The sequence below is a fragment of the Myxocyprinus asiaticus genome, chromosome 17, assembly GCF_019703515.2.
Source record: "Myxocyprinus asiaticus isolate MX2 ecotype Aquarium Trade chromosome 17, UBuf_Myxa_2, whole genome shotgun sequence".
NCBI lineage: Eukaryota > Metazoa > Chordata > Actinopteri > Cypriniformes > Catostomidae > Myxocyprinus > Myxocyprinus asiaticus.
This window is the reverse complement of record NC_059360.1, coordinates 28,264,980-28,509,622: the sequence shown is the minus strand read 5'-3', so window position 1 is coordinate 28,509,622 and position 244,643 is coordinate 28,264,980. Positions and strand designations below refer to the sequence as shown.

Sequence of the window (244,643 nt, the reverse complement as noted above, 5' to 3'; positions counted from 1 at the left end):
AAGTTAAGCTCAATCGGCAGCATTTGTGGCATAATGTTGATTACCACATAAAAATTATTTAGACTCATCCCTCCTTTTCTTAAAAAAAAAAAAAAAAAAAAAAAAAGCAGAAATCTGGGTTACAGTGAGGCACTTGCAATGGAAGTGAATGGGGCCAATTTTTGGAGGATTTAAAGGCAGAAATGTGAAGCTTATAATTTTATAAAAGCACTTGCATTAATTCTTCTGTTCAAACTTGTGTATTATGAGTTGTAACGTCTTTTAAATCATTTTTACAGTAATTGTATGGTTTGTTGACCATAAATAGTGAGTGTTTTAACGTTTACAGATTGTCCCCATTCACTTCCATTTTAAATGCCTTACTGTAATCTTCTTAAAGCAAAGGAGGGTCGAGTCAGTTTATATTTGTGGTAATCAGTATTATGCCACAAATGCTGTTGATTGAGCTTAACTTGTATTGAACCCAGAATATTCCTTTAATGCATCAGTAGTTCATGTATTCAAATATGAATGTGTATGAAAACAGATTTTTTCTCGTGACATTTGTAATTTGTTAGTGTTAATGTACATAAACTCATGCACTATTAAGCATTATATATTGTTAATAATATAATAATGTTTGTTATTAATTATGCCTATTGTAAAGTGTTGTCTGGGCCATAATCTATATGCAGTGCAATTTAACTCAGTTATGTTGTTTGACTGTAAAATGCTGAGAATCTGTAATCATTTTCTAATTATCATTCTGAACTCTAATACAGGAACACAAATTTCTTCTAGGTCATACAGTATCATTAATTTTGGGTGCATTTATTGCATAAACAGCAAAGATTGAAGGGGGCATGAGAGATTAAAAGAAGGACTTTGAAAGAGCAAAGATTGAAGGTTTTTGACATATAATAGGCGCAGCGCTTGTATTAAGATACGATATCACCTTCCAAACCTTCAGTTTAAAGACTGCACATCACATTAGCAGAAGCAATGTTGTTTATATTTTATGCCCTGCTTTTTGGGTTGTTTTTTCTGCTTAAACTATGAAGATCCTCAGTTTTGCAATTACTATGTTTCTCTTACTGCAGTGTGAAAGGTAAGTGTTTTATGCACAAACGTCTCGACTTAGGACAATAGTCCTTATTTAATTTATCAGTCTGGCTTTCTGTTGATGTATTCATTCATTGATCTGCTGGATTATTTAATTCTATATAATTCTTGCTGGCTATGTTTAGGTTTGTAATAAATTAGTTCTTTGTGTTCTTAAGGAAACTGGTGGGAGGACAATCATGAAGCCTTTAAGAATTATAGCCAAGAAGAGCTTCATAAAGTTTGATGCTTCTTTGTGTACACAATTCTGTGATGCTTTTATTGTCCTAACAGACTGAAATAATAGTAACAGCAACAACCGCAAACAATAAATCTGGTAATAATAATAATACACATTGTTTGTGTAGCACCTCCCATACATCAAATGCAGCTCAAATGGTTTCACAAATCAAGGTGTAAAATTAATACAAAGGGAAGTGGAAATTGGGGAGAATAAATGATTAAAATACAATAAAATAATAATAATAATACATTTAATTTATAAAGCACTTTTCCAAAACTCAAGGATACTTTACAATCTCAGGAATAAACAGGAAAACTTGAATCAATGTCAGACAAGACAAACATCAGCAAATAGAGCAAAACAGACATCAACAGTTTCAATTTCATGGGCAGTAAACAATCAGAATAAAAGGGCATGTATATTCACAAAACTACTTTGCAATGCCATTTGCAGATTAAACTATTAAAGAAAATAATTAGGATCTTTAATGTAATTATAAAATGATGTAATGCTTCCATTTAGTATAGCATACATACAGGGTTAGGAATGTACTGAAAAGAAATTGGGAATTAATTTTTCAGTTTTGTTTTTTTTTTCCATTAAAATTTTTTATTGATTCCAAACTCACATCAACACAAACAACACATGGAAACACGGAATCAACCTTTATCAACATATGCCCCCCCAGTGGTCAGACACTAAACAACACAGACACACATATAAACAGACAGTTCAAAGAAAACACTCGATGACATGAAAAATCAACCAACAAAAATGAAAAAGAAAACCACACATCAATTAATTATATATACCTAATCTAAACTGTCCCTCTCCACCGCTCCTCCCTGGCAACTCTCCAGGAAGGCCAAATAAGTGCCCCACTTCCTGCCATAAGTATCCAAGCTGCCCAGCCGTCTATACGACATCTCCTCGAAAGCCGCCACTTTGCCCAACTCGGTGCACCACTCATGAAATGAGGGCACACCAGCTGACTTCCATCCCCCAAGAGTCACCCTCCTGCCGATCATCAAACTGGTAAGGACCCAGTTTTTCATGTGTTTGTCTCTTACGTTAATACCCAAAACACAAAGCCTGGGGCAGAATAAAATCCGATTGCCCAAGACTTCGCAGACATAACTCTGAACCCTTGACCAAAACTCTTGAATCTTAGTACAGAACCAAAAAACATGGGCTATGTCACCATCCTCCAACTGGCATCTCCAGCAAGTAGGCGTGTCTTTAAGGCCAAGCCTATAAAATCTAGAGGGAGTCCAATAAAAACGATGCAGAATCTTAAATTGAATGAGGTGCACCCTTGCATCCCTAGACGTAGACTTGACATTTTTAAAAATCCTACCCCATTCCTCATTCTCCAGTACTAAATTCAAGTCTCTCTCCCATAACTTCTTAAGAGATGTTAAAACCCCATCCCCTAGACTCTGAATTAGCAAGGAATAGTACACTGAAGCCTCGTGACCCTTTCCAAAAGCAGCAAGCACCATCTCGAGAGTGTCTGCTGCTTTAGGGGGCTGCGCACTACACCCAAAGGTGGTACAGAGTAGATGGCGCAGCTGTAAGTACCTGAAGAATTGAGATCTGGGAATCCCAAACCGCTGTATAATATTTTCAAAGGATCTCAACACTCTTCATACAGATCACCCAGCATAGTAACACCCTTCTCAATCCATTCAGTCCAGCAGAAAGGGACTTGTTAATGCACAATTTAGGGTTTAACCAAATACTTGCGGCAACGTTCAGGTAAATGTCCGAATTGAACACGCGGGAAACTTTTGTCCACACTAAATGCATGTGTGAGATAACGGGATGTGACTTCACTTCTCCGGACAGCTTGGTAGAAAGACATTGCAATGGTAAGATAGGGGTAAGGACCTCCTGTTCAATAAAAAGCCAGGGAGGGGCTCTCTCAGGTGGAAGCGACCAATGTGCCAAATGTCTGAGACCAAAAGCATAATAGTAAAACTAAATCTTGGGGAGACCTAACCCACCTTTGTCAATTGCCCTGTGTAACTTGTTAAAATGCATCCGAGGATGTTACCATTCCTGATAAAGGATTTAGCTATACTATCAAATTGTTTAAAATAAAAGAGGGGAACTTCAAGAATTTTTCAGGTCTATTATCTTATGCACAGCCAAAGATGTTACTGCCATTGTATCAGCAGGTGAATAAAATATTATTTTGTGGATTTGCATTAAGAATTGTTTATCTGTGCTAAAGCATTCATGACTAGGTCTCTCGGTGTGATTATTCTCTTTTAAGAACATCCAGAAAAGATAAGACCACAGGGTTTCCAGCATGTACCTTTCCAATGCCCCAACATGACTCCATCCCCCACAGTCCCCACCTCAAGTCAGACATCGCTCCTTCCATACACTGCATTAGACCTAGGCGCTTTGCTGCAACCTGTTATCTGATCAGAAAATTAGAACGTAATGAAATTCATATTTAAACCCCAATCTGCATGCAGCCAGCATTCCCTGATTAATGCACACTGGAATTATGGGTGTGGATCTTGTAGAATGTAACAGGAAAAACTGAATTGAATAAAGGAAACATTCTCAACAGCAACAGTAATTATTAACGGCTGTTGTGGTTTTTGCTGGGAAATTGTCTTTGGAGTTGTAATGGTGTAATGTGTCATGTACTTTGCAGTAGAGAAAGTGAAACCAGCAGACATTACAATTATTGCTGCTTTTGGAGACTCACTGACTGTGAGTATAGACTCATTCTCAAAACAATGTTCAGAGATAATCTGTTAGAAATTATAAAATGATGTTTGTCCAAAATATGATGTATGATATCGCTCATGTTTCAATTTTACATATTTTCTTGGTGCTATTTTGATACATACGTAAATGCAATTTGTTTCTGAAAATGTACATTTTAAGTTGTTGTTTTGTTATTATTCACTATGTGTTGTAAATGACATTTTTTTTTTTTTTTAATTATTGTTTTCTACTTGTTTCTCAAATACTGTCAGAGTGCTATAGGTGCCAATTGTTCAACTGTTTTGGAAATTCCAATTGAGTATTGTCACATTTCATGGAGGTACCACACCCACTCCTTTACTATCCCCTCCCCCCAACATACATACATAAAAACAAAGATTACCTTATTATTAATACTTGAAAATCTGTGAAAGCTTATCATTTGAATAGTTGCTGATCAACTTTAAGGTTAATTTGACTGATTATGGTTTTGCTAACCAGACAGAGGATCAAAATCAAAACATTTTCATTGCAGTAATTTAGTTTAATAGTTTGTCTGAATTTACAAAGCTGTTAATCTTAGTATTTGTCTCATCTATTATACAGCACTTTAAGTGTAATCGTACTTTGTTCTTATACATGCTTTGAGGTTCCATTTTAGGACTAAACTTAGTTTCCTTAAAGGAATATTCCAGGTTCAATACAAGTTAAGCTCAATCATTTGTGACATGATATTGATCACCACAAAAATGTATTTTGACTCATTCCTCCTTTCTTTAAAAAAAGCAATGTGGCACTTACAATCGAAGTGAATGGGGGCCAATCTGTAAACTTTAAAATACTTAATATTTCAAAACTATAGCACAGTACATAAACAATATGTGTGTTAACATGATTTTAGTGTGATAAAATCACTTACAACCTTTTCTGCGCAAAGTTATAGACAATTTTACAACTTGATGATGTCATGATGATGTAATGTCAACAAACCATATAATGACTGTAAAAATGACGATTTAAACAACTTTACAGCTCAAATAATGAATGTAACAGAAGAATTAATGTAAAGTGCTTTTATAAAATTATAAACTTCACATTTCTGCCTTTAAACCCTCCAAAATGTGGCCCCATTCACTTCCATTGTAAGTGCCTCACTGTGACCTCAATTTTTGCTTCTTTTTTTTTTTTTTTTTTTTTTTTAAGAAAAGGAGGGACGAGTCAAAATAATTTTTGTGGTAATCAACATTATGCCACAAATGCCGTCGATTGAGCTTAACTTGGATTGAACCCAGAATTGTCCTTTAGCTATTTTCTGAAGTAAATTGTAAAAAAAAAAAAAAAAAAAAACACAGTGTAGGCACTTTCTTGTAAATCTGCCAGAAACATGAAAGTAATAAGGGGACCTAATGTTTTTGTTTGTGTGATCTGCAGTATTGGAGGATATGGAACCTATCAGGATGTTATCACTCTTGCAAGTAAGATTTGAGCTTGAAATTGTAAATATGTTTAATTTACATTATAATTTTGACCACTCTTTCCTTGACTCTCATAATCTTTCATCACTTTTAACTTTTTCTCTCATTCTTTCTTTTTGTCACGTCTCTTGTTCACTATCTAACTTTCCCTCACTCCCTCAGACATTGTGAAACTTTTCAACCCAAATGTTCTTGGACCATCACCTGTGCCGAACCTACATGGATACCCAACAACAATTAATGACACCAACTTCAATTTTGCAGTTACTGGACACAATACATTGTAAGCATCATTCCTTAATACTTAATGTGACAAATATGAAAAGAATGATGGATGCTTCTGGATGACACTAACACAAAACAATGCTTTGTACTTCATAGTCCATTTAACATGACAATGGCCTTCCAGAAAGAGCCAACAGAAGCCATGTGGATGTTGTGTGTTTATTTTATATATGTATGACTATTTCCTTTCCAAAAACTTCTCTGAGCAGACCAGGCACATGATCGACATGTTTAAGATGTACCCGGTAAAAGTTATTTCTCTTTTTTTCATCTAAATATTGTCTTTACCTGAAATAATTGATCATTTGGGTCATCCCTTTTCAGTTTATTGTTTTTTGGGCTGCTTAATGTGGATTAACTGTGTTTCTGCACATTTACTGTGGCTTGACTTTTTCTCAACAGGGCTTGAATTTCAAAGAAGACTGGAAACTCCTAAATGTCTTGATTGGAATGAATGTCATTTGTGATAATTGTAAAAATAAAGTCAGTTTGTCCTGTGTGTGTTCCTATCATGAGGTTTATATTTGTAGCAATGGCTGATGCAAAACTAAAGCAGTGTGTTTGTTATTTCTTTTTTTATAGTCACTATTTTCTGTGGATTTTTCAAAAAAATCTGGAAATACTGATAGAAGAGGCAGAGGAAGAGACTCAACATCTGTTTGTTTTAACATATTCATATTCAGATAAGTTTATAATATTATCTTGCCATACAGTGACTGAAAGCATGCTGGACTGCTTTACCCTTTTGTCTCACTTCCTCTCTCTCTCTCTCCCAGGTCCCTAGATTAATAGCGAATGTTGTTCAAATTTTCCCCATGAAGCCACTCAGAGAGGTTGAGATGCCCACCATTGGCTGTATACTTCAGAAGTATGTGTGAAGTGCAAACATACACTCAATGCACTAAAAATATTATTTTATTATACTGCATTCATATTGTCCGATAATACGCCTTACAATTATTTATAAAAAGTTATTACATATTATAACTACAGTCATAATACATTTTAATACTTAACCTATTTATAGAGTAGTTATACCTTAAAGAGTCTAATGTATTATAACACAGTTAAAATCCAATTTTATCAGCAGAAGTTAATAAAGGTAATCGTATAAGTTACCCTCTACTGGACAAAAATAGTTTGTAAACTTCCGATTCGAAGTGGTAATTTCTGCTACACAAGCATCACCAAACAAAATTGCAAAAATAACAATTACACACATTCAGTGTAAATTGAGACATTAAGAAAAATCACTTGCAAAGCTTCAAGGTTAAAACACACCAATAACTCTCATTCAAGAAAAAAAAAATGCATTTTGATCACACATGTAGCCAAATTTCTTAGGTAACACTGTCAATGAAGCCCATTATTATAAGGCATTGTAAAGGCATTATAAATGCATTATACTGCATTCATAATTTCTCATAATACAACTTATAATATGTTATAACTCATTAATAATTGTAACTACAGTTATAATACATTATAATACTTAACCTATTCATAGTTATACATTAAAGAGTCTAATGCATTATAAGCAGTGTTGGGTAAGTTACTTAAAAATAGTAATCCACTGCAAATTGCAAATTATTTCCTCAAAAATTGTAATAAGATTTTACTAATTAATTAATTAGTAAATGTATTAATTAGTTAAGTACTAATTACTTTATTGAAAAAGTAATCACATTACTCATTACTTTACTTTTAAGTTACTTTCTAAAACACTTTTCTGCTCAACAAATTCAAAATAATGTATATATTTCTTGTTCATTGTTACACACAAGTCATATACTCAGTACCTCACATTTCTGCTTCACAATGACTCGTTGCGGGGCCATAACTCATGTATTCTACACAGTGTTGGGTGTAATCCAATTACAAAGTAATTAGTTACTGTAATAGAATTACTTTTTTAGTACAAAGTAGTGTAATGCATTACATTTTAAATTCTTGTAATCAGAATACAGTTACTGACTTTCAATTAATTTAATTACTTTTCAGTACATTTTAGGGTTATGCTTATTTCTAATATATTATTTATGTTGAATACATTAATTATGGCCATGTAACGAGTCACTGTGAAGGAGAAATGTGAGGTACTGAGTGTATGAATGTATGTATCAACAGAAATAATATATTAGAAATTAGCATAACCCTACAATGTACTAAAAAGTAATTAAATTAATTAAAAGTCAGTAACTGTAATCTAATTACAAGAATTTAGTAAGAATTTAGAATTTAGAAATGTAATGCATTTAACTACTTTTTGACTAAAAGGTAATTAGATTACAGTAACTAATTACTTTGGATTACACCCAACACTGATTATAACAGAATCAAAATCTAATTTTACCAGCAGAAGTTCATAAATGTAACTGTGTAAGTGCTGTTATGTAAAAGTAGCATAGTGTAAAGTCTATAAGGCTTTATGATGTGATCATTTACCACTATCAGTGGTCTTTTTATAAACAGCCACATCATAAACTTGTAACATACAATGCATTACAAGTCAAACTTATATAATGGAAATTATATAAAAATAAGTCTCCAAATAAGATGCACAGATGTTAAAGTATATTGAACTGAGCCCAGGATAGATTTTTTTTGTGACAGATTTGGCAACATGTGTGATCAACATGCATATTTGTTTCTCGAATAAGAGTTACTGGTGTGTTTTAACTTTGAAGCTTTACAAGCGTTTTTTTTTTTTGTTTTTGTTTTTTTTTTATGTCTCAAAATTTACATTGAATGTGTGTAATTGTTATTTTTCCTATTTTGTTTGGTGATGCTAGGGTTGCAGAGATGACACTTAGGCCCTGTCCCAATACCCCCACTTGCGGTTTTGGTCTTGCCTACTTACCCACTTGTTTTACGTATTTCTGGTGTTTGGCCACTAGTGTGCAAGTAGACGTGAAGATTGTAAGTGTGTGGATGACTTTTGATTGCACGTTGGGACACTCGTACACTTAAAGATGTTGGTGCTGGTTGCGACAGCTGTTGTCTTTTCACCCAGCTGAAGACTGATTATGCCAAGCCTCCCAGACTGCCTGTGTGTTCATCCTCCAGCATAAAGTTTTCAGTTCATGCTAAACTAGTATTTGTGTGATTGTGCAGTGCACAAATTGTTGGACACAAAATCTTGTAAGATTGCATGAGATAAGAATGTATGTCATATTGTCTTATGAGGTTTTATCAAACAGCATCTTACTGGTGTTTATTTTTTTTCAGGATGGCACAGCTGACACAAGTTTCTTTACAGCTGATTGTTTTCACTTTACTGTGAAAGGTCATGAGGAGTTGGCAAAAGGGCTCTGGAACAACATGGTAAGGATCAACCACTGTTACTGCTTAGATCCTGATCACTCTTTTATAGAACAGAGTATGTGATTTCAGAATTAAAGGAGAGACCTTTGCTGAGCCCCATCTTTGCTTGATCTCAGACCTCAAATTTAAATCAGTTTATTTAGCCGTGACCATTTTCACGGTCTTATGTTTACTTTTTATGGGGCTTAAATGTAAAGTATGCCTTTTGAAAGTTGACACTTTCTTATCATTTTACCTCTTTCCCAACAGTTTGAACCTGAGGGAGAGAAGACAGTGACCGACAGTTTCTTAGAATCAATTAAACTCATCTGCCCGCCTCCTGTAAGATACACCAACATGTCAACTTAAATTGGTCAATTTAATTTTAATGCTCAGTACACAAAAAAATGTATTTACATCTTGTGTTGTCCTGGGATCACCCTTACATATACACAAGACCTAAAGAAAGGTCATCTGCAAGCTCTCTGGACCCTTTTGTCCCTAACCAACTTCCTTACCATGTTTCACAATGTACAGTAAACCTTGAATAATTACTTAATCTGAATAATTAACTTATCATTAACTTTCATGACTAACACATTGAACATCTTTAAAAGATTTTGTGTGTATATATATATATATATATAAAATTATACAATATTTGAAAATCAGTTGTGCTCATTAATATACTGCTTATTTGAACACATGCTGTACTGTAATGTAATGCTGCATTAAGTTTTGTAATAAACATTTAAATTATTTGTCAGTTTTTTTTGCCTTTTGCCTGAAAATGTGCATTAAACATAATAAAATGGAACACACCAGACTCTAGTTGCAGAGTCTGACCACAGGGAAGCACACTGTGTTTTGAATAAAATAAAAAGAATTAAAGGGATAGTTCACCCAAAAATAAAAATGCTCTCATCATTTACTCACCATCATGCCATCCCAGATGTGTGACTTTTTTTTCTTCAGCTGAACACAAACAAAAATTTTTAGAATATCTCGACTTTGTTTGTCCATACAATGCAAGTGAATGGTGGCCAGAACTTTGAAGCTTAAAAAAAAAAAAAAAACACACACACACATAAAGGCAGCAAAAAAGTAATCCATAAATCTTAATAAGCGATATGATAGGTGTGGGTGAGAAACATGTACATTTTTAAGTCCTTTTTTACTATCAATCTCCATTTTCACTTTCTCCTTCTTTTGTTTTTTTTGGCGATTCACATTGCATATTGCCACCTACTGGGCAGAATTTATAATTAAAAAAAAAAGGACTTAAATATTGATCTGTTTCTCACCCACACCTATCATATCGCTTATGAAGATTTAGATTTAACCACTGGAGTCTTATGGATTACTTTTATGCTGCCTTTATGTGTTTTTTTTTAGCTTCAAAGTTCTGGCCACCATTCACTTGTATTGTATGGACAAACAAAGCCGAGATATTCTAAAAATCTTCTTTTGTGTTCAGCTGAAGGAAAAAAATGTCATACACATCAGGGATGGCATGAGGATGAGTAAATGATGAGAGAATTATCATTTTTGCCTTCAATTATCCCTTTCATTTATCTACATCTCATGTCACACCAGTTGCTATGCTGTTAGGTACAACCATAGGAAGGAAAATATGAAACAGGAAAATACTGTAAGAAAATATTAACATATTGATTGTTAGGTTTTTCTTGTAGCCAACACAGAAATGCCATCTTATTAACTGGCCTTTTAGTTTTAGCTTTTTAAAAAATATTTAAATGTTTTTATACTATTATAATGCCAAATGCATGATTTTTTATTTTTTTTATAAAATATTACATTTTTATAAAATAAAAATACAATATTCTTTTTTTAATAATCATAAATTAAATAATCTATAAAATATAAAATACTTTTTTTTAATAATATATCTATATATATATATATATATATATATATATATATTATTGAGTATATTAGGTGATGTATTTTTAACACTTAGGAGCAACATAAAAATAATCTTTCTCTTGCCCAGGGGAGTGAAAGAACTCCATCTGGTGTGAAACATTGTTTACAAAACATGAATAACCATTTCCCCTTCAAACACCTGGGATTAAATTATTTTATTCCATTAAAGGCGCAAATCCCAAAAAAGTCCCTTTAGTAACTTTATTATTCAGCCAGATGTTTCTGTTGTCCTCTTACTATGATGCTCAACGAGATCCAGTGCTGCTTCTAACTTCTCTAATTTTAACTCTAAACTTGTAACTATTCAAAATTCGACAGACGGTTTAAATCCGTTGATCTGTGCGTTGCCCGGTGTTTGTTTTTCGGATTTTGTAACAGTAGCGTGAGTTTGTGTGTCGACCGGGTGAAAGGCCACGTCAGACTGCCTTTGATCAACCACGTTCTACTGCCCCTCCTGCAGTACCGCATTTTGACCGACAGGGGCAACAGAGAGGCGCTATACACTCGTCCAATGACTCGTGGCCGTTCGTAGTATTTCCTTTTATTTAGGTGAGCTGCTGATCAGTCAAATCGCATAGTGGCTTGAAAACATTGGCAAAGTTTCTATTTCTTTTGTTGACGTTATTATTATAATTATCAGATGGTGTGATTGCACGACATGGCTTCTTTAAGAGACCGAGCATTTTGACATTTAAGAAGGAAAAAGTCCGATGTAGCTCTCCGCCGTGTTTCAAGCTGCTGCCTGTCAACTTGCGCTCGAGCTGCAACAGCTTTGACCGAATCGCTCTCTTTATTAGGACTGGGGAAATAACTTTTACGGGACAAGTGAAGAAAAACATAGCCGCGTGTGGGCGTTTGCTCTTTTGAACCATGTCCACCGAGGTTGCGAGCGAGTTGGACGTGACATTCAGTAGTTTGGACGAAGGGAACCAAAACAAGTCAGACGCAGACGGACCCAAGAAACCCGATCGAGCGAGCCACGAGGAGGGGCAGCAGGATCCTCCTCAAGTCGACTCGAAACATCAAAAACACGGGGTCATGGACGGCAAAGTTGATGGCCTGAACACGGACAGCACGAATGACAAGGAGAACGAGCAGAATGCATCAAGCCACAAAGCCACAGACACTGCCAAGAAAGTGATGGAGGCTCCTCCACCGAAAGTGAACCCGTGGACGAAGAAAACCTGCCCTCCCAATAATGCCACCAACAGCTCCATACAAACAGGTTAGGCCCCAGGCATGTATGCATGCAACTGCATTTATGCGGATAAGACACATTTACATTTCTAACAGCATTTATTCTCGTGCACACGTGCTCTGTTAGCCCGCACGTGCTAGTTCAACCAGCAGCGGTCCATAAACTCACTCAACACCGGCCAACTCACGTTCACGAGCTCTTTCGCTTGCTCGAGCATCCATGCTTTAAAACATATAATAACGGCGGGAAGTTTCTAATTTAATATTAATTCAGAAACTTTGTGCCCATATCCGTAAAGTGTGTTTTTCATACATAGGCAGAGAAACTGACCAATCAGAGGCGGGGGCGTGGTCTATTAGCTTTAGCACACTGCTAGCACGATAACCCGTTTAATCCTTTAAGACAGTTTATAGCAGCATTTCAAAATCAGACTGCTCGGATTTATTCACATGTATGAATAAATGGTGTATCAGTTGTTGTGACTGTCATTGTTCTATTTTAGACTTGTATTTTAGTCATGGGTGGTTTGGCAAACAGATGGTTTTGCTGTGTTAAGTCGCGTGATTAAAACACGGTTGTTAGTCAAAGTTAGAAAATACATAATACACACACATATCCTAATTATTCTCTTTGGACACTCATGTGTGATTATAAATGTAATGTAACCCAGTTTAGGCTAATTAAGTCATTTAGTTAAAAGGTTAAAAACACGACCTTTTGCTGTCAGGAAGCTCTAAGCTTGCCATATGTGATGTGACCAAATATGGTGGTATTGGGAATAAACGCCTGTTCCCACATCATTCGGCCTGCAGACGCTTTTGTGCCTGGATTATTTGGGTGTATTTGGACAGACTTGCTGATGTGGGCAGATTTAAAACCCCCTCCCCACCCTATCTGATCGAGTTGCACGGGAGCACGTGGAGTGCTGAGCACTGCAACTCCAACAGGAGCTGATGGGAGGCCTTTACACCCTGTAGCTGTGAACTGGAGTTTCAATCCATCTCAAACTCCTGCTAAACACTTCAGCAGTGTTTAGCAAGTTTTTGTTTTGTTTTTAAGACACCTTAGTGGCTACTGTAGAAATGCATGGCTTGCTTACCTGTTGAGTTGTTTGCTTTATGATGAAAATACGAACAGTATATGAAGTTAATGAATTATGACACACTTAGACCACTCCCTACAACTGTAAATTACTGTGTACACTGATAAGACCTGTCTGATTAATTTTGATCACCCAACAACAGCTTTTGAAACTTGCCTGAAAATGGACTGTATGATCATTGTTTTTTTATTTATGTAAAACGTTGTTTTGAGCAGGGTCTAAAATAAAAAATGCAAAATGCCACCAAGAATGCACCCAAAATTCAGAATGTGGGGACAAAAAAATGCCCTCATAATAAATTCTTCTGTTAAATATTTGTAACATCTGATATAGTTCTTAAAGGAATAGTTCACCCAAAAATGAAAATTTGCTGATAATTTGCTCACCTTCAGGCCATCCAAGATATATCTGAGTTTCTTTCTTCATCAAAACAGAATTTAAGTCTTTTAGGATTTCATTTCAGGCCGCCTCCTTTAAACAATGCAAGTGAATGTACTAAATTTATTTTACGGTCCAAAATACATATTTAGGGTGCATCAAAATAATCCACACGACTCCAGTCGACAAATAAAGTTCTTCTGAACGCAAACGATTGATTATTTTGAGAAACAAAACAATACTTATTTTTAACTACAAATGTTCGCTTCCGTACATCTCTGTGACGTGCGCTCATGAGAGGGATGACGTAAGCTCGTTGGTAAGGTCACGAGTCACGTGGAGGAGTAGTCAGGAAGTGCGTCATTGTTTACATTATTTTTTTTTATTATTATTATTTGGAAATGATTATTTTTTTTTTTTATATTGTTTTGAAATTGTTTTGGACTGTTTTGGTTTGTGAATGGCACAAGTTCCTCTTGTAAACAATGACGCGCTTCCTGACTCCTCCTCCACGTGACGCGTGACCTTACCAACGAGCTTACGTCATCCCTCTCATGAGCGCACGTCACAGAGATGTACCGAAGCGAACATTTGTAGTTAAAAAGTATACAAGTATTGTTTTGTTTCTAAAAATAATCAATCGTTTGGGTTGAGAAGAACTTTATTTGTCGACTGGAGTCAAGTGGATTATTTTGATGCACCCTAAATATGTATTTTGGACCGTCAAAAAATGGATTACATTCACTTGCATTGTTTAGAGGAGGCAGCCTGAAATGAAATCCTAAAAATCTTAAATTCTGTTTTGATGAAGAAAGAAACTCAGATACATCTTGGATGGCCTGAGGGTGAGCAAATTATCAGCAAATTTTCATTTTTGGGTGAACTATTCCTTTAATATTCTATTGTAGTCCTACTTGTACATATTAGGCTATTGCATGAATATGAGTTCATGTTGATTTAATTATTAGGGGTATTCAATTCTCAATTTTGAGAATTTATATTAAAGGAATAGTTCACCCAAAAATTTAAATTCAGTCATTGTTAATTTAACCCTGTGTTTTTATAAACCTATATGACTTTTTCTTTTTCTTAACACAAAGGGAGAAATTGTGAAAAAATATTGTGCTCAGTGACGTCATACAATGGCAGTTTATGGTGACCACTGCTTCAAGCTTCAAAAGAATGCAAAAGTATAATTGAGAAGTCTAATAAATTATTCCATGAGACTCATGATTGTTAAAAAAATGCCTCTGAAAACTAAATCAAGGGTGCAAATGAGGCATGTGATGGTATCAAATTTTCACATCACGATAATTGCTGAAGCTTTTATCATGGTATGCTGTATTATCGGGGTATTAAATTACATTACAAAAAGGGGTTGAAAGGTAAACAAACTTTATTGTTGTTCTCTTTATAGCAAATTCAATGACTTTTTTCAATACCAAACTGGCCTTTTAAATGAACAGATAACAAATAACTTTTAAGAGAACCCTGAACATTAAAAAATCTTCTTGAACATCTAATTGGCTACAACAATAGTATGCATGTTTTTTTCTGGATAGCAGGCCAGTTGCTAATATATAGCTGGGCGCTAGCTACAAATTTAACAGTTGATACTACAAGACGCAAACTTTACTGTGTAGCTAGCAGAGTTTTACCGAACTGCTCTTCGGCCACTTAAAATCAAGCTACACGTTATCTGCAAATGGCAACAACAGTTAACTTTTTTTGTCTTGGTTGTCATTTAGCTAGTTGTCTCTAAGAGTGCTCTCTCAGTTTTCAAAAACTAGCAGAACTGTCACAACGCACCTTTTATCTCACTGAATTGTACAGAATGATTGTCCCGCAGATGAGCGAACACATGTTGGAGGTGTTTGTGTTTTGCTGCCACTTTTCCTTTTTTGCCATGTGTTTTACACAAAGTGAAACGTCGTCAACCAACAATTCCTCTCCATTTTTATGGAACCCAAAATACTTCCACACTTCTGACTTAACCATTTTAGAAGGTGGATAAAGGGTCTGCTGCGTTACTCTTTAAGCCATGCTTCTGGTCCACATTGGTTTGTGTACATCAGAGTGCGCATGAGTCATTTATGCCGCATACATGAAAGTGTTGTGAATCTTGATTCTTTGATGGAAAAAAAACTACTGGGCGATCAGAAAAATCTAAACAATTTGGCTAAAAGGTTATCTAGAATGATTTACGGTATTTTGAAGTGCCCACGATAACAATATTGTGCATGTTAATTACAGTGATGTACCTTATTACCGATGTCGTCAGATGCCTAGTGCAGATATTGCCCTTTAATATAAAACTTAATTTCTGACACTGGGTTTGAGTGTCACTGAAAGTAATACAATGGCAGTTCTTCAGACCAGAAGGCCAAGATCCATATCTGCAGATTTTGTTCATAAGCTGGGTGTTGGAGATATAATTTCAGTGTCTGATCAGAATGGCTACATGATTCTGTGGGCCCTCAGTAGATAGTCATGTTGATTTTCTTTGCAAATTTCTTCTTACCTAATGTATCCTTATAAGGGAGATGCAAATATTTAGTTTTCCCAATAACTTCTTCAACAGGTAGCCATTAGCCAAGGATGTTTTATTTTATGTGGAAAGACATTTTCAAAGTACACCAATAATATATTTATTTTGTTCTTTGTATCTATTATTGGGTGATGATCATTTTGTCAAGTAGAGCAGAAGTTTCAAGCCACTTTGGGGCAATCAATGCTGTGTATGGTGATTTAAATTCATATGTATCAGTTTTTGGATTATGACAACTTTCAGTGGAATACAGAGCATCTAAAATGATTTTGATCTTGATCCATATCCTGATTCTCCCTCATTATGACCTAAGTGTTAGGTTTGAATGGAGACTTGTCATACAGTGTATGACCATTTCCTCATTGTGGTTTGACCAAGTCAACACAGGCTGTTGTTATATGAGTTGGGCCTATACATTGAACCATATGCATTGCACATGTTGTTGTTCTAGCTGTACTCATTGATTAAGGCAAACAGTGTTCAAAGTTTGTGAGTAGCTCCTTTGCAGCTGAATGAACAGAGCTGTAGATTTCACTGAACTTGTGGTCTTTGTTTTTTCTGCAAAGTGGGATACATTGTCATGTTTCTAAGTATTTCCTATGTTGGCCAAGGAGTGCACAAAACCAAATTAGCAAAGCAAATAAAAGCTGAAAACACAACAGAAATAAGCCACAACGAAATTTAGATGCATCACAATGGAAAAGACACAGCTCAACGGAATTAAACTACAACACAACGAAATTAAGCCATAACACGACAACAAAATTATAAAAACATATATATATATATATATATATTTTCGTTTTAAAACACTACTTATTTTTCTTTAAGTGTTCTGGCCAATACCTGGCTGTTTGAGTTTGTACCAGAACTCTTAATGTACATAACTTCATCAACATTTGCTCGAATATTGCAATTACGCGAAAATGACATCACAGTACTGGCGGCTATTCTTGCATACTGGCAGTTCTTATAAGTTGTCCTGCTCTCGTGAAAATGAGAAAATGTTTGGACGGCAAAACGCTAAGTGGAAAGCTCAGTCAACACTCTCTTGTGACGCGTTGACCAGCGGAGAACTTTGACTTGCAGTTGGATGAGCAGCTCTCTGCTCTTCTGCCACACGATTTAATTCAGTGCTCAAAATGTTTTGCTCTGCTGTGGCTTATTACCATTGTGTTGTGGCTTTTCACCGTAATTTGCAAATGGAACAATGATATGACAGAAGCTCTCAGGTTGACCCTCATGAATAGGTGTTAAAGAATAGAAATGTGTTCCATGTTGAATGATCAGAATACAGCCAAATTGATGTAAAGACAGATAGCTTTTAACAGCCCCTACACCATGACACCAGTTCTAGAACCAGTACACATGACTTGTTAAGCCCAAAGTATACTTCGGGTTAGACACAAACGCTTAGCGTCTGCACTCAGCCTTTCAAAGTATACTTTATTTGACTGTGCGCACACACAGGCGGTTGCCACATACATGCTACGACTGCTATGAGTTACTGGGCTGTTTCTCTTCCGAAGTTTAGGCCCATAAAGATGTCTTCATATTCCTTCAGACTTGAGTTATACAAATGAAGGTATCTCCTGACATCCTCACACATGCGTTCTTTACAATGTAACAATCAGCCGAAACTACTGTTACACAATAAAGAGTGGGGATCCTGATCTATCTGTGTGAGTGTGAATGAGTGAAAAAGCAAGACAAAGTTCCAAACATTTGTGTATTTACAATATATATAAATACACCGATCAGTCCCAACATTAAAACCACCTGCCTAATGTTGTGTAGGTCCCCCTCGTGCCGCCAAAACAGTGCCAACCCACATCTCAGAATAGCATTCTGAGATACTATTCTTCTCACCACAATTGTACAGAACGGTTATCTGAGTTACCGTAGACTTTGTCAGTTCGAATCAGTCTGGCCATTCTCTGTTGACCTTTCTCATCAACAAGGTGTTTCCGTCCACAGAACTGCTGCTCACTTGATGTTTTTTGTTTTTGGCACCATTCTGAGGAAATTCTAGAGACTGTTGCATGTGAAAATCCCAGGAGATCAGCAGTAACAGAAGTACTCAAACCAGCCCATTTGGCACCAACAATCATCCATGCGATTAGATAATCAGCCAATCGTGTGGCAGCAGTGTAGTGCATAAATTCATGCAGATACGGGTCAGGAGCTTCAGGTAATGTTTACATCAACCATCAGAATGGGGAAAAAATGTGGACCGTGGCATGATTGTTGGTGCCAGACGTGCTGGTTTGAGTATTTCTGTAACTGCTGATCTCCTGGGATTTTCACGCACAACAGTTTCTAGAGATTGCTCCGAATGGTGCCAGAAACAAAAAACATCCAGTGAGCGGCAGTTCTGTGGATGAAAACGCATGTTGATGAGAGAGGTCAACGGAGAAGGGCCAGACTAGTTCGAACTAACAAAGTCTACGGTAACTCAGATAGCCGTTCTGTACAATTGTGGTGAGAAGAATGGCATCCCAGAATGCTATTCTGAGATGCAGGTTGGCGCTGTTTTGGCGACACGAGGGGGACATACACAATATTAGGCAGGTGGTTTTAATGTTGTGGCTGATCGGTGTATATCTACAACAGACAACACACAACAATAGTTCTCAGACTGATAAAATACATATAGTCTTAAGTGTATATACACTATATTGCCAAAAGTATTCACTCACCCATCCAAATAATTGAATTCAGATGTTCCAATCACTTCCATGGCCACAGGTGTATAAAATGAAGCACCTAGGCATGCAGACTGCTTCTACAAACATTTGTGAAAGAATGGGCCACTCTCAGGAACTCAGTGAATTCCAGCGTGGTACTGTGTTAGGATGCCACCTGTGCAACAAGTAAAGTCGTGAAATTTCCTCGCTACTAAATATTCCACAGTCAACTGTCAGTGGCATTATAACAAAGTGGAAGTGATTGGGAATGACAGCAACTCAGCCACGAAGTGGTAGGCCACGTAAAATGACAGAGCGGGGTCAGCGGATGCTGAGGCGCATAGTGCGTAGAGGTCGCCAACTTTCTGCAGAGTCAATCGCTACAGACCTCCAAAGTTCATGTGGCCTTCAGATTAGCTCAAGAACAGTGCGTAGAGAGCTTCATGGAATGGGTTTCCATGGCCGAGCAGCTGCATCCAAGCCATACATCACCAAGTGCAATGCAAAGCACTGGATGCAGTGGTGTAAAGCACGCAACCACTGGACTCTAGAGCAGTGGAGACGCGTTCTCTGGAGTGCCAAATCACGCTTCTCCATCTGGCAATCTGATGGACGAGTCTGGGTTTGGCGGTTGCCAGGAAAACGGTACTTGTCTGACTGCATTGTGCCAACTGTGAAGTTTGGTGGAGGGGGGATTATGGTGTGGGGTTGTTTTTCAGGAGCTGGGCTTGGCCCCTTAGTTCCAGTGAAAGGAACTCTGAATGCTTCAGCATACCAAGAGATTTTGGACAATTCCATGCTCCCAACTTTGTGGGAACAGTTTGGGGATGGCCCCTTCCTGTTCCAACATGACTGCGCACCAGTGCACAAAGCAAGGTCCATAAAGACATGGATGAGCGAGTTTGGTGTGGAAGAACTTGACTGGCCTGCACAGAGTCCTGACCTCAACCCGATAGAGCACCTTTGGGATGAATTAGAGCAAAGACTGTGAGCCAGGCCTTCTCGTCCAACAGCAGTGTCTGACCTCACAAATGCGCTTCTGGAAGAATGGTCAAAAATTCCCATAAACACACTCCTAAACCTTGTGGAAAGCCTTCCCAGAAGAGTTGAAGCTGTTATAGCTGCAAAGGGTGGGCCGACGTCATATTAAACCCTATGGATTAAGAATGGGATGTCACTTAAGTTCATATGTGTCTAAAGGCAGATGAGCGAATACTTTTGGCAATATAGTGTATGTATTTACAATCCAAAAAAAGTGCACGTAATCCAACCCGAGGAGAACAGTCCTGGAAAAAGTAAGTACTTCCACAGCGTTTGATCCTCAATTGATAGTACTCCACAGTCCAAGCTTAGTCCAATGATCACTGTACCATCACCTCCCCTTGTTGTTCCATGCTGGTTCCGTATATACCATTTATCAAACACTTCCTTATTCCTGTCACATGAATTCCATTGACAGGTTGACCAACAATATTTAAAGGCATACCATGCAATTAAAAGGAAGATAAAACGGACATAGGTGAACATGTAAAACATTATATTAAAACACTATTACAATAAAAAGAAATTTTTGAACATTGTGTAAATGTTAAAACATGTCCCTGTGTGGCTATACTACAACATGAACATCCAATATTGTTGTTTCCACCTTTGTCTCCTGTTGTTTAGTGGCATAGCGGGTAATGGATGGGCAAGGAGTAGGCGGGAACTGGCAGAACAGTCAACATAAACTTTTAATTACATAAATGAACTTAGACAAACATAAACACACACACACAGTGTGTGTCTCTCTCGAACTGGCGTCTCTGGCTCCCCTTTATCACTCTCTCCCACTGATTAGTTGACTCAGCGCCGGCCGTGCACCCTCACGGCCTGGCCACGCCCTCCTCCTTGTCACAAGTGCCGATTACATCTAGTGCTTCTTTGTGAACACAACGGCTCATCTGTAATTGTTGCCACCTTGTGGACACACTAATGAGTGAAATAATTCCATGCGCATACAGCACTTTCAGAGTATGCATGCTTGGAAAGATCGAGCCGCTCATGTTCAGTGCTCAAACACTCTGCTAATGATGAAATTTGTGTCACACATCCTGTACACAGACACCTAGTTCGCGTCTAACCAAAGCATACTCTGGGGTTTAGCTGACATTTGAGAATAGACAGCCACCCTGTCAGCCAACTATGGGGTTGTGTTGTGACAGCATCTTTATTGTAGGCACAATTGTGTTTTGACTGCAGTGATACCTGTCTGTGGTACTTTACCACCAGTTTAAAAAGCTGTCTGGGTTAGTTTAATTGTCACATTTTCAAACTTTTTCCAATTCTAGATGCATTTGTACTAAGTATAATAGGCAACCGATTAGAGCTGTCAACAGGGCTGAGAAACTAAATTTGAATTTTCCACTGAAAAATCACCAAAATTCTATTCTGTTATATTCAAATACAACAAAGATGCTGATTAATTATATTGGAATTTTAAAAACTAGGGTTGTCACAATACCAAAATATTAGTATTCTGTACCAATACCAGTAACATTTCACGATTCTCAATACCAATTTTCATACCACAAAATAATGGTAATAAATGGTAAAGGTAATATGCTATTGAACACACTCCTTTAGCCCATTTAACAAAGTTAAATTTATCAATGTAAATAATAAATTTAAACATTTGCATGTTTCCTTAAAGTCTGTCTTTAAATTAATTAAACATTGCTTCAGGTTTCTTTTTTTTTTTTTTTTTTAAGTTGGACCCTATGAAATAAGTTTGATTTTTTTTTTTTTTTTTTTCTCTTAAATTCCCCCACCCCACTCAAAATAAATAAATTCTGTTTTCTTTCCATGTTTTAAAGTTTAATTCAATTTCATCATCAAAATGATGTCTTAATCAAATTCATTCATAAATCAAGTGGTGGTTTGTCACATTCTTTTTCGGTTTAATAATCACACTAGGAAATATGGTTTTTAATTTGATTGTCTATTTCAGTTTAAAAGGAGTAACAATAGTTAATTAAGTTTTAGTTTTTGTGTCTTAAAATCAGGGATTCACCAGCAGTAAGTAGTTATAATGACAAAGTTGTAAAATTGGATATAACTTTAAACAGATAAGGCTAGTAAGCGATTTTATCACACTAAAATCATTGTAACATGGGCTATAATTAGGGATACACCGATACCATTTTTTAAAGACCGAGTACGAGTACCGATATTGTTCTTTTGGTACTCGCCGATACCGATACCTGTACTTTTTTTTTGTGATGTGGCAGTTTTCCAAGTACAACACAGTGAGACTAATGATTTTAGGACAGCTTCTTTATAATTATGAACAACTGTAACTCAAATATATTATGAAAAAATAAATCATTTTTATCTGCTTGTCACAAAGTTGTCAAAGTACAAACAAATTTCAGTGTCCAATATCCTCCACTACTAAACCAAGGGCATAATAAAAAAATAAAAACATTAAGTCATTTTTTTTATCTGTCTGTCACAAAGTTGTCCAAAAGCTCCAAACAAATATCACAGAACAAATGTTTATAACATAACATAACACTGTGTAACAATGTAATCACAACCAAGAGTTTAGTACAGTGAAATACAACAGTGTACTGTTTAATCATGGTGAGCAACATTATAACTGTAGGAGTAGTGTTCATAAGAATTAAGCTATATAAGCTAAGGATGTTCCTCACAGCATTTGTACACTAGGTTTTTGAAGATGAAAATTCTAAAAGACAGTCAATTAGAATTATTTTTCAAAAGTGGCAGGTTCTTTTTAAGGAACAGAAGCATCTCTGCATGTTCAGCTATAAGCCTGCTTCTGCTTTCATTCAGAATGTTCAGCTCAGTGTCACACAATCTTTCACTTTCCACACTACTGCATGGGGCTGAAAGATATTTTTGTGCCATTTGAGCCAGAGCTGGAAATCGCAGATTATTAACTGCCCAGTACTTGAAGGGTTTGTCTGAACGATGCACAGTGGCCTCTCCAAGGTATGTTTCCAGCTGTATGGCAGAGGCTGTTGGAGCTCTGCTCTTAGATGTAGATGCACATCCATCTGCAATTTCATCAAAAACACTGTCCAGACTAGTACCAACATTTCTTTGACCTGCCTGGCAGTGTCTGTGTTGGAGAAGAATCGATCCTTATACCTAGAACAAAAAATAATGATGATATATAATAAGCATTCATTCTGTGCAGTAAGAAAAAAAAAAACTCTTGCATATTAGAATTTAAATTTAATAGATCACAACATTTAATCTTTTTATATATTATTTTATTTATTATTATGATCAAATTAAAGCTTATTTATCATAATTGAATTTAATAGCAAAAAGTTGTTAAACAATTACCTTGGATCGAGTAAAGTTGCAATGCCGTAAAGCGGGTTTTGCTCCACATTGGAGAAGCGCTTCTGCAAAGCAGCAAGCAAAGTGCTCTTCATCGTTTTGATTCCGTGGTCCTCATCCATTTCTTTCAATAACAGTCTCTGTAGCACAGTGACAGCAGGAACTACATCTGAGGCTAAAGCATCTGAAGAACTCACTTGATGAGTCATTTCTTCAAAGGGAGCCAAGACTTTTACCATCTTCTCCATAATATTCCACTGGTTTGCTGTTAGAGTGGCAGGGAGCTCGTTTTCAGACACATATAACTCCAATGGCCCGTTTCTGCTCAATCAGAGACTGCAGCATGTAGAACGTGCTGTTCCAACGAGTCTGCACGTCTTGTTGGAGTCTTTTAATTGGTTGACCGAGCTGTATCTGAATATCCTGTAACCGAGAGTATGTTTAAAGTGGCCAAATATTTTGCGCCCGACTCCCACAGCCTCCGCAATGCTGCGCTGTGATAGCAGCCCCTCTGCAACAACCAGCAGCAGCGTATGTGCCACACATGGAAGACTAGGAACTTCGGCCTCCTCCATCCCCTTTATCATGTTTCTCGCATTGTCACGGACCACAACATGTACAGAACTTTTGGGAATTGCCCAAGTCGCAAGCATTTCCTCAAATAAGCTCGCTATCGCTTGACCCGTGTGCGAGCCTCGGAATTGCTTTGCATGGAGCATGATTTGTTGTAGAGTGAAATCGCCATCTATCCATTGTGCTGTTAAGCTGATGAGAGACACTGGAGTTACAATACAACTCCAAATGTCAGTAGTAAAGCTAATTGCTTTTATGTCATGCAACAAGCTGACAATGTGCTTTTTCACTGCGTCGTGTATCTGTGGTAATACAACATCTGTGACATGGCGGCGACTGGGAATCTCGTACTTCGGCTCCAAAACATTAAGAAGGTGACGAAATCCCGCGTTATCAACCACTGACAGTGGTTGATCATCAAGAACAATGAACTGGGTAAGCATCTCTGTTATTTTTATAGCTCTTGGGTTATCTCTTGGCATTTTCTCTCGTCTCGCTATGGTTTGCTGCAGTGTTTGTTGCCGAGTGCTAATGCTAGCATCAAATTCTCTGTGCTCATTTTTGTGTTTCAATTTCAGATGTTTTATCAGATTACTTGTATTATACGAGCTAGTTTTTGTACCTCCTCTTGATACTTTTGAAGAACAAAGTTTGCAGTCTGTCATTTGTGGGTTGTCATCATTAATTTTGAAATATTTCCACACTGCTGAGACTGACAGTTTGTCTGCTGCTGCCGCCGGTGTTTCTGTGCACTGAAAGTTGTCAATTACGTCACGAGAGGTATCAGTCTTTGGTATCGGCGTATTTTTACAAGTACATGAGCTCAGTATCGGGCCGATACCGATACTGGTATCGGTATCGGTGCATCCCTAGCTATAATGTTTATGTCTTGTTGCTATACTTTTGAAAAAGTGTATATATTAATGTTTATGGACTGGCCCCACTCGCTTCCATTGCAAGTGCCTCACTGTAACTGTAAGTTTAGCTAATTTCAAGTAAATGAGTGGTGAATTGAAATTATTTTTTAATCAACATTTTGCCACAAATGCTGTTGATTGGCCTTGAACATGCCTTTAAACCAGAGATGCCTAAACTAGGGCCCATGGGCCAAAGTTGGCCCGTGATGACCTTTGATTTGGCTCGCCTTGATGGATATGACAAGAGTGGGGGGAAAGAACAAAAAATGCTATTGATTCAGCTTTTCATTGTATTAATTTAGCGGATTGCAGAGTAATGTTTTTTATATAATGAAATCGTAAAGGAGGGGAATCAGGGCATCTTTAATATTTTAATATAATACAGTTTGCAGAGCCTGAAATTCGGTGCGGGATTGCGAGTATTGTGCACAATTTTGATAATTCCCGCCATTTCCACGTTCATAATGCGGGAAATTCCCACACACTTTTATTCACTTTACAGTGCAGCTGTGAATTAGTAAACCAATAGATACAGATGAACAAATCAAATCAATAAACTTTTTTGTATCAAACTGTAATTCAAGAAGCTGCACGAGTAAATCCACTCTGTCTTTCACTTTCTCTCTCATGCAGCTGTCAGCAGCGTCAGAAGTGTAAGAGCGCACAGTGAGGAAGCGCTTTGTTGCATAGATATTGAACTTAAGATGTTACAGATGTATAAACCTTTTTAAACCTGTTAATTTGACATGCAAATGGCGTTATACTGCGTCTCCGTAAGTGAGCGACATAACTATATCGTTCCTGTTTATAATCAACAAAGCTGTTAACATTGCAAGAAAGGCAGAAATAGCAAAAATACTTTGTGTAATGTACCAGCTGCATGGTGAAGAGAGACAATTAAACCCCTGTTACATCTCTCATCTCCATCTCTAGTTCCATCCAGGGTCGGAAATTAATGTGGGCTCTGGGCAAAAAAAAATTCTCCTGCAATCTGATATAGTTCCAAATTAATATTTCCATCTCGTTCTTCGTTAGAATTTTCACTGAACATTATTGTTGCCGAGTCAGTTGCGGATATTTGACATAAAAGGATGGTGAAAAAAAAAAAAGACAAATTTAACTTTGTAAAGGTAAAAAAAAAATGCCACCCATTTGAGCCGTGTAAGGGGTGGGTTTGGAACCCCCCCCCCCCCCAATCACTTTCTGAAAGGAATTTCAGGCCCTGAGTTTGTTATAATGCAATGTTCTCTTTTGGCCCACGGCCCCTCAATCAAGTTAGATTTTTGGGCCCTTCGTAGGAAAATGTTTGGTCACCACTGCTTTAAACTATCTGGAAACATTTTTGCTCTTTTGCAGTCGTTATTACGTTTCTCAGTGTAGCTTATATTCAGTTGCAACTTTTGATTTGAATAGAGATCGAACTGGCTTTGTTTCATGTTAATTTGGCTTGACATTTTAGTGATTTAAATGACTATTTGCATAATTTAAAGTTATTCTTCCTCAGGGGACACTTAAGTGACAGAAAGGTGTCATCAGGACAGTATCAGTGAGTCTGTGTGTTTGGTCACACCCCACACTGTCAGCAAGCGACCAGTGCCTTATCATACAGGCCATCCCTTCAGTAATGATAAAGGACCCCAGACACTCCCAGAAAAATGGGCGTCTCTCTCTATTTCCTGTTTAATCCTGACAGTTTCTGTTTCGTCAAAAAGAAAAAGTAAAAAAATGTAAACTGGTTTTGTTGGCAATTTAACAATGAAGCGTCTTTGTGTCCCCCTCAAGCCCCGTACACATGCAGTGACTTTATCACTTGATGTCGCTAGTCTCTGTACTGTGAAGTCGCTAGTGGGACTGCACATCTGGCCATGTCTTTTGAAAATATGATCACAGATGAGGCATTTTGCTAATAAAACTATGATTTCATTCTAGTTTAACAATGAATCCGTTTTCTTGTCACTAAAAATGCACATTCTGCAGGGAGAGTTTTTATATGAACTGCAGCAGTGCTCACTGCATCATAACATTAATAAGACGAACAAACTATCAATGTACGACTCAAACTCACTCAGACTGCCGACATTTTCTTTTCCATGCATCATTTTTTATTATATCCATGTATGTGGTTACAGATGACTCGTATAGAACAGTGAAATCGCTCACAGAAACTTTTAACTTCTCTGTCTTGCTTGCACTCGACTCCATTATCTCAAAGGAGACTGATGACGTGAGCTCCACTGACACTGTCGTCACTCCTATTGGTTGTCGCTCACGAAAGTCGCTCCTCATTTGCATCAAGTTAAACTTTTCTCAACATCAGAGTTGTTTGCCATTATGTCTGGGCAAAAGTTCACCCATGGTTGAGGGGGGCTATGTAGCACCCGCTTTAAAATAGGTGTGTAAGATGGCTCTGTAGTACCCCCATTTTCACCTACAGTCACCAGAATCGGTACATATATAGTTCTCATCAAGCCGGACAACTTTCATAATTATAGTCTTTAGGTCCGCCCAATAGAAAGTTGGGATTTTTTTGAATATTGCAGTCTCTGAACTTTTAAATACTCATCCTAGGTGATTCATGAGACTGTCATTACATTTAGACAATATAATGCGAAGACATTGAAGATGCTAAATTGCAAACAGATGTTGACGAGGCATTCAGTTAATGGCGAAAATGGGAAACAGGAAGTGTCTCATGTCTTCTGTGTGCAATGTGTGATTTGGATCAAAATTGAGATGGATTTTTAGTCTTGGGTGCTAATCACATGGATTTGACTATTTTGGGTCACGGTCATTGCACCACCACCTGGCAGCAGGAAATAGTCCTCTTATATTTACAAGCACACTGCACACTTGCACACTGCAAGGTGCAAGGTGCACCTTGCAGTGTGCACCTTGCATTGTTTTCCGAATGCCACCGGGTGGAAATGGACCAGTTGTGCTTGGGCCCGTTATCTCTGCTCGCAGCTATATTATTGCTTTTGCTGTTTTAAAAAATCGCTGTCTAAATCTGCTTGTGTGACTTGGTAGATCTACTATTATCGACAGGTAGTGGGGGGGTTTGTCGGGACAAGGACTAATGCTTTGTTGGTTGTGTGAACAGAAGCACAAATACCTGTAGGGGCCATGTCATTGTGTTGGGGGCGATCTGAATACCACGGATCACTCCACTTTCACTGGCCCTCATAGAAATGTTGTTTGCTGCTTCATCTTGCAGAGGAAGTTAATGTTTTATGTGTGTGGATGCATGACCTTGCCGTACATGTGCTGGCGTGTGGCTTTACAATCTGTCAAAATGTAACTGTTGACCTGATAATTGACCTCAAGCTGTCACAGTAGAGACCAAGTGCTTGTTGAGAGGGATGTTCGTAGATTTACATTGTTACATTTTCCAAACTTTGATGGACCTCTGATATCTAGAGGACAAACATTTGCAGTCTTTTTTTATGTCACATGCATTGATATGAAGTATTTACTTGGAGCTATTAATTAACTGAAATGATGTGTTTTTTTTGTTGCCTGGAGGTGTTTTAAGATAATTTATTGTAGAATAATTTTTTTTTCAGCAGCTGTTTTGAAATATTGCTTCTTGTGCCTAAAAATGTGGACAGATAGTATGCTTGGAGCAGATTTAGACTATACAGTGCATTCAGAAAGTATTCAGGCCCCTTCATTTTTTTCACATTTTGTTATGTTGCCTTATGATAAAATTCTTTAAATTATCAGTCTACACTCCATACCCCATAATGACGAAGCAAAAACCAGATTTTTGATAAAATTGCAAATGTATTAAAAAGAAAAACTGAAATATCACAATGACATAAGTATTCAGACCCTTAACTCAGTACTTAGTTGAAGCACCTTTGGCAGCAATTACAGCCTCAAGTCTTTTTGGGTATGATGCGTAAAAACCTGGATTTGGGGATTTTCTGCCATTCTTCTCTGCAGATCCTCTCAAGCTCTGTCAGGTTGGATGGGAACCGTTGGTGGACAGCCATTTTCAGGTCTCTCCAGAGATGTTCGATTGGGTTCAAGTTCGGGCTCTGGCTGGGCCACTCAAGGACATTCACAGAGTTGTCCTAAGCCACTCTTGCGTTGTCTTGGCTACGTGCTTAGGGTCATTGTCCTGTTGGAAGGTAAACCTCCCAGTCTGAGATCCTGAGTGCTCTGGACCAGGTTTTTTATTAAGGGTACCTCTGTATTTTGCTGCGTTCAGCTTTCCTTCAACCCTGACCAGTCCCCCAGCCCCTGCTGCCAAAAAACACCCCCACAGCATGGTGCTACCACCACCTTGCTTCACCGTTGGGATGGTATTGCGAAGGTGATGAGCAGTGCCTGGTTTCCTCCAGACATGATGCCTTGAATTAAGGCCAAACAGTTCAATCTTCATTTCATCAGACTAGAGAATCTTGTTTCTCACAGTCTGCACTGAGGCAAGGCTTCTGTCTGGTCACTCTGCCATAAAGCCCAGATGGGTGGAGTGTTGCAGTGATGGTTCTCCCATCTGCACACATTAACCTCTGGAGCTCAACCAGAGTGACAGTCGAGTTCTTGGTCACCTCTCTTACCAAGGTCCTTCTCCCCCGTTTGCTCAATTTGGTCAGCTCTAGGAAGAGTCCTGGTTGTTCCAAATTCTTCTTTTAAGAATTTTGGAGGCCACTGTGCCCTTGGGAACATCCAATGCAGGCAAAAAAAAAAAAAATTTGGAGCCTTCCCCAGATATTTGCCTCGACACAACCCTGTCTCTGAGCTCTGCGGGCAGTTTCTTTGACCTAATGGCTTGGTTTTTTGCTCTTATATGCATTTTCAGCTGTGAGACCTTATATAGACAGGTGTGTGCCTTTCCAGATCATTTCCAATCAATTGATTTTGCCACAGGTGGACTCCAATCAAAGTGTAGAAACATCTTAAAGATGGTCCAGAGAAATGGGATGCACCTGAGCTAAATTTAATATCAAAGGGTCTGAATACTAATGTTAATGTGGTATTCCCATTTTTTCTTTTTAATACATTTTCAAAGTTATCAAAAATCTGGTTTTTGCTTTGTCATTATGGGGTATGGAGTGTAGATTGATGTGAAAAATAAATAAGCATTTTTTTAGCATAAGGCTGCAACATAACAAAATGTGAAAAAAATGAAGGGTCTGAATACTTTCTGAATGCACTGTATTTAATTAAGTGTTACAAGGCATTGCTATGACAGTGTAATAGGCTATACTGTTTGAGGTAGATTTTACAAATGATTACTGTACAAATGTATGCATAATATATGCAGGAGTTTAATGTATAAACGTCCTTATAAAAAGTCAAGAGCTTTCATAACTTCATTTAAGGAATAGTTCACCCAAAAAATAAAATTGTCATTTACTCGCTCTTAAGGCCTTCTTAACCTGTATTACTTTCTTTCCCAAGCTGTTCTTTTCCATGCAATGAAATGGATAGGGACCAGGGACAGCTGTTGTCATTAGGTTTGGGATCGATGCCTTTTTCATGCATCAATAATCAGAAGAATTTCCTGATGATTATCGATATATTTTGGGATTGTTTTCAGATATAATTAAGGCTGCTCGTTGCTGAATAATCTTTGTCTTTTCAAACATATTTTTCAACACAACTTTGATAAAGTGTGAGCGGCAGGGTAAATTAAAGGGGTTAGCACACCAGACGTGTCTGGCAGGCGACATGGCACATTTTATAATTCAAGACAATTTTGTTTTATCACAGTACGTGCACCGCTGCTGACAGACGACGAGCTACAACATCGGAGGCTGCACCATTCTACAGTGTTACTGAACGCAACTCCCTTAGTTTTCCATTAAAATCGTTTTCCATTAAAAACCCAAAGACAAAGATTATTTATTCTAGCCATCATTTTGTAGACATTGTGTATATGTATCTGTCATATAGCCTACACAATTTATTTTCAGTTACAATTACGTCTTTTTGTGGTTTGACAGCTTGAATGAAACTTATTCAATGCACAGATACATTTCATAATAAATGTTGTCATTTCAAATTCATCAACGTCACTTTGATAATTCTTGAAAAAGTACAAAAACCTTTGTTACTTTTGTGTGTATAGTGATCCACCACAACCTAGTTTGGACTGCAACTGTGCTTCTCCTAGGGATGCCGCATGTGAGTTTTTGACGGTTAGATTACCATCTGAGAAAAAATAGCTGTTAACCGGTTTTACGATTATTTGCACATTTTCTTATTATGCAAAAGCACTAATGCAAAAAATGCATATCATATAACAATTGAATGTCTAAGTGGACATATTTCTGGGGGATATGTGGATGCTATGGGAAGCCCTACATTAAGAAAGCTGATAAATACACAAAAAATAAATAGGAGGTAATAAGAGACGCTTCAATCTAGGGCAGGACACCGTTATGCGCATCCCAAGCTCAGTGATATGCTTCAGTGTGCCCACAGTGCTTCAAAAGTACATAACTAAGATTATTGTGGGTGCGCAACATGTAGTTCACAGCATCCAACAGTTCTTTCTTTTGTTTCAGTTTATTAAAGCAATTCGTTGTCTGCCAGACACCTCCATATAAAGAATCGCTACAGACTCTATAAAAAAACTGTTCACAAAATCTCACAAATAAACCTTTGGACTATGCATAATAACAGGAACATTGCTTACAGCAGGCGATTTAAAGTCCCATCATTACAAAAATTGACATTTAACCGTGGATTCTAAGTTCTTATGGTTAAATTAACCTTGACATATTTAATCGCGGTGTATAGTAAATCCGTATAATCGTGGCATCCCTAGCTTCTCCTACCGGCAACTGGCTTTAGTAAATGTTATGTCTCCCCCTTGCGGTTTGTCACAGTTCTGGCATTTGTGGTAGAACTGATCAGCGTTTCCATGGGAACGCTGATCGATCCCGGGGAGACGCGTGATTGCCGATTACGGCAATGAACTACCCGCCCGTTTCCACCTGCTTCACTCTGATTGCACTCCCTACTTATTCCTTGTGTCTCCCCTCTTTCTTTGCCAGTTTATTGTCCACTGTCAATGTTTACTGTGTTCTCTTGTGAAGTTGGAGCGTGCTCGTGTCTCTGTTGGTTGCCTGTCTTTAGAGGTGCGGTTACTTGCCTGCATGCTGTCACTCTTGCCAGTCTGGTGCCCAGTTCATGTGGAGGAGGATTCCTCGCTATCTGCCCACGTTTCGGGAGCGTTGTCTGGGCTTTGCTTCGCACCACACCAGCTTCAACGGACTCTCTTCAGATAGCTCCAGACCACCACAATGCACACACTCGTCTTACGAACACACTCGTCACTAGCCCATAGAAGCTCTTTGGATCTACCGTCAGCAGATAAATCCTTTAGTGTTCCACACATACACACATACACACACACACACACACACACACACACCCAAAAGAAAGTCATAGAGGTTTGAAATGACATGAGGGTGATTAAGGGTGCTTTTACATGAGCAGTTTTCGCATGTATCCGAGTTCGTTTGACATCAACGTTTTTGTGTCCTTTTGGGTGCGCGTCCACGAGCCCGCAACACCGGACCTGTATTTACGGTGGTCAGTGGAGGAATAGCTTAAAACGACTTTAAAATCATTATAGATGGATTAGTCATGTTTGACTTGTCATAAGTGTGTTTGTTTACTGGGAGTTTATATATGTGCTATATTTGTGTGTTTGTGTTTTTTTTTGTTTTTTTTATTTGGTGTCAATACGCACACCAGAGTGAACGACACTTGCGCCTCTGCGTCGCATGCCATAATTCAGGAGATAGGCATGTCTAGAAGGCAACTATACCTGATGCTTGTCTTTTTTGAGGAGACAGCTGGTTGTGAGCAGTATTTGCAGAACATTTGCAGCGTTTTTGAGCAACTGATGATGTCATCATGCTTAAATCGGTAAAAACGCATGCACAAGTTATTTTACTTCCTGAACAAGTGTGGACCTGAGTACAGGATGCCTTCTCATCCATTGCAGCCGAGCTCAGACAACCTCCTACAGGTAGTCTCCTACAGAATATTGTCTTTTTCTACAATAAACATTTATATTAAGTACTCAATATTGCTTGAATACAGACAACCCATTGTAAAAGATGAAGCGAGAAGCAGTTTTTTCCTTCTTAAGGTGAGGCTTTATTTTCCCCTCTTCGCCACACCACTTTACAGTTTACCTTTACGCACTAAATTAAACACTAACACACACTGCTTTCACAAATAAACTTTCACTACTAAAAAATCCTTGCTCTGGCTCGGCTCTGTCGTATCCAGTCTCTCTCTCGACTAAGTGCTGTGTCGATCTATTTATGCCGCTCTCCCCGTGCTCACTGAAATTAGAGACAGGTGTTAGACATAATTTAGCTCAGGTGTAAGCGCCCTTACCGCTTTCTCTCTCTCCGGAGAGATGCTTGACCACGCCCCCACTGCCACACCCATATATTATTGTAACTGTCTATTTATTGACAGTACGTTTCATCTGTCTTAGTCATTCCTTTTTGTTCTCCATTTATTAACAAAAATGTAAGAACACGAATCAGTCATTTCACAACTTCTATAGTTTAAAGTTATCAAATAAAGTATAGGTATAAGGTATAAAGTATATCAAACCCCACAAAAACCTGTTACGGGAATGAGATTACCAAGGCAAATGAACAACATACCTCTTCCTCCTCTCCTTCAGTCAGTCAACATATCCTGATCATCGCTCGTTCAGTGAAGGGGTATATTCATTCAGTGGAGCAAACAATGATATGCTCCTTCACAGCTCCCACTCGAATGCTATTGTCTCACGCTATAATCAGTCTTTACAGGCATGAAAAGCCACCAAAGCAGTCTCGTGCTTCAAACATGAGCTCATTGGCCTCGAAAGGTAAAGACATCAGTGAACAAGAAATGTGAGTCAGTGTATGGAGGAGAACGATTTGTTCAAAAAGACCAATTTATTAAAAAAAAATTGACACTACTGCACGCAGCGAGAGCACGCAGCTGCCTAGGACTAGCAAGCGTTAGGTTGCATAATAAATATTTGAACCATGTGAAATTTAAGCAGTGACGTTCATAATTTTCGGTGCGGCGCTGCTAAATGTATATAGGGAAACAATGCAATTTAATATGTGCAAGTTCAAGGCATTATATATATTATTGATGGAATTAAAAAAAAAAGCTAAAATGTGACTAAAATAACGAAAAATTAATGATGAAATAAAATTAGTAAAATAAATATTTTCAGAAATGTACCAAGTTAGAAGGCTCCTTGTATTCTTAACAGTATTAGTGAGATAATTTCTTTCATATTTAAGCAGTATGGATATTATTACTAAAAAATATACCCAAATGGATCGGAATCTAATCGAGAGCTTGTGAATCGAAATTGAATTGTAACTGGAAATCTGTATCAATACCCAGCCCTAGTGTGAAATGCTGTTTTTCCTGTTTCCACCAGTGAACCATACCCGAATCCAATTGAAAAGGTGGACTGGGTTATGGTCCATCTGAACTGTGGTACAGTTCGCTGCTGATATAAGTGCAGTCTGTCCTAAATTGCGGAAGTGAACTGCTATTGATGGTGTATAATTTGAGTCTGTGCTCTACTCACTTGGTACTTTTGTTGATGACGCAATCGTACGGTGGACTCCAAAAATACAATGTGAACTGAAACATGCGGGGTGCAGGGAGAGGGGGGGAAGAATCAAACTATGGTTCTGAACAAGCAATCACGTGTGAAGGCACCCTTAATGTTGACATAATTGTAATTTTAGGGTGAGCTATCCCTTTAAACTTAGAAAGTTTAGATATTGGGTCAATGATGTGATGCAAACTTTTTTGTCCAGATCGATAAAATAATTCAAAAATACATAATAAATGCAATTCAGACAAAACAATTACTTGAATACACCTCTTCTATGATGAACATGATTTCATGGCATGTGATGTAACTGTCCAGAGACAGTTAAAAAAAAATTGTCTCATTAAATGCTGAAATTCTTGTCCACCACATCAGTCACGTGGTGTAACCAACATGTAGCCAACTTGTTCATGTTAGCAAAAATGATAAAACAGAGAGACCCTCAATACCCCTCTGTTCAGATGATGTGGTGTAACCCTGAGCAAACTTCTTGATATTTTTTACTCAAAATCTCATGATATTTGTAAAAAATATTTTTACCTTGAAAAATATGTTTGAAAACTTTTTTGGAGTAAATGATTAGATTGGGTACACATGTATTCAAGGTGCAAGGAAAGTACTTTAATACCTTTTACTTGATGGTTGCAGCACATTACATAAGTCAGTGAATAATTGTTTTATTTTTCAAAAATGTATGAAACCAAATTGGAAAAAAGATTACATTTGTACAAACTTAATGTGTGTTTATTAAATTCGATTTTTAATAGATTTGTCCTTTTTATAACTTTTTGTATATTTCATGCCACAGGCATCATATCTCTCATCCCTCTCTCACTTTCTAACTCTAATGAACTAAATCAAACATAGTCACGTTTTTTTGTTTTTGTTCTGTGTCCACAGATCCCCAGAGTCCTGCCAAAGTTGTCCGTGCCAGCAAACCCAGGTCCAGAAAGACCAGCAAGGTAAGACACACTCTTGTGTAGCAGATGGGCAAGGTAAGGCAATTTGAACTGCCTTATCTGTAATAAATGGGTAACAATAAGCAATAAATCGCTGTCATTGTAGAAAATACATGAATTCAGATGGCAGTTACAGATTTCTGTTCTTCTGTCTGTTTGTGTAAATCTGCAGTTTTTTTTCCACCAGTCTGTTTTTGTAACAGAGTCTTGTGTCTGGGTGTCCTGGATCTAGGGTCAGCAGCAGCCAGTCATAGAGCAGCCTGGCTTGTGTTTGCATTTAAGTGAATATTTGTTCCCTCTGTTCAGTCTTTTGTGTGGGCGAGATAGTCAACAGAGTCAGAACAAGAGTTTTTGACTTTTACCTCAGCAGGACATTCCAGTGAGAGCACATAGAGGGCTCAAATTCAGTCCTAACGTGGGCAGTAGAGTCGTCCCCATGACTGACTCCAAGGCATGTTAGTTTGTCTCCACTTACACACAGACACACAACACTTGACATTCTCTTCTACATTCTTGACCCCTAGCACATTCGTTGGTGTTTGAATCTTATACTTCACTGTTTTTAAGTCACATGTGAAATGTTACAGTTTAATTGGCCAACTTATGTCTTACACTATTAAAACACTACCTCACAGGATGCAGACTGTACCACCTAGCTTTAGCATCTGGGACACCCAGGACCCATTTCATGACGGTAGTGAAATCCGATATGGCACTTGCAATTCTGAGTTGCTTTGCGGCGTGAGGAATGATTGACATTCCTCCAGTAATAGAAGGAGAACTGATCACGGAGAAAGGGACAGCCACACTTCCCCCATAGTGTCTGAATAGTGCATTATGTGATAAATAGTGTCAAAGTTGCAGTGGGGGGAATCCATTTGAGGAGTATTTTGCTCACGTACTTCAGTAGATAGGAGCAGCTGGTATACATAAATAAGTCAAACTGAACAGAATGCATTTTAGAAGAATGCATTTGCACATAGCCTTCCAGTAACAAACTTGTAAAGAAATTATGCTGTTTTTTGTTTTGCCGTTTTGAAAAAATTTTATACAAATAAAATAGGGAGAAGCTGTAGTGGGTAGTTGTACTGAAATAGTCTAATACCAGTGTCTACAGTGGAGGGTGGTCGATGGCTGATAAAATGCTGATATATTTAATAAATAATCTAATTTAATGATGTGTATTAAGATGTACATAAATTTGGTGTGAGCAGGCCTTTATACCTTCTTTCAGATTCTTCATTTAGCCTTCATGTTCTCTATTTCTCTCTAAACCCTTCTCCTTATTTGCAGTCTGGTGACTTCAGTGACATCACAAACTGGCCCACCCCAGGAGAACTCGCCAATAAAGAGGTGAGGGAGAAATGTTTTTAATTCAAGGGCACATCCACACTAAATCATTTTTGTTGGAAAACTCATCATTTTCCAAGTTTGCAATGTTGAAGAGCGAGTTCGAAAATCTCCGTTTTCAGTAGAGGAAAGCACCATTCTAGTGTGGATGGGAAGTGTTAATACATCGAAATAAATGTGTACTGAAACTGAAAATCTTGTCTTCTGCTTGTTCAATTCATGATATATGTTTTCATACAGCTGAAAGTGTATCGCACTAGACACACAACATATTAGTAGAATGAGAAGAAACTGTGCACAAATTGTGGATTATTACCGAAAAAGCATACAGGTTTCGAAGGACATGAGTAATTGTAATTTTTCCGTGAATTATACCTTTAAAAAATTTCTCTCTCCTGCCTCTAGCATCTCCCTGTGTGTTTGTCTGTGTTCAAGTTAGACACCCCGTTTACACCTGGTATTAAGATGCATTTTTGGTGATCCAGTCACAAGTGCAACTTTGAAAGGAAAAAAAACATCAGATCAGAACATTTTAAAAAGCAAATACATACAGGGGCCTGGGTAGCCCAGCGATTATTGATGCTGACTACCATCCCTGGAGTCATGAGTTCGAATCCAGGATGTGCTGTGTGACTCCAGCCAGGTTTCCTAAGCAACCAAATTGGCCTGGTTGCTAGGGAGGGTAGAGTCACATGGGGTAACCTCCTTGTGGTCATGATTAGTGGTTCTCGCTCTCAATGGGGTGCGTGGAAATTTGTGCTTGAATCGCGGAGAGTAGCATGAGCCTCCACATGCAGAGTCTCCATAGTGTCATGCACAACGAGCCACGTGATAAGATGCACGGATTGACATTCTCAGAAGCAGAGGCAACTGAGACTTGGACCGGATTGAGGTGAGTAACTGCGCCACCACGAGGACCTACTAAGTATTGGGAATTGGGCATTCCAAATTGGGAGAAAAGAGGATTAAAAAAATAAAATAAATAAATAAACAAATACATACACAAGCACAAGAAAATTTTTTGCGGTTTATTATCATGATTGTATGTCGTCATGAAATCAGAGACACTTGTGATTTGAACACAAGTGGCCACAGGAGACTCAATTAAGTGCCCAGGTGTAAACAGCGATGTGTCCCGCCTGACCACATGTGACTTGATCACCCGAGACGCATCTTAACACCAGGTATAAATAGAATCAGAGTTTACTCATTTACTCACTCACATGTAGTTCCAGACCCGTTTGACTTTCTATCTACTGTGGAACACTAAAGGAGATGTTAGGCAGAATGTCAGCCTAAGTCATCATTCTCTTTCATTGCATCATTTTGCATATAATAAATGAACGCTGACTGAGGTTAAAATTCTGCCTAACATCTCCTTCTGAGTTGCACAGAAGAAAGAATGTGATACAGATATAGAATAAGATGAGGATGGGTACATTTTCATTTTGAGGTGAATGATCCCATCAATACCCTCATGAACAGTGTCTCCAGACCTGTTACAGAAATGTCTTTTTCTTGGTTTCACTGACTGCACTGTTGGATATATTCTGCTGAGTTGAGATGTAATTCACTGACTGATTAATTTGATTGCACTCCTCAGCAGCATCAGAATGTGATAAACGCACAGGGGAGGAAGGGTACGTTTGGATGGAGGGAAAGAAAGAAGGATCACGGAGGAGAGAAGAGAGAGAAGGAGAGCGGAAGTGATGGGAGTGACAGTAAGGAGAACAAGGAGGCGAATTCATATCCAATCACAGGACTTTCAAACAAGCAGGAAGCAGAAGATGGAGAGGAGATGCAAAGAGGTGTCCCCCGCAGGAGAGGAGGTGAGATAGGCACAATACAAATACATATAAACATGCTCTCACATTCACAGCACATACAAACACAGTCTGTTCCACATAGCGTAAGAGAAGACCCTCTCACACACTCATCTTATTTGAATATCTATAAGTTACACAGCAGCCCCAGGACATTTTGTAGATTGCTTGCTTTCTGTTTCTGCAATACCCCACCCCCCCTTAAAAAATTATGGAAAAGTAAATATTGAATCAGCTGGATATTGCTCTTGTGTTGAGTAAAACTTGCTCACAAGCCATAGTGATGTTCGATTTGTGATAATGTTTTTCTTTTTAGAATTGGTCAAAACATCCATAGTCATGGAAACTCAGTTGTCAAAAGTGTTAGGAATCCTGATTTGTGTCTTGCTACGATGGTCGAATAATCGAGTAGTCATCCAACAACTGACTAGTCAATTAGTAGGGTCAACTACTAACATTAATATTTTTAGTGGGTAAACTGCTCAATGTTGTGAACTAGATGTGTACCTGCATCATTATCTTGCAGTTCTGCGCTTTTGAATGCGCAGCAAGGATCACCCTGAGACTTCCAAGCTATCTGTTTACACTGAAGCGCATCATTCTGCGTTCAGGATGAACATAAGCGGTTTTGTACCGTTTTTTATTGGAGCCTTTCTTATTTCTTACTTTGATAGTTTTTTCAATAAGAAGTTATAGTTATTAAGCCTATTTATTTGTTGAATATCTGTTAGTTACCATGCTGAAGTGCTGTGCTTAACGTCCATATGTCTGAAATGCGTGTAATTAGGGTCACGTGAGCATATCGGAGCCTAATTATACATTATGATCTTTAACACGGCTAGTCGTTCAAACAACCGACCGACTAGTCGATTTTGAAAATTGGTAGTATTTCACATCCCTTGTTGTGCATAAGTTTCGTGGCCCACCAACAAATTGCTTCTCAAAGTGGAAGCCACCATGAGAGTGGGCCACCCTTATGTAGAATAAAGCAGCTATTTCTAGAGCTCATCAAATCAAATCACTTTTATTGTCACACAACCATATACACAAGTGCAATAGTGTGTGAAATTCTTGGGTGCAGTTCTGAGCAACATAGTAGTCGTGACAGTGATGAGACAATTTACAATAAACATCATATTTACAACACAGTTTAAAATCTAATATACACATAATTACACACAACACAATATACAAATAATAACATACAATGTACAGTATACACACAATATAGAATACACATTATACAATAAAAAAAGGATATATAGTATATTTAGAATGTACAGTAGGTTGTATTGTACTGTATTGACATTCAGGCTGTCGGTTGATAGTAAGTTGTTAAGAGAGAATATAATATAATAATAATATAATTTATGACAGTCCGGAGTGAGATATAAGAGTAATAAAGTGCAGTGCTGATGTATTTGATCGTGGGAGATCAAGAGTCTTAAAAAGTCTGATTGCTTGGGGGAAGAAGCTGTCATGAAGTCGGCTGGTGCGGGTCCTGATGCTGCGATACCACCTGCCTGATGGTTGCAGTGAGAACAGCCCATGGCTCGGGTGGCTGGAGTCTCTGATGATCCTCCGAGCTTTTTTCACACACCGCCTGGTATATATGTCCTGGAGGGAGGGAAGCTCACCTCCGACGATCTGTCTGGCAGTTCGCACCACCCTTTGCAGGGCTTTGCGGTCGTGGGCTGTGCTATTGCTGTACCAGGCGGAGATGCAGCCAATCAGGATGCTCTCTACAGTGCAGGTGTAGAACCATGTGAGTATGTGGCGGTTCATTCCAAACTTCCTGAGCCATCTCAGGAAGAAGAGGCACTGATGAGCCTTCTTCACAACGGCTTCAGTGTGGATGGACCATGTGAGTTCCTCAGTGATGTGGACACCCAGGAACTTGAAGCTGCTGACTCTCTCCACTGGTGCTCCATTGATGGGGATGGGACTGTGTTCTCTATCTCTTCTCCTGAAGTCCACCACAAGCTCCTTTGTCTTACTGACGTTGAGGGAGAGGTTGTGCTCCTGACACCAGTGTGTCAGAGTGTGCACCTCCTCTCTGTAGGCTGTTTCATCATTGTCAGTAATCAGACCTACCACCGTCGTATCATCGGCAAACTTCATGATGGCATTGGAGCTGTGTGTTGCCACACAGTCATGTGTGTACAGGGAATACAGGAGTGGGCTGAGAACACAGCCCTGTGGGGCTCCAGTGTTGAGGGTCAGTGATGAGGAGATGTTGCTGCCCATTCTAACCACCTGGCGTCTGTTTGACAGGAAGTCCAGGATCCAGCTGCACAGCGAGATGTTTAAGTCCAGAGCCTGGAGTTTCTCATCAAGCTTGGAGGGCACTATGGTGTTGAATGCTGAGCTGTAGTCTACAAACAGCATTCTCACATAAGTGTTCTTTTTTCCAGGTGGGAGAGAGCAGTGTGTATTGTAGATGCAATGGCATCATCAGTGGAGCGGTTGTTGTGGTAAGCAAACTGCAGTGGGTCAAGTGAGGAAGGCAGCACAGAGCAGATGTAATCTCTGATTAGTCTCTCAAAGCATTTGCTGATGATGGGGGTCAGAGCAACAGGACGCCAGTCATTTAAGCAAGTTATTTCAGATTGCTTTGGAACAGGCACAACGGTGGACGTTTTAAAGCATGTGGGGACTACAGACAAAGAGAGGGAAAGGTTGAAAATGTCCGTAAAAACACCAACCAGTTGGTTCACGCACGCTCTGATGACACGGCCCGGAATGCCGTCTGGACCCACGGCTTTGCAGATATTCACCCGTTGGAAGGATCGGGTTACATCTGCTACAGAGATGGAGAGTGAACTAACCTCTGTAGCTTTGGCTGCGAGAGCTCTCTCCGCGAGGGCGGCGTTATTTCCCTCAAAACAAGCATAAAGTATTTAGCTCATCCGGCAGAGAGGCAGCGGTGTTCGCGGCGGAGTTTTTATTCCCTTTAAAGTCTGTGATGATGTTAATTCCCTGCCACATGCTTCTAGAGTTGGTGGTGTTAAACTGTCCTTCAATCTTGTTCCTGTACTGACGTTTTGCTGATCTGACGGAGGGCATAACTGGCTTGTTTATGTTCCTCCACGTTCCCGGAATTAAAAGCGGAGGTCCACGCATCAAGTGCCACGCAAACATCGCTATTAATCCAAGGTTTCTGGTTCAGATATATCCGTATTGTTCTGGTCGGAACGACGTCCTCTACGCACTTTCTGATGAAACACGTTACGCTATCAGCGTAGAGCTCTGTCATCATCCGAGGTGGACCGGAACATCTCCCAGTCTGCGTGATCAAAACAGTCTTGTAGCATAGAGTCTGAATGGTCCGACCAGCACTGGATCATTCTGAGGGTGGGTGATTCCTGTTTCAGTTTCTGCCTGTAAGCGGGCAGAAGCAGAATGGAAGAGTGGTCCGATTTGCCAAATGGTGGGCGGGGGAGGGATTTGTAGCCGTCCCGGAAGGGAGAGTAGCAATGGTCCAAAACCCGGTCCCCTCGTGTGTTAAAACTAATATGTTGGTGGTATTTTGGTGCGACTGATTTGAAACTGGCTTTATTAAAGTCCCCAGTCACAATGAACGCGGCCTCAGGGTGCGCGGTTTCCTGCTTGCTTATAATCCCGTACGGTTCCTTAAGTGCCCGGTCTGTGTCGGCTTGTGGTGGGATGTACACAGCTGTGATAATGACCGCTGTGAATTCCCTCGGTAGCTAGAATGGTCGACACAGAAGCATGAGAAATTCCAGATCAGGAGAGCAGAAAGACTTGATAGAATGTACGTTCCTCTGATCACACCAGGATTTGTCGATCATAAAACATACACCACCACCTCTGCTTTTACCTGAGAGGTCTTTCGCTCTGTCCGCTCTGTGCACGGAGAATCCCGCGGGTTCAATGGCTGAATCTGGAATCTCAGCAGACATCCAAGTTTCTGTTAGGCAGATAATGCAGCAGTCCCTCGTCTCTCGTTGGAAAGAGATCCACGCTTAGCTCGCAGAGCTTGTTATCCAGAGACTGAACATTTGCCAGTAGAATACTGAGTAGCGGGGGTCGATTTGCGTGGTGTCTTACTCCGATGAGAACGCTGGTTCTGTTTCCCCTTTTCTTCCTGCGTTTCCGCGGCCAGGCAGCCCAGACAAAGGGCTCCGCTGGTGTGTTTGTAAACAGCGGGTCGGCATTGAGGAATTTGAAGTCCGGTTTGCAGTGTGTAATTGCTGAACCAATGTCCAAAAGTGTTTGTCTGTCGTAGACAATATGGCAGACAACATCCAGTACAAAAAACATAAGAATTGTAAACAAAACAAACAAAACACTACAGTGTTGTGTTGGAGCTCACAACGCAGCAGCCATACTCGGCGCCATCTTGAGTCGAAGAGTCTTATATGACTCTGTAAGTCTTCATCTCATGTGAGTTTTCATCATTTTAAACACATTTGTCAATTAATTACTTTAGGTGTAAATCGGAACAAGTTTGTGCTCATTTTCAGCTCTCATGCAAACCATGAGTGAGAACTTGAACATGATCACACATGTACTAACAGCAGCCTCCAGCCAAAAAGAGACAGATAGCGTCATTCAAAGGATTGGGATCTTAGACATTCTTCTGATGCCTGGGCGGGTTTCAGACACTTAGAAGCCTTAAATCTCACACGCATGTCTTAACACATACAGTTGAAGTAAGAAGCTTACATACACATTAGCCAAATACATTTAAACTCAGTTTTTCACAATTCCTGACATTTAATTGTAGAAAAAAATTCCCTGTCTTACGTCAGTTAGGATCACTACTTTATTTTAAGAATGTGAAATGTCAGAATAATAGTAGAGAGAATGATTTATTTCAGCTTTTATTTCTTTCATCACATCCTCAGTGGGTCAGAAGTTTACATACACTTTGTTATTTGGTAGCATTTACTTTAAATTGTTTAACTTGGGTCATATATTTTGGGTAGCCTTCCACAAACTTCTCACAATTAGTTGCTGGAATTTTGGCCCCTTCCTCCAGACAGAACTGGTGTAACTGAGTCAGGTTTGTAGGCCTCCTTGCTCGCACACGCTTTTTCAGTTCTGCCCACAAATTTTCTATCAGTTTGAGGTCAGGGCTTTTTGATGGCCACTGCAATACCTTGACTTTGTTGTCCATTTTGCCTCAACTTTGGAGGTATTCTTGGGATCATTGTCCATTTGGAAGACCCTTTTGCAACCGGGCTTTAACTTCATGGCTGATGTCTTGAGATGTTGCTTCAATATATCCACATAATTTTCCTTCCTCATGATTCCATCTATTTTGTAAAGTGCACCAGTCCCTCCTGCAGCAAAGCACCCCACAACATGATGCTGCTACCCCCATGCTTCACAGTTGGGATGGTATTCTTCGACTTGCAAACCTCACCCTTTTTCCTCCAAACATAACGATGGTCATTATGGCCAGACAGTTACATTTTTGTTTTATTAGACCAAAAAGTAAGATCTTTGTCCCCATGTGCATTTGCAAACTGTAGTCTGGCTTTTTATGGCAGTTTTGGAGCATTGGCTTCTTCCTTGCTGAGCAGCCTTTCAGGTTATGTCGATATAGGACTTGTTTTACTGTGGATATAGATACTTGTCTACCTGTTTCCTCCAGCATCTTCACAAGGTCCTTTGCTGTTGTTCAGGGATTAATTTGCACTTTTCACACCAAACTACTTTAATCTCTAGGAGACAGAATGTGTCTCCTTCCTGAGCGGTATGATGGCTGCATGGTCCCATGGTGTTTATACTTGCACTTTGTACTGATGAACGTGGTACCTTCAGGCATTTGGAAATTGCTCCCAAGGATGAACCAGACTTGTGGAGGTCCACATTTTTTTTTTCTGAGGTCTTGGCTAATTTCTTTAGTTTTTCCCATGATGTCAAGCAGAGAGGCACTCAGTTTGAAGGTAGGCCTTAAAATACATCCACAGGTACACCTCTAATTCAGTACACCTCCTATCAGAAGCTAATTGGCTAATTGCCTGAAGGCTTGACATAATTTTCTGGAATTTTCCAAGCTGCTTAAAGGCACAGTTAACTTAGTGTATGTGTGTTTCTGACCCACTGGAATTGTGATATAGTCAATTAAAAGTGAAACAATCTGTCTGTAAACAATTGTTGGAAAATTTACTCATGTCATGTACAAAGTAGATATACTAAACTTGCCAGAACTATAGTTTGCTAATATTAAATCTGTGGAGTGGTTAAAAAAATTAGTTTTAATGACTTCAACCTAAATGTATGTAAACTTCTGACTTCAACTGTATACATGTTCTTTATTATACAATACAGATTTCTTAATTTAATTGTTCCTTAATTAGTTAAAAAGCTCTGGTTATGTCATTTGAGATTTTAGTGTGAGGTAATTGGCTATGAATTATTATTTAGGAATGTTATGGCATGGCCGTGCAAGAGAACAAAGCAATACAACAAACCCAATGAAAGTTTCTTTCTCTTTCTGTTTCGTACATTATCTAAAGTTGTTAATTTGTTGAAGTCAGCATGAAATGACATTTGCAACCTGCTTTATTTTCATAATGTGGTGCATTTCCGAGTGAAAGGTATTCAACAAGAAAAATTTTAATGTGTTTACAATATGAATTATTGGTGAATGAAGTGCTTTGCTCTTGAGATCAGTTAGGACAGAATGAACGAGGGCGAGATGGTCTCCAGTCACTCTCTCAATGCAGACCAAAGACTGGACAAAGTTTCCCTCAGAATGAGAGGGTGATCAGCAGTTGACCTTTACTTTGAATTGCACTGGTAATCACAGCTCTTGTTTTGTAATTTAATTTTATTTGTCCTCAGGCTGGCGACGGGAGAGAGAGTTCTTTGATGACACAGCAAGTATTCGCAGCGAGGGCAGCAATGTCCGTGGAGGCCCAAGGGGCAGGGGGAAAGGTCGCGGCCGGGGCAGAGGTCGTGGGCGAGGTAACCAACAAACATCTGTTAACAACCTAACATCTCATCTCACCAATCAGACAGTTTCAGAGATGGTGATTAAATCTGATTTTCATTTGTGTGTGTTTATTCCCATAGGAGTCCAGGTAAAAAAAAAAAAAAAAAAAGTATAAAATATTTCTGTTTGTCTGTATTGAGGGAAAGAAAAGGCTCCCACAAATATGTGGGACTCAGCCGGACATTATCACGAAATGAACCCCTTTAGGGTGAAACAGATCCCCTGCACTTTTAATTGGGTTCTCATCAACATGTCAGGGTTAATTTTGCGATAATGTCCACATGACTGTGCATTATCCCATTTATTACATGGCTACTTAACAATGCTTAATAAATAAATGGACTTGAAATATTGATTTGAGTTTTACTATTTTATTATGTGAAGAGAAAGAGACGGCAAAGACATACAAGAGACATAAAAGTAGCACAGCTTGCCTGGAACATTTATACAGTTTAGCGGTCATTATACACCAATCAGCTACAACATTAAAACCACCTGCCTAATATTGTGTAGGTCCCCCTCGTGCTGCCAAAACAGCGCCAACCCGCATCTCAGAATAGCATTCTGAAATGCTGTTCTTCTCACCACAATTGTACAGAGTGGTTATGAGTTACCGTAGACGTTGTCAGTTCGAACCAGTCTGGCATTTCCATCCGCAGAACTGCTGCTCACTGGATGTTTTTGTTTTTGGCACCATTCGGAGTAAATTCTAGAGACTGTTGTGTGTGAAAATCCCAGGAGATCAGCAGTTACAGAAATACTCAAACCAGCCCGTCTGGCACCAACAATTATGCCACCGTCCAAATTCTTTCCCCATTCTGATGGTTGGTGTGAACATTAACTGAAGCTCCTGACCCTTATCTGCATGATTTTATGCACTGCACTGCTGCCACATGATTGACTGATTAGATAATTGCATGAATGATTGTTGGTGCCAGACAGGCTGGTTTGAGTATTTCTGTTACTGCTGATCTCCTGGGATTTTCACACACAACAGTGTCTAGAATTTCCTCAGAATGGTGCCAAAAACAAAAAACATCTAGTGATGGGCAGTTCTGTGGATGGAAACACCTTGTTGATGAGAGAGGTTAACGGAGAATTGCCAGACTGGTTTGAACTGACAAAGACTATGGTAACTCAGATAACCGCTCTGTACAATTGTGGTGAGAAGAATAGTATCTCAGAACAAGGTTGGCACTGTTTTGATGGCACGAGGGGGACCTACACAATATTAGGCAGGTGGTTTAAATGTTGTGGCTGATCGGTGTATACTAATATTTGCCTGCAGAATGCCACATTTTACCAATCAGAAAAGAGTATTCAAGAGAGCCTGGTTATAAACTTTATTACCTTCTTCTCCTTTTCTTTTTCTCTTTCTTCACAGGTCGCTATGACTACTCCCACAGTTACCGGGACTCTTTCCAGGATGGGGCCACGGTTCCAGCCGAATTCGGCAGTAACATGGTCTATTACTATGATGACGGTAATCGCGTGCAGATGTATACTATCGAGGAGAAGTTGCTTAAAGAATACATCAAACGGCAAATGTACGTTCAGCTCTTCTTTCTATTTAAGCGAAATTCCAGCATGGCATTGTAATAATTTACTGTGTATAGTCGGCACAAGCTTTCCCATCTCAACTTTAATCGCTTCTCAAGATTTTGCCTTTTTTGGCAATACCATGACAAATAAAGAGTGTAAGGTTTTGTATACACTTTATTCCAGGTTTATGCTTAGATCAGTGTAATAATCTGTATAGTTACATTGTATCCACAGTGCTTTTTCAAATGTGCTTCACAAATTACCGCCAGCAGCTGCTGCATCAGGGGAGACCTAACACTGACTGTCTATGAGTCCTTAATTTATCTTATTTAGTGTGCTTTATTGATGATGGGGAAGAAGTCAGTTAATCTGGGTCAGACAGATTAGGGCAGAGGACACTGATTGTGTTGTGTGTGTTGGAGTGTCTCCTTTTTTGTCCAAAATAATTATTTTTTTGTATTCTGTGTGTGAAAATGTAAATCTGTCTAAGGTTTTATCATGTTTTCCCTCTACTTTACAGCATAGGGTTATTTTTTGTTTGTGTGTGTGTTTTTGCCAAAATAATTATATTCTCCGAGTTCACCCATGATCACTAAAGTGAGCATATACATGTTTTTCTGTGGTTGATGACTGGTGGAACGTGCTGTTTTGTCTTTAGAACCTTTATGATCAGTGTTAAATGAGAGAGCACTGGTCACAAAATGCAACAACCAGAGTCAACAACGTCAGCACCAGAGTCAAGCGGCACTTTGAGCTCCACATGAAAAGCGCTTACAGAAATATTTTTCTCATTCTGCGTTTTGGTGATAGTCACAACTTGCCATGCTTCTGTGGTCATGAAAATATGCCTTACATAGGCTGAAAATACTTGAGTTTTATCACAAGTCCCATATAGGCTTGTTTTGTACTACAAATAGAGTTAAGACCTCCTTTCCCCATCACTTTATTACTGACATTGAATCACTGCTGTGTGTGTTGGTGGTGTGTGCGTCAGTGTAATGACTCCGGGCGGACACATTGCAAAGTTTCTGCCCTTCCAACAAGTGTATATACTGGTTTATGCTGTATTAAAGGTAAATGCGTTAATCGTGATTAAGAAAATTTAACACGTTAAAATTTTTGTAATTAATCACATGCATTAATGCGTTAATTTTCACTGCTCTAGTTTTTACTGATCGGATTGCTATCAGATTGAATAAGCACATTCATTTACACTTGGCCACATAAATGTGTTTCCGCCAAACGGCTGTAAAAATCCGATCTTCAATTTCTGTGCTATAGTTCTTCTGTGATTATGCTAATGCTGGGCAGCGAATTTAAAAGATGTGATTTGTTATTTGATTCCAAGTGACTTTGCCCCATGCGAGGGTAGCTATGTGTGCGCCCGTTATGAGTTGCGTCATGCAGCGATCTACACCAAATAAATAAATAAAAAAGTTTTGTCTTTCGTACAACGTCCAACCGTTTCTTAATTTGGTCTTATTACACATGAAAATACTCTGTAACGGCTGATATGTTTTACATTTTCCCTAAGCTGACATAGTGTTGTTTGGATGGCGTAAAGTTTACATATGTGGCTTGAACAGCCAGATGCATTTACACTTGACCGAGTTTCAAATGGAATACGTCTCAAACCTCTGGAGGTGCTTTGAGGGATCAGATTTATATCCGTCTTGAATCTGTCTTGGAGGGCATTTATTTACACTTGGTCATTTCATGATCGGATCGCAATCTGATCAGTAAAAATGCATGAAGTCACCAAGTGTAAATACCCCCAAATTAAGAAATATTAAAACACTTGGAAGTGAAAACATTTGAAAATGGATTGGGTAAAAGCTACAGGAACTAAGCTACTTTTTTTTTGCTGTTAGATTTAGTGTCTTTAAATGTATTTATGCAATTTTCTACCAATTTTGTGTCAGTTTTTTTTTTTTTTATTATGTTTATATGAAAAGGGAATTTTAATATAACTCGAAAAACAAAAAAAAAAGTGGAAAATGTGTCCACTTGGCACTTTTGGAAATTTCTTGTCTAGTTTTTCTCAAAAGCTTTACATACCAGTTAGTGAGATGCACAACATCTCCAGTAAAACACCCCAGAATCATTTGCAGTGCAGCACATGGGGCGTCTCAACCCCGTCTGACTAAAGCTGGAGGAATGTGAGGTGTGTTGTGGGTGGAGGCTGCACCATTTCTCCCAGAATACATCTGCCACTCACAGGAGAAGTTTTAAGAAGTGTTAATTTGTGCTGAAAGTGTGGCATGAAGAGTTGAACAAACATATTCTAATAATTCTAACAATATTTAAACAAATTATTTTATCATTTACTCACCCTCATGTTGTTCCAAACCTGCTTTTTCTAAAACATCTGTGCTTTCTTTATTCTCTAGAACACAAAAAGAGATATTAGGCAGAGTGCCAGCTTCAATCACCATTCACTCTCATTGCACCTTTTTTCATACAATGCAAGTGAATGGTGACCAAGGCATGAGTCATTAGCCTATGATCTATGGAGATAATGCAATAAAAGTAATGTGTGTTACGTAATCAGATTACTTTTTTCGAGTAACGAGTAAAGTAACAATATTTTTATTTTATTTTAGACCATAATATTAGTTACTTTTTCAAATAAGTAACGCGTTGCTTTTGTACACCTCTCCTTTCCCCATATTGTGATAAATCAGGAGTAAAAGTGTGCAAACTTCGAGGAGGGGCATGATGGGCATTGTAGTTCCCAACTCCCATGAGTGGGAGTTTTACTAGAGATGTTGTAGTATGTGTATGCATGATGGGCATTGTAGTGTGCGCCTGATGGGTATTGTAGTTCTAGAGAATATGAGCCATGCTTATCAGCGATGGGTAGAACACAAGTCTTCTTTTAGCCCACCCTGAGATTTATGTTTTAAAAATGGCAAAATATTACTGGTAAAGGAATGTAAATCTGAATGCTTCAATGGAATCCAGTTGTACTCATCATTTGCAGTGGTGGATTTTTCAAGTGAGCAGCCGTCATAAACTTTGCCATTGTCATGACAATCACAGCAAGAGTTAAAAAATGTGTTCTCATAAGGCAACATTTTGTCAAAAATGTAACATTCAGGTAAGTGATACTTTGATTCTCGTGATTGATTTATGTAGGCTGCATTTAGAAATGTGTAATCACACATTTTTGTTGTATAATATAGCAGGCATAAGCCGGAGAAGTGTTCCCATGGCCATGGCATGATTATACAGATACATACGACGTGGAATGATCGCTGACTGTTTGTGCATCTGAATTGCTTTGTTTTAAAGCATTTAACATTAAACATCCGGTTGAGTGAAACGCTAATACACACTGCATTTAAAAAAAATTAGTAAATGCATTTAGGCAGAGGGATTATAAGACTAGTCTTCCACTGGCCACAGCATATATGATATATGATATACAGGGTGAAATACTTGCTCAATTCACTGATTTATGCTGCTGAACTGCTCTGTGTTACAGCTCCCCTTAACTGGGAGAATGGGATGAGAAAAGCTGACTCTGGATCAGCGGCTGCGAGCAAGTACTACATGGTTTGTGTACACAGAGAAAATGTCTTAATTTCGTAAAATATTCGACATTTTTGTTCTATAATAAACAAGTAATTTGATTCGTGAATCAAAGTTTTGAAGACATTTTGGTAACATTAGTAACGATTCCATTCAAGTTGTATCAACATGCGTGTTTGCAGTTGCGATCAACCAGTGGCGTCTGTATGCACCATGGATCAGCTCAAAACAAGCATGCACTGAGATGACTTACGTGAAAAATATTCATTTATTCATCAGACTTATTCCTTGAACATGTTAGGTTGGCATTCCCCACAGACTTTTATCCTGACTTCTGAAAAAAATCTTTAGTTGACTCTGACATTGTTGATGGGCAAATGATGACAGATATGATGCATGTTCATGTGTTAAACTTTGCTGCTTTAGGTAATGCAGTGGTTATTCTTCATTATTCATGTTGGCTGCCATGTCGATGGAAAAACAAATCATGCATATTCCAGTTATTGAGTCTTTATTAAAAATATGACGTGAAGACCTACTGATTGTAGACTTTGTAAACATTTGTTTTAGTATGTTGTTTTGACACAATTGTACATTATTGTACAGTAGCTAGCATGACCTGTAATGACTCTACATATCTCTTGTATTTGTATTGAATGCACAGCAGAAGAGAGAGTGGTGGTGAGAAAAAAGTAATGCAAAAGTAACGTAAAGTTTACTTTCCATAAAATTAAGTTTTTAATCAATTTAGTTACTTTTTTAAGGAGTAAAAAAGCATAACAGCATAATATATTTAAAAATGTAAATTGAAGAGTGATAGTGCAGATCTGATCTTTAGGCCTGTGTGAACCTGCAGTGTGTTGACTGCTGCACCAGGTCTCGCTAGAATCTTGCCAGAGCCTCTTTGTCGTCTCCAGTGTGACTGCTCTGTTCCTTACCTTATACAATGCCTAGAGGGAAAGAGAGAGTGTTGGTGATGCATGAAAGTATACATTGCTAAAAGTGAGGGGGAGTGAGGAAGTAAGGTTATCTTTTGTTCCCATGGCATCCAGTCAAAGCTCTGTCTTGTTCTAGGGCTGAACGATTGATTGCAATAAAATGAGGTAGCGCGATTATCAAACTGCAAGGGCTGTGATTTAATTAAATAAAATGTCTGTACTCGCTGCGCTTACTGTATGTGCACTGCACTGTTCTCTGAAGTGTATCACACATACTCAAAGCACGCGCAAGGCTAATAAGCTGAGCGTTTTAGGTTTACAGTGCTCTCGATTCACTATTTGCACATATGTTCATTTCAAATAAGCTTGGGCTGGGCGATTTATGGCAAAAAAATAAATTCTCGATTATGGACTATTCACGATTAAATTTTTTTTTTTTTTTACTTTTAAATGTACTCCAACATGATTCAAATTGTATGTTCTTTATTACAATGCAAGGCAACCTGGCTAGAGAAATCCAAGTTCTTTTCATTACAGGAAACAAAGGTGTGCAAAAATGTACAAATGCAGCATAGGGGGAAGTTGTCAACAAAAACTATGTTTCCATCCAAGGGTTTTTTTTGCAACAAAAAGTGTAGTGCATCAAAAGGTTTACCAATATATCTGATGGAAACGCAAGTTATCGCTAAAATTTCACGTGTCGACATAATATTTTTCGGTTTAACTCTAGCGCATAAACTCTGTGTCGATACTTCAGATGTCGCGCAAAACTGTTTTGGAAGCAGTTTTTGACGAGAAAATTGGCGTTAACGCAAATATGTAGTTTTGCATGACAGAATTTACCCCAATCGTTAGCCTGTGTTAATCATGGCGACAAGGTATAGGATCCTTGAAAGCCAATTTAATGTACGTGAAGCATTACTCGCACTGTTATGGATTGGTCTTAACGGCATACCTGCACATATCCGACACATCTGCATCATAACACTTCTAGGAGTGCCAACACAAATATCTCTCATGCACCTGTCATCGACAAGTGAATGGAGAGCAAATGAATGGCCACTCTTTGCAATTAATTTAATTTTGGTGGTCATCTGTTCATTTATTAAAGTTGCTTCTCCACACTATTCAAAACAATAGACTGCAGTCATGGAATTAGCCCACAATACAAAAAACATATAATTTCTATGCACAAAGATGTTTTAAATGAAAAATAAATACACAATACTAGTAGAAAAGCATCAGTGTGCTTTTTTGGAACACTAACATAACCCAATTCTATAAAATTGTTTATACTTTTGAAAAAATGGCAGAAAATTAATTTTGTATTAAATTAAATAAATTACCAAATGAATATAGCATTAAATTAAAAAAATTAATTACCAAAAGAAAAAATAATATTGTTAGGCCTATATAATTGCCTTTTATTTACACAAACTTAAATTAGTCTTACCCTGTTCTGTAGATGAAAAAATTCGGCTGAATGACATTCTCAGAATGTTCTACACTATTTTCAAGACTATAAACTATCAGAACTATTTGTCCAATACTGAGTTCACTTTCAGAAAACTAACTTTTGAACATTTAAAAAAACATAAAACTTTTTTAAATATTTTTAAATCTAACACTCTTTGCCTTGAATCGCATTTGTTGAGCTTCTTCAGAAAATGTAAATTGCATTATGACACTAAAATTTATTTGAGATGTCAATCAAGTTCAGTTGGTCATTAAAAGTTGCTGCACAAATATGCGGGACATAATGAAGTTTTGAAGACAATGCTTTAGATTAGATTATTGATCAAAATAGCCTATTGAATATCATGAATGTATCCTATATAAACCCTGATATTACACCGCATCATTTTTTTTCTGTAATAGCTGTGCACACAGCATACACACATCGATGAATGGTCCTTATACTAAGACCGAAAGTTTCCCCCACTACTTGGTGCAGGTTGCCAGCTTGAACAGGGCCATGACGATTCACCTCGGGTCGAAACCGGTGGTAACCTGCGATAGGCGCAACATCAGGACCGATATTACAGTCCTGTCAGAAGGGCAGCTGTTCCCTTTTGATTGCAATTCCTCCTCTTCTGATTGCATTTATTTGTGAAATTAAAATGACAGTAAACTGGCTAATTTCAGTGAATTGTCTCAATACACTCCCCATTTTACAAAGACTTTGGAGGGAAAAAATTAGGCACATCTGGGAGGCGAAAGGTACACAATTAGCGATAAACACATTTCTGTATGGAAACGGATTTCTTTTGCGATAAACCAAAACTTATGCGGCAAAATGTTTTTTTTTTTTTTTTAAGCATGACGTCATCACGCACACCATTTTTATCGATAAAAGGCCATTTGAATGGAAACAAGCACAAGATGGCAAATTTTGCAAAAAAAAAATGTATGCATTTTCATCCAAAAGTGGATGGAAACTAGAGTGTAAATTTAAAATAAATTAAAATCTAATAAACCCAGATGTTAAAATAATAGTATAGGAAAACTGCAAAATAATTCTTAGACAGTGTAGGTATTCATTTTATCTAAACCAAGCCTGTCTAGAAAGTTATCTAGAAATCAATATCTATAAATTATAAAGTTTATCTTGAAAGTAGTCATTGTATATCAAACAATTTGTGTATATATTCATAAACCCCTGCAGATAGAGTTGCGCCCTCTGGCGGTTCACGCTGAGCAGCGCAGCAATATTAAATAATTTATCATTACCATTCAGCTAACAAAGTTTGTCAAAATGATCGCTTGCCAAATGTTGGCTATAGATGCAGTACACTTGAAACACGTCACAGAACGAAGAAATAATTAGTGATCTGTCTGAATCGTCATGGTAAAAGGAGTGGTGGATGTTTGATTCTCCCATATATAGCCTCTGCATGATTTGAAATGAAGCACCCATAACTGTCACGTAACTAACAAATGTTTCTGAGTAAAAAGAAAAGAAAGGAGACCGTTCATCAACATGTGCACACCGAGGCCAGTTATGGTCTTAAGCCGGTGTATACCTGTATGATGGACGAAGCTGAGCTACAATCACACTGTGTACAATCGTACTGGGAATATTACCGCTGTCTTTTATATCAGTCTCTGTGTTGTTAACCTGTCACGTTCATTTGGAACGCGCCACACACGTGCAGCTGATCAGATCGGGAGCAGCATTAAGACTAGCACTATGAATTCTTTTCTTGTCCTTATTCAGCCTTTGGTGGATTTACAATGTATCTGCATTTAGCATTTGCAATAATTTAGCAAAATCTCGATTTCTCGACTTTAATTTAAAAAAGAAATATATCATGTCAAAACGCAAATTCTAATTAATTGGAAAAATCGGAAAAACCGCCCAGCCCTGGCTTGACCACTAAATGTTTCTGTTCAAATCTAAAGTAACCCCATAACTCCGGGATTTTGTGAACAGATGAGTGGATGGACTGCAATAAAAGGCCATTTTTAGCTCGACTACAAACAAAAGTCTGTCTTCATGTTCCGTCAAAATAAAAGCCTCTGCTAAAATAAAGGCTTAAGGGTTTAACCAGACTGCAAAGCCATGCCGTATGCAAGTGTAAATTAGTACATCAAATAATAAGTACATAAATGTGCTAATGTTTTATAATATACAAAAACATATTTTCATAATAATTTCTTAATACATTTTAATTAAAAATGGGCTTAGACCCTATTACAAAGTCGACAAAAACAGGTACACAGTGAACAGATCAAGGTGATATAAATCAGTGTTTTTCCCCTCTGTTTTACTGTTTTTTTTTTTTGTTTTGTTTTTTTTTGTTTTTTTTCAAGAAAGTGTGAACACCCTTTCTTGAACAGTATTTCTATTTGCGGTAGAGCATGTTTGCCCATGACTTCATTTTGTTCAAAAGGAAACACTTACTAGTTGTTTTGTTTTTTTGCGTGTGTGTATTAATAATCATATCGCAGTTCAAATCGCTATCGCAATATTTTTCTAAATAATCACAATTCGATTTATTTGTCCAGATTGTTCAGCCCTAGTATCAACCCACAGTGGTTACAGAAAATTACTGTAATACCAAAGGGAAAATGGGTCCCACTTAATATTAGGTGTCTTTAACTATTATGTATTGTATGTATTTTAATGTTAGTACAATGTACTTATTGTGTAACTACATGTTGTACTGCAAATTTATTACAAGATTTACATTTGCTGCTACTGAGGTTGATGTACGGTAGGTTTAGGAGTAGAGGTAGGGTTTAAATTAGGGTTAGATTACAGGTTAGGGGTAGGGTTAAAGCCGACACCGTAGCCTTACGTGCACCTCTTCAAAAAATTTAACTGTGCATTTAACCCAGATTATTTTATATATATGCTTTTATATCACATTGTATTTGGACTCGGGACCATTAAAGCAATTGTCTCTATCAGGAGCATCTGCTGTTTTTATGTTCTGTTTGTGTTTCATGAAGTTATAAGCGAAAGATATCTGTTTACAGCTCATAAACTCTAAAAGCTTTTTTTTCTCAGGGATTTTACTTGATATTAATTTGATATGTGGTTACTTGCAATAGATTTGAATGGGGCCAGTCCAATAACATTAAAATAAAAACAGTTGTAAAAGTATAGCCTGTTTAGCCACATGACATTAACATTATATGTTAACATGATTTTGGTGTGATAAAATTGCTTGCTAACCGTAACTGTGTAAAGTTGTCAGCTTTGTTGTCATGGAGACATAACGCCAGTAAACCCTGTGAGTGCCATTTTATCACACTAAAATCATGTAGAAAAGAGATTTATCACACTCAAATCATGTTTACATCTTGTGGTTGTACTTTTGAATCAGTGTCTATTTTAATGTTTATGGACCGGCCCGATTCATCCTTGCTGGAACTGCGGATTTTTACTACTTCTTTTTTTCATGAAAGGTACAGTTGTGTATTTAATGTGCAATTATTATTTTGGAGTTTACAATGTATATTTTGTATGTTTTTAGTGAATACTACTTCAGTCTCCCAAACCTGGAGCGAGACTTCTTTCTGCGGAGGAAAATGGATTCCAAAGGCTTCCTGCCCATCTCTCTCATCGCCAGTTTCCACAGAGTTCAGGCCCTCACCACTGATATCAGCCTCATTAAGGAGGTGACCTTTAACCCCTACCTTTCACCTCTGACCTACCTCACTTTTCAGGACACACACGTTATATCTAGTTTTTTGTATGTGTGTATACAGGCAGTGAAGAACAGTGAAGTTGTGGAGCTGGTTGATGATCAGATTCGTAGGAAAGTGGAGCCGGAGCATTGGCCCATTCCGGGCCCCCCTCTGGACTCCCTGCGCACAGATTTTTCCCAACTCATTAACTGCCCAGAGTTTGTCCCAGGACAGATGTTTACCTCTCTCAGCACAGGTTCAACTCTGCTATTTTAGCTCTGTTTTATTGTATTTGTTTCTTAGAAGCTATTGTTTTTGCACAATTCTTTTTTTAAATTCCATTTGTTGCAACAAAACTCTTATGCAGACTACACCTTGTTATATGATAAATCAGTGTAATTACTGAATGGTTGAAGTTTTACTAAAGGCGGGCGTACACGGAGCGATTTTTGGCTGTTGTGTGAGCTCCCGACCGTTTTTTTTTCTAGTCAGGAGAGATCGCGTGGAAATCATTGGTGCTCGCGGCTCGCATCATGTGAGAGGAAGTACGAGCGGAGCCGAGCAGCTTACGAGCAGCTCACGACCTCCCGATAATTTTTAAAACAGTCAAAAAAAAATGTGCCCGCTGTCAGCTTGAATTCGTGAGGTGTGTACGGTTGAACAAGCCGATTTGGCGATCTACTTTAAGTTGACCAATCAGGAGAAGATGTTACAACTCACACGATCAATGAAAACTGAGTGTTCATGAAGCTGTTCCACATTTGGGGAAAATGGTTGTGATAAAACTGTTTTCCCATATTATTCCTGACCATATCACTGAGAAGGGTTCTACAGAAATGCCATTCTGTTCTCTGCTCTTCAAACAAATAATTTGTCGTACAGGTTGTGCTAGAAAACAATCTTTATCACTCTGACGGACAGAGTTGTAAAATTTCCGTCATGGTCTTTTTTTATTCGTTATACTTGTATTCGTTTCAGTTCTAGGACTACATTTAGGGGGATATAGCATCTGTTATAATTGTATATGCACACGATAGTGGATATGTGATAGAACTCCCAAGCACATGTTTAGTGAAACAAAGGACTTCTTGAAAGTTCTACCTGTCAATCAACCGCTGCACTAAAGCAAGATTTTTAAGCTTTGCTACGTGCGGTTTTAAAGCACATTCACATGGACAGGACCTCACGGATCTTCTTCAGAATGTCTGCTATCAATATGCAAGCAGTGACACAGATGAGAAGGACATAGCCTACATCTAAAACTAAATAATACAGGTAGCCTGTACTCCACTAAAATAACTCAGAATAATGCACTAAACATCACGTTTGCGCTTAAATTCAATCAAAGTGTAACCGACAGAAACGGTATGTGAATTTTCATCACTTTCATTTTAATCTTGTAAATTTTGTGCACTTTATTATCATGCAGTAACTGGCAGCAGCAACACACTGATGTTATGATTGATGTATGCAGTCATAAAATCACACAGAATCCCTTCCAAATCTGAATCTGTCAAATGTTGGACAGTATTTTTTAATAATTATCCATATTTTATTATTTATTTATTTTTAAATCTGCAGATGTGTTTTCAGCTAATGCAGCCCCTGCCATGCCAGTCTTCATTTTTATTTCTAAATCGCAAGCTACAAGGAATTAAAGCAATGTCCTCCTCTGGCTTTATGTCTTATTCATGCGATTGCTCCAAAATTTGGCAGGTCGTAAAGTTGTGTCATGTATGATTGCACCTGTATGATTATCAGATAAACTGACTCGTAACGTGCTAGGAACTCGCACCGTGTATGCCCGACCTAACCTTTCAAATTTGCAATTTTTACATTTACAGTCAGGACATAATAAGCTACAGTTAAGTGAGCGAGTGAGTCATCCAAGCAGTTTCAGAGAGAAACTCACTCACTTTTAACCTCTCTTTGTCTTTCTTTTCTTTGTCTCACAGTGTCATCCTCCCCAGTCAGTCAGCACATGGATGAACCCACTGTTGTGAACGGCCAATTAAGCGATGCCACTGACATTGACACAGCCAAACCTCAGTCCAAAGAATCCTCTCCCTCAGAGTCAAACAGTAACTCTAGCAATGATGTGTATTCCCCAAAAGAGCGCTCCAGCAGTCTGTCTGATCCAGACGGCCAGCCGTGGATACAGGTGGAGAAACGACACAGAAACTCTTCTGGAAAAATCAAGGTACTTCCAGATTCAGTGCAGAGTTTGATTCGATCCATCTTCAGATTTATTTCATTGTATTTGGCTGTATTGCAAAGTTGATTTACAAGCATTTAACAGTGGTATATTTGTTACTCTCTCTTATTTTAAGGCAATTCTGTTTTCCCACTTTATTCTTTAAAATGCCATTTTCTTTAATAACTCTTAAGTCTGCTTGTAGAATTCTAACTCTATCTGCAGTGTTTAATCACACACACCTTTTCCTCCTCCTACATGTACCTTTGTCAATTCCTCTCTCCATCCATTAATCCATCACTCTTGTGGGTGTGCAGACCTCAGTAACTCCTCTTCCTCCTCCTCCTCCCCCTCCTCTTCCTCCCCCTCCTCATCTTGAGTTGTCCCCATCTGCAGTTGAGTATTCCCCCCTCTCTTTCTTCTTTTTCTGCTAGCATAGTGTATGAATATGATTATAGGGTGGAATGTCTTATGTATCCGTGAATTTGTACTTCTTAAGCCAAGTCCACTCTAATCCATTTAAGTTTTCTCTGAAAACTGAGACTTTATAAATCTTTGCCTACTTTGGCAATCGATGACGTTTGGAAACGGATTAGTGTGGAAGTGGCAGAAGTCTGCTTAGTTGCATGACCTGAGAAGAAAATCAAACGTTTTATGTTTGCTTCAGGAGCGCTCCGAATTGGTTCAGTCCAGCCCAAAGCAGCAGCCTGAGGCAAACCAGGAGGAACTGGATTTCCTGTTCGACGAGGAAATGGAACGCCTCACAGCACCTCGCAAGAACACATTCACCGATTGGTCAGATGACGATTCTGATGATGAACTTGACGACCGAGACGTAAACAAGATCCTTATCGTAACTCAGACCCCCCCTCACCTGCGGAAACACCCTGGAGGTGATAGGACAGGGAATCACGTGTCTCGTGCCAAAATTACAGCTGACCTTGCCAAAGCTATTAACGACGGATTGTTCTACTATGAACAGGATCTTTGGACAGAGGAAGAAGGACAGCAAGATTGTACCAATGCCAAGGTGAAAGCATGGGAACATTTATTTTTTATTAATGTCAGTGCGATTAATCGCATGAGTTTTCATAGTTAAACATGATTAATCGCAGATTTTGAAAGTGATGAAAATTAACTCTATATATACATCTTTTTCTGTAAAAACATTTTTTACTACTTAGGAAAACAAAATAATATGGATCAAATTTTATTAACATTTTAGTAACACTTTACAATAAGGTTCCATGTATTAACAGTAGTTAATGCATAAGGTACAATTAACAATATATTTTTTAGATAATTTATTAATCTGTGTTAATATTTGTTAATAAAAATACTATTGTTCAATGTTAGTTCATAGTGTACTAATTAATTAATGTTAACAAATACAAATTTTGATTTAAAAAAATTTATTACTGTATGTTTAAATTAACATTTAAGATTAGTAAATGCTTAAGTATTGTTCATTGTTAGTTCATGTTAACTACTGTTGTTAACTAATGTTAACAAATGGAACCTTAATGTAAAGTGTTACCAACATTTTCCACACATAGCCTTCTATAGTAGATAAAGATGCACTTAAATATCACCAAATTCAAGTAATACTGAATGTTTCCCAAAGTCTAAGTGGGAGGTTGACTAAATGAAAGAACTAATACTCATAGGTTGAGTATCCGTTGCAATGGGCATTAAATCTCTTAAATCCTCATCCTCCACAATATTAATCAACTGGCAGGATGTGACTATCCACTTGATATCCAGCGTTAAGCGCCGCTTTGACCTCCACATGAAAACCGCTGCAGGCATACAACCCATAATACTCTTACTGCTTCTGTCATATCTATGTATAGCAGAAATAGTAAGAGTAGCATGGTAGTATGCTATTCCAAACAAGTCCAATGTCTTGTTCTGCTGTTAGCACTGGCACTGACCACGTAATGATACTTCATCCGAAATGTCCAGTAATCATTAGCTGACACTTCGAAACAGGTTCAAAATCGAAAATTGAAACTGTTTGAACTTTGAGCAATGCGTCGACAGACTGTACACGGGAGAACAAGCTAGCCATCCACAGCGACTCCTCATCAGTGCCATTTATCGTGTGGTTGGCCAGTGTTCAGAATGGTGCTGAATCAGTATCTAATGTGAAAATTGGAAAAAGCATTAATCACGTTAAAGAAAAATACAAGTTTGCAAAGAGGTAAAAGGAGGAAGCAGGAGACGGCAAATCCAACTCAAAAGGTATTTTTATTTTACAACCCAAAACCTTGCTTTTCAGCGGCAATAATTCGACACAGACTCTGGGTGTGTGTGTGTGGGTAGGTCTCTCTCTCACTCACTGGCATCTGGCTCGCCCTTAAATCTGTCTCCAACTCTCACAGCAATGACAAACAGCTGTTAGAGACAATCATTGACAGGTGATGATCCTTACCATTCTGATCTCCCGATCTTGCTCTCCATTCACAAGCCAGCGCTCGACCACGGCCCCACTACCACAACGTTAAACATTTTTAATTAATCGCATACGTTAACGCGTTTATTTTGACAGCTCTAATTATTATGTGGCTAGATTTTAGATAAAAATTTTCACACATTTACATGTGCAGACGCAAAACACAAGTGCAAATTAACTAAACAGTTGCACCACCTTTGCTCATGGTATTTAAGTGCAAAAACCTGCATCTTATTCACTAACCACTCGTAATCTAGTCTAAACAGGTGCAATCAGCGCTGAAAAAGTGCTGCATCTTGAGTTTTTAAATTAAGTCTTCGTCATTCATTTCTGTGTAAAAATGGCTCCTTTGCATGTAAATAAGTCATTAAATTGATTGAATTAGAACAGTAGATTAATTAGCATAGATTGCACTTTATTCACAGAGTATTATACTATTTGGCCATTCATTGTCCACTGCAAGTGTTTGACATATGGCACATTACATATTAGTGTTACAGTCAAATATCACACACTACAGCTCTGGAACAAATTAAAAGACCACTGCAAAATTATCAGTTTCCCTGGATTTACTATTTATAGGTATGTGTTTGAGTAAAACATTTTGGTTTATTCTATAATGTACTGACAGCATTTCTACCAAATTCCAAATAAAAATATTGTCATTTAGAGCATTTATTTACAGAAAATGGCAGCTGGTCAAAATAACAAAAAAGATGCAGTGTTTTCAGACCTCGGATAATGCAAAGAAAACAAGTTCATATTCATTTTTAAACAACACAATACTAATGTTTTAACTTAGGAAGAGTTCAGAAATCAGTATTTGGTGGAATAACCCTGATTTTCAATCACAACTTTCATGCGTCTTGGGATGCTCTCTACCAGTCTTTCACATAGCTGTTGGGTGACTTTATGCCACTCCTGGCGCAAAAATTCAAGCAGCTCAGCTTTGTTTGATGGCTTGTGGCCATCCATCTTCCTCTTGATCACATTCCAGAGGTTTTCAATGGCGTTCAGGTCTGGAGATTGGGCTGGCTATGACTGGGTGTTGATCCGGTGGTCCTCCATCCACACCTTGATTAACTTGGCTGTGTGGCATGGAGCATTGCCCTGCTGGAGATGAATCTGCCCGATTCCAGCCTTGCTGAAGCACCCCCAGATCATCACAGATCCTCTACCTGGTCATCGGATGGTTAGACAGAGACCTGGAGAGGCTTTCAGCTTCAGCAAGGCTGGAATTGGGCAGATTCGTCTTTGTGAAGGACGCATGAATCTAGCCATGTACAAGGTTATCCTGGAAGAAAACTTGCTTCCTTCTGCTCTAACAATGTTCCCCAACTCTGAGGATTGGTTTTTCCAGCAGGACAATGTTCCATGCCACACAGCCAGGTCAATCAAGGTGTGGATGGAGGACCACCAGATCCAGACCCTGTCATGGCCAGCCCAATCTCCAGAGCTGAACCCCATTGAAAACCTCTGGAATGTGATCAAGAGAAAGACAGATGGCCACAAGCCATCAAACAAAGCTGAGCTGCTTGAATTTTTGCACCAGGAGTGGCATAAAGTCACCTAACAGAAATGTGAAAGACTGGTAGAGAGCATGCCAAGATGCATGAAAGCTGTGATTGAAAATCAGGGTTATTCCACCAAATACTGATTTCTGAACTTTTCCCAAGTTAAAACGAGTATTGTTTTATTTACAAATGAATTTGAACTTGTTTTCTTTGCATTATTCAAGGTCTGAAAACACTGCATCTTTTTTGTTATTTTGACCAGCTGTCATTTTCTGTAAATAAATGCTCTAAATTACAATATTTTATTTGGAATTTGGGAGAAATATTGTCAGTACTTTATAGAATAAAACAAAAATGTTCATTTTACTCAAACACATACCTATAAATAGTAAATCCAGAGAGGCTGATAATTTTGCAGTGGTCTCTTAATTTTTTCTAGAGCTGTATATTATAATTTGTACTCTATTGGAAAATCACAAATAAAATATTTGTAAAAAAATAATTAAATATTGAAAAAAGAATCAACACACCAAATTGAATCATCATACACAAAATTGCATTATCACAGCCTTAGATCTTTTAATGTATTTCACTGTAGTAGTTTGATTCCAATATCAACCTGCATGTACCCCCCTTCTGGTGCATTTAACATGTAAAAACCATGTTTGAAGGAAAATCCACTTTCTAAAATTTTCATCTTGGTTATTTAAATATAAGCTTTTTTTATTTATGTGCCAAATTATAGGTTTGTTTGAACTGTACAATAGTACTATCATATCTTAGGTACAATTTGTGTCATCTGTTCTCGTTCATGGGAGTCGTAACACCTGTGTTAACTGTGCCAAGGTCTGCCATGACACTCTGTGGTCTGAAGTCCAAAGTACAGACACCTGATAAACAGCTGCACACAACAACAGAAATCTGCACATGTGCTTTGCTTCAAAATATGTGGAACTTATGAGGTCATTTCTGTCTCTGGTAGAATTATTCAATTAAAATGAAAAGATTTCAAATTTTTGAATCTCTCTTTGAAATGAGTGAGAGCAATGATGCCAGTATGGCCTTTTTGCATTAATGCTATCTGTGTGCCATTAAATTATGCATAAGCTAAATAGATTTGGTTGTGGCTAAATGCATTGATCTTAATAAATTAGCAACATCATTGTTTTAGGATCACATTATACATTTCCACTGGGAATGTAAATTGTGTTCTAGGAAAACTCCAAGTTGCTCATTACAGTATGATAAACCACATGATGTCTGACTTAATGCCACATGATGCCACTTAATGCCAGGCTTAAAAGTTTTTGAGATAGTGATGGACTGTAAAGATGCCATTTTCTGAACCGCTGCAGGTAATACCCGGCCGGTCGATCTAATGAAGTGCACTGCCTGTTGTCATATGGAGAGCAATAATGATCTCATTGTTCATAGAGGTAGAAACAGGAAGCCTATAGTGGCTGGTTTTGTGTGCACCTAATTATTTCTGCAGCCTGGAATTGGATTCACTTCCTGGCTGGAAGATTGTGCTCTCAGGGCAAACTCTTTTCCTCTCCTCCTATTTAGCAGAGTTTGAGACAATCGAACTTTCTAGAGGAGTCAAATCAGTAAAGGCTAAACAAAGGCTTTTATATTTGTATTTAAATTAATAATTAACTCAGAAATAGCATTTCTGTCATTATTTACTCACTCTTATGTCATTCCAAACCTGTATGATGTTATTCTGTATTCTGTCTTTTTTTAGGGCTGGGAAATTTAATGTTATTTTTTTGCGATTAATAGTTGACTGTTTAGCGTGTACTTTTTTTTTTCTTTATGTAATTATTGCAGTATCCTTTTTTTTTTTTTTTTTTTTTTTTTTTCACTTCCTGAAAATTCACTAATGTTTTTCCTCACTTTTTGTGGCTAAAACTGTCATATGTACATTTCCAGGAGGTAGATGCTCAACTTGACTGCACATCATAGCACAGAAACTGATTGTGTGGAGCAGTGCAACTTATTCATTACGCGCATGCATCTGTATGTTTAATGTCTTATTGGCAATGTACACTTAAATTTATCTTGCCAATGAAGCTTGATATGAATTTAATCTGCTCATTTGATCCTATTATTAAAAAGTCAACTGGAAAACAGCAGAAGATTTTGCCCAACTTTTAATTACAGCATGTCCACTGATTTTATGGCATGTAAACATATACATGTATCAAAGATTTATATCTCAAAAAATGTGTCTAATTTATTGTATTCGCAAAAAAAAAAAAAAAAAAAAAGAACATTTTAACGTACATATTTAAATAATTAAAATAAATGATGACTAACCAATTTCTTACAAGTTATTTGAGACAAAATATGAAGTAAATATATATCTGATCACGTTTTAATATTTGTTTTAATGTACCAGGTAGCATGATTAATTGCGATTAATCACAGAAAACTGTGTGATTTAATTAGTTAAAACAATTTAGTACACTGCTCTCTGGAATACTCTATTCTGATTGGTCAATGGCGCCATCTAGCGGTCTGTAATTGCTCTGTAACAACCGCAGCTCCACGGATCAGACCGCTCATCTGGGTACTGCAAGCCGTCTCTATAAAATAAAATAATTTCAACTCAAATCAGTGTTTCATGTCCATTTGTTTGTTTATATGGCAAGTAGTCTTCCAGTAGGCTTAATAAGAGCAGTCAGATGGTCATTTTCACAAAATAAAAACCAACAGAACTCCCATGCAAACCAGAGGTGGATTTCAGCTGTCCAGCGCTTGCTTTCTTCTCACATAATTACACAATTGCAGCGCAAATCATTGTTTCATGTCCATTTATTTGTGTATTTGGCAAATAATCTTGTAATAGGCTGAATAAATGGTAATTTTCACAAAACAAACACCAACAGAACTACAATGAACACCGGAGGTGGATTTCAGCTGTTCAGCGACTTCTTTCTTCTCAAATTACATAATTTCAATGCAAATCAGTATTAAATGCCCATGTATTTCTTTATTTGGTTGGTAGCTGTGTAATAAGGGGGATAATCTACAGTCATTATCCCTTACTTAATCGATTCACAGACCTACTTTTTTTTTTCCATTGAGAGGATGTGGAGAACTTAAAAAAAAAACTCAGCCAAGACGAGTTCGATTAATCATGATTAATCACAGAAAACTGTGCAATTAATTAGATTAAAACATTTTATCAATTCACACCCCTATTTTTTTTTTTTTTTTTTTTTTTTCATTGTTAGGATGTGGTGAAATAAAAATAAAACAAACTCAACATTATCAGCCAAGACAAGTTCGATTAATCACAGAAAACTGTGCAATTAATTAGTTAAAAATATAATTGATTCACAGCCCTATTTGTTTGTTTTGTTTCCATTGTTAGGAAGTGGAGAACTTTAAAAAAATCAACGTGATCAGCCAAGACGAGTTCGAAACTCTGACGCCAAAACTGCCCATTGACCACAACCAAGAAGTCCCACCCCCTCCACCATGCCAGTCAGGTGAATACACACATCATTATCTTTTTACAGTAAAAGAGAAGTATATGGATTTACTGTACAGAAATGACTGTATGCCCTGTTTTATTTCATAATCATGTCGATTTCTATTTTCTGATGTTGTTTGCTTTGTGCTGTAGATGAGTCTAGCATGGCTCATTCTCTACCTACGGACGTCCCAGAATCTTCCAGCGTGCCCCGTACCCCTCGTACCCCACGCACCCCTGGCAGACAGGACCCCACCAAAACCCCACGTTTCTACCCTGTTATAAAAGACAGCGGCAACCTTGATGGAAAAGTATGTTTGCACCATCCAAACAAATTTCTAGATCATCAAGATGCATATTTTTGTGTACAATAAGGCTATAAATGCGTGCCAGAATGTGAAAGTATACATACATAAACGTTTGTGCAAGTGTGTTTGCTCAGAGCAATGCCCCAGTTACTACCCTCTCTTCCCGTTTCAGACCCCCAGAAAGAGGAAAACTCGTCACAGTTCGAATCCTCCGCTAGAGTGCCATGTAGGTTGGGTGATGGACTCACGGGAGCACAGACCTCGCACTTCCTCCATCAGGTTAGTGCTGCTTATTTTCTTATGTTAGGTAAAAAAATAAAAAAACATGAATCATTCCCCGATCCGTACATAAATTCCATAAGAACTTTTCCTACCATCTGAGTAATTTGAGCTTCAACCTTCATGATTTTACGAGTCTACAGTCAGCGAACTACACGTTCTTGAGATCGTAAACTTTTAAAAACAACTTGCATTATGTTTCATTGCGTTGCTCTGCATCTAGCTGATGTTGAACACAAGAACGTGTCCTATGGGAACACCCCCTGCCTGGACAAACTCACAAACAGTTTGTTGACTTCTGAAGGCACTTTTATAATTGTCTATTGATTGTTTTTGCCTTCACAAATAATGAAATCTATTTAAATCATCTTCATTTGGGACATTTTTTGGCAAAAATATATATTTATTTGTTGGCATAAGATGTAATGGTTAAAATTTTTATTTGACAGCACTAATAGTTTGATTGCATTGATGGAACAGACATGCCATTGTCCGTGGCTTTTTTTTTTCCATGCACTCTAATGCTGATGTTATAACACTGATATACAAGTCATTCTCCCACTGGAAAGTTGGTTCCTTTCAACAGTCTCTCTTTCTTTCTCCCATTTTGTACAGTAGCTCTAATGCGTCGCCATCAGAAGGAGCCCCGGTATTGTCGGGCAGTTACGGCTGTACCCCTCAGTCGCTGCCCAAGTTCTGGCACCCATCCCATGAGCTTTTAAAAGAAAATGGCTTCACTCAGCAAGTTTACCACAAATACCGCCGTCGCTGCCTCAATGGTACAGTGGTTGTATGATACAATCAGCTTCTGTATAACTCCTCCATATATGGTATTATCTAGATGCCCTTAAATCACTTCCTTTTTTTTCACAGAGAGGAAGCGATTAGGTGTCGGTCAGTCTCAGGAGATGAACACCCTCTTCAGATTCTGGTCCTTCTTCCTTAGAGACAACTTCAACAGGAAAATGTACGAGGAGTTCAAGCAGTTTGCCTTGGATGATGCCAAGGAGAACTACAGGTGAGAGTGATTGTCTCAGAATTCTCTCAGAAAAGTAGAATGTATCACTAAAAAAGGCAAATTAAAAAGAAATTGCTAATCTATTTGAATTATTAATACATCAGCTGTACTAGTATTTCTCTTCTGCACTTTAAATAATAGAGTGGCAAAGGCCCAGAAATAAAGCTGACATAATAAGAATGAGAGAGAGAATAGAGACAAGAATCCAAAACAAGAAGTGCCATTAGAAAAGGTTTTTAAGGGGAAGCTGGTATGAATGTTTGGCCTACACAACATGCACACACACCCACATGATGGAAGTCTGAACAGTTTCACTGAGGTGAGAGGTCTGTCTGCCCTCAGTGCAATGCATGTATCAGGGATACTGTTTACTAACACATAATTTTGTATTCGTAGTTAAGGACTCGAGTGTATTTCAGTAGTAGGGTTGCAACGGTATGAGTTTTTCACGGTACGATAACAGTCTCAGAAAATATCATGGTTTCACAGTATACGGTATTACACAATTACTATTATCAGTTACAATGACCCTTAAAGGAGTGAAAACAGAAGGTTTTTTTTTTTTTTGGGTTGAACAAACGCTTTATTATAATTGAAACTTGAAACCATTTTTTTAAATTGAAGTATGTGTAAAAAAAAGTCTCCCTTTTGCAAATAAATAAAATAAATAGAATAAATAAGAAAGCTAACAGAATTATAATAATAAACCAAATTATAAACATGATAAAAAAAAAGCATGTTACTCTAACATGTTATATAACTAAAGCATGTTAGTTAGCATGTTAAATTAACTACTAAATGAAAAACATCAGCTGTGTGAGCTTTTAAAGTAATGTCCTATGATTATTAATAATTAACATATACTGTAGGTGCGCGACAGCGCAGCCAGACTGCTCCTGTCTGTACCTTTAACTCAGTGGTTCTCAACTGGTTTTGCTTCAGGACACAGATTTTACATTGGAAATCAAGTGGCGACCCACCATAGTAAAAAAGTAACCTGTATTTAATGCATCCTGGGTTGCATTTCCTTTTATGTTGCATAGTTTTGTTCATGGTTTTCAAGTATAAGGACATGCATCAAGTGACATTATTTTTGTTGTTGATGTTAACAACAAAATTTACAGGAAGTTTTCTTTCCCCCTTTTAAAAACTGAAGAGCATATTTACTTATATGAGCCCATTATTATCCCGTTTGTTTCCTAATTTCAAACATAATTCAAACAGAACATACATATTACACAGGAGGAATGGCTCCACATTACCATGGTTAGGTCAGTGTAGCTAGTCTTTAATAATAATAATAAGTATTTATTTTATATTATAGTATTTATGAAAAAATAAATACTAGCCGAAACACATCTTGAAACTTTAACTACAACAGCCACTGTTGATATAAAATGAGGTCTAATAGATTCTACCTTTAGATTATTTCATATGAAACTATAACATTTTGTCAAAATATAACAGTTACTTTTACTCATGTAAAATCGTGAAACAGTTTTGTAAAGGTGATGATGTATAATGAAAAAAAAATTAGCGCATAGCACAGTGTTGCTCTTTTTCTCCTCAGTGCTGTTTGGCATGTCAGGGCTGCCTACTGTTTGATGGGTTTGACTTGATTTCCGCTGTAATGCTTTAAACTAGAAAAGTCTCACTAGAAATTGGTCACATCGATTTTGAGGTCTGCGCTCTGCAATACCGAGTGAAGCCCGGTTGTTGCACGCGCACAGAGAGCAGAGTGCAGAGCAGATCATGATCGCGAGCTGGTTCTGTTACACTCGTGCGAAAGTGCAGATGAGAAGCCTTTAGCTGTTTGCGAGATTATCATTAAATCTGCCTCAACAGTCCTAGATAGGGTATCACTTGGGCGGCCGCCAAAATATCTTCAATGGGAGAACCATGGCATTGTTCTTTCACTGCTGTCTGCGACCCAGTCCGAATAGACCTGCAACCCACCAGTTGAGAAACACTGCTTTAACTCACACACACACACTCACTTAAGTCATACCCCCCTCGCCTCGCTTCTCTCTGACATTTTCTCCACTGCATGTGTGTGTGTGGCGCAAGTTGACGAGTCTGACAGGCAGACAAGGAGGAAAGGAGATGCGCACGCGCAGGTGAGATTCTCCGTCCGGTTGCATTTTTTTTCTCAATACCGTAGACAAGCAAATGTACATGGTATTATAACTGTCAGTTTTCATACCGTGGTATACCGTGAAACCGGTATACCACTGCAACCCTACTCAGTAGTTACAAGGACACAAGTGAGAGTAAAGGGATTAGCAGCTGTGAATATACATGAAAAATGTTATTCAATTGATGATTAGTTTTAACTTTGTTCCGAGTAATTCCTTATTTTCTTAATTAGCAAAATGGGACAAAACACTTGCTTGACGTAATAAAACGTACATTATTGAAAGGAACTTGAACTTTAAATGCCAGCAACATCATAAATTCAGCACAATCACAGACACATACAGTTAAGGCTTGTTCACATAAAATTTCAGGCGACTAAGAGACCCAAAAATAGGTAACACTTTACAATGTATTTGTTAACATTGACAAATGGATTTGGTATAACGAACTAAGAATGAACAATATTTTTAACAGCATTTTTTAATTCTTGGTTAATGTTAATTTATGTAAGGAATAGTTAACGACGGGCCATTGAAAAATAATGCACAACCAGAGATAGAAATGTGGCCACAACACATATAATAATAATTCAACAGGCCTGAGTCAATTATTCTGCTTATACCATGGTTACCCCATATAAAGACATCTTTCAGGGTTTTATCTCAAGAAATTTTGGGGTTTTTGTCCCTAAAACACTGAGTAGAATTACTTTTTTACGCCACCAATTCAGCTTCTTGCTTTGATACAGCCCAAGCCTTCATTGCTAGTTCGAAAGCGTCACTTTAGAACTAGAATTGAAGGCTTGGGCAGCTTTTTAAGCACTTTGAGTAACAAGGTTGTGTGTGTGTTTGTACATGTGTGTGTGTGTGTGAGAGAGAGCAAGAGCGAGCGAGAGAGAGATAATAGTGAGAGATGCACTCGGGCGTATGTTGTTTACCTGCGTCTGACGCAGCTCTCGTCAGCTGTATCATCGCTTCAAATCACTAAGCTGTTAATTTAACTACACTTCTCAGCAACAGGCTGATAGCGTTGTCATTCTTGTATGGATCTTTTCAATTGCTAAACTGTTTTGTTAAGTCATGGGTGTGCGTTTACGTGCTCTGTGTGTTGCCCGTGAGTGTCTATGTTTGTGGGTATGTGTAGGTATGTGAGAGCGAAAGAAAGAGAGGGAGCGCGAGGGTGCTTTCCACAGATATTAAAATACATTTAGGATATTATAGACATTGTCATTCTTATCCAATATACTTAGTCTTATTATTTACTTAGTTTTATTTAGTTATTTTGCTGTGGTAGCCTGTACGGTTCTTTGAAACAACTGAAATAATTTGGCAAAGTGATATAGAACCTTTACACGGTCAAGACCTAGAACTACTTCATAGCCATGCGTTTACTAAAAAATAATTGCACACCTTAGAACATCCGTCAGCCAGTCAGAATCAACAAGCCCCATGGTATGAAGAATACAACTGTTCATGTTAATTCTAGAGCTGTCAGAGTTAACGCATGCGATTTAATTAAAGTTTAACGCATTCATTTTTCTTAATCGTTATTAACGCATCTATCGTTAATGCAGCATAAACACTGGTGTGAAGGGCGGAAACTTTGTAATGTGTCCGCCCAGAGTCATTACACTGACGCACACACCATAAGCAGACACACAACAGCCAGCGCCAGAGCCTTTCTACCAAGGAGAGCCTACAAGCTTGGCATAAAAACAGCATAACGTGGAGGTCCCATAGACATACTATGGGGGAAACTATCTTAACACGCTAAAGTTGACCGTTACGCTCTCTCCTATGATAGAGCCGTGGAGGTTGTTATCTCATTAAATAAAAGAATCTCTGACAGCGCGTCCCTGCTAGTGATAAAATTATGGAGAACTGAGCTCATAGCGCTATTTGATGTACAAAACAAGCCCAGATGGGACTTGTGACAGAAATCAAGTATTTTTTTAGCCTATGTATGGTGCATGGTGAGTTCGAAGTGGCGCTCAACGAGAGTGTTGCCGCCCTGATGCAAATCATGATCGCAGCTTCATGATTGCTGAAACAAAGTGGATAGCCACAGTCAACCGGCAGATTAATAGTGTGGATGATGAGAGTTTAAGAGTTTTAATGCCAATTGCAATGAATGTGCAACCTATGTGGGGACTAGTTCTTTCAATTAGTCAAACTCCCAATTAGACTTCAGGAAACGTTTCATGTTACTTGAATTAGTGATATTTTAGTGCATTTCTATGTTTATATTGTGGAAGGCTTTGTTTGTAAAATGTTAATAAAGCATTATATTGCTACATAATGTTTTGTTTTCTTCCTAAGATGGACATAAATGCATTTTGACAAGAATATAGTGTCAAATTTCAGCACTTTCAAAATCTGCAATTAATCGCGATTAACTACAAGAGATTATGCGATTAATCGCAAAAAAAATATCGACTGACAGCACTTGTTAGTTCATAATGCATTTACTAATTTTAACACGTACAAGGTTTAATTTTTTTAATTATTTACATTTTCTCCCCTTTTCTCCCCAATTTGGAATGCCCAATTCCCAATGCGCTCTAAATCCTCATGGTGGCGTAGTGACTCGCCACAATCCAGGTGCCCAGTTGCCTCCGTGTCTGAGACCGTCAATCTGCGCATCTTATCACGTGGCTTGTTGAGCGCGTTACCGCGGAGACGTAGTGCTTATGGAGGCCGACGCTGTTCTCCGCGGCATCCACGCACAACTCGCCACACGCTTTACAGAGAGCGAGAACCACACATTATAGCGACCACGAGGAGGTTACCTCGTGTGACTCTACCCTGCCTAGCAACCAGGCCAATTTGGTTGCTTAGGAGACCTGGCTGGATTCACTCAGCACACCAGGTAGTCAGCGTCAATACTCGCTGAGCTATCCAGGCCCCAAGGTTTAATTTTTTTCAACGTTTTAGTATATGTTGAAATTAACACGCGACCATGCTCTATTTTCGAGAGAGTGCAAAGTGCAGTGCAACGCGCTACGACCGTGCGCAGCGTCTTATCCAATTTTTGTGAGAGCGCTAATTCTAAGCAAAATTTTTGTGCCAGCGCAAATGGCCGTGGGTGGGAGTGTTTGCGTTACTGTGGGTGTTGGTGCACAAAATGTGGGTGTATTGTATGTAAATGAAGTGACGCAAAGCGCAATTTGCTATTTTCCTAAGAATTTGGTTGCCAAGACCACCTGTTAACTCAGTGCAAAGTCCAAATTCAGTTCTTGCATTTGCAGATTGGGGAATTCACCAGCAGGTGGTAATAAAGTTGATGTCCAAATTCTGAAAGTACAGAGCATCAAATAATGTCCTTCACGATTGCTGTTGAAGCCGCTTGAATCAAAAAATTGTGAGAGATTTTTTTCAATTATTATTATTTTTATTATGTTTAAGTCACTGCAAAAGGGGCCGTTGGAAGAAGGAGAGTAAAATGTTTGGATTTGGTATGATTTTTATTGACCACTTCGTTATTTTGATTATATTTCCATTTCGTTTGAAGTGTAATTTGAATTTTGATTTTACATTTTTCGTGTTTCAATAAATGAATTTAATTTTTCAAAATCAATGTCAACTGGTAGAAGTGCGTGCCGATACAATCACTGTTAATACATGATTTGTGTGTCAGTAGATGAAAATGATTAATAATACTTACATTCTCTGTAATTTAACGGAGCCTACATCCATATCCTGAACCACGTTTTCCATGTGTATAAAAGGAACGGGTCCCATTTAACAAGGACGCACAGAATAATGTAAATCCATATTTTTATTCTATCAATTCATTGCAAACAATCCATTTACAATACCAACTTCTTATAAATGTACTGTCTTTGTATATATCACTGGTGCTTAACAGGGAATGGACTGTATAATAGGACGGAGACAGTGCTGGAGGAAAAACCTCCATTGACCTGATTAGCACCTTGCACGGGCGATGTCTAGACTTAGACACACGTTTCATTTTAAAATCTTGGTTGACTTGGTTAAGACCTTGAGGCATGTAGATATGCAAACTATACAACTCATACTTCCGGGTATGTGTTGTAATTGTGAAATTGTTATACATGCAAATGATTGGTAAACCATGTAAACTTCTTTTTTTTCTTGTTTTTTTTTTTGGCTGTGCTACCTGAAAAAGCCAATGGTAGTTTCCTAATGTGTTCTGTTCAAATGATCGTTGCAGGTATGGACTGGAGTGTCTGTTCCGGTACTACAGCTATGGACTGGAACGGAGGTTCAGACCCGACATCTTTAAAGACTTCCAGGAGGAGACTATACTTGACTATGAGAAAGGTAAGGCATCTGCGTTTAAAAAGAGACACATGTGAAGTTGTGCAGTAAAAACAAGCATCTGAATTCTGCTTGCTAAAAGATGGATCTCTGTGTCCTTTGTTTTGGGGATTGTATTTGTATAGGTCAGCTATATGGACTGGAGAAATTCTGGGCTTTCTTGAAATACTCTCAGATGAAGAATCAGCCTATTGACCCCAAACTTCAAGATTACCTCAACAAATTCAAGAGTGTTGATGATTTCAGAGTAGATGTGAGTAGAAACATTGGTGTTGTGAATGTAAACTGCCCTGTAAAGGAAAATGAGAATTTTGATCCAGGATAACCCATACATATATTGATCCTAATAATGTTTAATCACGTTCTAAATATTTATTTATAAAAACGTTGTTGTTAAAATGATTAGTGTGTTGCAATCTAAATCAAATTTCCCTGCTTTTAGCCACCGATGGGAGAGGAAGGAGTGAGAAGGAAAGCACACTCGTCTTCCGCAGGAGACGAGCCAAAACGTAGACGACACAACTCTTCCTCCTCATCATCATCAAAGCAGACCCCAGTTACCAAGACATCCTCAGACAATCAACCTGCTGCTGGAGGGGTGGCAAAAACAACCTCAAGTGATCATACCGCTGCCTTAACCACAACGAAAACCAGCACAGCCAATCAAACGTCAACTGCTGGGCCAGCCAAGGCAGCCTCAGCCAATCAGAAGGCAACCTCTTCGACCACCAAGAGCAGCACAGCTAATGATACTACAAAAGCTGCACCGAAAGAGAATGTGAAAAAGAATACCTCATCAGATGTTCGCAAAAGAGAGGCTGCAACTAGTAAAAACAAAGATAGCCAACGGCCAAAAAAATGAAGCCCTTAACTACACTATACAGTATTTGAGTGATTGTAACTAGAGCTGTGAAAGGATTTTCAGTGCTGGATCAGTCTTACTTTTTACACCGTAACCTTGGAATTGAGCCAGTCAAACCGTTAGAGCAAAGAGCAACTGTCAGACCGTTGTATTCACAAACTGAAGAGTACACCAGAATCTGTTTTGGTGTTGTACAAGACTCTTCTGGATAGGTTAACTTCTATAATATCTTTCATTTTAGTTTTTTGTTCTTTCGTTTGTTTTTACCCGCAGTTCGTAGTTTCATCAGTGCGCATGGTGAACATGTTCAGTTTACAGAAGATGCATTCCTACATCGAATGCAGTTTTTATCTCTTTTTAAAATTAGTTTTACCTTTTCGAATGCCTTACATTTAAAAAGCAACCAAACATATGTATATTTTACAACGCTGTCAACATTCATAATTATTAGTCTTTTGGTTTTTATCTCTATTGTGTAAGTATTTTTAATTTGCGCATGTACCTGTCCTGGGCAGCACATCTGACAACAGCACGTATAATTTGACTTCATCAAACAGACAAACCAAAACTCTAACTTGAATTGAGGTTGACACAATATAACACACTATATAGACTATTGCATTTTTGCTCTTTTAGCTTGTGTAGAAAAAATGACAGTGATGGAATACTAAGTTCTTTATGCTTTTATGATTAGCTGAGTGTTTGAGCTGAAGATCGGAGGAGTACGTAGATATCGAGCCAAAGTGGTGAGGGATTGTAGCAGAAAATTGTTAACATCATCAGGAGCTTCAAGATGTTCCTACTTTTAAACAAACATTGTGCCGTTCACTTCACAGAGGCGGTGATCTCAAAGACACCATGTCTGCTGATTAGGTGCAGAGAAAACGTCATCTTGACTTAAATTGGAATATGTCGGTGTACTTGAAATGTTATCTCTTTGAAAGGAATTTCTTTTAAAAAAATTTAATTCTATTGGAGTTTAATTTATTGTTTCCTCTCTTTTGAAAGCTTAATTGATTATAATTTTTTTTATTGATATTACTGAGAGTGTAGATGACTGCAAATGTGGTGGCTTGGAGAATAAGTTTATTTACATTCTATCTTTATTTCCAAGTTGGATTTTGGCTGATAACATTAAATCAGTGTTCTTTTTATCACTTACAATCATTAATCAGACACTGAATTGATGTCTTGATTGTATCATATTTGCTTAAGAAAACTGTACATAAAAAAAAAAATTGTCTTATTTCAATCAATCCATTTTTATTGATTCATTTTATTGTGATATTCTTGTTTGTGTGCTCTTGTGTGTTGGTATGCATGTCGGTTTAAAAAATATTTCTTTCCCCATAAAATGTAAAAAAAATATAAAATATATTAAAATCGCTTTATAAAACCCCCCACAATTTGTGCTGTAATTCATGTTGAGTTATGGAGATAATGGTGGAGACAGAAATGTTTGATAAAGGATTAATTAATAATATCACACATTTGCATATATACAGTGAAATTTTTTTTTTTTCACATATCCCAGCTAAGCTAGGGTCAGAGTGCAGGGTCAGCCATCATACAGCACCCCTGGAGCAGATATGGTCAAGGGCCCAACTGTGGCATCTTGGCAGTGCTGGGGCTTGAACCCCCAACCTTCTAATCAGTAACCCAGAGCCTTAACCACTAAGCCACCATTGCTCTTGATTACATATTGGTTGTCATGAATAATATTATAGCCTGCCATACAATATTTAAAGCAGTTAAAAAATTTATTTATTTATTTATTTTTTGGCCATATTTTGTGTTCAATATATGGACTGGAATCTTTTAAATGTATTTGTATATACAGTATATTTAATTATAAAACCTTGTACGTGAATTCAGTTGGACTTGTATAAAGCAGTAGGTAAATTGTAAGTTATATTTTGTGTCTAATTTTTATTTTATTTTATGGAATGATAAAAAATAACCCGATACGTTAACGCCTTTCTTATCTCAAGCTTTTGTCTGAAAGCATGTGCTTGGTGTTGTAGGCGTAACATCTTAAACGGCCCTGCCAATGTGATAGAAAACTACAAATCCCGGCAGCGAGCTCGCTCCTCCGGCGACTGGGAGCCAATCAAACGCGCTGCTGCGTTCCAGGTGGGCGGGTGCGCGCTGTGGAAGGTGCTTTCGTTGCAGTATGGCGGACGATGGGGAAGGTAGGAGTGCAGCGGAGGATACCATCGGCGGCAAAGGGACGACAGAGGAGTTGAATCCGGGGTCCGGTCTCGGTATAAGCGGCGTGCTGCTCAACCTCAGCGTTCTAGCGACCGTACTGGTCGTGTGTTACGTGATATACGCGCGGTTCTGGAGGAGGGTGGGAGCGGAGTCAGGCCGAGGCAGCGAGGCCTCGCCGTTGCCCAAGATGAGAAGACGCGACTTCACGCTGCAGCAGCTGCGCGAGTACGATGGCGTGCAGAACCCGCGCATCCTCATGGCAGTCAACACCAAGGTCTTCGACGTGACCAGCGGCAAAAAGTTTTATGGACGCGGTAAGGATGCAATGAGACCACAGTGCTTGGACTCACTTGTATTCAGGGGTGTTTAACTTAAGCAAAAGAGTAGAGCTTGTGTCATAACCAGCTTATACAAGTAAATACAGTAGTCAAAGCTTATGAGCAGCTCATACTGGTAAAAACAGTGGTCAGTGTGCACAAAACCTCCAGAGACTCCTGCTGTGATGCACACAGGCTGTACTCGTGTCTTATCAGAGTTTGGCATTAGTTTGCCAACCACCACTCCGGAAAACACAAGTTTTCTTTAGCTTTACTGAAAAAGGTGGTGGAGCTGTTATTAGTCTGTTGCTTATTTTATCTCTGTTCACATTTACACGCAGCCTGCATGTACTTTCTCTTAAAGCGTTACTTGTTTGCCTTGCAGAACTCTTTCCCAGGCTTCAACCTGTCAGGTTTGTGCATATTTTGAATGAGAGCCTTGTGTGAAGTGGACAAACAGGGTTAGAGCCGTGTCCTGATTACACACCCATCTCCTCTTTCCCTAAAATCTCCTAATGACACACCAGACATGTACTGTACAGGTGGAACTGGATAGTGTACCTTCAGTGTTGCAATATTAAATATGCATGTTTAACAGCTTGATTTGCCATGATGCATACTGGGTCAGCTAAGTATAGTGTATGTAAGATAACAAACACTCATTTCATTCCTTCCTCTGTCCCCCTGCAGGACAGTGCTGCATAAATATGTGAAATATTTTGCCCTAAAAGCAGAAACAGCTGTCTTTTGTGCGTCTTGAGTCTATTTTTGGAGACCTAGCACAGAAGTGAAACCAAGAATGCACATAAAACTGGCCTTTCGGAGCTCATACTGGTATTAGCATGGCTTTTGATAGCATTTATTGTGCAGGTTTTGATTTGTAGTATAACCTTGTGCCTGTGATTGGGCCTCATATATCTCATGGATATATTTGTATATGAGATATGTTATCTGACCATCTGTGGAGTTTATGGGACAGCGCTGGGTGCTAAAGTGTGGTGTCAGCTGTAGACCAGACTCTTACCAGTGTGTCCTTCATTTAGACCAGTTTTTACTTGTTGCTCCTTTCATTTGTGACTTGCTTTGCTTTTTTTTTTTTACTGGTTTGTAGGCCATAATTTTTTATCACTGGACCAGAGGGCTGCTTACCCTTTTAGGTCAATGTTTGGCTGGACCTACACGTTCCTTTTAAGACAATTACACAACTGCTGAAAAGAGTGTGTGTGTGTGTCAACGTGTTCAGCTGCTTTTGCACATAATGGTCAGATGATTAGTCAGAAAAGAAGTATTGAAAGAGGCTCTTTTTCCTCTCATATTGCCTTCTGTTCTAAACAAATAATGGCTCTGTCATCCCCCTTTCTGACAATCAAGAGATCAGAAGGAACTTCACATGCCAGAGCAGCCCAGTCATCCTCAGGCGTTAACTAGAAGGCTTTGAATTGGCAGTTCTATTTCATTCCTCCTGACCGCCAGAGGCGGTGCTTAAGCACTAGTGGATTATAGCAGTGCCAGCTAGATAGGTTGAGAGAATATGCCAACAAAGTCACATAGTGACGTAGGCTGACCTCGAGGAAAATAGCCACATTAGCTCAGCATTCAGCCTCTTTCGCTTTCTCGCCTGATAGAGATAGGTCGTTATTCTTCGTGTGATCCCGCGCTGTCAAGTGCAGCTTACTAGAGCAACGAAGTATCTTCCTCGCAATCTGTGACAGCATGCTCCTAAACCTTTTGGATCTGGATTGAATTATTTTTTTGGTGTTTGGTGAGTTTTGTTTTTTATTGGATATACTTTCACGATTTGTCGGTAACACTTCGTGCTTCTCGGTGTTATACGGTGGCTAGTGTTTACTGCGCTGATAAGTTTGTGGTTCTCCTCTAACTATTTATCTATTATCTATATTCGGATTTTTGTGATATGCTGTGCTCCTCTGTGCAATTCGGCGGCCAGTTATCAGAGTGTGGATATTTTCTTTTCTACGTTTTTTCTGCGAGCATTCCTTGCTGAACTACCTTATGGTTCTATCAGGAGGAATTGTATTACTTTGTTCATTGTCGCGGGATCTCCCCCAGGCTATTTACCGCTCTGTTCGCCTTAGCCTTTCAGTTCTATCTGGGGGTGTTTTTAACAAAATGATCATGGCTCATGGTTCTATTGACTCCCCTTTACTTTCGCGTTATTCTGACTTGGACATGTTCTCTACCAGTGCTTCTGACTCATTTTTTTTCACAATCATATGGATGCTGTGGATGTTACTGTGCAACCTTCCCCCCCCAGGATGTTCATTCTGGTCATACAGTTGCGGGGGGTTCTAGTGGGGATTCAGTTCAGTCATCAGGACTGGCTCTGTCCTCTTCGGATGACACTTTGGCTGTGCTTCAGATGGTGGTTGCTTGTCTAGAGTTGCATGAATCTGCTGCCTATATAACCCGTGCTAAGAATCTGTCAATTACTCTCTACCACCAGTATATTGGAGTCGGCAAACGTTGACCCCTCAGTTTCTCAGACTATGGGCCATGTGCCCCGTGAATTAGGTACTCTTACCGCTACATTTCTGGCAGCCCACCGCCAAGTGTGGCTTGCTCAGGCGAAACTGCCTGAGGATTGTAAGACTCTGTGGGACCTCCCAATTGTTCCTGGTCACCTCTGCATTTAAGGTGCCGACAGCTCAAGCTCGCCATTGCTATACAACGCCAGAACAACACTTCCGCCAGCATCCTACTCCACAGCCTCAGGGGCCCCTTGCTGCTGACAATGCTCGAGGTTTACGACCTCGTCATTGGCAGTTACCAGGGGGACCACACTAGTGCCCCCCCACTGCCACTAAAAGTCGCACCCATGAAGCCTGAGGTGCTTGGGCCTGCAGTCGATCATTTTTCAATGCAATTCCTACAATACTGGATGAGCACAACAGTAGATCCCTGGGTTTTGACTACCCTGAACAGGGGGAATGCTTTACAGTTTCGATGCGGCCCCCCCCCCCCCCCAAGTTCTCAAGGATTGTTCCTACAGTGGTCAGGGATGCAGTTCGTTCAGTGGCTCTCTCTCAGGAAATTCATTCACCTTGTTGGAGAAGGGAGCCACAGAAAAGGTTCATCCATACAGAGTGTTACTACTGCTTATGGGAATGCTGACTGCCGCCACTTCTGTGATTCCACTGGACTTGCTCCACCTCAGGCCTCTCCAGCGGTGGAAGGGTAGCAAATGCTCTATCAAAGGATCTTCTACATCCGGGAGAATGAAGTCTTCACCCGGATGTGGTTTAGAGCATATGGCATCAGTTCAGCGAAGCAGAAGTGGATCTTTTCATGTCAGAGGCGACCACCCATTGTCGCTTGTGGTTTGCGAGGACAGAGACATCCAGCCCGTTAGGGAAGGATGCGCTGTCTCGCCAGTGGTTGAACTGCCTACTTTATGCATTTCCTCCTATTCCATTGTTGTGCTCCTTGTAGCACCCCGATGGCCAGCCAGGCCTTGGTTTCCCATACTTCTGAGACTATTGGTGGGCAGACCGTGGCACCTTCCGCTCCGGAAGGATCTGCTATCGCAGATGGACGGCAGTGTTTGGCACCCGGATCCAGCCCGTCTGCAGCTTTGTGTTTGGCCTCTGGGTCCAATCTTGTTCTAACTGATTGTGAACCTGCTGTTTTTCATACTAATGCTAGGGCTGCATCCACACGTCAGTTCTACGCTGCACATTGGAATTGTTTTCTTTTCATGGTGCAGGGATCGTGGGTGGGATCCTACACACTTTGAGGTTTCAAGAACTTTGAGTATTTTGCAACATCTTTTGGATGCAGGCAAGGCAGCTTCCACATTAAAGGTATATGTTGCAGCCATTTCTGCAAATCATGTACCAGTTAATGGTTCTCTTGTTTCCAATAGTTTTGTTTGTAGTTTTTTAAAGGGTGCGAGACATTTAAGGCCAGCCCGCAACCCCCATTTTCCTGTGTGGGATTTTCCACTTGTTCTTGACTTTCTCTGTTTGCCGCCGTTCGAACAATTGCAGACGGCTGACCTTAAGTGGATATCTTTGAAAACTGCCTTTCTGTTGGCCATTGCTTCCAAGCGAGTCAGTGAGTTACATGCATTGTCTGTTAGTGAGCTATGCATGCGTTGTTTGCCGGATGATTCTGGTGTTGTGTTTCGACCAAATCCATCTTTTCTACCTAAAGTTCTGTTTCCTCAGTTCGTGCATCAGTCCATTAATCTGGCTGCATTTCAGTGTTCATCCCAATCAGATGAGTCGAGGGATCACCTCTTGTGTCCTGTGCGAGCCTTGAGGTGTTACGTGGATGCTACCGTTCCTTTTACACAAACAGATCAGCTATTTGTTTGCTATGGCGTTGTCCAGAAGGGTGCCGCTGTATCTAAGCAGAGATTGTCACATTGAATTGTGGAGGTAATCACTCTGACATACAAGAAAGCCCAAAAGCCCCTGCCAGGAGGTATTTCTTGTCATTCTACTAGGGCTGTGTTACATTTTGGCCTGCCTTTAGAGGAGTCTTCATTGCAGATAGCTGTGCAGCTTCTACCTGGGCTTTTCCATGTACCATTGCTCGCTTCTACATGGTCAGTGTTGCTACCCCTCATGCTGTGAGTTCAGCGGTTCTTCAGGGACAGCCTTGACTGTTTTTCAGATGTGTGGCATTCCTCATGACTGTGTTGGTAGTAGTCATCCACTAGTGCTTATGCATCACCTCTGGTGGTCAGGAGGAATGAAACAGAACACTAGTTAAGTAGGTAAACTGTGGTTCTGTGAATTCCGGATGACCGCCAGAGTTATTTGTCACTCGGAATGCACGAGAAAGACGTACCGAGGCTGAACACTGAGCTAATGTGGCTATTATCCTCGAGGCTCAGCCTATGTCACTGTGACTTTGTTGGTATATTCTCTCGACCTATCTAGCTGGCGCTGCGATAATCCACTAGTGCTTAAGCACCGCCTCCGGCGGTCATCTGGAATTCACAGAACCACAGTTACCTATGTAACTAGCATTGTTATTCTTGAACCAAGGATGTCATTTCCACAGATTGTCGTTTTAAAGGAATATTTTGGGTTCAACATAAGTTATAGTTCAATCAAAAGTGTTTGTGGCAAAATGTTGATTTATTTATTTATTATTATTATTATTTTTAAGGAAAAATTGATTTTACGGTGAGGCACTTACAATGAAAGAGAATGGGGCCAATTTTTGGAAGGGTTGAAGGAAAAAATCTGAAGCATTTAATTTTATAAAAGCACTTTTAAATCTTCTGTATATTTTTTTAAAATTTGTAAATTTTTATTTGTATAGTGCAATTCACAACATGCACAATTTCAAATACAGCTTTAATTAAATTATGCTTTAACAGAAAAAGCTGTAATATAATAATGTCTTCGAGTCATAAAAGTGCAGTTTAAAAAAAAAAAAAAGAATATTGTAAATTGTGTCTTAATTAATAGAAAATAATTATATTTAGACCCCCAGTGAGCAAGCTTAAGGCGACTATGGCAAGGAAAACAAAACTCCATAAGATGTTGGTTAATGGAGAAAAATAACCTTGGGAGAAACCAGGTTCACTGTGGGGGCCAGTTCCCTTCTGGCTAAACAGCATGAATATAATGTCAATATTAATTATGTGTAGTACAAGTCAAGATTTAAAATTAGTAAACTAAGTAAGTGTTAGGGGCCAATGTTTAAACAAAAAGCTTTTGTATTAACTGTAAGATTAATGACTAAAGTCTTAGAATTTACATTCTTATTTAAATGCGAAAGTGCAAACAGTGTATAAACTTGTGTATTATTTGAGCTGTAAATTGTTTAAATCTGCATTTTTGCAGGATTACAGAATTTACGGTGTTACGTCGTCATGGCAACGAAGATGAGGAATTGGATATAAATTTACACTGAAAAGGTTTGCAGGGGATTTTTTTCCACACTGTAAGCATGTTAACATACATACTGTTTACGCCTTGTGGTTATACTTTTGAAACAGTGAGTATTTTAACGTTTACTGATTGGCCCCATCCGTTGTAAGTGCCTCACTGGAACCCACATTTTTTTTACGTTTTTTTTTTTTTTTTTTTAAGAAAAGGAGTGACAAATCAAAATACATTTTTGTGGTTATCAACATTGCCACAAATGCTGTCGATTGAGCTTCACTGGTATTGAACACAGAATATTCCTTTTAAATCAGAGAGGTATGAAGTGTTAGTTGCCATTAATTAAAAGGATAGTTCACCCAAAAATGAGATTTCTGTCATCATTCATTCATCCTCATGTTGTTCCAAATCTGTAAGTCGTCTTCTGTGGAACACAAAAGGAGATGTTAGGCCAAATGTTAGCATTAGTATAGTAGTCATATTCAATAAAAAGTGACTAAGGCTAGCATTCTGCCTAAAACATTTTCTTTTGTGTAAAGTCCCTTACACACCAAACGCGAATTTACGCCGCGATATCTCGCCACGATTAGCCTAATATTTTGAGTAGATACAATGGACTCCTATAAAGCCAGACACACATGGAGTGAACATACACACGCAGACAAAGCAAGGTTTTGTTTTACGTTGAATGTGTTGTTTTTTTTTTTTTTACGTTTTTGTTAAAATATGAGCTTTGGATCATGTGTCTGGAGCCACTGTAGTTATCAAAACCAACGCAACTGGTGCCGCTAAACCACAGAAAGCTGTTTTGACCACCGGCATTAAACGCTACTCGCTAAAAAGTAACTCGGGAAGAAATCCTGAACCAGCAGTGAGGATGTTTATTTCATTTGCATCAAATGCCTTCAAAACGGAAACATTCATTTCTCATATGGGTTCTCTTAATATGTTAATGAAATTGCTGCATCACTGCCTTGCATCCCCTTTAAAAAATCTCTGATCTTTACGAGGATTGTCTTCATAATGTATTCTATATTGCTGCCTTTTTTTGCCTTCGCATTTAATCTTACGTTAGTTCTCGTATTTCTTTAATATAATTAATATTGTGGCATCTTTTCCTTTGTATTACTTTTTAATGACTTTCGCATGTTTGGCGCTTCTAAGGCTGTAAATATTCGTCTCATCTGATACACGAATATTTCACGTGACTGTGGCGCACGCTGTTTCTGGAGCTCCGAAGTGCGTGCGAATCCTTTCCGATATTTGTGCTCCACAGACAGGAGAGATCAGAACGAGATCACTCGCGCTACTCAATCTCTGCAGACCCCAGAATTTTTTTTTTTTTTTTTTTTACCTATGTTTTATTTTCTTTGTCACATTGCTTTGAGTATATCTTACATTTCTTGAGCAAAGTTTATAATAATAATAATATTGGTCATCAACTTTTAAACTGAAACGTGTCATACTGTTATATTTAACATTTTTGGTAAGGTTGATTTTTATTTACTTTGACATTGTATTAGTAGTTTTAATTTATAAGGTATTTAATTCACTGACTGGAGTTCCAAAAATAGACATTACAATATGGTAGTTTAATATATAAACACATTTTTTATTAATTTTCCAGAATGTTTAATATATTGTGATATATATCGTTATCGTGAGTAAAAATAATTATTTCATGATATAAGATTTTGGTCATATAAAATTGCTGTGACTTGCAGTGCTCTGTGTGCCTTTATATACCAAAAACTTGGAAGTTTCTCCACAAAATTGAGTTTGTTATTGCTGTGCTGTCGTTAAGTGCTGTATTGTCATAAACAGTAAAGTATCTAATCAGTACTATACTATTATAATTAACATTTGTTTTAACAGTTATTATGTGATAGCATTGCACAGTGATTTTAAACAAATGTACATAGCACAAATATGTACAGTGACATATAATTAACGTGTTTTAACCATTAATATTATTTTTTTACATGCCATTCTTTCTAATCACCCCTCAGACTGTGTATTCATGATAATACTTTGTCAACTTGTCCAGCAGGTGAACTGAAATTCTTGAATGTTTTCTTTCTCGTTGAGCAAATCAACAACACACTCGTCATCACTGCTGCGGCTTGTAGAGAAATCTGTTTTAATTCTTCGATCTGCTTGTTCGATAACTCGTTTGCTTGTCTTTTGTATTACGATTCCATGGTTGTTTTGCAAACTTGTCAAGTAGTAGTTTTCCTCCGTGATGGGTGAAGGGCAGACCAGCTAAAAGGTGCTTTGCGCCACCCAGCATACCGGAAAAAATTTGTAAAGGGGTGATTGTGTTAAGAGCGATCATTTGCCTTGCATTAAATATAAAAGGGCCATTCGTTGGCAGTTTGTTTTGCATTATCGCGTTGCCTCTGGTGTGCAAAGGCTTTAAGAACAATTTTCAAGAGTAAATGATTGATAACAGATTTTAGAATTATTTTTTTAGGGGTGAACTATCCCTTTAAGTTTCCTTTTAGATGAGGAATATGCCTAAATGTGAGACTTTTGCTCTGTTTACAGTTCAGTAGGTGTCTTATGATACGTGCCTTTCTTATCACATCTTTGTCATTTCTTGATTGGTTGACTGAAGTTCATCAGTCTGTTGTGATTGCTGTCACATCTCGAGTAGGGAGAAAGATGTGGCCTGAACAGACAATCTGTGTGTGCATAGTTGGGGTTGATTCTTGTCTGTTGTTATCTCATTTTAATGGAGTTAATTTCCTTACTCGATGCAGTGTTTTAAAGGATCTCTCACAGGATGGCCAATGCAGCCAGTAGTATTTGAGAATAACCTCTGCTTTGGCTTTTCTGGAAGTGTCTGACCCACTGACTCAGTAATTGTTTTCTTTCAGTTGTTCCATGAGTGGTTAAATTAAGACGTATGGAATTAGGGGTGGGCGATATACCGGTAGACATGATAAACCGGTAGAAATTTACCAGCCGGTATACATTTTGGATTATCATCTCTATCGCGGTAATGCAAAATTGCCACACGAGAAATGTGTACAGCACATAACACGCATGCATTGCATACTCTGTCTGATAAATGGGGGAAGACTGACTGCTCGTTACTCAGATACATTTGAATGAAAAGATAAGAGATTACGAAGGAAAAAGTGCGTCCTCCATGGTGTGGAATTGATTTGGCTTTAGAAAACATGATACAGAGCAGAAAACAGCGATTTGCAAGGTTTGTACATTGTGTATGTTGATATATCCATGTGCATGTATATATCAGTGGTCAGGGCTTCACATGAGACTGATAGAAATAATGAAATGCAGTTTTTCACTGACAGCTGCACGTGTATGGGATCAAAATCCCGTCAAAAGTATTACGGTCATGGATCCAAAAATAAGCGTGAATTAAAAAATATAAGTGCAGATAAAAAAAAGCGCAATCAAAATAATTAGCGCAGATCAAAAAATAACAAGCATGAATCAAAAATATATGAACACATTTAAAATATGCTGTAAAAAACAACAACAGAAAAATTAAAGCAAAGTCATCAGAATTGCAAGCAAAATTATGTTTTATATTACCGTTTTTTGTGCGCTTACACTGTATTTGCTTTTGTTTCCAAGATCTGCACTTGGTTTCCCAAACATTTAGTAGAATTTCATGTAAATCAGGGGCCGTTTTGCATCCCTATTGGTCTACTAGTTCTTGATCGACAGCTCCTCCTCTAGCCAGTCATTGGAAGAGGGGAGGTGACGTCACTTCAATGCAACTCCGACGGCTGCTGCTCAATATTATATTATTTGTGGTTGATAGATACGCTGCTTGTGCCTGTTTTGAGTATTTTCTCAATCTCAATTCTCAACGCATCTTATCACGTGGCTTGTTGAGCACGTTGCCACGGAGACATCACACCATCCACCGCGGTATCCGCGCTCAACTCGCCACGTGCCCCACCGAGAACGAACCACATTATAGCAACCACGTGGAGGTTATCCCATGTGACTCTACCCTCCCTAGCAACCAGGCCAATTTGGTTGCTTAGTAGACCTGGCTGGAGTCACTCAGCATGCCCTGGGATTTGTTAAGTGGATTTTTAAAATACACATCAAACCCCTTTCTAAAATTCTGTTTGAATGATGTTTGATATCAGGAAGAAAACCAGCCATATTTTCCTTCAGGTATTTTATATGTTCTTTATAGAGATTACTAAAAACTAGTGGTGATTTCTCAGGGCCAGCAAAGCCTTCTCTGGTGGTGTAACATGCCTAATAAATATATTTTCATCCTTTCATTCTCATTGACCTTTTGTGGAAAGTATTTTCAGTCGCTTTCCACTCCTACTTCATCTACAAACGAATAGCAAAAAACAAAGTTTATCCAATCAGAATTTATTCCTCAATACTTACAAGCAAAGTGTGACAACTGTTTCACAAATCGCATGCCCGAAGCAGCGTGCGAGTCTGAGCTCCACCCCGTCAGGCATTCAGAATTTCCGCAGAATCCCACAACAGTGCAAATGAATGAGCAACTAAAGTCAGATTGTCAGATTCATCAGCCAATCAGATTTATTTATTTGTTCTTGGTGAGTGTGGTCTTCAGGATATGTCCCAGTCCAGGCCTTCTAGCTGGCCTTGAGTGACGCAATCACGCTTTAAGTGATGTACGTAATTTGAAAGCGAAGAGCGTGAGATCTGTTATTGCCGTTGAGAAAGAGATCCGTATGGCTTTAAAACCTGAGATGTTCTGCATGATCGTGCGATTGATTAAATAAACAGGAAAGGAGGGCTGATTTTCACTTCAAGCAAATTAGGCTGACTGGAGCATTCAGTGTCGGATCAAGCTTTGAAAAGTAACCGTGTACCCTTACGAAACAGTTTATTGCAAGCAACATTTAAATCGCAAATATTAGATTTTTCTTCATAGTAGACCTCCTTGGTTCTAGATTTCGTGCGTGGATGTGTTTTTAAAATGTCAATTGATATTATTTGTTGGCTGTGATGTAATGTACGGTAGGCATACGGTGTTTTATTTAATGTGAAACTGTTTTCTTAATGACGTGAGGGTCAATGACAAAAGGGTTGGCAAGATGAGCAATTCAAAAATCTTTGAAAAACTTGCATCAGGTTTGTTCAAATGTACATTTTGTATTTGTGTTGGTTTCAAATTACATGAAATGACATTTGCACCATTTTTTGCACACTGAATGCACCTGAAAATGTCAGGTAGTTTAACCACAAAAGAATGAGAAATATTACACATTTTATCCACCTAGAGTGTAAGTGTACTCATCAAAATAATTACATCATTTTAAAATATCATATGAAAATAGATTTTATTAGGATTATCTCTCAATTTTAATTGTATGCGTTTTTGCAATATTTAGCGGGACATATGCTGAAAGCACCTGTGTTTTCTAAATCTTTGACAAATTATGTAAAAATAAATATATTACACTGCAATAGAGTACATTTTTATTCCACATTAATTTTCCTGTATATTATCATATTTTTATGAAAAATACTTGTTACGCCAGTTGACTCAAACCACCTGATCATATTGCTTCTACGGTCAAAGGCCATTGTTGGTTGAAGAAATTGACACTGAAAATCAAGCATGACAGTCAACAAGGTGAAGTAAACTTGGTGTTTTATTTTATTTCAATGAAGGAAAAACATCTGACAACAACAAATCAGAGTAAAAACATGTTTTCAAAAATTGTGTGTGTGAGAGAGAGAGAGGGAGAATCATGTGTGATTGGGGCAGTGTGTGTGCTTTGAAATGTTTCCAGTCCTCCATCGTTAGTTTTGAATGACGTGAGTTCAAAGGTTCTGGCTCAGAGATAATGTGCAGCACATCAGACTCTTAATAGAATAGGAGGTCAGGTGAAGACATTCTTCCCACCAAGCTGTTGCACGCAGTTCTATTTGTGTGCGCAAAACTTATTTTTTCCATGGTAAGGGTGACCTTTGCATGGAGTTGCCCTCTATTATATTGTATTAATTGTGAAATTGCAGAAATTCAATTATTATATTTTATAGATGTACATTTTTAACTTTGAGTAAAGTTTCTCCTATTACTGAATTGTTGGAGTTTGAGGTATTTTAAAGCTGCTGTTCATGTTCAACAGGAGGTGTCAAAGTAGTATTTACTTAATGTAATATTTATGTAAATGATGTGTAATATTGTGTAATATTTACTTTAACTTTAAACAGCATCATAAACTACTGATTTGTCAAAATTGGCCTCTAACAGACAGGCTTGTAATAGGAGTCAAATGGTGTAACCGGACACAACCACATGGCCTTGGTAATAAGTAAATAGCCTACTCATTTTTAAAATTATGATGAATGATCAATGTTTTACTGGGGTCATACCATTTGACACAAGCATACCTGACCATACCCTAAACATATCAAATTATCTCGAATATTTTAAAGAGAGTTACTAATCTTTTTATGCAGCAGTTAGGGTCATCAGGGGTCTTTCTCTGTGAGATCATTTCCTGTCACATGGTCTTCTTGCACATAACAAAATGGCTCCTTGAATGGTGGTTACACCAACTTGACGCTTCAGGAAATTGACTTGACTGATAGGATCAGAACAATGGTGTTCCATTACTTTTATTTACTATTAAATAGTTCTAATGTAAGATTATGCCAAACTAGTTGATAGGGTGTTTTATTGAGAATTTCACCTTTTTTAAGTGTTTAATTATTTGGTACAATGTTTTTACGGTTACACCACATTGACATTTTTGCCATCATCCCCCAAATATTCTCTCAAAATTGATTAAAACCAGAACTTTTAGACTAGGTCCTCAATAAAAGAATGTATGAAAGTAATTTGTACATTTATTTTCAAATTGTAACCCTTTTAAATTTAACTAAACCATATGGATGCAAAAAAACTTCCGTCACGTCATTGTCTCATGAATCGAACTGAAGGCCTAGACTTAAAATGCATGGGCCGCCACTGCTAAAAACACAGAGCCTAATTAAGTGTTTTATTTATGGATTTTTTATTTATTTGTTATTTTACTTTTTGCATTGCTTTGAGAAGATGCTACATTTCATAATAATAATAACAACAATAATAATTATAATAAAAATAAAATTGGTGCACATCATCAGACTGATGTGGTATTTATGTTTAAGTTTTTGTTTGACTGTCAAGTTCAAAATAAAGAGAAAAGTGTATATAAGAAGCTTTCATCTATAAAGTATTTAATTCACTGACTGGATTACTCAAAATTACACATTGCGACATGGTTTAATATATAATACAAATGTATTGATTTTTCAGAAAAATGTAACACTATCGTGATGTATATTGTTATCGTGATATAAAATTACTCATATTGTGACACAGGATTTTGATCATATCGCCCACCCCTATATGGAATTTTGATTGCTACTCCACTCTTGATTGGGAGCATTGCAGCAGCAACATTTGACTTGATATAGTTTTTTTTTTTTTTTGGATTGCCTGTATTTAGAGGATTCCTTTCCCAAATTGAATACAGCGAGCCATTTTGGGGGATGCGGTGGTGACACAGTGGCCCTGCAGTAGAGGGCATGTTCCGAACTGCTTGCTGTAACTGTAATGTCACAAAGTTCTTGAATTTGTTTGGGTGACCCCTTAACTTAACATATCTCTCCCCTTCCAGACGGCCCCTATGGGATTTTTGCGGGACGAGATGCGTCTCGGGGTTTGGCAACATTCTGTCTGGAGAAGGACGCGTTACGTGACGAGTACGATGATCTTTCGGACCTGAACGCTGTGCAGATGGAGAGTGTTCGTGAATGGGAGATGCAATTCATGGGTAAGCCAGATGAATTCAAAGGATTCCTGAACATAAATATACACTCACTCAGTACTTTATTAGGAACACCATGGTCCTCATTAAAGTGCCAGACGTGGTCTTCTGCTGTTGTAGCCCATTCGCCTCAAGGTTCGAAGTGTTGTGCATTCCGAGATGCTATTCTGCTCACTACAGTACATAGCGTTGTCAAAAGTACTGGTACTTCGGTACCAAGTCGATACTAAAATAAAAAAGATGTAATGATACCAGTGTTTCTGTAGAACCGAGCACCGACTCAATCCGGTACCAGCACACAGTATGACTGACACACGACTGCTTTCAAAGGCTCATTTTGAGCACGTGCCCTGTTACTCCTGACACTGAAATGGACAATTAATCAAATTAAAATCGTGACATGTCCTAGTGTGAATTATTAACCGCTAAAGGCTGCGATCTTATTGTGGAACAGAGCATGTGAGCGAAGTGGAGCAGTGTGACACTCCGCTCAATAACCCGCTCCGTGTGTGTGCGCTCCGCTCAACTGCTCACGGCCCAAGCAGATGCTATGCTCAAGTACCACTCACGCTCACTGGCCATATGTTTTCACTCAAATCCTGCTCCGACATTAAATTTCTCTGTAGTATACTTGGTTCTAAGCACGTACACAGGGGGTAGCTACAGTGGCCCGAGCAACTGCCCCTTTGCCCACATGGGCTGAGGAGCCCCTCTGGGTGCAATATGCTATAGGCCGACATTTATTAAATTATCAAATGATTAGTAATGTACGCATCTGAAATTATGTGATTGTATTGTGTGTTTGTATATAAAATCTCGCTATTTATTTTGGTCTGGTTTACAACTGCTGTTAGATAAGTGGGTCTACCAGACCTTTGTTATCATTTGTAATCGGTCAAATAATTCTCTAATAGCACATATGTCATTGAACATCTTCAAATAATGCCTTAACATTTGTTTTCAGTTCTAAATTACCATTATTTACTTTAAACAAGTCATAAAACATAGGCTATGTGTGTTGGCATGGAAACTTGCATATGTGCAAATTTGCACTTTTCAGTTTAAACTGTGATACAACTGACCCAGAAAACTACAATCTTTTCAACTTTAAAGTTTGTTCGAATCCTTTATGGCAATAATGAAAACATGGACTGATACCAGGAAAAATATTGTAGGTAAAAGTGGAATTCATAATTGTTCTTCCGTTGTCTCCACGGAATGATTATACTGTAGATTTGATACATTAATATGTTTCTGATTTAATGCTATCAGGCTTTGGGTTTGTAAATTAAAATGAGCAATTTCTCATCCTAATTTTGTGTTCAGTTTTAAAGGGTTTATTAAGTTATCCAGAAAAGAGCAGTGAATGTCTTTCTCTTTTTCAGTGTTGTTGCTTTATTAATATTCCCTACAATTTTATATGTACGAATCATATGCAATCTAAAGGACTGTGGTTATTTATATAATAATTATTATATTAGTAGATACCATATGCCCCCTTTGTTTTTCCTTGATATTTTTAAAGCATTATAAAGTGAATCTGGACTTTATATGCGTCAAACGATCATGTCTTGTGCATGCGCTCTTTATATGTACAGCAAGGTTTAACCATGGATTTAACCAAATAAAAAATATTTGTCCTGCATAAAGTGAGATCTTTTTTTCTTCCAATATATATATATATATATTAGATGAAATCATGTTTAATGATCCTAAAACAACTAAAAATTATTTAATTCACTAATTACACTGCCTTCGTTTAAGAAGTTTTTTTTCTAATGTACAATCATTTATAGATTCTTTTTTTTTTCTCTGCGCATGAATGCAGCAAGCGATGTCGAAGATGTTATCTGCAACCACTAATCGAGTTTTTTTTTTTTTTTTTTTTTTTTTACATTTCACTTATCATTAAGGTGTGGATTTGGCTTTGGAAACTGACCAGCAGTTATGTGCCACTTTATCCTGAAGCAAAAATCGAAAGCAACAGGTGGTCAATTAAGTGATATAATTCTGCTATGAAATTCTCTATGCGAGAGCAGAAATCTTTACCAATCATATGCTCAATTGTACAATAGAGGCATGAAAGTAGAATGCTCCGCCTGCGAATTAGGGCACACTGATCTTCAAGATTATATATGTTTATTGGTTTTAATGCAGGGATTTTTTGTGTGTGTTCGCTGGGATTCAAGGAAAAATGCTTTGCCAAAATACAGTATTATTAAGCTTACATATTCAATTGAGGGTGCTCTAACATTCACAACCCTGCAGAACCGGGCTTGCATCTAGCTGGCAGCTGCACTGACATGATTGCAAAACAATAAGATACATTACTTATCTATTAATTTATTATCGAATAGTAGTGTAGCCTACTAGCTCACCTTTTGCTGCACTACAATTTTTGCGTAGCACATCCTCGTGCTCTGGCAATGTGACGCACGATTCCAAAGGGAATATTTGCTAATTCTCACAGTCTCTCCACACTCCCTTTTGATTTCTTCATTCATAACTTTGAACTTTGATTCATTTATTTAGACTATAAGGTTTGCAACTTCACTAAAACAGTGTTAGAGCTCCATAACCTCAAGATTATTGCTTAAGAAGTTGCATTCTGGGTTGCGCGAGCGGCACTGAGCATTATATTTGTATAATGGTACTTTTTCTTTAAGAATGATGCAGTTCAAAGAGCATCTGGCATATAAGTGTTTCGGAACAGCGCACATTAATGAGAGAAAAGTCACACTTTATCTTTACTGCATCCGCGCTATGTGTGATTAGAATGAATGTTTCTATTTACTTTTTGAACAACAACTGACTGTTAAGAACAAAGGATATTAAAAGATACATTATTCAATGAAAGTGGAGTGCATGGATCTCATCTTTGATGGATACACATTACACGGAAGAAACGTTTTCTTTTAATTTCAAGCACTTTTTAACAATTTTCCAGGGATTCCAGTTCTTGCATTTCTAAAAGATAAATTCAAGCACTTTCAAACGCTTCAAGGACCTTGTGTGAACCCTGTAAATAGTGTAGAAAAAAGCTTTTGATGTTTGAAAGGCTATTTAATTTATGATCACATGGATAGAAAACAGTGTTGCTAATTTCAAAATATCAAAATTTTTCTCACTATGGTTCATTTATTTTGGTTTGAGATATTTTAAAATGAGATTTAAAAACAAATGACTCAAAACCAGGCCCAGACTGGCCGTCAGGAGCGGCGGAGGAAGTCAGGTATTTTATAGCTCCATGGGAAAACTCTGCTCATTTAAGGACGCGCATTCATTCGTTCATTGTGTTGACAGATTCCAGCTAACTTAAGTGTCTAAATGCTTGTGCACAGTTCAGCTGAATGATAAAGTTTACCCTCTTTAACTTAATGCTGCTGATCCAAATGTATGAAGCATGCTGTCTGTTTAAATAATGAAAAATAACCACAAAATTAACTGAAATGAGAGAGCGGGATTTACATGTCAGTCAGACGCGTGTGGAATTTGCTTTCGTTACCATAGCAACAGTAGGCTACGGGCGCAATTTCTGTCAGAATCATCATTGACTGTAGTAAGAAAAAGAAACAAAACTGTAGTGTTTTATTTAAAAATAAAACCAGATAAATGCTCAAGTAATGCATAATAAAATTAAGAATAACGAATAAATGTGAATTCATGTTTCTTTTTTAAAATATTTGAAAGGTATTGTTGTAAAAAAAAAAAAAAAAAAAAAGAAAGAAAGCCTTTGTCATGATCCATGTAAAAGTTCAATTAGGCCCTATAATGATAGCAAATTGTAGCAACATGGAGTGATATTTACAACAAATAAATAAATCCTTCATTTTGTACTGAGCTTTATCACCAATGAAGACAAGATGAATCAGAGAAAGGGAACAAAAATGACAGGTACTTACTATTCAGTTAACAAAAGTTAGTTTAGGAGTCATTAAGAAAGTGCATGATAATATTTTAATCTTAGGTAATCTATCCATTGAGGCATTGTTTGATTGCTTTTCATTAAATGTATTGGTAACACATTGAAATAAGGTTGTGAATCCATTAACGTTACACAGTGAATTAACATGAAAACTAATACTTTTACAGCATTTGTAATATTGGTTTGTTAATCTCTACACATACTAATACAGTTTAATATAAAAAAAAATGGTAATGTAACATCATTAAGAACTATCGTGAACTAACAATAAAAAATATATATAAATTAACATTAAGATGAACAAATGCATTAAAAAATATTTATTATGTCTTCAAACCTAATTTGGAATGTTCCATGTTCATGTGTTTATGTATACAACCTTAGCGTTAAGTGTATTGTTAAATCATTACCCCCAACTTCAGCTGTGGATTTAAAAATTTGTGGCCTGGATGAGAGTGAGACTCCCGGCCTGAAATTATGTCCCAGTCTTGCCCTGCTCAAAACAGTAAACCTTATGTCATAAAATTGATAGTTCCTTCTCTGTTTTGATTGGATGAGCCACATTCAAAGCAATTTTAAAGTAGCCGATATATACACACATCTTGCTCTGTATTTTCACGTTGATTCATGTTTCTTCAATTTCTATCATTGTATGGTGTATATACCATCAAACCACTTAGTCCTATATGACAGATTTATGTGATTTTGAAAAATGAAGAATTCAGTGGATGTTGGGGGCCTGGGTAGCTCAGCAAGTTAAGACGCTGACTGCCACACCTGGAGTCGCACGTTCGAATCCAGGGTGTGCTGAGTGACTCCAGTCAGGCTTCCTAAGCAACCAATTGGCCCGGTCGCTAGGGAGGGTAGAGTCACGTTGGGTTAATCTCCTTGTGGTTGCTATAATGTGGTTCTCGTTCTCGGTGGGGTGCGTTGTGAGATGTGCGTGGATGCCGCAGAGAATAGCATGAAGCCTCCACACGCGCTATGTCTCCGCGGTAACGCGCTCAACGAGCCACGTGATAAGATGCGCGGATTGACTGTCTCAGATGCAACTGAGATTCGTCCTCCGCCACTCGGATTGAGACAATACTCCACTACATGGACCTAGAGTGCATTGGGAATTGGGCATACCAAATTAGGGAGAACAGAATGTAACATAATCCATTCAGTGGATGTAACAGAACTTTCTTGCACACTACCTGATGACAGTAAATAATTTTCTATTATTTTTCCACACTCTTACCACCATTTATTAATTCTTTAATAATTTATTTCTTCTTCCTCTCTTTTCTCCTTTCTTCTCTGTTTCGCTCAGAAAAATATGACTACGTTGGCCGTTTGTTGAAGCCGGGAGATGAGCCGTCAGAGTACACAGATGAGGAAGACATGAAGGATCATCAAAAACACGAATGATGTGCTGAATCATCACAGCAACTGATGCCTAGGACTGAGAAGGCCACCATCCAGAATTGTTAAACCCCAGCAAAACACCTCTGAGAATCTGCTCTATAACTCTGTCATTCAGTGTCCCCAGTACAATCAATGCCAAATACATTCACTGATGCACCATCACCAAGGGGCTAAACATCTCTAGAAGTGCCCCGGCTGTTCCGAGTGTTCTCCACTTTCCACCAAAACAGACCAGTAGCCTGTCAGTGTTTCCTGTTGTCATCTGCTCTTAATACTTCTCCAGCTCCAGTGTTGTTGACCCTTCAGCTTTCATCTTCCTGGCCTACCTAAACACTCAATTAAAAACGCTCATTTATATACTTGATACCATAAGCCATCAGATCTACACTCTAAATCCTCAGTCATACAGTCTAAACCCTAAACGCTCAATTCCGAACCATAAACTCTAATGTATACCCTACATCTTAAACCCTCCAGCACATATTCTGTACCCTAAACTCTGCTATATTACCCTACATCCCAATTGGAATGTGAAACGGACTTGAGGCTTTTTTTGAACCCTGCACATTTGTGTGTTCCAGCTTTGACTGAAAATTTGAAATGATAAATAAAAAGGAGGAAGAAGGAAACACTGAATGCACATACATTTTTATTCACTTTTTCTTTGGGGACATTACTGTTCAATACCTCAGATGTGGCCATATGCTCATGGCATAAATGAATAGGGGCAGATGCTGGGAGTGCACAGTAGGTTAAAAATTGCCACTGGGGTCTCTTGTAATTTTTTTTGCTTCTCTTTGTGGTGTTAGTTTTTTGTGTATAATTATTATTGTACCACAAGACACATTTCAAACACTTTAAGCATTTAAATCTCATGCCTGTTTGTCAACTTTGGAAACATTCTCATTTTAAATCAAAGTAAATGTCAAATGGAAATGGTAAGCAGTCCAAAAAACAAGATGTGTCTGCCATCAGCTAATCCAAAGGTGGAAAGGTCCTTGGGTGGGCAGGTGCTCTTTCAGCGATTTCTGTCACAATGCGATTATAAGAAAATTGGGATGCTGTTTGGATTGCAAAGAGGGGTTTGGGTGGGTGTCTGTTAGCATTCTCACCATAAAACACTTGTTTTATTTGAATTGTATAAATCTGAATTGCTGGTTGGGATGCAAAGGGAATATCAGTTCTGCAGTTTAAATGGATCGGCTTTTCTGCTCATTGGTCAACAAAACTCTCCCTTCAATCATTAACGAAACTGTGTAGTTATTGTGCCTTAATTCTGTTTCGTTCTACTTCAAAACAGTCCTAAATAGTCCAGAGGTGAAGATAAGAGGGAGAAAACACAAAGGTTTAAGAAAAAACGTGATCTGCTCTGCCCTTTCCACATTTCCTACTCTTAAGAGGTGTTTGAAAAAGCCAAGGCGTTTTTTTCCTCCATTTTCACACAGTTCAGATAACAGAGGCATGCTTGTGTCTATGAGTGAGTCAGACACAGAGGCTTGACAGCCTGTATCGTGACCTTGTACATAGACTTTATGAGCTATTTCAGTGTTACTGCCATATCTGTGCTGTTATTAAACTCCACGCACTGCTGTGTTGTACTGGCCAAAAGATCCATTGCTTTTTTTCTTGTCTCCATCTCTTTTTCCCCTCTTTTTTGTTTGTTTTCTCTGCTGAATTTATTTTAATTGTGGATACTTTTCAAAACCACCTTTGTGTTGTAATTTTTTTCTGGAGAGGGGAACAATGAGGTTGGAAGTATATTTTGTCTTTGCTGGGGAGTGGGATGAGGCAAAATTCAAACAAATTGTGGATTCTGTAAATATGTGTATCATTTTATTAAAGCATGTGCAGCAAACAGTGAGGTAATGCTGGCTCTCACGTCATGTATTTAAATGTGGAGTTTGCAAGGGTGTGTGTGTGCACGCGTTCAGGGGAGGAGGACAAGAACGTGTTATTGCAGAAATAAATACTTTTGGATAATAACTATCCTCTCTGCTCCTCTGTTGTGTTGGTCTTGAGTGCAAAAAATTGAAACAAATTGCATTATTTCAAATGTCAGAACAGAGAATGCAACCACTAAAATGTCAAATGCATTGAGAAACAATGGAATGTGTTTGTGGCAACACATGACTTACAATGACTAAACAAAACAGAAATAGGCTCTAATCTTCTGCCAAATGAAGAGAGTTTGATTTAGTTAAAAGAATAATTTATTCATTAACTCGCCCTCATGCCATCCCAAATGTGTACAACTTTCTTCTGCAGAACACAAAGATTTCTGGAAGAATATCTCCACTCTGTAGAAACTTATAATGCATGTGAATGGTGACCAAAACTTTAAAGCTCCAAAGGCAGCATAAAAGTAATCCATATGACTTGTGTTTTAATTGCATTGCTTTTGAAGCGATCTAATCTGTTTAGGGTGAAAACGGACCAAAATGTAACTCCTTTTTCACTATAAATCTTGACATCAGCAGTCTCCTTGGCGATCATGATTTCAAGCTTGATTACACTTCCTATAGCGCCATCTAGTGCTCTGCGCATGTGTCATGCACTAGGAAGTGTAATCGAGCTTGAAATCATGATCATGCCTAGAGACTGCAATGACAAGATGTACAGTGAAAAGTTATATTTTGGTCTGTTCTCACCCAAAACCATTTAGATAGCTTAAGAATACATAGATTAAACCAGTGGAGTTATATAGATTACTTTTATGCTGCCTTTGTGTTTTTTGAGCTTCAAAGATTTGGTCACCATTCACTTGCATTGTATGGATCCATGGAGCTGAGATTTTTTTCTAAAAATCTTCTTTTGTGTTCAGCAGAGGAAAGAAAGTCATACACATCTGGGATGGCATGAGGGTGAGTAAATGATAGAGAATTTTAGTTTTTGGGTGAACTATCCCTAGAATTTGCAACAGGTGAAAACCACTCATTAGAATTTAATATTACGCCGTAACATTGTATGTATTATTAGTTTTGCATTTGGAAGATTTTGCACCTTCAAAGTGAAGCATTTAATGTCCAATTATGTGTTGGATAAAATTTTTGGTTGGTTGAGGTATTTGACACTCTAGTTATAATTATTGAAATTGCATTTGCAAAAATCTTGTGATGTTTTATGAAATCAATTTATGCTTATATCTTCACATTCTTGAGGTCTTCGATTGTGTTTTGCCAAAATATAAGTGTTCATACATGTCTCGTGAGTTTGTTTGCATGAATGGATTTGTGGTTATACAATAAATTGTTTACTGTCGCCGGTGTTACGGATCAGCTCGGGATCATGTTAACCGGGGACGTGCACGTGAATAATTGTATTTGCATTTTCAGCAGATTCATTCAATGTGAATTGCCAAGGAGCCAAGAAAAGGCGTTTTACACATCATAAGAAAATGTTGGATCAATGTCTGTTCTAATGAATTTGACACAGTTTGAGCGATTTTAACATGGTTTCACAGGGTAACATGGTTACTAATGTTAACGTGGGACATTGGTTTGAATGGGAACTGCCGATTACACTTGTCAGAGCACTAATTCGCATGTGGAAGTCTTTTATTTGCAACACTAAAGCATCATAGGCTGATATGTGTCAACAATATGCCTATACTCTTAAATTACTTTTATATATTAAAAAAACAAAAAAAACAATAGCTTGATAAAGTTGATAAAACAATTGTTACTGTTCATGTAGAAGGTCTGTTGGTGGGGGTAGTGTGGTTGATAACATTGCATACAGACCTGGGTTCAATTCCCTATGTGAATCTGCATTTAAAAAGCATTTAGAAAATGTAGTTGATGTTTTTTTGTTTTGTTTTTCTCAGTAATTCAATCATTCTCAGAAAATTCAGTGCAGTATATTGTAATTACTGGCTGTCAGATTCAGTTGCAATTTTGATTAATCTATTTAAAACAATATAATTGTGTCTGTGATTTACAAAATTGTTTTCAATAGACCTGTTAAAAATGCATCATAATCTGCAGCAAAGCTACAAATTTGCCCTGAATGATCAAGATTTGAACCTGGGTCACTATGCTTACTGCCAGTATGACTAACAACTAGACCAGTGTCCCATCTATAATTATTCATTCACTTTGTTATATTTAATGGTTGGAGAAAGTTACTCAAACCTTTATAGTTAAGCCATTATTCATTATAAAGAAATAAAAGCAATTGAAAAATATATGATTGACACATATCAGCATATGATGCTTTAGTGTTGCAAATAAAATAATTCAACTTGCGATTTACTGCTCTACAAATGCAATCTACAGTTCCCATTCACACAAATGTCCCACGTTAAAATAGGCAACCATGTTACTCTGTGAAACCATTAAAACGCTCTTAAAACATATCGTTCTATATTAATCTATTTTCATGCTGTTGTGTTCAATAAATCATGTCAAAAAACCCCTTAATCGTTTAAAATTTTCTTTAAGATTTTTTTTTTTTTAAATAAAAATGTATGATTTCTGCTGACACTGAAGTCTCCAACTTGTGCTTAGCGGCACAAGTATGCAAGAGCTTTTCATAGAAGATACACAGACCTCTCTATATAGTATATCTTTAATATTTTTAATGTACCACCAAGAGTGGAATGAGTTAAAGGGATAGTTCACCCAAAAATGAAAATTCTCTAATTTACTCAACCTCATGCCATCCCAGATGTATTACTTTTTTTCTTCTGCTTCTGATTTTTATATTTCAGCTCTGTATGTCCTCACAATGCAAATGAATGGTGGTCAGAACTTTGAAGGTCCATAAAGCACATAAAGGTAGCATAAAAGTAATCCATATGACTCCAGTGGTTAAATCCATATCTTCAGAAGAGATATGAAAGGTGTAGGTAAACAGATCAACATTTAAGTCCTTTTTTACTATAAATTCTCCCTGCACAGTAGGTGGCAATATGTGCACAAAGAGTCTGTGCCAAAATCAAAAGAAGAATGTGAAAGTGGAGTTTGATAGTAAAAAAAAAAAAAAAAGGACTTAAATATTGACATTGTATCGCTTCAGAAGACATGGATTTATCCACTGGAGCCTTATGGATTATTTTTATGCTGCCTTTGTGCTTTTTGAGCTTCAAAGTTCTGGCCACCATTCACTTGCATTGTGAGGACATTCAGAGCTGAGATATTCTTCTAAAATCGTTTGTGGTTGGCAGAAGAATCAAAAGGCGTACACATCTGGAATGGGTGAGTAAATGATGAGAGTTTTTATTTTTGTGTGAACAATTCCTTTAAGGCCATGTCATTAACTGTGAGGGTTTTAAAGGTAAGTTACACTTTGGAGTCTGATCCCCAGCAGGATGCTGATGGTGTACTTTGCTTTGACTTTAACAGGAAGGATTTTTCTTGTCATGGTTGAACATTTATCCCAAAGTGAACTGGACTGCCCTTTCAAGCTCTTAGAGTATTTCGATGGATTCAGGATCTCCAAGGTTTGGGGGTTAATCTGTCGGTCTGATCAATCAATCTGTTAAATCAGTACTTTTGTGCTGCTTTCCTAGATCTCCAAAGAGCTTACCATGTAACATGGAATCACCTCAAGCATCATGAGCGTACTATCTTAATAATGCATCAGCAGTCAGTATTTGCCACTCATGACTTTATTCTTGGAGTTTATAACTGTTTTATGAGACTGCAGCTATTATTTATGGCATGTCTCCTCCAGCTTGGTCTCATGTCTCACCGACTGTTCTCTCTCATTTATCACTGTCACAGTCAGAGCTGATTTAATCTAGCCTCCAGTGGGACCAACCTCTGATTTGTTACAAGCCACTGAAAAAAACATTGAGATGAATTAGGACTTTGTTGTCACATGGGTCTCTGTAGGTCTTCAAACCCTAAAAAGAGTTATCCATGAACTGGAGAATTGACTAGCTCCCATTTCACTGCTGTGACCTTGATATAATTAACCCTGGTAGGACAGTTCCTGTAGTAACTTTGGATACACTGCAATAACTACATTCTTAATCAGTGTCAAAGAGAAATGTACGTGAGAAATAAAATTGCTGAAGATATTCAGAGAATGTATCTTGGCAGATTTCTTTTCACCTGTAAGTGAGACTCTTGCATATCCTAAATTACAAATAACCTAAGTCTAGATTGTTTGCCGTTCGGCGGGTAATTAATGTTAAGAATGAAATGGCTTTAGGGCGAAACATTTATTTATTTATATAAAACCTGTAAGGAAAACGACATTATTATTATTTTATTTATTTATTTTTTTTTATAACTTACAATGTGTTTCACCCTTTAAAACACATGGCAAAAACATAGTAGAAGTTTCTCAGACTAATAGAAGAAAGGAATATAAAAAGTGTGTTTTTGTCAATCTTTCTCAAATCCTCCCTTTCCTCCAGGTGATATTTTCAGCTTGTGAGTTAGGGGTGTTTTACATTCTCCTCCAGTCTAAAAAGCCCATGAGTGCAAGTGAGGTGGCACAGAAGCTTGATGTCAGTGAAGATGGCATAGAGTGATTATTAGATGTGATGGTTGCCATAGAAATTGTTGAGGTGGAACTTGTACAGGGAACAGGTGAGCTACTGAGGTATATTCCGGTACTAATTGCTGGAAATGGGAAACAGCAGGAAAACAAACTCCCAAGTTTGTGTGGAAATGTAAGACATGATGTGGACAATTGATAAGGTTGGTTCTAATGATTTAATGCTGTCCCTTTATTTCTCTGTACTTTAGAAGTGATACATTACTAATATACTGTTAGAAAAGTATTTGTTTGTTCATACATCATCCATCCATTGTGTCTAGTTTAGCACTGAATTCCTGGTTATTTGTCCTCCTCCTGAACTTTACTCTTCTTTCTCTCATAGCTTATTACAGCAGTACAAATGTTGCTAATCTATACCTGGCCAAGTCCAGCCCCAAATCTCTACACAATTTGATCATGTATCTTTCTCAGACCATCTACCCTCTCTGGAACAGTTTGGTAGATGCTGATAGGTAGGTGTTGGATTGTAGCCAGCCCTTGATATCTCTGTTTGTCTAGATTTGATAGGAGACACTTGATCCTTCAAGGATAGTTCATACAAAAATGAAAATTCTCTCTTTATTTACTCACCCTCATGTCATCCCAGATGTGTATGACTTTCTTTTTTCTGCAGAACACAAATTAAGTTTTTCAGAAGAATATTTCAGCTCTGTTGGTCCTTTCAATGCAAGTGAATGGTGGCCAGAACTTTGAAGGTCCAAAAAGCACATAAAGGCAGCATAAAAGTAATCCATAAAACTCCAGTGGTTAAATCCATATCTTTAAAAGCGATAGGATATGTGTGGGTAAGAAATGGATCAACCTTTAAGTGTTTTTTAAATTAAAAATCTCCACTTTCACATGTGAAAGTGAAACTAAACAGGCACCACGTGAATTTCAGATGTGAAAGTAGTGATTTATACAAAAAAAAAAAAAAAGGACTTAACTATTGTTCTGTTTCTCACCCACACCTATCATATCGCTTCAGAAGACATATATTTAACAACTGGAGTAGTATGGATTAGTTCTATAGCATCTTTAAACCTATTGATAGTTCTGCTATATGGCATCCTAATGTTTAAAACAATTACTGTGTACATTTTTTTGTGTTCATAGAGGACTACTTTGAAGGAGAAATCCCTCCTGCTGATCTGTATATTCTGGCTCGGATCATTCATGACTGGAAAGAGGAAAAAAACCTCAAGCTACTGAAGAAGGTTCATACAGCATGTCATCCAGGTGAGAACATTAATTAGCTGTCTTGTCAGCAGTTACAGAATTATTCAAACCAGCCCATCTGGTACTACAATCATGCCACTGTCCAAATCACTGAGATCACATTTTTTACCCATTCTGATGGTTGATGTGAACATTAACTGAAGCTTCTGACCCATATCTGCATGATTTTATACATTACACTGCTGCCACACGATTGGCTGATTAGATAATCGCATGGATGATTGTTGGTGCCAGACGGGCTGGTTTGAGTATTTCTGTAACTGCTGATCTCCTGGGATTTTCACATGCAACAGTCTCTAGAATTTCCTCAGAATGGTGCCAAAAACAAAAAACATCCAGTGAGCGGCAGTTCTGTGTACAGAAATGCCTTGTTGATTAGAGAGGTCAACAGATAGTGGCCAGACTGGTTTGAACTGACAAAGTCTACGGTAACTCAGATAACTGTTCTGTACATTTGTGGTGAGAAGAATAGTATCTCAGAATGCTATTCTGAGATGTGGGTTGGCACTGTTTTGGTGGCACGATGGGGACCTACACAATATTAGGCAGGTTGTTTTTATGTTGTGGCTGATCGGTATATGGAGTATACTTTGACAGGCTCACGTTCATCTGTACACAGACACTGAGCGTTCACCTCAAATTGGAAGTGTACTTGGGGCATAACGCATGGACTCAAGTTGCTTATTGCTTTTATGAGACAAACTATGATTAAAACATTGATAATTATAAAATAATAATAATAATAATAATAATAATAATAATAATAATAATAAAAAGTATAGCCTGTTTGCAATTGCCAAGCAATGTTGCAACTTGACACATTATTATAGCCATCACAGGTGTGAGTTTATAGTCATTATACTATAGCTTTGTAGTGGCTCATCAAATCAGTATTTAGAGTTGGAACTATCCATGTAGTTTTAGTAGGTTGCAAAGAATCTGATGAGTCTCGATCAAATTTTTTCTTCTTCACCATCTTATGGTCTCAATCTTGGGGGAGGCATTCTAATCGTAGAGGCAATGTTGTTTGAGACCGGCGGGGTCCAACTATGGCTCAGATTTTCTCTCTGAACATGCTGGTCCAGACAGAAGGAAAGGAGCACCCGCCCTCTCATTACACACATTTGCTCACTGACGTGGGATTCAGGGACGTGCAGGTCTGTCAGACCGGAAAATCATACGATGCTATTCTGGCACTCAAATGAACTCGCATATTGAATCCCATTCAGTAACCAGACTACTCCTGCCTCATCTGCAGACCTGTTGCATTCAGACACACGTCAGTAATCATACACATGTCCGACATCTGTTGTTCCACCTTGGCCTAGTTTTAGGTCTCCTGTACAATTATAAAGCAGTATTTTCTCCAACACAGATTACACCTAGTACTAAATTACATTTCTTCCAAAGGCAACTCTAGTACAGGATTAGGTCTAGCTATTTGTGAACCTGGCGCTTGAGGCCTACAAAAGTGGTCTGAGAGGGGGTGGGTTGAGGAGCGCTTTTGGATTGGCTAGAAATATGTCAAAAATAGGCTCCTCCCTCCATCCTGTCCAGTGAATCTCCATGCACTGCTGTTGTGTTGACACAGTTTAGTGTTAAGTGTGACCTCTAGTGTTTTTTTGCTGCACTAACATAAAAAATAGCTCTTCTAATGCCCCCCACCACCCCGATATTACTAATACAATTAATTTGCCCAACCCTTTCCTGGAGAAATGGTGGGGTCTCTTGACAGTTGCATTGTTTTTTAATCTTTAGTTTGTGTACAAATACTTATTTCTAGTGATAAAATGCACCACCCTTGACCTTTGGCCACACATTTATATTTTCTAATAAAAGGAAACAATGAACATTGCTTTTTGTTGCGAAATGATTCCATGCAATTTCCAGCTTTTGTAGCTTACTTTTTCAGGCATGTTCAAAATGTTCATGGGACATCTCACCTACTTAAATTAATAGGTGGAATTAATTGGATGAAATTATGAAGATTTAAAACATAGTACACATTTAAATCTTATACTTTTCAATAGCAGAGATGAAATAGGATTTATCCTTCATTTATACAGGTTTCTTATGGATATTAAATCTTGAATATGTGTTCAACCAGGAAAACCTGAGCCCTTAAAAGGCTCCCTGAAATCTATGAAGCCCATTTCTTCCACATTTAAAAAAAAAGAAAAAAAAAAAAAAAAAAAAAGAAAAAAGAAAAATGGTGCTTTGGTAAGTCAAAATTTGGATAATCAAAATATAATTTTTTAATATACTGAATCATAATTATAAAATTACTTTTTAATCCCATAATTATGATGAAGTATCTCATAATTTAGATTTTTTAATCTAAAAAATTTACTTAGTATCTCATAATTTTGTCTTCATCTCATTATGATTATCTCATAATTTTTACTATTTCAACAATGACTTTTTATCTCATAACTATGACTTTTTAACTCAATTTACATCAAAATTATGACTCATAATTTCAATTTTTTTATCTCATAATTATGACTTTATTTCAACAATGACTTCTTTATCTCAATTTTTTTTAGTTTCTCATAATTTTATCTAAAAATTGACTTTTTATCCTATAATCATGACTTTTTTAAAAACTCAATTGACTTTGTATCTCAAAATTATGACTTATTTTGACGATTTTTCTTTGTGGCCGAAATGGGCTACCATAAGGCAGGGCTAGTCAATCCGGCCCGCCAATCATCTTTGTCTGGCCCTTACGGATAATTTTTGGTAAAATTGCCCCGCCATCTGAAATACCAGAGTATGTGCAAAACAGCATTCTCAGGCAGCAATCAACAGTGAGTTTAACCAGAGAGTATTTAGCAGAGATGGGCCACTTTTATAATAATGAATGGGAGAAATTGGAACGCCCAACCAAGAAGCTCTAGCAGCCAACGGCCAACAGATGTTGAAAGGAAGCCCCGCCTTACAGGTAAAGGAGCCAATCACCTATTAGACACAGACATCACCTGTCAATCATCTCGACAAAGTGCATACGCATTAGCTATACAAACCGGGAAAATTGCGTTTTTAGGGTAATCTGAGGTAAAGAAGCACAGTTTTTGATACCAACGTTGTCAGATTTTTCTGCTGATTTGAAATATGTTCTTTGATCGTTATCTTGACCAACCGTTTTTGAGATTTCCTTGTTCCCTCATTCAAGTAGATAGGAGCTGCACTGTCATGACTGGAAATAACCCCCCGGGAGCGTTCCAGAGATGGCCGACAGTGGACTGACTTGCTGTAAAGACTTTGGTTTAACAGCGATCATTGGCACGTGCAACAGCATTCAGCCGTAATCAGTTCTCCAGACCGGAGCGCGTGTTTAAGCTTTTCTGGCGATAGTTTAGTTATGCTGCTTTGCTAAGCATGGATCGCACCGTTTAGGTGAGCATTTGATTGCGTACTTTTCAATCAAATGCATTTATATAAATTGCTTAATTATGTGGAGTGCGGTCAAATGTTACAGAAATGTTGTCAGCACATAGGCACATCTTTTTGTCGATTATGAAACCCGACCGATCAACGAAAATGTGCTGAAAAGTGAGCTTTTATTCTTGAAGTGTTAAACGGGCGTGTGTCATCTGTTCAGGGTCTGTAGTGCTCATAAAAACAGTGATGCATGAAACTGAACCTGCAAATATCCTGATTATATTAGGTTCTATACAGCTGTGAGTCAGCCCTCTCAGTCACGAACAGCATCAACTCAGTTTGTTATTCTTTTGCCAGTGGTTACCTACACATAAATCTAGCTCCTACACTGGCTATTGTGTGCAACCCCCCCCCCAAATAAATAAATAAATAATAATAATGTAGATGCATTCTTAAGTAAACATGACATTTCTTTATTACCATTGTTTTCATGTGGGTTGATATTGTGAGAGGGCTTTAGCAGATCTAAATGTTTCTTCACGGTTTTCATAATTTGTTATCAATGCTAAATGCTAAAATGATTATATTGTTGTTGTTGTTTTTGTTTGTTTTGTTTTTCAAAGTAAAGTTGATTATATTTGTTAGTTAAGACTATCAGTCATATTTATTTTTCAGCCAGATCTTAAACAAATATATAAATCAATATACAGTTTACACTGTGACTATTTTAATATGAATAAATGCATAGTATTAAAGGTTTGTGTTGTTTTAAGTAACATATTACTTGCAATGAAAGTGCTAGCTAAGGTGAAAACTGAAAGAAAGAAAAAAATGTTGGCCCCCGCAAAAGTAGTTGAAGAGCCCTGCCACAGGGAAATATATATATAAAAAAACAACAGCAACAAAAAAACATGTTATTATGAAACAGTTGAACAGTGCTCCCCCTGGTGGTGTATAAAGGACGCAACTGGAGCAGCACGTACATGTAACCTGCATGTGTTTGTGGGGTGGAGGAGATGCGACTACTCAAAGTCTGAGCAAGCACCACCGCCTAGCTACCTAGAAACGCCTACGCTGGAACAGCAAGACCGTATATATGTAGGTACACGCCAGTTTCTTGTTTTTTTGTAATATGGATGTTTTTACAGGCAGACACGGTTTTATTTTCCCCACATGTGTGCAGTGTTTTCCAGGATTTCCGCGAGCTTTTCGTGCAGATGGTCCGGTGCAAATGTAGCACGTCATTAAAATGGCGCCAAAAGATTAAGTTCATAAGCAGCAGATGCTGCCCTAAATACATGTTTTCATGCATTTGGCTTCTTTATTGATTCCTATAAGCTCTGGGTATGGTTTGGTAGTTACTTTAATCAAGCTGCTAGCCTTGTGTGCGCGCGCGCGTGTTTAAAGCGTCGTATCGCAAGTTAGGTGCGCGCCTCCTGGCCTGATAACTTATTTAACCTAAACGTTGTCTTTTAAGAAGCAAACGACACCAAACAGATGCCCGTGTCTTGCAGTTATAGACGATGTGTGAATTATGAATACGTTTAGGGGGCTATCTAGTGCTGTTGGTAATTCCGTTCCGCGCGTGTCACGGTTTGGGCTGGTCCGGACTCAGTTCTGCTATGATGATGTAAAAATAACGGTTGTAAAATATTGCAGTCATGTGTATGGAGTTAGAAGTTGAACCCATGTTCGTTTGCTTGTGCAATAGATATTCGTTTTCTGGACGCACGAAGGTAGCAAAAACACTTTGTATACATTCTTGCTAAATTAGGCCGTGTTTTTAATTTATCAATATCAGTATCATTAAAGAGAGTGTAGCAGCGATGTTTTTGTTTTATAAATGTACAGTTGTGGAGAAAATAAAAATGAATAGTTTTGGTTTAAATTTTAAACCGGCATTCGAATGGACAGCCATGCGACGTCAAGGGGCGTGGCTTGTCAGCAGCGTCACATGAAGAGTTTGCGCTGCTTGAGAGATGTTGTTTACGTGCAGCTGTAACTGAAATACGTGTTCAATTGTGTTTAATCTGTGTCACATCAGGAACGTATGCTGGGTCAAAACAAGCCTAAAACAGGCAGTCTGTAAAATAAATAAATAAATGTTTATTAAGTGAAACTGGGCTGTCAGTTTTGTGGTCATGTCAAAAGGAAAAGAATTGATAGACGTTTGTGACGTCACGTGTGCGTTCCACAGAACTTTGACAATCGGCTGTTGTGAACAGGCTGCATGGATAGTCAGGGTTGAGAGGGTTGTTATTTTTTATGTAATCCGTTGCAGATTACTGGTTATTTAACAATAAATGTAATCAGTAATCTAATCCAATTACAGCAATATGAAAGTAATGTAATCAGATTACTTTTGGATTACCATAAGGGCGCATATGTAAATAAAGGCGAGAAATATGGGCAAAAAAAAAAAATCACTTTATTTTATTTTTTCATATCGTTCGATATTGATGTTTATCACGATATATATTTCATACCATTAATGGGGGCGGAACTGCATTCCACATGTTTGTTTGACCTCAAGAATAAATTAAACAACTTGTTTGTTTACAAGTAAACTCCAGAGTAGAGCCCGACCGGTATGGGATTTGAGACCGATACCGCTTTTAGAGGGGGGAAAATTGAAAGATTACCGATATGGTGGCTGATATAGTTAATTTTTGAGCTGGAATGAAAACAGACCTTTTCTATGTGGATTGTGCACCGATTCTGCACCGATATGACTATGCAAAGATACTCAGAAGGCTGCTTTCTTAAATATTTTTATCAAAGAATATTTGACATTATTATTATTATACATTGTCAACAAATTCTAGAAATGAACACTGAGAAAATAAAGAATTAAAAAAATAAATAAATAGCTTAAAAACCATCAGTACTGTGTTCAGTATCAGTCAGTTGCTGAACACTTAAATAAGAAATAAATAAAAATACAATAAATAGCTAAATAAACACCAGTACTGTTTCGTATCAGTCAAATGCTGACCGTTTAAATAAAGAATAAATAAAATAAATAGCTAAATAAACATCAGTACTGTTTCGTATCAGTCAAATGCTGACTGTTTAAATAAAGAATAAATAAAATAAATAGCTAAATAAACATCAGTACTGTTTCGTATCAATCAAATGCTGACTATTTTAATACTGCCAGTCAAATATTGGCAGGTTGTAAAACAAGAAGCATCTACACCTTCCGAGACAAAAGATAAACGGCAGCAGCAGCAGTTACACCGTATTCTGCTATACAAGTTCAGGGGAAACTTTCAACGGTGGAAAACCAGACTTAAATATTACATTCTGTAAATGCAATGACTGGAATTGTTCGGTTGAAGGGGGTACCAAACTGCGAATCCTGAACAAAACAGTTTGGTGAATACATGTTTACACATTAGCTTCCATTCAGCTGACAAGCAATGAAAGTAGCTACTTTGTTAGCTGGTTAGCTAGTTAACTATAAGCTCGTTGTCACGGAGAGTAAAAGATGGACCTGCATTGCGTCTCACCAACTAGGTAACAACGTAGTGTGAAATCAACACTCAACAGACACAATCCACCACTGCACCGTTGTCTGCTGAGCTGCAAAAAGATGCTCCGATGTTTACCTTTCAATCTGCTACTTTACTGACTGCACTGACAAACTTTAGATGGCTAACATAGTAAACAGATGTGATAAACATGAGTGACATGGTTGTCAGGGACAGGGTTAACATTATATTAGTTATATTGAAAAGGGAAAATGATGGGGTCATTGTTTATTAACTTTCCAGTATGTATTTCACAAACTAGTTAGCAACTTACAGAGAAGACACCACTTAACTCCACACAGCTTAACTCCGCCCTGTCTACAGAGCCACCGGCAGCTCAGCTCTGTAAACAGTGTCGGAGCACGCTCTGCTGGACAAATTATGCTATGACACCAATTCTAAAGCATTGTTTTCTGCATTATATGTTCTGAAATAGGTTTTCATATCTGCGCATATCAGTAAACATATATGCCGGTACCGATATATCTGTGAAAGGCTAATATCGGCCGACCGATATACTACTCCAGAGGGTAATCTACCTTAAAAAGGGCCATGAAATGCGCTCTCTCTCTCTCATTCATTCATATATATATATATATTAGTTTTATCTTCCCTGAGGTCCACTGATAATGTTAGTAAAGTTTTTTTGCATTAAAAAAAATTTGTAATATATGATCATTGTCTCTGGCCCTCTGTCTGAAGCGCCTCCTTTAAACTTCAACATAAATGCCCCCTGTTAAGATTGGCCCCTCGAATAGAGCATTTTTGAAACTCAATCGGAAGAAAATGAATAAGCAACAAAACATTATAAAACTAAATATCAGGGTTTACACATAACACACATCCAACACATTGCATCCGAATATATTAAACATCTCAAGCACATCTGTTAACACTCACACCCTGTCTACACCAGATGTGAGAGTCAAGTCAAAAGTAATAGAACCCATTTTAATCAATGATGCTGTCTGCCATGGAATCATCCGTTGCGGGGTGTCACGTTGCGCTGACAGTAAACAGATGTCCCGTTCTATTTTGTGCTGCACGCTATGGCGCTACTGCCAACGACACAAATAAACGGTTTAGAAAGTTAGTGTCGACGCTCCCGGTGTAGTCAGCCTCAAGCCATTGTGTTCGCGTCAGCGGAAGCACCCAGTGTAAACGGTGTCAGCACCAAAAACTGTTTTCTCGTGGTTTTTATGATCGCGTTGAATTGTTTTTAACTGCCCCATCCTTCAATATCAGTTCCTTTGAAAAGCTTGAATCGTATAATGAGTGGTATGATATGAGCAGAACATACAGTCCACTCTAAACTATGCTGAAGACACATCCAGTTTCCAGTATCACCCCATCATGTTTTCATACACCAACAACTACAACTAAAAATAGTACAGATGGGCGAAAGAACGCATCCACGACACGTTTGTGCTCAAAACAGCAGGGCAGCAGCTGAATGACGGAGAGCTTCTCCTCTTCAGAGTTGTAACTTGATACCGCATCTTTTAAAAGGGACCTGAGATCTGTATCAAGCAGTCAAAGATGTCTGTCTGTGCATGTTTATGCAGAAAAACATTTAAATCCAGACAGGCACATGAAGGTGTCCTGGGTAAGTCCACTTTGGATGAATGTCCCATGACAGGCCCCATATCATTTCTCTTCACCTGAGTGACTGACTGAGCACCAATGGGCGGGGCCAAAGGTGAAATGATGGATTCCAAACGAGCCTTTTTTGCAGCTTGATTTAAGTACATGGTTTTTCTTTTAAGGAGGAAGTTTTCAGTTCTGATTCTCTGAAACTTACAGTATGTTTTTATAGTACAGTGACCTCTTATGTCAAAAGATCAAGGAAAATGATTCCTCATGTCATGACCCCTTTAAATTATATTCAGTTTAGTTTTTCTAAACATTTCCTACATAATGTGTGACGTTTTTGATTTAATCATCTTCAGCTGACGTTTGACTCCACTGAAAGACTTTTTGTGACTGTCCACAGTCCAGCTCAGTAGGTGGCGGTAATGCACCAAAACAGAGATTATTTATCAGAGATGGGCCACTTCTATTAAAATGAATGGGAGAAATGGGAACATCCAATGGTCAACGGATGTAGAAAGGAAGTAAAAGAGCCAATCACCTTTTAGATACAGGCATCGCCTGTCAATCTACTCGACAAAGCACATGCGTATTAGCTATACAAGCCGGGAATTTTATTTTTAATTTTTATTTATTTATTTATTTTTGCGTAATCTGAGGTAAAGAAGCACAATTTATTATTCCAGTGTTGTCAGATTTTACTGCTGATATTAAATATGTTTTTTGTTCATAATCTTGACCAACCGTTCTGGAGATTTCGGTTTTTCCCCATTCAAGTAGAATGCAGTTGCACTGTCATGACTGGAAATAGCCTCCCGAGAGCGTTCCAAAGATGGCCGACAGTGGACTTGCTTAAAAGACTTCGATCAAAAACTGGATTGCTAACTGCCAATAAACATCACAAGAAGAAACAATTTCTTGCCTGTGACAGTGCTTTGGATCATGAAAAAATGTTAACTATATCGTACATAAACAGCAATGGTGTTGATATTGGAGTTGTTGTTTTGTTCACTCGTTAGCTGTATTGCATTGTAAGTAGTGGTCGACCGATATGGGTTTTTTAATGGCTGATGTCGATATCCAGAGTGCAGGGTGGTCGATAGGCCGATACAATGCCGATATATCACACAATTTAATATAGTAAATAACAAACATAAAATTGCTAAAAAAAAAATTATAATAAACTCTTATTTAGCACTATATTTCCTCAATTTCACAAAACTTTGTAAAAAAATATATACATAATCTACATGAATTGTATTTTAAATGGTAGATAGAAGTTTCTTCTGATTTCTGTTTAGTCATCGTTTTAGTAATTTATTTGCACATGAAGAAATTGTTAATATAGTAGGAAAAAGGAAATAACAGTACACACAGTAGTCCAGCAACCATGGATGGCATGTCCACATTAGCAATCGAATTTACTCAACAAATACCGAATCAAACCAATTGTACGTATAGTGAATAAGACATTTTACCTTGAAGTTGCACCAGAGACTATTTAGCAGAGACCGGCCACTTCTATTAAAATGAACGGGAGAAATTAGAATGCCCAACTGCAGCCAATGGTCACCGGATGTAGGAAGATAGGAAGTCCCGCCTTACAGGTAAAAGAGCCAATTGCCTTTTAGATACAGACATCGCCTGTCAATCAACTCGAGAACACGCATGCGCATTAGCTATAAATGCTGGGAAAATAATAATCTGAGGTAAAGAAGTGTGTGGGCTTGTTTTAAAGATAACTGCCAGCTCCAAGTAATGGTGTGTTGATATTTGATGTTTCTTTTATGGCATATAAGCAACACCTGTTTACATTTGACATGTATGTCAGACAAATACTTAGTTATTACTCGCTATATTTTTGTCTGCAAGTTAAACAAATAGGATGGTTGTATTCTACGCTTTGACAGCTTTCCAACAACATATGACACATGGCTATCTGATCAGTTTGATGTTTTTACTGATTAGAATAATATGTGCAGTCAAATTATTAATAAATTATAAAAACAGAACACTTCTGATTTGTCTGCAAATTTCAAAGCACTTGTTCAGTTTTGGTCATAATGTCTACATGCATTGTAAAGTACAGCTTCTAAGCTTTAAAACGATACTTATTTTGTGTTGGTCAAGACTGTGGTTATTCATATTTTTATCATTTTTTTTTTTCTCTGCAGTCTGCCAGCATTGAACTTAAAGGGTTAACCCTAAAATGCTTGGCTAACTTTTCCCCTCCAGAATACATTTGTGGGTCATGAATGATGGTATATAATTAGAAGCATATTCTATATAACACTACTTGTTTTGTCAATGAAAATAAAATGTAATGATAGTTTCAGAGCAGAATAAATTAATCTAGGTCTGCTATGCTACACAGTCTCTGTTGGCTACAGTCTGTCAGGTTCTGGCAGACTGAAGTGAAAGCACACTGAGCTATGCAGGATCAGTTTTCAGGAATTTTCTGCTAATGTTTGATCAACCTCTGCAGATTTCTGGGTCACTTGAAGTCCAAGGCAGCTGATGATGAAGCGAAGCCGTGTCCCGAGCACCAGTGATGACTCAGACAATGGAAGTAAGTAGACCCAGTGTTCTCTAGTAACAACTTGTCCGAGAAAATTCTTACCCCACTGGTAAAATTTAAAGGTGAAGTGTTTAATTTCTTGCCACTAACAGCAACAAACAGAATTGTAAAAACAGTGACAATTTGGTTCCAAGTTTAAAAAGCTCCTTCTGTCTGCAGTTGCTCTGAAAACACATGCCATTGGTTGAGCCAATGTTTTTGTAAACAACAATGCAATTCCATTTGGTGCTGGTAGTGGCACAGAAATTATACACCTCACCTTTAGGTGCCTGTTATTAATGAAAGCATTCAGCCCTTGTTTAAAAATAAAAACATACCCGCAACAAATTCCAGTGGAAAGCTGTTCATTTTTAAAGTGTATCTAATATAACTTATTCACAGTATTCACATATTTGATTTTTGACATGAAGAGGAGTTTTTTGTCTACTTAATTATTTTGTGAGGTTTGTTGTGTTAAGTGTATAAGAAATGTCATTATTTTTAATGTCTGTGTTTAATTGCCCTTTTGTTCATTGCTAGAGAAAACAGTAGCATCATGAGTGTGTGTTTCTATCTCTCTGAGGTAACTCCACATCCTGGTCTCAACACTCCAACTGTAAACACAGGAAACAGAATGGGAAAAGACCATCAGAGGTACAGTCCATTCCCCTGCCATATACAGTACACACAGAACTGTCACATTTACAATACTGCCACACATACCACCCTAAAAGACTAAGATGAAATGCTTTAAATATTTGTTTTGCTTTAGGACTTTCTCTCACCCACACAGTTTTACAGTGAACATTCTGATGCTTTTTCCTTCAGGTGTTCAGGACAGACCTGATCACCGCTATGAAGCTGCATGACACACACCAGCTGAATCCTGAAGATTATTATGAGTTGGCCGATCCCTGGCGGCAGGAGTGGGAGAAAGGGGTTCAAGTCCCCGTTAGTCCCGAATCCATTCCACAATCTACTGTGCGGTATGGAGATTAACTTCTCTCCTTTTTTCAAACACCTTTTAAAGTGGAGTGTATAATTTCTGCCCCAGTTTTGTCACTTAACGAAATTGCAAATTAAGGTTCCCCCAAACTCTACCCCCATTTGCCATTTTTCAGAGAAACAGATAGTCCCGCCCCAGACTCATGCCATTGGTTGAGCCAATGTTGCTTTATGTGGATACTCGGGCAAGCAGAGCAATGTTTTGATAGAGCCACAGTGTTTACACTTTTTGGGGAAATCAATCTATGCATTAGGGTTGGGTAAAAATATAGATTTTTCGATGCATCGTGATCTTCATTTGAATGATATCGATTCTTAAGTCCCAAGATTGATCATTTACTCTGTGCAGTAACCCTCTGCCTTGACGAGAAATAGCTCGCATTTGCAACCGAATTTCGTGTTATGCGACTAAAATTTATATATTTAGCAACTGGCTGGTAAATGTTCAGATCTCACTCACCAGTAATTTTGTAGTATAGTGGTGGAGTATTCAGCAGCGAGATCCTTTCACTGCATGTTGAGAGTAATGTGTGTCCAAAGATGAGATCCACTCAACCCATTTGTCACTTAAAAATGTCTCTCTTAATACCCTTTCTGTTCTTTACAGTAAGATGTAAAAAAAAAAAAAAAAAAAAAAGACATTTAAATCTAATCATGTATGGCACAAAGGAGATGTGTCTCGTTAACATGCGCTCAACTACAGATGCTCTTTACAGAAATGCCTGATTTCCTTAAAGAGACAGTACTGGTTTTTAGCACGTGTTCAACAAATCAGTTTAAATACATGGATTTATTCATTTTTAAAAATGCTAAAATGTGACCAAAATAATTAAATATAATTAGTAAAATTAATATTTTCATAATGTACTTAATAATTCCTTACATTTATATAGCACTTTTGTAGGCACTCAAAGCACTTTACATATTATAGGGGGAATCTCCTCAACCACACCTAGTTAGAAGGTCCCCTGTATAATTAACAACATTCGCTGGGAGAGAATTGCTTTTATTTGTAAGCAAAAGGGACATTATAACTAAAATATACCCATGGGAATCGGAATTGAATCAGGAAATCTGTATCAATATACAGTCCTACTTGAATTTTTTACTTTTAGTTGTCTCAGCATATTAAACTGGGATGGGAGAAAGTACAGGCGTCGATCTTGAGATGAAGATGTTGAAGTCCTTATTGCAGTGTAGTAGTGACAAAGTACATGAAGCGCCTTGGATTCAGCGGAGTCGGACTGAACCACGAGCATTCTAAAACCTAAACTTTTAACTAGTTTGTAAAATAACATGCTGCCCATCATGTAAATGAGGCTGTGCTCTTCACGTAATTAAATAATAATAATAATCGCACGGTCTGGTTGACCGAAGTTGTTCCAGGTGTGAGCACCCAAATGGTGTGGTGATACCAATTGTTTAGACAAATGCCCGACCGAATGATAACTAAGGTCACGTATCCTTTTACCTGAGATGAATCTCGGTGTCCTGCTGATGTTCCCGTGCTATAATCATTTAAAGTCACTCAGGGTGTTATCACCCAGATGTTATTGTGACAAAGTTGAATCTGTTACTATGATAATTAAGTCCTTTTTGGGGGAATGTGGTTTCTTGAACAAAATCAGGTCAAGAGGGACTCACATTTTTGGGCAGAATACTGTAATTTCTTACATATATCAATCACCTTTAAAAACTGTCAAAAAGTATTCTTATTCAATTGTTGCTCTGTTTCTTTTTCTGTTTCTTTTCTACAGCACTGTAGCTGAGAAATGCCCTGCTGCACTGTTCATTAGACCAAAGAAGCTCATTCGCTTATCTGAGTCATCAGTGCTGGGATATGTTGGTATTCAAACGCTAGCTGATGGCATGTGTCGATATGACCTGAACGAGGAGGACGTAGCTTGGCTGCAGACCACTAATGAGCAGTTTAGTAAGATGGGTGAGCAAATGAAAAACAATCTGGATTTTTCATTGACTCATAATGCACTCAAAAAGACCCATTTCTTGTACATTGTGCAAGCTAGTAGAAACAAATGTCACATAAAAGCAAACGGGTTTGACTGTAGGCATGCAACCCCTGGATGAGCTGACAATGGAGCGGGTCATGGAGGAGTTTGAACAGCGTTGCTATGACAACATGAACCACGCTATGGAGACGGAGGAGGGACTTGGCATCGAGTATGACGAGGACGTGGTTTGTGATGTATGTCAGTCACCTGACGGCGAGGATGGCAACGAGATGGTGTTCTGTGACAAGTGCAACATATGTGTGCACCAGGTGTGTGTGTGTGCGTGCATGTGCCTGATATTTGCCAGTGTTTGAATGCATGTGTATTGCATGACTGTAAATCCATTTGTCTCCCCACAGGCGTGTTACGGTATACTGAAGGTACCGGAAGGCAGCTGGCTTTGCCGTACGTGTGCACTGGGAATCTTTCCCAAATGCCATCTATGCCCTAAGAAGGGCGGAGCCATGAAACCCACCCGCAGCGGCACCAAGTGGATCCATGTCAGCTGTGCCCTCTGGATACCAGAAGTAAGGACTGATCACAGCACAGAGTGTATCATGTACAAAAAGCATTAAAGGAGACACAATTACACCTGCACAAATTAAGACAGGATTATAAAGTAATTTTTTTTCTCAGTGTGTTAAAGGGATAGTTCACCCAAAAATGAAAATTCGGTTATCATTTATTCATCCTTATGTGTTCCATGGAAGAAAGAACATCATACAGGTTTGGAACCACATGAGGGTGAGTAAATGACCATTTTCATTTTTGGGTGAACTATCCCTTTAAGTTAATTTCCCAGAGTAATTATATGAACTCGGACTGGTATTTGTTGTGGTCTCTCTCTCTAGGTAAGCATTGGTAACCCTGAGAAGATGGAGCCAATCACTAATGTGTCTCATATACCTAGCAATAGATGGGCTCTCATTTGCTGTCTGTGTAAAGAGAAAACAGGAGCTTGTATACAGGTATACAGCTCTAATATCTATCTCTTTTTCTGTTATAAATGCAGATACCTTTGCTTTCAGAGGTGCCAAAGTGCATTTTAGACCAGAAGTATAGCTTTTAGACTGGAATATTTTCTCATTGTTTAACAAATTGAGCCCTGTAGAATACAAGCATATAAAATAAAAGTTAAATGCAGATCTGAAAAAGGTTCTCTGGACTTGATATGTTAAATATCTAGGCATTAAGTGAGCCACAATCCCAAATGTAGCTTTATATCTGGTTTAAATGTAGCATTTTGTGAATTTATCAGTAATTGTGCACAGAATGTATTTAATTTAGTCTCTCTTCTGCTTTTTAATTCCAAAATCCTTCCCTTCCTAAACTCCCCTTTTTCTCTCAACTAGTGTTCTGCCAAAAGTTGCCGAGTGGCATTCCATGTGACGTGTGGACTGCATTGTGGCTTGAAGATGAACACAATCCTAACAGAGGCTGATGAAGTCAAGTTCAAGTCATTTTGTCCCAAGCACTCTGGCATGGACTGGAATGAGGAAGAGGGGGATGAGGAGAGACCAGTGACAGAGGAGAGATGTAGAAATCTTGGAGTAGATTTCTCTCCTTCCTCTGAGCCGCGACCCACATGTAACACCGAAGAGAAGAGACTCAGTGAGCGCAAGCTTAGAGTCCAGCAGCTTGAAGATGAATTCTATCGCTTTGTCACTGCTGACGAAGTCGCAGAGCACTTGCAGTTGCCCCTGGAGATGGTGGACTTCCTGTTCCAATATTGGAAGTTGAAAAGGAAGGTAAACTTTAACAAGCCACTCATCATGCCCAAGAAAGAGGAAGAAGACAGCCTTGCCCGGCGGGAACAGGAAGTGCTGTTGCGTCGGCTCCGCCTCTTTACTCATTTACGACAAGATCTTGAGCGGGTAGGTAGCAATGAAACTGAGCCCTCCTCTTGCCACTTTACCTTGGTTCATCATGAAGTTGACAGTCAGGCCTCACCTCCAAAATGGGCTTGGATCAATATGAGAGGAGACAGCAGCAGCTGACAGCTCAGGACCGTTAGACAGGAGGATTAAACCAGCCAAATCCTGGCCTTCCTCAGTGACTTCAAATAAACCGTATTGCAGACTAGAGCATCTGTGTAAAATTTTAAAATTCTTGAAAAGCACCACCATCCAGTCAACAAATGGGTTGGAACTGAAACTTGCTATCTCTATATCATACTTTTTCCCAGTGAACAAGCAACTAGTCAACCAACCAGTAACCCAAAATAAATCAGAATATTGTCCATTTCATTTAATATTGGGTGTGAATAAGTCTCATTTCTAACTTTTATAAAGAACTTTCTTCCATCACACCATTGCAGAAACTCAAAATGTGCACACTAGTATTCTTTGAAATACCAGGTAATAAGAATAGACATCAGTAGTAAAGGTATTTGAACAGAAAGGAAGCCTCTGTCGCTCTTTTACAGGTGGTTTTAATCCAAACTAACATGGAGAAGTGTGTTGTTTTTTTTTGTGCATAATTAGCATACTGCCAAATGTTTTGGCACTAGACCTTAATCAGGATAGACGTCAAATTTAATTTGATGTTAACGAAAGCAAGGCACTTTGGGATAGAGGTATAATCTGTTGGATATGTTGTACTGTGTAAAAGGGATGAAAATTCTCAAATGAAAATTCTCTCATCATTTACACAACCTCATGCCATCACAAATGTGTATGACTTTCTTCTGCTAAACACAAACAACATTTTTAGAAGCATTTCTGAGCTCTGTTGGCCCATACAATGCAAGCGAATAATGACCAGAACTTTTTATCACCTTATAAACTTACAAGCCATGCCCTAGCAACCATTTAGAGCACCCTAGCAACCAGCCCATTGACTTCCATTCAAAATGGCTGAGATGGATATCTTCGGATCAGAATGTCATGAAAGTTGGCTTGTTTTAATTGGCTTAGCAAATGGCCTTTAAATATCATGCTGGAAAATATAAACCATGCCCTAGCAACCATTTAGTACACTCTAGCAACCAAAACCCATTGACTTCTATTCAAAATTGTATAGATAGACATCTCCGGATCAGAATGTCATAGGGACTTCAGGATTGTCTCATTACACTCAGGCCATCAAGCAACCGTTATAGTATCACCCTGGCAACTGCTTTGCAACCATACAGGCTTACCCTAGCAACCGTATTGCAAAGCCCGTCTGTACCACAACCTCGTAGAGACTTCCAGGTTTGCTCATTTGACTGGGGCTTGCAAGGAGCCTTTTGAGTATCACCCTGGTAACTGCCTAGTAACCGAGTAGCAAAACAAATATCTCTGCACCAGAATGTTGTAGAGACTTCTAAGTTGACTCATTTGACTCAGTCTAGCAAGGAGCCTGTTGAGTAACACCCTGGTAACTGCCTAGAAACCAGATGGGGTTACCCTAGCAACCATACTGCAGAACACATCTCTGCACCAGAACATCAGGTTTGGCTCAGAAAGCACATAAAGGCAGCATAAAAGCAAACCATAAGGCTCCAGTGGTTAAATCCTTATCTTCAGAAGCAATATGATAGGTGTGGATGAGAAACTAATCAATATTTAAGCCCTTTTTTATTATAAATCTCCACTTTTACTTTCACATTCTTTTGTTTTTGCTGATTCACATTCTTTGTGCATGTCACCGCCACCTGGGCAGGGAGGAGAATTTATAGTAAAAAAGGACTTAAATATTGATCTGTTTCTCACCCACATCTATCATATCCCTTTTGCAGATTTGGATTTAACCACTGGAGTCTTATGTATTACTTTAATGCTGCCTTTGTGATTTCGGGACCTTCAAAGTTCTGGCCACCATTCACTTGCATTGTATGGACCTACAGAGCTGAAATATTCTTCTAAAAATCTTTGTGTTCAGCAGAAGAAAGTCATACACATCTGGGTTGGCATGAGGGTGAGTAAATGATGAGAGAATTTTCATTTTTGGGTGAACTATCTCTTTAATGTCCTATATCATGCCTAATGTTCACAACCCTTGTTTTCTGGAGTTTCTTGTCCACTGGAAGTATTTTCTAAAGACCCATTTACAATCATCTCCAAAATCTACATAGTATATCAGTAGTTTATAACTTGTACTTGACACATTGAACGGACCATTCTCAGACCCTTTCATTAGCTTCAACTTAATAGGGCATGTCCCATGATTGAGGCCTATTGCCTTTTAGGGATTTATAATGTAGCTACAGGTGACGAGAACATGGTGTATGTGCACTTCATGACTGATACACCATGTCTTCAGTTTAAGGAAACTCTTCTGTTTAACTCGATACTTAAAGAACTGATTTTTTTTTTTTGGGTACATGTAGAGAAAAGTAGAGTCCGTGTCATGTGTCTCATCTGCTTATGTTTGTGTTTAGGTACGTAACTTGACATACATGGTCAGCCGTCGTGAGAGGATAAAACGAACCATGTGCCGAGTGCAGGAGCAGATCTTTCATCATCATATCAGGCTGCTTGAGCAGGGACTCGTTGCTGGTGAGTATTTATACAGTGCATTCAGAAAGTATTCAGACCACTTCATTTTTTTTCACATTTTATGTTGCAGCCTTATGCTAAAATGCTATAAATATATATATTTTTTTCACATCAATCTACACTCCATACCCCATAATAAACCAGATATTTGATAATGATGCAAATTTATTAAAAAGAAAAAACTGAGGGGGGCCTGGGTAGCTCTGTGGTAAAGACGCTGGCTACCACCCCTGGTGTTCGCTAGTTCCCTAGTTCGAATCCCAGGGTGTGCTGAGTGACTCCAGCAACCAAATTGGCTGGTTGCTAGGGAGGGTAGAGTCACATGGGGTAACCTCCTCGTGGTAGCTATAATGTGGGGCGCATGGTGAGTTGGGGGTGGATGCCGCGGTGGATGGCATGAAGCCTCCACACATGCTATGTGTCTGTGGCAACGCGCTCAACAAGCCACGTGATAATATGCGCGGGTTGACTGTCTCGGACACGGAGGCAACTGGGATTCGTCCTCCACCTCCCGGATTGAGGCGAATCACTACGCGACCACAAGGACTTAAAAGCACATTGGAAGTTGAGCATAGTCACATGGGGTAACCTCCTCGTGGTCGCTATAATGTGGTTCAATCTCAGTGGGGCATGTGGTGAGTTGTGCGTAGATGCCGCGAAGTATACCGTGAAGCCTCGCGTCACGTGATAAAATGCAAGGATTGACGGTCTCAGACGCGGAGGCAACGGATTCGTCCTCCGCCACCTGGATTGAGGCGAGTCACTATGCCACCACAAGGACTTAGAGCACATTGGGAATTGGGCATTCCAAATTGGGGAGGAAAAAAAAACTGAAATATCATACTGACATAAGTATTCAGACCCTTAACTCAGTTGAAACACATTTGGCAGCGATTACAGCCTCAAGTCTTTTTGGGTATGATGCGACAAGCTTTGCACACCTGGATTTGGGGATTTTCTGCCATTCTTCTCTGCATATCCTCTCAAGCTGTGTCAGGATGGATGGGGGCCGGACATCCATTTTCAGGTCTCTCCAGAGATGTTCGATTGGGTTCAATTCCGGGCTGTGGACATTCACAGAGTTGTCCCTAAGCCACTCTTGTGTTGTCTTGGCTGTGTGCTTAGGGTCATTGTCCTGTTGGAAGGTGAACCTTCGGCCCTGTCTGAGGTCCTGTGCGCTCTGGACCATGTTTTCATTAAGGATATCTCTCTATTTTGCTGCATTCAGCTTTTCTTCAACCCTGACCAGTCCCCCAGTCCCCACCACCATGCTTCACTGTTGGGATGGTATTGTGCAGGTGATAATCGGTGCCTGGTTTCCTCCAGACATGATGCTTGGAATTGAGGCCAAACAGTTCAATCTTCATTTCATCAGACCAGAGAATTTTGAGTCCCCCTTTTAGGTGCTTTTTAGCAAATTCCAATTGGGCTTTCATGTGTCTTGCACTGAGGAGAAGCTTCCTTCTGACCACTTTGCCATAAAGCCCAGATCGGTGGAGTGTTGCAGTGATGGTTGTCCTTCTGCAAGTTTCTCCCATGAAATGAAGATTGAACTGTTTGGCCTCAATTCCAAGCATCATGTCTGGAGGAAACCAGGCACCGCTTATCACCTACACAATACCATCCCAACGGTGAAGCATGGTGGTGGGGACTGGTCAGGGTTGAAGAAAAGCTGAACGCAGCAAAATACAGAGATATCCTTAATGAAAACCTGGTCCAGAGCGCACAGGACCTCAGACTGGGCCGAAGGTTCACCTTCCAACAGGTCAATGACCCTAAGCACACAGCCAAGACAAAACAAGAGTGGCTAAGGGACAACTCTGTGAATGTCAAAAGCCCGGACTTGAACCCAATCGAACATCTCTGGAGAGACCTGAAAATGGCTGTCCACCGACTATCCCCATCCATCCTGACACAGCTTGAGAGGATACGCAGAGCAGAATGGCAGAAAATCCCCAAATCCAGGTGTGCAAAGCTTGTCGCATCATACCCAAAAAGACTTGAGGCTCTAATCGCTGCCAAAGGTGCTTCAACTAAGTACTGAGTTAAGGGTCTGAATACTTCTGTCAATGTGATATTTCAGTTTTTTTTCTATTTAATATTTTTCTATTTAATAAATCTTTTCTTTTTTTTCATTATGGGGAATGGAGTGTAGATTGATGTAATTTTTTTTTTTTTTTTAAAGCATTTTAGCATTATGCAACATAAAATGTGAAAAAATGAAGGGGTCTGAATACTTTCTGAATGCACTGTAGTAAAAAAATAAAATAAAAATAGCGCAGACTAAATGTAAAAACGTATCCTGTTAGAACATCTCTAAGTCTTCTTGGATTGCTGTGGACCTCAGGCCAATGATGGGCTTTTGTTCAATGATATGGAAATAAATCAATATATATTGACTTCTAAAACCAATTTTTTTTAATGTCCAATCAATGCTTTACTTGTCTACCACAATAATGTAATATATTTGAATTATCTGAATTTATATTTAAATATATTTATAATTTTAAATTAAATTTTATTCAATTTTAATTTGATTTTAATTTATATTGAATTCTTTATTTTTGTGGGTTTCTTTGCAAATATTGAAATGCGTTTCTTGTGTGCCACAATAATGTAAAATATTTGAATTATCTGAATTTATATTTATCAAACATGTTAAAATAATTCAATGTTAATTGAATAATTTACATTTGTTAATTGAATTTTAATTTATATATTCAATTATCTTTATTTTTGTGGGTTTCTTTGCAAATATTGATATGTGACTAAACACATTATGTAATTAATTTGATTAAAAAATGTATTAATTGACAGCTCTAAAATAGATTTTTTCACAAGTTGACAGTTTTGACAAGACCTATCTGATTTTCTCTAATGTTTTCACCTTTTTACCTCTCGGTCACAACATCAGGTATATCCTCAACTAGACGTTTGGAGGAGGCTATGTTTTACTTTCGCACAGCACCTCCCGTGCCTCCATACCCCCAACCTTTGAAAGGTCACTGTGGGCAGAACAGTGCTCTAAGCTCCACTGTTCAGAATCACGAGAAGGGGAGCAACCATTACAGATCCTCAAAGAATATAGGAGCAGACAAGCCTGCAAAGATGCCCAGACTGGAGAGCTTGGTCATGGAGAACAGCCTCAGTTCTGAGGAGGTTGTTGATTCAGGTTCTAGAGGTTGTAAGCTCCAGAGAAATGAGGCCACAGCAGCTTCTGCTACAGTGAAACATTCTGAGAATAGGCTGAGAGGAAGTGTGGTCATTGAGTCTCATAGGGAAGACGATGAGACAGAACACCCCCTAGAGGACAGGAGGAGGAGGAGGAGGAGCAGGAGCAGGAGCAGCAGCAGCAAGCTCTGGGAACAGGTGTCAGTGAAAGACAAACTAAAACAGTCAAAGTCCATGGAGGATACCGTGAAGAATAAGATGGAGGAAAACAGCATGGATGACAGATTTCTGCTGTCTCACAGCAAAACTACTGGCACTGCTAGTTTTGTAGTCAATACGCCAACCACATATAATGGATCGCCAAGAAAGACAAGCCAACATCAGGGAAAACAGGTGCCAAATGGAACGACCAGGAGGCATCTGAATAACTGGGGTAGTTTCAGGATTCCCAAAAGGAGTGAGAGAACAGCAGGGGATAAAGATGGGCAGGAAGGAAGTGATATGGCAGACCAAAATTCTTCCCTAATAAAAACCTATAATACAAATTTTACTTCCTCCTCTCCAATTAGGACCCGGCTGCGGACAGGAAGTGAGAACCGAAGCCACATGGAAGTGTCTGATCTTGGCCAATCAGAGCAGGGAAAGAGGTGTCACGCCCAAAGACTTCGAAGTCATGATCCAATGACTAGACGTTACGGTTCCAATGTAATCCAACGTGGAGTTCTTGCATCATGAAACTTAAATCTGACATTTATTCTCTGTGTACAAATATTCTGTATTTATAAATATTATTTTCTTCTGTTAATTTGCTCTTCAGTGAAAGCAGCAATTGGTGAAATAATATTTATTTTTCTATTCTGTAATTTTTTGCTGTTGCTGAAACACAATTTTGTGTGTATGTAAAACCTTTTACTTTCACTTGCTACAATTCTTCAGCTTTAGTGTGCAGTGCATACATGGAAAGGTTTCAAAGAACAAACGATTAACTGGTAAAGAGGTGAAAAATCCTTTGAGTCCAACCCTTTAAATCAGGTGAAATAAACTGGCACAAATTTTGATTAATTATTATGACCACTTGTGAGGTCATCCTAATGTTACCAGCGTAGCCAGTTTGGCTCAGCTTAAATCTCATAGTTACAGAATTACTAAGAACTAAGCACTTAAAATGATCTGACCACAAAAGTCTAATCAGTGTCCAAAATGTAGGAAAGCTTGCTTTTAACTTAAAGGCCATCATGTGTTGCGTATGCAATGTGTGCCATATTTATGGCACCTTTTACTTCTCAGGTAAAATCTGCTTATATTTGTACGTAGTTTATTTCATAGTGCCATGTCTTTTTTTTTTTTCCTCTCTTTCAAACGAACTGAGTGTGGCCATATATACATATACTCTCTTTGCTCTTGAAGTAATTCCTTTCCAGAAAATGACACAAAAAAAACAAACTTCTTTCAGTCAGCAATATTCAGCAATAGATTGACACTGTCGATCCAGGCAGACAAAGCCACACTCAGTATGAATTCTGAAATTAAGATGTACATCATTTTGCAGCTCTGAACAGTAGTCTTTTCACAGTCATTTACTTGCAGTATCCATTACCTTGTATTCACTTTTGCACTTGATATTAAACAATAACATAAGACACTATTATTGTTCTAATGAAGACACTGTTGCATTGAAAGGATTCGTTTTCTTGACATGGCTGCTTTGGAGTAGTACTAAAATAATGTGTTTTTGAATATTTTCTTTATTGCTGTAAATGTCTTTTTCAGGCAAATTGTGAGTTGATCTCCTTGAGAAAAATTGATCTTGTGCCTGAGTGTTTCTGTTGAGGTGTTGCACTAGAACATTAGCCAGCAAGATTGGTATAACTGTGTTCTCGAAGTATTTCTACATGTTAATATAATCAAGCGCTGCTGTATTTTTCTTTTCTTTTCTTTTTTTTATTCTTATGCAATACTTTAGTTGCAGAATGTGAATAAACGTCCTTGAGGTTACCTTTGGAGATGTCTGGATCTCTTTAGAGGAATGTTGAACTTGAATAAAAACAACTTTTACTGGAATCAGCATTTAAATGTTTTTTTCATGGTAAAACATAATATTTGAATGTGTTCACAGACAACAGTGAAACTTATGAAAGACTACTATATAAAGAGTGCCTGTGTTGGGTGTAATCCATTTACAAAGTAATTACTGTAATCTAATTACTGTGGTTTAAAAATAGTGTAATGGATTACATTTGAAATTATTGTAACAGATTACAGTTACTGACTTTCAATTCATTTACTTTTAAATATATTATAGGGTTATGTTTAATTCAAATATATTATGTTGAATACAATAATTATGACCCCTGTAATGAGTCATTGTGAAGGAGAAATGTGAGATGCTGAGTGTGACTTGTGTGTAACAAAGAACAAGAAATATAGACATTGTTTTGAATTTGTTGAAAGTGTTTTATAAAGTAATATAAAAGTAATGTGGTTACTTTTTTCAATGAAATAATTAGTAATCTGATTACAATTTTAGATGAAAATAATTTGCATTGGGTTACTATTTTTGTGTAACTTACCGAACACTGGAGTGTGCAAATGTCTTCTAATTAATGGATTGGACATTCTTAATTTTTAATCCTTAATCTGATCATCGCAGTAACATTTACTGTTTAGATAAAATATTTCATCACCAAATCCAGTCTAAGTGTAAAACTATAATCATATCAAGTGGTGGGACACATTGCTAAGACATTTGTCCCCAGTGTTCCTCAGGTCCTTTATTAGAATAACCTATGTCCTGGGCTTTCAGTGATGCTATGCCTGTCAGGAATGTCCCCCAAAATTCCACAAGACCCCCCCATTGGTAGTGAAAGTTCAGACAGTCAGATTTCAGTTAATGGTAAGTGCACAGATATGGCTGGTTCTCATATTCCATTCTTGGTTCATGTGTTTTTGCACGTGTGTCTTGAGAACGTCTGCTATGTGTTATCAACTAATGACACGTCATGTAAAGTCACAAAAGTTGAGCCGCTGTTGGTGCTTAAATGTTCCCCGTTACTCCGCTCCATGTTTTCCAGATTCACCCGAGGAATGCGGAATCCGTTCTCTGAGGACGAGGTAGACTGCGCGAAGCTCCCAGATACTGAGTTCATGCCCAAATTACTCATGGCCATGTTTGTGTTTGTGGTAGTTGATGACATCTTCTTTCGTGGTTTGCTCGAGCCCCCTGCCAGCAACCTGTTCGTGTGCGTCCTCCTGTGATGAAGTTGAAAAGAAGTTATTGTAAAAATGGATTGAGGATTGGGGGGGGAAAAGATTTAGTAACTGTTAAATCGACGTAGTTCTCATAACACTTGAAAAAGAGCGGCGTATTTAGAGTTTAAGTGCCTCTAAAGTGTTTTTAGGGCAGCTGGAAGACATTTCTTAAAAGGATAGTTCACCCAAAAATAATGTATTTTATTTAAAAGAAGTTTTTAGGGTTATGCGTGTCTCAGAAACCCGTGAATTTCTCTGTTTTTCAGACTTTAACACTAGATCCTTTTCACAGACTTAGATGGCGCCTTTCAGTCATATTTAGCAGTGTAAATCTATCAAACTTTTTAAAATATTTTTTATTATTTGGTGTAAATATAAAACATATTTTGTATTATATTACCCTGGCGTTAATTACAAATTTTACAATTTTTTTTAAAGTTGTAATAGCTGCAATGGGGTTTCTTATTCAGCACTTAAGGTAGTGACAGTCAGTGTTGGGTAAGTTACTTAAAAATAGTAATCCACTACAAATTACTAATTATTTCTCTAAAATTGTAATCATAGTACTTTATTGAAAGAGTAATCACATTACTAATCACTTTACTTTTAAGTTAAAAACTGTACTTTTCCGCTCAACAAATTCAAAATAATGTCTACATATCATGTTCATTGTTACACACAAGTCATACACTCAGCACCTCACATTTCTCCTTCACAATGACTCATTACAGGACCACAATTCATGCATTATACATAAATAATATATCAGAAATAAACATAACACTTTAATGTACTTAAAAGTAATTAAATTAATTGAAAGTCAGTATCTGTAACCTGATAACAAGAATTTAAAATGTAATGGATTACACAACTTCTTTTTACAATAAAGTAATTAGATTACAGTAACTCATTTCTTTATAATTGGATTACACCCAACACTGCTGACAGTAGGCTTAAATTTGGCATCTTTTTCTCTTCTAACATTATGCAATTTTTTTCCCCTACTTTCAAAAGTTGTGAAAATGCAAAATTGTATATAGTTTTTAGCTGTTGGAGCAAATGAGAACACTGTGGTCTCCCATTCACTGCTATAGAAGTTTTCCCTGCAACAGAGCACAGAAGTCTGGTTCCAGAAATAAAAATCCTATTCAATTGTTAAATAGATTAATTGATTTTCAATGATAAATTATAAACCTTTAAAGACAGAGCTACCGTGAGCTTCGAGGTTGTTTATCGACAGTATATGCTTCCGTTGAAGCCATCAGTCCACATTATTTCAACTTCATTGTTTAAAAACTGTGTTTGATAGTGGAATTTCTGGCAAACAACTACATTACCCATGGTACAGCAGAGAAAGAGAACCAGCCAATCAGAGAACCACGTCCAACAAAGCCCGCAAAACGTGCCCAGGAGCGACCGCCCATTCCAATGACACTGAATGACGCAACCAAGTCGGTTTCCCTTCACCTTTAAACTACTAATGTATTTGTACATGTCGGAATATTTTGCAATAAACTTACTATATATTGTTTCTTATAATCAACAACCTAAAATCAATACTTTTATATATTCCCATCCTTTTTATTTAACTACATCATTCGCATTGCTTCATGAGATTGTAGTTCATGCCCTCGTGAAAGACGGTAAGTACGCAGTCTTGTACCTTTGTCTTTATGTTCGATTTCTCAAATACTTTTTTGCCTCAAAACAAAGATTTAATGTTGTGATTCGCCTCAGAGCTTGTTGGTTTGGTTCATGGCTTTCAACATTTTTATGAAGGATTTTACAAAAAGCCTAAGCAAAAAATTAATGCGAAAAATACTTCCAGAACCCAGATGGCTAAAATAGTAAGTGGGCACTGTTATCTATAGTTTACTTGCACATTCCAAACCCGAAGGTCCACAGAACAAAAAGTGACAAAAGTGTCAGAAACTCCCATAAGTAATTCATTCTGGCTCTGACACTACTTGTTTGATACATTTATAGTGCATTTGTGTCCTTTTCGAAGCTTAACAGCTCTAGCAGAGACTATTTAGCAGAGACAGGCCACATCTATTAAAATGAATGGGAGAAATTGGAATCAACGGCTGTAGAAAAGGAAGTCCCGGTTTACAGGTGAAAGAGCCAATCACCTTTTAGATACAGACATCGCCTGTCAGTCAACTCGAGAACGTGCATGGGCATTAGCTATACAAGTCAGAGGTTTTTTTTTGCATAATTTGTGATAACGAAGCATAATTTATGATACCAGCATTGTCCGTTTTTTTATCATAATTTTGTTCAACCGTTTTGGAGATTTCGGTCTTTCCCCATTCAAGTACATACAGTAGGAGCTGCACTTGTATGCTGCTTTTTTAAATAGAAAAATAGCTGCTCAGTTTCCCCGCAAGTGTTCCAAAGATGGCCGCCAAGTGGACTGACTTGCTAAAAAGACTCTAGTCCCCATTGAGCTCAAAAGTCATGCGGGTTTGGAACGACATAAGGGTGAGTAAATGATAACAGAACTATTCTTTAAATATACAATTTTTTCCTTTCAGCCCTAAGAACATTTAAATAAAACTCATATGCAAAGGATCTGGAGAATCTAAGGTGAAGCTCATTGATATTAATAGGTTTTAAACTATTCTTAGACACCATTAAAACCCCAATGTAAAAATAACCTTGTATTGTAAGGAGACAATGTGTTCTCATGTAATTCATAATGGGTCAGCATCAAAATGTTGTCATACCTGTTGTACGTCTTGAGTACTATTAGCAAAAATGTGAGAATGAAGATTATACCAATGACGATTACAGCGATCATGGCTCCTGAGCCTGTGAACACAAGAAACAGAGTCTCTCAGTGTGTATTGTGAACAACAAGGTTTGGGAAGATCATTTCTAAGCACATGCACCACACCATCATTCAATCAACACTTAAAAAAAAAAAAAAAAAAAAAAGAAGCCAAAACTTTGTGAGAAAAAATTAAGACATATTTTACAGCATTGAGAAAATGATGTATTGTAACTTAAAACAATAAGGACAACTTTAGGGATGTACATCATTACAAAATGAGGGGAAGGATAGAACAATGCTGAATACAAAATTTAATGTGAATTATTTGAAGTGTGTTGTAGAACAAGTTTCAGGAAGTGACACTGGGGCATTCACATTGCTGACGTTCTCTACATGTTATGTACAGTGTGCATATGTATGCTAGAAGTATCATAATCTTACACACACAAACTTACTCTGAGTGAGGATTTGTTCTTTAGACTTGGTGGTGACATTGGTGTTCAGTAATGTTGTGAATTGGGTCACGGACACTGTGACGGCTCTTTGCATCATGAGTATTATCCTGAAATGTAATAAAAGACTCTAAATCAATTCAGTCATATTAGAACAAACAGAAAATAATAACATTTTACTCAACAACAACATTTTATAATGTTTTCTGCATGTGGTGTGCATGTATAGCATTATAATGCTCCACAGATTTGACAGTGCAAACAAAAGCATGTTAAAAAGCTGTTTGTCTCATACAAAACAAACAAGTTAATTGTAGTCCAAATTGCTGCTCTGGGAAGCATTCAGTTTAACCACACTACATGTGTGATTTATTTTGTTGCATGAATGACTATTTAGATATACTAATTTGATATAGAGTCAAAATGTTTTACAGCTTCTCAGATGTTCTGTTCATTTTACAAAAGCACATTATTTCAGTAAATCTAGGAACAATTTTAAAATGTAATTGAATGCTGCCAAACGTTTATAACTTGACATATTTTGCATTAAAATGAGTTTAGTTTATAAGTAAAAATGTGTTAAAGCCTGGGAGGACTAAATCTGTCAGCAATAAAACAACCACTTCACATCCATGAATTTCCCTTTTTAAGTTCTTATCTCTCATATCTTCATACTCTTTTGAGCACTAACATCACTCACAGTAAAAACTCTGTCAGTGTTTAGTATGTTTCTGGTGATGAATTAGAGGTATTGTCTAAAACAGGCATAATGGTGAAAGCTCAGGATTGTAATCGGAAGGTTGCTAGTTTAATTCCCACCCCAGCAAGGAGTGTTGTCCCTGTAATAAGTGTGCTGTAGGGCAGTGATTCCCAATCAGGTGTACTTGAGCAGGTCACAGGTGGTCCTTGAAAAATATTCACAATTAACGCAGTTACTATTAATACAGCATAAACACTGGTTGGAAGGGATGTATCTTTGCGATGTGTCTGCCGGAGTCATTACACTGATGCACACACCACAAACACACACAGCAGTGATTCATTGTCAGTGATAAAGTGATGAGGAAAGAACCTCTTAAAGCTATTTGATGTACAAAACAAGCCCAGATGGTGCTTGTGATAGAAATCAAGTATTTTTCAGCTTATGTAAGGCACATTTTAATTACCACAGAAGCACGTCAAGTTTAACTATAACCAAAACGCAGAATGAGACGTTTTTGTTTGCAAGCGCTTTTCATGTGGAGTTCAAAAAGGCGCTTGACACTTGACGCCCTGACATGATTCATGGACGTGGCTTCACAATTGATTAGGCAAAGCAGACAGCCAGAGTCTGCTGGCTGATTAATATTGTGGAGGATGAGAGTTTAAGAGATATAATGCCCATTGTAATGAAAATCCAAACTATAGGAGACTAGTTCTTTCAATTAGTCAACCTCCCATTTAGACTTTAGGAAACGTTTAATGTTACTTGAATTGCTATTTTAGTGCATTTCTATCTTTATACTGTGGAAGGCTTTGTTTGGAAAATGTTAATAAAGTATTATATTGTTACATATTGTTTTGTTTTCTTTCCTAAGAAGGAAATAAATGCATTGTGACAGGAAAAGAAGTGAATATTGTGTCAGATTTCAGCACTTTCAAAAATCTGTGATTTAATCACATTTAACTACAAACAAAATATGCGATTATTCGCAATTACAAAAATTAATCTACGGACAGCACTAAATTAATCATAATTTTTAGTGAACGCCTTAAAACATTCAGTTTCGTTAAAGGAAAATCATTGTAATATGTGTTACAAGGAACACATTTCATGTTTGGTGTTGATACTGAGCCTTACAGAAGACAAAAAAAAAAAAAAAAAAAGTTGGGAAATACTGCTGTAGGGCACTTTGGATATAACTGTCTACTAAATGACTGCTTTTTAAAAATAGAACTGATTTGATGAACTTTTTGGGTTTGCACACTGAACTCTGTCATTGTGGATCACTGTAGTGGTTCACCATAACCTCAAAATTATAGAGCTGAAGCTGATTACAGATTTAACTGACTACAGAGTTTCCTTTACAACATAATCAGTGGAGCTCCTTCAAAAGAGTACAAAATTTGCATTGGCTATAAAAAGCTGAAACCCTGGAAGCCAGAAGAGAATGTTTTATGCACACATAAACCATAACTTTTCACCAAGTGGATACTTATACAGTAAAAAAAAGTGACCCATTTAGGCTCCATAATTCACTCTTACTGCCTGTCTCTTTCTCTATATCCTACATGCTTAGACACATTTAAGCACACGTTGAAGTCTATTCTTCCCATGCTGATTATATTCAAATAGATGGCAACTACAAAACATGCTAAACCTTCCGTCACATAGTTGCAATTATTCTTAGAGCGTGGGCTTCACAGCACTTCTGGGCAGAAAAACAGGGTCTTCTTAGTCTAAATTAGCAAATCAGTGAAAAAAATATATACTGTATTTAGCTTGCAATTTTAACTGTGATGATTTCTGAGGATTTGAGCCAAAAACCCAGACAGAGTTTCATGTTGGCAGTCAAAAAAAAAAAAAAAAAAAAAACTGAGATTGGATTCTTATCCAGTTGTTTGTAAACTGAATAGTTTAGACCAGACACAACAGGGATAGACAATGTAACCCTTTGAAAGTCAATTAAGGCAACCAGTACAGCTCAAGCCCTAATAACCTGCTTTTATGTACACAGTTGTCATGTTCATCCTTGTAATTTTCAGCACAACTTTGTAAAATAATCTCTTTTGTTCCAGACAGGCCGTAATGTTCGAGGTTGGCTCATAGTGTTAATGGAAAGAAAAATACAACTGTACCTGCAAAGAACAGCAAATACTTTTGCCTGAACTACAAAGTGAAGAATGGAGAACAGAAGTCCAGTTTCATTTCACACCACCATAAAACTTGCCATAATACACTCTTTGATTTCAAGTGTCAGCCTGTGACAATTGATTTAACTTCTAGCCACTTTAAACTCAGATGAACAGCACAGCTGGGACAGAACATCACTTATCATGTATCTAGCCAGAGTCACATCTTGTCAAAATGTTAAAGGGATAGTTCACCCAAAAATGAAAATTCTCTCATAATTTACTCACCCTCATGCCATCCCAAATGTTTAAGACTTTGTTTCTTCTTCTGAACACAAACAAATATTTTTCAAAGAAAAAAAGAATATTTAAGCCCTTTTTTTACTATAAATCTCCACTTTCACTTACACATTCTTCTTTTGTTTTTGACCATTCGCATTTTTCGTGCATATTGCCACCTACTGGGCAAGGAGGAGAATTTATAGTTAAAAAGGACTTAAATATTGATCTGTTTCTCACCCACACTTATCACATAGCTCCTGAATATATTAATATAACCACTGGAGTAGTATTAATTACTTTTATGCTCCCTTTATGTGCTTTTTGGGCGTTCAAATTACTGGCCACCATTTACTTGCATTGTATGGACCTAAAGTACAAAGGTGAAATATTCTTCTAAAGATCTTTGTTTGTGTTCAGCAGAAGAAAGAAAGTCATGCACATCTTAGATGGTATGAATGTGCGTAAATGATGATAGAATTAGCATTTTTGGGTGAATCCCTTTAAAACTTAGCTTTTTTAAACTAGATTAAAGTTAATTATGACATCAAAAGTTAACAAGTTTACTTTAAAGTCAGAAAATGGTAAGAAATAAAACGATATCATGATAACGATATCCTGGCTAAGAATATGGCCAATTCAAGGGCTAATTTCAGGATTGTTGCCTAAAAAAATGAAATTTTAGCCTAAATAAGGCTAAGTTAGAAACATTCATCAAAACAATAATAATAATTTAAAAAATCTGAAGCGTATAATCTAATGAATTTAATCTATTTGCCCACATAATTCCTAAAAATATATTCTCTTTTTAGCCATCCGGACTTTGCTCAGACAGCATTCAGAATCTTTTAATTAATCATATTTATCAATAGCAATCAGATATTAATAGTAATTTATTAATCATCTTTTTAATATTCTAATTAATTTTTAAACAATAATTGAAATGTATAAAATTTATGAAATTGAATTTTTTTTTTCTTAAAATAAAGTATAAATTATTCAGTAATCAGTGGGGTATGAATCTGTATATACTGCATTAATGACACAGCAGTCTGTAAACAGTTTTTTTATAAGAGATGCCATTTCAGGTTTAGATGTGAAAGGAGAAAACTATCTACTCTAACTTAAGCTGTATTGGGGGTTTAGATGGGCGAAATTTAATTAAATGAATTAAATAAGCTTCTAGACCACACAATTTTACTACATTTTCTGGCTTATCACATTTATGTGTCAAATCAACTGGGTTAGGATATAATTCTAATAAATCAACAGGTGTGTGCATGTGTAAGTTGGTGTATCGTAAATTAATATGTACTTCCACATAGCTGACTTCTCTCTGTATTTGTAACAGATCAGTTTTATTGTATTTTGCACAAAAGGGAACAAAGCTGATAGGCTAAAGGTTAACTGTTAAACACACAGTTAAGTTTTCCGCATATTAGGTTCTTCATTAAAAAGCACGGAGTAATGTTTAACCTGTACAATGACATAATGTATTAAAGGAATATTCCAGGTTCAATACAAGTTAAGCTCAATCGACAGCATTTGTGGCATAATGATGATTACCACAAAAAACAATTTAGACTTGTCCCTCCTTTTCTTTAAAAAAATAAAAATAAAATAAATATAAAAAATGCTAAATTCAAAGTTAGGCACTACCTTAGGCAGTTGTGAGTCACTTACAATGGAAGTGAATGGGGACAATTTTTGGAGGGTTTAAAGGCAGAAATGCGAAGCTTATAATTTTATAAAAGCACTTACATTAATTCTTCTATTAAAACTCATGTATTATTTATGCTGTAAAGTTGTTTAAATCGTCATTTTTACAGTAATTTTAGGGTTTGTTGACATTACATTGTCATGGCAATGAAGTTGTAAAATTGGATATAACGTCACACAGAAAAGGTTAGTAAGTGATTTTATCACACTACATTCATGTTACCACACATATTGTTTATGTCCTGTGTCTATACTTTTGTTTACAGATTGGCCTCCATTCACTTCCATTGTAAGTGCCTCACTGTAACCCAGATTTTTGCTTTTTTTTTTTTTTTTTTAAAGAAAAGGAGGGGAAAGTCAAGATAATTTTTTATGTTAATCAATATTATGCCACAAATGCTCTCGATTAAGCTTAACCTGTGTTGAACCCGGAATATTCCTTTAAGCGCAAAATCAAAAGGGGAGTCTCCTTTCCGTAAATGGTTTAATTACATTCTAATACCTGAAATTAGGCACACCTGTTCTGAATACACTGTAGAAGGGCTGGCCCGATGTATGACAGCTTGATTCGGTTACCATGGTGGCAGTAACCACTAAACGTGACCTGTCACTGTTTTTCACTCTCTCTCTTCTCTTCGAATAGCTGTTTAATGAGAAGGTGTGGTTCTAATGTGTTTCGAAACATATGTTAAGTTTTTTTCTTCTCTACTATCTACCTTTTTTAACATTGTCTTTATTTATATAGTTTAAATGAGCTGATACATTTGCTTTTTATTCAAATCTGTTCCCTGATGTAATGTCATCTACCATTGTCAGAGAACTAAATTAGTTAAACCATAAGTCGGAATAATCAAGTTTTGCTGTAGCAATGGCGTGTGACAATTTTTGGGGGGAAATCAATAATTAGACACAATAAAACATAGATCAAATCAGATTAAGATGGCAAATATTTCATCAGTAAATTTCCACCTGTAAAAGTCGTTAGATCACAGGTGTGCTCACGTATGTCTGGCCTCCAGTGCATTGGCCTCCAGTGCACGTCACAGCCTTGACTACAGCCTTTCTATACACAAGCTCTGATCCCTGCCCTAAAGCCTCAGTTCCTTCAACTCAAACAATGGCCCAATTCACCATTTTCTGTTACAGGTATGTCCCTGTCCGAGACTGGATTCTTAAACCTGTCTTACTTTCACCCGGTCACTCAAAAACAAAATAAGTCTTAGTCTAATTGAATCCAGCCTGACTGTCTTTTATAGGAATCCTCAGTATTGTTCCAGAGCCAGGACACAAAAAGCCATTCACTGCCCATTGTGTCCAATGTCAGGCTAAGGTTGCAATCACATCAAAAGCAGGTGGAAAAGAGATTTAAAAAAGAAAACTATAGACTCTACATTATTGTCTGTCTATCTGATTCTCAGAACAGAACATCCTCTTGGGTTTTCTCAGTGGCATGGAGAACAATCCTGTTTTAGTTACTTTAGTTACTGCCTTACAAATGTCCAGAACATTGATGTTTCAACATATAGAAAACGTATGATCGGACATTAGATACCATAAACAAAAAGGAAGAGGAAGACGAAACTAGCATTTGGGCATAACAAAGAATCTATTGCTATTAGTACTAGATTTTCTGTAATCTAATAAATGTACGTTTAAAATCAAGATTTTAAAGAAACAAATATTGCTATTGGTTTCTCATAGTATAACTTCAAAATGATTTTAATTACAAGAGTTTAAAAAACCACTCGCCCAACCTATTGAGCTGAGTTAGTTCATTTTAGTTATGTTTCCAACTATTTTTAGCTATACAACAGAGACAAAACAGATTGATGATCAATGGCACTGATGTTAAAAGCACAGGAATGGCAGTTATTCAACTGATTTTGAATACACAATCTGTATATCTCACTCACTCTCTCACTGTCTCTTTTACACACACACCCCTGTAGCCAGAGGAAACCCTTATAGGGCCCCCAACCTGAACTGACTGATCCTGAAACCACAAACACCTACACACAATTGAAGGAAGAAAGTTCAAAGAGATAATGGATAATATAGCTATATTAAAGACAGGGTAAAGTTCAGTTGAATGTTTCTTTAATGCTTTTTGCTCACCTGTACGTTCAGTCCCTGTTGTGGCGCTTCTCTCTCCACAGAATCAATTCCTCCACTCCTCCATTAATCGACCGAGGTGAGCATAGTCCACACACACCTTCCCTTACACATACTGTTTTTATCAGAACTGAGACCAGCGAAAAAAACTGCACACTAATAAAGCTCCACATGAACTGTGTCTGAACAGGTGAAATGAGTGAAAATTCACTCCAGGGATGATTTTATAAAGTGGAGGAAAGGTTTAAAAAAAAACAAGGGATGGTTTCAGTCCTTGGCAGAGATGTAGAGATGACATGCCATATCAGAGTTCTCTGGACTGAAAGCGGCAGCTGGTTTTTCAGGTCTTGCCTGGCCCCCAAGGCGTGCCACATTCACAACACCGTTCACATGCTCCTTTCTCAGTCTCCGCTCACCTTTAAATAAAACACACAGGATTTCACATTGACTTTCTCTGATATAGTTACAGAGAAAAATCATTACAGAATTGTGCTGGCACTTATGCTGTATGCAAATCAAGGGGCAGAGTGAGCTGATGTGGTTAAGATGATGTCTTATCAGCCTCATTTAAATAGATTCACAACCATCCCTAACCCTCACGTAGTTTCAATCAGATGATTCGAGAAGATACCAGAACATTTGAGTTGTTTTGTTTTAAATTAATTTGTACATTTTCAGTTTAACATGTTGAATATCCTCTTTTTGTTTTTTTTGCATTGCTTAAAGTAATACTTAAACTCTGTCATCATTTACTCACCTTCATGTGTTTCGAAAAACCTGAGACTTTCTTCTGTGGAACACAAAAGGAGTTATTAATAGCAAAATGTCCAAGCTGCTCTTTTCTATTAAATAATAGTGGTGAGAATTTCAGTAAATAACTTATATTTCAGACTGATTTAGCAACAGGTTGAAAGTTTTGCTGCTGAAATTGGTCTTTGCTTACTGAAATTCACATCATCCCCAGTAGCCAAAGCTGGAAGTGTTGTTGATTGTATGGGCATGTTTTAGCTCCAGTTTCAGGGTGAAATGTCTGTTTTCATTAACTCTACCCATTAACCCAGACTCCAACCCTAAACCTAAACATCAGTGGAGTATAAATCTAATTTAAGAGCAAAAATTATACCTCCCAATCACGCTCTTCATTGTTTATGTGAACAGAATTACTTCCTGGTTCCCATGGGACCAGAACGCGTGTCTCCGTAACATTAGAGGGAAATGTGTTCATGCATGAATTGATGCAAACATGTCTGATAGGGGGATGGCGATTGTCAGTTATTCGGCTGAAAGCGGTTGATTTAAGGTATGTGAACTTTCCAAAGAAACATGTCGATTTTCTGTGTGAGCATGTTGTAATATACACTGACGGCCAAAAATTTGGAATAATGTACAGATTTTGCTGTTTTGGAAGGAAATTGGTACTTTAATTCACCAAAGTGTCATTCAATTGATCACAAAGTATAGTCAGGACATTACTGATGTTAAAAAAAAAAGCACCATCACTATTTGAAAAAAGTAATTTTTGATAAAATCAAGACAGGCCCCATTTCCAGCAGCCATCACTCCAACACCTTATCCTTGAGTAATCATGCTAAATTGCTAATCTGGTACTAGAAAATCACTTGCCATTATATCACTCAACTCGCTCAACACCAGTTTCATGTACAGCAGTAAAGAGAAGACTCAGGGGTGCAGGCCTTATGGGAAGAATTGCAAAGAAAAAGCCACTTTTGAAACAGAAAAACAAAAAGAAAATGTTACAGTGGGCAAAGAAACACAGACATTGGACAACAGATAATTGGAAAAGAGTATTATGGATCTTAACCCCATTGAGCTTCTGTGGGATCAGCTAGACTGTAAGGTGAGTGAGAAGTGCCCGACAAGACAGCCACATCTATGGCATTCATTTTAACCAACTGATCTCAGCTCAAAAGACTGTGCGCTCAGTGAAGGGTTAAACTTTCAACCCACGAAGTCATGTGACCAAACATCATGGTGCAGATTACAGCAGAGTTTGTCTTTGGGAGAAATGGCAATTAAACTAAATCTGGTAAGAAACATAATTATGTTTTTACATAAGTTTCATTCATTTTTAAAATTTGAGCAGTTTATCGCAAAACGCCACGCTGCTAAACACAGTGTACACTCATGTGTACTTTAGTGCATTTTTTCCTTAGAAATCCTATAGTTATTGTGCATCATCATGTTGAGAACCAATGTTCATCCAAAAGCTAAAACATTTGCTTTCAGAGGCTTTATATGGAGTTAGGATGAAAATAAGGTGCATTTTGAACTGTTCTAAAACAGTGCAGACAGAGAGCACACTGGAGGTTAAGTCATTCACTAAATAGGGAGCAAGGGAGCATCCTATAGCTCTCTATGCAGCTAAGTGCATTCACTCCTAAAATCCAACCAAAAGTTCAGTTTCAGGATGCAGATGATGTTTGGACCTCTCAACAGGTTTGGCAGACATGGGACAATGGTAATCGGTACATAGATTCAGAATTTATAATGTATAATTTTATTTTAATATGGTTGGCAGTGATTGATTGACGCTGGCTATTATTTGAATCAGAATCATATGGGTTCAAAGACTTCAAGTCATACTGAATACTTTTATGGTGCTTTTTATCCATTTTAGAGCTTGACAGCCCATGATCACCGTCCACATCACTTCCATACAAGCGTTGTATGGAAGAGAGCAGCGTGAAAATTCTTCAAAACTTCTTATGTGTTCCACAGAAGTCCTAGGGTTTTGAAACCACATAAAGATAAGTACATTTTTGACTTTCACATTTTTTTCGAAACTTTCAATTTATAAGTTAAATAACCAATGAACTTTTGGACTTTTTTAGATTACAAGGTAATATAAATATTCAGAATATAAATATTATGTTTATAAATCTTTATGATAATTTAGCAGTTAAATTTGAGCATGAATTACATGTAGAAGAACAACATAAATAAATGTCTGTGTTAAGATGAGTCATACTTCGGTGTATTCTGTAACTTCTGTTTCTAAAGGAACCTTCAGGAAAGGGTATATTTTATCCCCTTTCCCCGACCCACACACCTGTTTTTGTAACACTGCCCAAAAGTGCATCAACAACAGAAAGTGGATGTTTGTTCTTTTTGAGGGATTCCTTCCTCCAAGCGATCTCATGACAGAGTTTCACTCATGGGATTTCCAGTCGGCCAGCCAAGGCCAGATGCCAAAGCCCGAATCAAGTTACCTGTATAGAGCAAACGTGTTTTCTTTTTTTCCTTTAATTAGACAGACACTTTCTGTCATTCCTTTAATAATACCCAGTGAGTGTTGTAATTTCAATACAAATAGATACACTCACATATTCTATACATTTCTTTCTTTTGACTTGTCTCCTTTTTTTGTGGTGTAACTAAGCTTCATGGAGCCTGATACACCCAGTGGTATAATGTGGTTCCTGTGTTTGGCCATTTGCACTCTCTCTTCTCAATGTGGGAACCTTTTTGTCAAATGGCACCATTATGTAACGAGAACACAAGAGCACTTCTAAAGGTCCTTTTCAGCTTTCACAAACAACTGGAGGAGAGTGAAGACTCACAGAAGTGACTCTATTGTCTTCGGCCACAATCAAGTTCAAATAAAGCTGATCTATAAAGGCCACTGCTGATCACGTCTTACGTCATCAGACTTGATTGATTAATTGGTATTTTACAATGGTTGAGTCATGGAATGGTGCATGCATTGTTGTTCCTCAGTCTGCACTCTCATGATTATATAAAAACTAGGTCTGTCAATTTAACGTGTAAATTGAGTAAACTGAACTTGCACTAAATGCAGTGTAACAAAAAAAAAAAATAAAGAAGTCTTCAGTTACCTTTTGTAAAAATGCATTAATTGCAGTCAGCCATGTTTCATTTATTTTGTGAGATAATTTGGATTATGGAGATAAGTTGACTAATAATCACCTTGTCGTATGATCTCAACATGGAGGTGCTCATTAATGCTCATGAATGCTACTATTACCATTTTTTGTGTTTAAAAGTTTAGCAATTAAAAAAAAAATTGTGGGTGCACCTTTAAAAACATGAAAAATAACTAGGGCTGTCAATCGATTTATAATTTTTAATCAAATTGATTAGCTACATGAAATGATGATTAATCTAAGTTATCACACATAAAAGTATTTGCTGAGAAAGCCCCTCAAATAACAATAATTCAATATATGATTAAATAGCTATAAAAAAGTTAATTTAAATAATTCTAAATGTAAATTATATTATAAATATAGTAATTCAGATAATTAAAATATATTATATTATTGTAACAGATGACTAGAGCATTGATAAGACAATACAAAAATGGCTTTAGAAGGCAATATATTGTTTATTTCCATATTATTGAACATAAGCCTATCACTGGCCTACAGTTCACAGCAATCCATTTTGCAATTGAATCTGTCAGTCTGTCCGAGATAGATTTATTATATTTATTTATTTATTATTAAAGGTTTTCTAAGGACGCATCAATATACACATGCATCAGACGGACACTTTTGGAGCATCTCACTTTAGTTGCGTGGCATCATAAACACAGCGGTTTTAGGTCGCTGTGTCAAGTTAAATGGAAATTGAAACTTAGAAAAACAAGTCTCGAGATCTGTGCATTCGGAATTGTGCTCCATCAAGCTGTGTTTGAACACAAGAATGCATCCTCATCTTATGCTGTCGCTAGTGTCAAGCAAGCCTGAGTGTGGTTTGTTCTCTGTACAGCTGCGTGTTGCCTACACAACTGGAGTTTCACTTACTGCCCCCTGCTGAAAACAGGTATTACGTAGTTTGAAATTCTCGAGATCCCTGCATTCGGAATTGCGCTCCGTCCATCAAGAACATGTTCTCATCTTGTGATGTGGCTAGTGTCGAGCAAGCTGAGTGCGTTTTCCAAACAATATTTTTATGGTATTGAAGGGCACTGCAGGAAGGGAACACCACTCGAAGGGTTGTTCGATACGAAATAAAAAATACAAAAATTGTGTTTTGTTTTTTGCATGGAGGGCCCTTCCACAAGACTGTTAGTGAAGGGTACATTCATACAGTAATGCCATGATCCCTTCAGAATGCCCAAATCAAGAGCTCTGTCCTTTGGAGTAAACAGGGTAAAGGGATGATCACTTTCGATTGGAATTTGCTCTTAGTGTGCTTTGTTCTCTGTCTGTACAGCTGCGCATTGCTTATATAGCTGGAGTTTCGCTTACTGCCCCCCTCTGAAAACAGGTGGTACTTCAAACTTGAATTGTTCTGATGGTAGGAATATTCAAATATTCAGTTCCAATTATTTACGCATATTTTTTTAATGTAATTAATTGCACTGAATTAACACGTTAAATAAATGGTCTTAAAAATAACGGTCACATTTACAGTAAGGTTCTATTTGTTAACATTAGTGAACAACATTAGTTAACATAAACTAACAATACTTTTAAAGCATTTATTAATCATGTTTAATGTTAATTTCAACATATAGTAACACATTTTTAATATTTATTTAACATTAATTAATGCACTATGAACAAACATGAACTAACAATGAACAATAGTATTTTTTATTAACTAACATTAACAAAGATTAATAAATTATGTAAAAAATATATTGTTAATTGTTTGTTCATTATACTTTATGCATTAACTACTGTTAACAAATGGAACCTTATTGTAAAGTGTTACCAAAATTACATATTTAAAAATAACACATTTAATTATGCCTCCTGACTCTGAGACTTTGTAAATTCTCTAATAAGGGATTTTCCTACCATCGACCCATGTGTACATATACCAACAATAAACAATTATGCTTCCGGTGTGAACGCCTCTTAGTCTACCTCAGAGAGGTTGTGGGCTGTGATACACTTAAGTTCAATGATATAGAAATATACCTTAAACAAACAATGTACTTATAAGGACTTCTGAAAGTCACTTTTAGTATTGTCAATGATTTAGCTGCAATAATGTCTTTGAATTGTTTACATCTGGAAAGCTTTGGCATGAATTGGCAGCAAATATTGATATATGCAATTAATTTTTGATTCAATTGTGATTACATAATTAATTTTATTAAAACTGATCAATAGCCCCGAAAAAATCCTAAAACGAATTTGCTCTGTTCTTGAAGTCTTCAGCGGTTTAGTGAGCTGAATCTCGCACATGCCATCTGCTTTACAGGTATAATAGATAAGAGCTGCAGTCAGGCTGTGTTTCTATTGGTCATCAGCAAACACATGACTACCGCAGGTACACACAGCACTGCATATAGCCAGTCTTAGGTCATTACATATCCTGCTCTAAGATTAGATTGTTTGCATAGTTTAAGCTGTCTTCATTGGTCACTTTGTCACATTGAGGCTCCCTTTTTCCATCATATTGAAAGACATTAACACAAACACATAAAACTAACTACAAACTAAACTAATTTCATTGCATTAGGGATAACAAAATATCAAACAAAGTGGGTTCTGCACATAAATCATGCTAGACATTTTCTCACATTTTTGCAATTTTTTAAAAATTTTTTTAGCAACAAGTCATAAGTTAATTTTACTGAATGTCATTTCCCCTCAACCATTTTTTTTTTTTAATAACATCTATTTATTAATTAATTATAATATCCTACTTTTCCCTTTTGTTTCCTTAACACTGAGGATTGTTATTTCATGTAAACGATTGAATGATTTGGATCAATCTCATAGTCTACAGTAAATACCTAAAGACTTTGAAAGAAAACAAATTAATCCTTTAGGTCTTCTTTTAACTTCAACATTATAAACAGAACAGTTATTGGAACAAATTTGTTTTGACACAAACTTATAGCTGGACTAAAATCTTTGGTGAAAAATGTATAACTTTTTAGGTCCTCTTTTAACTGCTAACATTATAAACCGAACAGTTAGTTATTATAATAAAATTGTTTCAGTAAAAACCAGTGGCTCAGCTTTCCCCAGACTGTTCGATTAATTTTGCCCCATAGTGACGATTTGGAAAAAAGCACCCAGCTTAGTACTACAGGGCTAATATTGTGCTTATCAAATCATGGGTATTTACTGAAAATACACCATTATGCATGATATGTCATTTTGTACCTGAATAAATTTGCTGTGGTACCAGGGGCGTAGTTTCTGGGGGGATGGGAGGTGGAGGTAACCCACTCAATAATCAAAACAAGCAAGTACAACCCCCCATTCTTTATACCATGATCAGTGGAAACATGTAAATGCTTCACACTGTCCAACCTCCAATGTTCAAGCCAGATCTACACCCTTGTGTGGCACAACAATCAGTAAACTTCAAATCTTTCTTTTTTTCCCTTCTTTTTAGCAAAAAACACATATTTGTATAAAAACATACTTCCCTCTTTTCCCATGTGCTTCTCTTCACAGACAGATAGAAATGATGGATACTTCCTGCAACCAAGGTCACATGAAAAAAATACGTGCAGTTGCCTATAGATATATGGCGTTGGTTTAATTTTCCACAGGCTCATCTTAACCCACTCTCCCCTATACGTGACCCAATCTTCAGTATACATGATCAGATCACCTGTATTACTGATCAGATTTTTGGCTTTGAACACGGATCATTCCATCGGAATTTTATCTGTTTTATAAAATACATTTTTAAGTGCATTTGAGCAGAGTTTCAGTATAGGCTACACAATTCAATCTACCTTCAAGCCAATAAATAAATAAAATGGGCAGATGTTTATGGTTTGTTCTAGTACATCTTGTTCAAAGATACTGGCATTGATTCAGGAGCACCTAATTATGTACCTTGATGACTGATCCTCAGCAGGACATGCAAGAAGAGCGTGTTTATTGTCTTTAGCATCAGTATTAGTATTAGGGATTAGTCTCCCTGGAGACTGGGCTGGGATCTTCTGATTGATTGATATCACCTTTGCAGATAAAAGAAAATCTCAGGTGTGTCACACTCTCCCTTGGAGATGTAGAAAGAAACCTCCCTTTCTTTTAATTGTTAGATGAAAATAAATTGGATAGGCTAAAGGAGCGTGAATCTGTAATGACCTACTTTTGATACATCAGTATTTAAATTGAGATAATTCATAGAACAATTTGAATCTAAAATTATGCTTAAGAATAGTTAAAAAAATAATGTAAATAGAAACGGTACAAGTTTTTTCATTTTTCATCATTCATTTTCTCCATAAGGATTTAAAAAAAAATCTTCAATAAAGATTTCTAAGCCTTAGGCCAAACCAACCCGCTCCAAAATAAATCACAGTATTACAACCTTTGATTTGAAGCAAAAAAGTATATGAAAATCGAAAAAAAAAAAAAAAAAAAAATACAAAAGACCGGACTATGTACACATCCCATAAATCATTGCACTTAAAGTATTCAAATCATAAACAATGGTGCAATATAAAACCACTGACTCAAATTGTTTTATAAGTATAAAAATATACTTTTATATGTGTTCTTTTCAAAACTGATGTCAAAGCTTTTGCCCACACATGACTGCCCATTTTTCTATCATAGGGACTTTGTATTATCTTCTATTGTTTTTATACTGACTTACTGATATGATATATTCTTTCTCTAAACCTAATCCTCACAGAAATCTTTTTGTATTTTCAGGTTTTCATTAAGACAGTATTTTATATTATGTACGTTATTCTTGTGGGAACTGTTGGCTTGTGATTGCAGGGTTTACTATACTTATAAGGACCTTTTGTCCCCACAACGTAGGCAAAACCTGACCCACACACACAATCTTTCACTATTAAAACTAAATGCTCATTATAGACATATGATAATGATAAATATAATTGTCTAACCCTAACCACAAAATGCAACTTTTGGTATTCTAGATAAAAAATTAGACATTATTACATCCTCACTTCGCACCTCCACCCCTTCACACACAGATATTGTGTTTATTTTTCACATTAGGCTACTTCAAAACTTTCAGCTCTTTACCCTTGTCTGGCTTTGTCTGTTTCTAAAGAGTCCTGTTTTAACAGAATGGCATGGTAAAACTTGACTGGTATGGTATTTTGAGTTTCAATAGTGAAAGAAAATGTCATCTAAATGACAAATCAATCTAAATTCTAGACGCACCCTTTTCTGTGTCACCTTGGGAGGTATTTGTCTATTCATGGGGGAAATTAACACATTACAACCCATGTTTTTTTTTTTTTTTTTTTTTTTTAGGAATAAGTTCTTTATATATATATATATATATATATATATATATATATACACACACACACACACACACACACACACACACACAGTTGCAATCAAAATGATTCAACCCCCCTGACCAGCAATACATTCTGGTGATGTGAATTAAAACACATCAACTAAAACCTCAGTAAACAGTCAAAGTAAGTTTTAATACACATTTGAGTGATTTGGAGAACAAAGAGTTCAGTTTACCCAAATTTTAAAATAAAAAATAACTAATTCTCTCCACAGATGTCATGTCAAAAATATTCAACCCCCAAAGTCAATCATTTGTGGAGCATTCTTTATCCTTAATAACAACAAATAAATGTTTCAGGTAAGTGTTCTCAGGCTTCGGACACCTCTCTATTAGAATTTTTACACATTTCTCATGAGCCAAAGCTTCCAGCTCATTGACATTATTTGGTTTTTGTGCTGCCACTGCTTCCTTGAAATCCCAACAAATGTTTGCAATGGGATTTTAATGATGGACTGAAAGGGCCATTTAAGGACATTCCACGACCTATCCCTGAACCAGATTTTGGACAACTTGGATGTATCCTTGGTGTTATCTTGCTGGAAAGTCCAGTGATCACCGAGCTTCAATTTACACACTGAAGGCATCACATTTTTCATGCCAAAATGGCCTGATACCTGAAAGAATCCATGGTGTCAGTCACATAGTCAGGATAGCCGTTTCCTGCAGCCGCAAAACACCCCATAACAGGACTGACCCACCTCCATGCTTGACTGTGGGGATGGTGTCGTTTTTGTCATCACCTTGTCATCTTACTCCAGATGTACTGCTGACCCATGGATCTAAAACTCATTTTCAGTTTAGTGTCATATGTCTATAAAACCTTCTTCCTGGACTCCACAGGTCTTTCCTAATTACTTCTTGAATATTCAGTCAACTGGAGTCAACATTTCCCCTGGTGAAGTTTTGCTTTCTTCCACACCCCAAGAAGGTTGCTGTTGTACCATATTTAAAAAATGTATGAATGGTGCTGCAAACTTTGTCTATTGGAAATTGAAGTGCCTCAGAAATGTACTTTTAGCCATGACCTTTCTTGTGTAATGAAATAATCTCCTCTATTAGCTTTTGAGACAGCTTATCTTTAATTGCATTTTTTGCATAGAAATAAATGTTTGCTTACAACACTAAACTTAAATTTTAAAACTTAAGTGCCATTGCAGATTGATGACTTAATTTTGTTTTAAAACATTTACTTGTGTAGCCTTACATATTTAATGAACAGCTACATGCAATAGGGGTTAAATAATTATGACATGGCTGTATTTTTTAAAAATCCAGCTATTAACAGATATTAGGTTAAATATTCACACTATGACTTTGAATGTGTCACTCAACTGATATTCTGGGTCATCAGAAAAGCTTACCTTTGTAAATCCTTACTGTCTTGGGGGGGGGGGGGTTCAATAATTTCGATTGTAACTGTATATATATATATATATATATATATATATATATATATATACATACATATATATATATACACACACACACACACACACACATACAGTATATATATTGATCAGCCACAACATTAAAACCACATTAATATTGAGTAGGTCTTCCTCGTGCCGCCTAAACGGCGCCAACCTGCATCTCAGAATAGCACTCTGAGATGCCATTCTTCTCACCACAATTTTACAGAGCGATTATCTGAGTTACAGTAGACTTTATCAGTTCAAACCATTCTCTGTTGACCTCTCTCATCAACAAGGCATTTCCATCCACAGAACTGTGGAGAATTTGTATGCAAATCAGAAACAAATAATCATATTTACACAAACATAAGCAGGCAAAAAGAGAAACACCTCTGCAAATAAATCCACACAGGACACAGACATATGATTGTAAATTATTGCTTCATGTTCACTAAGTTTCAAGACAATATCTATTTCCAAATGGAACAACAGCAGTGATAGAACTGACCATCCTAAGACTTTGTAAAAAATAAATAAAAGAAATCAGACTGAAATTGTTTTCAATGTGATATGAAGCAACTCAAACAGCACTTTAAAGACATTTGTAAAAAAATTAGTACATTATGCTGCCAGTGATTGGCTGATCTCTTAACAAATCAGACACATTTGCTTCATGTGTTCATGTTCTTCACTTTTCTCTAATCCTTTTTCTTAAATATGTGCCAAAACTCTCTCTCACACACAAAAACCTTCATACAATCAATTCAAAACATTTGTTCATGCTGGTAATCAATAACCAAAACCACTTTGTTCACCCAATAAGAAAGAAAAAAAATATATGAATTCCTTTTTTGTTTTTGTACGTGAAATCAGTCATGATATAACTTTGAAAATTGTCACATCATTTACTCACCCTCATACCATCCTAGATGTGTAGGACTTTTTCTTCTGCTAAACACAAATAAAGACTTTAAGAATATCTCAGCTCTGTAGGCCCGTACAATGCAAGTGAATGGAGGCCAAAATTTTGAAGCTCCAAAAAGCAGATAATGTTAGCATAAAAGTAATCCATGAGACTCCAGTGGTTTAATCAATGTCTTCTAAAGCGATCTAATCGATTTTTGGTGAGAACCGACCAAACTTCTTTTTCACTATAAATCTTGACAGCATACTCCTTGGCATCATGATTTCAAGCTCGATTACACTTCCTATAGCGCCATCTAGCAAGATGTACAGTGAAAAGGGTTATATTTTGGTCTGTTCTCAACCAAAATCGAGTAGATTGCTTCAGAAGACACTTCCTAGTGATTGAAGCATGCACAGAGTGCTAGATGGCGCTATAGGAAGTGTAATGGAGCTTGAAATCATGGTCACCAAGGAGTTATAGTAAAAGAAGATACATTCTGGTCTGTTCTCACCAAAAATCGATTAGATCGCTTTAGAAGACATTGATTAAACCACTGGAGTCTTATGGATTAATTTTATACTGCCTTTATGTCCTTTTTGGAGCTTCAAATTTCTGGCCACCCTTCACTTGCATTGTATGGACCAACAGAGCTGAGATATTTTTCTAAAAATCTTTGTTTGTGTTCAGCAGACGAAAGAAAGTCATACACATCTGGGATAGCATGAAAGTGAGTAAATGATGAGAGTATTTACGTTTTTGGGTGAATTATACATTTAACAAGATTCTCCCATTTTTTTCACTAAAATGTGACTTTTAGTAAGGCTAGTTTAACCACCATTTCACTCCCTAACGGTTACAGCACATTGTTTAAAACAAATGTATTCATCAAGAGGCATTTAATATTTGTAATCGTTTTGGTATGAAGCACAGTGTATGTTTATATATATATATATATATATATATATATATATATAAACTGAAACAGCAATAAACTGAAAAAGAGAATTTGCAAGACACAAAAATATCAAGCATTCACACAATGGTACTCCCACCTGGACTTCATATGTCTTCAGAGTTTGATGTATGATCTTTTAATTTGTTAACCAAACTACACAAAATTTGATTGACTTAAGCTTTTGACACCAAATATAACAGATTATTCACAGCAAACAAAATGAGATTCAATGGATCCCAGAACAATCAAGAATATTAGAAATCTAGAAAATACCTACAATAAATGTAGCTGGGGTGTACAATTCTCTGCAACTCTCCACAATGAGCATATAGTCCTGTAACCTCAGCTGATTAAAGTCTTGATTCAGGAAACCCATGCAGAGATGAGAAACACCACACATTTTCAGTGCTTAACAATGCAAGTAGCACAGAAAGCCCCCAAAACACAGGGTTCCCACACCTTTGAATTTCCATGACTTGCACAGTCATTCATTATTACTGGATAAGGATATTCTAAATTTTTTTTATAGATATTGCACTGACAAAAAGCTATTTCTAGCCAATGAAATATATCAGAGCTGAGCGAAATTTTAATTACTTTTCCATGACTTAAGAGATTCGTTTTTCATTTTTATGACTTTTACAGGCCTGGAAATCTAGGTCTATATCCATTCCTAGAAAAAGCTAAAGCTGAATGGTGCCAAACAGAGCTGAGGAGAAACTAAAACCCAACTCAATGTGCTTTTTTCCTGTACTATGAATAAATTATCTTCCATCTGTCAGTGAGCATTACATAAGTACAAAATGTCTGTGTCAAACTTTACACCTGACAACTGTTGTCTTCACTTTCCAATGTCAGTTCATTCTTCTGAAAGACAGCGGTCAGATATGCTAAAAAGCAGTTGCATCAATCTTTAACAGAGTATAAAATACGCCAGTTAGCATGCAAAAATGTATGTGTTATCAAATACACAGTAAGCATAATACACATCTAACTTAGTAAACAAACATGTTTAACACCCTCTGAGAGAAAATCTCTCATCATCACCAACATTACTGAAACACTTCAACTTTTGACCTCTTATCTTAAACAGTAATTTTCATTGAAAATCTTGTTATCCCCACCTGGTGTGGTACGAACAGACATAAATACACACGGGTCACAAACCCAGTGAGCCGCACCCCCTCTGTGGTATGCCAACCTAAACAATATGGAGATAAACTTGGACAAAGCCATCAGAGAGAAAGCAGAAAATACATGGTTCCACTTTCTTTTTTTAAAGCATTTTTTCTTTGATGACAAACTGTAACAAGGTTAACATATAACCTACTCTAAATCTGTTAAATACTATTACTGCTCTGTAATGCTACAGCACAAAGACTCTAAATGAGGGAATGAAAACTGCTATGATTGGGGGGGGGGAGTAGCAAACTCATTGCCCCCTGGCTGTCCCGTGAGGCAGCTGTGAGACAGTGTGTTCCTTTCACTAGTCCAGTTCAGAACAGCATCAGTCTCCAGTGCACTAAGCACCCCTCCAAATGAAGCCCACTTCTTAGATTAGCTTTTTTTGTTGTTGAAATAAAGCGTATATTTCCCTGGTCAGAGAAAGAGACAGAGAGAGAGAGAGATAGATCATGTGCAGTGTGTCAACGGGCTTAGTTGAAGACTTTTGGGGAACCGTCAGGGCGTCTGGTCTGAATGATTTTCGCTTTGGGCCGAGCTTCCTCCTCTTCCTCGGTTTCACTCTCGCACACGTGGACCACCACGCTAGGAGTGGACTCTGTACCTGCATGCAGCTCGTACTTCTCACCTGCAGAGAGAGTGAGAGAGAGGGGTTATTATTCTAAAGGGGTCATTCCTTGATCTTTTGAAATAATAAACTACAATGCACCATGAAAACCTACTGTAAGTTTCAGAACTCCAAATGTCCTCTATAGTGCAAAAAGGCCATTTATTAAAACTAAGCTACAAAAACAGCTTGTTCCAAAATTGCTGAATTTCTGATCTCAGATAGCTGAATACGTCAAAATGACTGGCCCTTTTTACACATCAACAACAGTTATTTGGTCTTCAGCAGATTGGCCCAATAGGACAGACAGATTTCTTCAAATGTTGTGCTGCTCCAAGCTATGAGGGAGCCTCAGAAGGATCCCAACATTAGGAACAGGTGGCTGAAGTTTATATTTATCAGGTTTCCTGATCATTTTGGTCTGATTTTAACAGTTTGTGCAGCACATTTGAGTGTGGATTGTGTGATCCTGTCAGAATGTCATGCAGGCTTTGCAATAGGGATGTGCAAAACTACTATTTTTTAAAATTTTTACTTTTTTCAAAATCGACTAGTCAGTGGGTTACCTGAACGACTAGTCAACTAACTAATCTTATGGAAGCCCTCTATAAATAGGATGGTTTCAGGTTCACCCGTCCCCAGTCAGACACATTTCCTAAGAGGCGTTCACATAAGACACATTCTTGCATTCAAAAACAGTTAGACAGAGTGCAACAGAATGGAACAGAATTTGGGGGCATTCAAGTAGTGTTTTTAAAAATTGGTCTGTTTTTAATTTCACATGGTGTCTCAAAAATGCAATGTCTGTGAAGAGATGCTCAACAGCATTTTAAAGGGTAAATCCTGGGATTCAGTATTATTTTAGTCCCCCAGACTTTTTAAAGTGGTGGTTCACTAAAATTAAATGTTGAAAGCTTTTGATGATATGTCAATTATAATGAGTTAAAGAGATTATTGCATTAAAATAATGTTTATTAAAAGAATATCTATTTCTATCTTATCCCTTCACCGAGTTTGTACCTAGAATTTTTTTTTTATAAAATAAATATAAAATAAAAATTGCACAGTCAATAATTTTTGTTATTAATCTACACATTTATTTGTGTTCCATGACTGAGAAAAATATTTTACAGAAAATGCATGATTTTATTTATAAAAACAGGCTATAAAGTTTTGTCCCTCAGTCTGAACTCAACCTCATCACACCAACCATTTTCAGCCCATAAAAAGTTCTGTTCCACCCATATGTGAAATTATTAACCAGAAGTGACAACATTCAGCTTCTTTCAACATGTATTTTAAAGTGTATTATAGTAAGATGGGTATCATCAAGATTAACAACTCAAATCTGTCACATGAAATTAAGATTTTCAAAGTGATATTATAATCCATATATATATGTATTAATTTCATGCATGCTATGTGGTTTTATGTCCTACACCACACAAGGAACAGTTGCCATTTTGAGAAAAAAACACAACTCTGTCACATTTCTTCACTGCCAACCTGTGACAGGGTTGAGGAGTTATTCACTAAATGTATGAATATTGTAGCAAAAATATGGAATAGTCAATATATTATACATTACAAATGATATACAGTATATTTACTTCACTGAAACATGGTGTTAAAAATGTACATGCATAAACAGCATAAACAGTGTAAACGTGACAACATCTTAAAGGTGGAGAAAATGGCCCTTTTAATTTTTAGGGTCAGAGAAAGAGTAAAAATGGTCATGAAAACCTAAATTATGACAGTTGTAGATGCAAGAAAACTTAAATAGTAAATACAAAAAGTGGACCTCATGGAAAATGATTAAAAACAAACATGACATGGCTGCTTTAGATCCCTGTGCGCTGGTACCATCCAATCCCAGCTAAAACAGTTCACCCAGATGTCCTCCACTTGTGTTGTGGTTAAGCAAATTTGTGTATGTGCATTCAGCTCTGTAAAAGTCCTAGAAAGTTACACTGCCCTGTGTTTCATAGGGAGATCTGAATGAGAAATCTAAGAGATTGTTATTAGCTTCGCATCTTTCCCACAGACATTCACTGCTCCTTCAACTCTCACTCTCAGGAAAGAGACACGCATTGCTCAACTAGATAAGAAGTTAAGCTGTAAGGCCCATTTAGAACAGTGGCTGTAACTAAAGCCTGACAGAAATAACAGGGTTAAGCTGCAAGGTTAAAAATTCCCACTGCAATGAAATACTTTCAAGGCTTCAAACATCATATGTAAAAAATTGTTAATCTGTAGCAAAATGATTGATCTTGGTGTTCCTTATCTCCTAATCATCTTAGTTTTACACAATAAAAGAACTTGCACTTTATAAAACAAATATTAGCCCAACATCCCTGGGGTAAATTACTTCTGTGTGTCTATTCAATATCAAATCAAAATCAAATCACTTTATTGTCTTGATTTTGATTTGATATTGAGTAGACACACAGAAGTAATTTTCCCCAGGAATGTTGGGCTAGTATTTGTTTAATACAATAATCAGTTTATACTACTATAGGTACAGGATGGCAGCAACAACTGCCTGAATTACACCAGGAATGCACAATCCCTCCATCAGTGCTCAGACTGTCCGCAGTAGGCTGAGAGAGGCTGGACTGAGGGCTTGTAGACCTGTTGTAAGGCAGGTCCTTACCAGACATCACCTGCAACAACGTCGCCTATGGGCACAAACCCACCTTCGCTGGACCAGACAGGACTGGCAAAAAGTGGTCTTCATGTCGTGGTTTTGTCTCACCAGGGTTGATGTTCGGATGGTTTATCGTTGAAGGAATGAGCGTTACACAGAGGCCTGTACTCTGGAGCATGATCGATTTGGAGGTGGAGGGTCCGTCATGGTCTGGGGCGGTGTGTCACAGCATCATCGGACTGAGCGTGTTGTCATTGCAGGCAATCTCAACGCTGTGTGTTACAGGGAAGACATCCTCCTCCCTTATGTGGTACCCTTCCTGCAGGCTCATCCTGACATGACCCTCCAGCATGACAATGCCACCAGCCATGCTGCTCGTCCTGTGCGTGATTTCCTGCAAGACTGGAACGTCAGTGTTCTGCCATGGCCAGTGAACAGCCCGGATCTCAATCCCATTGAACACGTCTGGGGCCTGTTGGATCGGAGGGTGAGGGCTAGGGCCATTCCTCCAAGAAATGTCCGGGAACTTGCAAGTGCCTTGGTGGAAGAGTGGGTTAACATCTCACAGCAAGAACTGGCAAATCTGGTGCAGTCCATGAGGAGGAGATGCACTGCAGTACTTAATGCAGCTGGGGGCCACACCAAATACTGACTGGTGCTTCTGATTTTGCCCCCCCCCCCCCCTTTGTTCAGGGACACATTATTCCATTTCTGTTAGTCACGTGTCTATGAAACTTGTTCAGTTTATGTCTTAGTAGTTGAATCTTTTTATGTTCATACAAATATTTACACATGTTAAATTTGCTGAAAATAAAAGCAGTTGAGAAGTAATCTTGTTAGAAAAAAAGATAAAAAATACACTCCTTTGTATTTAAATTTCTTCGTTAATGTAACTTCTCTTTCATAATGACACTGTATGTTTCATTTATAAAGCAATGTTGCTGATTAATACAAGCATGACCTCTTATTTGTGTTGCAGATGATTAACTCATATGTGTCCCAATGTTCACTGGATCAGTGCCCTTGCTAGTGCCCGAATTCATATTCAGGATATACTGAACTAGGGAGCTGATTGAGACACACAGATTATTTTGTTCTTAAGCAGTTGATTATTTGCAGCAGGCCATTTTGAGGAACAATGAATAATCCAGGTAAAAAGTCTTCTCACGAACAAAGGATGTGAGATTTGAAGGCCATTAAAAGGTAATAGCTGTTGGTAAACACAGACAGCCTATATAATACATCCCTGAGATTAAGTAATAAAAGCGCCACCACTGACGACTCGTTACACACACAAACACAGGGAAACTGAACAAGGGTTACTATAGTAACGAGCCTGACCAATTAGAAGAGATAGGTTTCCCATAGCAATGTCTGGCAAGGAGTCAGTGTGTGTTCTGATATGAACCAGCAGAGGGTGCAGAGACAGCACACAAACATGCTCAGGAGGAAAAAATGTCAAACTCAGTGTAGCTGTCTCTTTGTATCCACAGCTGCTGCTGCTTCTGCTACATCAGACCTATTAAAATTCAAGTTTGTATCTTTAAACACAATAGCAGCTCACCAACGGCACATTAACACATCAGTGTTAGCCAAAATATTATTTTCATCCATCCATATTTCATATCTATCTATCTATCTATCTATCATGGCCCTCAAAACTACTTTGACACTCATTTCACATTTATAACTGTTTGACTGTCATTGCATTAGACAACAAAAAAGAACACTTCTCACAAAAAGAAGTTTGCTTTGACAAGAACATGAGTTACTGATGTCATACTGCTATTAAAAATGACCATATGCTTAAAAGTATTGTCCAAAATGGCTAAGAAAAGTGAAGTTAGTTCTGAGAAAAGGTCTAGCATCATTTGTTTGCTACTTGGTAAGACATTTTGTTTCTAATGTAATGCAATTCAAAGATTTTTAACTGTGGCTTAAGTGTCCAAATCCTTTTGGGAGCCACTGTATCTGTCTGCAGAAGTTGCTAAGTGAGCTCATTTTCAACTGTTTGTGTGAAAAGCACTTGCTTGAGTCACCGGTCCAGATGGTCTCACGCACGCACACATGCACAGTTTGTTTGTATGTGTAGGGGTATGGCATATGCTTGTATGCTGATTGTGCTTGGTTCCACATGTCGTTTCTGTGAGAGAGAAATACTGTTAAGCAGTGTATTTAGTGTAGTAGCGACAATACTGAAGGGTTTGATTTTAGATCCCCACCCTTTTAATAATTTTGCGTATACTATATGCATTTTTATAATACATTTCTACAAGCAGTGTGAGACATTTAAGTCTGTGTGTGTCTCCTGTGTGTCTTATTGATAAAAGGAAGGCCATGCCTAGGTTATAATATTCAGTGACTAGATAACTTTCATAGAAAAACCCCTAATACATTATTGTTAACATGTTCAACTCTTTCTAGCATCCTTAATTCCTTTAATTCACTCTTTATTATGTAATATTTTAATAGATAGTAAGATTCTACGGTTTTTGTTCTGATACTATTTTTACTATAGTCTTTAATATTGTTGTTATTTTCTTATATGGTTCGTAAAAGCAACCATTGATATATACAGAACAATTTCTAATCATTAATCATTTAACCATATATTTTCCAGCTTTTGTGTAATTTAAATATTCCTTTTGACTTTTGTTCCTCTCCCTAGTTTTATTTGCAGATGGTGAGACCTGGATTGAAAGGCCATGGCAAAGATAATACACAAGCTACCCTGTCTAAGTGATCTAGTTGTAGAAGTTTATAGTACACTTTTAACATGTGACTTTAGCATAGCTAAATATTTGTGACTTTGGAAAGCGAAGTATTCACAACTAATAGCTAACCTCTGACACCTGCCTACAAGTCTACTAGACCCATTATGAGAACTTGATTCATGTTATGACTACCTAATTATTGTTTGCTTGAAGGTGGATCTATAATATGTTTTCATATTGTAACCTATCAGAATCTTAGAAAAACCTGTATCAATTACATTTTGCATAAGCCTATAAATCCTTTTTTTTCTCTTCTCTGTTTTAAGTTAGTTCGCTCCCTGAACTCCTCTGTAACCTGTCCCTCTGATTGTTGCCATTGGAATCGTGGAGAATGGAAAACACTTTATCTTCAGTAAACTCTGTCAATTGATTGAAATCCTTCAATTAGTATTATACATTACCCATATTGGGGACCAAGCTGTCACCCCCTACACTACTAACTACATTTTACAGTAGCATGACAGTAGCTCCTGTATTTTGTCAATAGTGTAGCTGTTCTAGTTACTAGCTACTTTTATCAACGAGTAGTCATACTAGGACCTATAACTATTTTATTGAGATTACAGTTGTTCCCAATTGTTTACACACTAAAATTGGAACTTGAAATGCAAATCACTGAAACCTGAAACTCATGTACCAAAACCCTAAACAAATTCTGCAAAATTGCAAGCACAATTCCTGCTTTACACTCAGTTTTCAATTCTATATCACACTTTTTGCAAAACACTATACACACAGTTCTCTATGTTAGGCACAACATTCAAAATTAAAATCTCTTTAGTCCCTTTGGAAAGCAATGCAAATCACAGTGCCAAACTCTATACACCAATTGGCAACACACACTCCTCACAGGTGTAAACACTAGTTGCTGAACTGTTCACTTAGAAATCAGAGCTTTAGCTCTATAAAAGGCCACAGATGAGCTCTCCTGTTTTGGAGGAAAATGGAAGTCAACGGTGAAGCAAGAGCTAGAGGTGAAGGAGTGAGAGCAAGAGGAGGAGGAGGAGGAATAAGAGGAGGACGAGGAAGGCCAGTTGTCTCAGATGAGATCAGGGCCACATTGATTGACCATGTGCTCAACCATGGATTGAGTATGAGGGAGACTGGGCAGGGAGTTCAGCCCAACCTGAGCCCCTACACAGTTGCATCTTTCATCCGTACATTCAGACATGAGAACCGGTAAGTTACCTACCATCTGCACTATGCTCTTTATGTATGTATACTGTAGTATACTGCAGTCTGACATATTAGTAGGCCTATGTTACTCAGTGATTGTTGGCCAATGTTACAGTAATGTCATTTCATATTGAAAGAAAACAGATTATTTATCTTACAGTAAACAATCATATCATATTTGTGGATCTTCTACAGAACTGAGAGACGGCCAGGCCATGGTGGAAGACAACAGCTGTTCGCACCAGAACAGGAGACCGCTATTGTGAACATGATGGTGGCAAACAATACCATTAGACTACAAGAAATCCAGAACCACATAATTGCAGACAACACAATACTTAATAACATCCACCAGGTGGGCTTGTCTACATTGGACCGTGTATTACAGCGCAACCAAATCGAGATGAAATCAGTCTACAGGGTGCCATTTGAGTGAAACTCAAAGAGGGTTAAAAAACAGCACTTTGAATATGTGCAAGTAAGTACTATACTGTGAATTTACTATCATATCAGCACTGTTTAGACACATTACAGTAATGTAATCCAGTGTATTGTGCCTCACCATATTGACTGCTCTAGGTCTATTTCACATATTGTCTTGTTGTTTGTTTTAGAGAGGCTTGGAGCTGGATGCCGCTGCAATTCAGCACATTTATATTTACATTGATGAGGCTGGCATCAACCTAGCCAAAAGAAGGGGATGGGGACGGAACATTATTGGCCACCGTGCCATTGTGAATGCCCCTGGACAGCATGGAGGGAATATCACCATGTACGCAGGCGTTAGCCAGCAAGGCGTCCTCCATCACCATGCCAACCTTGGTCTCTACAACACTGCTATTCTCATCACATTCCTGGACACACTACATGGCATTCTCATTCCAGACAAGCAGAGGGGTGGACCAGAGCAGCCCAGGTATGTTGTCATCTGGGACAACGTGAGTTTCCACCAGGCTGCTCTGGTCTGCAACTGGTTCATCGACCACCCACAATTTATTGTTCTATTCCTCCCACCATATTCCTCATTCCTAAACCCAATTGAAGAGTTTTTTTTCAGCATAGCGATGGAAGGTGTATGACCGCCATCCCCTCGCACGCATGCCTCTTCTCCAGGCAATGGAGGATGCATGTGGTGAATTTGATGTGGGGGCTTTCGGCAGCTGGATCTGTCACTCTAGAAGATTGTTTCCCCGCTGTTTATCTAGGGATCACATCGCTTGTGATGTAGATGAGGTGCTGTGGCCAGACCATAATAGGAGGCAGGATGCAGCCTAATTTCTTTTTTCTTACATTTTGCATGTAAGAAATTTGCTGACCCCCATCATCAGCAAATGCTTTGAGAGACTAATCAGAGATTACATCTGCTCTGTGCTGCCTCTCTCTCTTGACCCGTTGCAGTTTGCATACAGCAACAACTGCTCCACTGATGATGCCATTGCATCTACAATACACACTGCTCTCTCCCACCTGGAAAAAAAGAACACTTATGTGAGAATGCTGTTTGTAGACTACAGCTCAGCATTCAACACCATAGTGCCCTCCAAGCTAGATGAGAAACTCAGCGCTCTGGGCTTAAACAGCTCGCTGTGCAGCTGGATCCTGGACTTCCTGTCAAGCAGACGCCAGGTGGTTAGAATAGGCAGCAACATCTCCTCATCACTGACCCTCAACACTGGAGCCCCACAGGGCTGTGTTCTCAGCCCACTACTGTATTCCTTGTACACACATAACTGTGTGGCAACACATAGCTCCAATACCATCATTAAGTTTGCTGATGACACGACGGTGGTAGGTCTGATCACTGACAATGATGAAACAGCCTACAGAGAGGAGGTGCACACTCTGACACACTGATGTCAGGAGCACAACCTCTCCCTCAACGTCAGTAAGAAAGGAGCTTGTGGTGGACTTCAGAAGAAAAGACAGAGAACACAGTCCCATCACCATCAATGGAGCACCAGTGGAGAGAGTCAGCAGCTTCAAGTTCCTGGGTGTCCACATCACTGAGGAACTCACATGGTCCATCCACACTGAAGTCGTTGTGAAGGCTCATCAGCGCCTCTTCTTCCTGAGACGGCTGAGGAAGTTTGGAATGAACCGCCACATCCTCACACAGTTCTACACCTACACTGTAGAGAGCATCCTGACTGGCTGCATCTCCGCCTGGTATGGCAATAGCACCGCCCACAACCGCAAAGCACTGCAATGGTTGGTGCGAACTGCCAGACACATCATCGGAGGTGAGCTTCCCTCCCTCCAGGAAATATATACAAGGCGGTGTGTGAAAAAAGCTCGTAGGATCATCAGAGACTCCAGCCACCCGAGCCATGGGCTGTTCTCACTGCTACCATTAGGCAGGCGGTATCGCAGCATCAGGACCCGCACCAGCCGACTCCATGATAGCTTCTTCCCCCAAGCAATCAGACTTCTGAACTCTTGATCTCCCATAATCAAAATACATCAGCACTGCACTTTATTACCCTTACTCTTATATCTCACACCGGACTGTCATAAATTATATTATTATTATATTATATTCTCTCTTAACAACTGACTATCAACCGACAGCCTGAATGTCAATACAGTACAATACTGTACATTCTATATTTACTACATATACTTTTTTATATATTTTTATTGTTTATTTTTATTGAATAATGTGTATCTATATAGTGCGTATTGTATGCTGTACAGTGTATGTTATTATTTGTATATTGTTGAGTGTAATTATGTGTATATCAGATGTTTAAATTGTGCTGTGTTAATTTGATGTTATTGTAAATTGGTACTGTCTCATCACTGTCACGACTGCTATGTTGATCGGAACTGCATCCAAGAATTTCACACACCATTGCACTTGTGTATATGGCTGTGTGACAATAAAGTGATTTGATTTGATTTGATGTGTTTTTGTCATTTACATTTAGACAGATCTATTCATATGACGTGTGTGTCATTTTAATGCAAAAAATTAAAAAAATCAAATAATTCTGGAAAGAGATAAAACGGTTTTGAATGCAGTGTTTGCTATTAGAGCCCGACCGATATGGGATTTTTGAGACTGATACCGATTTTAGAGAGGGAAAATTCACCATTTACCGATATGGTGGTTGATATATTTAATTTTTGAGCTGGAATGAAAACAGACCTTTTCTATGTGGATATGACTATGCAAAGGTACTCAGAAGGCTGATTTCTTAAACAAATATTTTTTATCAAAGAATATTTTACATTATTATTATACATTGTCAACAAATTCTAGAAATGAACACTGAGAAAATAAAGAATAAATAAATACAATAAATAGCTAAATAAACATCAGTACTGTTTAGTATCAGTCAAATGCTGACCATTAAAGTAAAGAATAAATAAAAATAAAATAAATAGATAAATAAACATCAGAATTACTGTTTAGTATCAGTCAAATGCTGACTATATTAATACTGCCAATTCAAGATAAACAGATAAGCAGCGGTGTTGCACCGTATTCTGCTATACAAGTTCAGGGGAAACTTTCAATACCTTTCAATCTGCTACTTTACTGACTGCACTGACAAACTATAGCTGGCTAACAGCAAACAGACATGAGTGACATGGTTGTCAGGGACAAGGTTAATGTTATATTAGTTAGATTGAAAAGGGAAAATGATGGGGTCATTGTTTATTAAGTTTCCAGTATGTATTTCACAAACTAGTTAACTTACCGTGACACCGCTTAACTCCGCACTGTCTGCAGAGCCACGTCAGCTCAGCGTCAGCTCTGTAAACAATGGAGTCGGAGTGCACTCTGCTGGACAAACTACGCTATGACACCAATTTTAAAGCATTGTTTTCTGCATTATATGATCAGAAAAAAAGTTTTCATATTGGCCAATATCGGTAAAATATATGCCAATACCGATATATCGGTGAAAGGCTAATATCAGCCGATATATCGGTCGGGCACTATTTGCATTTGCTAGAGATTTGTAGAGTTTTGCATTTTGTGTTTGTGGTTTTGTGTTTTGAGTTTTGGGACAATGGGCCAAAGATTCACCAAACTTGTTGGGAAAAACTGTAATTGTACATTCATTTTTCCCCAAAATATGTCAAATTCTTGTGTGAGCAGTCAGACAGTGCACGGTTATCAAATTGAGTCATAAACACTGCTATCGTGACATCATTTTTATTTTAGTATTGACTTGGTACCAAAGTACCAGTACTTTTGACATCTCTAAACTGTAAAAAAGCTAAATGTAAAAATGTTTTTGTGAGGGTCAGGTTAAGGGGTAGGTGTAAGTTGTGTGTGCTTTTTTTCCCTACCTGGTCCTAGTTTGGCCACAGCACACAGCAGGTCATAGTTAATCACAGGTGTGGCATCCTCACTCTGGCTCCACCCCACAGACGGGGATGCAGATGGAGAGATGAGGAACTGCTTGGCAGGTTGAGGCGGGGCCAGGTATGTCTTGTCCACATCCTCCCCTGAATTCTGTACCTGTGGCCAGAGAAAGAGGAGAGAGGGAGGCTGGTAAAGTAAAAAGCAAGACTAATACTAAGATTAAGAGTAATCTATACTCATTTTCCTCCTTTTAAACTACATATTTTACATCTTCTAAATTATAAATAGCACACTATACAGTTCAAGCACATATCTAATTGATTTCCTCTTTGAAGTCTGTTACAGGCAGGAATATTCTCACTGTTCAAAGACACACAATGTCCTAGATCATATCCGTACACAGCCACACACCAGAACAAAAATACACATCACCACTGTGAAGATAAGTTTAGATTCATTCTGTGTTTAGCATAAAACATATGGGGCCATTTTTACTATATAGTGATTCTATAAATTGTGTCTGTAATTAAAGGTAATGATGATTAGTCATACACGAATGCCTCCAAAGGATTTTTGGTTGTGCTTGTGTGTGTATGTGTGAGTGTGTGTTACCATGCTGAAAACTGTGTTCTTCGACTATCCCCAGCTGACAGACCATTGAGAGAGGAGAAATCAAGAAATAATCTATACTGTTCTCTTCTTTGGTCTCCTGTTACTGTAATATAACACATATTCCCTGGATCTCAGCTCATGTTTCTCTCTATATTACTCAAGCAAGTGTGTTGTTGTTCTAATTATCAACACAGCTGTGATTCAGTCGCAGTAAATCACACCCGCAGAGATATTCAGTGCAACAGCACAATTGTGAATGTGGTATTGCTTTTAGAAAGTTAGTTAGTTCCATTCCTTGAATATGACTGGATGAGTGGCGTTCCAAGAGTGCCGATAGCTCAGACCATCAGCACTGGGATGCTTTACTGTTTGTATCACTCTGCTTGTCTTTGTGGCATTCCAAACTAATGTGTAAGTTAAATGTGTAAATTTTCGTTCATCCATTTGAAATTGAAGATTTGAGCCAGCAGGTGTCTTGTGTGTGTTATGAGCGAGTTGAGCTGATGTTGACAAAATGCGTTGTAGGTGCGCAAGTTTCTTTGAAGTCATCCAAAATTTTCTCTCACTCCATGATCACTCGGATTACTTCTCAACAATAGCTGAAAAATAGAGTTAAACTAACAGCTTCAGCATTACTGCTGACAGACCAAGTAATAAAACATGCTCAGGGCACCTGAATTACACAAGTTTCCGAGTTGTGAGGAGACGTAAACTTTCAACATGGCGGAGGAGAGTGCGCTTTTTGTGTCGGTGTCAAAATAGGAGTTCCTCAAGAAATATACAAGAATGAAACTGGCATCCTCCATGTTTTCTCTCTGACAAAAAAAACTCTTGAACATGAGTGAAATACTTATATGATAATTCTGATAGCACGAATGGCAGCATTACTCCATGATCAGAGTGGTTTACTACCACACTACTGAGGAACAGAGTTAAACTAACAGCTGCTGCATCACTGTTCATTACTGCAACAGACACAGGTAATCACATGCTCAGTCACTCACTCTCTCTCTCTCTCTCTCATACACACATGTCCTTGTTTCTCCAATAACTTGTTAGAAACAGGCCAAGTTGTCGTTACTACTTCTAAAGTGTGGTATTCTAATTAGTAACGGAGTCTTGGGCGCATCTTTCGAACTAGCAACTGCAGATCCTAAATCTGTGGCGTAAGAAAGTAGTTCTACTCCACACACAAGAGGGTTCTTTTGGGACAGTCCTTAGTTTTTCCCTACTTACTTTAATTGCTTATTTGTTGAACTGTTGTATAAAAGCAATATCACACTTGCAATAGTGCTGTATTGTCCATCTAACAGCAAGGCTATGATTTGGCCGTAGGCATTCAGTATAGATGGACATACAGCACTCTTGATCATGTGATATTGCTTTACTACAAGAATTTAATATCGAGTAATTTACATTTTAGACCCAATATGGCCAGTTATTTTATCTATTTTTGATCCAATAACCAAAACCTTTCCAAACAAGGAAAAAATTAAATCAATCGTTCCATGTTTCTGAGCAACACATGGACTGGTAGGCCTGTCTGGAACACTGCAAAAACACAGACAAGCAGAGTGACACAAATGGTGATGTGTCCCAGTGCTTGAAACACCGCTTGTCCAATCAGTTTCAAGGAACTCATCATTGTAGAATGAAGAATGAAACACAATAATGCTTATTAAATACTGACCTGTGCGATGTAGAGTTTTAGTTTAGTGCCGTTGAAATCGGATTCGTGGAGCTCGATGCGTGCACGTGCAGCGGCCTCTGGAGTGCTGAAGCTGATCCGAACTCTCCGGAAACTCTTGAACATCTGGAATGATGTCTGATCATCGTAGAACCTGAACAGAGCTTCAAACCGCTCCTGAGGATAATGACAAAAAAAAAAGAAAAAAGAAAAAAGAAAACAAATCACAATTCATACTGAGTTACACTTTGCATGAAATAAATTCATCCAGTGGCATAACTATCATAGACACTGAGACTAGGGCTGGATATTGATACAGATTAAATGATTAGCAGCATTCGACAGTACAAAAATAATCCATAAGACAGTGGTTTAATCAATGTCTTCTAAAGTGATCCAGTTTGTTTTGGGTAAGAACAGACCAATTTATAACTCCTTTTCACTGTACATCTTGTCATTGCAGTCTCTAGATACAATCATGATTTCAAGCTCGATTACACTTCCTAGTGCTTGAAGCATGCTCAGAGAGCTAGATGGCGATATAGGAAGTGTAATTGAGCTTGAAATCATGATTGCCAAGAACACTGCTGATGTAAAGATGCACAGTGTAAAAGGAGTTATATTTTGGTCTGTTTTCACCCAAAACAAACTGGATCGCTTCAGGAGACATTGGTTAAACCACTGGAGTCTGATGGAATTATGTTTATGTTGACTTCATCTCCTTTTTGTAGACTTTGGAGTTCTGGTCACCATTCACTTGTATTGTATGGACCTACAGAGCAGAGATATTATTATAAAAACATTTGTTTTTGTTCAGCAGAAAAAAGTCATACACATCTGGGATGGCATGAGACTGAGTAAATGAGAGAATTTTAATTTTTTAGTGAACCATTCCTTTAAGAACAGAAAGGATATTAAAAGAGACATTTTTCAATCATAAATATTTTGCGTGGATCTCGTCTTTGGACACACTTTACACAAAACAATTCAAATCAAACTTTAATGCTCAACACGCAGTGAAACAATCTTGCTGCTTAACTTCTTCACCACTATACTACTCAATCACTGGTGAGTGAAATACAAACATTTACCAGCCAGTAGCTAAATCATAGGCAGAGAGTTAGCATATAAGTAAAAGATCGATCTTGGGATTTAATAATCGATATCATTCAAATAAAGATCGCGATGCATCAGAAAATCAATATTTTTACCCAGTACTAATTGAGACATTTCCCAATATTCAGAATAGTGGACGATTAATATGGGTTTTTCAAAACTAATTCTTAAAAGCTGAATTGTGCAATTTTTTTAAATACTTTACATACCATCTCGTCCCATATTGTAAACTTTCCGCAATGTGTGACTGCATTTTTTCAATATCTGCTGATGTTTTTGAACATTGCATTATTATAAATAAATGTGCCCTAGAAACACTGGACTTGCCCAGCAGTGCTGAGTTAGATGGTTTCAAATAGAAGAGGGCAAGTGAAATATGAAGTGTGACCGTCATTCTGCTGATTAAGCAGTTAAACAGAGAAAGGTGAGAGGAAGCAAACAAAACAAATGGTTCTTTCAAAGGACACTGAGAAAGTTCTATATTTGTCCCACACAACGCCCGTGTGCACTTCACAGACAACCTACCTTTAGGCTAATTAACTGATGTTTGGCCATTTATGATGTGATTGTTTGATTCAAATTTGATCCCTATATTATCCCAACATAACAAAAATATCATTAAAGGATGTGGAATGTAATTTTAATATTGCTAACATGTTTTGTCATGTAACTCTTGCCACAGATAGCAATAAAGAGCAAAATCCAGATTTCCCATTAATAGCAAGAATTTTTCACAGAAAAATGAACAAACAAGTGAATGGTGACTGAGGCTAACATATTGCCTAACATCTCCTATTGTGTTACATGGAAGCAGTGTTAATCTCGTCAACGAAATAACTGACGAAAACGCTCATTGACGAAAGTTTTGTTTTTACTTCATCAGTGATAACAAAGACGAGAGGAAAAAGGCACATCATGACTATAATTAAACGATTTCAATAAAACATACTGTTGACGAAAATATGACAAGATAAAAATGATACAGCAAGATATAAACAGAAGAAGAAACATCTTGAGAATCTCTATATAGAAGATATTAGACATGGATTCATCTAATAGTTAAAGGAGCAATATGTAACATTGACATCAAGCATTTAAAATGAGTACTGCAGTCCAAATTCAAAATATTGGAGATAGTCTCCCCGCCTCCCCAGACTTGAAGCTCACGCGGGTTGCCAGGTAAGAAGACACGCAACAGGAACGAGCAAACTGACAATGGCAAGCGATGAGCCTTACACTGTAAGATGTTCAGCTAATGTATATGTTTGCAATGTTTTTTATTATTTGCAAATTATAAACAAGCTCATGTGGATTTTGTATAACTCTGTCAATGTTAGCTAGATGTATTGCTGGCTTCCTGCAGCATGCTGTGTTTGCCCACTAGCTTGTTTCAAATCTGGCAACCCGAGGTGGCGAAATACTATTGGGAAATGGGCAACGGGCGGGATCACACAGGCCAAAACACAAACAGAAATTCCGACCCTGAATATACTGGCTGTAGCATTGTTTTCGGAGAAGGCAGTATTTCAACTTAGCATGTTTCCTAAATCTCTGATAACATATTACACACAATGTAATATCCGTTCACAGAAAATTAATAAGTCTCTAAAGCATGAAGAATTCAGGGTACAGGCTAACTTCTAAAAAGTATCTAATACTTCAGTCTATTCCTTATTATTTCAGAAGCTCCAGTTTTTCACAACAAGGATGGTATGTATACGTATGTGTTTGATACTGTACATGTTTACATTAAAAAATGTTTTACAATTTTTTTTTCTAAATGTTTGAATATTTGATTAAAGTTTGGTCTGTTACAGTTTGACACACTTTTTGTCCATTTTTATCATCAACTAAACTATAATTTTAGTCAACAAAAATTATGTGTCATTTTCATCAAGAGTAAAATGGACTAAAATGAATGAATATGACATGACAAAATATTGACTAATTTTAAAGGACATTTTTGTCAAAAGACTAAAACAATGACTAAACCAAAAAAGTGTGAAAAAATTAACACTGCACGGAAGAAAGAAAGTCATACAGGTTTGGAACAACAGGAGTAAAATGAGGATGAGTATATGATGACATGATTTTCATTTTTGGCTAAACTATGCCTTAAGTCAATATAACAACTTCTTAAAATCTACGAAATACTGTGCAAAACAATCATTGCTTGCTTCCCACATGCAACAGCATGTTTGTGTTTTTTGTGTCACATATCTGTGTCTTTTGAAGGGATTGTGTAACAAGAGGGGATGTGTCAATCACTAATTAATGCGCTGCTTTGAGCACTTCCTGCAGGTGGTGTAGACTTACACACTAAACGGGTGGAGTTGACATCCGCCTTCTTCAGCTCTTTGAGTGTTTGTGTGAGAGTGAGAGAGCATGTGGCATGTAAAATAAACTCCATGTGTATGTTTCATTCAAGTTAGAAATTGTGTTTGTTACACAACAGCACACCCCCGGTACACACGTGTGTGCAGATGACAGCTACCGTTCAGCTACTGTTCAGTGTGAAAATGATGTTAATCAGAGGAAAGGAGAGGATGTTGTTTGTTTATGGACTGATACAAGTGCATATCCTTCACAGATCACACCAGCAATCTATAAACAAAAACTCACTCTTTATCCTGATACCAACATTTCATACCTGCATGAAGTTGGCCCCCCACCCAACGCAAAAACTTCGGCAAAATAGTCTCAATCGTTTGTGCTCCGTTTGTGCTGTAAAAAATTTCGTTTGTGCTGCTTCGGTTTTTTAGATATTAAAATAATATTTATAGGTCATTCTGAGGTCACTCAGCCTCCCCACATGCTCCAAATTTACCCAAAATAGGCTCAATCGTTTGTGCTTCGTTTGTGCTGGTTTGTGCCGGTAAAAGTTTCGTTTGTGCTGCTTCGGTTTTTAAAATATTAGACATTGAATTATAGACGATGACGTCACCAGCCGGCCCCCCCCACATGCTCCAAATTCACCCAAAATAGTCTCAATCGTTTGTGCTGCTTCGGATTTTTAGATATTAAAATAATATTTATAGGTCATTCTGAGGTCACTCAGCCCCCCCACATGCTCCAAATTCACCCAAAATAGTCTCGTTTGTTTGTGCTTCGTTTGTGCTGGTAAAAGTTTCGTTTGTGCTGCTTCGGATTTTTAAATATTAGACACTGAATTGTCTATGTATTATAATAAAATAAAATAATACATAATATACTATGTGTATATATATATATATATATATATATATATATATATATATATATATAAATCACTTACCCCAAACCTTTGAATGGTTGTGTATCATGGATTCCACGTAAAAAAAAATAAAAAAAAATAAAAAAAAAGCTGCACAACTGTTTTCAACTGGTAATAATAATGAATGTTTCTTGAGCAGCAAATCAGCATATTAGAATGATTTCTGAAGGATCGTGTGACACCAAAGACTGAAGTAATGATGCTGAAAATTCAGCTTTTATCACAGGAATAAATTACAGTTTACTGTATATTCAGATAGAAAACAACTGTTTTACATTGGAATAATATTTCACAATATTACTGTTTTACTGTATTTTTGATCCAATAAATGCAGCCTTGGTGAGCAGAAGAGACTTCTTTCAGAAACATTAAAAAATCTTAATGTTTTCAAACTTTTTACTAGTACTATATATATATATATATATATATATATATATATATATATATATATATATATATATATATATATATATATATATATATGTGTATGTATGTATGTAGAAACTCGTGACTCAATGAATTAAGAATGAAGCCAAAATGATTTTACTTTTGAAATGTAATTACAGTGTACTATCGAACATCAATTAACACAAATAATGGACCTTTAAATACTTAAACTTAAAAACATGTGATGATTTATCACGTGTCCAGATGCCAGGCTTAAAATTGTGTATTCCCTTTTTTGTGTTTTAGAGAACTTGTTGTATTTAACCGTTTCAGGCATGAATTCAATCCATTTCTGAAATGTCCAGCAATCTTTTCGTCTGGATGAAAGGGACCATGGCTCAAAATCAGTGTCATCACTACTGCCATTTGTTTCATGATCACATTCATGAGTAAACCCTAAAGCAGTCCAGATGTTGTGTCTATTTAATTTAACAAAAGTGTATAGAGCCTTTGCAGTGATCTTGTTTTCTAGCTGCTTACTAAGCTCTGTCCAGATGCTCTGATTAGGCGTAGCTATGTTGCCATTTTGGACTATGGCCTCTTTTGATGAACACAGGACAGTGAAAATGGAATCTCTGTCGACTGCTGGTTTCTTGGGCATCTGGCATAAGCAAAACATAATTACTCACTTAAATAATCCTGACTCAGAAAATGTCATGTTCAGTATAAACTTATTTTTATGTATTACTGTATTGGTCCGAATATAAGGATAATATAATATAGTAATAATATATAAGGATAATATATCTTATATTAGGACCAATATGGTAATGTTGACCCCTAGATGCACAATGTATTAAAAAAACTAACATGGGTCACATGTGCAACTGTAATTAGCATATATTAGTATTAGCAATGAGATTTCTGTTCAGTAAACATTGACAATCTTAGCTCTCTTGAATGTTGTATTCTTTAAGTTAACAAATAATATTGTAACTGACAGTGTTAAAACATTGTACTTACATTGGCCAGAAATGTGATTTAGTAACGACTTTTGTAGTTTGATTTATATCGACTTTTTCTCTACTAACTCTACACTAATTTCCACAAGAGCATCTTGAACAGAAGTGTCACTTGCGCCTAGTGATGGCAGTGAAGTGTAGCAGATGATACTCCATGTAAATAAATAAAAAGTTCAATCAGGAAAGACCAGTGAATGAAGTAAAGATAATTGTTTATTGAACAAATGATGTGATGGTTAGTCTTGACAGAAAGTCTTCGGCAATTCGACTCTAAAAGTGTGTTCACATCGAGATTTGCGCTTTTGTTCTCGTGCCCAGAGCTGAGCGAAAGTGAGTGACAGAAAAAGAGTCCGACAGACACCAGATGAATATTGAGCTGCTGCAGTCTGAAAACCAATAAGATTTTAATAAACACCATAGTGACTACAAAAACATTGATAAGGAGTTGTTGTTGTTGTTGTATTAAAACATCATCATCCAACATTTTGGTAAGAGATTGAAATGACAAACCCGAAATAAAATGCTCACTGCTCATAAATCGTACTGAGTACACACAAAACAAGATAGACCTATTTTAGAAATATATAATATAGTAGCCTAATATATAGTAATCAGAATGACCGAGACTGCTACTAACCTATATTTGATTTTTGTGACCATTAAGTGATCTATTTTATTCCGTCAGTATTGTATTCAATAAATATCAGCATTTATAATTCGCCTGTAATTCAGTGTCTAATATTTAAAAATCTGAAGCAGCACAAACAAACTTTTACCGGCACAAACCAGCACAAACGAAGCACAAACAAACAAGACTATTTTGGGTGAATTTGGAGCATGTGGGGGGGCTGAGTGACCTCAGAATGACCTATAAATATTATTTTAATATCTAAAAAACCGAAGCAGCACAAACGAAAATTTTTACAGCACAAACGGAGCACAAACGATTGAGACTATTTTGCCGACGTTTTGCGTTGGGTGGGGGGCCAACTTCACGCAGGTACATTTCATAGGTAGGAAACAGGCCCTCTTCCCAAAAAAACATCTCTGATAAGTGTTCAAGACACCGTTGTGATGTAAGGCCTTTGTATCTCTGTTATGCAACAGCACAGGTGTGTGTGTGTGTGTGTGTGTGTGTGTGTGTGTGTTGGCTCAATTCACACCTCTGCAAATCACATGGATTACACACAATATAACTGCCTGGAAGCCATAAACAGGTGACTGCAGATCACTGAGGCCAGCTTTGATGAAGGGTACAGTGAAAAAGTTATCTGTCACTACAAATGGAAAATAGTGCATATTTTTAGCATTGCAAAATAATAATAATAATAATAATAAAAAAACATCACTGAGATTCACCGTTTGAGCAGGGAAAAGTGAGAACTGGTAGCACATCAACTCCTAAAAACTCACCACGCGCCCCTCCAAGAACGAACCACATTATAGCGAGAGGGGTACCCAATGTGACTCTACCCTCCCTAGCAACTGGGCCAAATTGGTTACTTAGGAGACCTGGCTGGAGTCACTCAGCACGCCCTGGGATTTGAGCTAGTGAACTCCAGGGGTGGTAGCCAGCGTCTTTACCACTGAGCTACCCAGGCCCCCCGCAATTCATTCTTAGTAAACTCATAATTTCCCCCAGAAGTCTTTTTTATCTCATCAGATAATGAATAAGAGAAACTGGAAAGTCCAATATGGCAGATGTAGAAAGGAAGTACCACCTTACAAGTAAAAGTGAATAACCTTTTAGATAGACGTCGCTTGTTAATTAATTCGAGAATGTGCATGCACATTAGCTGGACCAGCCTGACAAATAGCGTTCTTTAGTTGAGCTGAGCAAAAAAAGCACAATTTATGATTCCATTGTTGACAGATCTTACTGCCGAGTACTTTAATGCCGCTTGTATCCATAGAAAATAGCTTCCCGGGAGCATTCCCAAGATGGCCGCAGAGTGGACTGACTTGCCTTGAAAGGGACTGTGGAGGAACAGCGGTGGCTGCAGGAAACACTGCCCACTCAAATCAAAATTGTTCTTGAAAGAGTCATTTTGTTTAGTCATTCTTGTTGAACTCTCTGAAATTAAACCAAGGTTTCAGTTTCTTACAGCTCTGTGGAAAACATTTCTGCTAGTGCAGTCAAGAATTAAATTCATTCAGTCAACCACTGGTCCATCATCGTCTGTATATTGCCTGTACTCTTCTGTAAAATAATTTTCATAGAGATGACATGCAGATGTCTATGAGACTTAGATTAAGAGAAACTTGAGCAGATAGTCTCAGAAAGGGAGACAGTCTCATATACAAAATAAATAAATAAATAAAAAAAGGAAGCATCACTGGTAGAGAAATTTAGAGGTGACTCAGGTAGAAAAAAAAAAAAAAAGAAACTCAAAGAATTTGATTTTGTTTGAAAGTCTTATAGCAGAGAGACTATGAGACTCAGAATCATGATAAAAATTATAATGCTCATGACATAGTTGATGGAAACATGCAATACTTAGCATTTTCTTTAGTTGAGTTTTAAGAAATGCACTTAAAATGCGATGGAAACCCATCAATGGACATGTTTCAACCTTGAAAAACATGAACAAAACTATGCTATGTAAAAGAAAATAAGACCCAGACTACATTAAATAGGCTCACTTGCAACATGAATAAATACAATTTGTCCAGATCACAACCAAGCCACTGAAATTCAAGAGATTTTTAGAAACCTTGTTCAAAATGTATGCATTTACAAAATTGCCAGCCTAACATTTTGCATATTATTGGGCTCATTTACAGTACTGTGTTAAAGTCTTAGGCAGAATAGGCACATAAGATGTTTCACAAATATTTTGTCTTAACCTGATGGTTATTTAGATTTTCAGCTTTAGTGTGTTAATAGGAAATATACATTTTAGACTCCCAAACATTACTTTTGCAAATAAAATAGAATAGAAGAACAGGGAGCCCTGAAACAGATGGCATGGTCCCCACAGAGCCCCACACTGAACATCGAGTCAGTCTGATATTACATGAAGAGACAGAAGTAATTGAGACAGCCTAAATAAATATAAGAACTATGACATCCTATCTGCCAACAACCAAGAAAAACTGTGTCCAGGTGTACCTAGGAGAATTGGTGCTGTTTTGAAGACAAATGTGGTCACACCAAATATTGTTTAAGCTTTTTTATGTTTACTGGACTTTGTATGACATTAACTGATAAATGAAAACTATTTATGGCATTATTTTTGAAGACATCCTCACTGTGCAACATTTTTCACAAGTGCCTAAAACTTTTGCACAGTAATGTTTGTGTGCAAATATCTGGACAAGGAAGAGAAAATATTTGCAAATTCTAGTACATTCTGCTGTGTAACTTATGCTTGTCATCATACTGCACAGAAAGTAACTTAAAGAAAAAAGTGAAAATGTCCCAATAATCTGGGACATATGGCGCACTGGGATGCAGGCATGACTTTGGGCTGAGAAAAGAACCATCAATAATTAATAAGATTAATCCGTTAAATGAGGGGGAGATGTTTTATAATTACCCTACTGATGCTACACAACCCGAACAGCTGGCAATCAAAGGATCATGCATGATACAGGCTGGAGGATGATTCAGAGTAAAACTTTATTATGATATATTTATACAAAGACAGACAAAAACAAACCTTAGATGGACAAGAACATTTAATCTGTACTGTACAATACAGTTAATCAAACCAATTCATGCAAAGACACAATTAAGCATTCACTAAACTCGACAGGTACACATATTTTATTACATGCCCCCATAAAAAAACCATATCACATCTAGTTTCCTATAGTTCATACATTCATTCATTGTTTGGCCTGTCAATAAGTAATGAGAGAACTTTTACTGCTTTCAAGTCGAGTCCAAAAATAGAGACTGGAAACAGGACCAACCCAGACAACAAAATGTTATTATAATGTCAAGCATGAGTCATGTATTTGTTTTGTGTGTATGGTGCCAACTTGCCAGGCAAAAAACAGTTTTGCACAAAAGAAGCTGATCCCTGACCTCTGTGAAAGGAAATCTCTGTAAGTGGCAGAAGAGATTCATCACTTGTAAATCCAGAGGGCACTGTGTTTTCCCCTTAACCTTATCAGCATCGAGCTCCTCAACAACAACAAGCACTGTCACCCTGATTGGCTCTAGTGCAATTGGTTCCATCACTCAGTTCTTTTGTGGGTTTTTATACTAGAATCAATGGTAGAGTACAAATCTAATCGACCGGCCTGATGATGAAGCTGATGTGTAAGTGTAAAGCTGTAAACCAGAGAAGTGATCAATTAAAAGTTCCCTACCTGTGTTTGAAGAATCCAGTTCCTGGTGTCCTTCCTTGTTACACATGAGAATAATATTACTCCAATAAGTGAATTAATCATAATTCCCTTATTAAAGCTAATTCCTTACAATAGAAATTGTAAGCAGATACAACGAGACGTTGTATTACGATTTTAATGGTGGGGAATTTTATTCAGACAAATAATCTAGTTATTTGTCATTTATCTTGCTTATAATGGTTGTCGAACGCAACTAATTCCATTATAAATTTCCTTACATAATAATGATGTAGAATATGGACGCCATAATCATCACGTTTTTAAAACGCAGTGTTAAGTTGAAAATAGTTTTGAAGACCATGCGTTCTGTTACATCAGCTGTGCTCCATCTAGATGTTTGAAAGAAAGATTTCGCCTTGTGCGTGTGTGCGGGCTTCTCCAGAGTGTAGAGCGCCATATCTGCCCCTGGACAGAAAGTCATGCTGCGCTCTGTTTGAGTTTACGCTCTGCTTAGTGAAAGTGTGCAGCGACAGATGTTCAAAACACGGTGGATTAAACTTTCTTTTGATTATCGTAAACCTGTAGAACAAACGTTAGTATTGCAGCATTGTTTCTCAATTTAGTTGCTATGAGATGTCTCTGTTGACAATCAAGGTACCGCTGAAAATGGCAATGTAATCAATCTCATAATTAAAAATAAGGCCCCTCTTTGATACATAGTGTATAGTTGTCAAGTAGTTACAAGTGAAATTCACGTCAAGCATTTTCATTTTCGATCATCGTTTTCATATGATCGATCATGGCTGTCATTTCTGAGTACTCATGCCCATCCCTACTGCATACTTTGAAAATGTATGACACATTAGTGTGGACGTGGCCTAAATTAACTCATAATTCTGTCTGAAACATCACATTTGTGGTTGGACTAAACTAAATAAAATTAGAAATGGTGCAAACATTTTTTTCATGCTTTTCTTTTTTACAATTTTTCAACATGTAGTGACATAATGACTGATGTATGTAGTCAAAAAAAAACTGAGACCCTCCCCTTGAAATCGGATCAAACAAAAAAACACTAAGCTTCAGCTATGTGCAACCCTATTGAATCACTACAAAACGAATTCTCTGAGCGCAAAGTTACATAATTCTGTGCAGTGGTCACATCAGTGGAAGTTTATTCCCAGAGAGGGACTTGTGTACTCTTCTCCAAGCACTGAAGCTTCAGGAATGTTTTTTGAAGTGTTGGGATTAGAATTTGCAGGCTGTGATGCCTGGTAACCTGAGCCACAGGAAAATGGACACAAGGGTGTCCAGGAGTCTTTTGTCTAACGTCATCATTACCTATGAATGCCTTTAACCTTTCAAAGTGACATCTGAGCTTTGCCTTTGCTCTTGGGTTACAGATGTATCTAACCTCCCTCTTCCATCCATCATTCTGTTTCATCCATCTATCCATCTATTTAAGATGAGAAAGAGAGAGAGAGAGAAAGTGAGAGAGAGACTTACACTTCTAACATGAGCTAAACTAAGCATGGCCGTTTCAGGGCTATTGTAGGCTGCAGGATTCAGCCTCCCCACCTGCCAGAGCTCAGATCTGGTTACCCACCTGAGTAAAACCTGATCCAGGTATGCTCCTCAGTTTTACCTGTCACTCATTCTTTCAGCGAATGCACCATTTGATGCGGCATCTACTCTACTGACAGACTGATATATTGGCCGGGCCGATGAATTGACCAGTTTTTAGCTAAAATGCGATAAGCATCGGTCAATAATTATAACTGGGTTGGCCAATTAACAGCCAATTTCAAAATTTATAGACAGCCTTGTCAATGGATAATAAACATTTTCTGTTTTCAATGTTGTCAAGTGAATTATTATAAGCAAGGTTCCTACTGTTTTTTAACCAATAGATTTCCATGATTTTTCCAGTATATTAATTAAATTATATTATATTATATTTTTTATATATATATATATATATATATATATATACATACGCATACACATACGCATACACATACGCATACACATACGCATACACATACGCATACACAGTGGTACTCAAGTTTGCATACCCTGGCAGAAATTGTGAAATTTTGGCATTGATTTTGAAAATATGACTGATTATGCAAAATAACTGTCTTTTATTTAAGGATAGTGATCATATGAAGCCATTTATTATCACATAGTTGTTTGGCTCCTTTTTAAATCATAATGATAACAGAAATCACCCAAATGGCCCAGATCAAACGTTTACATACCCTTGAATATTTGGCCTTGTTACAGACACACAAGGTAACACACACAGGTTTAAATGGCAATTAAAGGTTAATTTCCCACACCTGTGGCTTTTAAAATTGCAATTAGTGTCTGTGTATAAATAGTCAATGAGTTTGTTAACTCTCACATGGATGCACTGAGCAGGCTAGATACAGAGCCATGGGGAGCAGAAAAGAACTGTCAAAAGACCTGCGTAACAAGGTAATGGAACTTTATAAAGATGGAAAAGGATATAAAAAGATATCCAAAGCCTTGAAAATGCCAGTCAGTACTCTTCAATCACTTAAGAAGTGGAAAATTTGGTGATCTGTTTTAATACCAAGCCAAGGTCAGGTAGACCAAGAAAGATTTCAGCCACAACTGCCGGAAGAATTGTTCGGGATACAAAGAAAAACCCACAGGTAACCTCAGGAGAAATATAGGCTGCTCTGGAAAAAGACAGTGTGGTTGTTTCAAGGAGCACAATACTTGTTGACCCCTCTCCAAACATAGCGCTTATGGTTGTGACCATAAAGCTCTATTTTGGTCTCATCACTTCAAATTACAGTATGCCAGAATCTGTGAGGCGTGTCAAGGTGTTGTCAGGCATATTGTAATTAGGGATGTGAGAGACTAGTCGAAGCATCAGAACCGTTTAGTCTAGTCGACACTGGAATTACTAGTCGGTTAATATTTTCCCCCCATTAAACTGGTCATAATTTTTACACATTTATATTTGGCTTTATATTTTTACAGAGGCTGCACTTAAATTACTGTCATATTAATGTTACATATTTTAAATAGAATTAATAATACAAATATTATTTAAAAAGAGTATATCTGGAGCAAATACAGAGTTGAATTTCACCTCAGGCTGCGCGTGCTTCTTCCCTATCTCACTTGCAGCGCGCGCAGGAAAATGTCCTCTCACTAGACAAGCAAACTCAGCAAAGTAGTAATGAAAACACTTCGGTGGTGGTGCGGGAATCGGCTTTCCAAATATTTGAAATTCCCTATGGATGTTTTCACATTTGAGTCTTCTTTAAATCTGTGCATGCTTGTACGTTATTTTCCCGCTGAGCGGGCTTTTTCAAGCGCAGGATAATCGCCTCAGGTGAGTCAAGTCCCGTCTTTCACCAGACCATGTCGACGTGTTAATTTTACTCATCAAAAATTTATGCTTTTGAGTAAGCAGCCTAGAAAATAACTGTTTTAGACTAGGTATGCCATTTTTTTTAATCTGCTGATTAAGGCGGCTATTTTCAACGAGGTGCTGACTGCTTAACATGTTAAACTATCTTTGATTCTGTGTGCACATCATGATTAGAATACATTAGGTTTATTGAAGGCTACATCACAGGCCTATTTTTTCTATCCTATAGCTACTTTTTTTTTTTAAACATCATAACTGTTATTGGTTATCTTTTCCAAACAGCTGTCATATTAGATCAATGGCTAATGCACGACTGCACGTCGTGAAATACACGCAACTTTTCAGCGCATTTTTTTCTCTCTCATAGATTTGGCTTAGTCTACCTGTTAATTATTTTCAACAATGTCCTGACTGTTTTAATATGTTAAGTAAATTTGACTTGGTGATTTTCATTTAGAACAGGCTTTTATGGTTGTTCCATTGATCCTGCACTATTCATTCAGTTGTTTTCAATAAATATGTCTATTAAATATTCGCTAATGTTGATTCAGTGAATGCATGTCATGTTCTATATTTAATGTACAATGATCATAATTTAAGGCGAGCACGTCGCAGATAAATGCCCCTTTTCAGTGGAATTTAGCATCAGATTTGGAATAGATTAAGTATTTTAAATGGGTCCCATAAAAACATTATTTTTTTTTTTTACTGTTTTCTGAAGGTTGATTTCTCTTTAGACTAGTCGGTTACAAAACATCCATTTAAACGACAGTCAAATTAGTCGTAGCGCACATCCCTAATTGTAACCGGGCTTTTTTTGTGGCATTGGCTTCTTTCTGGCAACTCGACCATGCAGCTCATTTTTGTTCAAGTATCGTCGTATTGTGCTCCTTGAAACAACCACACTGTCTTTTTCCAGAGCAGCCTGTATTTCTCCTGAGGTTACCTGTGGGTTTTTCTTTGTATACCTGACCTTGGCTTGGTATCAAGAGAATTTTCAAGATCCCCGAATTTTCCACTTCTTAATAAGTGATTGAACAGTACTGACTGGCATTTTCAAGACTTTGGATATCTTTTTATATCCTTTTCTATCTTTATAAAGTTCCATTACCTTGTTACGCAGGTCTGTTGACAGTTCTTTTCTGCTCCCATGGCTCAGTATCTAGCCTGCTCAGTGCATCCATGTGAGAGCTCAACAAACTCATTGACTATTTATACACAGGCACTAATTGCAATTTAAATAGCCACAGGTGTGGGAAATTAACCTTTAATTGCCATTTAAACCTGTGTGTGTCACCTTGTGTGTCTGTAACAAAGCCAAACATTCAAGGGTATGTAAACTTTTGATCAAGGCCATTTGGGTGATTTCTGTTATCATTATGATTTAAAAAGGAGCCAAACAACTATGTGACAACATTATTATTTTAATGATCAGTCATATTTTCTAAATCAATGCCAAAATTTCACAATTTCTGCCAGGGTATGCAAACTTTTGAGCACAACTGTATAATTTATTTCCAGGGGCCGGATTCAAGATACGTTCTTAAGAAAATTCTTCTTAACTACCATTTTCTTCTTAATTTCAAATTAAATTTAAAGGTGCAATATGTAATATATTTACTGTAATAAAGCATAAAATTATCATAATATGTTATCAGAGATTTAGGAAACATGCTAAGTTGAAATACTGACTTCTTCGAAAACAATGCTACAGCCAGTATACTTTGAAATGTCCGTTCCGGGCCGGAATTTCTGTTTGTGTTTTGGCCTGTGATTTCCCGCACACTGACCATTTCCCAATAGTATTTTGACACCCTGGTTTTCCAGATTTGAAAAAAATTAGCGGCAGGGTTGGGAGTGTTGGGAGGGTTACTTTTGAAATGTATTCCACTACAGATTACAGAACACATGCTGTAAAATGTACTTCGTAATGCATTTCGTTAGATTACCCAACGATGAGGTTGCATAATTATTACAATTACTTTGCTGGAGAAACGACAATAAACTCAAAATCTTGAGCAACACAAACACAGTCCTGTAGTTCGCCATTGCAGTTTTGAATGTCTCGCGCGTTGTTTTGAAGTACACGCATGAATGCCTATAGACTGAACTCTCAAGATTATTCAATAAACTCTGCTCATTTTTACCATCACTTCGTCTCCTGCCTTCTTCCGTATTCCCCTGCTGACTCTTGGGCTGGTAGGAGAGTAAGTTAACATAACAAGCTGTTGATGTTGACTGGTTTTGGATATCAGACAGAACTCTGATATATGGATATCTTCTGACGGAGAGAGAGGTCTTGTGTACACTGGATCTAACATGCATTTTCACTGCCTCATATTTTCATATTCTAAGCATATAACTGAATACTGTACATGGCATCACATCTCTGTCTATAGGCTATATACATAAGCGGTGGGTGAATGAATTGCAAGGTAAAAGGTACATCAAATAAAAGCAAATAAATAAACATTTAAAATACAAATACATTTTTCGCATCTGAATCCATACATTAATTTCAAGATTTTCAAATTGCAGGTTCTGCCTACTGTAAAATGTTCAAACTCCAAATGAATAAATTGTTGATTATTGTTATTTACACAGACACTAGTATTCATATTGATAATTATACATCTCAAATTGATGCCTATCAATCCATTATTCTTTATACAACACGTAATACACGTGCGCATGACATCGTTTTCACAAATTTGCATTTTTGTATGTTTACACGGAGACGATAATGGCATCGTTTCAAAAACTTGAAACCCAAAGGTTTGCGTTTTCAGGCCCCAAAATGCCGTTGTCGTGTAAACGAACAGCCAAAACGCATAAAAAGTTTTCCGTTTTTAGTTGAAAACGTTGTCGTGTAAACGGCCCCTAAAACAAGATAAATCAAATCGATCTTGTTTTAAGGATTTTTAGATATTTTTACAGGAAAACAATAAAAAAAAAATTCATCAAGAATAAGATTTTTGCCCTAATATCAAAGATCTTACTAGAAAAAAAGAAATTATGATCTAATGTGAATTTTCTTGATTAAAAAAATATGATCGTGCCTGATAACATGTGCATGTAAAATGGCTAGAAAAAGCATTTTATCTTAGCGTAAAGCTGACAATTTACAAATGCACTATGGATCGCATCATTTATATGAACTAAATATGAAATGAAACAATGAAACAAATGACAATAAAATGCAAAGTAATCTCTTCAGTAATCAAAATACTTTTTGAATGTAACTGTATTCTAAATACCAATGATTTAAATTGTAACTTTAGTGAAATACAGTTACTTATATTTTGTATTTTAAATATGTAATCCTGTTACATTCCTGTATTCCGTTACTCCCCAACCTTGGTTAGCGGGCAAACACAGCACGCTGCAGCCATGGAAGCCAGCAATACATCTAGCTAACATTGACAGAGTTAAAAAAAAATCCACGAGCTGGTTTATATTTTGCAAATAATAAAAACATTGCAAACATATACATTAGCTGAACATCTTACAGTGTAAGGCTCATCGCTTGCCATTGTCAGTTTGCTCGTTCCTGTTGCATGTCCTCAACCTGGCAACCCGCGTAAGCTTCGAGTCTGGGGAGGAGGGGGCGAGGGAGAAAACTCTCTCCAATATTTTGAATTTGGGCTGCAGTACCCATTTTAAAGGCTTGATGTCAATGTTACATATTGCTCTTTTAAGAGAGGAGTTAAGTATATTTTGTATTCCAGAAAAAAAAAAAGTTAAGAAAAAAAGTTAAAAACTTTCATAAGATGGGGGGCCTGGGTAGCTTAGCGAGTGAAAACACTGACTACCAGCCCTGGAGTTCACAAGTTCAAATCCCAGGGCGTGCTGAGTGATTAAAGCCTCTTTAATGTGGTAACCAGTCATTCTAGTCAATTCAAACAGATGCACTGCATACTATCTCTCCACAATCTTTAGAGTCCATAGAAATATAGGCTAATAATTATATAATTAGAGCTGAGACTGTCCTCCGCCACCCTTTCCCATGCCCGCTTCTTACTTTCTGGCATGATATAATTATCAAGCTTCCTAAGGAGAACTTTTTCCTTGCAGTAATTTCCTCAACAAGAACCTCCAGGTCTTGTCTACTGAAGTTTTGTTTCTTTTCTTTTCCAGCATGTCAAATTAAAAGTTGTCAAATGGTAACCAGCAAGTAAATTATCCTATGATGGTTAATGCCATTAAACTAACACATCTTTTTTTTTTTTAAATGATCACGAGGTGCTTGCTACTTAAATATTAATAGATCAATTAATTGATCATATAATTTATTATTGTTGAAGTACTGAATTGTTTTTTACTACACAAGGCAACCTCATGAGCAGGCTAGTATGAACAGACAATGTCAAAGCCTAACCTTTTATTCTTAAGATTGCTTTTTTTTTTTTTTTTTTTGCATGTTCTTAAGAAAATATTTGAGAACTTGAGAATTTTTCAAGAATTGCACTTAGGAACATTCTTACAAACTACTTATAATTTATCCTAAAATCATAAATCTGGCCCCAAGTCTGTAAATAACAATTGTAAAATTCGTAGCAATTTCACAGTTTTCCATCATCACCAGAACCTTGTAGAAGTGAAATATTGAGAACAATAAGTGTTCCTTTAATTTCAGTATTTTGTGTATGTCTCAATTGTTATCATTTAGTTGTATTATGTATATATTGGCATTATTTAAGCCATTGGTCACCCTGCTCTCTAGATATCAGGCATCAGCCAAAAAAAAAAAAAAAAAAAAAAAAAAAAAAAAAAAAAAAACATATTGGTCAACTGCTAATTTACTCATCTGCTGCTTGTTTGAAAGGAACAACCAAATCCACTGTCAAACTCACATTTAAAGTTACTGGGGCGCCACACCTGGAGTCACAAGTTCGAATCCAGGGCGTGCTGAGTGATTCCAGTCAGTCTTCCTAAGCAACCAATTGGCCCAGTTGCTAGGGTGGGTAGAGTAACATTGGGTAACCTCCTCGTGGTCACTATAATGTGGTTCTCACTCTCGATGGGGCGCGTGGGGAATTGCGCGTGGATGCAGTAGAGAATAGTGTGAAGTCTCCACACGCGCTGTCTCCGCGGTAACGTGCTCAACAAGCCACGTGATAAGATGCGCGGATTGACAGTCTCAGACGCGGAGGCAACTGAGATTCGTCCTCCGCCACCCAGATTGAGTCACTACGCCACCACAAGGACCTAGAGTGCACTGGGAATTGGGCATGAAAACGGGAGGAAATCAAAATAAAAATCACAAAAAAAAAAATAAAAATAAAAAAATAAAAAAAGTTACTGGGGCAATTATTCCAGCTAAACTACTTTTTAATACAAAATTAAAAAGTCTCATCAGTTAAGACTTATCTTTGTTACCTGTCATTTGGCTTATTTAGCCAAAGTGATTTACTGTGTGCTAACTGTAGAACAAGTCTCCCCTGGGAGCCACTGGGGTTAAATGCTTTACTCAAGGGCACAATGGGATAGAACAGAATTGTGATCTCAGTTACTCTGCAGTTCCTGCATTAACTCTGCTTGGGATCAAACCTTCAAGCTTTATGCTTGCAGCCCAGATCCTTGACCGAAACAAAATATATGTTTGGCTACATTTACTGAAGAATGTGAGAATTGCTTAAGAATTGTTATTATCTAATATAGATAAATGATTGGTGGAGAGATCTGACAGCTGCTTGGCCCACTGAATTTAATGATCACACTGATGGAAACTCAATGCTGTCTATGGGAAACAATGTGGCTTTACCTGTTTGGTGACTATAAAAAATAAATTTCTCATCCCATCCGGCTGCAGTAGTTGAACAAACAGAACATGCACATCAATGCGTTTACTTGTTAGGATGTGTGTGTGTGTGTGTTTATGCATGAAATTCAAGAGTCCTGCCCATAACCTTCAAATTGAATGTGCTGATGTCAGCATATTTTCCATAGCACATCATTTTCCACTGAACACACGCACACTGTAGGCCACACCTGTTCTTGTGACCGTGCTAAGATGCCAGTTGCTCCAGTAACATTAGAGTCCAGCAGAGTAATGATGTAGGGACAGCTAACAGGATCACATATCTCACACCAGACACTTATGTCTGGTAGAGCAAAAACTATTTCTCATTAAATCCAATGTATTGCAAATTAATTTCAACACTAAATGTAGACAAAGTCTTTCAGTCACAGAGATTCCTATCTTTTGCAAAATGATAATTCCTTAAATGAATAATGCACTCAGAAATGAATATAATGTCATACTTTAAGGCCAAAACAAAGTCTGCTTAAGTATGTAAATGCAGATGCTTCTAGTTTCGCAACCTGGATTTTGTGTGTCATTGCATTCAAAAATGTGTCAGACTGCAATTCATAACAATGCTATAGCGGTGCTATAGTGGACATTAGTGTAACTGTCTTCTTCTACGGTCATGTGGAGCTACAGTTTGACGAGAATATTGCTGACCAAATATATTACAGCTAATGCCTACCTATAGCAATTTACCTGAATAATAACATATCTGGTTTAATGGCACAAACGTTTGAAGTTAAATCTATAGCCCCTTAGAGTACTGAGGTTTGTTACCGCCACAGTAACGCAAGAGCACACGTTATGTATGTTCAACCGGATTGCATGTTGGCAATACGTTGGCCAAGCGCTCGGGTCTGCAATCGCGTACTTGCGTGAATATGTTTCTGGCCTTGGTCAAGCTCACTATGTTCCAAACCTGTCAATAACAAAATATGTCACTGATTTCAAACTTGACATATTTGATTTGAGAGCAACAGTGGAGGGCAAGATTTTCAGTGAATCACAACATAAATTACAGTATATCTGTCACACAAAACTATCATATGGTTTCAAAAGACTTGGAATAGACTGCATGAGTAGGGCCGCTAGCCTCACCATTACAACTGCGGTGGTAGTGTGGCACCGCGGCCGGCCGGCCCAAACTCCCAACTGGGCCACTGAAAACGTACATCTAATGGGCCCCCCTCAGTCCTGGGGTGGGGGGTTGGAGATGCGTGTGCCATTATATGTTGGAGCAACTGTATTTGTCACGGCCATCGTAGCACTATCGGGGGAGTTGATCTATCTCTCTTGGGCCCCCTCAGTGGCTGGGCCCCTGAAAGCTGTCCCCTTTCCCCCTCTTATGGGCAGCCCTGCACTGCAGTGTTAGAGTGCCACCAGGGACTATACTGTAAATACTGTATATCAACTTACATAAAAGACTTTGTGAAAACTTGAAATAAATTCCTGAAATAATGTAATTTAATGAATTTAGTAAAGTATTAGATACTTAGTAATGGTGTTGTGCACTCTTTATCCTAGGGACGTATTAATTTTACATTTTTTAGAGACTTATATTTTGTGCTACATAGCAGATTGATATGACAACGGCATATTCACAACATGAGAAGAACGTGAAAGAAAGGACTCGCTCCCGTTTATGCGTTCTATCTAAAAGTCAAGCTCCGTTGTGCATTCACTTCATTGAATCATTGCAGACCTAAGTTGTAATATATTTATACTGCTGATAGCTGATTAATCTCTTATATACATATGATGTGTATGAAAATAGGTGATTAAAAAAGCGCTTTCTTTTTTTACCGGTTATCGGCGATTTCACCTCACAATACAAGGTTTAAATGGGATAAAATCCTCAATACTATGACTGGATCATTTGAATAAACAGGGTTTTATTCAACAAGATTTTTCTTCTTCTAAAACATTGTGTAACACGTGCTTAAGGACCAGATATCAGAAGCTAGGATTCGGCTTTGGAGAGAGAGAGAGAGAGCAGAACAGGGGGTGAACAACTCACACAGAGTCCTCAGTTCAGTTTTGAATGCAAGTATATTTTAGTTGGAATTCTCTTTTCTTTTTTCTCTTGTGTTTCGTTTAGGCATGTAAAGATATAAAGTACATATGAATAGACATCAATTGGTATATGAACTTTCAGGTCTTCAACACTTAATTAACCTGAACTTGAAAATTTTCAACAATTGATTTCCTTCTTTCAATCAATTGAAACAAATGCAATCGACCCTTTTTAGGAAATGTGATATCCCATAAACTCACTTTAAACTCTTAGAAAACAAAACAAAGCAATATAACATGAAAGGAAAAAAAAAAAAAAAAAAACATTAAAATGGTTCAGTTCAATATTTACAATCAATCAGTTGGGTTACAATCAGTAAGTTGTTCACAATCAGATCACTCAAGGTTCAAAACTCAAGTCAATTAATTCACTGTCTTGTAACAACAGAAAAAAGATTTGGTTCAAATAGGAATTGTCAAATTAATCAGTTCATTGACACCGTTCAGATATTTGGATCAGTTATAAATGAACCAGTTCAATTAATCAGTTCAGGTAATCAGCTCTTTTGAGTGAATCAGTTCAAGTAATCGACTCTTTTGTGAATGAATCAGTTCAGTTTTAATTTAATCAGTTCGATGAATCAGTTCTTGTGGAGTTCAATGTTCAAAGTAAAATGAATAAAATGTTCCTACCACTCTGTTGATGACACAAGTGATTCAGTTCACAGGCTATTCAGTTCAAGGACAAGATCACATCCAATAGCGTTGAAGCACAGAAGTTGTCACATCCAGTTGAACACACACTCAAGGGAAACAGAAAAAAAAAAGCACCGGTCTTGCATAACACAAAGACAAAAGATTCATTAATCATCTCTTCATGTAAAACCAACTTCTAACCACATATTACTCATAATCAGGGGCGTTGGGGGGGGGGGAGGCAATGCCCTCAATAATCAAAACAAGCAAGTACAACCCCCCCACCCCCATTATTTACACCATGATCAATGGAAACATGTAAATGTTTCACGCTGCAACATATGCACTCCCAATGTTCAAGCCAGATCTATGCCCTTGCTCATAATACAACAATATTCAGTTTTGCAGATCAAATACTTCACAACATACTGAACATGTATCTGAATTCTGTATCTTTTAACTTTTTCTTCAAATACAATTATGCGTTCTCACTCACTGTCTCTGTGTATTTATTCTTTTATCTCATTTTAGCTTTAAATAGATGATGACATGGCTTAACTCCGGCGCATGTTTAATTAGCATGACGCGAGAAGCATGGCCACATACGTGTTGCCGATCCATTATCTTATTAACACAATCAACATCAATCCATCTCAAATTCTTCATATTTTAATCAATGATGCATGGTTAGATTAATATTTTTGAAGATCTCACTCAACAAGGATAATTTTTAAGATCGCACACACATGCAGAGAATCTTCTCGTGATGCGTGGAGTCCGGCTTTCACAATGCCGAATTTCTCCGTAATTCCAAGTTATCTTTGTATATTTTTTTTAGAGTCGGGAATCCTCGATTAGGGGTTTTACCATCTCGTATCACTTTTCAGCAGTAGTGTTGATTCACAGCGCTGATGACTGCGCCAGCTGCTTTTAACAGAGAAAAGTTTCACTCAAACACTTTAATACAATTTGGAAACAATGTGATATCTAATATAGTGAACACTTACTCTGTTTCCCCAGATTAATCCTTCACTCTAATTGTGATCAGGTGCTCATTCGCAGCCTCTAAAGCGGGAAGGGAATTCGAGCAAGACTTAATGACTGCTCTCCTCTGTGTCCAGTGGCGAAAAAGAGCGTTTCACCTAGCGCGATGTGAGAACATGGCGCAGGGGTGGAGCTTAATCTAATTTCATCTACACTCTCATTTCCTATTTGATGACATTAATTTCAAAAGTCACTGTCATTGGCTATCAATATCAGTTTTGATCATGGAAATTGACAAATATATTCATATTCATTAATATAATTTTAGTGTTATCATTTTTCCCCTTTTTTTCTTTCAGTTTACTCATTTAGTTTACTCCATAGTAACATGGGATACAATTGTCAGTGCATTGGTAATATCTTACAGTGTTTCTTATATTCTTATATCTCATCATATTTTTGTCAAAAATGTTTGATCCTGTATGATCCTGTCTTTGTAAATGGAATTAAACAACGCCTCAAACATTTTTGTCAGTAACTGATTAAATTAACACAGTGTTCTGGACGTGTATGCAGTGTGACTGGAATATTTTTAGACATTGACGTGCACGTTACTGACTTTATAGGCTGTATGGTGCAATAACAGACAGAAATGGTAAGCCAACGCAAACAATTTTGTATTTATGTCATTTTGGGTATTTTCTGATATTTTACGAAGGGTTTAATTTGTATTTCCTGTTCAATTATGCACTTTTTAAAGTTTGATACACAATAAACGTGTAATTTGCACGCACCACATCCCCCACCTTCCAACCACCATTCACCGGCAGTGACTGGCCCTTAACCACCGCGGTGGTACAAAATTGCCACCGCAACAGGCCTATACATGAGTCGTATTGACTACTTTTATCATGCTTTTGTTGTCAATCACTCGTCTACATTCACTACTTCAACAATTCTTCAAAATTTCATCATTTGTGTTCCATGGAAAACAATTGGAAGTTGTTTGAAACAGCATAAGGCTGAGTAAAAGATGACAAGTATTTCATTGTTGGGTGAACTATTCCTTTAATTCTTCTGCAAATGACACTGGCTAAAAGCTCAGATGACTGAATGGTCATGTCTATGTAACATAAAGAAATACACTGATTTTGAGTGAATTGTCAATCCGCTGTCTCAGTTTAGCCAAATGCGGGGTGATACTGTAAACTCTGCCGTCCAGAGAGAAAATCAGAATATCGAGTAAATGAATAAACCTTAAGCGGAGGATAAAAAATGAAAAAGAAAAGACAAGCTGGTGTGCAGAGATCAGTGTAATCAGTGAACATAAACCATGTGCAGCTCCTTATAATCTCCTGTGTCCTCAAACAGAGCCAAAAACCCAGATTAGAACCAACACACACACACCAACATTTTCACTTCCTTTCATTTTCTTAATAAATCTTAATTTTCTCTCTCACTCTGCTGCTGTTACCTACTCAAGGCAGGACACTGCAGGGGAGATGATGGCCTCTGCAGTCTGCAGTACCCACACAGAACCACCTGTCTGTCTGATTGCCTGCCCCTCTATTTGCAGTTTACAGCACAGAAACAAAAACACAAACCAAATGGACCCTCAAAGATGGCAGGTGACATCACTGATGCTACGTTCTTATTGGTACTTAGGGCTTTAAAGTGCCTGACATGTTTTCTTAGCCACCCACTGAAGTTATCATCACAAACACAACATATGCACTCCCATGAGAAACATTTTAGTAAAAACTTTCAGTAACTTAAAAGCAAATATTCATGTTTGTTTGTGCAAGGCAAAAGGCAAATGATTCCAGCAGTGTACAAAGTTTCATATCTAATCATTAAAGTGAAATCAAGAATTCCTGAGATATAAATGCATTACTGCGTTTATGTTTTATACTGCAGTAAACGGTACTGCAATGGTAAAAAAATAAAAATAAAAGTGTGTTTGGGTGTGCTGCGTCATAAAATAAGAAAACACACAATGTGTTGTGTCCAGTCCAGTCCTACATGACAAACCTGCAGTATTCAGAGGTGTGTGTGTGTAAGTGTGTGTGTGTGTACTTGTTTATGCTACATTGTGGGGACCAAATGTCCCCATAAGGATAGTAAAACCTGAGATCACCTACATTGTGGGGCCCAGCCAGCGGTCCCCACTAGGGAAATGGCTTATTAAACATACTAAACGATGTTTTTTTGAAAATTTAAAAATGCAAAAAGTTTTCTGTGAGGGTTAGGTTTAGGGGATAGAAATTGTCGTTAGATCTGTATAAAATCCATAAAATGTATGGAAGTCTATGGAGAGTACCCACAATGATATAAAAACAAGTTTGTGTATGTGTGTGTGTGTTTGTGTAAGAAAGAGAGCGAGGTGGGGATATTCGGGCAATTGGCACTGTGTTTACACTTCTCACTCGTATTTGACTCTAACTAAATTAAACTATGCCTTTACATCAACTGTTTGTCAAAGTATGAAACTAAAGTGCTCAAACTGACTAGTTTATCCCATCAAACGGGTGGCGCAACCTGTCTAAAGATGCTCCGCATTGAAGCGGCCCGCGTCAGTCCTTCAGAGCATTGACGCCATCTGTGAGCATGCAGCAGAATGTTAATGTGAACTGCGGATTCATTGAGAAAATTCCAGCAGTGAGAAACAATGAATCAGCAGCGTGAAACGTCACAGAGATGAACGCGCGCATGCAGTGCTCATAAACACAGCATGCACACTATTATTATTTACCCCTAAATGCTATTTTCAGATAAACTTGTAGTACCTGCATTTTGTCGGACGAAAACACCTCCGTATCTACATCGCAGGCGATGAGCGTCAGCATCTCCAGTTTCATGTTTATTGATGGCATTCTCCCTCTTTTCGCTGCTTGCAAAGAGATAAATATACTTGGTATTTTTACACCTATTCTTTCTCTTGTTCACCCTCCTTCTATGTCGCAAAGCTACTCTGTTCTCTGAGATTGAAAGTCTGTTGTGCGTTAATGAGGTAACTACCTCTCCGGCTCTGCCCGGTTCCGTCTCTGAGTGAGATGCTGCTCTGTGAGCGCATTAAAGCTGCTCACGTTCTTCCGAACGCACCAATCAGAGCGCTCAGCCGCCACAGTGACGTCACTGCCTCTCAGTTTAATTCTTTATTCCGATGTGCACGCGCTGAACGGAGAGCGAACGCAGAGCAGACCGCCGCGTCACAACGGTTCGGTTTGGCCAACAAACAAGGCCGTCATAGTTGTTCTGTTTCTATGATTTACTTACAGTGCGGAAAACACAAAAGTTGTTAAAATAAAAAAACACATAACACTTGGCTCATTAATTTCATCTATTTCCATAACTCAGAATAGAGCCAAAATGACCACTATGACCTTTTACAGTTGAAGTCAGATGTTGACATACACCTTAACCAAATACATTTAAACTTTTCATTTAAACATTAAACTTCTTCACAGTTCCTGACATTTAATTGTAGAAAACATTCCCTGTCTTAGATCAGTTAGGATCACTACTTTAAGAATGTGAAATGTCAGAATAATAGTAGAGAGAATGATTTATTTCAGCTTTTATTTCTTTCATCACATTCCCAGTGGGTCAGATGTTTACATACACTTTGTTATTATTTGGTAGCATTACCTTTTAATTGTTCAATTTGGGTCAAACATTTTGGGTAGCCTTCCACAAGCTTCTCACAATTAGTTGCTGGAATTTTGGCCCATTCCTCCAGACAGAACTGGTGTAACTGTGTCAGGTTTATAGGCCTCCTTGCTTGCACACGCTTTTTCAGTTCTGCCAACAAATTTTCTAACGGATTGGGGTCAGGGCTTTGTGATGACAACTCTAATACCTTGACTTTGTTGTCTTTAAGCCATTTTGCCATAATTTTGGAGGTATGCTTGGGGTCATTGTCCATTTGGAAGACCCATTTGCGACCAAGCTTTAACTTCCAGACTGATGTCTTGAGATGTTGCTTCAATATATCCACATAAATTTCCTTCCTCATGATGCCATCTATATTGTGAAGTGCACCAGTCCCTCCTGCAGCAAAGCACCCCCACAACATGATGCTGCCACCCCCATGCTTCATGGTTGGGATGGTGTTCTTCTGCTTGCAAGCCTCACCCTTTTTCCTCCAAACAAAATGATGGTCATTATGGTCAAACAGTTCAATTTTTGTTTCATCAAACCAGAGGACATTTCTCCAAAAATAAGATCTTTGTCCCCATGTGCATTTGCAAACTGTAGTCTGGCTTTTTATGGCAGTTTTGGAGCATTGGCTTCTTCCTTGTTGAGCAGCCTTTCAGGTTATGTCGATATAGGACTCGTTTTACTGTAGATATAGATACTTGTCTACCTTTTACCTCCAGCGTCTTCACAAGGTCCTTTGCTGTTGTTCAGGGATTGATTTACACTTTTTGCACCAAAAATCAGAAGCTAATTGTCTAAAGGCTTGACATCATTTTCTGGAATTTTCCAAGCTGCTTAAAGGCACAGTTAACTTAGTGTATGTAAACTTCTGACCCACTTGAATTGTGATATAGTCAATTAAAAGTGAAACAATCTGTCTGTAAAAAATTGTTGGAAAAATTATTTGTGTCATGCACAAAGTAGATGTCCTAAACGACTTGCAAAAACGATAGTTTGCTAATATGAAATCTGTGGAGTGGTTAAAAAAAATGTGTTTTAATGACTTCAACCTAAGTGTATGTAAACTTCTGACTTCAACTGTAAATAGTACCCCCCCCCCCAACATAATGGACATTCAGTGTGTAAAATTAGCAAACATATTTGTAAACAATGATTATATTAAATTCTGTTAACATAAATATATTGACATTTAAAAATTACATTGATTTCCCCAATATATTCCCATAACAGAGTGGCCATTTTATGCCTGACCACATATGACTAACATAATAAAGTTAAACATAAATACACCAGAAGAGTTAGACACTTTAAATAACTCTAACATAATTTTGCTGAATGGCTGATGTCACCTCCAGTGTGTGATGTCATTTCATAACATAGACCTACAATTAAAGGTCAGAGTAGCCTATCATGTCATAAGTCAAAGGACACACAAAAAACCTCCACTATCAGTGTTAAAATGACACATTTACCACAAGTTAATACATGTAAGAATTTAATGTACAAAGAATGTAATACTAAACTTTTATTACAAAAGAAAGAAATAGAAATCTTAGGATTTAGCACTTATGTCAAAGATGTTTGACCTGCATCTCCGGAGACACAATGTAATTATACTAGTGCAATAAATTAAAATGATTTTTTAATTATTTAAATAGTGATTTTTAGGCCCACAGCAGTGTGAAACATTATAAATTGTCTTTATTCTTTTTAACAAGCCTATGAAAATTGTAATCTGGTGAAATTAAGCATTATAAATACCATAATTTGTACTGGGGACTTAAAGGGCATTAGTGAAATCTAATTAGTTGACTTTACTTTGATTTAAGGCAATTGGTTTGCATGCTTTATCTAAGTAAACATATTTATTTGGCTCAAGTAAAGTTATCTTAAATATTTAAGTAAATTTAACTAGTTACAAGTAGACTTAAGTCTGTAACTTAATATCTTTGATTAAAGTATAATTGTTTTTATTTATTATTTATTCATTCTTATTCTTAAGTTAATTCTTAAGTACAGTTATTATATTTCCCCAAGTTACTTTGTCTTGTCCAAGCATACATCATTTAGCAAGGGCTTATGGGTATTCTGCATAACTGCAATTTCATTCTTGATATTTTTGAGATAGTTGCATTTAAAGCCAAAGTTTAAGGAATGTATATATGAGTTAAAATGATGTTTAATTGGGACCACTTGGATGTTTTTATTAATGACAAATTTAGGGTATACAGTGTAATGTTAACTTTATTAAAATTAGTAAGAAGAGTAAATATTATGCTTAAATTAAGTCATTTTTTAGTTTTTATTTTAGATAACTATTAGTATTTATAATAATGACTCATATAGTGAGTTGTGGCTGGGCATGCCTTGGAAATTTAACAAAAATACCAATTTGGGGTTTTACAGGAGAAAGTGTCCAGAAAAGGTTTGTTAAAGTCAAACGGGTGCGAATAAAGTGTGTGATGTAATTTTGTAGGGAGTGAGATAAGAGTTTGTGAGAGTGGGCAGGGGTATGGGTCCAGACGGTCATGAATTTTGTGGTGGCCCAGTTATGTCGCTCCATACCTGGTTTATGGCTGTGTTTAGTACAGCAGTGATGAGGCACGATAAGCCTCATTTGAACCACATTATGCTGTAGTGTTTTGTTATCACAATCCATCCTTCAAACACCCCCAAAACTACTGATATTTCTAAACCGATTTATCTGCCAATATTTGGTTATTTTGAGATCAAATGACTGAGATTGTCAATGGATGGTGCACATGATCTGTTTTCAAATTTTTTTAATGACTTTAGGTAAATATTGTGTAAAATAAGTGTTTTATATAATTTAAATCCAGAAATTTGGAGTAGGCCTACATCTTATCTTCTATTCATAGGTGGAGAGCGTGTAAGGCTGGGCAAGGATAGCCTTCACATGGCCACATGTATGATGTTCATATTAATGCTTATTAGGTATTGATCGGAAATCCATATTGCCACTCTGAGATAACTCTGCTTGTAGCTGCACCAGTAAACTGTCTAGGATCAGTTTCCCCACCTCATTTAAAAACTTTAATTACTAGCAGGAAGGGAAAGCTGACTCTAGATCAGTAGCCATAGCCAAATTCATCTTAAAATGTAAATCATTTGAATCACTATGTGCAAGGAAAATGTCTTTATTTCTGAAAGAATTTAACATTTTAAAACAAATATAAAATAACGTAGTGCAATTCTTACATAAATACTTATTTATTAGATTATGGTAGCATTGAAACAAGTGACATTCCTTTTTAAATGCATCCATTAACATTTAAATCAATAAGCATCGAATCAAACTTGAAATGATCTAGCATGGAGGTGACTGAAAATATATTCATCATCGTTCCTTGAGCTTGTGAAGAACACTCTCTCCACTGGATTTTATCTTAACTACAAAAACTTTAATTAAACTGCATGATATATAGGTGTGGGACCACTTATAACGGCGCATACAGGTCCAAACAGTTCAGTTTTTATTTTTATTTTGATGCATTAGTAAAGAGTGCTTACTACCTATTATTTAATTTGCTGTTATGCTGATAAAATAAATTGTGCATATTTGCTTGCTATAGCTAATATTGAGTTGCTAAAATAATTATTAATATGAGTAGCCTACTGGCATCTGTGTAAATAACAATAATTAACCATTTATTCATCTGGAAGGTTTTGTATGGAGTGTGAACATTTACAGTTGTAGATGCAATTTAATAAAATATTTTTTCTTGAGTGCAGTAGTTAAATTGAGATTTCCGAGGTGGGAAACCTTAAAATCGTATGATTGCTGTTATAACATCCATTAAATTAAAAATATGGGTGTCTATGAAAAGATGGCACTGCAGATGGCAGCTCTCTAGCATTTTTGTTACTTTTGTTTGTTTATCATATTTTTTGTCACTCTTTCCCAATCAGTTTCACCAAGGATGAACTGCTGAATATTCGGCAGAGCATCCCTGATAATTTCTTGCCGGTGTTTTATTATTAAGACGTTTTATTAGACATCTTATTTGGAGGCGCAGCAGCGCTCTACAAGTGATCCAAAAGATGCACGCAAGGGTAGCGAACAGCGTTTTTCATCTGCCGGGCTTCCAGCTGTTCTGAGCAGATCGTGTTGCAGAATCATCAGGGAATGAAAGTTGGTGTACAGATGTAACAGCGTTGAAGATGTGCTGTCCTAATTTAGAAGCGCTCTTCATCAACTGTAAGCCTTTCTACTCACCGTGGGAGTTTTCCTCGTTTATTCTGGTGAGTGTATATATCCTGCCACAAGCATGCGTGAATGCAGCGCTGTAACAGCTGGACCTGGACGAGCTCACAGATACTGTGATATCATACCAGTTACTGTGAGGATATGTGCATTCCTAGTAGGACATTTTTATCATTCAATAATGATAAACCATGGTTTACAGGAAAACTCAGGCAGCTTCGACATGTCAAAGAGGATGCTTACAGAAGTGGGGATAAAATATTGTACAACCGGGCCAGGAACACACTTACTAAGGAAATCAGAGTGGCTAAAAGAAGCTACTCTGAATAGATGAAAAGCCAGTATTCAGCCAACAATCCTGCATCTGTGTGGATAGGCCTAAAAAGCATTACCAAGTATATGACACCTCCCCCTCGCTCTGTAGAGAGTCAAATAATGGCCGATGAACAGAATGTGTTTTACTGCAGTTACTACGGTTCTGGTTTTCAGAGCTCAGCCAGAAGGCAACAGTTCAAAAAGGTAATGGCAGGGTGAGTGGGGTCCAGAGTGATTTTTCCAGCCTTTTTCCTCACTCTGGAAGTGTATAGTTCTTGTAGGGGGGCAGGGGGCAACCAATAATCCTCTAAGCAGTCTGAACTGTCCTTTGTAGTCTTCTGATGTCCGATTTCGTAGCTGAACCAAACCAGACAGTTATTGAAGTGCAGAGGACAAACTCAATGTCTGCGGAGTAGAACTGTAACAGCAGCGCCTGTGGCAGGTTGAACTTCCTCAGCTGGCGAAGGAAGAACAACCTCTGCTGGGCCTTTTTCACAATGGAGTCAATGTGTGTCTCCCACTTCAGGTCCTGTGAAATGGTAGTACCCAGGAACCTGAATGACTCCACTGCTGCCACACTGCTATTTAGAATGGTGAGGGGGGTCATTGTTGGGGTGTTCCTCCTGAAGTCCATAATCATCTCCACCGTTTTGAGCGTGTTCAGCTCAAGGTTGTTTTGACTGCACCAGACAGCCAGCTGTTCAACCTTCCTTCTGTATGCAGACTCATCATCATCTCGGATGAGGCCGATGACAGTGGTGTCGTCTGCAAACTTCAGGAGCTTGACAGAGGGGTCCTTGACGATGCAGTCATTGGTGTAGAGGGAGAAGAGTAGTGGGGAGAGCACACATCCCTGGGGGGCACCAGTGCTGATTGTACAGGTGCTGGAAGTGAGTTTTCCCTGTCTCACAAGCTGCTGCCTGTCCGTCAGAAAGCTGATAATCCACTGACAGATAGACATGGGAACAGAGAGTTGGTGTAATTTATTCTGGAGTATTGCTGGGATGATGGTGTTGAAAGCCAAACTGAAGTCCACAAAAAGGATCCTTGCATATGTCCCTGGTCTGTCCAGATGTTGCAGGATATGATGCAATCCCATGTTGACTGCATCATCCACAGACCTGTTTGCTCGATAAGCAAATTGAAGGGAGGAGGGGGCTTGCAGGAGGTGTTGGTGTGAGATTGGCCTTTCAAATCTGCAGTAGAACACATTCAGGTCGTCAGCCAGTTGTTGGTCCACGACAGGGTTTGGGGTAGGAGTCCTGTAATTTGTGAGTTGTTTCATGCTACTCCAAACTGATGCAGGGTCATTAGCTGAAAACTTGTTTTTAAGCTTCTCAGAGTATCTTCTTTTAGCCACTCTGATTTCCTTGTTCAGTGTGTTCCTGGCCTGATTGTACAAGACTGTATCCCCACCCCTGTAAGCATCCTCTTTGGCCTGACGAAGCTACCCGAGCTCTGCTGTAAACCACGGTTTGTCATTGTTGAACTTTAAATAAGTCCTAGTAGGAATGCACATATCCTCACAGAAACTGATATATGATGTAACAGTATCTATGAGCTCGTCCAGATTGGTGTCTGCAGCCTCAAAAACACTCCAATCCATGCAATCGAAGCAGGCTTGTAGTTCCCGCTGTGCTTCATTGGTCCATCTTTTTACAGTCCTTATTACTGGCTTGGTTGATTTTAATTTCTGCCTGTAGGTTGGAAGATAATGAACCATACAGTGATCAGAGAGTCCCAAAGCTGCTCTAGGGACAGAGCGATATGCATCCTTTATTGATGTGTAGCAAAATCCAGTATGTTCCAGTCTCTGGTGGGGCATGTAATGTGCTGTTTGTATTTGGGCAGTTCACGTGTGAGATTTGCTTTGTTAAAATCCCCAAGAATAATAATAACTGAATCCGGGTATTGTTGTTCTGTGTCTGTGATTTGATCAGTCAGCTGTTGCAGCGCTGTGTTCACACACGCATTTGGCGCGATATACACACTCACCAGAATAAACGAGGAAAACTCCCGCGGCGAGTAGAATGGCTTACAGTTAATAAAGAGTGCTTCCAAATTAGGACAGCACATCCTCTTTAATGCTGTTACATCTGTACACCAACTTTCATTGATGTAAAAGCATGTTCCACCGCCTCTCGTTTTCCCCATTAACTCAGATGTAACGCGCTGTCCGGAATGGCTTCACTCAGCCAGGTTTCTGTGAAGCACAAGGCAGCAGAGTTTAAAAAGTCCTTGTTTGTGTGGGTGAGATGTAGTTCGTCCATTTTGTTAGGAAGAGAGCGGAGATTCACTAGATGAATACTCGGCAGCACTGTTCGAAAGCTGCGCCGACCGAGCCTGACCAGCGTGCCTGCTCGTCTCCCTCGCCTGCTCATAGCGCGTTTAAACAACACAGCTGCGCCTCCGACTAAATTGTCCAGCAAAACATCTGAATATTCAAAAACCGGGAAAAGGTTGTCTGGTATATGCTGCCGAATGTTCAGCAGTTCGTCCCTGGTAAAACTGACTGGAAAAATATTACTAAACACAGGACAAACAAACAAAAACAACAAAAGAACTGAAGAGCTACACACCGTGGCGGCCATCCACAGCGCCATCTTGTATCATTCATTATGATCTGTGAGAAGGATGTGTGCCGGGTCTTTCGGAAACAAAAGACTAGGAAAGCTGCAGGCCCAGACGGTGTTTCACCTGCCTGACAGAATGTCTGCTCTGACCAACTGGCCCCCATCTTCACACAGATCTTCAATAGATCACTGGAGCAGTGTGAAGTTCCCTGCTGTTTCCCTGCTCCACCATCATTCCGGTCCCCAAAAAAAACCCAAAATTGACTAAATGACTACAGACCTGTCACTCTCACATCTGTGGTCATGAAGTCGTTTGAGAGACTGTAAATGACCATCTATCAGCACGCCTGTGATTCGGCCTTAAGCACGAGGCCACATGTAATCACAGCCATGCTGACAGATGGACAATACAGCATGATTGCGAGTGTGATATTGCTTTTATACAACAGTTCAACAAACAAGTAAATAAATAAGCAGGGAAAAACGAAAGAATGTCTAAAAAAAAAAAAATGCTTGTGTGGAGTGGAACTACTTTATTACACCACAGGATCTGCCATTGCTAGTTCGAAAGATGCGCCCAAGCCTCCGTTACTAATTCGAAAACCACACTTTAGAACTAGTAACGACAGCTTGGGCTGTTTCTAACAAGTTATTGGAGAAACAAGGACGTGTGTGTGTATGAGAGAGAAGGACGGAGAGAGAGAGAGAGAGAGAGACTGATTACCAGCGTCTGTTGCAGTGATGAACAGTAATGCTGCAGCTGTTAGTTTAATTCTATTCCTTTATGTCTTCTAACTCGGAAACTTGTATCAGGTAGGCACCCTGAGCATGTTTGATTACTCTGTCTGTTGCGACTCACAGCTGTGATTGGAAATAATGCTGTTTGAATCTGTTTAACTATTTCTCAGCTATAGTTCAGTAGTAATCCAAGCGATCATGGAGTGAGAGACGATCTGGATGACTTCAAAATAAATTTGTGCACTGACCGACAACACACAGTTTGTCAAGGTCAGCTCAACTCACTCATAGCACATACAAGACAGTCTTTTATTGTCACCTGCTGGATCAAATCCTTATTATTGCAGGGATGAATGAAAATTCACACATCTGCACTGCTCTTACACATTAGTTTGGATCAACACAAACACAAGCGGAGTGATACAAACAGTTAAGTATCCCAGTGCTTATGGTGTGAGCCATCAGCACTCTTGAAATGCCTCTCGTCCAATCAGATTTGAGGATTGGAACTAACGGTTGTATAATAATATATATCAGCATTGTATTGGCCATATGCCTCCCTGCTCTCTAGATATCAGTATCAATTATTCTATCTATTCTAACTATAATTTTTTGGGGCATATTTGCCCCATGCTCCACTTAATTTCTGACCCTGCTGGAGACACTGCACCATCATGACTTACAAATGTGTATGTGTAAAGACTGCCAGTCTAACTCACTCATGTGCTGCTGTACCAGCCCTTGGCACCACTGCAGCCATCACAAATTAGGGCAAGCTATTTATATCACAGAGAGGAGAATGAGAGAGAGACTCAGAAAGATTCAGAGAGAGTGAGACTCAGAAAGATTCAGAGAGAGAGAGAGAGTGAGATAGAGAGAGAGAGAGAGAGAGAGAGAGAGAGAGAGTTCAGGTGCAGAAGAGTGCAGGCACTAGGAGGAGCAGAAGGTGGTGCAGCAGATATGGGTTGCAGGAGTGAAAGAGAGAAAAAGAAGAAAGCAGTAATTCACATAGTTAAAGGGAACATTCATCCAAAAATGAAAACTTGATAATTTGTTCACACGCTCATGTTTTTCCAAACCCGTATGACTTTATAACCTCCGTGGAACACAAAAGGAGACGAGACTAACATAACATACTGCCTAACATTTTCGATTGTGTTCCATTGAAGATTGAAAGTCATATGGGTTAGGAACAACATGGAGGTGAGCAGAGGCGGATGTAGGGTCATTAAATATTCTGTGGATACGTATGCACAAGCAAGAGTGCTGTTTTGTCTTTTGGTATATTTGTTTTATACAACCATAAAAGTACTCTTGCTCGTGTAATATTGTGTTAAGGTTTGGTACTTACTGCATCTGGATGGACCAACTCACTTTCTAATATCTCACAAAGACAAGCATTTTGACTGTTCAGACTGTATTGACACAGCCCACATGTATCGTACGATACATAAATACATAACTGGTAGTGTGATTAAAACCAAGCAATACAACATTGAGAGCTGCGAAACAGTCTCCTCCCCGGAGAGGTGGCGCTGAATGCTCACAGGAAAACGGAGCAACTAGTCTACATAGGCGAGTTGAGAGCTAAGACCGATGCCAAATGGCAAATAGATTGTAGCGTTACAGCTTGCTGAATTTTCCAAACAACGGTTTCATGTCCCGGTGCTACAGTACATCAAACATGTCATTTTATTTCCGACATCACAATGCAAATCTGTGGATTTGTGAGGCAGGAAGAGCAGTAACATTGTAGCACTTAACAGCCAACCTCTCCCAACATGATTACATGCACAGCAAGACCCTCATAACAATGAAAAACCAGCTTTAAAAAAAAAAAAAAAAGACAATGTAAGAAACCCACGATTACATGAGACTTATTATTCTCTGCTTTCGAAATGTAAAAAGGTATGAGGACAACACTTGTGCACATTGGATAAGCCAGTAAGAACGCTCGTAAAGTTTACATGCAAAGTGAAACCCGGGGAAAAGGGCAACATCATTTTTGCTCAAACTGCTAAATATTATTGGATTATGTACATACATCGTAAACCAGAGGTCAGGTTCCACTCAAGGTTTCTTTTTCTCCACTAACTAACATTGAAAGGAGTTTTTTTTTTCCTTGCCACGATCACCTTTAGCTTGCTCACTGGGGGCTTTAAGACTTTAAGGCATGATCTTCTATAAAGCTGCTTTGAAATGATTTGTATTGTAAAAAAGTGCTATACTGTATGTTTCTACTGATCAATGAGTCAGATCTACAGTATTGCAGTTTCAACATCTTTCCTTCTAAAACCTGTTTACACACAACACCATAAATGTCACCTATGTGAGCCACATTCTGTCCTGAATAAAAACAGTATTCTTGTCCTCTTCTTAAATCCGTCTCATCAATGGGTCAGCAGCAGCACGGACTGCTCAACACAGCACTAAAATAAGCAATGCAGTATATCTATTTATGAACACCTTATTATATAATACCTAATATGCTGATGTATCATTTAAAGTCATGCTGGGAAAATTGGCAGTGGTTTCAGTCCTGTATCTGACATCAAATCATTTTCATCATAGAGTTTTAAATGGGTCATATCATAAATGTGTTAATAATTTTTTAAAGTATGTTTTTAATGTTCTTTGTCAGAGAGCGAGACAAAGAGACCCAAGAGCAGAGGAACAGTTCAAATGTTTTATTAACAATAAATAGTAACCTTCACTGTGCTGGTGAAGACTGAGGATCCCGGCACCGGCTGCAGTTGCGTGGAGGGGTTTGAGGATGCGTGCGCGCCGTGGCTGCGCAATGGGAAAATCCGTGAAGAGTGTGTTCGTAGGCAAGTGTGCATGTTGTGGAAGTCAGGAGCAGATTCGTAGGAATCCTCCGCTGAAGCGTAGTGATGTGCAGAGAACAACGCCCAGCAGACTGGAAGGCAATCAATCTCCTGACACGTGGGCAGAGACAAGGAGTCCTCTGTTGAAGACTCATGAGTGCAGAGAACAAGTGAACAGCAAACAGAAAAGGAATTAATAATTCTGTGGATGCAAGGCATAGATCTAGTAGGATCGGAGACGAATAATAAAATATAATCTGCATAAAGCAAAAGCTTATGCGCCACACCTCCTGCCACCACCCCTGGAAATCATTCTCCTTTCTTATCGCGGCTGCTAATGGTTCCAGAGCAAGATAGAACAATAATGGGGAAAGAGGGCAACCCTGCTGAGTGCCCCTATCCAGAGCAAAATAATCTGAAATTAATCCATTTGTTTGTACCACCGCTACCGGATGTCTATAAAGTAACTTAATCCATCCAATAAAAGTATTCCCAAACCCATATATTTCCAAAATCTTAAAACTGACCACATGATATTAATGAAACACTTAATGTTATCAGAGGAGCTACGGCCCCGAATAAACCCCACCTGATCTTTATGCATAAGAGATGTCATAACAGTCTAGCTGGATCAGGGAAATTGGACGGTAACTCTTACACTCACTTTGATCTTTGTCCTTTTTAAGAATCAGACTGATCCGGGCTTGCGTCATGGTTGGCGGAAGCTTTCCATTCTTTAATGATTCTGTTAGTGCCTGACCGAAATATCGGCCAATATTAGCCTTTCACCGATATATCGGTATCGACGTATATTTTACCGATATGAAAACTTTTTTTCAGAACATATAATGCAGAAAACAATGCTTTAGAATTGGTGTCATAGCGTAGTTTGTCCAGCAGAGCGCGCTCCATCTCCATTGTTTACAGAGCTGTCTCTGATCTGACGGTGGCTCTGCAGACAGGGCGGAGTTCAGCGGTGTCATCACGGTAAGTTGTTAACTAGTTTGTGAAATTCATACTGGAAACTTAATAAACAATGACCCCATCATTTTCCTTTTTCAATATAACTAATATAATGTTAACCTTGTCCCTGACAACCATGTCACTCATGTCTGTTTGCTGTTAGCCAGCTATAGTTTGTCAGTGCAGTCAGTAAAGTAGCAGATTGAAAGGTAAATATCAGAGCATCTTTTTGCAGCTCAGCAGACAACGGTGCAGTGGTGGATTGTGTCTGTTGAGTGTTGATTTCATGCTATGTTATTACCTAGTTGGTGAGACACAATGCTGGAAAGTAAAATAAACAATGTCCATCTTTTACTCTCCATGACAACGAGCTTATAGCTAACTAGCTAACCACGTAGCTACATTCATTGTTGTCAGCTGAGTGGAAGCTAATGAGTAAACATGTATTCACCAAACTGTTTTGTTCAGGATTCACAGTTTGGTACCCCCTTCAACTGAACAATTCCAGTCGCTGCATTTATAAAATGTAATATTTAAAAGTCTGGTTTTCCACAGTTGAAAGTTTCCCCTGAACTTGCATAGCAGAATACGGTGTAACATCGCTGCCGCTGTTTATCTCTTGACTCTGCAGTATTAATATAGTCAGCATTTGACTGATACTAAACAGTAATACTGATGTCTATTTAGCTATTTATTTTATATTATTTATTCTTTATTTTAATGGTCAGCATTTGACTGATACTAAATAGTAATACTGATGTTTATTTAGCTATTTGTTTTATTTTTATTTATTCTTTATTTTAATGGTCAGCATTTGACTGATACTAAACAGTAATACTGATGTTTATTTAGCTATTTGTTTTATTTTTGTTTATTCTTTATTTTAATGGTCAGCATTTGACTGAACCTAAACAGTAATACTGATGTTTATTTAGCTGTTTATTTTATTTATTTTTATTTATTCTTTATTTTAATGGTCAGCATTTGACTGTATAATCCCTACCAGATGGGTTCAAAAGTCTCCAAATATATATAAGACCAAGATTTTTACACATCTTGTGAAGCGTCAATGTTGCTCTAGGGGGCTTGCACACTTTTGCTTCACTATGATCAAGGACTGAGTCCATCAAAAGATTAAAGTCTCCTCCCAATATTATATCATGAGGGTTGCCAGCAGCTTGCAACATCCCTTCAAGATCTATAAAAAAGCCCTGATCATTAACGTTAGGTGCGTAAATATTAGCCAAAATAAGACTTTGCCCCTGAATTTCTGCTAAACAATAATGACTCTTCCTAATTTATCTTTAATCTGTTTGATACATTTGAATTGTAGATGCTTACTTATCAGTGTAATGACTCCCTTGCTCTTACTTAAGCCTGCACTAAAGAAAACATGACCACCCCATATCTTCCCAAATTTTTCAGCTTCCTGCGGGGAAAGATGCGTTTCTTGAAGAAACACTATATCATATTTCTTACGCTTCTTTTTATGGGGTGCCCCAACCCATTCACTTTCCGCGTGGAGAGAGACAATCCACTCATATTAACATTTGACATATGAAAAAAAATAGATTGTGTGTCAAAAACAAAATTATAAAGACCACATTCCAACAACAGTGCAACAATCAAACCCCGAACTTCCCCCAGAACCAAACAAACAGAAAAAAAAACCGTGTGCATTAACCCCGCGCACGACAGCGCCAACTGGCGTCCATCCCTCTAAACTCAAACAGTCCATGTACGCCTATGAGAGCCCCCGTGACAACTTTGCCATCGGATTGCTCAAGTCCGGTATTTCTATACAAATTTTGTGAGACAGAATTACACAAAAGATAATCTATAAAACAAACTCCCACCAATAGGCAGAATAAACACAAAGAACGTGTAGATTCATCCACTTAACTGTCCCGAAGGTGTGTTACTCCACAAAACAAACTCCAGCCGCTAGGCGGAACCAGCACAAAAAAAAAAAAGAAAAAGGCACTCAGTTTCCTCGAACAGTCAAGTGAATGTTCAGTGAGTCGGTCCACTCGGCTGCAAAGTGAGTACCACAAAATAACTTACTCACTCCATTGACTTTATGAAAGACATCAATTTCTGTGGGCATGTGAATGTTTTATGGCCATCCTTAGCATCTATTCTCAATTTTGCTGGGAACATCAGTGCAAAAGCTATCTTCTGTTGATGTAAGAGTTTCTTGTACTCCTTGAATCGATCACGTTTCTCTCTTGTCAAATTCGCAAAGTCTGGGAACAAGAAAATGCTATGGTTCTTCCAAAAAAAGCCTTCCTTTACTCCTTGCTTCATGTAACACAAGATTTTTATCGGATGATCTCAGAAATTTGGCCAGAATTGATCGGGGCCTGTCTCCCTCAGAGGATCGCCGAGCCGGAACCCTGTGAGCTCGCTCGATTTCCAGATTATGGCCTGTTATGTCAAGCAGATTCGGAAAGAGCCCGTCCAGGAATTTCACCATATCCTGACCCTCTTCGGCCTCAGGAATTCTGACGATTCGGATGCTATTCTGCCGGCTATGGTTCTCCATGTCCTCCAACTTCTCCCAGACACACTCCAAATCCACCTTGGTCGCTAACAGATTAGCAGATAATTCCCTCTCGGATGACTCCAGATAATTGATCCGTTTCTCGACATCCCCGACTCTTGTGACCACCTCAGAGAATTTTGTATCCATGGCAGTGATCGAACGACGTATTAAAGCAAGATCATCCAAGTCAGCAACAACCTTCGTCAGCATCGCCGGCATGTTCCACATCTCCCGCTGAATTTCCCTCATTTCTCCGACCAAATCGGCTTCTGGGCCCGCGGCCTTATCGGGGGTGTCAGCTTGAGCACTTAAGTGTCTTTTAATGTCTCCAGAGTCCGAGGATTTTGAATTCTTTGACATATTGTCCTCCTGGAACAGTTATGGAACTGTGTATCGAATCTCACCGGTTTATGTCATTGATAGTGTTAAAACTAGCAAAGTGTGCAGAGCTCACCGTTCACACGTCCAAACCTCACATGGCGACATGTGACTCCCCCTCTTAATGTTGCCTTTATGTCCTTTTTGGAGCTTAGAAATGTTGTCACCATTCACTTGCATTGTATGGACAAACAGACATCATAACCCCATGAAAATATTTTGGTTTGTGTTGTGGCAGAAAGAAAATCATACAAGTTTGAGACAACATAAGGGTAAGGAAATGATAAGAGAATTATACATTTTTGGGTGAACTATTCCTTTAAGTCAACTGGTTATTTCAGACAGTTCATGTAAATTAACCGGTTAAAACAAACAATTCCTTTATAATTAGTGCTGGGAACTCCGATTGATTTTAGTGAGTCAGTTTTTTTTTGTTTTTTTGAAGCAAAATATTGCTGCTGTTTGTCACTATATTTAATTATATTTTAGTTACATAAAATAAGGTGTTTTCTAGTTTATGAGAGTATATTAAGTATAAACTGATGTTCAATGTAATGTTGTCACCCTATTTTTTTTTAACGCTTATGAAAATTAACTAGTTTTACTATAGTAATATTGTAATAACCATGACTGTAGTAAACATGTTTTTTTTTTTTTTTTTGGGCAGAAACCAGGTGGTTTTGATACAATTAACCATGGTTTTACTACAGAAATAATGCAGTATCCATATAGTAACCATCCATAAGGTTTAACTATAGTAATATAGTTATCATGACTTTAGTATCCATGGTTAATTTTGTGGATACTATGGTTTTACTACAAATACCATGGTAAACTATAATTCCTGTAGAAAAACCATGGTTAATTTTCATAAGGGAATGTGACCTTAATTAAATATATAACTATCAGGTGAAATTATTGAATTTTGCAAATCACATCTGAATGCAGAATTAAATAATATCCTATTGTTATATCTAAAAGTACTTTCTTAATACTCATTAAATAGCTTAAATTCTGTTTGCTATTATTGTTAGTAGCTTGTAGTGTAGCTAACAACCTTTTTAAAAGAGTATATAGACTTTAGTTAATAGAACTCTTATTTCAAAAGATCAAAGAGCATTTATTTTCTAAAAACAAATATTAAATCATAAATCATTATTACATGACTCTATGGAATACTTTATTCTTATTGGTCAAAGCATTTTAATGTCACATATTTTTGTATAATGACTGCTAAACTGTATAACTGACCGCTGTCCCAAGCAGCCAATTTTCTACTGTGCTAGTTTCATGTTGCTCTTATCACTCTGCGGAGTCTTTCATCACACATAATAAATAATAACTATTTAAACTTAAAACAATATTTCATGCCGATTTATTTATTGATTTGGTAAGTAGCCATGTAAAAAACATTATAATATACAGTATAAAAAAAAACTTGACAGTTGATCCCCCCGTAGGGATTTATTTTGTAGTAATGACCGGCTGACTATACAATACCTTACAAATCACACGTTTATTGCTCAAATCCATCAATCCCAACAGCCAGATCTCTTGGGTGGATTCAGAAAAGGTCTATTTATAGACACTAATCTTAGAATACATGGCTCAGATCCACTGTTCTGACCCCCATTTAAAGAGTCTCAGCACTGGGGCAGACGGGGAGGACTTTGCCCCTGATAGAGCTCAGTGAACAGGGAGGGGAGGAGGTAGCGAGTCAAGTCAAGGCACGTGCCACCAAAGCAGGTCAACAGTAATGAAACAACAAGGCCAGGCTGCCAGACGCAACCAAATGAAAGAATTATGAATTGTGTATTTCTGTGTATGTGGTGTGTCTTTGTGAGGGAAAGGCAAGGATAGAAAGAGGGCTTCTCTATTGCCACACACACATAAACATACATCACATGAATAGAACAGATAATGTCAATAATGAGATTTTGGGGGTGGGAGGCTCTCTGAGTTCTAGTTTCTGAAGCAAAAATAACAAAGGCCAGATGTTTAGCCACAGAGATGCAGCCAGCTCCGCCCAAATATGCAACTCTCACTCAGAGAAGATAAAGAGCAATTCTGTGTTTTTCAGAGACAGAAACCGTGAGAGCCCTTTTAAAAGACCCCAGGGAAGCATACAATACATTCACCACATCTGTGGAGTGTTTTGACATGAGAAGGGTGTGATTTTGAATCGTGACTCAAGACAAATGTTGCAAAGTGAAAATCAAGTCAAAATAAGGTTTCATTGCACAGTTTGCCTTTATGTCACTCACTGCACTTACTAGTAATCTAAAAAGTTGCACGCAATCTAGAGTGCAGTAGAGGTCACAATGTAGAAGCCATTGAGAGTAACCTCTAGCCCTCACTGTTTTATCTATCTTATTTACCCCCAGGATAATCACCCACATATAACATTTAAACACTGCCCCACTGAGCAATAACTATGTGCAATACACAGTTTAGTCTTTTTTATATTTATCCAACACATCCAACCCCTTCTGCCATTTCATTCCTCTGAAAAAAAATAAAAAAAATAAAATAAAAAAAAACATTTGCACTGTACATAACAGATTTGTATTTGCACTGTACGTAACAGATTGTATTAGATTTGCACTACCCACTGTATGTGTGTATGTGTGTGTCTGTACATATGTGTATAATTAGTTTTCTTTTTTCTTTTTTTATTATTATCTGTGTCTTGCTGCTGTTTTTGTATTGTTTTTGTATTGTTGTACAATGGAAGCTCCTGTCACCAAGACAAATTCCTTGTATGTGTAAGTATACTTGGCAATAAAGCTGATTCTGATTCTGAAATGCACACTGTGCACAATGCTCACATTCACAGACAAAAACAACACACACAATAACAGAGGTTTGAGCCATGCTCTTGCTTGTATTGATAGCAATGCCTAGCAATGTTGTCAAAGCTTCAGCTGTACTCATTGACTGGCCATGAATGCACATTATACTGTAGCAATATTACTGCCCTGTTGAACGTAAAGGGGTCCTACCATAATAAGCTGAAATTTCCTTGATCTTTTGAAAATTATTAGTTCATTGTACTATGATAACATGCTATAGCTTTGTGGTCTCAAAACATACTCCCCAGTCCAAAAATATCTTTCATTTAAACTAGGCCGTTTTCACACTTGGTTCCATTGCTTGACCCAAACCCGAATTGCACTGACTTGGTAACGACTTAGAGAAGATGCCGGTTTCACTGTGATGTTGAAGTATTTATCCCCCTAACTTTCATTTGTCTGCCACAGATGCATTAGATGAGATTTGAAGAATGCCAGCTGCTCTCTGAGATAGAGATATAAGAAATGCATTATAGCGTAATAACGGTCACTTCTGTGATTTTGGACAAATTCTGTTTATACCAACTGTGAACTGTACCGGAGTTCACATAAACAGTTTCAGAGACTATTCTGTTTGAGACGGAGCACTTTTATTCAAATGAATGGGAGAAACTGGAATGCCCAGTGTGGCAGATGTAGAAAAGGAAGTCCCGTCTAATAGGTAAAAGAGCAAATCAGCATTTAGATACAGACATCGTCTGTCAGTCAACTCAAGAAAAACTAAATAGTTAACTAATTGTTTTGGCACAATAAAAAAGTTTGGGGTCAGTTGATGGAACTATCACTTGCCCTATTGGGCCAGTGCTGCATTGTCACTATATCTAATATCCGTTGATCTTGTAAATTTGTGTTTATGTTCTCCAAATGAAAACATGATGTGGCACTGTTCTGCAAAACGTGTGGCATTATAATAAACTTATTTTAAGAAATAATATATTTTCTGCATCTTAAACTTGTTTTATGCTCATTATAGATGACAACAGTAAATATTTTGAGAAATTCTATAATTATTAAGGTCTGTTGCATTAAAGCCATTTAATCATTCTCAGTATCTATGTGTGGGGCTAGCCCGTCTTCCCTCAGTGTAAATCAAGGGAGATCTGGAGAATTTCATGCACATGTGCAATGAGCGTTCAATGATAGTTTAAGGGGCATGTTTGTCTTTGCCCCATAGTCAATCAAAAGCTTTGATCATTTGTACTGTATATCAAGCTGACATGGTCCTCGGAATTTACCGCTCTTGAGTGCAGACCTGCATAGTGAACGTCACTGGTAATTTTTAAAAGCAAATTTTATTCTAATGTGTTTCTGGTTGGATTAGTTAAAGTGCACCGCTCATCATTTCAAAGACCACATTTACATGCACTGTTTATTCCAGGGTTTTGAGGAAAGCGGCGTTCTGTTCATGTAAACGAGAACGCCGGCTTCCTTATGTCGTTTAAGGGATTAAGAAAATGTGGTTTAACACACCTAGGTTTCTCCTGGAGAAAGCTGCTTATGTGGCCATGGAAACACATAAGCGGCGTTCTAACAGGTTTTTGATGAGTGCGGATGCGTGGAACAGACCGAATAACAAACGTCATAGGATGGAGCCCAACAACAAGTCAACAAAACATTTCTGGGACTATAGTGGGTAAAGCACACACACTACAAACTATACCCATTTATAAACACAACTGTAAAATACTGACAGTCCCTCACATATGTGCTGGTACATTAAGGGAATCCCAGAGTTTTACGTAAGAGAAAATCCCACTATTGCAGCGCAATTCCGCTGCAGGTCGCGATAGAAAGGTAAGGAAACAAACACAACAACAACTCTGGAATATCTGGAAATAAAGTGAAGCAACAGAGAATAAAATAGTGAAGTCTTCCTCGGATACCATGTTTGTCATTTACACAAGCGTTGCAGTGAAATTACATTGCTGTGGAGAAAGCTGCTTACTGACCGAGCCACATGTATACGGGAATAAAGAGTACAATGCTTAAACAGTGCATGTAAACCGGAACACTGCTTTCTCGCAATAACCCGCTTTCTCGTGTCCATGTTAACGTAGTCAGTAAATTGTATGCCATTGCTTTGAGGTGTTGTTGATGCATTGGTTTGTATTAGATTACTATAAAAGCAAAATATTGAGTAGTTCATTTTGATACGTTTTGTTATGCTGTTCATGCGAATGAGTGAGATAATACAGAGAGTCTTTGACAATTTGTCTATATCTGGCTTGCTTTCAAGGTCACTTGAGCTTTTTGACATGGATGTGCATATTTTAGTGGTGTTTTGTGCTGAGATAAAATTATTAGGGATGTTTGAGCATGGCATCATGTTGGGCTAAGTGAATGTTTGTGCCCCATTAAAAATAATGAGCCTGAGACACCACTGGATATATTTAATATTGTTGTTGTCAATTCAGTTAAATTCTCACCCAGATGATGTTATCAAGCTAGCTAACACAGATAAAGTTGTAAAATATTTTTGAGAAAGACTTGTCATAGTCTTGGAAGCATCAAACAAATTAGTCATTCGGTGTTCTGCACCATATGTCATCGTTTTCCAACAAAAGGGTTTTTAAATTTATACTTATTATGGAGATACATTATAACTGTATATTTGACAGCTATTCTTGCAAATCAAAACAATTTACTTTTATGAGTACTAAATTCTTATTTTTTTATATATATATATATATAAAAAAAGTTGAAAATGAAAAATATTAATGTCATTTTATGGCACACATAATTAATTAATTAATTATTTTTTGTGGTGGAGCCAGTGAACATTTTGGAAAGGAAAATAAAATCTGAATTACTGGCCCTACTGGTCCATCAGAAAAAAAAAATCATTTTTGTTGAGCCCTGCAACATTATAAGTGGACCTCACTGAAAAATAAAATAAAATAACACTTTACATTAAGGTTCCATTTGTTTATATTATTAAATGCATTAGTTACCAAGAACTAACAATGAAAAATACTTATTAAGCATTTATTAATCTTAGTTAATGCTAAATTCAACAAATAGTAATAAATTTTTTAATCAAAAGTTGTATATGTTAACATTAGTTAATGTACTATGAACATGAACTAACAATGAACAGAGTATTTTTATTAACTAACATTAACAAAGATTAATAAATGATGTATTTGTTTGTTTATAATGCATTAACTAATGTTAATGAATGGAATCTTATTGTGTAGTGTTACCAATCAAATTTATTATTTGATAAGAAGAAAAAGAAAAGAAAAAACTAAAAAAAAAGTTAATAGGTTTCTTTCTAGTACTGATTGGGTTCACAAAAACAGGATGTCTGTTTGTGTTCCAGACACAAGAATTATGCTTTACGTTTAAGCTTTTCAGAGAAGTGGTTTTCAGAACGCAGCAGGTACACTTTATTTTCAGTGAGTGCAGTGATGACCTGAGTGAATGTTTTTTTTCTCTCTCTCTCTCTCTCTCTCTCTCTCTGCTGAGAAATCACATCTCTGTTTATCTCTTTTTATCACAGGGAAAGTAAAAGCTCTTCTCTGTCCCTGCCACTTTTCAGGTAACAGGTTACAGCTTCAGCGAGCAGCAAAAATACTTCACAAATGCTCAGGCAACGCAATTCGAACGTCAGATGTTGTCCTCAGGGCCTTAAAGTGCTGGCTTCTGAATGTAGGTTAACATGTACCGCTCACAAGACCTCCATTAGCTTTGAACATGCCAGATTTGGAAAACTGGAGTTTGTTGAGAAAGATAAAGAGGCCCAGCAAACACTCAAGGCCTGAGGAGCTGTGAGTGAGTGAGTGAGTGTGTGTGTGTGTGTGTGTGTGTGTGTGTATTTTGACCAAAAAGCCTTTCTATCTCTCAGTGCCCCAAGCTGACATTATAGACATTATAGCCACATTTGGAGGGCAGTGAAAACACTATATATTCTATGAACAGAGTCCTACTCCTACTCCTTCCATGATTTCTCATGATTTTCAGTTCATATCAACTTCAGTTTTGGTCTGTTTATCATACAAAGCTATCATAAGACTTCAGAAGACTTGGAATATAGTACAAACGTCATATGGACCAATTTTATGATACTTTATGATGCTTGAATACTCCAGTCTGCATGCATTGCAATTGCTTGGAAAAGAGCAACAGGTACATTCTTTAAAATGTATCACTTTGTGTTCCACAGAAGAAAGTCATACAGGTTTGGAATTAGTAAAAAATGAAAGAATTTTACTATTCTGAACTATTCCTTAAACACATAAATATCCTCACTGTAAGTCGATAAATTCCATTGTGAGACATCTTAGCCAAAGATCATGACGTCCTGATGATATCACAAAAATTTTTTTTTAAAAAATAAATAAATAAATAAAAAACAATTCACTGACATACCAGTTGAACAAGTAACAAAACATTTCAAATGTGCTGTTTTCTTGTTCCCTGATGCATACACTCACCCGCTGTCTGTCCTCCTCGAACACCGCCTCGTGCACGCTGCAGGCAAACAGAGCTGTAGGCAGGTCACTCAAGTCCATCATGTCCTCTGAGTCTCCGTCATTCTCTCTAAACATCATCTCCTCTTCATGATCACTGCTGTGACCCATCAAGCTGTTTCTCCACAATTTCCCACCCTCACGCATCATTCCGCTTCCCCGCCAGGAGAGGGCGTTACCACAAATGAAACACCAGACAAAAGTGAGATCCAAAGGAAATATTGAGGCAGTCAACGGGACAGAAGAAAACAGAATAGTGTGCTTTTTGATATGGGTAAAAAAAATTGCACAAAAATAAATAAATAAATAATAAAAAAAAAAAGGAAAAAAATGTGAAAATTGTTTCATTATCATGACATCTCAATATTAATTATTTGTTTCCAAAGATGTCCTCCTTGGTTAGTTTAATGAACACTTCTGTCCTTTTAGATCTATGAGTTTACAGTTACACTATCAAAACTCGTGGCACTGTCATCACATTGCAGTCTTCAATTATTCATCTTAACCTTCAGAGACCCTAGCATTGATATTGATTATATATATTTTTTCTGCTCCTTAAAAGAGTTTTTACTAGGAAGTCACGGGACAAAAAGTTTATTTTATACACATTTTGTTTTGGAGAAAAAAAATTTTTTAGACAGTAAGTGGAAGTTTTTAATTCACAACACAATTAAATACACAAAAGCCTACAAAAAAATATTTGTTTCAATCAGTAAGGGTAATTTCACAGTTAAGAAATTTGACTATTTAAAACTAATGAGGACTATTGATATTGATTATATATTTGCTGGTATAATCAAAAAATAAATAAATTAATAAATATATACTCTTCTCTATGTAATGTAGTACATGTAACAGCATTTAATTTGATCATAAATACCATAAAGCTGATTTTTGTATTGACAAAACAGCACAGACAACAGCTGAAAATCATATGAAAAAATGTTATCCATGATTTACTCAGCAGGTTCCATTGTGTGTGTAGGCTAATATTGAAAACTTTTGATCACTAATGCATATTTTTGGGTGATGTTATCATTTTTCAGTCACTAAACATTTTGATAATTAAGAAAAAAAATATTACAGGTCAAACACTTATTTCTTTCCAAAGTGTTAGCAATTGAGTCATTTAGCTGTGGCCTTTATGTGGCAAGCTGTGATAGTTATGTTGTAATTCTGTTACACTTGGTTTCTGAGGGTTAAAGAGGTTAAAGGCATAGTTCACCCCAAAATGAAAAATCTCTGATCATTTACTCACCCTTATCCCAGTTGTGTATGACTTTCTTTCTTTCTTCTGCAGAACACAAATGAAGATTTTTAGAAGAATATCTCAGCTCTGTTGTTCCACACAATGCAAGTGAATGGTGACCAAAACTTTGAAACTCCAAAAAGCACATAAAAGCAGCATAAATGTAATCCATATGACTTGTGTTTTAATCAGTGTCTTTTGAAGTGATCCAATCGGTTTTGGGTGAGTATCACTTAAAGTTTTTTAGTCAAGGTTGAATAGATAACAACAAAATGCAGGAAATGCAGGTTCTAAACAGTGGTAGTGTTAACAGAGTTGGTTTGGTTTTGTTCAGGTTAACAACTGAATGTGCATGAGCGCTTCGTGCGTTGATTCTCAGATCTCTCGCTGTGTTATAGCGTCATCTTGTGGCCAAATATACTCTGTGTATTATGGTGTAATCTTGTTAAAAGCGCGTCTCTAAACTAGAACGTGTAATGAATGCTACTGATTTTACGACAATGTTCACGGCGATGAAAAGGACTATTATGCAAAACACTGCTCGATTTTTGTTGTTGTTGTAAAAGTCACGCTTAAACTACTGAGATATCAAGATAACAACATACTACATGTAAAAACATGAATATTCATTCTTTGCCAATTTCATTTAACGTGGCGTTTTAAAGCAAAACTAAGAGCGTATTAGAGACAAAATCTAAATGGCATGTTTATGTAAGTTTTAAAGTACACTTACCAGTTATCTTTGCAACTGATACAATATCGATGCTGGAGCGAGCATTCATCCACTTCAGGATCAGAGGCCGTAAAAATTAATGCAATAAGGGAATATTGTTAAATCTCCATTAGAAATGTGTCTTTTCATATAAACAGTAAATTCATCAGATGCTATCAAAACGGCAAGCAACAGTGAAAAATGACCAATGACATGCGGGTTATCTCATAGTCAGCCAATAAGATTCGAGTACATGGAAGATTGACAGTCGGGATTGGTGACGCGTTTTGGCAGAGGAATCAACCCTATTCGGGCGCCCTGTTTTCAACAAAAGTCCCCAGCTACTCTACTACCCCAGTAAGTTCTTATGTAGGAAATATTTGTTTTTCCTTTAACTCACAAAACAGATCCATAAGAGCGTTATTTCAAAGAAACAATGTGTCTCTGCCTTATATTTACTCATATTGGAATCGTTTGACAGACAATATTGTGTGGAAAAAGGTTTGGCATATACCTAATCAATATTTAATTACAAACAAAGTTAAGGAGGTATCATTCAAAATTATACATAGAATTTACCCAGTGAAACATTACTTTGTAAAATTTAATGGTGATATTGATTTTAATTGCACTTTTTGTGACAGTTGCCCTGAAACTGTGGTTCATTTTTTTTGGCACTGCCCATTTGTAAGACCGTTTTGGCAAAATGTTTGTGATTTTATCACAAAAAATATTGATGGCCAAATTGTGCTGTTTTGGAAACATTTATTATTTGGTCTTCTGGAGAATTGTTGAGACAAGCACAGTCAGATTTATATAATAAATTGTATTCTTTTAATGGCAAAATTCCATGTTCAAAAATGTTTTACATCATTCAAGAAAGAAATGGAACTTTATATTGACTCAATCCGATTTTCTATTAAGCAAAAAGCAGTTAAAACTTTATAAATTTGAAAATGTTTGAATATTTTTATGTAAATCTACATTAAGCCCCCCTAGTGTGCCTCTATTTGTTACATTTGTGTTGTATTTTCTTGTATACTCTAATAATTGTAACATACTCTTTTTTGTTGTTAATAAAAATAAATAAATAAATAAATAATAATAAACGGGTGCCCTGTTGGTGTATCACAGGTGGTTTTGGATTATCTTTTTGACACATATACTTAGTTTTATTCTATCAATTAAACTGGAGTAAATTTTATTATGAACTTTTGAAAAAAAAAAAATTTTCAACACAAAAGATACTAGATAATTCCAAATATTAAAGTCCTTTTTTTTTTTTTTTTTTTTTGTTTTACAACAAATCTCCACTTTTGCTTTCTTCTTTTATTTTTGCTTATTCACATTCTTTGTGCATATCACCACCTACTGGGCAGGAAGGAGAATTTATAGTAAAAAAGGACTTAAATATTGATCTGTTTCTCACCCACATCTGTCATATCGCTTCTGAAGAGATGGATTTAACCACTGCAGTCTTAAGGATTAGTTTTATGCTGCTTTTATGTGATTTTTGGACTTTCAAAGTTCTGGCCACCATTCACTTGCATTGTATGGACCTACAGAGCAGAAATATTCTTCTATCAATCTTCATTTGTGTTCAGCAGAAGAAAGAAAATCATACACATCTGGGATGGCATGAGGGTGAGTAAATGATGAGAAAATTTACATTTTTGGGTGAACTATCCCTTTAACTGTTCTGCATTGAATATAACAATGTATCAATAACAGATCATTTATTGTGAAAAATGGCCATTAGTAAGTGTGTGCATGAGGAAGCCGAAGCCACGATTGCTTACAAAATATTTTCATTAAAACAACTCTTGCTGAGACAGCTGATGATTAATTTGACAACCTGTTCTAATCTGAACATGCTAACACAATCTCTTTATTGAGCACTATTAGGTGTCCAATAATGTAGTCTAAAGGAGAAAAACAATACTAAAGGCAAAAAGCCTGTTATTTGTTTGTGCTGACCTTAAATAAAACAAGGCAACTTGTTGAATTTTAGTATTTATATTTATTCTTTAATACAGAAATGATTCTGTACATGCACAATAATTATCAGTGAAATAACAAAACCCTTAATTGACAAAACTGGAGTTCCTAAAATAAGTCAGTTCTTGATATATTTAGTATTATATCAGTTTGCAATGATAAAAAGTTCTGGATTCTATAAATGTTTTAACCCATTTTCCAGTTAAACACAGTATCTATTTACTCGGTTATACAGCAGACAGCAACATCATGACTTAGGTTTAAGGCTTAAATACATTGGTCATTTAAAACAGCAGTGCAAATAACTCTTAGAAAGGCAATAGACCAGTGATAAGTTACTATCAAAGAACAATCAGTTGTAATAAGCTGCAGTATTATTGGTGCTTCAGGATTTGTACAGTTATACAGAACAGAACCGAACAGAAGCAACTAGTCAACTGGCTCTAAACGGAAGCCTGGTCTAACTTTCACTGTTTTAAATTGGTTAAAGACATGATGTCATCATGGAATGGTTGTAATAGGATAAACAATATCATCCTATCTTTAATTTAAGAACAATTACACAGTGTATCAATGTGGCTTAGACATTCAAGTTTCACTTTATCTTTCAACCAAAGCCAGGTCTTTGTCAACTGTACAGCATTAATAAAATACAGCATTACTGCAATGATTACTTAAATTAAATGTAAAAAAAAAAAAAAAGGCCACAGTATAGCAAAATATCAACAAAGTTTTCTATAGCATTAGACTAAGGCAATGGAAATATCTGATCCATAATAATCCATAAGTGAAAAGTGTTGTACGTTTGTACATTTCAACAACCATCACCAGTGTTTTGCTATCTAAGGTATTCCCCATGATTATGCAGATTCGTACAGAAAGGCCCATTTAAGGTACTTCAGACAGGCACAGAACAAATAAAAGGCACAGCAGACATTCAGGTCCACCGAATTTGGAAAACTAAAGTAAAATGTGTGCGAGTTTGTGCATATAATCAGCCTGTACCAAACACATATTTCAATACACAGTAAATGACAGGGAACTATTAAGTATACATTAGTCTTTGACCTTTGGGTGATACAGTTTGACTGGTTGCAATATGTTTGGTACAAAGCAGAAGCACAATTTAAAACATTGTTTGAGGTATATTTAGGTTCTTAGGTTAACTATAGGAGCTTTCTAAATGTGATGCGGCTCAAGAGTGATCCAAATGTCAGATTGATTATATAGCATATGATTATAGTCATAAACTTCATACAAAGATATTATGCCATAATCTCTCTGCAGAGAACGGTAAAATCAACCCCACCAATTAAATGAATTTATTTTCTATCATAAGAATGTTAGGTTGCTTTCCTCGCTCAGGATCAGACCTAGAGCAATACAGACGTTCCAGAATGTTTTAGAACAGACTCAGAATAATTGTCAACAAGCAAACCCATGATGCTTAAACACAGAGAAGCATTTCTTATATTAAATCAGTCTTAATTGCACTTAAAACCCATGTCCACTCAGTCTTTCTTCAGCTCTGATGATTGGTACTGGTTAACAGGACCGGGAGAGACGGACAGCTCTTGGTCCACTGGAAGAGTCACAGGAGCCACACTGTCATTGTTCTCAAGTGCCCCATAGGAAAATGAGCCATTATAATCAGGCTGCACAGCCCAGCCTTTGTTGTGAATGGTTGGAACACCTGTGTTGACAGTAAAAAACATGCAGCGTTTAATCTAAAAGTTTGTATCATTATATGTTTGGCTAGAAAATAGATATTAAATTTTGGCTGTCACATGGCACAACTGTAATTGCTCAGTTATCTTAATACAGACTGAAGTAAGCAAATTACTGTTTACATACCACAAAGCTGGCTTCAGTTCAGTTCGAATAATGGGTCTCATTTACTAGTAATTGGGTGGATTTTGCATACTTTTTTAACCAGGAAAACTTCTCACGAAAAATTTCCAACAGATTCACAATAGGTGCATATGCTCATTAATTTGTTCTTACCCTCATTCTAAGAAGGTAATTTGCATAGAACATGCCAAAACCATCTCCATAAGAGCTTTCAGCACCACCGTTGCAAATGTGTAAAGATAGATGCTGCCGAAAAAACCATCACACCATAAAACAGAGCGGTACAGCAAAACAATTTAGAAAGATTTTATAATATGTATCACTACAGACATGGATGAACTGAAGGTGTGCTTGGAGCGCTGCTTGTGCAGGAGCACTGCTGAAGCTGCAGTGGGCCTAACATCTGTATATCAGACCAGGCTATGTTTTTCCAGTCTTTAACTGTCCAGTTTTGGTGAGCCTGTGCCCACTGCAGCCTCAGTTTTCTGTTCTTGGCTGACAGAAATGGAACCTGACCTGGTCTTCTGCTGTTGTACTGTTGTAGTCCATCCACCTCAAGGTTTGACATGTTGTGCATTCTGCTCACTACAATTGTACAGAGTGGTTATCAGAGTTACTGTAGCCTTTCTGTCAGCTTGAACCAGTCTGGCCATTCTCTGTTGACCTCTCTCCTCAACAAGGTGTTTCTGTCTGCAGAACTGCCGCTCACTGGATGTTTTTTTGTTGTTGGCACCATTCTGAGTAAACTCTAGGGACTGTTGTGTGTGAAAATTCCAGGAGATCAGCAGTTACAGAAATATTCAAACCAGCCCGTCTGGCACCAACAATTATGCAATCATGGTCGAAATCACTGAGATCACATTTTTTCCACATTCTGATGGCTGATGTGAACATGAACTGAAGCTCCTGACCCATATCTGCATGATTTTATGCACTGCACTGCTGCCACACGATTGGCTGGTTAGATAATCGCATGAATAAGTAGGTGTACAGGTGTTCCTAATAAAGTGCTCAGTGAGTGTTTACACATATGTGCATAATTTAACTCATTTCGTGTTTATTCCATGTTTACAAGGACACCAGGAGTATGTAATTTTTGTGTACGGTTTCAGTTGGTCCTACATTTTTCGTAAATTTAGAATAAATGTTATTGTGAAGTTACTGATGAATCAAGATTTCTGCGTGAAAATAGAAAATCTATTGTGCAGATTTTAAACAAAAATTTGGCCATACGCACGTGTGTGTGTGTGTGTGTGTGTGTGTGAAGGAGACCTAGTGTTTCCCTTTCAAACCTTGATAGAATATTTCACCCATAATTTATGTCATACTAAGCTAAGCCTGTATGATTTTCTTTATTCTGTGGAGGAAAAAAAGATGTTGTGCAGAACATCCAAGCTGCTTTTCCATACAACAAAGGTAGGCAGTGACCAGTAGCTGTCAAAATTTTAAAAGATTTTCATTTAATAACAACTTTTCTTTCAGCCCATTCCTCACAAAGCAATCATATGGCTTCAGAGGCCTTGGAATATAGCATATAGCACAAGTCAGTTTTAAGGATGCTTTTATGTTGCTTTTTTGACCCCTTTCCACCTGGTATTGCGATGAAAGGGTGTCCTTTCATAACAACATACATCAATCACTATGTCAGCGTGTATACTGCATAATAATAAAGCACAATAAAGTCAGAAAAGACAAAGAAAGTGCAAAAAAAAAAAAAAAAATGCACGCCGTTTCTCCCAGATGCAGTTGAAATTTAATCTAAGCACAAACGCAACATGTCAAGCAGAATTATCAGTTATTTTAGCAGATTACCTGTATTAAAGGAGCTTCAGGTGTTCGTGTTTGTCATCTGTGTTGATATCAGACACACTAAAGAAAATCTGTGAAGCTCTTGTGTTTGTGTATGTATCCGATTTTTAAATAATTTTCTGATCGGACAGTTATTTCCTTTGAAAGCCACCCATAACCAGCAAAGCTTAAACTCTTGTTTTAGGAGGCCTGGGTAGCTCAGCGAGTATCGATGCTGACTACCACCCCCGGAGTCGCGAGTTCGAATCCAGGGTGTGCTGAGTGACTCCAGCCAGGTTTCCTAAGCAACCAATTTGGCCCAGTTGCTAGGGAGGGTAGAGTCACATGGGGTAACCTCCTCGTGGTCACGATTAGGGGTTCTCGCTTTCAATGGGGTGCGTGGTAATTTGTGCGTGGATCGCGGAGAGTAGCATTAGCCTCCACATGCTGTGAGTCTCCGCGGTGTCATGCACAGCGAGCCACGTGATAAGATGCACAAATTGACTGTCTCAGAAGCGGAGGCAACTGAGAATTGTCCTCCGCCACCCAGACTGAGGTGAGAAACCACGCCACCATGAGGACCTACTAAGTAGTGGGAATTGGGCATTCCAAATTGGGGAGAAAAGTTATTTAAAAAAATTAAAATTAATAAAACAAAACTCTTCTTTTAGCGCAGCAGTTGATTGACAGGTGAGGGGCGTCGCTTCACTACTGCCGGGATGCATTCAGGACGGATTAGCGTTTACACTTCAAATGCGATCTGGTCACATGTGTTTTTGACCACATTCATAAGTGTTTTTTGTGATCCAATCACAAAACGTTTTAGACCCCGTTTAGTCCCGTATTTAGGGCTGACCACGTGATCGGATCACCCCGAAACGCATCTAAATACCAGGTGGAAACGGGTCTTTGTCCTTCTTGAAGCTAGACAACCACTGGTCACTGTCTGCTTTTACTGTATGGACAAGAGTAGCTTGGGCATTCTGCAAAACATGTCCTTTTGTGTTCCACGGCAGAAATAAATAATTATTAAATGATGATAAAATTGTTATTGTTAGGAGTTACCTTAAAAAGAAATCTGTCAAGTTCACAGTATACATACCTTTCACCATGTCCATGGTGACATATGGTTCAAAGGCTTTGACCTTCCTCTTGTTTTTGGTAATCAGGAACACCCCGAGAAAGCACAGAGCACACCTGAGGAACATCACAAACAAAAACACAGATTCATAACAGCTTACCACTAGTCTATATTAGTCACTGCTACTGCTGAGGAAACATCTGTGGAATGTCATGGCCGAGCAGTTTTCCTTCTGGCACTGAGGTGTTACATAATGAGTGTTTAAATTTTGTTGTACTGTATGAGAAACTAAATAATGTAAACGTGCATTTAAGTTATATAAGTGTTACTTGGAATGTATCAGAAGACCTACCCCAAGAGAAACATGCAAATGTGCAGGACATCTTCATGATTAAACTCCTCGTAAAATATGGCTCCTGTTTTAATAAAAACAGGATGAGAATGAGACAATATTTGACAAATAACATTCCACTGGAATGATGACTTGGCAACTCTGTTGACTTAACAAGGTAGAGAGAGAAACGTAGGAGTCCTACCTGCCACAATTGCAAACGTTGTTGAGAAAATGTAATTCACACAGGTGATGAGAGAGGAATCATACAAGTGAGATGCCTGTGCTAAAAATCTACAAAAAAGACAAGTCAGACAACATATAGCACTCCAAGTTCACAGCATCAATTGAACTGTTTTTGACACAGCAGCTGCTAATATGGAAGAACTTACGATGCTTGGAAGATGACAGTAGCCACCATGCAGACGAACATGACATAGAATATGGGGTATTCGAGCTGTAGAGGACCCAAGACGCTGAGCACTATCATCCCTGAAACTGCCTTCACTGTGATTACTGTCACTGAACCTAAAGGGCAAAGATCAGGGATAACTGCTGTAAAGACAACAAAATGAATTCTGATCCATTTTAACTACAGTACTTCAGATTCCTTTATCTACTTTGCGAAACAAGCACTAATTGTGAAGGACACACAAAGGGCTTTAGAAACAACGGCTGTCGTTGTTATTTGCCTACCAAGTAATGCCACCAGCAGCAAAATAAGGACAAGGTAGTTTGCGTTCCGCTGTTTGTAGAAATACAGCACCAGACAGAAAGTAATGATCTGCAGAAGCTGAAAAACACAACACAAATTTACTGCTGAAAATCTAGCCGTGAAGAAAAGCCTGGCAGTATGTTTTCTTTTGTCAATATTTTTATTTTTTATTATTCTGCTCTGTAAAACAAAAATGTATTCTTTAAAATGTTGGTTTAATACTTGTCATTTTATATGCATAATATATTTACATAATAATGTATTTTATCTACTACACGAAGGTGGGTGTATTACCAAGTATAAGAGGAAGGGCCAGCCGATAAGATGTTGTACTATGTTTTCTGCATTCAGCTTCTCATGAGAGTTCGGCCCAAATGTCACAAACAGGTAAGTACCGCCCGCCGTCAAGGCACAGCCCAGGAAAGTCAAAATGTATCGTTCTACAAAACCCAAGAGACAGTGACAAAAAATCTACCCCTGTTTCTATGTTTGCACCGATTAACAACTTTAATATCATTCAGCATTTAAATTATTCATCAATACAATAAATGACATTTGTAGTTACATGTTGCTAAGCAACACATGGCCTCAATCTTTTGAATAAATAGCTGTAGGAAATGCAGCTGGTGCATCAAGGGCAGCGTTAATGTTGAGAGTTGTACAACAGTAAGCAATTTGCATGATTTCTCAGCATGATGCTTAATTTGATTGGCATTCGTTGCGAGAAAGACAAGCAGAACTCACTCAAAAATTCCTGAGCCTTCCACTTTTCCCGCAAAAACAGGAAACCTAAGATGGAGCTTGCTGTGAAGACCAAAAAACACAAAACAACCTTTTGGGTCATACTACAAAAGAAATAAAACATCCATGCAAACAAAACATGTCATATAAGAAGCAAAACTTTAACATTTTTGATGAAAATGAAAATGAATGTAGAAACGGTGTATATCTCAGGCTCTTTTGCCTTCATGGCTGCATGATTACATTGAAAATAAAAATAGTTGATTATTATTGTAATAATATGATATTGTAATTGCGATTAATTTCAATTAATAGAATTTACATTAATATACTTATTTGGGGTGGATCAACTACACGCGTATTCTTTATGATGGCTACTTATCCAAAACAAGCTGCGAACTGTGTTCCTGAATGATTTTATTGCTGTTTTATACATCAGTAAATCAAGACTACTTTATATTGGCCCTCTCAGAAGAATAGAAAAAACAAAGCTGTTATTAGAATTTTGAAAAAAATCATACACAGATGTTTGCAATGGACATGTCTCTGAATGGTTAAAATGATCAACAATTGCAAAATATTATGTTAAATTGTTGTGTAACAAAATGTACTTTCCAAATTAATATGTTAAAAAAAAAAAGTTCCATGCATAATAATAATTATGCTAAAATTAGCAAAATGCTTATTATTAATTTAGATGGAGTATAACATATCAGCTTACCAAAACAATTTCATGTCAACTTCCCAACATACAGTATGAATTTAAAATGAAGACCCAGCATTACAGGTCATGAATACGTACAAATGACAGACACGGCATTAAGTGGAGCAATGAGAGAGAGAGGAGCAAATGCATAGGACACAAACAGAGCGCCCTCCCCCAGAACCATCAGCATCAGGCCAGACCACCAAGTCTTGGTGTGGTAGTACTGCCTCGGGTCTTTATTCCCTGCTAATGCCACATGACTTTGTTTCTGCAAACAGAAAACATCAGTGTCATGACACATGTTTCTCTTTCACACATTCCTAAAATTAAACCAGCTCCCTTTGATACCATAACAAACAACATCTGTGTAATAAAACAATGTTAATCTCATGTGTTGATAATAAATAAATAAATAAAAGCAGTTCGCTTTCACCTGACAGGGCGTAACCAGAACACACCCTGAACCAAAATGTAATTATGAATGCAGGTAGCACACACTCACCTGAATACTCACAGAGATACTGACCAACAGGTTTCCAAAGATAGCCAACAATGTGCCAATGAGGTTTTCCTGTGTGTAAATCATAAAGACAAAGATAAGCATTAGTCATAAACCACTGAATTTAACAAATTGATTAAAGGAATAGTTCACCCCAAAATTTAAATTCTCTCATCACCCTCATGCCATCCCAGATCTGTATGACTTTCTTCTGCTGTACAAAAATGAAGATGGATAGAAGAATATCTCAGCTCAGTAGGGCCATATAATGCAAGTGAACGGTCTATAAAGCATATCAAGGCAGCATAAAAATAATCCATATGACTCCAGAGGTTAAATCCATATCTTCAGAAGCAATATAAGTGTGGGTGAGAAACAGATCAATATTTAAGTCCTTTTTCACTATAAATTCTCATCCATGCCCAGTAGGTGGCGATATGCACAAAAAAATGCAAATTGCAAAAAACAAAAGAAGAAGAATGTGAAAGTGGAGATTTATTGTAAAAAAAGACATATTGATCTGGAAATACTGATCTTTTTCTCACACACACCTATCATATCGCTTCTGAAGAGATGGATTTAACCACTGCAGTCTTATGGATTACTTTTATGCTGCCTTTATGTGATTTTTGGACCTTCAAAGTTCTGGTCACCATTCACTTGCATTGTATGGACCTACAGAGCTGAAATATTCTTCTAAATATCTTCATTTGTGTTCAGCAGAAGAAAGTAAGTCATACACATCTTGGATGGCACGAAAGTGAGTAAATGATGAGATCACGTTCATTTTGGGGTGAACTATCCCTTTAACATCTTCAATGGAACAAAAGCCTATATTTTGAATAGTCCTTCTGTGGGTCAATTACACATAGGATAATTTATTTCAACTATTATTTTACCATAAAAATTAGACTACAGTCGTCCGGACATTATTTATAGGTGTCATTATTTAGAAAGAAAAGCTAAAAACAAACTATACTTTACAAATATTGTATTTATGGACGGAAGAAATAAAAACTTTCGTTCTGGCCTTGCTCGGAAACAGTCGGTTTAATATCAGACAATCAAGATCAGCTTTTTAAAAAAACAAGTTTGGTATTATTGGTATTTTATTTTTAACATAACGTCATGGACTCACGGTGTAGGAGTCGTCCGTCACAGCGGCCTCTCGTGCCATTCTCAATCCGTACATCTTTACAACAGATCACAGTCTCCGCACACGCGCATCACCGAGCTCGGTCCAGTCGGGACATGGACTAAAGTCAGCTCTACTTTTCTCTGTTTTGGCTGCGGCTTGCGTGGATCGCCATTTTCGAAAACGCGTTCCTTCCGGGTACACCTGTCAAATGATTTGACGTTGTACGCAGGGTCAGCGTGACGTTCAATTGGCTTGTCAAAAAAGGGAACCCTATGTCTGGGAAAATCTCGCGAGAGTCGTAAATGTGCTGTTACTAAGGAAAGAGTTATGATTAGATTTAGGGAAGGGTTAAGGCTAGGGAAAGGTTTAGGAGTAGGAGTATGTGTATGTGTAGGGTTTCTGCGGGGAAAAAATAGTAAACATTTTATATGAATGTCCTCTCGCGAGACATTAGGGTTCCCTTCTAGACACGGCCGTTGTGATATGAGATACGCGAATGGGGTTGTGTTCGTCATTTAACAGCTGTCCACAGCCAGGCAGTGACGTTTTTATTGCTCATTTCTGATTTTTGTAATGATTTGCTTTGTTGCTTTGACGAAATTTTGGTTTAAAATTGACAGTCAGTATGAGGGAATGTTGATGTGATTTTTTATTTTTATTTTTTATTTTATTTTTTTTTACAATTTAGCATAGCCTATTATTGTTATTTGTGATTATAATGATGATGATCATGATGATGATGGCAGTACGTGGATAAAGCCTTGGATCCAAAACATAAAAATAAAATAGTAGTCAAAAAGTCTTGAAAACACAATTTTGAGGCTTTGACTCTGTTATAGACAGTAGATGGCACCAATGCTTCGTTAGTCACCGATTCAGAATCCAAAATGTATTCCAAATTAAACACACGAACTTAAAATGTGCTGCGACGTCATGGTTTATGTTACCACAAAACATGGCAGGATACTCGTATTTTTGGGAACACAGAGTTGGCATGATCAGATCCTACAAGATCTCGAGCTGCCAGTTCACATTTTTAATGAACTGGAGAAAATGCTGAATTTGTTGCAGTAATCATTTCAAACACTAAGCCACTACGTACAGTAACCAAGTAGCTGTTTAGAGCCATTTAATTCTTGAAAGATTTTCAGGAATAATGCAGATATATTGCAGACCTGTGGTTGACGTAATTATAGCATTTTGAAAATAGACGACCTTGTCTGAGACCATGAGCTAAGGCTTTAACAGGCTGGGTACAATAATTCCTCTATGACGGTTAGATCATTAATTTTTATCTTTTTGGAACAGCTGAAATGACGCATATACTATTCTGTTGTTTTAGATCTCTTTAAGGTGTATTCTTCTCACATTGAAATTACAAAACATTTTTTTACCCACTAGTGACAGATAAAACACTGCAGACAATGAGGAAATGTTCATGGTTCACGGTGTGGTAGACATGAAACAGATCTGTGACCTTTCACCATTTCGTAGGATAAAAGCATCTGTAATCATTTCTTCTTTCACAGAGATGAGGTACGCCCGTTGTCACAATATTTACTGTTGTGAAGAAATGTGTCATTCCTGTGTGCGTGTTGATATTTCAGTGGGTGTGGTGTGGAAGGCATGTGCGGAAAATTATCCCTTAAATCATTTAATTAAAGATATATTTCACCCAAAAATGAAAATTCTCTCATTATTTACTTACCCTTGTGCCATCAAGACGTGTATGACATTCTTTCTTCTGCTGAACACAAACAAAGATTTTTAGAAGAATATCTCAGCTCTGTTGGTCCATACAATGCAAGTGAATGGTGACCAGAACTCCAAAAGCTCCAAAAAGGAGATAAAGGCAGCATAAAAGTAATCCATAAGACTCCAGTGGTTTAATCAATGTCTTCTGAAACAATCCAGTTGGCTTTGGGTGAGAACAGACCAAAAGGTAACTCCTTTTTCACTGTACATCTTGACAGCAGTCTCCTTGGTGATCATGATTTCAAGCTCTTCCTATATCGCCATCAAGTCTCTGTGCATGCGTCAAGCGCCAGGAAGTGTAATCAAGCTTGAAATAATTATCGTGCCTAGATACTACAATGACAAGTTGAATAGTGAAAAAGGAGTTACAGTTTGGTCTGTTCTCACCCAAAACCATCTGGATTGTTTCAGAAGACATTGATTAAACCACTGGAGTCTTATGGATTACTTTTATGCTATGACTTTATCTCGTTTTTTTGAGCTTTTGGAGTTCATACACATCTGGGATGAAATGAGGGTGAGCAAATGATAAGATAATTTTCATTTTTGGGTGAACTAACCCCGAATATAAATAACTCATGATCAATAGTATACTAATAGACAAGATACTGTATGAAATGTTTGGCCAATTGATGTGTAAAAAAATGTTAATAGCATATATTAGGTGGATAAGACCGTGTCTTGACGCATGTTCTCCAATATTGCACAGATATTTACAGTAAAATCTATTTTTAACTATTAAGCTATTTTTTTAACTATTCAGGTGTGATGTTACATCCAAACCTGATTACCTTTTTTATTTTTTGACAAAATAAATTCAAAAAGACTGATGATTGTGATGCACAGAGTGTCTCTACAATCTCCTTCTCGCAGAGGACAAATGTGTAACTCATTTGATCTCAAACAAGATCTCAGTATCAAAAGTAATTTTTTCAATTCACATGTTTTATAATCAGCATAAGAATGTTTCAAAACATTGGAAAGATGCCACAGTGTAAATGCATAAGTCTCCAGAATGCCCTGTTGTGATATTTCAAACCCAATTAAAAATGATGAATAAAGCTTTTCTTTCTGTGGTGACACACGCACTCTTACTGACACCCCCCGGAAGTCAGGGAACATTCTTTCCCTTAAGGCCTGTCCTCAGGAGAGAAACAACACTCCAGATGGAATGGTGCCACTAACTAGGAGTTTCTGGGTAAGGTAATCTTTGACAGCTAAGCTTCTTAAATGTAAATTTTTGTACAGCAAATGTTACTGAACACAAATGTCACAAAACAAATTCTTTGAAAATCCTTGTGTCAATCACAAGATTGTAGATGAGTTTTATCTCATTTATGTCGTTTTTCCACTTTTCTCCCTAAAATGTCACAGGGAGTCCATGCTGTAAACTGAGCTCACCTTACAAAGACATACACATAGACCACTTGATGTCTGATAAACCCTTGCAAATCATATAATACTTTGATAAGGGCTTCATTCTTCTGAGTAGATGTAGAGGTGTGCCAGAAAATTGCTGATTGCTGTCACTGACAAAAAATCCCCCTAAAAAGACTTTTAATATGCAAAACTCAGTTCAGATATTCACCAAAGGCACATTCATTTGCGGAATGAAATCAGGCTTGAACTAAAATTTAATGAAAACTAATATTTTGTAGTTTAATTCCATTCAGCCTAAAGTAGTAGTCATTTCGTTTGCTTCTGCGTTACACATCCAGGTTTTTTCACATCTAGAATTTGTACGATTACAAACAAACCCATACGATTTCATACAATTTCACCAGCTTGTACGAATTTGTACAGCTTCTCATGAGATCAAGTTGGTAATACAGGTTTGGAACAACATGAGGGTGAGTAACTGATGACAGAATTTTCCTATTTGAATGAACTATCCCTTTAAGCAAGTTTGGGAAATACCAGAAAATGTTCTCTCCCCTTAATTTCCTGAAACTCTTGGTCCTTTTGCCTATAAACATATTAATACTGTAATTTAGGGCTTAAGTCTTAATGACTACTGCTGACTCAATAGCTATTTCGAAAGGCTACTGGAAGAAATCCTTACATTGCCACAAATTTGGTTGCTTGATTGGTGCACACTACCGTTAGCTTCACCTTAATTTATGAATTCATTTGTTCATTCATGTACTACTTCTGTAATAATACAGATTGAAACCCTTTAAGATAACTAATCAAAGTAATCCTGTAGCAGTAACTCACACCTCTTGTGGATTTACCTTGCAAGTGTAAATTATCAGCAAAAAGAAAAATTCGGAAACATTCTTCATGACCACAGCGTTCTGTCTGTGGCTTTATGTTCTATTAGTCACATTTCTATATATCACTTTCAGACCAAACTTAAAAGAATTAAAGCATACTGTACATTTGAGTTATTCTTTGACTAAACATTTGAATTTCTAGATTTCAGTGACACTGAGAGGGAAGGATTTCACCATTTTTTTTAAGTGTGTGTTTCTCCAAAAGGGCTGGGCTAGTGAAGACCTGTAGTAGTGACTATTTAGATTATCCAATACCTGAACACATTTTTATCTCTTTTGCATCATTATTTTAGAATAACAGGTTTATTACTCAGAGTATATAATTCATATTCATTGAAGTTCACTAGAATGTGTCTCATAGAATAGAAAATAACAAAAGATATCTCATTAAAGTCACTGTTGTTTCTCCTAGACAGCAATGAAATTAGATGGAAAGCAAATAAAAAGAAAGATGCAAATAGAAAGATGGTGTGCAGTCCACATAATTTAATAGTTCTATATCAACAATATTATAGTATGTGTCTATTTTTATTTCTTCTAAAAATGATTGGTAACACTTTACAATAAAGTTCCATTTGTCAACATTAGTTAACAACACTGAACAAACTTTTAGAGAATTTATTAACCTTGGTTAATGTTAATTTCAACATATAGTAATACATTTTTAAAATCAAAAGTTATAAATGTTAACATTAGTTAATGCACTATGTATAATGTTTGCAGGAACGAGAGAAAATGCAGGCTTTTTTTCTTTTTTAATTTCTTTGTTTATTACAAGACAAATTAGTACTGTATTCATACAAATAAATAGTATATCATGTTAATATTCTGTGCAACAATTAATTATCAACAATGGTGATTTATCAGTATGCTATATACGTGTGCACATACAGTACATATTATACATGTTATTTCTTACTCAAGGTGGCACTGTTGTTTCAGTGATTGACTTGATTTACATTTGACATTGCTATTTGATGAAAAAACAACAACAACATGGAAGTAAACTATAGCAAGTACAACACAGGAACAGTAAGATAAGTATTGTAATTTGGGTGCACTACTGAAATTATGTAAGCTGTGCATCTATTTTGACTCATAAGTGCCTGAAAAAATATGTATGTATAGCTTATGTGTATAATATGTTTAGCTGTATGTTTTTATAAAATTTCAGTGTGAAAGTAGTGAATCCTGTTTTAGATTTGTCCTGATTTGTTGCATTTTCTCTTTGATATATGAAAAATAAAACATCAAAATATATCAAAATATATTTTATTCTATTATTTTCTAATTGCATTGAAAATATGTTAAAAAATTTGACGCTATCTGGGCATTTTGTAGATCTAATTGTGATAGATATAAGTGCTGGTTCTCAGTGTTTGGTGAATGCATTTAAGGGTTAAAATAAATTCTCAAACTAAACAATTAGGCTCTTATCTACAAAATCAAATTACAGGTTATGGCATATCAGTATAACTGACATAAATTGTAAGTTGACATTTAAGTACCCAGTACAAGTTGTGGTATTTATGTTATTTAATTTCACCTGATTAAAATTTTAATAGGCTTGTTTTTTTGTTTTGTTATTTGAAGCAAAAAATATTCTGGTTAACACTTTTATTGATTCAGACACATGAAACAGAAAAGCAAACATACATACACCGAATCAACTTTTAACCCCCATAATTCCCTTTCACCCTCCCAATCCACAACCCGACCCCCAACAAACATCCCTGTGGTCCAACTTGAGAATACACACACACAAAATAATTTTTTATTTTATTTATTTATTTATAAATAAATAATAAAAATCACACACATTTAAAACTACACATCTCTCTCCACTTCCCCTCCCCGAGAGCCCTACAAATATGTCAAATAGCTGCCCCATTTTCCATTAAACAATTCCAAGTTTCCCTGTCTTCTATATGACATTTTTTTGAATGCCACCACCCTGCCCATCTCAATGCACTAGTCCTGAAATGAGGGAGCTCCAGCCAACCTACATCCCCTTAGGATGACCTGCCTGCCGATCATAACACTGGCTAGGATTAAATTTTTTATATATTTATCCCCCATATTAATGACTGCCCCATCGCCTAAAATACAGAGTCTGGGGCAAAATGAAATTTGAGTGTCCAATACGTCACACATAATACTCTGAACCCTCAACCAAAAATCTTGGATCTTAACACACCACCAAAAAACATGGGTTGTGTCCCCATCATCTGATTGGCATTGCCAGCAGGCGAGTGTGTCTATAAAACCAAGCCTATGCAATCTAGTTGGGGTCCAATAGAATCTATGTAAAATCTTAAATAGCATAAGGCGCACCCTTGCATCTCTTGATGTAGACTTGATGTTTTTTAGAATCCTAGCCCACACTCCCTCCTCAAATACCAAGTTTAAATCTTTCTGTCCATACCACATGCAAAAGCGAGATAATGGGTTGTAACTTAAGTTCTCCATTTAGTTTGATAGAAAGGCTTTGCAATGGTGAAATAGGTGAATAGCTCTCTCAGGTGAAAGTGACCAATGAGCCAAATGTCTGAGACCGAAAGCATAATAATAAAACAAAATCTTGGGTAGGCCTAGCCCACCTTTGTCAGTCTGCCTATGCAATTTACTGAAACATAATCTGGGACGTTTACCACTCCAAATGAAGGACTTCACTATGATATCAAACTGCTTGAAATAAGAGAGGGGGACATCTATAGGGAGATATTGTAGCAGGTAGTTGAATTTTGGAATACAATTCATTTTAATAACATTAACCTTCCCAATCATAGATAAATGTAATGAAGCCCACCTGCCCACATCGCTCGAAAACCTTTTTATTAAAGGGTCAAAATGAACACTAACTAAATCAGACAAATTTGCTGGGAATAAAATCCCCAAATACTTAATGCCCTGTTTGGGCCACTGGAAGGTGCCTGGCTGAAAAGCTGTTACTGGGCAGTACGCTGTCAGAGACAAAGCTTTGGATTTAGACCAACTGTCTCTGTATCCTGAGAATTTAGAAAACTAATTAATAATTCTGTGGAGTCAAGGCATAGATCTAGTGGGTTCGGAGATGAATAATAAAATATAATCTGCATAAAGCAAAAGCTTATGCGCCATACCTCCCTCCACCACCCCTGGAAAATCATCCTCCTTTCTTATCGTGGCTACTAATGGTTCCAGGGCAAGACAACAATAATGGGGAAAGAGGGCAACCCTGCCGGGTGCCCCAATCCAGAGTAAAATAATCTGAAATTAATCCATTTGTTTGTACCGCCACTACCGGGTGTCTATAAAGTAACTTAATCCATCCAATAAAAGTATTACCGAACCTGTATATTTCCAAAATCTTTTTTTTTCTCCCCTTTTCTCCCCAATTTGCCCAATTCCCAGTGCACTCTAAGTCCTCATGGTGGTGTAGTGACTCGCCTAAATCCAGGTGGTGGAGGACGAATCTCAGTTGCCTCCGTGTCTGAGACCCTCAATCCGCGCATTTTATCACGTGGCTTGTTGAGTGCGTTACCGCGGAGACGTAGCACGTGTGGAGGCTTCACGCTATTCTCCACAGCATCCACGCACAACTCACCACGCACCCCACTGAGAGCGAGGACCACATTATAGTGACCATGAGGAGGTTAACCCAACTTGACTCTACACACTAGCAACTGGTCCAATATGGTTGCTTAGGAGACCTGGCTGGAGTCACTCAGTATTTCCAAAATCTTAAAAATATAATCCCATCCTACCATATCAAATGCCTTTTCGGCGTCAAGTGAGATGGCACGACAGGAGTCTGATCATTCGCCACTGACAACATGATATTGATGAAACGCCTAACGTTATCAGAAGAGCTACGGCCCCGAATAAACCCCACCTGATCTATATGTATAAGAGTTGTCATAACTTTACTTAATCGGTTAGCCAGATTTTTGACAATATTTTAACATCTAACTGGATCAGGGAAATTGGACGGTAACCCTTACACTCGTTTGGATCTTTGTCCTTTTTAAGAATCAGACTGGTCCGGGCTTGTGTCATGGTTGGTGGAAGCTTTCCATTCTTTAATGGTTCTGTAAAAACTTCTAACAAAAGTGGAGCCAGTTCTGTAGCATAAGATCTAAAAGATTCTGCAGCAAAGCCATCTGGCCTGTAGGCAAGGCCTTAATTACCTCGCCAAGTTCCTCCAAGTTTATCTCAGAATCAAGATAATTTTTTTGCTCAGTTGTCAGTTTAGGAAGTTCTAATGATTCCACAAAGTTTCTAATATCTTCATCAGTAGACGAAGACGTGGAACTATAGAGATCAAGACAGAATTCTTTAAAAGCCTTATTAATATCAATGGCCGACGTAAATATTTCACCACCAGCAGATTTCACTGAGGGAATGGTAGAAAAAGACTCTTTCTGTTTTATATATATAGCCAAAAGCTTCCCTCCTTTGTCCCCCAACTCAAAGTATGACTGTCTTGCCCTGAATAGCCAAAACTCCACCTTCCGTGACAAAATAGTATTATATATGTATTTCAATCGGGTCAATTCTCTGAGGCCATTAGACGACATTCGGTGCTTCAGTTCTGCCTTGGCACTTTTAATATTCCCTTCCAGTTCCACGAGTTCTTGTGCTTTGGATTTTTTGGTGAATGAGACCAACCCTAAGAACCGCCTTAAGTGCCTCCCAAGCCACACCCACAGAGGATACTGAGGACCAGTTGGTCTCCATATAAACACTGATTTCAGCCTTTAGCATTTGTTGGAATTCAGGATTTTGCAAAAGGGATACATTAAAGTGGCAACTATATAATTTATTTTACTCTGTATGTGGCAACACCTCTAAACACACCAGGGCCTGATCTGAGACTAAAATATTTCCACAACAGATGAAATGAGGGACTTACATATATATATACATATATATATATATATATATATATATATATATATATATATATATATATATATATATATATATATATATATAAATCTATTCTAGAGTAAATCTTATGGACTGAAGAAAAAAAATTATAGTCCCTACCAGATGGGTTCAAAAGTCTCCAAATATCCATAAGACCAAGATTTTTACACATCCTGTGAAGTGTCACTGTTGCTCTAGGGGGCTTGCACACATTTGTTTCACTATGATCAAGGACTGAGTCCATCAAAAGATTAAAATCTCCTCCCAATATTATATCATGAGGGGTGCCAGCGGCTTGCAACATCCCTTCAAGATCTATAAAAAAGCCCTGATCATCAACGTTAAATATGCATAAATATTCGCCAAAATAAGACTCTGTCCCTGAATTTCAGCTAAAACAATAATGACTCTTCTTAATTTATCTTTACTCTGTGAGACATTTAAATTGTAGATGTTCACTTATCAGTGTAATGACTCCCCTGCTCTTACTCGAGCCAGCACTATAAAAAAAATGCCCACCCCATATCTTTCCAAATTTTTCAGCTTCCAGCGGGGAAAGGTGTGTTTCTTGAAGAAACACTATATCATATTTCTTACGCTTAAGAATAGAAATAACCTTCCTTCTTTTTATGAGGTGCCCCAACCATTCACATTCCACATGGAGTGAGACAATCCACTCATATTAACATCTGACATTTTGACATGTAAGAAAAAATATTGGAATATTGAAATTGGACTCAAGATGGCGCCGAGTATGGCTGCAGCGTTGCGAGCTCTGACACAACATGGTAGTGTTTTGTTTGTTTTGTTTACAATTCTTATGTTTTTTGTCTTGGATGTTGTCTGCCTTATTGTCTATGACAGGCAAACACTTTTGGACATTGGTTCAGCAATTACACACCGTAAACCGGATTTCAAATTCCTCAATGCCGACCCGCTGTTTACAAACACGCAAGCGGAGCCCTTTGTCTGGGCAGCCTGGATGTGGAAACGCAGGAGGAAAAAGGGAAACAGAGCCGGCGTTCTCATCAGAGTAAGACACTGCACAAATCGACCCCCGCTACCCAGTATTCTACTGGCAAATGTTCAGTCTCTGGATAACAAGCTCTGCGAGCTGAAAGCGCGGATCTCTTTCCAACGGGGGGGACTGCTGCATTATCTGCCTTATGGAAACTTGGATGTCTGCTGAGATTCCAGACTCAGCCATTGAACCCGCGGGGTTCTCCGTGCACCGAGTGGTCAGAGCGAAAGACCTCTCAGGTAAAAGCAGAGGTGGTGGTGTATGTTTTATGATCAACAAATCCTGGTGTGATCAGAGGAACGTACATTCTATCAAGTCTTTCTGCTCTCCTGATCTGGAATTTCTCATGCTTCTGTGTCGACCATTCTGGCTACCGAGGGAATTCACAGCGGTCATTATCACTGCTGTGTACATCCCGCCACAAACCGACACAGACCTGGCACTCAAGGAACCAATCAGACTCTACGCTACAACACTGTTTTGATCACACGGACTGGGAGATGTTCCGGTCTGCCTCTGATGACGACATCGAGCTTTACGCTGATAGCGTAATGTGTTTCATCAGAAAGTGCATAGAGGACGTCGTTCTGACCAGAACAATACGGATCTATCCGAACCAGAAGCCATGGATTAATAGCGATGTTCACGCGGCACTTAATGTGCGGACCTCCGCTTTTAATTCTGGGAACGCGGAGGAGCTTAAACAAGCCAGTTATGCCCTCCTAAAAACTATCAGAACAGCAAAACGCAAGTACAGGAACAAGATTGAAGGACAGTTTAACACCACCAACTCTAGAAGCATGTGGCAGGGAATTAACATCATCACAAACTTTAAAGGGAATAAGAACTCTGCCATGAACACCGCTGCCTCTCTCCCAGATGAGCTAAATACTTTTTATGCTCATTTTGAGGGAAATAAAACCGCCCTCGTGGAAAGAGCTCTCGTGGCCGAAGCTACAGAGGTTAGTTCACTCTCCGTCTCTGTAGCAGATGTAACCCGATCCTTCCGACGGGTGAATATCTGCAAAGTCGCGGGTCCAGATGGCATTCTGGGCCGCGTCATCAGAGCGTGTGCGAACCAGCTGGCTGGTGTTTTTACGGACATTTTCAACCTTTCCCTCTCTTTGTCTGTAGTCCCCACATGCTTTAAAATGTCCACCATTGTGCCTGTTCCAAAGCAATCAAAAATCACTTGCTTAAATGACTGGCGTCCTGTTGCTCTGACCCCCATCATCAGCAAATGCTTTGAGAGACTAATCAGAGATTACATCTGCTCTGTGCTGCCTCTCTCTCTAGACCCATTGCAGTTTGCTTACGGCAACAACCGCTCCACTGATGATGCCATTGCATCTACAATACACACTGCTCTCTCCCACCTGGAAAAAAGAACACTTATGTGAGAATGTTGTTTGTAGACTACAGCTCAGCATTCAACACCATAGTGCCCTCCAAGCTTGATGAGAAACTCCGGGCTCTGGGCTTAAACAGCTCGCTGTGCAGCTGGATCCTGGACTTTCTGTCAAGCAGACACCAGGTGGTTAGAATAGGCAGCAACATCTCCTCATCACTGACCCTCAACACTGGAGCCCCACAGGGCTGTGTTCTCAGCCCACTCTTGTATTCCTTGTACACACATGATTGTGTGGCAACACATAGCTCCAATGCCATCATTAAGTTTGCTGATGACACGACGGTGGTACGGTCTGATCACTGACAATGAGTGTGTCCTACAGAGAGGAGGTGCACACTCTGACACACTGGTGTCAGGAGCACAACCTCTCCCTCAACGTCAGTAAGACAAAGGAGCTTGTGGTGGACTTCAGAAGAAAAGACAGAGAACACAGTCCCATCACCATCAATGGAGCACCAGTGGAGAGAGTCAGCAGCTTCAAGTTCCTGGGTGTCCACATCACTGAGGAACTCACACGGTCCATCCACACTGAAGTCATTGTGAAGAAGGCTCATCAGCACCTCTTCTTCCTGAGATGGCTGAGGAAGTTTGGAGTGAACCGCCACATCCTCACATGGTTCTACACCTGCACTGTAGAGAGCATCCTGACTGGCTGCATCTCCGCCTGGTATGGCAATAGCACAGCCCACAACCACAAAGCACTGCAAAGGGTGCTGCGAACTGCCAGACACATCATCGGAGGTGAGCTTCCCTCCCTCCAGGACATATATACCAGGCGGTGTGTGAAAAAAGCTCGGAGGATGATCAGAGACTCCAGCCACATGAGCCATGGGCTGTTCTCACTGCTACCATCAGGCAGGCGGTATCGCATCATCAGGACCCGCACCAGCCGACTTCATGATAGCTTCTTCCCCCAAGCAATCAGACTTTTGAACTCTTGATCTCCCACGATCAAATACATCAGCACTGCACTTTATTACTCTTACTCTTATATCTCACACCGGACTGTCATAAATTATATTATTATCATATTATATTCTTTCTTAACAATTTACTATCAACCGACAGCCTGAATGTCAATACAGTACAATACAACCTGCTGTACATTCTATATATACTATATATACTTTTTTTTATTGAATAATGGGTATCTGTATTGTGTGTATTGTATACTGTACAGTGTATGTTATTATTTGTATATTGTGTTGTAATTATGTGTATATTAGACTTTAAATTGTGTTGTGTAAATTTGATGTTTATTGTAAATTGGTACATGTCTCATCACTGTCACGACTACTATGTTGCTCAGAACTGCACCCAAGAATTTCACACACCATTGCACTTGTGTATATGGCTGTGTGACAATAAAAGTGATTTGATTTGATTTGATTTGATTTGAAAATAGACTGTGTGTCAAAAATAGGATTATAAAGACCACATTCCAACATTAGTGCAACAGTCAAATCCCAAACTTCCCCCAGAACCATACAAACAGAAAACCCCCCCCCCAAAAAAACTTGCGCATTAACCTTGCGCACGACAGTGCGAACAGGCGTCCATCCCTCCAAACTCAAACAGTCCATGTATGCCAATGAGTGTCCCTGTGACAACTTTGCCATCTGATTGCTCAAGTCCGGTGATTCTATAAAAATTTTGTGAGACAGAATTACACAGCAAAAGATAATCTATAAAACAAACTCCAGCCAATAGGAAGAATAAACACAAAGAGTGTGTATCTTCATCATATAACTGTCCTAAAGGTGTATTATTCTACAAAATAAACTCCAGCCATTAGGCAGAGCCAGCACAAAAAGAGCATGCAGATTCTTCAAACAGTCAAGCGGATGTTCAGTGAGCCGGCCCACCCGATGGCAACGTGAGCACCACAACACGACCCGCTCACTCCATTGACTTTATGAAGGACATCGCTTGCTGTGGGCATGTGAATTTTTTACAGCCATCCTTAGCATCTATTCTCAATTTGGCCAGGAATATCAGTGCAAAAGCGATCTTCCATTGATGTAAAAGTTTCTTCCATTCCTTGAATCAATCACGTTTCTGTCTTGTCGAGCTCGCAAAGTCTGGGAACAAGAAAATGCTGTGGTTCTTCCAAGAAAGCCTTCCTTTACACCTCACCTCACGCAACACAAGATCTTTATTGGATGATCTCAGAAATTTGGCCAGAATTGATCGGGGCCTGTCTCCTGGACTCAATGAGCCTGTGAAATCCTGTCTGCTAGGAGGCAGATGTGATCTTTCCTTGGTTGAGTTCATTGACTATGCTCTGAGGCTCACATTCTCCTTTTACACTGTGGGGTATGGCAATAATCCCATGCCGCTACCAGCGCTCATGCCTGCCACAGTCAACCAGCCAGCGGCCATGCCTGCCATGGTCAACGAGCCAGTTCCTGAAGCCTCCTCCATCCCAGAGCCAGTGCCTGAAGCCTCGACCATCCCAGAGCCAGCGCCTGAAGCCTCGACCATCCCAGAGCCAGCGCCTGAAGCCTCGACCATCCCAGAGCCAGCGCCTGAAGCCTCGACCATCCCAGAGCCAGCGCCTGAAGCCTAGAATATCCCAGAGCCAGCGCCTGAAGCCTCAACTGCCTAGAGCCAGCGCCTGAAGCCTCAACCGTCCCATAGCCTGAAGCCTCGACCGTCCCAGAGCCAGCGCCTGAAGCCTCAAAGGGCGTGGGCGCTGGCTCGTTGACCGTGGCAGGCGTGGGCACTGGTAGCAACATGTGGTTACTGCCATACCCCACAGTGTAAGGGGAGAATGTGAGCCTCAAAGCACAGTCAATGAACTCAACCAAGGAAAGATCACATCTGCCTCCTGACAGACAGCATTTCACAGGCTCGTTGAGTCCAAAACGATAGCAGTCCTTGAGCACAATACATCCCCAATTGAGAACCTGGGTGAGACTGCAGAACTGCTCTGTGTACTGCTCGATGGTACCGCCTCCTTGTGATAACAGTTGCAAAGCAGCTAGATCCATCATGAGGTCAGTTCTTCTGTAATGTTTGCAGGAATGAGACGAGAGTAAGAGGATCTGAGTGCAGGCCTTTTTAATATAAACTCAATAGAGTTAAAAAATAAACACAAGAATTATTGTTATTAAAAAATAAACACAAGAAATTAAAAACGAAAACAGAACAAACCATTACAGCCATGAAAGGTTAAGAACTGACAATGAACAGAGGAAAACACAGGGATTAAATACACAGAGACTAATGAGCAAACAAGGAACACCTGGGACTAATGAAAACAAGAACCAAAGAACAAAGACAAGGAAAAGAACTGCAAAACCATAATCAAACGATCACCAGGGTAATCCTTACACTATGAACTAACATGAACTAATAATGAACATTTCACTGTAAAACATTTTTTGTCATTTTAATGGTATAAGAATGTAAAAAAAAAAAAGTTAATTGAAATTAAAGACAAAATGTAATTTTATGGTAGCATGTTGTCAAATGTTTTGTTTTTTAGATGTAAAAATTTATATTATGTTTGACATGAGAATACATATTCTTTTTACGGGAAACTATTGTTAAAATGACAGTGAAAAACAATAATCAGGTGTTCCCAGGAGTCAATGTGTGACCCATCAGATTTCATTATATTTTATGGGAAGAGTCATGTTTCTTCTTATTTTTAAGATCAGTTATGCACATTGTTTCTGTGTTATATTTTATGGAGTTTAGTTCATTTTTATTGCATTATTTTAGTGTCACATGTGTTATCCTGATAGTGTCTTGTGTTTGTCTGAGTAACTTTGTGTCTTTACATGTGTATTAATTATTGCTCCTGTACAGGGCCACTCTTGATGAACTTTAAGTCATCATGTGGCCTTTTGTAGTTACTATGGTGGTTAACAATACAATTTAAAGTGAAAAGCAGACTTTTATAGTTCCAGAAGATTAGTATATCAAGTTTATATCATTTACTGTAATAATATAAATGGTAGTGAACCGCAAAATATCCAGGCATCAAAATTACATCCTGTAAAGCCTGATCTCTGTTTTTACGGTCAATTTCTGGCAACCACAGCTGCCGGTATCTTCCTGTAAATTTAACTGAATTATTTACAATGTTGTATTCTTAATAACTAGCATCAAATAGATTAATAAACGCTGGAAAACATATTTGTTTATTGTAAGTTCATGATATATAATGCATTAACTATTGTTAACGAATGGAACCATATTGTAAAGTGTTACCAAAAAATTAAGGAGAATTTACATCTCCTGAGGTAAAGAAATGTACCTTTGCTTTCATAGAATGTTCTGTTATGTTCCATCAGATTAATCAGTCACGTCTTTCTATGTCATGTTCAGTTTAGAACAGGTACTGTACATTTGTGACTACATGCAATTGCCAATGTTACAATACTAAACTGAGAAAACATATTTTATTGTTCAGAGATATTTGGCAAAATTTGTCTGCATTGTTACCGATGCATTTAACAGACACTCTTTTCAGAATAGAAATTATGAATCACACAGATACAGCAGATAAACATCCTAGCAGGGGAATAACAGATACTCAAACATGGCTTGTATTTCACTAATCTTCCATCTAACTCACAACACCAAAAAATATATTTATTAATGCAGAGGGCACAGAGTGCCTTATGATCCCTCATATGCTGCTGACACCATTTTTGTGTGTGTGCGTGCGCGTGCACGTGTGTGCTTACTAAAGGGGTCATTCAGAGTAGCTGACAGACCTGTTGTCTGCAAGTC

The 244,643-nt window shown here is 37.8% G+C and overlaps 5 protein-coding genes, 1 long non-coding RNA gene and 1 pseudogene across 12 annotated transcripts; 5 read left to right on the top strand and 2 right to left on the bottom strand.

Moving 5' to 3' along the window:
- The first annotated feature begins 6,587 nt into the window (after positions 1-6,587).
- LOC127455293 (uncharacterized) lies at positions 6,588-9,651 on the top strand. The gene is made up of 3 exons (XR_007899654.1): positions 6,588-6,679; positions 9,040-9,135; positions 9,385-9,651. It is a non-coding gene; the product is annotated as an uncharacterized LOC127455293 (long non-coding RNA).
- A 1,937-nt stretch (positions 9,652-11,588) lies between these two features.
- On the top strand, positions 11,589-76,654 carry LOC127455278 (la-related protein 1B-like). 2 transcript variants are annotated; one of them, XM_051723022.1, is made up of 18 exons: positions 11,589-12,286; positions 35,331-35,392; positions 36,683-36,742; positions 38,346-38,568; positions 45,382-45,504; positions 46,917-47,079; positions 56,529-56,673; positions 56,764-56,938; positions 58,638-58,882; positions 59,544-59,906; positions 66,225-66,342; positions 66,480-66,637; positions 66,807-66,913; positions 67,529-67,692; positions 67,787-67,931; positions 74,262-74,371; positions 74,494-74,621; positions 74,811-76,654. In XM_051723022.1, the coding sequence occupies exons 1-18, from the start codon at positions 11,932-11,934 to the stop codon at positions 75,228-75,230; spliced, it is 3,264 nt and encodes a 1,087-aa protein (XP_051578982.1). In that variant the 5' UTR covers positions 11,589-11,931; the 3' UTR covers positions 75,231-76,654. The 2 variants fall into 2 exon arrangements, with proteins under 2 accessions (XP_051578982.1, XP_051578981.1); XM_051723021.1 differs by having other exon boundaries at positions 38,343-38,568.
- A 725-nt stretch (positions 76,655-77,379) lies between these two features.
- On the top strand, positions 77,380-101,177 carry LOC127455289 (membrane-associated progesterone receptor component 2-like). Its single transcript, XM_051723044.1, has 3 exons — positions 77,380-77,755; positions 91,275-91,430; positions 96,665-101,177. Exons 1-3 carry the CDS (start codon positions 77,404-77,406, stop codon positions 96,760-96,762), a joined length of 606 nt encoding a protein of 201 aa, XP_051579004.1. The 5' UTR covers positions 77,380-77,403; the 3' UTR covers positions 96,763-101,177.
- A 941-nt stretch (positions 101,178-102,118) lies between these two features.
- Positions 102,119-105,692, top strand: LOC127454953 (acetylserotonin O-methyltransferase-like; annotated as a pseudogene).
- A 3,135-nt stretch (positions 105,693-108,827) lies between these two features.
- On the top strand, positions 108,828-128,281 carry LOC127455066 (protein Jade-1-like). Of its 5 annotated transcripts, none has more exons than XM_051722635.1 (11): positions 108,828-108,969; positions 115,480-115,563; positions 116,135-116,205; positions 116,380-116,537; positions 118,314-118,498; positions 118,626-118,837; positions 118,928-119,095; positions 119,420-119,536; positions 119,921-120,442; positions 122,932-123,049; positions 126,790-128,281. In XM_051722635.1, exons 2-11 carry the CDS (start codon positions 115,512-115,514, stop codon positions 126,903-126,905), a joined length of 1,719 nt encoding a protein of 572 aa, XP_051578595.1. In that variant the 5' UTR covers positions 108,828-108,969; positions 115,480-115,511; the 3' UTR covers positions 126,906-128,281. The 5 variants fall into 5 exon arrangements, with proteins under 5 accessions (XP_051578595.1, XP_051578591.1, XP_051578592.1 ...); XM_051722631.1 differs by having other exon boundaries at positions 125,964-128,281; XM_051722632.1 differs by having other exon boundaries at positions 108,864-108,973; positions 125,964-128,281.
- A 23,570-nt stretch (positions 128,282-151,851) lies between these two features.
- LOC127455112 (calcipressin-3-like) lies at positions 151,852-217,822 on the bottom strand. 2 transcript variants are annotated; one of them, XM_051722712.1, is made up of 6 exons: positions 217,697-217,822; positions 216,973-217,008; positions 215,679-215,868; positions 167,181-167,354; positions 164,863-165,034; positions 151,852-153,981 (listed from the first exon to the last, which is right to left on the bottom strand). In XM_051722712.1, the coding sequence occupies exons 3-6, from the start codon at positions 215,862-215,864 to the stop codon at positions 153,827-153,829; spliced, it is 687 nt and encodes a 228-aa protein (XP_051578672.1). In that variant the 5' UTR covers positions 215,865-215,868; positions 216,973-217,008; positions 217,697-217,822; the 3' UTR covers positions 151,852-153,826. The 2 variants fall into 2 exon arrangements, with proteins under 2 accessions (XP_051578672.1, XP_051578673.1); XM_051722713.1 differs by lacking the exons at positions 215,679-215,868; positions 216,973-217,008; positions 217,697-217,822 and adding an exon at positions 192,955-193,193.
- Positions 217,823-219,678: 1,856 nt separating this feature from the next.
- LOC127455104 (NIPA-like protein 3) lies at positions 219,679-228,719 on the bottom strand. Its single transcript, XM_051722697.1, has 11 exons — positions 228,524-228,719; positions 227,389-227,457; positions 226,983-227,154; positions 226,184-226,243; positions 225,734-225,879; positions 225,421-225,517; positions 225,117-225,252; positions 224,930-225,018; positions 224,746-224,809; positions 224,415-224,509; positions 219,679-221,366 (listed from the first exon to the last, which is right to left on the bottom strand). The coding sequence occupies exons 1-11, from the start codon at positions 228,575-228,577 to the stop codon at positions 221,185-221,187; spliced, it is 1,164 nt and encodes a 387-aa protein (XP_051578657.1). The 5' UTR covers positions 228,578-228,719; the 3' UTR covers positions 219,679-221,184.
- Positions 228,720-244,643: the final 15,924 nt, after the last annotated feature.

Excerpts from the sequence above, each read along its gene's own strand:
- LOC127455278 (XM_051723021.1), top strand. The coding sequence starts at position 11,932 with ATGTCCACCGAGGTTGCGAGCGAGTTGGACGTGACATTCAGTAGTTTG. Across the intron at positions 47,080-56,528 it reads GAATACATCAAACGGCAAAT|TGAATACTACTTCAGTCTCC; the intron begins GTACGTTCAGCT and ends GTATGTTTTTAG. Across the intron at positions 67,693-67,786 it reads CCGCCGTCGCTGCCTCAATG|AGAGGAAGCGATTAGGTGTC; the intron begins GTACAGTGGTTG and ends TTTTTTTCACAG.
- LOC127455289 (XM_051723044.1), top strand. The coding sequence starts at position 77,404 with ATGGCGGACGATGGGGAAGGTAGGAGTGCAGCGGAGGATACCATCGGC. Across the intron at positions 77,756-91,274 it reads CAAAAAGTTTTATGGACGCG|ACGGCCCCTATGGGATTTTT; the intron begins GTAAGGATGCAA and ends CTCCCCTTCCAG. Across the intron at positions 91,431-96,664 it reads ATGGGAGATGCAATTCATGG|AAAAATATGACTACGTTGGC; the intron begins GTAAGCCAGATG and ends TGTTTCGCTCAG.
- LOC127455066 (XM_051722631.1), top strand. The coding sequence starts at position 115,512 with ATGATGAAGCGAAGCCGTGTCCCGAGCACCAGTGATGACTCAGACAAT. Across the intron at positions 116,538-118,313 it reads ATTCCACAATCTACTGTGCG|CACTGTAGCTGAGAAATGCC; the intron begins GTATGGAGATTA and ends TCTTTTCTACAG. Across the intron at positions 120,443-122,931 it reads TACGACAAGATCTTGAGCGG|GTACGTAACTTGACATACAT; the intron begins GTAGGTAGCAAT and ends GTTTGTGTTTAG.
- LOC127455112 (XM_051722712.1), bottom strand. The coding sequence starts at position 215,864 with ATGATGCGTGAGGGTGGGAAATTGTGGAGAAACAGCTTGATGGGTCAC. Across the intron at positions 167,355-215,678 it reads TCGAGGAGGACAGACAGCGG|GAGCGGTTTGAAGCTCTGTT; the intron begins GTGAGTGTATGC and ends CATTATCCTCAG. Across the intron at positions 153,982-164,862 it reads TGTGGCCAAACTAGGACCAG|GTGAGAAGTACGAGCTGCAT; the intron begins GTAGGGAAAAAA and ends CTCTCTCTGCAG.
- LOC127455104 (XM_051722697.1), bottom strand. The coding sequence starts at position 228,577 with ATGTACGGATTGAGAATGGCACGAGAGGCCGCTGTGACGGACGACTCC. Across the intron at positions 227,155-227,388 it reads GTATCTCTGTGAGTATTCAG|AAACAAAGTCATGTGGCATT; the intron begins GTGAGTGTGTGC and ends TTCTGTTTGCAG. Across the intron at positions 224,510-224,745 it reads ATTTGCATGTTTCTCTTGGG|GTGTGCTCTGTGCTTTCTCG; the intron begins GTAGGTCTTCTG and ends GATGTTCCTCAG.